This window comes from Schistocerca gregaria, chromosome 2 (assembly GCF_023897955.1).
Source record: "Schistocerca gregaria isolate iqSchGreg1 chromosome 2, iqSchGreg1.2, whole genome shotgun sequence".
Lineage (NCBI taxonomy): Eukaryota > Metazoa > Arthropoda > Insecta > Orthoptera > Acrididae > Schistocerca > Schistocerca gregaria.
Genome location: NC_064921.1, coordinates 17,491,982 through 17,702,113, shown reverse-complemented (window position 1 = coordinate 17,702,113; position 210,132 = coordinate 17,491,982). Strand labels below are relative to the sequence as shown.

At 41.1% G+C, this 210,132-nt stretch overlaps 1 protein-coding gene across 1 annotated transcript; it reads right to left on the bottom strand.

Annotated features, from left to right (window-relative positions):
- Window positions 1–9,327: 9,327 nt before the first annotated feature.
- LOC126333207 (cilia- and flagella-associated protein 57-like) lies at window positions 9,328–151,220 on the bottom strand. The gene is made up of 8 exons (XM_049996721.1): window positions 151,165–151,220; window positions 142,975–143,205; window positions 115,509–115,776; window positions 102,431–102,696; window positions 71,699–72,017; window positions 71,410–71,614; window positions 9,654–9,871; window positions 9,328–9,570 (listed from the first exon to the last, which is right to left on the bottom strand). Exons 2-8 carry the CDS (start codon window positions 143,178–143,180, stop codon window positions 9,328–9,330), a joined length of 1,725 nt encoding a protein of 574 aa, XP_049852678.1. The 5' UTR covers window positions 143,181–143,205; window positions 151,165–151,220.
- Between the last annotated feature and the right edge of the window lie 58,912 nt (window positions 151,221–210,132).

Below are 210,132 nucleotides of genomic sequence, written 5' to 3'. Positions count from 1 at the left end.
GTTCTCCTGTGCAACAGGCAAATTGTCCTTGTCGAGAGTTGACTGTACAGCGCCTACATCACACCACGCGTCTATTTGCGCGCCAGCAGCGTGAGACACTTCAAAGGATTGAGCGATGCTTAGAACTTCCGACAACGACGGGTTTGGCAGTTGTAGGGCACGTTGCCGAACTTCTTTATCAGGAGCAAGCCGTAGAATAGCATCCCTAACCATTGAATCCGCATAAGACTCGTGATGAGTGTCCGTGACAAACTGACATTTCCTACTCAGGCCATGTAGTTCCGCCGCCCAAGCCCGGTAAGATTGATGGGGCTGTTTACGACACCGGTAGAACGCCACGCGGGCGGCAACGACGTGGGTGTTTGTTCGATAATAGGCAGACAATAAGTCACACATTTCTTGGAAGGACAGGGAGGCTGGTTCCCGCAGAGGGGCTAACTGAGATAGCAGCTGATAGACCCGAGGGGAAATCCAAGATAGAAATAACGACTTACACATAGGAGCGTCGACAACGCCGAAAGCCAAGAAGTGTTGCCGCAAACGCTTCTCATAATTCTCCCAGTCTTCAGCGGCCTCGTCGTAAGGAGGGAATGGAGGCGGAGAAGAGGAAGACAGACGATGAGTAAGCGACGTCGACAACGCCTGAATCGCTGCCGTCAGCTGTGTTTGTTGTTCAATGAGCGCTTGCATAAGCTGTTCCATGTTTGCCCCGTCACGAACACGCAAATCCACAACGCGGTGAAAATATCCCGACCTCGTCGCCAAAAAGTGTTATAACCTTTAATCACAATAATTGCGTGGATTTTCACACTCTCTTAGAAACAATAGCTGATCACATGATTACAACTCAGTCTCTCGTATTCGACTGCCGTGCCGTGACATGCGGCCGGTACCGTTCGTAGCTAGGTGGCGCTCCCGCGCTCATCTGATTTGCGGAGCGCCTCTATCGCCGTTTGTGCGTACTGTCGTGGCGGCACTGTTAAATGTCGTGGCACTATCACAACAGGTATATGCTAAACTTCACAGTTTCTTGAACCTAATGATAAGATCAATGTATCTGTGCACGAAACAATAATCTGTAAAAAAAAACCTTGACTTGTTCTATATCCAGGGATATGTTCCGATATGGATCTATGGAACATGAAATAAATAAATAAATAAATAATATCTGCATTGTCACCTACAACAGGCAGAAGACATTATTTTTTGGTGCTACACATTTTTGAGGTTTTGATAGAGATAAACTTACTTTGCAGTGTTCTTCTGCGGCATGCCAGTGTAGAAGTGTGCACAGCTCAGCTAAGCCAAAAATCCTTGCAATAGATACATTTATTTATATATAGAAGCCAACTTTAGAACTTTTCCTTGTGTGTGACCACTTATACAAGATCATTTGTCGATTTAAAGTTCCCACATATTTTACAATTCAAGTCACTTCTTCTGCCTTACCTTTCATTAACTCCCTTTTCAAATGCTCCTTTACAAAACAAAACCCAGAAGAATTACCCCAATTGAATCCTCATACCACTAAAGAAATGAATGAAATTAGTGTGTCAGTGATGTTGGTTGACAGCTGAATTTGTTAAAATTGAACAAAGCTCCAGGCACCAATGGAATCCCTGTCAGATTCTACACTGAATTTTCAGCTGAGTTAGCTCCTGTTCCAGCTACAATCAATCATAGATCCCTCAGACAAAAAAACATGCCTAGTTCTTGCAAAAAGCCTCAGGCCACTCACATCTACAAGAACGGTAGTAGAAGTGATCCACAAAATTACCATCTAGTATCTCTGACATCAACTTATTGCAGAATCTTTGATGTATTCTGAGCTCAAATGTAATGAGGTATCTGGAACAGAATGACCTCCTCAGTGACAGCCAGCATGGATCTCAAAAACATCAATCATGGGAAACCCAACTCACACTTTTCTCACATGACATACTGGAAGTTTTCGGTCAGGGCAATCCGGTGGATGCAGTGTTTCTTTATTTCCAAAAAGCATTTGACTCAGTACTGTATATATGCTTATTTACAAAAGTATGATCATATGGGGTATCAAGTGAAATTTGTGACTGGATTGAGAACATTTTGATTAGGAGGACATGTTACCTGGAATGGAGAGTCATTATCAGACATAGAAGTAACTTCAGGTGTGCCCCAGGGAAGTGTTTTGGAATCTTTGCTGTTCATGTTGTAAATGAATGATCTTGTAGGGAATATTACTAGTAATGTCAGGCTTTTCGCAGGTGATGCAGTTATCTATAATGAAGCACTATCTGAGAGAAGCTGTATAAATATTCAGTCAGGGCTTGATAAGATTTTAACATGGCACGGAGATTGGCAGTTTGCTCTAAATGTATAGAAATGTAAAATTTTGCACTACATACAATGGAAACAACATAATGTCCTATGAATATAATATCAATAAGTCACTGTTGGAATCAGCCATATCATACAAATACCCAGGTGTAACACTTTGTAGGGTTGATCATATATGTTCACTTGTGGACAAAACATGTGGCAAGTAAGAGGGGCCCACCTACCGGATGGGACTAACAGGGAATATTGAACGCATACAGTGAAGGACAGCATGAATAGTCACAGGTTTGTTTAATCCATTGAAGAGTGTCACATAGATACTGAAGGAACTGAATTGGCAGACTCTTGAAGATGGATGGAAACTATCATAAGAAAATCTAGTAACAAAGTTTACAGAACTGGTTTAAATAATTACTCTGGAGTCATACTTTGTATTGCTCACACAGGGATTTTGAGGATAAGATTAGGATAATTACTGCATGCATAGAGGCATTCAAACAATCATTCTTCGCATGCTCCATACACTAATGGAACAGGAAGAAACCCAAATTACTGGTACAATGGCACGTACTCTCATTGTGTTTTGCAGAGTATAAATATAGATGTAGAAATAGATTTGTAAAAATGAAGCAGTAACAAAGTGTCAATTTGGTTTTCCAAAAGACTTCTCAGCAGAAAATGCTGTATATCCCTTTACTGATCAAATATTAAAAGTGTTTATCTGAATAATTGAATGTCACCACTGGGGTTTCTTGTTATCTCTCAAAGGCTTTTGATTGTGTGAATCATGAAATCCTTCAAGATAAGCTGAAATATTGTGGTATGAGTGCGGCAGTACACAAATGGTTTAGTTCGTATGTAACTGTAAGGATGTAGAATGTTGAAATTAACAGTGCAAATGGTCTACTGAAATCAGAAGAGTCCCCTAACTGCGGAGGTTATCAGGAACAGTGTCCAACAGGGTTCAGTCTTAGATCCCTTATTAATATTAATATATATTAATTACTTGCAACTCTGCACTCATGAAGAGGCAAAACTAGTTCTTTTTCCTTTTGGAACTTTACAAATGTAGGTTGTGGACAGTTGGAAATGTGGGTCTCATGGGAAGCATGCAAGTGATAAGTCCCTGCAGCAACACTATTCTCTGTGCCCTCGATGGCTCAGATGGATAGTGTGTCTGCCACGTAAGCAGGAGATCCTGGGTTCCAGTCCCGGTCTGGGCACACATTTTCAACTGTACCCATCGAGGTATATCAACCACACCTGTTGGCAGCTGAGGGTTTCGATTAATTATCATTTCTTTCTAGAGAAGCTGCATGGTCATCATTGGTATCTGTTCTTTCGGAACAGTTACAATCTTCATATAGTTATTTTTGTTGATAGTACTAGTAGTCACATACAAAAAACAAGAATTAGCTGAGGAAATTGTAAATAATGTCTTTTAGAAAATTATTACATGGTTCTCTGCAAATGGACTGTCATTAAATTTTGATAAAATATGTTATATACAGTTCTGTATGGTAAATGGCACAACACCATTAATAAATGTAGTGTATGTAGGTAAGGCAAAATATTCCAAGTTTTTGGGTGTGTTCACTGATGAGAAATTGTATTGGAAGAAACATATTGACACATTGATAATCTGCTGAAACATTTGAGTTCAGTTACTTATGCTATTAGGGTTATTGTAAATTTTGGCAATAACCATAAATTAGCATACTATGACTATTTTCTTTCACTGCTTTCTTATGGAATCATATTTTGAGGTAATTCATTACTAAGGAAAAAAGTACTCATTGCACAAAAGTAAGTAATCAGAATAATAGGTGGAGTCCACCCAATATCACTTTGCAGACATTTAAGTAACTAGGGATATCACAATAGTAGCAAAATGTGTAGCTACAACACTAGAAGAAATTATTATCTTCACTATCCTGGGATAAATTTGATTTTGACACAGAAAAGGGTGAATTAAACTGCCACAAGAGTCATTGATCACTTAGCAAATAACATTAAAAGTCTGACAGATAGCCAACTATGTAAAGAAAGCTTATATTAAACTGACAGTTCCACATCATTACAAAATATTGTATTTATGATTTATGCAACAAGTATTAATGCAACTAAGTTTCCAAATCTGTATACTAAATGTAAAAGTTATTTTAACAATACTGTTAATTATAAATAGGAAGGCTGAATAACTAATTATTTAGAAGTGTAAAGATATCCTGAAGCTAATTGTGTTTGAATTTTGTAATTATAAGAAGTACCAGTACTGAAGTATTTGTCATTACCATCCCATGTTCTCAATATAGGGTTGATGCATAAGTTCATAATGTTTTCCCATAAATTTAATAAACACAACAGACAGACTTAACAGAGAATTAGTCATCAATAATATACTCTCCTTCACTATTTTCAACAGTCTCTCAGTGCTGGGGTAACTTTTCGATTCCACAACTGTAGAAATCACATGGTGTGGAGGTGAAAAATTTGCTGGGCAATAACTGGAATCCATTTTTGGCTACAAAAGAAGTTCTTTGAAGGTTGTGAATTGAATCGTGAATTGTGTTTTATTCATCTTATCACGTACATTTGCAGTCCACATGGTTTGCATACAGGAGACATTTATAATGCAGTTACAATGATTTTTACATTAATAAAAAATAGCACTACAATAAATAATAACACTACAAGGAATATCTATGTAACACATTAAATCCAGCTCAAATTTCCAGCTTGTCCTGCATGAAATCATCCACTGAGTAATAACACGTCAGTGTCAGTACCTCATATAGCTTTCTTTTAAATGGACCTAAATTCATCTGCATCAACTTGTTCCCTTTTAATTTATTACAGATTTTCATTGTCATTTTTTAGGTCCCGAGGCATACAGACTTAGGTGGTGAGTGGAGAGCATAAAATTTTCTTTTTTTCCAGTATCATGTGAATGGACAAAATGATTTCCTTCAAACAATTCAACAGAGTGTGGAAAACCTGAAAACCCAAGAGTGAATGCAAGGTCAGGTGAATAAAGTGAGTGCAGAATGACTTCCCAACACAACTCTCATATAATGTTTCCAGGCAGGTGTTATGGTGGACTAGCATCACTTCATGCAGTCTTTCTCATTGTTGTTCTCGAACTACATCTGCAAGACATTGCAGCTGTTGACAACAAATGTCAGCAGCAATGGTTATACCTCTGGGAATCAAGTCTTGTACACCACACCACTGCTGTTTTACCAGATTATAACATTATTTTTTGTCAATACATGAGGTCTTTCTATAGGGAGTTGCTGCTTTCTTTAGACTCAATCATTTCTTTCTTCTCTTTATGTTATCATAAAGACACCACATGTCATTACCAGTAATGTTACAGGATAGGAATGGTCAGTGTTCATGAGACAACTGATAATGAACAAGCAGAGTTGCACATAAGGCTATCAGCTGATTTTTTATTTTGGCTTAGAGCATGCAGTATCCATACAACCGATTTTTGAACCTTCCTCATTGCATGTAAATGTTTCATGATGGTGTAATGATCACAGCGCATCACATCTGTGAGTACTTGAGTACATTGAAGTGGATCATTGTGGGCTAATGCATTTAAAGAATCTCCATCAAATCCCACAAGGTCGTCCTGAATACGGAGAGTAGCTAAATTTGAAACGATCCTACTTAAAATAAGACACCCATTTATTGCCATGCTGTGTCTAATGGCATTATCCCCAAACATGGTTAAAATGTTTCTAGATGCCTCTGCATCAGAATATTCTGTTGAGTCTTAGACATATCGTGAGTACCATCACAAATAAATGAAAATAGAGCTTCCTACCTTTCTTCTAAGATTTTGTTTAATATCCTCACACAAAGATAATAGCTCATTCTGTGCTCTTGAAGATAAATAGCGTGCTGTTTTCTACTGAGCGAGGTGGCACAGTGGTTAGCACACTGGACTCGCATTCGGGAGGATGACGGTTCAATCCCGTCTCTGACCGTCCTGATTTTGGTTTTCCGTGATTTCCCTAAATCGCTTCAGGCAAATGCCGGGATGGTTCCTTTGAAAAGGGCATGGCCAATTTTCTTCCCCATCCTTCCCTCGCCCGAGCTTGCACTCCGTCTCTAATGACCTCGTTGTCGACGGGACGTTAAACACTAATCTCCTCCTCCTCCTGTGCTGCCTTCTCTTATTTCTCTTTATGGCTTTTAACATAAATTGTATACTCTTAAAACGAGTTAAACTTAGTCAATAACTCAATTAACCACAAGAAGTTACCAATATCTCCCTCTTGAATGTGGCTACTTCTTCTCAAAGTCACATTTCGTGGGGTTAAAAAAATATTAATATCTTAAATTCTTTTTAAGAGCTCACATAAAAAAATCTCTTTCTTTAAGAAATAGTATCTGAGATGTGGAATGCATACCACTGTTTATTAGGCTTTGTTCATAACATTTCCTTGCTAAATAATTATTTTTATGTAACAAACTGTTCTCATGATCAGGAAGAATGAAGTATAGTTTAAAATCTATTTTCACTTCAAATTTGTTGTTAGAGCATTGGGAATACAAGTGATGATTGTAAATTTCCAACTTTGTCTACAAACTGTTGTGGAACAGTTTGAAGGGCAGCATTTGAAATGCCCTTTCCAACAGTGTTGTCTCTATCACTAGTACTAACTGGGTTCCAGTCATGGTCATGGGGTGCAGACCAAGATTTTTGTTCACCTAAGTCTCCTTCATTGGGAGGAAAAATGCATGTATACGTCAGATGCAGTTAGTTTAGGTGATTGCCCAGAACAAGTTTCTGCTTCTGTTGATATTGAATGGTGACTTACATTTGACACTGGATTATCTTTTGGCAACAAGTAGATACCTACCGGTTTTTTCTGTATCTCTTACATGAACTTTTCATTGTGTTTACGTTTTTCTGATCACTTCTATGCACCAGATTTATGTTCATAACACAACATTATCCTAGAAATAAACAATGAAAATACCTACTAAAAATGTTTACACAAATAAGGAAATCTTTAAATAAAAATGACAGAAGTTGTACTAAATTATTTTTAACATTTTGTAACCTATCTCACATTAAAAACAATATAAAGGCAACCACCTGGTAGACCATGATACCTGTAGTAGCTGCACAAGCAAAGAAGGCTCACTTTCACAAAAAGAGCTTGCACACTACTGCTAACTGAATAAATGTAAATAAGAGCACAGCACTTAAATTTGAAACAGCAAAGTCATAACACTAGAGTCTCCAGGTTCCTGTAGGCCCATTATCAATGTTGTCACCAAATGGCTTTTAGAAAATAACTCAGTCCACATTTAAATGTATATTTAATCTCTAGAAAAGTTATGGTTATTTGTCACTGACAATGTCCAAAGGCCCCCGCTCCCCCCCCCTCCCCCCCCCCCCCCCCAAAAAAAAATAAAATAAAAAAAATAAAATAAAATAAAATAAACGGAATGACTGGCCCTGACATTTGTTGGGGTTGGACCCCTTGTGTGGAGTCCTGCTGTAAAAACAGTAATGTTTACATGTCTGATAACTTGAACCTTTATATATTTTACAGGTAATTAACATAAATGAAAAGTTAAGTACATGAGTTTGAATATTTGTGTACAGAAACAGAATGTGGACAAGGCTGTTTAGTGAATAAAGAATCAGCCACTATAATACAGTGACTCTTGGTCTGCCACATTATGACACAATCATCCTTCAGTTAAAGATGAGTAACAGTGTATAATGAAATTAAATATTTTTATGTTACTTTCTCAGTCATTAGCATGTGGTGCTGTGTTATACATCATAAACCATAAAAAGTACCAGCTTGTTACACTGGTGTCAAATTATTAACTTTAGATTCTATATGAGTTTGAATGGGAACGTTAAAGTTTTTTAAAAGTGGAATTTGCGTGTAATGGTAATGGAATCATAATTTATGGAGGGAACAAATTTTGACAGAAATTCTCCACTGTGCAGGAGCAGTCAGTTAAACTAACCTGCGATACGGTGTGATCAGTGAGCATATAAAGAGAATGAAATATACACATGTAGAGATATGACAGTGGACCCAGAACAGTGACAAATGAGCAGCACACATGAAGCTTTGCTTCCCCCATTTGTGGTAGTGGCATGTGCAGAATTTCAGGAGATATTGTCAGAATTTGAAGTGGTGTGTGAACTTAAATGGCTGGCAAAGGATATGTGTGGAAAGGTAAGATAAGGAGCATGGCGTTCATGAACTTGTAAGCTTAAATAGAATTTGGGAGAAATAGAAATCTAAGTGACATCTGCTAAAACTTAAGATTGAATGGACGGGGCTTTTGTAGGTTTGAATGATTGTGAAACAAGTTATGCTGTTCTTCACTCTTTTAGTAGTTTCAGCTTACAGATGAGTTCTGCTGGGAAAAGTAAAAAGAGTATTTTTCAGAGTAGTTCACCGTTGAAAGCTAGTTCAGATATTTTAGAGCATAAATAAGCTAAAGAAGACAACCGTGTTGTCAGATTGAAGGTAGAATTGGCAGTTACTCTACTTAATTTTTATTGACTGAATTTTAAGGTGGAACTGAAAGGATCATTGTGAAAACTAAAGTTGATAGCAGGGAGTATAGGGTTGTCAAAGATATTGTCGACAGAAATTGTGAGTATAGAGGCAGAGTCTTGCAGACAATTTACATCACCAATAAACTTCTTCTTGAAAATATGAGATTGATTGTCATATTAGAAGTAACTATATAATACTAAAATGGTACTCACACGTGTAATTGAGTGGTTGTGAATTGCCTGTTTCCTGGGATAAGGTGTCTCAGTTAGTGGCAATGGATAGGAGAAAATAGTGCCAGATGAAGTACTTATGAATAAAACTGAGTTATCATGTGTGATAGTAATGCAATCAAGTTGTTCACAAATGTCCACTTCATTCATGACCTGTAAAAATAAAATTATAGTAATAATAATACTAGTATCATATCCAGAAATTGCTTCTGTTTGAAAGAAAATCAGCTTTGACAACAATGTTCTTTTTTTACCTCAGAATCACTTATTTCTCTCAGTTTTCCATCACTTCCAACAGCAAACAGAGAACCTCCATATGAAAAAACTGTTATCCCAGAGAAAACACAGCTCTTTATTATTGTTTCACCTACTCTCCGGGTTGAAGGAATATACCATTCATAAACAGCACCTTCAGTTCCACAAGAAACAAGTTTGTCATCAGATTCAATCCAAGCAAGTGAGCGAATCTAAAAGGGATAAAAAGCTACAGACCCTTTTGATCATTATTTTTTTTAATATAACCTCGATAAAGAAATGAAAAAGTTTTTACCTTCCCATTATGTCCTTTCAGGTTATAAACATTCTGAAACGTTATGCAAGAATATATTTGTATTATATTTCCATTGACAGCAGCAAATAAATGACCATTACAGCTAAAAGCACATTCAACACAGCTTCTAATAGGGAATGCTCTCATAGATTCTAGGTCATCAATAAGCACTTTTACATATCGGATCTTATGAGAAAATCCAATAGTAGCATACAGTCCTGAAAGAGTAGTAGGACCTTTAAGTTACCTGTTGAGGATGCATTAATACAGTAAATAAATAAAGGTACTATAACAAAGAACTATTTTTGCCCAGTTTTCAAACATTTTAACTTTGCAAAGCTTTTTTTAAAAAAAAGAATGATTTGGAATAGAAAGTGCTAATAACCACTAACACACTGATGGGAAAAAAATCACAACACCAAAAAATAATTATTGTAGAGTAATGAAATTTCAGGATACATTTCTCTAGATAACAATTTAAGTGATTAACATCGCAAGATCACAAGTTAAAGTAAGCACAAGATAAGCCATTGCAAATGTGAAATGCTGGTACATTAACAACTGATGTAACCACCAGAATGTTCAATGCAAGCGCACAAATGTGCCTGCATTGTGTTGTAAAGGTGCTGGATGTCAGTTTTGTGGGATGGTGTTCTATGCAGGTTACTCTTGGTCAGTCAATACAGGGATGGTTAATACTGCTTGTGGATGGTACTGGGATTGTCACCTGATGATGTCCTATATGTGCTCAATTGCATACAGATCTGGTGATTGAGCACATCAAGGTGACATGTTGATACTCTGTAGAGCACATTGCGTTATAGCAGCAGTTTACAGGTGACTGTTATCCTGTTGGAAAATATCCGCTGGAGTGCTGTTCAGGAACAGCAGAACAACAAGTTGAATCACCAGACTGACACACAATTTTGCAACTAGGGTGCATGGGATAACCACAAGATTGCTCCTACTGTCATACAAAATCACACTCCAGATGATAACTCCAATTGTAGGTCCAGTGTGTCCAGTATCCAGACAAGTCGGTTGCAGACCAACTAGCCTCCTTCTAACCAATGCACGGGCCATCTTGCACTGAGGCAAAACCAGCTTTCCTCAGAAAACACAACAGACCTCCACCTTGTTCTCCAATGAACTCATGCTTCACACCACCAAAGTCGAAAATAGCAGTAGTTTGAGGTCTGTGGAATGCATGGTACAAGGCATCTGGATCAGAGTTGTCCATGTAGTAAATGATTTGTAACAGTTCATTCTGTCACTGTGGTGACAGCTGTTGCTCAAATTGCTGCTGAAAATGCAGTATAATGTGCCAGAGCCATACACTGATCACAGTGATCTTCCCTCATGGTAGTGCCACGTGGACGTCCAGAGTCCAGTCTTGTTCTGGCGATACATTCTCATGAGCGCCACTGCAAGCAGTCAAGTATGCTTAATATCACAGAAGGAACATCCACCTTCTCATTGACCTATCATAAGACCTTGTTCAAACTCAATGAGCTGTTGAAGATTGCATCTTTGTTGCCTTAAAACGTTCTTGACCAACATCAGCTCATCTCAAAGATAACTGACACTCATAATTTTTACTGAATGTATTTAATGCAAACACGATTTGCACCCTTGTAGTGGCGCTACTAGCACCACTCATACATGGCTGAACAAAGTCTGAACAGACATCACCTTTCAGATGTAGAAGTATGCCTGTCAACTGTTGTTTATATCATACAATTCCTTCTTGATGTTGCAATTCTTTTTTCCATCAGTTAAGGATCTAGTATCGGAGACAAAGTGGTTAATGTTACTGTGTATCTGTATTCTTCATTGTGAGTTATGTTTCGTTTTTGACACTGGGAAATGGTAACCCTTTCTTGAAGTAACTGTGGTCCATGCCACTACTTTTATAAAAGAAACATGATTGGGATAAAGTTTTGATTAATAAATTACACATCTACATGCCACTACTATTTTGAAAGCCATCTTTAATTAACATAGACCATGAACGCTCCACTTTACATATTACACATGGTGAAATTGCCTGCCCAGAGGCAATAGTACAGAACACCAACATGTATTTGTTTTCAATATACGTGCATACACTTCTGCATATGATGTCTTCCTAATCAGGGTATTCCATCAGATTTGTCCCACATAGAAGTTGTATGTGCCATACCTAGGTTCAAGTTACAATGAACTAGTTTAAAAAGAATAGATAACAGTAACATTAAAAATGTGTAGTTAACTGTTTATATGATATGTTGGAAGTGGGGCCATGGGCATCCAGGCATTGCTAACTTCATGTGATGATGCTAGCAGCAACATGTTGTAATTCTGCAGACGTGATGTCGTTCATTTCTCCAGTAATGTCTCGATTAACATCAGTTATTGTTGAGGACTGTCAGCACACACTTTGCTTTTTAGTGTGCACCATAAATAAAAATCACACAATGTTAAGTCTGGGGATCTTGGGAGCCAGAGGCCTCTACTTATAAGCCTGTCTTCAGGGAACACATTGGTGATGTGGGACGTACCTTGGTAGGATGTGTGAGCAGTTGCTCTATCTTGTTGGAATACTGCATACAGTTTCTGTGCATCAGTTAATAGTGCAGAGAAAGAGTCAAAGATTTCTATATATCTGGCACTGTTTGAGGTGTAACTGGAAAATATGGGGCTAATAATGTGCATGCTGGACAACACACGCCAAATATGTATCTTCTCTTAGTGGAGAGGTTCTTTATCCAGAATATGTGGGTTGTCCTGTGGCCAGTATTTGTAATTCTGGAGTTTACATATGCTGACAGGCGAAAGCAGGCCTCACCTGACATGAAGGGGTCCACCTAACAATTAGCAATTGATGTAAGCAGCCAGTTACAATAATGAACTCTTTCTTCTTGATTCTCAAATTTAAAATCTTGTACCATTATAGGCTTTTAATTCATACCTTTTAGCACATGATGTATTAGATACACCAACCTGCTATGGTGATGAAGCAATAGACATGGACAGCCAAAAAACTGTGTACCATAGTTACTTCGAATCTGTCAGCAGATATGGCATAATTTTTTGGGGTACTTCAAGTTATATGGTACAGATGTTAAAACTTCAACAAAGAATCATTAGGAAGTCGTGTCACACGTCCAAGAACCTCATATCACCCATTGTTTAAAAAACTAAATGTATTATCTGTCCCTTCATTATACATTTTTGAAATTCTAATTTTCCTCTACAGTAAACCAAAACTTTTCAAAGAATTTCACTTCAAATACACTAACACAACTAAGCAAAAACAAAATTTTATGCTCCCTCCACACTGATTAAAGCTATATTCTATGACTTCTCAATACATTAGTATGAAAATATACAATGAGTTAAAGGCCTGTGATATTCTGAGCATGGAAATTGGTCATCTAAAGAAAAAATTACATGAACTCTTAGTGGAAAAATGTTATAATTCAGTGGAGGAGTTAATAAAGTTAATAATGATGAGGTGATAATTTAACAGTGCAACTAACATCTCTGTAAATAAAAAAATTGTACAAAAATGTAAAAGTATTGTATTGCTAGAAAATTGTTTGGTAACTATACTTGTTATCATTTTTAAGTTTGTAAACTGTTGTTGTTGTTGTTGTGATCTTCAGTCCTGAGACCGGTTTGATGCAGCTCTCCATGCTACTCTGTCCGTGCAACCTTCTTCATCTCCCAGTACCTACTGCAACCTACATCCTTCTGAATCTGCTTCATGGTCCCCCTCTACGATTTTAACTCTCCACGCTGCCCTCCAATACTAAATTGGTGATTGCTTGATGCCTCAGAACATGTCCTACCAACTGATTCCTTCTTCTAGTCAAGTTGTGCAACAAACTCCTCTTCTCCCCAATTCTATTCAATACCTCCCCATTAGTTATGTGATCTACCCATCTAATCTTCAGCATTCTTCTGTAGCATCACATTTTGAAAGCTTCTATTCTCTTCTTGTCTAAGCTATTTATCGTCGACGTTTCACTTCTATACGTGGCTACACTCCATGCAAATACTTTCAGAAACGACTTCCTGACATTTAAATCTATACACAATGTTAACAAATTTCTCTTCTTCAGAAACGCTTTCCTTGTCATTGCCAGTCTACATTTTATATCCTCTCTACTTTGACCATCTTCAGTTATTTTGCTCCCCAAACAGCAAAACTTGTTTACTACTTTAAGTGTCTCATTTCCTAATCTGATTTCCTCACCATCACCTGACTTAATTCGACTACATTCCATTATCCTCATTTTGCTTTTGTTGATGTTCATCTTATATCCACCCTTCAACTCACTATCCATTCCATGTTCAAGTGCTCTTCCAAGTCCTTTGCTGTCTCTGACAGAATTACAACGTCATCGGTGAACCTCAAAGTTTTTATTTCTTCTCCATGGATTTTAATACCTACTCTGAATTTTTCTTTTGTTTCCTTCACTGCTTGCTCAATATACAGATTGAATAGCAGTGGGGAGAGGCTACAACCCTGTCTCACTCCCTTCCCAACCACTGCTTCCCTTTGATGTCCCTCGACTCTTATAACTGCCATCTGGTTTCTGTACAAATTGTAAATAGCCTTTCACTCCCTGCATTTTACCCCTGCCACCTTCAGAATTTGAAAGAGAGTATTCCTGTCAACATTGTCAAAAGCTTTTTCTAAGTCTACAAATGCTAGAAACATAGGTTTGCCTTTTCTTAGTCTAGTTTCTAAAATAAGTCGTAGGGTCAGAATTGCTTCACGTGTCCCCGTATTTCTACGGAATCCAAAATGATCTTCCCCAAGGTCAGCTTTTACCAGTTTTTCCATTCGTCTGTAAAGAATTCGTGTTAGTACTTTGCAGCCGTGACTTATTAAACTGATTGTTCGGTAATTTTTACATCTGTCAACGCCTGCTTTCTTTGGGATTGGAATTATTATTTTCTTCTTGAAGTCTGAGGGTATTTCGCGTGTCTCATACATCTTGCTTATCAGATGGTAGAGTTTTGTCAGGACTGGCTCTCCCAAGGCCGTCAGAATTCTAATGGAATGTTGTCTACTCCCGGAGCTTGCCTTCGACTCAGGTCTTTCAGTGATCTGTCAAACTCTTCACGCAGTATTGTATCTCCCATTTCATCTTCATCTACATCCTCTTCCATTTCCATAATATTGGTCTCAAGTACATCGCCCTTGTATAGACCCTCTATATACTCCTTCCACCTTTCTGCTATCACTTCTTAGCTTAGAACTGGGTTTCAATCCGATCTCTTGATATTCATACAAGTTGTTCTCTTTTCTCCAAAGGTCTCTTTAATTTTCCTGTAGGCAGTATCTATCTTAGCTCTAGTGAGATAAGCCTATATATCCTTACATTTGTCCTCTAGCCATCCCTGCTTAGCCATTTTGCACTTCCTGTCAATATCATTTTTGAGACGTTTGTATTCCTTTTTGCCTGCTTCATTTACTGCATTATTATATTTTCTCCTTTTGTCAATTAAATTCAATATTTCTACTGTCACCCAAGGATTCTATTAGCCCTCATCGTTTTACCCACTTGATCCTCTGCTGTCTTCACTACTTCATCCCTCAAAGCTACCCATTCTTCTTCTACTGTATTTCTTTTCCCCATTTTTGTCAATTGCTCCCTCATGCTCTCGCTGAAACTCTCTATAACCTCTGGTTTAGTCAGTTTATCCAGGTCCCATCTCCTTAAATTCCCACCTTTTTGCAGTTTCTTCAGTTTTAATCTACAGTTCATAACCAATAGATTGTGGTCAGAGTCCACATCTGCCCCTGGAAATGTCTTACAATTTAAAACTTGGTTCCTAAATCTCTGTCTTGCCATTATACAATCTATCTGCTACCTTTTAGTATCTCCAGGGTTCTTCCATGTATACAACCTTCTTTGATGATTCTTGAACGAAGTGTTAGCTATGATTAAGTTATGCTCTGCACAAAATTCTACCAGGCGGCTTCCTCTTTCATTTCTTACCCCCAACCCATATTCACCTATGTTTCCTTCTCTCCTTTTTCCTACTATCGAATTCCAGTCACCCATGACTATTAAATTTTCACCTCCCTTCCCAACTGAATAATTTCTTTTATCTCATCATACATTTCTTCAATTTCTTCATCATCTGCAGAGCCAGTTGGCATATAGACTTGTACTACTGTCTTAGGCGTGGCCTTCGTGTCTATCTTGGCCACAACAATGTGTTCGCTGTGCTGTTTGTAGTAGCTTACCCGTCCTCCTATTTTTTTATTCATTATTAAACCTACTCCTCCATTACCCCTATTTGATTTTGTATTTATAACCCTGTATTCACCTGATCAAAAGTCTTGTTCCTCCTGCCACCGAACTTCACTAATTCCCACTACATCTAACTTTAACCTATCCATTTCCCTTTTTAAATTTTCTAACCTACCTGTCCGATTAAGGGATATGACATTCCATGCTCCGATCCGTAGAACGCCAGTTTTATTTCTCCTGATAACGACGTCTTCCTGAGTAGCCCGCGCCTGGAGATCTGAATGGGGGGCTATTTTACCTCCGGAATATTTTACCCAAGAGAACAACATCATCATTTATTCATGCAGTAAAGCTGCATGCCCTCAGGAAAAATTACAGCCATAGTTTCCCCTTGCGTTCAGCCGTTCACAATACCAGCGTAGCAAGGCCGTTTTGGTTAGTGTTACAAGGCCAGATCAGTCAATCACCCAGACTGTTGCCCCTGCAACTACAGAAAAGGCTGCTGCCCCTCTTCAGAAACCACATGTTTGTCTGCCCTCTCAACAGATACCCCTCCATTATGGTTGCACCTACGGTACGGCTATCTGTATCGCTGAGGCACGCAAGCCTCCCCACCAACGGCAAGGTCTTTTCGTTCTTAAATTCCCTGAGGCCACAGTTGTTTAACAATGCCATTCACAACATGAGCTATATTTGAACGATTTGTGTATTCCAACACTGCAAGAAATCAAAACTATCTTTAAAGAGTCTTCTCAGCTGATTTTGACAACAATGAGATTTCCAATGAATTATGCATGTGATGTCCATTGTTTGGTTACAGGTATCCATATTTGGTGGTTACTAATGTATCACATTGTGCTTTTCAGAATTTCATGGTTACAAAAATCTAAAAATAGCTTTCCCTTAATGTCATTTCATCAGGAATTGGTTAACCATAGTACTTTTGTAGAAAGGTGGAGTACTGAGGCAACTTCAAATCTGTACCATGGAGTGTTTACAGCAACCTTAGCAGAGTATGCATCATTGAAAAATTTATGTATTTATGGAGTTTTGGATTTTTTTATCTTGGTCAATAGCATTTGCTCCTTATATGACTGGACTGCTTTATTCTTTGTCTGGACATTACAATGTACATGTTCCTGAAGTTAAACTTCAGAGGGCACACGATCCACGTACTGTTTGTTCACTGCAGAGCAGTCCTGCCATAAGTAGTCAATACATCATTTATCAAACCTAAGGTTTTAATTTTTATGGTAATTTTGATGTAACAGTAGGCAAGATGAACACAAACAATTGTGAACTCCTAAGGAGTACTATTTGGCAAAATTTTTCTTGGTGCACACCAGGCCCTACTTCTGAGTCAGTAGAAGTTGCTAGTAGTCAGTAAATTCCAACCCCTTACCTTTCGTTTGCCCCACTGTCAATCTGCTTTTTACCTGATGCCCTTTACTGCACATCGTAATGGATACTACTGTACAACACACAACATTGTTATTGTATCTGCTTTGTTTTTGAAAACTGAAATTCAGAATCTTAGAAAACGAAGCAAAAGCACATCCTTCATTATCACTCAAAATGTAACTAACTTTATTTTATTGAACCAGAACATGATTTTTTAAAGATAATTTGCTTAAAGTCTTCAACTTTTATGGTAGGCTGGATTTGGATGTTTAAGGGTGCAGCTTACTTGGGAAGTGTGAAGAAACATGAAGAAGGGTAAAAAGTCAGTAATATGTAATTTTGTATAACATAAAATTAAAATAATTAAAAATATACAACTGCAAAAAATATATAAAAATGTGTAACAAGAAAGTGAAATATATCAATGTTGCAAACAAAATTCATTTTACATTTACATTATTTACATTATTCAAATGGGTAAGAGTACAGCAAAAGTGCATGCAATTACAGACAAATCTGGTTTCTGATAATAAGCTATTCACTTTGTTTCAGACCTTTGTCCTCCAGTAAATAGAGCAGCTTGAACAAAGTCACCTCAAAAAACTGTCGAATCTGTTCATCTCACACTTGGGCTACCACCATCCACCACCACTACGAGAGCATCCATCAAACATCTCTCACAAACCCTCATAGCCACCAAACCCTGCCTCGCTGACAAACATCTACTACACCCTCAAAAAACCCCTGCTGCCACCCTACAGAACACTGAGCAAAACAGGACTGGAAAACAGTCATAAACCTATTCTCCAAAAACCCCTGTCTGAGAGAAGTATCAAAATTTTCCAAAGGCCGTACTTTTGCCCCACTCCCAAATTTAACCATAGTGGGCTTGTTAAAGACCTGCACTCCTTCCAGTCTCTATAGTGAAAACACTTTTTTGCCACTAGCTCTACCAGTGGGATTCAGTCCAAAACCAATACCAAATCCTGCCTGACTCAGTTTGCTCCTCCACCTAACTGTGATGTATCCCCACTGCCCCCAAATCTTTTAGGTGATGCCTTCAAAGGACAGGTAACTGTGCTGAAGGTGTACTTGGTCATGGTAGTAGGTTTGGAGTCAGTAGGACAATAGGAAAGTAGTATTTAACAGCAGCAAGACCATTGGCTTTGAAGATGTTTGTGTAGTAAGAGGTGGCATCAGCAATGATGAGTGCAGTGTTAGTTGGCAAAGGAACAGGAAATGTGAAGTTAACTTTCATAACCTAATTCTTGCCTCGCCATCATTCCCCATAACCTCAACAAGCAAACCAATATCAGATTCAAAGAAATAACGACATATATATATATATATATATATATATATATATATATATATATATATATATATATATATATATATAAAATAAAAAAAAAGAGGCCGTCCGTGGTCAGTGGTCTCGCAGTTCTAGGCACGCAGTCCTGAACCGTGCGACTGCTACGGTCGCAGGTTCGAATCCTGCCTCGGGCATGGTTGTGTGTGATGTCCTTAGGTTAGTTAGGTTTAAGTAGTTCTAAGTTCTAGGGGACTAATGACCACAGCAGTTGAGTCCCATAGTGCTCAGAGCTATTTGAACCATTTTTGAACCAAAAAAAGTTCAGAGCTTATGAACCTATTGGCTGATAAAGGCCCCACCACTCTGGTTAAGAACCACGGGGATTACCTGGTGAAGGGTCTCAGTCAGATGTCAGAGCCCTACCACGGAGCCTTCAATCCAGAAATCCATCAGTACCTCATATCCATGGGTCCATCCCAGAACCTCTCTTCTGAGTCTATCTCTCTTCTCACCCTCACCACCTAGCAGACTTCTAACTTCTATATGCTTTGTAAAAAGTAAATAAACCCAATGACCCAGGATGCATTACTGGAGCTGGTTACTGTCCCCCCACAGAGCAAGTTTCTGTCATTGTGGACCAACACTTTCAGCCTATTACCTGTAACCTACCTTCTTATATAAAGACTCCAAACATTTGCTACATCAACTCTCCACATTTCCTGTTCCTTTGCCAACCAACATCATGCTCATCACTGTTGATGCCACCTCCCATTAAACTAATCCTCAAAGCCAATGGTCTTGCTGCTGTTAAATACTACCTTTCCATTGTCCTACTGACTACAAACCTATAACCTTCTTCTTCGTCACCATGACCAACTATAGCTTTTAGCACAATTAACTGTCCTTTGAAAACATCACTTAAAATCAAATCTGTGGTACTGCAATGGACACCAACAGGGCATCATACTGTGCTGACCCATTCATGAGCTGTTTAGAGGAATATTTCCTAACCACCCAGAATCCCAATTGACTCACCTGGTTCAGATTCACTGATGACACACTCCTCTAGAACCTCAACACCTTCTCCTTCATTCACTTCATATAGGTCCAACAAGCACTCTTCCTCATCATATACCTTCTCCTAGAGGTTGTCTACATCAGTGCCTCCATTCACATCAAACCTATAAACCCAAAATAATATGTCCTCTTCGGCAGATGCCACCCATTCCACACAGAGAAGCCCATTCCATACAGCTAAATCACCCACGGTAGTCACATCTATAGCAAAGAGCAGTTCCCTCCAAATATACCGAGGGTCTCACTGAGAGACAAGAGCAGAGAGTGTGACTGCTTGTCACTGGGCACTCCAACGTTAGGCGGGTGATGGAGCCCCGTAGGGATATGACACCTAAGGATGGGAAGAAAGCCAATATGCACTCCTTGTGCATACCAGGGGAAGTAATCCAAGATGTGTGAAGGGTCCTTCCAGTTGTCGTGACGGGTACGGGGTGCAGCCAACTGCAGGTGGTGGCTCATGTCGGCACTAATGATATGTGTTACCATATATTGTAAGAGATTCTCTCTGGTTTCCGGTTGCTATCTGAGTTGGTCAAGACTGCCAGCCTTGCTAGCAAGATGAAGGCAGAGCTCACCATCTGCAGCTTCGTTGACAGGACCAATTGTGGACGTTTGGTACATAGCCAAGTGGAGGGTCTGAATCAGAGGCTCAGACAGCGTAGGCTGCAGATTTCTCAACTTGTGCCATAGTGTGGTGGTGTTTCAGATTTCGCTAAATAGGTCAGGTGTCCACTACACACAGGAAGTGGCTACATGGGTAGCTGGGGCTGTGTGGTGTGGACTGGGTGGCTTTTTAGATTAGACAGTCTTGGGAAAGATCAAAAAGGGCTCCAGTCTCAATGGGTACAGGGCAAAGAAATGATGAGAATCGACCAAGCAACAGTCGGTATTGTAGTTGTAAATTGCTGTAGCTGGAAAAGTACCAGAACTTCAAGTGTTGATAGAAAGCACTGACGCTGATCATTACAGGAACAGAAAGCTGGCTAAAGCCAGACATAAATTCTGCCAAAATTTATACAGAGGCACAAACCGTGTTCAGAAAGGATAGATTAAATAAAGCAAGTGGTGGCGTGTTCGTGTCTGCTGGTAGTAATATATCTTGTAGTGAAGTTGAAATAGATAGTTCCTGCTAATTACTATGGGTAGAGGTTATACTCAACAGCCAAAGCAAAATAATAATTGGCCCCTTCTGTTGACTCTCTGGCACAGATGATATAATAGCTGAACCCTTCAAAGAAAACTTGAATCTCATTACAAATAAGTACCCCACTCATACAGTTAAAATAGGTGGAGACTTCAATCTAACATCAATTTGCTGGTGAAAATACATGTTCAAAGCTAGTGGTAGACAGAAAACATCTTATGAAATTGTACTAAATGATTTCTCTGAGAATTACTTTGAACAATTAGTTCATGAGCCCACACAAATTGTAAATGGTTGCAAAAACACAGTTGACCTCTTAGCCACAAATAATCCTGATCTAATAGAGAGCGTCATGATGGATACAAGGATTAGTAAACATAAAGTCATTGTAGCGAGGCTCAAAACCATATCAACCAAAACAACTAAAAATAAACGCAAAATATATCTATTTGTAAATGGTTGCAAAAACACAGTTGACCTCTTAGCCACAAATAATCCTGATCTAATAGAGAGCGTCATGATGGATACAAGGATTAGTAAACATAAAGTCATTGTAGCGAGAATCAAAACCATATCAACCAAAACAACTAAAAATAAACGCAAAATATATCTATTTAAAACAGCAGATAAAAATTCGCTTGATGCCTTCCTAAGAGAGAGTCTCCATCCCTTCCAAGCTAATTATGTAAGTGTAAACCAGATATGGCTCAAATTCAATGATACAGTATCGACAGCTATAGATAGATTCATACCACCTGAGTTAATAAGGGACGGCACTGAGCCACCATGGTACACAAAACATGTCAGAACACTGTTGCAGAAGCAGTGAAAAAAGCATGCCAAATTCAGAAGAACACAAAATCCCCAAGACTAGCTAAGTTTCACAGAATCTCAAAATTTAGTGTGGACGTCAATGCGAGATGCTTTTAATAGTTTCCACAATGAAATATTGTCCCAAAATATGGTAGAAAATCCAAAGAGATTCAGTGGAAAAAAAAAAAAAAAAAAAAAAAAGGGGGGGGGGGGGGGAATGTTTCCGATGATGGTGCCTCTACAGCAGAGTTAGTAAATAGTTTTCTGTAATTCCTTCACAAAAGAAGATAAAGTAAATATTCCAGAATTCGAAACAAGAACATCTGTTAGCATGAGTGACATAAAAGTAGATATCTTAGGTGTTATGAACAACTCAAATCACTTAAGAAAGGCAAGTCTTCTGGTCCAGATGGTATACCCATCAAGTTCCTCTTAGAGTATGCAGACATAATAGCGCCTTTCTTAGCAATCATATACAACTGCTCACTTGACGAAAGGTCTGTTCCTAAAGACTGGAAAGTAGCACAGGTCACACCACTATTCAAGAAAGGAAATACGAGTAACTCACCGAATTACATACCCATATCCCTGACCTCAATTTGCAGTAGGATTTTGGAGCATATACTGTACTCGAACATTATGAATCACCTTGAAGAAAATGACTTATTGATACATAACAAACACGGATTCAGAAAATATCATCCTTGTGCAATGCAGCTAGCTCTTTATTCCCATGATGTAATGAGTGCTGTCAACAAGCGATCTCAGATCGATTCCATATTCCTAGATTTCCAGGAGGCTTTTGATACTGTTCCTCACAAGTGACTATTAATCAAATTGGATGCATCATCTATGTTGTGTGATTGGATTAATGATTTCCTCTCAGAGAGGTCACAGTTTATAGTGATAGACAGTAAATCATCGAGTAGAACAGAAGTGATATGTGGCATTCTGTAAGATAGTGTCATAGGCCCTCTGCTGTTCCTGATTTATATAAATGATCTAGGTGATAATCTGAGCAGTTACCTTAGATTTTTTGCAGATAATGCTGTAATTTCCTGTCAACTGATTACAGTTATGAACAACTTAAATTGGAAAGACCAGATAGATAATATTGTGGAGAAGGCGAAACAAAGAGTGCACTTTGTTGGCAGAACACTTAGAAGATGCGACAAACCCACTAAAGAGACAGCCTACATAACACTTGTCCATCCTCTGCTGGAATATTGCTGCACGGTATGGGATCCTTACCAGGTAGGATTGACAGAGGACATCGAAAAAGTGCAAAGAAGGGCAGTTCGTTTCGTGTTATCGTGAGTATGTCACTGATATGATACACGAGTTGGGGTGGCAGTCACTGAAACGAAGGGGGTTTTCTTTGCGGCGAGATCTATTTACGAAATTTCAATCACAAACTTTCTCTTCGAAATGCGAAAATATTTTGTTGACACCCACCTACATAGGGAGAAATTATCATCATAATAAAATAAGAGAAATCAGAGATCGAACAGAAATATTTAGGTGTTCCTTTTTCCCATGCATCATTTGAGAGTGGAATAGTAGAAAACTGGTATGAAAATGGTTCGATGAACCCTCTGCCGGGCACTTAAGTGTGAACTGCAGAGTAACCGTGTAGATGTAGATGTAGAGGCCTCCACAGACTGAAATTATCCTTCAAGCCCTGTACAGAAACAGATCTACATTGCCATGTGTCCTTAGTCAACTACCATCTCCCACATACCCATTGCCCAACCACAAAGGAGCACTCCTTTTGTGACTCAGTGCCCCCCAGGAAAGGAGGAACTGAATCACATTGACCACCAGTATTTGGACTGCTTCTCATCGTGCCCTGAAATGAGAAGTTCTAACGCTTTCCTGACAACCGGAGACTGTGTGGTACTGGGCTGCAGGACTGACACATTTTTGTATTGTGTGCAGCCGATCTTCTTCTCAGGACAGACAGCTGTGTCAATCTTCACAGTGCCTCTTCTCTGAATATTTCATGCTGGTTGAAGAAATGATACTGAACTACTTTTCTACTTTTGAAATTATTTCTTACTCTCAGAATCCTTTCATATCAACTTCGCTATATTTCCTTCTTCACAATAAAACAACTAGACAAGTTTTACATGCACTTTCAAGTCTCAAAAATCAACTACATCTGGAAAACATTAGTACTTAACATATACCATTACAGTCTCTTTCGGTTTTAATAACCCTTGTCAAAACAGTTCTTACTCATAGCAAGTCAAACAACAGAGTATATGCAAGTCTCTAGATAAGACATATTTAACTTGTTCCCAACAGTCCCTACTATTCCACTGCCAAAGAGTAGCCCTCATTTACTCTCCGTACTGGACATAGGGCTTTCGAGACATGCACGGCCACCACTTGTCAGCGCTGATAGATTGCCACAACTTTAGCCTTCTCGTAATACACACCCGTCCTGCACACACATAAACCGTGGCGCAGTAGACAAATTTCCGCTATCACACACTCATCCTTAAAATGTCATATGTTCGAGATGGTGAAGTATGAGTGTCTCTAGAATTTACCCTGAAATTCTTGAGGCACTACACAGTATCCTCCCACTATCCTCCCCAACCCTCCCACAGTGGTAGTCAACAACCCACTGAACTGATGCCATATCACTGTTTATCCCTTCTCCACTCCTGTTACCAACCCATTCCTCATGGTTCAGATGCTTTCAATAGACCTAGATGCAGAACCTATGTAATACGTCCCGCCCCCACTACCACCTATTCCAGTCCTGTCACAAGCATGTCCTGGCCCATCAAAGGCAGGCCACTTCTGAAAGTAGCCATTACACCTACCAACTTAGCTGCAACCACTATGCCACATTCTGCATAGGCATGACTATTAACAAGTTGTGTGTCCAGATGAACAGTACTGCCAAGTTGTGGCCAAGGGGTAGCTGAACCACCCAGCTGCTGAGCACACTGCCCACTGTGCTTCACTATAATGATCTCTTCAGAGTCTGACATCTGGAAAATTTCCACCCACACCAGCTTTTTTGAATTGTGCAGGTGGGAACTGTCCCTCCAACACATCCTTTTTTCCACCTCGTTGGCCTCAACCTTCATCAGAACGGTCCTTTACTGACCTAACCCTTCCCCACTCCCACTCCAGTACTATATAAGTCTTCTATCCCACTAGTACACATACTTTAGCCCTTTCCTTTTCACTGCTTATTTCCTCTCCCCTTATCTCTCTGCCCCCTGATCCTCCTTCCTCTTCCCCCCACCCTATCCCAAAACAGTTGACATCCTCCCTATGCTGCGTTTGACAGCCTTATGCTGTCTCTGCCATGTCTCGCATGCTCCTAAATGTGGCATTAGCTCCTCCCATACACTTACTCTGCTATCCCTCTCCATCCCAGCTGCATGACTTGTAATATTAGTATCTGTTTTGATAGCTTAAATAAACTTACATTTGATAATCTAACCGTGCAGGCTCATAAAAGCCATACAATTTGTGTAAAAATTTTTTAAGATCGTCCCTGAGCAGCAACCACCTCATGTTTCAACGAATACCTTATGCGTCATGGCGCGGAATATGAATTGTTCATAAATTGTATCAACAGAGATATTTTGTACTTTCTTATTTTTTGACAGCTGAAGAATTGTAATCCTCTCCTGTTAACACAGTCATGATATTTTTTAAAGACAGTGGATGCGTATATGGCATTGTCCGCAATCACTAAATAGTTATTATAAAATATTACTATTGTTCAGTGCTATGTAACAATTCATGTGTCCATCTAAGATGAAATATTGAAGATGTTAAAGAACTTTATTTAAGGAAACAGCCATAAAGATAGAAAATTGAAATTGTACGGACTCGGTTGTTAGCAATACTGACTAAGGTAATTAAATAAGTTATTGTGCTCTCAAATGCAGTAGTGCCTGCTTATTACGTAAAGTGTTTCTATGCTATCCATCTCCTATTAATAGAAACAGAAATAGTGGTGTTTTTATAGTTTTCATACAGCTACCAGGGACTGACTGCATGCCAGCAAAAGTCGTAATTTAGGCAGAAGGCACATTGCTATTTACCTTGTTTGTGATTTAAAGCCAAATTCTTTTAATGTGTGGTGTAGTATAGCAAAGAAAATTTCCAGCTCTGTCTGGTCCCTTAGGTTTCATTGTTCATAGTTGCTATGTCTCATATCTGGTCATGATCGAACATGATCATGACACAAATAAATTAGTGGCAATGCGAACTCTGTTTTTGATCTTGAGAATGCTACGCCTTCCACAAACAATTTCAGGTGAAATATAAAGTATCACTTACAGTACTTTAGTTTTTTGAAAAGTCTTTGCTCTCCCCACCAAGAAGTGGTGCAAAACTCACAACAAATTTCTGAATCTTCACAAATAATTTGACCAAAAAATAAATATCTTTAAAAAAAAATAAAAAAAAACTTGCCGCCTGAACAGGGACTTGAGTGAAATTACAAAAATCAGTTCTCTTGTGTACCTAACAATACATTTATTTTTCATGTGCACGCTACATGCTTAAAAAATTGTAGACAAAAATTTGAAAGAGGAAAGATGAGTCTACAGCAGAAAATGGAGAAATTTTATATCCAGTTACGACTTACCAGACATCAAATGTAAGCTACAAAAAAATTTTCATATGCAGTTGTGATGCATCATAGTACAGTTGTCTTTTGAGCTACATTACCAATCTTCCTTTTATTTCCATCTGCACGTTTAAAAAATCAGCTTAAAATTATTATTTTTAGTTAAAATTTAGTAGGATTTGCAATGTAGTGTCTAAATCCCATTGAGTCTTGATTTCAATGTGTAAATATGGCGTCGTGTTACATGTAAAATGCTAGTGCTGTGTGCTAATTCAGTTGTTTAGTGGGCCTGTCTTCCATCTTGTCTTCTCTGCTTCAGTTCACAGTTGTTTGTTAGGTGAGTGCAACTCCCATACTTGACACACAGCATGTGGCCTAATGCCACAAGCAAAGGACAGATGACCTGCATAGCAGACCACGTGTAGCTGATGTGATACTGTTGACAAACAGACACTGCGAGATGGTGGATGGTAGACAGAACTTAATCCCGACAGCAACAATATGAACAGCACTTAATATTCATTGTGCTCATGTGCAATTAGCATGTGAGTGGAGGCGGAGGCTAACGCTGATGGTATAATTGACACAGACCAAACAATTCAAATGATTCCCGTGGGTATCAACCCAACTGTAGATATGAATGCTAAGCTCCTTCAAATCCAAATTGGATGGAAAATAATGATAGAGAAAAGGAACAATTGCTATTAGAAAAGGAACAAAAAGCAAGAGAGAGAGATGAATGAGAAGAGGAAAACAAAAAAGAACTAATGCTAGCTTCTATCGATTTAAATAAACAATTTGATGTGGTAAATGAAAAATTTGAAGTGGTAGATGGAAAATTTGACAAAGTGAAAACTGAAATGACTTTGTGGATTATTGTGTGTGTTGTGTTTCCATACAGCGGCCGTTGTGTACTATCCATTGGATTGTACCGTTGTTTATTACTATCCTTTGGTCAAAACTGTCCATTTCCATTCAACACCTTAAAAGTGGTAAATGGAAAATTTGACACAGTAAAAACTGAAATGACTACCGACTTGAAAACTGATCTGAATACCCAATTGGGCGAGATCAAGTCGGAAATAAGTGGGCAAATTGAAGCAGTAAAAACAGAGATCCGTAAACAGGTTGAGGCTGAGATCAAGCAGGTATCTAAAAAATTTGATGCAGTACGGAGAGCTGCCAAGGGTGAAATTAATGCCACGGTAGAAGCATACCATAACGAAACTGTAGCATTAAAGGGTAATTGTGATACCATGTCAAAGGAGGTCAGCACCGTGAAACTGGTAGTCACTAATATGGGAAAGGAGACAGATGATTTGACAAAACAAGTAGAATCACTTGACATAGAGGAGCAGGTAAAAATCACAGTAAAGGCTCACGCTGAAGCGTTATTTGACCACTCCGCAGGATGGATAAAAACCAAACACCACCTAATAAGAAAAAAGGTAAAGACAGAACTGAAGGAAGTAGTAAGCGAAGTTACTTATGATCTTTCGGCGGAACCAGGAAAATCGGGAGACACTGTGTTATCTGAGCTAGGACAGATAAGGCGAACTTTGGCACAAGACCTTCCTCAATGGAAGCAGCAGGTCATTGAAGAGGTGCAGACACTAAAGATCAAAGTGGAAAGTCCCTCACATCCGATGAGTAGTGAATGGAATCACTCCCCATACCGAAATGACAATAGGCAAATTCATTACAACTCTCCACTTGATCACACGTCATACCACAGTCCGACAGACACAGTGCGTAACCACACTGAAGTGAATAGCCCACCAACACTCATAACCCAAATGCAGGAAGAAAGTGTATTGAAACACAAAACTATCCAACCTTTCACCCACAAAAATATGACATACAACCGGGAAGAACACTTGTAGAAGTTTAATGGAGTTAAATTCCTGAGCACAGCTGATTTAAAAAACAGTTATTGGCAGGTGAGATTAGGGCCTGAGTCAAGAAAATACACAGCTTTCATATTCACAGGCCGATCTTATCACTTTACAGTTATGCTCTTTGGACTGAATGTGAGTTCAGGAGTTTTTATTTCAGTGTTAGACTATGTTTAAGGACCAGAGTTATTGGATGAAGTAACTGTGTATGTGGATGAAACATAGTAAGACCATGTGATGACACTGCAGAAAATATTTAAAAGATTTATAAATTATAGAGTCACGGCCAATCTTCAAAAGTCAAAATTCGGTAAGAGTGAGATCAAGTTTTTGGGACATATCATCACAGCAGAAGGGATTAGGAATGATCCTGAGAAGTTGGGAGCAATTAAGAATTTTCCCACACCCACAACAAAAAGACAACTGAAAGGGTTTTAGGCATTGCGTCATTTTTCAGACATTTCATATCGAGTCAGGCAATGAACAGTGAAGCTCTCCATAATCTGTTAAGAAAGAATGTGTATTGGAATTGGGATTCTGAGTATCAGAAACGGTTTGAAAAAATTAAAAATAGTCTTGTTAACAGCAATATTCTTCATCATCCTAAAATGGATAAAGAATTTTGTATTATGCCCGATGCTTCGTCTGTGGGCATTGGATCCTGTTTGTTCCAAATTTACATTGTTGATGGACGTGATCAAGTTCAAGTAATCAACTTTGCTAGTCGAGTCTTATCAGAATGTGAGAAGTCATATTCTGTTACGGAGCTCGAAGCCCTTGCCATCATCTGGGCGTTTTTAACTACTACATCTATGGTAAAAAGATCAAAGTCTTTTCTGATAATCAGGCACTCTCTTTTCTTCAAACGTGCAAGCTTCAACATCCTCACTTAACCAGTTGGTGCATGATACCAGCACAGTTAACTGATCCAAATAAAATGATGGAATATCCAGGATAGAATACAACAATATTTATTTTTATTTATTTATTTATTTTATTATCCATCTTTAGGCATTAAAAATGCAATTGATGTCGTCATTTGTGTACATATACAGTTTACATAAACAGAAATGGTGTAATATATTGTAGATCATTATTGTTGAATAAGACATAAAAAATGGTCCTTGATGCTGCACAAGGTATTTGCATTATATTTACATGTACAAGCTTAATCTAAGTGAAACTATATTAGTGTACTGGTACTTAAAATCATCTTTAGTGGACATTATAAACTCTTCTATTGCATAAAAAGCTTTTTCTCTAAGCCTCTTCTTTGTGACACTTTTAAACTCATTCAGTGACAGATTATGTGCCCATATTGGCAACATGTTAAATAGTTTTACTCCCATGTACCTGTAACTATCTCGAGTTTTCTTTAGTCTAGCAACTGGGATGTCAGTTTGCTGTTTTATACGTGTGTCATGGTGATGGATAGATTGTCATAGTTTGTGACTGTGTTGGTTTTCTTTCGTGTGTATCAGACAACTTAGTATTAATAGGGCTGCAACTGTTAGTATGTTTAAATTTTTGAAATATGGTCTACAAGACTCGTTATTTCTGACTCCATGGATGCATCTGACTGCCTTCTTTGGCCAAATGAAAACTTGTTTTACTCCAGGTGAGAAAGGCACAGCATGCATTGAGTAATAACTTACCACTAACACATGACCTTAGTTTACCTAACAATTATGTCACATGTGCTAACTTAGTACAAATATAATCGGTAGACTCTTCCATGTTAATTTTGAGTCAAGATGGATCCCAAGTAGTTTAGCTGAGACACAATCAATCTTATCACTCTTAACACACAAGCTAAAGACAATATTTACAGTTTTATCACGATTTATATGCAAGTCGTTGAGTTGGAACCACTTGATGACTGCTCTGAGATGAGTCTCACATTCCTCATTTAATTTTCCTAAATCTTCCCCTGATGTAACAAAAGTTGTATCATCTGCATAGAGTGTGGATTTACATAACATGGAGCTGGCCAAGCCATTTACATATATTATAAAAAGTAAAGGTCCAAACACAGAGCCTTGTGGTACACCCTGCATTACATCCAAGACATTTGACCTCATATTGTTAAAATGCACAATTTGCTTTTTGTCACTCAGATAGGATCTGATCAGAAATAGTTCTGAGCCTCTAATACCATAGCAGTGCAGTTTTTCTAGTAGTATCCTGTGACTGACAGAGTCAAATGCCTTGCTGAGGTCCACAAGAATGACATTAACTGACAATCTTGATTCGAATGATGAAAATAAATATGAAACAACATCTTCATCTGCTTTTGCCATTGACAGGTCGGAACTGAAGCCATACTGAGAGTCACTAAGAATATTATTCACAGACAGATGTTGACTGATTTGGAGCTGTATGCAATATTCCACTACTTTTGATATGATGGGTACAAGGGAGATTGGATGGTAATTATTAGGACAAGATTTGTCACCTTTCTTGTGCAGTCGAGTAACGACTGACGACTGCCATTTTTTAAGGATGAAGGGAAACAGCCACTGACAAACGTCAGGTTCATAAGAGAACAGAGTGGATGTGCTATTACATCTGCTATTTTTTTATTACAAAAATGGAGAGACCATAAATGTCTTCTGATTTTGAGTAGCTTAATTTTGCTATTGCAGTTGTAATATCTGTTACTTTTACACATATCCTCAACATTTTCTAGAAATGAATTTTTATTATTTGAGATATGGTTGTCGTGACATTTATAGATATGTTCATTTGCAGCACTGTTATTCATACTGGCAGCATTAATGAAGAAGGTGTTGAAATCATCCGCTGTGATACAAGCATCACATGAATTATTTTTGTTAACATCTTTATTTTTACCCAGATGTGTCTTGATAACAGTCCAGGCTGCTTTGCATTTATTTTTGGACTTATTAATATAATCATCATTTGCCTTGCACTTGCTTAACCTAATTTCTGTCTTGTATTTGTTCCTCAAACTTATGTAGTTTGCTTTTTCGGCTTCACTATTTTTTGATTTGTCATAGGAAATCATTAACAGAGTTCTGAGCCTTCGTAGGTCATGTGTGAACCAGTCATGCACTGATGTGAGACCATCTTTCCTCATAGTTCCCTTATTTTTTCTCATTACTTTAGGGCAGCAAGTTTTAAATGTATCTGACAATGCACTAATGAATAATGTAAATGCCTTTTCAATGTGATTACTTTCCAGTAGAATGTAATTCCAATTTGTCATCTTTATTTGTGTTCTGTAGTTATCAATGTTCTCTTCATTCAAAAGCCTAATGTACTTAATTGTATTGGATATAAAAGAGGATAAATTGCTACTCATCACTTAAAGGAAGTATTGAGTGGCAGACAAAAAATATGGTGAAAGATCAATTGCTTGGTATTATTAAGTCCTTCATCAGATATAAACAAAACACATGGTCATTGTCATCTCCAGGCACTAAGGCAGTGAATAGTTATTTTTCAGATGTACTTCAAATGTTACATTACTCAATGAAAGTTACCACAAGTATTTAATACAGTTATTAGATGTTTCAAAGGATTATGGTAGTGCAAGAAATGGAAAATTGTGCTACACCAAAGAATTATAAAATCTAAGAAAACAAGCTCTTGGCAGTAAAAGATCTGAATGAAATTAACAAATGAAATGAAGTTAAGGAAGCTATAAATATCAGCTAGAAACAGTGGGTATACAAGGAAAAGCAAAATTTCCCTAAGCAAAGGTAAAACTCCAATTTATTAATTAATAGCAAAAACTAGTGTGAAGCAGCCTGATCAGTACTTACTACTATTAAAGATTACGTAGAACATCAGATAGTACAATCTGACTAACAACAAATAATTTCAACAAATTCTTTCTAACTGGAGGAGAGGAAATCAAAAAGATGACTAATGCACATAAGGCAACAGATAAGGATTATTTTAACAACACTTGTCTCAATCACAATTTGGCTACCTCTTTCTTTAGTGATTTAATAATGTTGTTACTGGAAAGGAGTAACACATTATATTGTACCACCATTAATATCTTCTGGAAATTTATGTCTTGTAGAAGATGCCTTTTGTAATCCCCTATGAACATGCATGTTGGCTCCAATTTTGGGAAAAATGCGAGTATGAGTCTGCAAATACAGATCAGTTTCACTAATTTCACTAGTAACCAAAATTGTAGAAAACATCATGTATCAGTACATGGAGAAAAGAGCAGGAGTAGCATAAAATATTAATACAAACTGTGACCAGATGACATCACTAGACTATAAAAACACCCGATCAGCTTGTGATAAGAGTTTGCAAACTACACTACTATCTGCACATAGGTCAGTATAGTGAACAAGGCACATAAATCTATATGTACTGAAAACCACTGTGGAGTAAATACTAATGGCACTTTGCACTGTGCCATATATATATCAGTACTCCATCAAGATATATTTGTATACTGAGTACAAAAAGAATGATGGTTTAAATTTGTATGTGAATGCTTCCATTAGTCTGATCTTGTCTTCACTACCCTTTTGGGGTATGGAATACGTAGGTAGTAATGGTAATTGAAACTTTGTAGATAAGCTTTTGAATGGCAGCTGCCATATATGTTTCAATATCTGTCAGTTCAGATGTTTCAGCTTTTCTGTGGCACTCTCCTGTCAGTCAGCTAAATCTGTGACCATTCATGTTGCCTTCCCTCATATACATTCAACATTCTCTGTTAGTCTTAGATGATATAACACAATATTCTACGATGAGAGACATGAGGATTTTGTAAGAAATTTCGTTTGCAGACTGATGGCATTTCCCAGTATCTTATGAATAAACTGAAGTTTATCATATGCTTTGCCTACTATTTAGCCTATGTCACTATTCCATTTTGTATCACCAGAAATTGTTACACAAAAGTATGTGCATGAATTGACTGATTTCAATTGTGACTCAATCATAGCTTACTACCTTGCTGTAATTTGTGAATTCTGAATTTCTGAACATTTACAGGAAATTATCAATCTTTGAATGATTTTGAAAAGTTATCAACATATGATTCAATATTGTGCAGTGCCATCGACCCAATAACTTTTTATTTGCTGTAGATATAGTCTGCAGTACAAATACTGGCTTGACACACATCTCCATGCTAGTCTATCCTGTACAAGTTTCTTTATCTCTGGATAACTACTGCAACTTACATGTGTATTACAACAAAGCTTTTGTCTCCCTCTGCCATTAAAAACCTCCTACCACTTCCCTCCATTACAAAACTGTCAGTTCCTTGATGACTTAGCATGTGTGATATCAACCCTTAAGGGGGGTAGGATGTGAAACGGGCTGACTTTGAGCAGGAGAGGCACCACAGGACATTTTAATTTACACTGTCTATATGTTTACAAATAAATTCATAAAACTTTGTTAGCATGACCACGAAGGATTCAGGATTTAGGATTCTCCTCCTTGAAGTCAGCCTGTTTGATGTCCTACCCCCCTTAATGGAGGTGCAGCTTAAGTTTCTGTTTTCCTCAGTTCATTTCAGTACCTCCTCATCAGTTATCAATCTACCCACTTAACCATCAGCATTCTCTTGGAGCATGTTATTTCAAGCCTTTGACTCACTCAACAATTTTTACCACCTACACTCCCTCCGTTACCAGACTGACAATTCCCTGAGGCCTCAAGGTGTTTCCTATCATACAATCATTGCCTTTAATAAAGGTACACCAAAATTTTTTCTCTCAAATCTAGACAGAAACCTCACACGATACAACAAAATATTTTGAAGAGGAAAGCAATTTCACAACACAAGTGGTTGACAGTGACATTCACAATGTCTAACAACATGGAAAGTTTTAGAGATATAAAATCTTTGGCTAAAATATCTAAAGTACAGACAAGCATTAGGTGAAAGAGCAGCTAACATATATGAAGCTGTATGCAATCAATGTTCCGAAGAAGAATTTCATGAGGTACAGTAAGTATAACAGCCAAAATATTTGTCCCCCCCCCCCCCCCCTCCTTAAAAGAGCAGACTGGTCACTTTGGTACACAGTAGATGGTTTTAACTGATACCAGGCAGTCCTGTGATGGTGCATCACTGACATAAGACACCTAGTGCAATGGAAGTTGGCTGATGTCAGAAGGGTGTTGTGAGAAGTGGAGGAAGGAAATCTGCCCCACACATAGACCACCAGTGGGTGAAGAACCCTGCGGAAGGAATGAGCCCCATCTGCCTCCCACAGTGGGTTATGCTTCCAAAAAAGCACAAGTCATGTATAAAGGTAAAGATTGCTTAAATGTTGTTCATAATCAAAACAGAAAAGTCTTATGCATTGACATGTTTAATAAAGATCCTAGCTATAACAACCGTGTAGGTATACCACCCGGAATGAAAAAAAAAAAAAGAAATAAAGTGAACTACCACAGCAGTCAAAATTAACTACCCCACACACTACTGTCAACTAGGTAAGGTTGGCAGCAGCCAAAAACAAATGACTAGCAGCCAATGCCTTCTGACATCCACCAACTTATATCCATTTGGGACTAGGGAGCTCACTGGTCAACTTGAAATGTAAAGTTGGTTTAATGTAATCAACACAGTAAGATAGGTTGATGTGGAGACAGAATGGCAGAAAGGAGCTTATCATATTTTAGGTATATAGCTACTCGTGACCACACTGAAGTATTCAGTACTGGCATGATCAGTACTCTGATTTATTCGCAACTGAAATGCAGAACAAAAAGTAAAACAAATCATACCCTACTGAGTCAAAGTCAGCTACAGCCAAAACAGAACAAGATATTTTAACCAAAATGTTGGGAATCCACAGCTGAATCATTTATGCAATTGACCGAGTCTTCCAAAGCAAGAATCTGATAGAAACCAAATCCAATAGCACAGCAGGTCTTGATCAGTCAGGCAATACAGAGTCAGGGAATACAGAGTGAAGATTAATGGTAGGTACATTTTAGGTTTCCTTATTTACTTCAGCACACTTGCTAAGGGAACAGATTGTGGTGGATTTCTGAGGCCTTTAGCTGACTTCAATGGATGATCCAGTTGGGGTCTTTCCTGGAATATTCTGATGTCTATTACTGATAGTTGTTTGGTATCAGGAACAGGAGCACTTTGTATTGGTGATCAGGTTGGAGATGAGCAAGATTTAAGTTCCAGAGCTGTGGTAGGGACTTAGTTGGCTAATTTTGAAGAGCTTGGGTGTTTTCTTCTGGATACCTTCCACATCAAGTCCAACTTTTTTCTTTGGGGATGCATTAAATACATTGTCTATCGCCATAATGCAACAACTCTAGAGGATATACAGGACCATATCGTGCTTGTTTGTAATTCCCTTCAGCCGGCAACACTGGAAGCAGTAAATAATTCTTTCATTCAACGAGTGCACCAGTGTATAACGATACACTGGTGCACTTGTTGAATGGCTCACCACTTTGAGCACCTCTGAATGTTCTGGCAATAGTACACAAGAGCCAAAGTCAACTTTGTGTTATGTTTTTACTTGGTTTTCATTTGTTTTCTGACAACTCCGGCCAGTGGATGAGTTTGTGATCCTAGGCTCAAAGTCAATGTTGTGTTATGTAATTAATAACGTTGTATTTCAGTGAATGGTACACTGTGATACATTTTTGAACAGGTCTTTAGGAGAGGAAATGAATTACCAAATAAAAAATACACAGTGCCATTTAAAAAAGTCATACCGCCATTCATACCTTTGTAAAAATCAAAACTACAATGAAGGCAATCATTCTGATTGATGTCCCCCTGATGGCTAAAGAACATTTGCTTGAAATATTTTGTAATTTCCATCTAATTTCCATGTGATGCGAATACATAGAAAGATAGGTCCCTTATCATTTAGCTACAAAATAGCAGGTCAGCAACTGGAAGCAGTTAATTCCATAAATTATCTGGGAGTACGCATTAGGAGTGATTTAAAATGGAATGATCATATAAAGTTGATCGTCGGTAAAGCAGATGCCAGACTGAGATTCATTGGAAGAATCCTAAGGAAATGCAATCCGACAACAAAGGAAGTAGGTTACAGTACGCTTGTTCGCCCAATGCTTGAATACTGCTCAGCAGTGTGGGATCCGCACCAGGTAGGGTTGATAGAAGAGATAGAGAAGATCCAACGGAGAGCAGCGCGCTTCGTTACAGGATCATTTAGTAATTGCGAAAGCGTTACGGAGATGATAGATAAACTCCAGTGGAAGACTCTGCAGGAGAGACGCTCAGTAGCTCGGTACGGGCTTTTGTTGAAGTTTCGAGAACATACCTTCACCGAAGAGTCAAGCAGTATATTGCTCCCTCCTACGTATATCTCGCGAAGAGACCATGAGGATAAAATCAGAGAGATTAGAGCCCACACAGAAGCATACCGACAATCCTTCTTTCCACGTACAATACGAGACTGGAATAGAAGGGAGAACCGATAGAGGTACTCAGGGTACCCTCCGCCACACACCGTCAGGTGGCTTGCGGAGTACGGATGTAGATGTAGATGTAAACAAATAGTTATTTAGGGTGGTCAAGATAAATGGGACACCCTGCATATACGATGTAAACCACCTTAAGTTTATGGTTACAATATAGTTATTCCTTCTTTCTTCCTATATGTACATAATTCTATGTATATAATCCTATGTGTGAAGGCGAGTTGCATGTAATTGCATTAGCTGGCAGTCATTTATCATGTCAGCTATCTAAGAATTAAACCTACTGTGGCCGGTACTACGTGCTCTACCCCCTCTGGAAACTCTCCCTCTGCCTGGTTCAGACTCCGGCTGAATTTTTCTGGTGACATCAACATCACACTCACCTGCCCGTGCAATGCATGATGTACTGCCTCTTGCAATTCATCCATCCTCACTCGTGCATCACAAATGCTGTTAACCAGTTCCCACAGCAATTTAGCCATTTCCAGCTTCCCTTCCATTAAATCCAATCGCGTTTGTATCTGTTCCAGATCCGTATTCAATAATTTCTGTGTTTCTTCTATATATGATCTTAACCCTGTAGCCATCCCACTCACCACGTGTGTCACATTCAACAACTCTGTACCTAATCCCCATATCTCTGTTGTGTGTATATCCACTAACTTCCCTAAGCTTTCCTCCCTGTCGCGAATAACTGTTAAAGAGTTGTTCAAACACTCAATATCGTCTCTATCCGCTGTTCCAAAAATTGCTTTGAGCAACTTCCTACCTGAATTCAACCGATCCCTCTTTACTCTCTTTCTCCTCCCTGGAATCATGCTCACGACTTGGCGCAGTTGTTCCCCTATTTCTTTACATGACCTATCCAAAGCCTCGTACTCTTCTTACACGTCCCGTAATATCCCGTTTTTAGATGCAACTGTTTCCACACTCGATACCACCTCCTGTAGCTGCCGCATCTCGTTCCTTACCTACAGGATACTGAGTGCCAGCCGAAGCGTCCACTCGTGACTCATGAGGACCACAGCCGGTTGTTTTCCGAACAACACCCCTGGCCAGCTTGTGTCAGCTGCCAGACGACTACACCCCATACTTTCCACTTGTACCCCATCCTGTGTCACCTACATAATGGAGAGAGAAGGAAAAAACTCCCATCACTACCCCTTAATACCAATAAATTAACCCTAGTCCGTGCACAAAAATAATACACACATGATAATTACTGCTAACTACACATCCCTCGAACGCAACTTATACTTAATACCAGGTTCACTGTCGCTTCTGACGCTTCTTTTCGCTTTCTGCCAGAAGGAGAAGTACATATACACTGATCTACTACCCCCTGGAACGGCTTAACTCTACTAACGTGAACCACCGTTGCCTTGGTAGGCAACTGTAATTTTACATTGACAGGTGATGTCATTTCCACTACCTGGTATGGTCCCTGGAACTTGTTTGTGAACTTCTTGGTTCTCCCTTTTGGAAGATACGGATTAGCTAGCAGCACCCATTGGCCTAGTCTGTACTGTGGCAACTTCCTCGTTGTACTTCCCATTCATTCTTGTCTTTTCAACGCTTTCGTGTTAGCTCGCCTAACTGCCACGCGGGATTAGCCGAGTGGTCTGAGGCGCTGCAGTCATGGACTGTGCGGCTGGTCCCGGCGAAGGTTTGAGTCCTACCTCGGGCATGGGTGTATGTGTAATTTAGGTTCTGTAGTGTGTAAATTTAGGGACTGATGACCTTTAGCAGTTAAGTCCGATAAGATTTCACACACATTTTTAGCTCGTCTAACTCTCTGCCATACTTCCTTAATGGTTTTCGCAAATTGCCTTACATTATCGCCCTCCGCTCCCAGCCTTGGACGAAGCATGTCAAAAGGTGATGGCATCTTCCACCCACACACCACTTCACACGGTGACAATCATATCGACATATGTACCTTACTATTATATACACTGGTTACGAATGTCCAAGTACGCATCTCAGTCGGTGTGTTGACTATTTACATAGTGACTCAACATCTTAGCAATCGTGCGATGCACTCTCTCCGTTCGTCCGTTTGCTTGTGGACAGAATGGACTAGTCCATAGTTTCTTTACCTTCAGTAACTTACACAGTTGCTTCATCAGATCAGACGTGAAATTAGTATCTCGATCCGAGATTAAGGACTGAGGTATCCCATACCTGAGTAACCAATTATTAGCTAAAGCTTGTGCCACCATACTTGCTTTCTGATCTGGTAATGCTACCATGACTAAATACCTAGAATAGTCGTCAATCACTGTCAACACATACTTATTCCCTGCTGCACTCTTATTAAATGGGCCTAATACATCAATTCTGATTTGTTGGAAAGGTCTGTCTGCCTCTGGTAATCTTTGAAGCTGAATCTTTTGATGGCTCAAGTCTGCACGCTGTGTGCATGGCACACAATTCCTGACGTACTCGTCCACGTCTTGACGTCGTGTCGTCCACCAAAACTTCTCCGCTATCCGCCTATCCGTAGCTCTTCTCACGCCATGTCATGAAAGAAAATGGTCATGCGCCTGTTGCAAAACTTCAGATCTTAACGCTGCTGGTACGACGACACGCGGGCCGCATTTCGTCGACCTGCAAAGTAACCCGTCCTGCACTAGGAAATGCGGTTGCTTTCTGAAAATTGGCAATCACTATCCACGGCTTGTGCCCTTTTCCACTCATCTTCAGTCACCCCTGTTACTTGTAATACTGCCACTTTCCTACTCAATGCGACAGCATTGGCATGATTCACACCTGGCTTGTGTATTACCTCATAGTCGAACTCACTGAGTTTCAGCGCCCATCTCACTAGCCTACTCGCTGGGTCTTTCACACCTAATAACCATTTCAGAGCTGAATGATCCGTCACAACCTTAAACCTTCTACCGTACAGATAACATCGAAAGTACGAAATCCCGTATATTACTGCTAACAGTTCCTTCTCCGTCGTGGAGTAATTTTGTTCCGTCTTGTTAAGATGACGAGACGCGAACGCAATCGGATGTTCTTTTCCATAAATTTCTTGCCCAAGTACAACCCCAAGTGCGTGATTAGACGCGTCACATTGTAGTATAAACTCCTTCGAAAAGTCTGGTAACTTAAAAACTGGATCTGTTGCCAGTATCCGTTTCAATTCTTGAATTGCTTTCTCGCACTCTGACATCCACTGGAAGGTAACACCTTTCCTTAGCAACTTAGTAAGTGGCCTCGCTATTTCTGCGAACCCCTGTACGAATTTTCTAAAAAATGGCTCTGAGCACTATGGGACTTAACATCTATGGTCATCAGACTCCTAGAACTTAGAACTACTTAAACCTAACTAACCTAAGGACATCACACAACACCCAGCCATCACGAGGCAGAGAAAATCCCTGACCCCGCCGGGAATCGAACCCGGGCGTGGGAAGCGAGAACGCTTTTCTATAATAGTTCGCAAGACCAATATACTATTGCAGTTGTTTAACCGTTTGTGGAACCGGAAAATCTCGTACTGCATAAGGGAGACGAGGATCTGTCCGTACCCTGTTCTGACTGGTAACATGCCCGAGATAATTTACTTGTGGTTGCGCGAAATGGCATTTGTCCAAACTTAATGTTAGCCGTGCTACCTCTAATATTTTAAACACCTCCTCTAACAATTTCACATGCTGCTCTATATTTCTTGAAAAAAACTATAATGTCATCCAGATACACCATTTATTTTTTCGGTTTCAACTCGCGAAGGACTCCATCCAACAATCTCTGAAATGTTGCTGGAGCGTTTTTTAGTCCAAAAAGCATTCTTTAAACTCGAAGCGACCACAATGCGTCGTAAATGCTGTTTTTGGTCTGTCCTCTGGACATACTTCAATCTGGCGATGACCGCTTCGCAAGTCCATAGTAGAGAAAAATTTACACTGCCCTAGGTTGTCTTACGTTTCAGTGATATTCGGAATCGGCTATACGTCCACCATTGTCCGTTCATTCAAATGTCTGTAATCGCAACAAAAGAGAATTTTTTCGACCCGTGCGGTGTCTTCTTCGGAACTAGGACAACGCTACTAGACCAAGGACTATTACTATGCTGGACTATCCCATCTTCCAGTTGTTGCTCTGTTAAATGCTCTACTACTGGTTGTAATTGTTTCGGTAGTCTGTATGGCTTACGATACACCAGAGCAGGATTCCCTGTCGAAATGTAATGCTGTGTTATCGGTGAAGCAGGTAACGTACCCTGTGCTTCAAACAATGCTTTATACTTTAATAATAATGCTTCCATACCTGAACAATCAATTCCTCTCAAATGATTTACCTTGTCACGAAGTGCAGATGTGCTGGCGGTTTGCTTTAAATCGTAGTCTAGCCTCAAACTATCGATGTCCTCTTCATCCATTAACTGTACTGTGGCTATTACTAATTCCTTCGGCAAGTTGACATCATCCTGCCCGAAGTTACTTAAACTCACCGGAACCATAAACTGCCCGGTTATGTCCATTACTCGTGATACACTCCTACGAATAAAACAATGCGTTTCGTCTAAAAACTCATTACTCGGTAGTGGCTCTACCAAGAATAGCCCCTGCTGTGGCACGTCGACATCCACTGGTACCCAGATCAACTTCCCTGTACCTGTTCGTACTTTGTCACATGAAATCACCTTTAATGCATTTGTACGCAGTTTCGTTGGTATCACCTTAGCTATCGGTGCACCTTGCGACTCTGAAACATATGCGACGTTCCCATCGAGTTCCAGCGAATGTTGCGAAAGGTCAATTTTGAAGTGATGTTTAATCAGAAAGTCCAACCGAAGTAGCGCTGAAAGTCCCTGTCCCACAGTTGATAACACCTCCATTTGCTCCCAGAACCACACGTTCCCTATCTTAAACTTGAGCAGTGCTCTCCCTAGTGCATCTAATTTTTTATCACCTACTGTGCACAGTCTGTATCTCGGAACTTCCAAACCTTTCTTGCCCACGAGGTCCACACTGACAACTGATACATGCGCTCCAGTATCCACCAAAACTCTTCGCCACTTATCTTTTATCCAAACCATCAAACTACAATCCGCCTCTTCGTGCACTCTCTGAGTACCTCTTTTTACTGGCAATGTCTCCCTACGGCAGGAACACTCCATTTTTCGAAACTTACTGGCAGATTAAAACTGTGTGCCGGACCGAGACTCGAACTCGGGACATTTGCCTTTCCCGGGCAAGTGCTCTACCAACTGAGCTACCCATGCACGACTCACGCCCCCTCCTCACAGCTTTACTTCTGCCAGTACCTCGTCTCCAACCTTCCAAACTTTACAGAAACTGTCCTTCGGAACTGCAGAACTAGCACTCCTGAAAGAAAGGATATTGCGGAGACATGGCTTAGCCACAGCCTAGGGGATGATTCCAGAATGAGATTTTCACTCTGCAGCGGAGTGTGCGCTGATATGAAACTTCCTGGCAGATTTGCCTGCGAAAGGCAAATGTCCCGAGTTCGAGTCTCGGGCCAGCACACAGTTTTAATCAGCCAGGAAGTTTCATATCAGTGCACACCCGCTGCAGAGTGAAAATCTCATTCTGGAATCATCCTCCAGGTTGTGGCTAAGCTATGTCTCCGCAATATCCTTTCTTTCAGGAGTGCTAGATCTGCAGGTTCGCAGGAGAGCTTCTGTAAAGTTTGAGAGGTAGGAGACGAGGCACTGGAAGAAGTAAAGCTGTGAGTACGGGGCGTGAATCGTGTTTAGGTAGCTCAGTTGGTAGAGCACTTGCCCGCGAAAGGCAATGTCCCGGGTTCGAGTGTCGGTCCGGCACACAGTTTTAATCTGCCAGGAAGTTTCATATCAGCGCACACTCCGCTGCATAGTGAAAATATCATTCTGGGCTCCCTTTTTCGTTAAACAGTTTTTTACCTGCTGTATCATTAATCTGTTTCTTGGCTTTACACTGCCGTGCCTTATGCCCTATTGTCTGACAGTTGAAACATTGTGGTTCCCGACACTGTTCCTTAAAATGACCTTGCTCTCTTCAACGTTAATACTCTTTGGAAGACGGAAAAATGTTCTTGTCATTGCGACTTCTAGTGGCGCTATCCACTTCCTGCAAATGTGTAGCTGCGCGTAATGCTGCTGCTATGTCACTTGGATTTTCCATCCAGACCCGGCGTGACAAATCAGGTGAGACCCCTCGCAAAAATGCGTCTAAACCTCTATTCTCTGCTCCTTTCAATAAAACTTCATTTGCACTCGCATTTTGCGTTAACTCAACGTGTGCGCATATGTTCTCCTAATTCTGTCTGAAAATTCTTCTACCGTTTCACCCGTTTTTTGCATCATCCTCCCCAATTTATCTTTAACAATCTGGCACTGTTTTGTTTCCTAAACCTTTGTACTAATCCCTCAGCCAACTCTGTGAACGTAGTAGCATCCTTTAACCCTTCGTGGTATGCCACATAAGTCTTTACGTCACCTACTAACCGTAACCTCGCCATTTGCAAACACATTTCATCTGACCTGCCACACAGTCTAGGTGCACTACGTACGTCTCCAATGGAAACATTCACATCCTCTGATGTTTTAGCCGAGAAGGAAGGTATCAAATTAGCCGCTGAACAATCTGCCAAACCGGCAAAGACAGTACCCTTCCTTAGCCTGAATAAGTATTTTGGAACAATTGTTGCTCCATCCTCTGCATATGCTGCTTTTGCAACTTATTTTCTTCAATCAGTTTCTTAACTTGCTCTGTCAATGTGACTACGGTATCAGTTGTCCCAGTAGCATGTGTGTCTGGCATTTTCCGTGTGGTAACCCAGCCCAGCCCTGTGGATCTCTCCACCTGACTGCTGTGTAGATTGTCCGACAATGCGCGCAATCCACGCCACTGATCGCACTCGGGAGCCTCAGGCCACCAGTGCTGAAGGCAGGATGCTCTGTGGTTGAGATGAAGTGGTCACCGCTCGGCGCCCCAGTATGGGCACGCCCACGGAGCCGCGTCGCCGTGAGGTCAGCTGCTGACGCCTGCTGCACAGGCGGCTGGGAAGCCGTCAGTCGCGATGACCGCAAGGTCCTGTCAAGGACGGACCACGCGCCGTGGGGCCGAGCTGCTGTGAAGTCTGGGCGTCAGTCCCCGGCGCCTGTGACCAAGACCGTGCTGTGGCCAGTCCTTCTGGAAGTTCTCGCTGTAGTTAGTCAGCCATGATGCCGACCGAACTCCGGCCGACCTCCAGAGCTGAAGTTGGTATCTGGCGGCGAACGGATGACTCCTGCGAGCTGGAACAGACTTCCGGAATCGTCACCTACGAAGATTGAACATTCGGACATGGACCACGTCCATCGTCAGATCCCAACTGCTTTCTAATGGCTTCTGTCTGCTGCTGCCTGCGCTCCACTATTTATATCCGGCAGGAGAACGTTTTTTACCCTCGGTGGTAGCTTTTTGTTATTACTCCCGCAGTATATTGCAGCGTAACTTTGCGTGCTATCCTCACTTCCCCTCACTCAGCACTCTCCAGGCTTCGCTTGGTGCTCGTTCTGTGTGCGTCCAGTCTGTTGGTAGACTGCTGCTGTCAGCAAGGCTATCTGTGCGTGCTTATTTCGCAACGCCTCGGTCGCCGGCGTGCCTCTGTTTTGCCATTCTCCACTGCGTGAAGCATCACGTACTACATGTGGCCGCAACAACTGCGATCAACAATGGGCAATTTTCATCCATTTTGTTCGTGCTAGCAATTACCAAATATTTAATAAGAATCACTAGCAAAAATTTTATGCAGATAAATCTTAGACCTGAAATCACCAATTTCCTGTGAAATCGTGTTTCTATAAATTCCTGTTAATTTGTAGAATAGTATTACGACACAAATGATTGAAATTATCGTAATAATTTATACTATACCGATGAATCAAGTTTGGTATGAGTTTTGAGCCCTTTCGATGAATACATTTTCTACTAGGGAAATGGTGAAGAAAAAGGAAAGAAAGATAAATAGGATAATACAGGCGCTTCCAAGCGTAATCGTGTAAGCTATTGCGCAAATTTCCCACTTTCTCTGCGTAGTCAAGCAACTCACTTACGTTTCCCGTTTGTGATAAATTGGTCTTTTTAATCCTCTGCTCCTCCTTTTCATATCATATGGCTTTTGTTGTACTCGTATTCATGCATTAATAAAATAGACAAAAATTAGTTTTCCTTTTACACAATAATGGCAAATTTCTATTCTATATTCATTCAACATTCGCCAAACCTGGTACATGTTTAGATGACTTGGTCCTGGAAAATCGGTCCCCAGTTTTTTTAGCTCTTGTTAGTCGATTTTGGAATAACCATGCTGGGAGGCAGCCCAACAGCTAACACAAAGAGTATGAATCGGCATGGAATTTACGTAATGAAAGATAATTACTACTTGGCAGTACTGGAATTAAAGCATGAATTCTGTTTGAAACTAAATTTGGTGCCAAGAACAGTCTTCCTCGCATCGTAAGAAAATTATAATCCAACGTACCAACAATGAACTCACACAAACGGTGGTGTCACTGCCAGACACCACACTTGCTAGGTGGTAGCCTTTAAATCGGCCGCGGTCCGTTAGTATACGTCGGACCCGCGTGACGCCACTATCAGTGATTGCAGACGGAGCGCTGCCACACGGCAGGTCTAGGGAGACTTCCTAGCACTCGCCCCAGTTGTACAGCCGAATTTGCTAGCGATGGTTCACTGCCTGCATTTCAGTCTCCTCTAGTAACACGGTGTTGGCTCTCCTGTCATATTTCGCATCAAACTTGCTGCTCAACAAAAAGTCAATCATTCTGTTCATTACACACACACACACACACACACATATATATATATATATATATATATATATATATATATATATATATATATATATATATATATATATATATATATATATCTTGATAAGTAATGTCCAGTAATGAATCGTACGAAATCCTGTTTAAACATGGTGCATTTGAGGTCTTCTGTAACGACTCGATGCCCACACATTTCAGTAAATAGACATCTGCGCGCTTATGTGTAAACTGCAGATGGTGCAACGGATAGCATACTATAACCTACTTGTCTATCACACTGTCAATAGTGCTTTGCGAGCCATTCGTTTAACAAATGTTTGAATCGATAGCATCAAAGTCTAGTTCCCTTGCCAAATTAGATCCAGCTGCCACGGTCCCCAAATCTGCGAGATGTTGTCGATCGTGCCGTTGGCATATATGAAGCATAAAAACGTGACTCATCTTAAAAGGCCACCACCGTCGCAACTCATTGGACTTCCGGTTGCGGTATTGGCTCGCAAATTCCAGCCTTCGTCAGCGACGAACAGCATCATCATGGGTGCGTGAACCAGGCGCCTGCTGTGGAGGTCTGTACACAGCAATGTTTGCTGAATGGTCATTGACGAGACACTGTCGATAGTCCCTCGCGCCAGCTGAGCGCTCAGTTGCTCAACTGTTGCACATCTGTTCACTCGTACCATCTCCGCAGCGGTCATTCGCTCCTGTCACACGTGGCCCGCAGCCGGCTGCGGTGGTCTCGCGGTTCTAGGCGCGCAGTCCGGAACGGTGCGAGTGCTACGGTCGCAGGTTCGAATCCTGCCTCGGACATGGATGTGTGTGATGTCCTTAGGTTAGTTAGGTTTAAGTAGTTCTAAGTTCTAGGGGACTGATGACCACAGCAGCTGAGTCCCATAGTATTCAGAGCTATTTTGTGGCCCGCAGTTTATCACAGTTGCCTTAGTGCCAGTTTTGGATAACATCATGTTGCCCTGCACAGTATACTTTAACCACGGCGGCATGGGAACAATTTACAAACCATTTCGAAAATGGTTCCACCCTTGTCCCAAAAGCCAATGATCGTGCCCTTTTTGACGTCATATAAATCTCTCCGTTTCCGCATTACGATAACAACTGCAGTGTTACCCCCGCCTCCTCTCTAAGATGATTTCTAACAAGAGCCAGAGTACTGAATAACCTTCCTGCTTCACCTACAGCCACTGGTATAGTGTAAAAGATGCGCAAAGCTACATATACTTTCGGAAATAGGCTTGAAATTTGAAGGCTGTGCATCTTTTTCTAGAGGTATAATGGTTCCAAAGTAATATACTCTAATTTGAAGTATGAAATATTTTCAAATATTTAATTTCTTCTTCTAAATGTCGTTGTTGTGGTATTCATTGATAAAGAACTTGCATACCTCAGTGACCTGATTGTCATCCTTTAGTATTTCCTTAAAAAACCGAATGTTTCACCTAAAATCGTAATTGTTTTGTAATGAGTCTGTAATGAAATAAAATACATTTATCTTGAATAAATGTTCTGAATTCACATCTGTCACTTCATATCTGATTTCACTATGAAATGATTTCTTTTTCTTGCTGCACACCTCCAGTGGCAACAACTTCTGATTGTGGGAAAGTGCTGTCCCAACTTTCGTGAAAATATTTTCAGTCATTTAGTAAGTTCTCGAAGTGTATTATCTCAACATCAGTGGTAGTATTCCGAGCTTATAATAATTTGCTTTTATAGTCAGCTGGGACTACCAACATTAGCCAAACTGATGCCATGATTAAACACTTGAAGCCGGCCGGTGTGGCCGAGCGGGTCTAGGCGCTACAGTCTGGAACCGCGCTCGACCGCTACGGTCGCAGGTTCGAATCCTGCCTCGGGCATGGATGTGTGTGATGTTCTTAGGTTAGTTAGGTTTAAGTATTTCTAAATTCTAGGGGACTGATGAGCTCAGAAGTTAAGTCCCATAGTGCTCAGAGCCATTTGAACCATTTTTGAACCAAAAAAAGATTCAGAGCTTATGAACCTATTGGCTGATAAAGGCCCCACCACTCTGGTTAAGAACCACGGGGATTACCTGGGGATCTCACATAATGAAAAGCAGCTGCAACATTATGCATGTGTACGCAAGTTATTCGGACACCAAGAACTGGCACGATGTGAGGTGAATTTGTTTATGCAGCTGAACGCTAGTCGGTGGCGCTAGGATCCCAGGATGCGCCACGGCCGGTCCAGAAAAGGGATCTGTTCGACCCTACCCAGGTACAATGGCAGTCAGCATTGCCGGAAACTAGAAAATCCTCAGTGTAGGGATTCTGGACGGCGGTTACTCGCTTAGCTGAAGAACAGACGCAGCGTAAATGCTGAAATGTCAGACATTCTGAAATATGGCTACTTAGATCTTCTAGAAAAGGTAAACGTCATGTTCTAAGTGCTAAAGTTGTGAAGTTTGAAGCTACTGATTTAGATCTGTCGGAGGAAGAAAGTTGTGCACTTATTTCTATTGATGGAAGGGAACCAGTGGCTCTTCTTGAAAACATGAATGTGTGTGCATGTTGAAGGATGAATATGAAAATGTGTTAGACGATATGTTGAAGCACAGAGTGGCAGAGGTAGATCTGAGTTTGAGGAATTCGAATGTACTGTGAATTCTGATGTGATGCTGTGCAATAGTGGCAATTTGTGTGATGTATCAGAGAAAGTTAATGGAGCTATTGATGGCGATTTTTATACTCTGTCGACGGATGTAAAAGAACTTTTAAGAGTGAAGCCTATGGGATATCGGCGGATGTTCATAGCGTTATCTGTGATGAAATTTGTGCTGATTCAGCTGAAAGAAGTAAGGTTTTGTTTAGGAGAGATGAAGTTGTAAGTTGTGGGAGTAACTGTGATGAGGTTGCAGCTGCTGATATCGTTACTTTGGAAGAAGGAAATACACTCCTGGAAATGGAAAAAAGAACACATTGACACCGGTGTGTCAGACCCACCATACTTGCTCCGGACACTGCGAGAGGGCTGTACAAGCAATGATCACACGCACGGCACAGCGGACACACCAGGAACCGCGGTGTTGGCCGTCGAATGGCGCTAGCTGCGCAGCATTTGTGCACCGCCGCCGTCAGTGTCAGCCAGTTTGCCGTGGCATACGGAGCTCCATCGCAGTCTTTAACACTGGTAGCATGCCGCGACAGCGTGGACGTCAACCGTATGTGCAGTTGACGGACTTTGAGCGAGGGCGTATAGTGGGCATGCGGGAGGCCGGGTGGACGTACCGCCGAATTGCTCAACACGTGGCGTGAGGTCTCCACAGTACATCGATGTTGTCGCCAGTGGTCGGCGGAAGGTGCACGTGCCCGTCACCTGGGACCGGACCGCAGCGACGCACGGATGCACGCCAAGACCGTAGGATCCTACGCAGTGCCGTAGGGGAACGCACCGCCACCTCCCAGCAAATTAGGGACACTGTTGCTCCTGGGGTATCGGCGAGGACCATTCGCAACCGTCTCCATGAAGCTGGGCCACGGTCCCGCACACCATTAGGCCGTCTTCCGCTCACGCCCCAACATCGTGCAGCCCGCCTCCAGTGGTGTCGCCACTGGCGTGAATGGAGGGACAAATGGAGACGTGTCGTCTTCAGCGATGAGAGTCGCTTCTCCCTTGGTGCCAATGATGGTCGTATGAGTGTTTGGCGCCGTGCAGGTGAGCGCCATAATCAGGACTGCATACGACCGAGGCACACAGAGCCAACACCCGGCATCATGGTGTGGGGAGCGATCTCCTACACTGGCCGTACACCTCTGGTGATCGTCGAGGGGACACTGAATAGTGCACGCTACATCCAAACCGTCATCGAACCCATCGTTCTACCATTCCTAGACCGGCAAGGGAACTTGCTGTTCCAACAGGACAATGCACGTCCGCATGTATCCCGTGCCACCCAACGTGCTCTAGAAGGTGTAAGTCAACTACCCTGGCCAGCAAGATCTCCGGATCTGTCCCCCATTGAGCATGTTTGGGACTGGATGAAGCGTCGTCTCACGCGGTCTGCACGTCCAGCACGAACGCTGGTCCAATTGAGGCGCCAGGTGGAAATGGCATGGCAAGCCGTTCCACAGGACTACATCTAGCATCTCTACGATCGTCTCCATGAGAGAATAGCAGCCTGCATTGCTGCGAAAGGTGGATATACACTGTACTAGTGCCGACATTGTGCATGCTCTGTTGCCTGTGTCTATGTGCCTGTGGTTCTGTCAGTGTGATGTATCTGACCCCAGGAATGTGTCAATAAAGTTTCTCCTTCCTGGGACAATGAATTCACGGTGTTCTTATTTCAATTTCCAGGAGTGTAGTATATTTGAGTAGGGGGACAAGGGCGGCACCACCCCATGTTGCCTTGTCAAATTTTTTCAAGATGGCGAATCCAATATGGCGGCGATATATATATGGCAATGTCGCAATGACGTCATGCCAGGAAGTTCATTTTTTGGCGGGAAGATAGGTCAATTGGGCCATCTCCACTAACCTAACCCCCTCCCCCCTCCCCTCCATAGAAAATGGTGGAAAGTTCAAATTCCATCAGAACAATGCAACACACCACGGCTACCTCCACTAACCTAAGCCATCCAACTGCCACCTCTTCCTAGGAATCTGTGGGGAAAGGACTGCACATGTGCTGGATAGTATGGACGTATGTCTTTATTTAAACAGTCTTTATTTAAACAATTTGAGACAGTATCTCAATCCAGTGTGTTCACATGGGGTCCGGAGTCCAACTGGCCTAGAACACAGTACTAGCCACCAGAAGGCAACGTTAGCCCTCCCGTGACATAATGCAAGATGGCGGTCTGTGGGAAAATGGCGGGAAAAGGCTCAGCCTGTGCTGGGCTGCTGGAGAGAGGAAGGAGTGTACTTTATTTATATTGGAACAATTTATTTAGGGATGGATTTGACATGGTGTATTTATTACAGTGATACAAAACACTCGCTCTGATGTGCTTGGGGTCACACTACACAGTAGACAGAGCTTCAAACTACTTGTGAACCACCGCAATAATGCAGTACACTAATGTACAGACACGCAAACAATTCGTAAATTACCGAAATAATACATTCCACACCCAACAGAGCTGCAACCAACTCGTAGATCAACGGAATTATGCATGTAAAACGCTCTGCAGAGACGCTTGCTAATTGTAAACTGTCGAAATAATGCATTGCACAGCTTAAAGACCTGCAAGCTACTCGCAAATCACCGAAATAATGCAGTACATTGATGCGCAGAGAGGCAAACAACTCGTAAATTGTCAAAACAATGCATCTAAAATACTATGCGTCTAGCCCCCGCGTGTGAAACCTGTGGATGCTGATGTCACAGGTCATGCTATAGACATCATTTCCAGAATAACATCAACAGCTTTCTCCCTAGCAATCCTAAATGGAAGTAGAGAAGGGGCGGTTTAGCTATGATACTGAAATTGGGAAACACGCATCATTGGTCAGTTTGAAATTACTGTAAAATTGCCAAATTTGTTCACATTATCAACTGTGATGCTTATTATGACAGTAAATCGTTGGTGCCTTTTGCATCGCATCCGTCTACTGATATGCAGTTGGTTACCACGTAATGATTCAATTACATCGCTTGTTTGAGTTGGAGAAAGAGTTTTGAGGGAGGGGCAACATCTTCTGGGGATGGCTAGCACCGAAACAGTGATCGCTTACACGAGTGCACTATGAGGAATCAGTCGAAATGGAATGAAGGGCCATCAGCTATTCCATCTCTGTGACAGACGAGTTTAAATGTAGAGGTCATCAATCACCTTCAGACAGTAGTTTGGAAACTCTCCATACGCCGCCAAACCCTTCCAGTTTCCTTATGTTGTAACTGTATTTTATTTAAAATCATCCAGTGTGTGTGGTGTGTTATGGTAGCCACAGTAACAACATGATTTGCCCTGTGCGACGTCTAGTTTTCTGTAAGAGGCAATGGATCAGAACGTGTTAATGTCAGTTTAGAACCAGACACAGATCTCAAAGTCGTAGCGGATAAACAAAATGTATGGCAGTGTACAAAGTGTGTTACAGCAGAAAAAAAAACGTTTCAATCAACTACACAGGGTCACAGGGAGCGTCTCTTGATACATACAGTATAACCTGTGGGATACGGTCATCCTCCTACTGTACAGGCGATGAAACTTTAAACGGGTCTGTGCAGTGGATCAATACCTGTATATTTAATTTGATTGTCACATGTGCTCTATGCCGACATGCATATGGTATTTGTTTTCATTATATGGGAGGAGAGAGATGCGGTAAAAATCTTATCAAGTTCTCTATCGGTTGAAGTTAGTGGAGCTATTATAGTTCGTAATTTTTCTCTGGTGGATGGTACGGAATAAAGACGATAGAATGTTGGGGTGGTAGACGTGAATGGGCCCTGGGGGATGTGGAGCTGTAGTACCTGTTTGCAGAAGCACCACAATGCAGTAGCAAAATCCACGTCCTTCTCCCAGTTCCCGGACTGTCTTTTGTACTACCTCGTGTTGCAGGAGCAGGCTTCGTTTCCATTTAATGGCCAAAATACAGTTCTGTGGCAGTAACTCGGCTTAGCCTGTTTCTACATGGGCTGCAGAAGGTCGTAGATATAACTTCTCTGACTTCCACTCAGTTCCAACTTACATTGGAACGATCACATACGCAAAGCTGCAAGGATGGTAGCACAAAGTCTGAGGTGCACTTGCAAGATGCATAGGGACCACCTAAAACCACATTGGAATTTTACTGTAGCAGATAGGTTCGAGAAAGGTGACTTGTTTCGTGATATGAGAATGCCAGAAATATGATTCCCAAGTGGCTGTACTCATTAAAGGACTTCCTCATAGGATCCGACGCAGGTATGTGATTTAATGGAAAGACTTGATTCCAAATCATAGGTATAATTTCTACCGAAAGCGTAGTACTAGAGATCTTTAAAGCTAGTGTACATTTCTTACGACCTCAGTCTGCACATTATCTACTACTGTTTGTGATCCTTCTCAATCAATCATCGCCTGTAACTCAGTGGATATATCACAGAACCTCTGACTTGGCATCGAGACAGAATTCATTATAAATAGCAGAGAAATATCTAGTGGCGGCGGCGTGAGGGAGTTGCAAATACCGGTTTCATACCACGCTCCTGAGCCTAATCACTTTCAAAATTCGGTAATTTTATTATGAGGGTGCACCGTCAGTGACGCATAACCACACTGCTGGGCTGATGATATACACCCCAGTGATCACCGTCTAAATGTAGTGTCACGTTATTTGTCTGGAAAGACCATGGTATTTGTAGTTAATGCCATACGTGGATTTTTAGAGAAGGGATAGCTTCCAACATGGATCCATGTGTGCACCTGTAGGACCAAGACCACTTGTGATGGTAATATGATGGAGTTTGTTTTAACATATAGCGGACTGGAAGACGATTACGCCTCTCTATTTAAGATACAGTAGTACCACTCGCAATAAAATAAAACTTATGAGGCATGTCCACCCATCGTTGAGTTTCGTTCAGTATTATTTCGTATGGGGGGGGGGGGGGGGGGGGGGGTGATAGGTTCGCCTTGAGAATCAGGCTTATAAACTATGAGAGTATTCCAACATGTGCAAAGAAAATGACAATGTGAAGTCGTGAGGAAGGTCTGGGTTTGAAGTGGAATACTGTGATAGCAAAGGGAAGAGTATGTTAAGTCATAATATTGGTACAGATATTTCTACTTCCTGAGCCACAGCCTTCAGCAGGGTTTATTTCCGATACTTCGCTCATTGCCGAATGTCATTCATTTGAGACCGTGATCGTAATATTTAATTGAAAGTACAGGGATAAAAATATATGAGTCCGGTATTGTTTCCTAGGACGGTTCTGTCCATCTGTGCTAGGTGTGCAGCGCGGTGACCTGTAGCGGGAATGATTCACGTTTCCGGCTAATTGTAGGAACCATCCAAATGGAGACGCCTGTTGTGGTGTAGGAATGTAGCTGACAACCGCGTCGTCCTCTAGACTGCCAAATAGCGAACTGATACTAGGTATGTGTTGGAGAGCTTTCGTGGTCGCGTGGCAATTTGAGAAGATTCAGTATGGACATGTGTTTGCACTGGACCGTTATTCCTTCCCATGTATATTTGTATATTGTTATCTTGACTGCTTCTGCACATTTCGCGCCTTTATTTAGTTGAGGGAACATCGATTGTGGTGTGTGCATCTAGCAGGTGGAAGACACATTTGCTGGTTCTCTAGACATGAGAAACACCTTAGTTGACTTTGTAAATTATAGCGATGATTTGGAATGTGTTATATCACGGTCATCGGTAGTTGCGACTGGAAATATCAGTTCCCCCTTTTTTCTAGTTCTCAAGTGAAGGTCTCCACAGACGGGATACATTTCTAGTTACTCAGTGGTTTACAGCACGCCCCACCTCACTTAAGTTTCAGGTTTGTAGAGAAATAATTCCCAGTTTATACCTTTGGAGTTATGTTGCGTGAGCAATTGGTGGGATACTGCTATGTGCTTGACATCGAGAAACATCGCGTAAATGGTACGATATTCTGGAAAACCATGTGAAAATACATGTGTTCTTGTAATCCCGAGGGTCTGGAGATGGGTGTAGAAAAGCAAGCAAGCAGGTAACGTCTTTGTGTCGAGGTGGACCGACCCAGACTACTTTTGCCGCTGAAAGTCTCGTCTGCAGAAAACAATGGAGGACAGTACTGCCACACCACCACCACCAGCAGTTTGATGGGTAAATTCAATAACGGCCAATCAGAAAGCTCCATTCATTCCCAAGACATCCTTCTTGCTGGGGCATAGGAGTGTCTACAAACTCATTCGAACAAGATTGAGGCTAGGTATCCGTGGAAAATTCTGAGAAAGCAACTGCTCAAAGACAAGTTCAAGCAGACCATCCATCTCTTGTGGGGATGTCGTAACTCATCAGCCACTGTGGTATTAGGTCATCTCCAGACCAGTATCTGTAGGATACCGAAAATTCCCTCCATTTTTCTCTGCTGTGGGACGTTGCTTCGAGTTCTGATCAGCCTGTAGGCTGTGCAATGCATTATTTCGACAGTTTAAAATTAGCAAGAGTGTCTGCAGAGCGTTTTACATGCATTATTTCGGTGTTTTACGAGTACTTTTGAGCTCTGTGGGGTGTGCAATGCACTATTTATGAAATTTACGAGTTGTCTGCGTGTCTGTACATCAGTGTAATGCGTTATTGCGGTGGTTCACAAGTAGTTTGAAACTCTGTTTGCTGTGTAGTGTGACCCCAAGCAGACCAGAGCGAGTGTTTTGTATCAGCGTAATAAATATACTATTTCAAATCCAACATTAAATAAGTTGTTCCAAAATAAATAAATACACTCCTTCCTATCTCCAGCAGCTCAGCGCAGGCTGAGTCCTTTTCCCGCCATTTTCCCGCAGACCGCCATCTTGGATCACGTCACAGGAGGGATAGCAGTGCCTTCTGGTGGCAGTACTGTGTACTAGGTCAGTTGGACTCCGGGCCCCATGGTGAACACATAAATAAAGACATATATCCATCCTATCCAGCACACGCTGAGTTCTTTTCCCACAGATTCCTAGGAAGAGGTGGCGGTTGGATAACAATTGACCTATTTTCTCGCCATTTTCTTAGGTTAGTGGAGGTAGCTATGGTGTGTTGTATTGTCCTGCTGGAATTTGAAGTTCCCCCATGTGGAAGGGGAGGGGGTTAGGTTAGTGGAGGTAGCCCACTTGATCTATCTTCCTGCCAAGATATGAACTTCCTCGCACGACGTCATCACAATGTTTGCATATCTATCGCCGCCATCTTGGATTAAATTCCACTCGATTTGAAAAAAAAAAGAAAAATAAGAGCTATAATTTTTTTCTTTACTGATCGGGATTTTCTGACAGCTACGGGTGTTTCGTCATCCTCAAAGACACAAATTTTATTTTGAGTCTTAGTGGGCACGTCTTAATTGTACAGCGAAGTCTCGTCACCTGCCACTACATTATTCACTTATTCTTCTTTAACGCTTCCGGACACCACGTCACACGACGTGTTATTGCTCTTCCGTCAGTCTATGTGGCACCCACAGAAAACTAAGTTTCTTTACTTGCAAATGATGATGCTGAATCGAACGAATTCCTGGTGCATTTAGCCCTAGAGTAACCTCTGTCTGATTATGGGTCAATTGCCTGTTTTCGCTTATCATTTTCCTCACAGCAACGACGTTTTTATCCATAACTGATGATCGTGGCCTTCCCGTTCTCTCAGCACCGCCAGAGTGAAATCCCTCTTTAGAATTCTCTGTGCCACCTGGGTATATTTGTACGACCTGGACACAACATTACCGAGTACATGAGTCATTTCTTCAAAGCACTGGTCTATGTTTAAGCCAAGCGCGATGTTGTACCGCAAATGTGCCCGAATCACTTCGTGGCCACGATGCAAAACTAACCCTGCTAGTGAACGACCATGCCCACAGACTTTGGACAGCGGCTATAATGCAAGTTCGAAATATTCTCAGAACACAGGAACAATTACCCTCCTGTGACTTATTGTTTCCTGGTACCCTTCCTCTTTCTTTTGTTGCACTGTTGAGAAAGTGAGATCAGCGAGAGCCTTGACAGCAGCTGTTTTTACTCGTCATCCGTTATGAAACTGGCAAAATAACTAGAGGCGACAGCAGTATTACAGACTACAAGTACAGAATACATTGCCTTAATGTATTATTTCTTTCGTTGTCTTGAAACGATACGAGATGATAAAGTTGAAGTAGCATGGTTGACAAACACATGAAAATAATGTTTTATAATGTGAAAAAGTGTTTTGAAAACTATCTCGTTTTGACAGCTTCATTTGAAACTCTGTGAAAGTTTCGTTCTGTCAGCTAAGTATCTTGTATAGAAAGCTCGATTTCTACTGTGTGTTGCTCACCGATACTGAGGGATCCTAACAGATCGATGACAGTGTTGAGGAGAACATGTACATTTTACGGTATCGTCAGCAAATTCTGGCGAGGTTGGTTTTGACTTCCGAAATATGGCCCACTTAGCGTCCACCACTCCTCAAGTATATTCAGTTAATCGTCATGACCTGGAAAAGCATTTCTCGGAATATTCCTTCCATGAATCTGAAACCCATCGACAGTAAAATACCTTAACAGTGGAGACGCCTTATCTCCAATGAACACAAAAGGCAAAACACCTGATGTCTTTGTTAGTGGAAAGTCTGGCGATATATTAAGCTCCCCTTCTTGCATTAAGCGAAATACACTAAAAGAATGAAATCTACCGCTTTCGCTTGCCATCCCGTATCACCTGACATCGATTGTAATGAATTTCCTGCGAGGATCTGAAATTGCTGGTAGGATGATTGAATGAAATTGTTTCGTGGTTGTAAACATTGCACCAGAATTTTCTAAGTGTTTTAGACAAATGTGTTTTCTGTCAGGATCAGCAACTGCATTTGGAAAGTTCTCTACATTTTATGAATCATGTACAGTACTTGGAAAATAATTTTCAGAAGACACTCAGATGTGTTATAGCTGGAGACAATCCCGCAACACTTCGGTAGTTGTCTCCACAATTCATACAATGATTATGAATCCTATTATGAATGTCAGAGCCATGTCTCGAAAACTACTTCTTCTTTATAGGAACCTGTAACAATGCTCATTTCACCAGCTGTCGAGGACCTGAAAGAATTACAGTATTCCGTTGAAAAAAATCTGTAATTACTATTTCGGGCCAGATAAGGAATTCATGCACATTAACCTTATGCCAATCTAATATCCTCTTTGTGTGGTATCATTTGCCAAAGTCGTGTTTGAATACCCCAAATTGTTAATGCGATAAATGGTATTATGAATATTTCCTGATCACTTCATTGCCTGGAGACGCGAGTGGAACTAAGTGTGCTATGTACCATCCATTTTCTCCAGAATGGAGTGAATTATATGTTCCAGCCCAAGTTTGAAGAGTAGCTCAATATATTGACTACATTTGGTATGCAGCAACAGATGACCTAACTTTCACCAAATGCAGATTCATAGCGACCTCTGCTTTTCATTGCAAACTATTCGATTTTCTTGCAGTGGATCGCTTAATTTTGAAATATCACAATAACTATGGCGGTTACGAAATGGTAAGCAGTTCATCTGGAAGTTGACGAATAAAGCTATGAGATGTGAGGGAATCAATTTTTTTCACAGAGAAGTTTCTTTCAAAACGTTTGAGAAAAATTGCTGACGAGCCCTGCCCTGTCCCCGGAACAACGAAGGCTACGGCAGCTGACCGATGCGGAGTTCGGCGCCGTGCTGTTGGGGCGTTTCACTTAAATCCGGGAGTTGGAAATTCCTTAATAAATCACGGTTACATGATAAAGCAAATCTGAAACATAAGCAGTCTCATAAATATCAGGTGCAGCCAGTAAAACAATAATATTTTCAATATGTTGAAAATTATAGAAATTAATATTTTACAGTGACTAAATTTTTATATAATAAATCTTTGAATTACCAACTTTTAAATGCTTGATGCGATTTCAACAAATGATGTCTCAAATGACAGCATCGCACTACAGCTATCATCCCTGAAAGCCACACATCTATATGTATTCCATTTATTGATTTATTACATAGTTGTATCTTTTTCATTGTGCAAATCTATGTCAAAACATCATATCCACAACAATAACACAGCAACTTAATGGATCATGAATACATTCTCTCTTGTCATACTTGCGTATTTATTTAAGGAATATGTTCCTTTTTTGTCAGTAACTTTATTTAAATGTTTATTATAATTGATATTTTAAACCGTGGTAATGTAAAATTGGTCAATAGCGTGTGTTATCTGACACCACCAATGGAAAGAGTACCAAAAGACGCTTCTACCAAGGAGACATAAAAAATCGTTTACGATATTTTGTTGTCATTTAACGTGAGCGTACTTGTACAAGAGTACAAGAAAGCGAGCTTATTTATTTATGAACAAACTTTTATCTATATTTATTGTGAGCGTTCCCAAGCGTTTATAACGTTGCGTTATTTAATTATTCTTATAATATATTAATTTAGTGCAGTAAGTGGCCCATTTAAGTCAAATCATGTCTGTATAACATTTTTTGAGTGGAGCGCTCAAGGAACTCATGGGAGACTTTTAGGTGAGTTCTTGAAGAAGACAGATCAGCCTGTGGATTAGTGAGATTCTTAGTCAAGTGGGTGACTGATTATGAGCGGTGAACAGCCACTACAAGACTTCAATTTTTAAAGGGACTCTAATTTTCACGAGATCGGCATGTGTACCTGTGCAGAGCCAGAAATTACCTGCTTACATTACGAAACTGAGAACAGATACAGTATGAGTTTTTCTTCTTTATCTCTCGTTTGTTACTGTGAAAACTGTTATACTGAACTCTGAATTAGTATGAGTTGGCAAAATCTTCATGTATTGTCATCACGTGTTTCGTTTGGGGATTGTACTACCATTCCCTAAACACAAATTTACTGCATTTAATGAATTTTTTTCTGTCTCTATTATAACTGGTTAGCGTACAACCACTTTCTGTACATTTCAGATTTACTTTCATGAGCAAACATTTTTTGATAACGTCTACATCAATTACTGAAATTAGAATAGTATCTTTTTTAATAATTCTTCGTTTGTGTCTTATCTAATATTTCTGTTTATTTTGTTAATTCGCAGTTATAGCCAATGCGCGGACTATTAAGACTCCAGGATCACTGCTGCAGGTTATTATTAGCTGCAAGTTAGCTGATGGACATGAAAGTAGATGTGAGCGAGAGGTTCGAACCTACAGGTAAAGCCACAATTAGTTTGCTCATATGGAGTGGTTAGAGAAGTTACTCATCAGAATACCAATTGGTTAAAGTCACATACCCCATTCCACAGACCGTGTTATAAGTGACAAATTTAGCTTACTGAGAGTTTCGACAGTCATCGAGTCTTATCCAAGTCAGTTGTAGTTGGTCTTGCAGCGGCAACCCGAGCACTTCACTGGGTATGAGGCATGAAATATAAAGAACATCGAACACATTGTTTCAGAATTTCCAACTGTGGACTGCAACTGATCAGCTTGTAAAGAAGTTGAATCTCTCTGAAAAAGTATCTACTTCATGATAGCTCTCAGTTACATGAATTCCACATAAGTCTATGGCAAGCACAGAGAGAAAATTTTGCAACAAGATTCCAATGAAGAAAATGTGTCCAAGTACCTATCCACGACATTAACATTATCAGCAGCATTCGCTGTTAGGAACTGAGTGTTTCACAGGTACTGATCGTCTTAAATGTGCAGTAACAAGATATAGATTACTAGTCGGGCGACTATAGGATAATATCAACAGCAGCAGAAAACGGTATAACGGTATAAAAAGGTAGGGCACATAGTTTTTTTACTGTGAACAGTTCTGTGATAGGGCCGTTCTCATCACAATCGACGGAAAACCGACACCGACAACTATAGTTCAGGTATACTTGGCGACGTCGCAAGCTGAAGATGAAGAGCCAGGGAAAGTGTATGAGGATACTGAAAGGGTGATTCAGTACGAAAAGGGATGAAAATCTAGCAGTCTTGGTGGAATGGAATGCGGTTGTAGGGGAAGGAGTAGAACAAAGGGTGACAGGAAAATATTGGCTCGGTACTAGGAATGAGAGAGGAGAAAGACTAATTGAGGTTTGCAATAAATATCAGTTAGTAATAGCGAATACTCTGTTCAAGAATGAAAAGAGGATGGAGTATACTTCGAAAAGGCTGGGAGATATGGAAATATTTCCGTTAGATTACATCGTGGTTAAGCACAGATTCGGAAATCACATAGTGGATTGTAAGACGTACCGAGTAACAGATATAGTAAAGAAGAGTAGGCTGAAGTTTAAGATACTAGTCAGAAAGAATCATTGTGCAAAAGAGTAGGATATGGAAGTGCTAAGGAATGAAGAGATATACTTGAAGCTCTCCGAGTGCAATAATGAATAACTCAGTAGGTAGTTCAGTTGAATAGAATGGACATATCTAAAAAGGGCAATAACAGACGCTGGAAAGAAAAACATAGGTACAAAGAAGGTAACTGCGAATAAATCATGAGTAACAGAAAACATACTTCAGCTGATCGATGAAAGAAGGTACAAAAATGTTCATGGAAATCAACTAATACAGAAATACAAGTCACTTTAGAATGAAGTAAATCGGAAGTGCAGGGAAGCTAAAGCGACATGGTTCCATGAAAAATGTGAAGAAATCAAAAAAGAAATGATTACTGGAAGGACTGACTCAGCATACAGTAAAGTCAAAAAAACCTTTGGTGTCACAAAAAGCAAGGGTGGCAACATTAAGAGGGTAGTATTCATCGCACGCTAGGTCGATAGGACAACTCGTGAAACTCATGATGACGCGTGCTTACGCCACTATGACTTAGGGCTCTCCTCACCTAGCGTGAGATGAATGATATCCACATTAAGAGTGCAACGGGATTTCCACTGTTAAATGCAGAGGAGAGAGCGGATAGGTTGCAAGAGTACACTAAAGGCCTCTATGAGGGGGAAGATTTGTCTGATGTGATAGAAGAAGAAATAGGACTCGTTTTAGAAGAGATAGGGGATTTAGTATTACAATTAGGATTTAAAAGAAATTTGGAAGACTTAAGATCAAATAAGGCAGAAATGTTGAATAACGTTCCATCAGAATTTCTACAGTCATTGGGGAGATCTGGCAACAAAGCGAATATGCAGTTTAATGTGTAGAACGTGTAAGTCTAGAGATATATCATCTGACTTTCGGAAAAACATCATATACAAAAGTCCACAGAGTGCAAGAACTGACAGGTGCGAGAATTATCGCACAATTAGTTTAACAGCTCATGTAGCGAAGTTGCTGACAACAAAGCTATACAGAAGTATGGAAAAAATTGAGGATGTGTTCAATGACGATCGGTTGGGCTTCAGGAGAGGTTAAGGCACAGGCACCAGAGAGGCAGTTCTGACGTTGCGGTTGATAATGGAAGCAAGGCTAAAGAAAAATCGAGACACGTTCAAGGGGTCTGCCGACCAAAATAGTCCATGACAGATGGAGGAAGGAGGACATAAAAAGCAACTTAGCATTCGCAAAAAGAGCATTCATAGCCAAGACAAGTCTACTAGTATGAAACAAAGGCCTTAATCTGAAGAAGAATTTTGTGAGAATATACGTTTGTAGCACAGAATCGTACGGTAGAGAAACATGGACTGTGGGAAAACCGGAACAGAAGAATTTGAGACGTGGTACTACAGAATAATGTTAAAAATTTGATAGACTGATAAGGTACGCAATGAAGAGGTTCTCTGCAGAGTTGTCGAGTAAAGGAATACGTGGAAAACACTGACAAAAGAAGGGAGAGGGTGGTAGGATATCACGGAATGACTTCCATGGTACTAGAGACAGCTGTAGCGTATAAAAAATGTAGAGAAAGACAGAGATTGGAATACATCCAGCAAATAATTGAGGACGTCGGTTGCAAGTGCTACTTTGAGATGAAGAGGTTGGTGCAGGAGAGAAGTTCTTGGCTGCTGCGTCAAACCAGTCAAAGACTGATGACTAAAAAAAAAAACTCCCGTTTTCTTATTACAGTCTACGAATCTCAAAAACGCCCATTTATTTCGTAAATATCAATTTCCTTATTGGAGTAAACGTAACGTAGGATAAATGGTGTCCGTTCAACATGATGTGATTCAGGAGTAACATCAACAGTAATTGAATAATACATCTCTTTTTCTCTTTGTTCCGCAATGACACTCCTGACAAGGGCTACAAATACAAATACATTCATGGATCATAGTGACTCAACAGCCCTACTATTCCGAGGAAATTTCCATTATTTGGATCTCCAATTTTCTGAGAAAAGCACCTGAAGGCCAACCCTCTTAGACCAAGAAATAATATCACTTCAAGTAACATAAGAGTTCCCATGTAACTTAGCTATTCTACGGACGAACAAAAGAAGATCATTACCTTTTTCTTCCGAGCGTGCTTCTTTCCTGTCATTTCATTTCTTCACTTTTACGATTCTTCCAGGACAATTACTCTTATATCGTCATAGATTTAATTTATTTTGTGTTTACTCTTGAATATTTTGTGTATCTTCTGCGTAAAATCACCTTGGAATGAGAAGTACCTTATCTTTGAATGTCGTTGGCTGTCATACCAAATTATAATGACGTTTCGCAGTTGCTGCCATTTACATTTATTGGGGAATTGTTTTGCGGGAAATAACAACATTTAAAGAAAGTACATTTTCGGCTCCAGTGCAATGTGGTTTTAGCGGACGATGTCTAGAGAAAACGTTGTGCATTCAAGATTAAACATGAAATAGAATTGTATACAGTTGGCCTATTAGAACCATAAAAGCGAAAAACGAACTATAAAGAGAGAGCCACATTGGCTATGCGGGTGCTGGAGTAATATTATTTTATTTTAACACACGATAAAAAAATATTTTACAATGTTAGTCTGATATTGGCCAACTGAGCATCCTGGGAGATTCGAGCCCTTCTGGGACTTGGACCTTGGTGATTCCCCCCCCCCCCCCCCCCCCTCACCTCTCCCTTCTCGTCAGGAGGGCTGGTAACGACAGTGGGATGAAGCTCTTGATGGAGAGACATAGTTGTATACGTTGCTATATTGTGATGGCATGCAAACAGTACTGACAACGTAACACCGCAACTACAAAATGCTTCTGAGTGGTACTCTATGTGGGGCGATTTCTGCAAGGTCTCACATGTTGGTAGTCCTGTGTAATAGTTTTTTTCACAGACGTGTACAGCCTATAGAATAATTTTCACATTTATGCAAAATAATTAGATAATTCGTCTGAGTTGAAACTTTGTACACAGTTGTTGTTGCTTTCTCCGTGAAAATAATCACGTCTTCTAAATACCATCCATGAACGAACTGCGGGCGAGTCTACCTCCCTCAAATCGACTGACAGTGCCCTGAATGCTGACGATATTTCAAACTATCTAACTAAATTTTTGAATTCGTTTGCTCTTCCTGCTGCCTTAGGGTACACATTGTCACCCAAAACTGGGGATCCAATAATACATATGTGCAACATTAATCCACCTCGACTGCCCTATGGAATGACGCTCGCCGTCGAAAAACCGTATGCCAAACGTCATAAGGAGACAATTCTGAATGGCAAGCCAAACGTAGAAGAAGTGTCCATTCCATACATTATTCCTTTGATTCTCACTTACATGCCTTTTCATTTCAAATGACTGTAGTTTCCCATTTGTGTACATTCTCAATTACCATCAACAAATCACAAGTCCAGTCGCAACTAGTGTGTGGATTATATCGGGAAAATTCATGTTTTCACTTGATCAATTACATGTTACGTGTTCACGAGTGCGAGAGCCTAAAAATTTATTTGTTTTTCCACAAGACTAACGAATAACACTTTTAATTTCTCATTTATCTGGGCAGTTTTCATCCACTAGTCTAGTTGGCGCCATCTTGCAGTTGAGACTGACGCTATTAGACAAGTAGATCCACGAATCTACATTTGTACTGTTTGAACTTAAAATTCGTTTCTTTTAACCAGCAGCACGTAAAACCTTCAATTTGTATCTTCTAACTCTGAATATTGAAAACTGTATTTCAGCTACAATGTGGCTTTAGGTTAAATATCTGTTCTGAGGATGTAAGGCGTCAGGCAAATCCAACACCTTCCATGAAAACCCTGACATGATAAGCAAATCCAGTAGTATGTCAAATAGCTGCGAATAAATTGTGACATTAAATTAACCAAAGTAATACGACTAACGAGTGAGCAAATGGAATACCACAGACTAGCACAAGAATGCCTAAATGCATGTCGTACCTTCCCACCGTGAGACCGACGCAGTTCTGAGGGGAGAAACGAGAACAGAAGCCGAGAGCAGAACCGTGTTAATCTAGAAGGCCGTACGATAAGGGACGGACTGGACACCCATGTTGCCAGCTAACCACTAGGGCCACACAACCCGCAGGTTTTAGCGTGAGACTGTTTCGCGTCTCTGTTACGACAAGGACCACCCCACAGCCCATGTTATAAGCTAGAGCCCTCCAGAAAAACAGTATAGATCTTACGATAACACAAAAAGGGCCACTACCACCCGCAAGTTTTAGCGTTAGACTTTTCGCGTCTCTGTTACGTTAGGACCACCCGCCAGCCCATGTTAAAAGATAGAGCCCTCCAGAGGAACAGTATAGATCTTACGATAACGCTAAAAGGAGCACACCAGCTGCAGGTTTTAGCGTGAGACTTTTTCGCGTCTCTGTTACGTTGCAAACTTTAAAAACATTGCCCCACCACGAAAAGTATAACGTTTCTCATTGGATAGACAGAATTTTTGTAGGCGGAGCTTAAGGCTAACATTGAGACCCAGACTGGTCAGAGGAAAACACAGCCAGATAGTTTTTTTTTTCAACCAACTTCGGTAAATTGTATTAAGGAGAAATTAGGAAAGAGTTGCTTCCGAGATGGCGAGGTGAACGGAGCTGTGCTGCCCGCCGCTGCCCTGACGCTGCCTAAACAGCGACAAGGTAATGAACGCACGCGATGCCGCATTTTTGAGCGCATAAGGCTTCACTCAGAACTGCAGAAGTCTCATCTGTTACATCCCCTTTTTGCGTAATACTAGTGTCGATCGTTAATTAAAACTCATGGTGTTCACATTTACCACTTGAAGAACAGATCTGAAACGCGATGATTTTTCTTTTATATAGTTATTGAGAAGCCACATCAGCCACTGTAATTTACGACAAGTTAGATAAGTAATTAAAGATAATTGAGGGTCACTGTAGACCATTTTGATAGTTTTCTCTTTTGTGAAACTTAAATTAAACCTAGATTATAGATGTGATATGGCATAGGTCATCCTTCGATCGATTGTAGAACTTGGAAACCCATTCAGGGAATATTCGTTCACATTTTTGTTGAACGCAGTTGGTTTTTACCATCCTGTTTTAAAACATTTCCTTTTATCAATAGTGCAATTTATAAACGATGTTTTGTGAGTAGAATAAAATTTCCAATGGTAAACTTAACTGGTTTTTCGACGTTATTTTACCAGCTAACTAAAAATAGGAAAGCCTTGAACCCTTTCCACTAAATTTAGTTAGTATTAAGATTTTTTTACAGGGAGTGCAGTGGAGCTGACGCTGAGACCATTTAGTATTTGGTTATATCATCGCTAGTCTCACTGAACTCTTCTGAATTCTACATGTCATGTGTGGTCTGGCGTCTCCTTATCAGCAACAGGTCCCAGGTTCCAACTAGTCAATTCCCTAAAAAACACGCTCAGAGCGTCGTTGCGCGAAAGTGGTAGGGAGACACGATGTAAGACAAACAGACACCACCACGAATGTTTAGAAGGATACGGTAAAGAAAATGTAGGATGTTTGGTTTTGACATCTGAACTATTTGTTGATACCCGATGAGGTTCTTATAAACCAAAAATTGGCCTTTAATAATGATCGCAATTTGTGTACATATTTTGGACTAACGGCGTTCGAATCTCTGTATGGTCGACTGAGTTGCTTTACCCATGCTTTCCTCAAATCATTTCGGAAGAATTGTGGCATAGTTTTCTGAACAACGAAGTCAGTTTTTGTTTTGTTTTGTGCTTACACTTCTCCCTAGCGCTGTGTCTCAAATCACTCTGACGTCAACAACACGCTGTCCCAAAGACCTTCTGTTGCAGGTGGTGGGAGACATTATACAACATATGAGATGTTTGAAGCACATGTCGAAGATTTCAGGAACATCGGACAGAGTAAATATTGGACACTGACGTCAGTGATACTCATGTACACAGTAATTAAGATACTGGACCTACATACAGGTGAAGTATGGTTCGTATCCCTGTCTGATCATACACATTAAATTTTTCCGTCGTTATTTTAATTCACTTAATGCGAATACCCTACTTTTTTCTGAATAAGACACAGACGATTTCATTCGTCATTCAACCCCAACTGAAACTAGGTGGAGTGGGAACAATCCACGTCAGCGCCATGACATTAAGCCGTTGTGTCGCTTCTTTTTTGTCGTACTCTTTCACTTTCATATTACCCGCTTCCGTGGCAGAGGTAGCTGACATTCGCAGATGTGGCAGCCCTCACAGGTAGCCGCTTCAGTCCTGATGGTTGAATTAATTTTCAACACCATTATTGGACCGTCAAGGAGATGAAAGATGTTGACATTACATTCCTGACTATGAGAAACTGTGCCGTTGTCCTGGCTCAAATTTCAAACCTGTCTGCTCAAAGTATGGGCCTGTTAGACTGTTCATTAGTGGTAGTGTGCGGTAGGTTGAGGACTTGGAGCTCTCAGGCCCTGTGTGTTGCCACACTCGCCAGGGATGGCAAGCTATTATCAACACACCTGAATTCGTGCAATTATAGATTAAAAAGCCTTTGAGGATAGCAATGGCGTTCATCAGTCTCCATATACACTACTGGCCATTAAAAGTGCTACACCAGGTTGATGATGTGCTAAAGACGTGAAATTTAACCGACAGGAAGAAAATGCTGTGATATGCAAATGATTAGCTTTTCAGAGCATTCACACAAGGTTGGAGCCGGCGGCGACACCTACAACGTGCTGACATGAGGAATGTTTCCAACCGATTTCTCACACACAAACAGCAGTTGACCGGCGTTGCCTGGTGAAACGTTGTTGTGATGCCTCGTGTAAGGAGGAGAAATGCCTACCATCACGTTTCCGACTTTGATAAAGGTCGGATTGTAGCCTATCGCGATTGCGGTTTATCGTATCGCGACATTGCTGCTCGCGTTGATCGAGATCCAATGACTTAGCAGAATATGTAATCGGTGGGTTCAGGAGGGTAATACGTAACGCTGTGCTAGCAGTCGAGACGACAGGCATCTTATCCGCATGGCTGTAACGGATCATGCAGCCACGTCTCGATCCCTGAGTGAACAGATGGAGACGTTTGAAAGGCAACAACCATCTGCACGAACAGTTCGACGACGTTTGCAGGAGCATGGACTATCAGCTCGGAGACCATGGCTGCTGTTACCCTTGACGCTGCATCACAGACAGGAGCGCCTGTGATATACTCAACGACGAACCGGGGTGCACGAATGGAAAAACGTCATTTTTTCGGATGAATCCAGGTTCTGTTTACAGCATCATGATGGTTGCATCTGTGTTTGGCAAAATCGCGGTTAAGGCACATTGGAACCGTGTAGTCGTCATCGCCATACTGGCGTATCACCCGGCGTGGTGGTATTGGGTGCCATTGGTTACACGTCTGGGTCGCCTCTTGTTCCCATTGACGGCACTTTGAACAGTGGACGTTACATTTCAGATGTGTTAGGACCCGTGGTTTTACCCTTCATTCGGTCCCAGCAAAACCCTGCATTTCATCAGGATAATGCACGACCGCATGTAGCAGGTCCTGTACGGGCCTTTCTGGATACAGAAAATGTTCGACTGCTGCCCTGGCCAGCACATTCTCTCACCAACTGAAAACGTTTGGTAAATAGCGGCCGAGCAACTGGCTCGTCACAGTACGGCAGTCACGACCCTTGATGAACTGTGGTATCGTGTTGAAGCAGCATGGGCAGCTGTGCCTGTACACACCATCCAAGCTCTGCTTGACTCAATGCCGAGGCGTATCAAGGCCGTTATTACGGCCAGAGGTGGTTGTTCTGGGTACTGATTTCTCAGGATTTATGCACCCAAATTGCGTGAAAATGTAATCACATGTTAGTTCTAGTATAATATATTTGTCCAATGAATACCCGTTTGTCATCTGCATTTCTTCTTGAACGGGCGTATCTTATACTATATGGGTCGTTTATGAAGACTTTTTTCGAAATTCCAATCCTAATGGGATGAAATAGCGGATAGGGGTTTTTGAAATATGTCGCAATTAAGGCGCTTTTGAAGCTAGACCTACAAAACTTGCTATTTGTGTTCTCGGTCAGCAATAAAGTAACACGTGTTCCAACATTTTGAAATTTAACCCCATGGGGGTGAAATGGTAGGAGAAAGCTTTTCTCGAAAATATATCATGATTAAAGAACCACTAAAGTAAGTATTTTTAAAGCTGCATCTACGAACACTGATACTTGACTTCTCAGTTATAAATTTGTGTTTTAAGAATTTCAACCCCTAAGGGCGTGAAATAGATCATGAGACTTTTAATGAAAATATTTTGTTATGAAAGCTTTTTTAGAGCTACAAGTATGAAAATTTAAATTTAGGTTCTAAGTTAGAAATAAAAAAATACGTGTTTCACTGTTTTTGAAATTCAACCCCTGTGAGAGCATAATGGGGATGAAAGTTTTTATAAAAGTATCTCATTGTGCAAACATTTTTGAAGCTAAACTTATGAAAATTTGTATTTGGTTTCTCTGTTAGGAATAAAACGTACGCATGTCACTGTTTTTGTAAATTCTGTCCCAAAGCGGATGAAATAGGAGGTGAAACGTTTTATGAAAGTATTTCATTGCTAAGTCGTTTTTAAGGTTAAATGTTCGAAAATTTGGTTTTGGCTTCTTAGTTAGAGATGAAAAAATATGTTTCACTGTGTTCTTGGAATTCAACATCTAAGGGGGTAAATTAGGGGCACACTGATTCACCGACTTATCATCGCCCAGCCTGAAACCCCAAGGATTGAAACTTGAAGTTTGGAGGTGTGGAACTTATACTGTAGGCATTGTTTAAGCAGGGGTTGTCCGAAATACCACTCCTAAGGGGGTGAAATAGGGGATGAAAGACTTTTTGCAATCATGTCGCTATTAAGGTAATTTTGAAGCTAGAACTACGGAAACTGGTATTTGGTTCTTCAGTCAGAAAATAAAAAAAATACGTGTTTCAGCATTTTTGGTTATTCAGCCACTTAAGGGGTGAAAATTTTTGAAAATAAATACTTACTAAAGAACTACTAAAGGATTTTTAACGCTCCATCTGTGATACTTGGTACTTGATTTCTCTGTTAGAAATTTAAAAAAATACGCGTTTTGCTATTTCTGTAATTTCATCCCCTAAGGGAGTGCAATAGGCGATGAAAAATTTTAAGAAAAGATTTCGTTACATTAAAAAAATTTTAAAGCTAAATTTATGAAAATTGGTATTTAATTTCTCGGTTAGACACAAAGAAATATTTGTTAGGGGATGAAAGTTACTATGGAAATATCTCCACAAGTACGCAACAGGCAGCTACCAGAATCGCTTTTTGGTCGGAAGTACAATCGGAAAAGACTCTGAAGTACAATCGGAAAAGACTTTGCTTATATGGCTTTAATTAGTGTGAAAAGCTGAGAAGGTGTTGCAATTTGTGAACAAGAAAAATTCTATAAAATAAAAATAAACAAAAAAATCTTTTCAGACCATACAGTCTACGCTAGCAAAGCAGCGGGGGCTAAGCTAGTTTTAACTGTATTTTAATTAGTGATTTTATTTGTGCTGTGATTGTGGTCATGAGATAATAAATAGTAATAATGCCGCGGTATACAGGTGTTTGAATGGTCCAACTCGCATGAATGCACCGGGGAGGCACCACAGAAACGGTTCCCGCGGTTGCAAGAAGTCATTGTCTGGCAACGTAACTCAAGTAAGCGACCTGCCCAAAACTGTGGAAAAGTTGAGCTCTCGGCGCAGTCGGTTGTTTTCTTTGAAACCCGAGCTGTTAAGTAATACGGCAAGAGCTCTGCCTCACTGGCGCCCGGTTTCTTCTGCCGACGAGATACACTTCCGTGGTGGTGCAGTCAGCCTCCAGACCATATGGTCCTGCAGTTTAGGCGCCATGTTGAGACACTGTAACTGAATGATACAGGCACTAGAAGGGCCGGTAATAGATTCCCGGTTGCTTGAAGAAAGTCATGATCTCGCTGCTCACCAGTTGCAACTATCAGATCGTCTGGGATTACAATGGCAATTCGTAGCTACGATTACATCCGGTCACCAACGCCTCCATGCCACTGTTAGGTTATAATAATTTCGTGTGGATCTACGACCTGGGGTAAGTTACGGTTTATACTGAACGTATGTCGTTTCTGCAAATCTTGTTGGAGGTTGAAAATTCCTTGATACAACCTGCACTTGATCCCAAAGCGTTAATGTGTCCAAGCATAAGTTTTACCACTGGTCACATGGCCCGATGAGGCAACTGCCCCATTGTTATGCCATGTGGCAACATGAATATTTCTGTCGATCGCCCTCAATAATGTGCTGTATTTCTTCATTTTGTGTCCTCTGATTGCTTACGTACGTCGTTTTTCTAATTTACCGAATGTTTTCTATCGGTCCTTTAATAACGTTCTGGTGACCAGACACTGTTTCCATCAGTTTCAGTTCCCTTATATCCTGTTCAGTCTATAAGCTTAATCGTTAACAGATCCGTAGGTTTTAAGCAAAATATACATACCAATGTAATTGTGCAGACAAAGGTCCAAGGTCGAAATGACGCCTGTAGAATATGAATTCGATACTATAGGCACGGTCAGGACAGGGATTACGGCAGTGTGTGCTTACACATCTGGGGACATGGGTTTATCATTACACACCCTTTCTTTTCTTTTGTCGTAATACAAAACATGCATGCCACTACACTATGTACACATCTATTGCAGTTACCTACTCGCAACATATAAAACACAATTCACACTCCGTTAGGAAAGGGATTATTGTAGTCAGAGGATGATAAAACTCCCTGGATAAGAGGCAGAGAGATCAGTATCTCACAGACAACAATGCCACACGACTCTTATTTTAATTCAAAATTTTCTCTGCAAATATAACCCTGATTGGACTCATTTCTCAACCTTCCAAACGATTTTCTATAGTGTATAGCACACTTTCCCTTTTTATAGTCCAGAGACGTGAAGGTTAAGTGCTGTATTAATGACGCAAGGATATACCACAAACTACTAGCTGAAAGCCTAAGTACTTCCAAATAGCTAAGTAATACTATGTGATTCAAAATTCGAACACTCACCAGTTGGGTGCAGAGCAACACAGTATATATCTTCCTGATACTGCACAGATATCGTAAGTTTCTGTTCTTCGTAGTTCCAAATTCGAACGGTGCGATCAGCTTTGCCACACGTTATGAAAATGGGTTTCCATCGACATGTTGAAAGTCCATTTATCTCTCCATGATGCAAACTTTCTCCCAATAGATCGAACTCAATTTCTGGTTGCTATCAAACAAATCGATGGATATATTCAGCACTGACGACACAAAAAATATGCAAAACGAGATCTTTCGAAGAAAAATTACTTACTTGTGCTATAGTTGGTCCCATTAAAAATGCAGAATATATCTGTGAGTAGCGGGTAGTTGCAACGAGATAATCTCCATCGTTATTCATACTCAGATTCTGAATGCAGTTAATGCCAGGTTCCCTCTCAGCGATTTCAGGACAAGTAATGTTAAAGACATTCCTTTTTGAGTAGGCATGAGCACTCAGTCTTTCGAAGAAATGAACAGCCGATTCTCCATAACTATATGCAAAGCCTTTCGCACCGGAGACTATCTCGCGGATCTCAGTATCATTAGTGTCCTGTTCCGTTTCAGTTTCGGCGCGCGTCAGTGGTGGCAACCTGAAAAAGTTGTGAACAGAATTAGCAGTGCCCTCTGCAGAGCCTGGCAGTGTTTTCGAAATGGTTCATATTGCAACCTATAGACAACAGATAAATCTCTACGAAAAGCACAGCTGATCAAAGGTTCTAACGAGAGTTAAATTAAAGCGAAACAAGCTATTGTTTTTAAGACGGGTAATCATAATATTCTCTTCGAGAAGTTACGATTTTATGAGATACGTACTTCAGCAAATATCTGGTTTAGTTCCGGTTTAAGAAATAGAATGTAGGACTTTACACTAGGCTGTTACAGTATTACAACGGGTGACGCCGCATCATCTGCATTGGGAACAATTACCATGGGAGTTCCCATAGCGACCAATCGTTGGTCACTACTGTTCTTGCTTTATGTTAATGATCTCCAATTTATTTGAATCAAGAATTAGTCCTATCTGTAGATGTTACATGTACTGTTGTCAAGCGGAACAAAGACATATCAATGGAGAAAATAGCAAATGCTGTTTTTGTAAAACTTACTGTCTGGTTTTGAACAAAAGTGCTTTCTTTAACTTTAAAAGAACACATCTCATCCTGTGTTGTACTGTCAGATGCATCCTACCTCTTGATACCCAAGTACACCATAAGAAATGGCAAACAGTCTAGAAAGTTCTAAGTCCCTGGGTGTGCCTATTTTTGAAATCCTAATGTGGGAAAACCATGTAGTTCGGTTTGGTTACTGTTACTATACGGATAAAGGGCAACTTTGGAGATACGGAACACAGTACGTTATTTCGTATATTTTCATTCACTGATGTCTTTTGGGAACTAATGTTGCTTATAATCCGTCTTCATTGCAATTTTTTTTCTGCAACCAAGACGGATTATAAGTAACATTATACAATCACTGATTGCTGCTATCCCATCAGACATTACGTCTGTGTTTGCAAAATCTTGTGGGCATTCCACGCTTGAGGAAAAAAAATTCAGAAAATGTTCAAATGTGTGTGAAATCTTTGGGACTTAACAGCTAAGGTTATCAGTCCCTAAGCTTACACACTACTTAACCTAAAGTATCCTAAGGACGAACACACACACCCATGCCCGAGGGAGGACTCGAACCTCCACCGGGACCAGCCACACAGTCCACCGCTCGGATAATCCCGCGCTGCGAAAAAGTATTTATTGCACAAAAGAAAGTAATTATAATTACATACCGGGTGTTACAAAAAGGTACGGCCAAACTTTCAGGAAACATTCCTCACACACAAATAAAGAAAAGATGTTATGTGGACATGTGTCCGTAAATGCTTAATTTCCATGTTAGAGCTCATTTTAGTTTCGTCAGTATGTACTGTACTTCCTCGATTCACCGCCACTTGGCCCAATTGAAGGAAGGTAATGTTGACTTCGGTGCTTGTGTTGACATGCGACTCATTCCTCTACAGTACTACCATCAAGCACATCAGTAGGTAGCATCAACAGGTTAGTGTTCATTACTAACGTGGTTTTGCAGTCAATACAATGTTTACAAATGCGGAGTTGGCAGATGCCCATTTGATGTATGGATTAGCAAGGGCCAATAGCCGTGGCGCGGTACGTTTGTATCGAGACAGATTTCCAGAACAGAGGTGTCCCGACAGGAAGACGTTCGAAGCAATTGATCGGCGTCTTAGGGAGCACGGAACATTCCAGCCCATGACTCGCGATTGGGGAAGACCTAGAACGACGAGGACACCTGGAATGGACGAGGCAATTCTTCGTGCAGTTGACGATAACCCTAATGTCAGCGTCAGAGAAGTTGCTGCTGTACAAGGTAACGCTGACCACGTCACTGTATGGACAGTGCTACGGGAGAACCAGTTGTTTCCGTACCATGAACAGCGTGTGCAGGCACTATCAGCAGCTGATCGACATCCACGGGTACACTTCTGCGAATGGTTCATCCAAAAATGTGTCAATCCTGATTTCAGTGTAAATGTTCCCCTTTACGGATGAGGCTTCATTCCAACGAGATCAAGTGGTAAATTTTCACAATCAACATGTGTGGGCTGACGAGAATCCGCACACAATTGTGCAATCACGTCATCAACACAGATTTTCTGTGAACGTTTGGGCAGGCATTGTTGGTGATGTCTTGATTGGGCCCCATGTTCTTCCACCTACGCTCAATGGAGCACGTTATCATGATTTCATACGGGATACTCTACCTGTGCTGCTAGAACATGTGCTTTTACAAGTACGACACAACATGTGGTTCATGCACGATGGAGCTCCTGCACATTTCGGTCGAAGTGTTCGTACGCTTCTCAACAACAGATTCGGTGACCGATGGACTGGTAGAGGCGGACCAGTTCCATGGCCTCCACGCTTTCCTGACGTCAACCCTCTTGACTTTCATTTATGGGGGCATTTTAAGGCCCCGGTAGCAAATGTAGAGACTTCGTGTTCGTATTGTGGACGGCTGTGATACAATACGCCATTTTCCAGGGGTGCATCAGGGATTCCATGTGACGGAGGGTGGATGCATGTATCCTCGCTAACGGAGGACATTTTGAACATTTCCTGTAACAAAGTGTTTGAAGTCACGCTGGTACGTTCTGTTGCTGTGTGTTTCCATTCCATGATTAATGTGATTTGAAGATAAGTAATAAAATGAGCTCTAACATGGAAAGTAAGCGTTTCCATTGTGTCCACATAACATATTTTCTTTCTTTGCGTGTGAGGAATTTTTCCTCAAAGTTTGGCCGTACCTTTTTGTAACACCCTGTATATAGCCGCGACACATTCTGCGCAACCCACCCATCACCACCCATCATTTTGCACGACAATGCGATGGCGGATGCAGCGCAAGCTGTGGCTGCTCTGTTCGGTCGATGGGACTGTACCATCCACCATACTCCCCGGACTTAGGTCCTTTTGACTTTGATTTGATTTTGAAGATGAAGGAATCACTTCATGGCATTCGCTTCAGAACTGTACCAGAGAATCGACAGACAGTAGACCGCTCCACTCGCACCATCAACAGAACAGGCTCTGCTTAAGGTATGCTACGCTTTCCATATTGGTGGTAACGGGTTCTACACAATGCTGGTGACTACTTTGAAGGACAGTAACAGGTCCAAACATGTAACTCTTTTGTATCGTCTGTGAATAAATAATTGCCACTATTTAAGTTCCAATCCTCGTATAAATAACTAATCAACAAATTTAACTGATCAGTGGTTTTAGACCTACATGCATACTCCCCAAGCCATCATACGACGCATGTCATTCCCTACCTTTTCCACTCGCAAATGGAGCGAGGGAAAAGAAGCTTTTGATATGCCTCCAAATGAGCCGTAACTTCTTTTTTCTTTTCTTCGAGGTTCTTGTGTACGATGTAACTTGGTTGCAGCAGAATCGTTCAGCCATCAGTTGGAGATTTTAGCCTCTAAACTTCTTCAATAATGTTTTGCGAAACATTCCGTCCAGAGATTCCCATTTGAGTTCGTGAAACATTTTCATAATACTCGTTTTCTGACAAAACCTGCCGCTAACAAACCTAACAGTGCGTCTCTGAATTGCTTCGATGTATTCCTTTAATCTAACCTGGTGGGTATCCCAAGCACTCGAGCAGTCCTCAAAGGTAGCCACTATAAGGAGCCAAAATATCTGGGCACACGCTAGATAGAACCCTGCCTTTTAAATCGTGCCTCGCAAAATCTTATTGCATCGCTTCTATTTCGTTTTTCGGCGGTTGTTCAGGGTTGGTCTTTTATGAAGCTCTTTCGTTTGAACTCCCGCCCGTAGTGTACCCACTATCGATTGCGAGTTTTGTCTTTGGTGTACTTAGAAACCGTAGGTTGGTAACACGACCGACTCACGTGTTTACTGCAGCAGACTCTTTGGCCTGTGCTATTTATAGGCGAGCGCGGTCACGATGGGGGAGGTAGTCGCGCAGTGGCCTTCGTGTCTGCTCTGGTGACGTCGACATCCTGCCTTCAACGCACGGGTGTTGTTATCCAACCCGCACTACTACCCGTAGAGGGACGCCAGCCAGGTTGGGCACCTCTGTCCGCTATTCAGTGGTTGTCCTAGGGAGGCGGATGGCAGTCTAATCATCGCCTGCGTCGACGAGGGCAAACAAACAGTAGCCATCATGGGGCGGTGGAGCCGCCGTTCGGCGAGGGTTTGAGTCCGGGAGCAGTTCGGCTGGGTCGGTGTCTGCCGGGACGACTGGGGACGGCTCAGAATTGTGCACAGCAGTCCCGGGCAAACAACGAAGTGCTCCGAGGGAAAGGAGAAAAGAAGTTAAGTGTGAATGTTTCGAGCTGATCGTCCTTTGAGATTGAGTTCATCCAGTCGTCTTTCCCGCCTTGTGGCCACCGCTGTGGCAATCCTCTGCTCTGTTCACTGGTGCAATTCTGACAGTGCAGATTCCTCCACGCATCGTTGCTAATCGGTGGAGTGATGTATTTTGGTAGTTATTTGTGTGCGGTTGCGCTTCTATGTTTTGGTAGTTCGTCTTCCCGCCCTGTGGTGGCAGATTTCGGGTGGGGAGTTAGTTCCTTGTCCCCCAAGATCTAGTGCTGTATTATTAAGGCTAATTTTAGTTCAGTCTGATGTTCTGTTAATCCCTGGGTATGTGTGTCCGCCATACTATTTGCGCTGTATTTATTCTAAGTGAGTTGCACTGACAGTAGTTGGGTGTTAGAGTCCTGTCACGGAGCTCATAAGGGGTCACATTGGTTTCGGCTCGTCAGTTGGAGGATGTTGCCTTAGAGGTTTGTTAACATTGGCATGTCAGCGCTGTATAGCGCTACCGGGAACTAAAGAAAAAACATTGGGCTGATTAGGGAATGTTGTTACACGTTCTTGTTTTCATTTCGATACCTGTATTTGTGAAGGCAACCGCATGAAGTAAGATCTGTTCTGAATCTATGCTGGATGTTGCGCTCTTGGGATTTTTGGTTTTGTTTTGATCCCGACTACTTGGGTGTCAGGAATATGGAACTGTTTTTGTTAATGTTTAGGTTGAACAGCGGATACGCGGCTAGTTTAGTACGTATATAGTGGCATGGCGTCCTCGTGAAGGGCCGGCCGCGGTGGTCTAGTGGTTCTGGGCGCGCAGTCCGGAACCGCGCGGCTGCTACGGTCGCAGGTTCGAATCCTGCCTCGGGAATGGATGTGTGTGATGTCGTTAGGTTAGTTAGGTTTAAGTAGTTCTAAGTTCTAGGGGACTAATGACCACAGATGTTACGTCCCATAGTGCTCAGAGCCATTTGAATCATTTTTTCCTCGTGAAGGCGTGCCCGCTATATTGCTATTGCGTCTCCTCAAAGTGTAATTTCCATCTTACTAAAAACCCCTTGTTAAAAGGAAGAAAAAACTTTAGAAATACCTTCTATTTGCATTAACTATCTTACCTGTTACTTAAGTAAATATCTGCTCAGTGATTAAGCTAATGGGACCACCTATCCTAAAAGCAACTAGTGTACTTCTGTTATGGTAGCCCTCGTGCCTATTTTGGCCCGAAAGATTGTATAAACAGGGGCTTACATGCTCCGTATCGAACTTCTGATATTGTTTTTGAGTGATTGTGGTTTATTAAAATTGATTATAGTGCAAATGTTTGTATTTTAGCAACCGTGGTTATTAATGTGATTGGCTGCAATGTAATGTGAAAGTTTTAGGACCATAGGTTGTCCAGGTAGAAATTTTGAAGCCATACTGTGTTGTGAAAACATGTATTTATGTTTTATACTGCAATGAGAATTTAAATGTGGTAAACCCACTCTGTGATTAATAATTAAAGATTGAAGAGTTTGTTCACTTAGTGCTTACTTATGTGTTGCGTTATTATTATTTAAAAAAATTATAATAGGCGTTTTAGTTGCTTAAATTAAAACCTTTCCAATTCGAAAGTGGTGGCCCTGCAATTTTGGACAGTTGTAAGAATCGAAGCAGGATTTACATAGTTGGTGTTATGTATTGTATGTTATGAATAAATTATTTATGTGTTAAATCACGTTTGATATGTCAATTCCTTGGCCCCGCCCACACCTTGATCGTAGTCTTTTAATATTAAATGATCAGACCACCTTTCCAATAATATAGTCGAACACTGTGTATGAAACCGGGGACCTAGACCAACACCAACTCCAAGGAAGGCCTCGGCGCTTGTGAGTGACGTCACGTCAGCTAGGCTCGGCGAACGCCAGGTATGTTGCAGGCAGAAACGCCTGGGCGTGCTTATCACTATAAATCTTATTTTTGGACAAAATATTTGGTATTGTTTTGGATTCTGCAGTTTTATTTAGATAAAAGATTTTCTTATTATCGTAAAGCTGCAAATGAGGATCATAGTGCAGTATTACTGAAACCTGTCGAAACAAACGTAGATCAATATGAGAAGATGCTTTGCCCCCTTGCAAGCGTCGGAAATTTTACATTCAAGTAACTATATTTACTTGATCCATTTTGTTATCGAAACTTACCCCAACCCCTTACAATTAACTCGTTTCTCTCATTTATTTATTTTCGTTTGACATCGTCACTGGAAATGTGAACTAATTTACATGTGTAAATGTCCAACTGTTACTAGTCATTAGATTACAGTCGTTTTCAACGAAATGAATTGTAAACAGGAAACAAAATAGGTTCATACATCGAAAATACTACTGAGCGTAATCTTTTTTTTAAACATGTATATTGGAAAATATAAATATTTCCCTCTTGCAACTGAAAAGAAAAACTTTAAGATAAAAAAAAATATTTGATAAAACTAGTCTCTCTTCTGTCCCCCACCCCCTCCCCCAACGTGTACAATCGCAAGATATTTCATTAATATTCAGTGCTCCTCGCAGCATAGTCAACCAAGGTACCTAAAGAAGAGCACCAATATGTTCAGTTTCTTGTAAAAGCAACCCAGTACAAACGTAACTTCCTTAGATTTACAAATAAGGTAAAGATTCACGAATTCTGTTGCTGCTGGACCATGAATTTGTTTTTGTATGTCAATCCTTAAAACAGGTTGAAATTTAAGTTCAGGAGTACACTTTGTTAAGAAGTGTAATGAATTGCACAATTAATTGATTGCAGAAATCTCTCAGAACAATGTGTGTTGGTAAACTACCGCCAATAGTTTGACATTTTCTTGTGTCAGAGAGGGAGACACCACCATTATGAATATGCCTGCAACAAACCTGGCGTTCGCCGTGCCTAGCTGAACAAGCGCCGAGGCCTTCCTTTGAGTCGGTGTTGCCTAGACACGACGGAGAGGCTTCGTCCCGCTGTAGCCCTCAGTGGTTCCCAACCCCACAACTGGACACAGTAGTCTACCCACCCCATACCAAACCTAGGGTTATTGTGCGGTTCAACCCCCAGTCCCCCCCCCCCCCCCTTCCCGGAACGTTCGTACCAGACGACAGACCAGTGTAACGCCAAATGTTTGCGTGGTAGAGAAATTATGGTGTGCACGTACTTGGAGACAGTTTGCGCAGCAACCGCCGACATAGTGTAACGGAGGCGGAATAAGGGGAACCAGCCCGCATTCGCGGAGGTAGATGGAAGACTACCTTAAAGAACATCCACAGGCTGGCCTGAACACCAGGCCTCGACAGTAACCCGTGCTGGGGAGAGCCTTCCCGCTCGGGAAGCAGCGCGTTAGCTGAGCTGGCTTATTCGAAAATTACACGACTGTTTTTCCTACTCGTCTGCATTACCTTACATTTTTCTGCATTTATGAGGCTAACATCTACTGATATGAAATTAATGAATCGGTCATAGCCACAACACTTTCTCTTTCTGAAACTATGGAAAGAATTGTCTATACTCAGAGTACTTCCGACTGTTAACTCACATTTAATGCTGCTTTGACCGAAGTGACTTGCTTCCATCTTGATAATTGGTAAGCCAACAGAGCTCTGAAAGTCTGTATTGATCACACGTGCCTTAACCACTCTGAAGAGCCAAAATTTCTAGGTACCGCGCTGGATAGAACCCTGCCTTTAAAATCGTACCTCGCAAAAACTGCTGCGAAGTTGAGGACAAGACATAAACTTTTTCAAAAAGCTTGTGGAACCACATGGGTATCATCGACAACTCTGCGGGCTTCTGCATTGAGCTTGGTATACTCAGCGGCGCAGAGTTCTGTCCACGGGCATGTTTGAACGGCGCCTACGTAAACAAAATTAAGGTCCAACTTAACGAAACGATGTGTATTATTTCACAAACAATTGGGTCTACTCCCACCATGAGGCTATATTTTCTGAGTCACATACCACCCAGAAACCTGCGAAGGAAAGGTGCCTTGATTAGGAAATACATAAAGATCTTAGCAAATCCTGTACTAACCGAGCATTCTAACATCCCTGATTTCATAGTCAATTGACTTCCTTCAAAACATCCTTCTCTTGCACATGCAAACAGTCTCACTGGTACTAATACCAACAATACCTGGAGGACAGAGTGGCTCGAAGTGCCCCACCAATATTCTAGTTATTACCTTGACAGTCCCTGTGTTTAATCTGCCCCACAAGATATGGTCAAATCTCAACCAGCTGAGAATGAGACGTGGAAGAAGTGCGGATTCACTTTGTAAATGGGGAATGCTGTCCTCACCAGCATGTGACTGCATTGCACCAAGGCAGACTATCCAACATATCAGGGAAAAGTGCAGCTTCAGGGAATATAGAGGGCTAAGTGGAATTCCTGCTATCCGAATCAACAAGCTCTGCTCCAAATGTCCTCTCCCTTCGCCAAGCCTACTCAGAACAACTTGCAACCAGGTAGAGTATAACTTCAACTAGCACGAAGTCTGGACACAAAAATGCTATAACAACAATCTACGAGAGTTCAGTAGGTTTCTCTACGTCAACAACAAACAATGGGAACTTGATCTGTCCCTCAGGACATGGAGTAAACTCAAGTGTCCGGACTAACGACAGTAGATGCAGTAACCTACTGTACAGATGGGGAGAAGCTACCACTGCGGCTGCATGTGTGCCTCTCCAAAACAGACTGTCACCCACATTATTGAATAGTGCCCTCGAAATTCGTACCCTGAAAACCCCTCGAACTTCTTGGATACCGCAGCAGATGTGATCAATTATATAAATAATAAGTCAGTAGATTTGTAAATTATATATATATTAAATTTTTATTTCTAAAGTGATGTGTAATCACCACACGATTAATAATAGTAATAACGATGATATTATGATGAGAAATGGCTGCTGGCAATGCCAATTCCATCAAATACATAAAAACACAAGATGTTTGTTTGTAATTAATTATTTAGAAATAATGTAATTCAACTTTGAAATGTACTTAGATGCCAAACATTAAATACATTATTTTTTTATCGTTTTATCAACTTTTGATCTCTATTTTCTTGTCGTTTATTGATTTATTCTTTTGATTATAACATATGATACAATACTTAAATATGTCATCCCTGTTTACGTAATTGCGGAATAAATTTGACACACGTTAATCGAGTAAATAATATGCCTAAATGACTGCACGATGCAACTTCCGATTCACACGTAGCTTATTACCAGATTAGTGACTAATAGTTGAATTTCGCGTAGATAATAACATGTAATACGGAAATTCAGGTCTATCTATTTATGCAAACAACTGTTCCTTTTCGACGCCCAGACATTTTTCAGCACCGTTCTGTCATCATCAGGGTGTACTTTTATTTCAGTTCTGTACAAAACAAAGATGTTTTATTAGTAATAACTGTGATGAATTTAAGCCTGAAAAAATTTATGTTTGTTGTGATTTTTCTTTTTATCTGGAATGTTAGGCTCTGTACGATCCTCTTTTCCTTACTGTGTAACTTGCCATCTGCAACGAAGCGAGTGTGGTTGGCCGGTTAATAAATCATTTCGTGACTGTATTGTGTAATTACTTCAAGTTATTTTTGTAGTATCTACCACCATCTGTATGTTTATCTGTTTTGGAAATAACAGAAACAAACAAAAAATTCGAACTTCATTCACAAATGAGGGCAGCTAGCATGAAAATAGAGACAACAAATATTTTTGCACAAGAAATTACCTTAATGGGTCAAGTTAATTTGTTAATTCGCAAATCAAATCACAATAACTTTATTTTGTTGTAGATGGGTAGCTAAAAAAAGAATGTAAAGAATGGCCTACAGAACCCAAAATATTAGAAAATAAAGAAAGAATTACAACACATGTGAAATGTTTTTAGATTTATTTCTTCACAATAATTATTAGTTAAAACACCTTAGCTTTTACACAACTTAATAAATGTATCGACTATTGATGACAATAAGGTCCTGAAATACATTTGAGCATGACACATTGGCTGGGTGTCGTCGGTGGTTCTCTTCTGAAGGTGGATGCAGGTGCAGCAGAAGGAGGTTCTGCTGAGGTTAAACAAAGCTCTTTATTACTGTTTGTTTACCACCATGGGATCCGGAAACTGCTAGTGACGATGGCGATAGAGGTGAATATGTCGTTCACCGTCAACTAGTGGACCCGCTTTCGGTGCGGCATGAGTGAAATAGTGCCTGGCAGGCGCCGGCAAGCTCTGGTGGTGGTAGATGCGGCCGAGCCACCAGTACGGCACCGTGCGTCACAAACACTCTGTCCCGTAACTGTCTCAGCAGGTCAATGTTCACAGCTGGGTTGGTCAGCTTTAAATGCTGCTGCTCCCTACTGAACTTATCCCTTTACAATATCTCCTTCCTAGGAAAACATAAATCCTCGGTTTTACGCTGAAAAGTTTGCTGTCTCATAAGCACAGATTTATTTACACGCGTTTACACTTCATATTTCCAGCTACACTCATGGTGACACTTGGCCCTTATCACTACTCACACTTCTTTCGATCTTGGCTCACACACAGTGTGTTTGTGCGTAGTTAATTCTGTCCTTTTGGCTCCACTACGTGAGAGGGAGTGGGTATCAGTGTGCCTTCTAAGCACTAAGATTTAACTTGGTGTTGTCTACTCCTCGCCGTATTACCTCTTACAAGATTACACTAATACTTACTACCTATCATTAACAACTAAGAAGGTGAATACATATACCGTGGGCTAAACATTTCCCTAATCGACTGGGAAGAAAACTGACTTATGCAAACCGAATTATACCTGCAGTGCCAAATACTGGCCTGTGCACGCTTTCCAGTTTGCACACTATCCTTTTTCAGCGTGATATATTTCTCAGTAATTCGTAAAAGTTTATTTACAACAGTAGGAGATCCATGGTACCCTCCCTAGGTTCAGTCTTAAGACATCGTGGCTGGGGAATCTATCGGAACTTCTGAAACTTATCACTCTTTTCACTCTTTATTAATTCCTCTCTCTCTGAGAGACTTATCAAGTAGTAACATTGCCAGCTGTATCAGCCCGATCTGTGCTGCCCAATAACTCTATAAAGCTTCTTGATTCTTGGCCGACTAAAGACGCTACATCTGTTCCTCCTGTGTCGTACAAAAAATTTCTTTAATTCCATTACTCTCTCATATCTTTCAACATCTGACAGACTCGCTATGTCACTGCTTTCGCTTGATCGGATATTGATGGTGTAACTACTGCTACCATGAACATTGCTTCTCGAGGGACTTGGAGCGGTTTAACTGATGACGTCACGTCCAGCGACTATCCTGCATCAATGTGGTATCTCACCGCTTTTGCTGTTTCGATACAATACCGCTTGACGTGAGAACAGTGAAACCTAACCAAGCAATACCGTTGTTGTTCTTTATTCTAGCTCTTATTTATTGGCACTATACTATTGCTTAAACCTACTTTAATGAATCTAGTGGTATCTGTGAAGTATTTTCCCTGGGGGCTACATTATCCCGGACTACAGCCCCTAATATTCTTGCCTTAGCCGTGAACGTACATTGTACATGACACATATCTTTAATTAGTAAAATACATGTTGTTCCTATTGCCGTTAATCATCCTAAAACATTTGTTTGCATAATCGCTATTTACAATGAAAACCTAATGCCGATTAAGGCTTATCCTTAAGGAATCACCGAGGTTATTGGGGTACCCAAGGTTTCGTATGCCTGATCCAGCCACACTCTGGACACTGGTTGACGTAGAGCCCTCTTTCTGTCCGCATGCCCAACAAACTACAGGATGTGACAGTGCACAGGTAAATTGCACTTCGTTACGGATCGCCCTCGGTTCGTTACAAAATAGTTCACAGGTATCTGACCTGACATTATAGGAAAATCAGGGAACGGTCAAGCCCAGGCTGTAGGGAATCCTACGAGTGGATATTAAAGTCCAGCCTGCTACTTAAATATCTTGCTATCCCAGACGATTCTTCAACTCCCTGTCTCCCATTCATCCACACCTCTTCCCTCTTCGGAAAGGTACTGCTATGGAACCATGGTACTGGCTGCTGTCTTCTGGTTGTCCGCCTTCATCTTCGTCTTCATCTTCATCTTCATCTTCTGGCACCAATTACACTACTAAACTATAAAATAACACTCAACAGAGAGAAATTTTAATGACGTATTCTTGAGAGTGTATACAACAAACGATCGCAACGGCGGAGTCATTCGCATCCGAGGAACTGGCGACAGGGCGTGCGAAATTTCAGTGCTAGCGCCATTTATATCCTCCTTTTGCAGCCATGTAGGCTGCAGTTCTCCCGTGGGAACGATAGTAGAGATTTCGAATGTAGTCTTGCGGAATTGCCTGCCATGCAGTTTGCACCTGGTGACTCATTCGGCCCATTTCCAGCCAGACCTGCAAAGCGCGCAAGATAGCGTTTCATTCAGTCCCAAAAATGCTCAATGGGGAGCAAATCTGAGGATTGTGCTGGCCTGGATAGTTGACATACACTATGTGATCAAAAGTATCCGGATACCTGGCTGAAAATGACTTACAAATTCGTGGCGCCCTCCAACGGTAATGCTGGAATTCAATATGGCGTTGGCCCACGTTTAGTCTTGATGACAGCTTCCACTCCCGCAGGCATACGTTCAATCAGGTGGTGGAAGGATTCTTGAGGAATGGCAGCACGACGTCGGCCCTCCAAAACATCACAAAGGTGTTCTATAGGATCAGGTCAGGACCCTGTGCAGGCCAATCCATTACAGGGGTGTATAACATCCCAGCTCCGGCGCCTCCACCAAATTATAACGTTCCACTTCAATTTGTTTGCATTTATAGCGATCCCAGCTTCCTCAACCAAATTAAAACGTTGCATTAGGAGGTGTCTGCTTCGTGCAAAAAGGTCTTGAGTTCATATTGACGACAACAAGTAATTCTTCATTACAGACGTTTATTTACAAACAGAAGTGACAGACTTCACAGACTCAACAACTGACTCTCAGAGCTAACCGCACTACATATCCGAACTGAACTGAACTGGCAACTGACAACTCCTACGTGTATTAATATCTTTCCAAACAATGAGAGTCTTTGACAATGTTTTGTTTACAATACGATAGCAATTCACGACTTAAAACTAAATTAGACATTACAGAATTTTAGTACAGATTAAAGTAAGTAAAAGGATCAGTACATATAAATTCTTACAAGCATAATTTCCAAATAGATTTTATAACATTTTTCTTCCAGCTTCTGGATAACCTTCACCAGATTTGTACCGATGTTTCCAGAAATATCTTGATATTTGATTCTGGATATTTCTTGAGTGATTTAGAACAACTATCTATATGTAAAATGATTTAAATCGTGTTTCAAAACGCAAACAAATCTTTTTAGCAATATTTATTGATACAAATCGTCTTTCGAAATTAGGTTATGAAACAGTTTTCACAAGTTTTCGTATTTTTGTGATCATAATATAGAATTTCTCCATAGAAAGTTCCAGAAGAGTGCATTAAACGTTCATTTTCAGACTTTCTCTTTAGCTGGTGAGTTTTTAAAAGTATCTTGTCCATATTATACGAAATAATTTAGTTCAAAACTGATAATTTATACAATTAATCAGAGCTACAGCAAACAGTGAGTCTTTCTTTTACAAAATGAAATATAATTACAAAATTGAATGAAAATTGGTTACTAACACTAATATATATTTACATTAATTCTATTTTTGTTCTTTCTGTGCAAAATGTCCTAATATTGACACAGTACAATATTTAAACATCACCAAAGTTTCCCTTTACCTTTTGCATATCTGTATCGACATCCCCTAAAAGTCTACAGTATCGAATACTTCAATATGTCCCAATATGTCCTGTAATGTTACAGGTGTTATTGTCGTGTAATCACTCCGCCACTGGCCGTGCATGCTCGATTGTGTTGAAAGATGCAATCGCCATCCCCGAATTGCTCTTCAACAGTGGGAAGCAAGAAGGTGTTTAAAACGTCAATGTAGACCTGTGCTGTGACAGTGCCACTCAGAACAAGGGGTGCAAGCCCCCTCCATGAGAAACACGACCATACCATAACACTACCGCCTTCGAATTTAACTGTTGGCACTACACACACGGACAGATGACATTTACCGGGCATTCGCCATACCCACACCCTGCCAACGGATCGCCACATTGTGTACCGTGATTCGTCACTCCACACAACATTTTTCCACTGTTCAATCGTCCAATGGTTACGCTCCTTACACCAAGCGAGGCGTCGCGTCGTTTGGCGTTTACCGGCGTGATGTGTGGCTTATGAGCAGCCGCTCGACCATGAAATCCAAGTTTCCTCCCTCCCACCTAACTGCCATAGTACTTGCTGTGGACCCTGATGCAGTTTGGAATTCCTGTGTGATGATCTGGATAGATGTCTGCCTATTACACATTACGACCCTCTTCAACTGTCGGCGGTCTCTGTCAGTCAACAGACGAGATCCTTTGTACGCTTTTGTGTTGTACGTGTCCCTTCACGTTTACACTTCATTATCGCATCGGAAACAGTGGACCTAGGAATTTTTAGGAGTGTGGAAATCTCGCGTACAGTCGTGTGACACAAGTTACACCCAATCACCTGACCACGTTCGAAGTCCGTGAGTTCCGCGGAGCGCCCCACATTACTCTCTCACAATGTTTAATGATTCTGAGGTCGCTGATATGGAGTGCGTGGCAGTAGGTGTCAGCACAATGCACCTAATATAAAAAAAGTATATTTTTGGGGTGTCCGGATACTTTTGATCACATAGTATACACCTTGGAGAGCATGTGAGGTGGCACAGGATACATGTAGCAGTGCACTATAATGTTGGAGAAAAACGTCGCCTTGTTGGTGCATGACGGTAGGACGAAGGGCTGAATGATGTTTTGAATGTATCATGAACTGTTCAATGTTCCCTCTATGGTGCTGGTTGCTGGCATTGTTATACACACTCCAGACGTTGGCACCCACTTGTATGACTCCCCGAACATGTAGGATCATCTTTGGCACCATGAGAGAAGCAGCTGTCCTTTTGTCCTTCCATAAGTGCCTATCGCGACTCCACTGGAGCGGCATGATATTGGGCATCAGCAGAAGACACCTTAACGGCATGCAGTATTGCAGACCTCCTCCATAGAGACAGTTGCGAATGATCATCTCTAATACCCTCGGAGAAACAGTGTCCTGTGAAGTCACTGTGTGACCCAATAAGGCTCTTCGTAAGATGATTATCCGTGCGTCTGTGCATCGCCACTATCCAGGACAAGGCTGATGAGAATATGAGCCTTCTGTTGACCACTGGTGACACCATCGATTGACTGTGGAGACATCTCGCCCCATCTGTAGTCCAGTTCTGCACTACGACTACAAACTCTTCTCAGTTGCGCAACGGCTCACACCCACATGTTAACAATGTTGCAGACCCAGACGGATTTCCGCATGCCGTGGTAAACTTGCTGCTACTGGTTCTGGAGATAAAGAACTGCTATGAACCTTGCAGCGTTCCACAGTGTGACAATATGGTTCCTGGTTTATCCGCAGGACTGCGCATTTTTATCACCACATTAACTGCACTCTGATCGTGTTCCACGTAAGTACGGAATGCCTTACTCACTTGCATCATGTTGTTTATTTTTTCATTTTCCAGTAGTGTATAATTGGATACTGAGATAAGGACTGTTGGAACCTTGCATCGTATTTCCTAGATGGCAGCAAAGTGCTGACTAGTCCGAACGTCCAGGTGCTCAAGCGATGGGCAAGGACTCGAGGCCTGGTGATGGTAGATACGGCTGCATCATCGGCATGGCGCTGTCCATCAGAGACTGGGCGTCACATAACTGCCCCAGCTGTTCAACAGTGATGAGCTACTTGGGCTGGATTTAAATGCTGCTGTTCCCTGCTGACTTCGCGGTAGTAGCTGCATATTTATGTTACGCTGAACGACCTGGAACAGAGGCAATGATCGGGCAGCTGTTCTAACTGGCAGTACATCCTACAGACTGGCCCACGTGTCGGCATCTGGACTGATGACGCAGGAGCATCACTTGAATGGCCACACAGTTAAATGGCCAGCGCTGGCACACTGTAGCTGTGGTCTGATTGCTGCTTTGTGCTCTGTCTTCTGCTGCAATTACTGTAATAATGTATCCCATTACATAAACAACGGTTGTCTGCATATTATATGGTTCTGAATTCTGATAATTTAGTCGGAAAAACGATTACCAAAGGACCTTAAAAATCAAACGATGATTATAAATTAGTAAACAACTTCAAAATCAAAGAATTTCTAGAAAATAGTATATGTTTTAAAGGCTAATTTGAAATATAGCAGAATGATGTGGAGTGCATAACTTATTCCTCGCTTTTAATTACGCTTTTATCATACTTCCACAACTATCATTATACCAGTAAGTACTTTAATAGATAATTCTATTGAAACACTAACACACCTCGCAGCAGTCGCCCCTTTAAAATTTCATGATTTAAGAGCAGAGAACAAGAGGATTTGACGTGAAAGACACGCTACTTCCTTCACTTGTCAGACCCAGCACAACATACAAAAATAGAATCACATATTCTGTAAACTACAAGTATGGCTGTACAAGAATATTTCAAATTTGTAACTCATCCCAAAGGCGTTCCACTAGGTTCAGGTCAAGAGTCTTGACAGGTACTGCATTTCAGGAATGCTATTGTCCATTAACCATTGGCTGACAGATGCTGCTTTATAACAAAGTGCATTGTTATACTGATACAATCAATCATTGGCTTCGAACTATTCCTCTACTATGCACAGTACTCATTGCAATTAAATATGTTCATGTTAGCCACATATAAAATTTTCTTACGCGCAATAATGGGGGCCACACTTTAACCACAAAAAAACAGCACCCACACCATAATACCATCTCCTCCATACCTCAATGCTGGCACTGTCCATGATGGCAGTTAACGTTCTCTAGTCACCGGCCTAACCCAAACACTGTCGTCGGATGGCCTCATGGTATTGCGTAATTCATTACTCCAAATCATTAGCGCCTAGTCATTCAAGTGACATCCTTCTTTACACTGCCTCAAGCGTTACTCATCGTTGACTGTAGAAATGTGCGGCTTATGCGTAGCCAACCAAAAATTGTCTTCCCATTCCTTTTAACTCTCTAAGCACGTTCATTGTAGATGGACTGCTGATGGAACTTTGGAAATGTCGCTGATTTCATGTGATTTTTTACACCCTGGCTCCAATTTTCTCGACAAGCACTCTCTGTCAGTAACAGAGGTCTGCCTGGTCGTAGTTTAACTGTGTTTCTTCTTTCGCATTTCCACTTCACAGTCGCATCACTGACACTTGACTTGGGCAGCTTTAGAAAGGGTGGAATACCCTGGCTGCATTTGTTACTCAGGTGACGTCCAGTGACTAACCCACATTCAAGGTCACTGAGCTCTACTGAGCGGCCCATTCTGCTGCTGCTGCTGCTTCCCTTCTGATAACAGAATACAGCCTGCCTCCTTTTTATGCTGGTGGGTCTGCCTCGTGTTACATATAGTGGGCATTTGCGCATTACATGAGGCCGTCTGGGTACTTTTGATCAGTTGTAGTCTACTGTACACCTCGATCCTACTGAAGTAGACATCCTATGTGTGATCCTCACAAAAAATTATCAATATAATATTTCACTTCCGTGTTACCAAAAATTTCTTTTCCTCTGGAGTTACCTGTACAAAAAACTGATCATATTGATCAATTTTAAACAACTGTCAAGTGAAATTTTCAAAACGTTTACTACTTACTGATGACTTTCCCTTCATTTAACATGTCAGTATAAAATTAGATAATGTTTTCTGTGTTTTTTTCTATTTTTCTGCTGGAAAGTGAAATAGTCTGTAAATTAGAGAATTATACAATTCCACCCTTCGGCTACAAAATAACGGAATTTTTGTATTTACATTCTTTCAATGTAGTTTAATAGACAGCACGTGTTTACTGAAGCTATATCAATACAGTAGATATAGTTACACACCTTTACTATATCTCAGGAATTATTTAATAGAAACGATTGTTTCCTCTTTTAATATTTAGCATCGGAATACGATACAGAAATTTATTTCTGCTCTAGAGGAATGTCTATGTAATATTTATTTTAAAAGAAAATAACCCAATACATCTAGATTTATTTTTAAAGTTCAGAACAAGATCCCATACAAAATAAGAGCAAAATAATGTCTGAGAGGGAATTAGAACCAAATGATACGTCGCTTGTGTGAAGAAATGATGTCGAACCAACCTTGGATTTACTTCATTCATACAGACCTAGAATGCATACACCATGGCCCCAGTCTGCCACTGATCACATAGTGGTTTACCTCATTGTTCGCTCTTGTAACTGTTATAGTCTCACAGCATGCTGCTTCCAGACTCTGACCTTTGGCAGTAGCGCAGTAATACAGCCGTGCCAATATACATGCACACTAGCCTGCAGGGGGCGACATTATTTAGCTGTAAGTGGGCGCTCCCTCAGCCTTGTCATTAGTATGTTCAGATTTCGTGACAAACGTAACTGACAGTTTCTTACGTGTTTATGTCAATCTGGAAGCATTTATTTCACGATTTTTGGCGAATAATAAAGTTAGAAAATTTTATATTCGTTCTTTGTGTACAAACTTTTCTTTTCACAAGTGTTTTTGCAAAGATTCTTTGTAATCACTTGGAGGAGGCCACAAATTAATCGTATCTCCTTTATTTTCAAAAGGACTGTATTCAGCCCATGTGGGTGCAACATAAGAAGACAGTAGGAATGGTACACCAATTCCAGGCCTCTTTGATCTTCAACTGTCAGCTGAAGAGGACACAGAGGGCAAGAAGCTGAGTGAACAGTAATCTGATACACAGTTATGTCAGTAAAACCTTTAACTCATCTCTCACACACACACACACACACACACGCATTTTTTATGTCAAGCGTCACAATGCTATTTCCAAATTTAAGAGATCTGTAAAAACTGATGCCTGAAACGTTGACTGGAGGCTCTAAAATAAAGTGTTTCAGATATCTAAATCGTTACAAAACACATGTGGCTCAAACATGCTGACTAGGCACCTGGCATTTTATTGTAGGCCTAAATGAGACTATACTCAAAATCCTGACCGAGGACCAAGTCTATAACTACACAAAACACATATTGGCTAAAATACTGTGCTAAGTAGACAAGCAATCGTATCTGACACAAACAGGTGTCCCAATTACGTTTTTGTAACTGTCAGCTAATGGAAGAGTGCAGTTACTGTCTAATTTACACTTTACACCTAGACCAATTAAGTGTCACAATGCTGATTCCACATCTGAACTGTCACAAAACACATATCTTAGCATATTATTTTGGTTCAGTTTTCCAGCTGTAACTTGAGCTGGAGAGAAAGAAGAGGAGAAGAACATACCAAGTACAAAGAAAATCAAAGGCTTCAAGCTTTAGAAGCTGTAAAAAATGAGATCACAGCAAATGCAAGTAAACTGTAAGTGCTTCCAGAACTCACATATGTAAAAATAAGAACGTGTAGATCAGTTAGTAAAGTGGATCTCAGAGAGGCAAAATAATGGATTCCCTACCGGTATAGGACAACTAATATATATTCACAAATCAGTTGGAAAGTTGAATCTGAGTAATCTATTTGAAGATATACGCTATTTGAAGATGAAAAACTTGGCAAGAAGTTGGTAGAAATGTTTTAGCAAAGATGCCCAAAACCTATACAAAGAGTTTTCCGTGGACAATGTGTGGTGTCACTGCCAGACACCACACTTGCTAGGTGGTAACCTTTAAATCGGCCACGGTCCGGTAGTATACGTCGGACCCGCTTGTCGCCACTATCAGTAATTGCAGACCGAGCGCCGCCACACGGCATGTCTAGAGAGACTTCCTAGCACTCGCCCCAGTTGTACAGCCGACTTTGCTAGCGATGGTTCACTGACTTCTACGCTCTCATTTGCCTAGACGATAGTTAGCATAGCCTTCAGCTACGTTATTTGCTACGACCTAGCAAGGCGCCAGTGTCCGTACTATTGATATTGTGAATCATGTACCATAAAGAGCGACGTTCTCCATTAATGGATTAAAGTTAAGTATTCCACCAGCTACGTCCGTTTTCCTCAATTCTAATTCCCTTGCCATGTTCCAGACCTCACGCCAGCTTGAGCTAAAACGCGTGCATTTCGGCCTCCTTTAGTAACACGGTTGGCTCCCCTTCCAATCACAACATTGGCGACGAGAGTAAAAGTGTTCTTATCTAAATTGCCCTGATTTACTTGTGTAATGGCTTCGCCTCAATCTCCAGATGCACTGTCCGAATTTTATCGCTTACAGAATCAGCAGACGCAGACCTTACTGGATGCCCCTGGACAGCTCGTCCAGGGTCAACGTGTGATGCAAAGCGATGCGGCAGCAGTCGCTTCACCACTAACGCAGCCACTACACGCTGTTGCACCAACTTTTCGACATTTTGATGCTGCACTGGAAAGCTGGACGGAGTGGTCACGCCAATTTGGTTCCCATCTCGCCGCCTACAGAATTCAAGGTAACGAGCGGCAGCCTTTTCTGCTTTCATCCGTCGGTGTGACCACGTACCGTGTGATAGTCAAATTATTTCCCAGACGCGACGTAGCAACTCTGTCCTACGAAGAAATTTTGTCTGCATTAGATGCATATTTCAAAGAATCAGTCAATGTAGTTGCGAAAAGGTATACCTTCTTTCGTACAAAACGTACGGCAGGTCAGACGCATCGGGAGTGGGTTGCAACCTTACTAGGGATTGTGGTTTTGAGTGTCAATGTGGAATCCCTTATTCAGATACTATGGAACGTGATGCAATTGCACAGAACGTTTCTGATGTTCGTATAAGGGAACAGATTTTGAAACTAGTAAATCTCCCCCTTCAACAAGTGATGGGCATATTGGATCGGCAGGACACACTTGATTTTGCTCAGGAATCATTTGAAACTTTGCCAGCAGTGTGTCAGGTTAACCGGCCCGCCGGGCGAGCTGCACGGAACAGTAAACAGCCCTCGCGCCCGGCCGCGCGATTGCCGCCAGGCTCTCAGCCACGTGTGCCGCGCCAGCAAGCAAATGCAGTGATCAAATCATGCCCGCGGTGTGCTGCTAAACATTCGCGTGAGAACTGCCCGTCACGCCAAGCTATTTGCTTTTATTGTAATAAAAAAGGACATGTTCAGAGTGTTTGCCAGAAAAAGTTCAGATCGGAAGCTCAAAACCGTTCCAGGCCCTTTGCTTCGCGCCGGAATCGGAATCGAACCAGAGATACTCTGGCTCGCGAAACTTCGCCCATGGAAATTCATGTAGTTCATTCCACTCCGCCCAGTGCCACTCTCTCTAACAGTGTCTGTGTTCGTCCCAAAAATAGTGTTCGTCGACATCGCCGGAACTCCCGTCAAGTCGCAAGTGATAATGTACCAGTGTCAGTTCAGGTTGCACGAGACAGGCGCTCTTGTCGTCAGCAGGACAATAAACTTTTTGTAGTCTTGGACATTAACGGCAAAGTGATACCATTCCAGCTCGATACCGGAGCTGCAGTTTCCCTGATCAATCAAGGCACTTACAAACTGCTTAGCACACCTCCGTTGCGTGCCGCAAATGTTCAGTTAACAAGCTATTCAGGGCAACGTATCCCTGTGTTAGGACAGTGCAGCCTTCTTGCAACATACAAAGGACAAACAAAACTTGTGTCATTTTACGTCCTTCGTTCTTCTTTTGCAGTGAACTTGTTTGGTTTCGATTTATTTCAGTTGTTTAACTTGTCTATAGCAAATAAGGTCCTATCAGTGAACCAGACTGTGCCTCCAGACGGTGTTTCTCGTCTATGTGAAGAATTTGCAGACAGTTTTGCACCGGGCCTCGGTTGCGCTAAGAACTATAAAGCACATTTGGAACTGAAAGTAAAGGCGCAACCGAAATTTTTCAGAGCGCGCTATGTTCCCAACGCATTGTGTGATGAGGTCGCAAAAACATTACACGATTTGGAATCATAAGGTGTAGTTGAACGTGTTCAGGCTTCTCTCTGGACAATGCCCTTATTAATTTTGCCAAAACCTTCCGGAAAGTTGAGACTTTGTGTGGACTTCAAGGCAACAGTGAACCCACAACCTATGTGATTGCAACTTTTCCTTTACCCCGCCCGGAAGATCTTTTTGACAAACTGTGCCCGGGTAAATATTTTTCGAAGTTGGACCTAGCAGATGCGTACTTGCAAATACCGGTGGACGAAGAATCCCAGCGCGTTTTGGTGGTTAGCACGCATCTTGGTTTGTATCGATTCAAACGACTGCCATTCGGGTGTGCATTCGCCCCTGCATTGTTTCAGCAATATCTACAAACTGTTTGTGCGTCGGTCCCTACTGCAGCAAATTATCTGGACGATATTGTGATCTCCGGAAAGACGGAAGAAGAACATTTGGTCAATCTCAGAACATTATTTCAGGTCTTGCGACAACATGGTCTTCGCTTGCGGAAGGGCACATGTGTGTTTTTTGCTCGGGACTTGCCATACTTGGGACATGTAATCAATGCTCAAGCCATACATCCCAGTCCCACGCACCTGCGTGCCATACAAGACTTACCTTCGCCGCAGAATTTGAACCAGCTATAGAGTGTGGTGGGAAAAATAAATTACTATAACAAATATGTTCGACATGCCTCTTCCATTTCAGCTCCGCTTCATCTCTTACGCCGTAAGGGTGTTCCGTTCGTCTGGACGACGGAATGCGAACGCACCTTTCGCCAGTTGAAATCGGCGTTGCTTTCCAATACTTGCCTTACGCCATTCGATCCCTAGAAACCCCTTTTCTCGATGGTGGACGCATCTGATTTCGGGATCGGTGCTGTGCTTGTGCACAAAGATGAATCGCACGATCGCCCTATTGCCTTTGCGTCCAAATTGCTATCGGCATCGCAAAGAAATTATTCACAGCATTGGCTCTCGTATTTGGTGTTACAAAGTTTCATGATTTCTTGTATGGTCGTCACTTTAACGTAATCACAGACCACAAACCTTTGACATCGCTTTTTCATCCGACCAAGCCTGTACCTCCATGTACAGCGCAGAAATTCATTCGCTGGTCTATTTTCCTCTCGCAGTACCGCTACGATATCTCGTATCGGTCCACTGCTAAGACGGAAACGCCGATGCGTTGTCCCGCTTGCCTGTTGCTGAGGATAGGGCATTCGATTCCTCCGAACTTGCTTGCATGTTCATTGATGCGGAAACCGATGACGTGGTCGAATCGTTTCCGATTGATTTTCGTCGTGTAGCTACAGCCACAGCTACCGACACTGTCCTTGCTCCGGTTCTGCGTTTTGTTGCTACGGAATGGCCCTTGTCAAAGTCACGGATCGGAGACCCGTTGGTTCGTCGATTTTTTTCTCACAAGGAGAGACTTTTTGTACGACGTGGTGTTATGCTGTTACGTTCTGATAATGATCAGTCAAGGGTCGTGCTACCACGTTCATTACAGTCCTCTGTCTTACAGCTTCTCCACCAAGGACATTGGGGTATAGTGAGAACGAAACAACTTGCTCGTCAGCACTGCACTTGGTTCGGAATCGATGCCGCGATTCCGAATATGTGCTCTTCTTGCATGGTGTGTGCCGAACAACAATCAGCACCACCACGGAAATTCTTTGCATGGCCAAAAGCCACTTCCCCTTGGCAACGCTTACGCATCGATTTTGCTGGTCCCTTCTGGAATGCTCGATGGTTCGTTGTGATAGATTCATTCAGTAATTTTCCTTTTGTTGTCCGGATGTCTTCCACCATCCAAGCGGTATACGCTATCTTTTGTATTGAAGGTCTTCCACAGACTATTGTTTCCGACAATAGCCCACAATTCATGTCCGCAGAATTTCAGTCATTCTGCAAGGCCAATGGTATTCAACATCTGACGTCCGCGCCGTTTTTGCCACAGTCAAACGGTGCCGTTGAACGATTGGTCAGGACTTTCGAGTCACAGATGTTGAAGTTGAAAGTGTCGCATTCTTCGGGAGGACGCGTTATTGCTCTTTTTTGTCCTCGTATCGCTCTCAGCCCCGAGATGGTCGCTCGCCGGCTGAGTTGCTCCACGGTCGCCCTCATCGAACCTTGATGTCTTTGCTACATCCACCGCATCAGGTTCCTGTGCAGCGGCAGACACCTGCTTTTGCTCCAGGCGACGTTGTCTACTATCGCCACGACGTTGGCTCGAAGGGTGCAAACTTCGCTGCCTCGGACGCGCTATGTATCTGGTTTTGGGGGCCTCTGGTGAGGTGTGTCGGCATCTCAATCGGCTGCGCCTCTGTCGTCGCACGGGATCTGCCGCTCGCCGTCTGCTTTCAGCGATGGTGCCGTCCGGTCAGCGCCCCGGGGACCCATCTACAGGCTCGCCTCAGCCCCAGGTGTTACCGACGCTGCCTTCCATTTTGCCCCATGGCGACGCACCGCCGCCACCGCCGCCTGTTCTCCGCAGTGGACGCGTCGCTGCAACCACCGGGCGCCTCCCTGGGTCACGCGCCGCCGATCGCTTCCCGGGACCAATTGTCCTCCGACATGGAACTCTTGCCCGCCCGTCGGATGCCACGGCCCGATGGAGGTCGACCCTTCGGCCCCTCCTGTCTCTCTACGGGCGCATACACCGCATGTTGGCGTGCACCCTGGAGCAGGTTTTCAGGCGTTTCCTAGCTCCCCGCGGTCCGAATGCGGGTGGCACAGCCTCGCCTGTTGTTAGGCTCCCCACCTCGTCGCATACGTCAACATGGGGTCCTCCCCACGGCGGGCGGAAGCCTTATGCCACAACCGTACGCCGATTTGCGGGGGAGGAATGTGGTGTCACCGCCAGACACCACACTTGCTAGGTGGTAGCCTTTAAATCGGCCGCGGTCCGGTAGTATACGTCGGACCCGCTTGTCGCCACTATCAGTGATTGCAGACCGAGCGCCGCCCCACGGCATGTCTAGAGAGACTTCCTAGCACTCGCCCCAGTTGTACAGCCGACTGTTAGCGATGGTTCACTGACTTCTACGCTCTCATTTGCCGAGACGATAGTTAGCATAGCCTTCAGCTACGTTATTTGCTACGACCTAGCAAGGCGCCAGTATCCGTACTATTGATATTGTGAATCATGTACCATAAAGAGCGACGTTCTCCATGAATGGATTAAAGTTAAGTATTCCACCAGCTACGTCCGTTTTTCTCCATTCTAATTCCCATGCCACGTTCCAGACCTCACGCCTATGTGAGCTAAAACGCGTGCATTTCGGCCTCCTTTACTAACACGGTTGACTCTCCTGCCAACCACAACACAATGACTCCATCAAGCCTACCGTTACTTATAAAAGACTGAGGAAGGAACACGCATTGTAATACCAAGACTTTATAAAAGCGTCATGAAAAGAAGGATACTACTACTACTACTACTACTAGAACTACTACAATTCTTACTGCTTCTGCTGTTATTACTAGCTACAATTACTGAATTAATGAAAAATGACATGAAATAAATTATATTCTATTATTTGTATACATGTATGTATGTAAATCAGTAAGGCCGGCCGCGGTGGTCTCGCGGTTCTAGGCGCGCAGTCCGGAACCGTGCGACTGCTACGGTCGCAGGTTCGAATCCTGCCTCGGGCATGAATGTGTGTGATGTCCTTAGGTTAGTTAGGTTTAAGTAGTTCTAAGTTCTAGGGGACTAATGACCACAGCAGTTGAGTCCCATAGTGCTCAGAGCCATTTGAACCAATTTTTTTTGTAAATCAGTAATCAGATTTTACAAGAAAGCTTGTTTTTTTATTTGTTTCCTATGTTCCCGTTGGAAAAAGAGCAAGCCGTGTTTACAAATTACTTGAAACAAAGTTATGAAACTCGAATCTCGATGTGTGGCGAAATTTATTAAAATTTACAATTTTGCTGAAACACGGATATGAAGGGGTAATTTGCTACCATTTCGCTGTAATATAGTCGTGTATGGAGGGATAGTGTCGTGTAATATATACCGATTGACAGCATTAGGTAGCATTATCAGCGGAAGATGACAAACATTTTGTACTGCAATAAAAGGTTAATGCCTTAGCATAAAGTGACTGTAATGTTTGGCTGTCTGAAGTATAGCTGAAATTGTGTAGCTGAAAGCATAGAAATCCTCATTTCAATCCTATATGAAAGCGTGTCACTACTTTTCGGGATGCTATTTCACTGAAGTGTCCTGTAGTATACACTGTGTGGCTGTGTATTTACATTGCTACAAAAATGAAACTATTCCCATCAACAAATGCACTTTAAGGTGTAAAGGAACTATCAGTGGAGGCCACACACATTTTGTAATGTTGCGGAACAAACCTATGTGTGTTTTTTCTCTTCACAACCAGCACCAGAGCAGTAAATTCACAAACAAGGTAGTATATTCGATTTTTGTTGAATTTCTTTCATCGCTTCACACTTAGGATCTTTATCTTCTGCCGTCCCGAAGTGATATTCTTTACAAAATACTATACACTACATTATCAAATGGTTCAAATGGCTCTGAGCACTAATGGGACTTAACTTCTGAGGTCATCAGTCCCCTAGAACTTTGAACTACTTAAGCCTAACTAACCTAAGGACATCACACACATCCATGCCCGAGGCAGGATTCGAACCTGCGACCGTAGCGGTCGCGCTGTTCCAGACTGTAGCGCCTAGAACCGCTCGGCCACTCCAGACGGCAACACTACATTATCTCTCTGAACAGGAACGTAATGAGATGAGTACATACTTATTAGAAAGAAATGTACCTGCAGTAGAAGAATGTGTCATAAGTAATAATGGCAGAATATTTGAGTGTTTTATTCGTTTTGGTTAACATGTGCTGCTATGTTGGTTTGACATTGGCATGGGTATCACATCGACCAAAGAATAAAGCTATGCGTAGAATTTCTAATGCTATGACCTTATTTATACATGTATTTGAACAGAGCTAAAAATGGTAAGAACTAAAATAGTATCGAAATAAAAACTAAACTCAAATAAAAGGCATGAAAAATATTATAAAATAACAAAAAATATCATCAACCTAACAGACATTGGATGCTTTTGTTCTATTACATGATACACAAGAAGATATAGGCAACATGCAAGCAAAACTAAACAGAACACGTGATAAAATCAAATTCACTAGCGAAATTGAAATAAATAGCTCTATTAACTTCTTAGATACTACAATAAAGAAAGAAGAGTCAGTTGACAAATTAGGAATTTTTCGAGATCAAAGAACTGCAGACAAATTAATCAATAACAAATCTTATCATCCAAATATTCATAAGAAGATATATTTTCACTTACTAATATAAAGGTTAATAAAATATCAACTTGCTGTAGATGAAATAGGAATAATAGAAAATTTAGCCACAGTAAATAATCTAAAAACTACAAATATATATGGGATTATTTTTAATAAAACATCCAAAACGAAGCTATATGAATACTGTAGTAATGAGATCCATATTGAAAACCATACTAATGATAATAGCATAAGACACACCACTAAGAGAACAGACACATTTAATAAATCACTTAAAGTCTAAGAATAAAAATACAAGTGCCTTTGCACTACCTATCCTTAACAAAAAACATACATCCAAAAACATGAACAAAAATCTCCAGATTCTGCACTCTGCGAAGGAAGGGAAATAAATGAATCTCTCAAAAGAAATCGAAATTTTCAGTCAGAATCAGCCAGAGACTCCTATTAATAGGCAAACAGTTCCACAGAATAGATATTTTCTCAGTAGATTTGGCAACATTGTGCTAATGCCCAAGAGAAAATAATCCATGGAATAAACACAATTATCTTATTTCTTATTATTTTTTAACTCTCCCTAAATAGACACAAAAATTTACAGTCATAGTATCTTAGTTTTTTCCCAAGCTCAGCTTTATTTTTAGGTCAATGTAATGCCTTCGTAATTATCAAGCTGTCAAACCATCAAGCATATGTCAATCAAAAGTGAACACAGAGATTGAAAGGCGTTGCCGTTTCAGCACATACAGAATATAATATAAATACATAAAACTGCAACCAGTCACTTTTTTAATAGTTATTTAATATTCCATGAACCTTTTCAGGTTCATCGTCAGATGGATTTCTGGAAGCATGCTGGATGCTGGCAAAGTTTCTGAACGACAGTGTAAATGCATACAGATAGTGTAAAAGCGTGTGAAGTGATGTACCAGCTGGCCATTACAATTGAAGCAGAAAAAGCTGCTCGTACTGCCAAAAGCCAGCACCCAGCATTATAATAAAAATAGTGATGTTACTTCCAGAAAATCATCTGAAGATGAACTTGAAAAGGTTTGCAAACTGGTTCATGGAATAATAAATAACTATTCAAATAAGTGACTGGTTGCAGTTATATATATATTTACATTCAGATAACAATCATGGGTCCTAAAGTATCCGTAACTGATAAAGTCAATGTCTTTGTACTGCAAAGAGTATCTTTCGGTTAAGTTTACCTTCATATCATTACATTTCTATACATGGAGATAGTGTTGTGTTATCCAGGAAATCACATGTGAATAGCTCAACAGGCAGTACAAATTGTGAACTAAAACATAGTTTTAATTTGCCAGAAATTTTGGATGAGTGCACTCTTCTTTGCAAAGTAAAAAAAATTCATTTTGGAAACAATTGCCTAGGCTCAAGGGCACCCATACGACAGTATAGGACTAGACTAGACGTGAGAGTATGGAGTATTTTTAATATTTTGGAAGATGAATGGCGATTTCAAGTAGCCATAAGAAAGTTCCAGTTCCGATTCTGTCAAAAACCTGCATAATACCCACCTTTAAATCATTTTCTTGACTGAAAAACATCTGACACTATATATTGTCCTTTCACAGATAGTTGGCGGAGTGGGGAGGGTGTGCGCGACCACCATTCTGCCCCCAAGGATGGGCGCCCTTGCGGCCAAGCTCTGGCCAAGCCATGTCCCCGCAATATACTTTTTTACTGGAGTGCTAGTCCTGCAATGTATGCTGAAGATCATCTGTGGAGTTCGTAATGTGGGAGATCAGATACTGGTGGGAATACAGCTGTGTGGTCCGGTCATAGCTGGGCGTCCCATGTTCGTGTTCCGATCTGACAGCTTTAATCTGTCAGGAGATTTGAAAAATGTTACCACGATTGGAATTAAACACAAAAAATTATTATTTTCTTCCGATATCCAGGAAGCTGATTGAATGTAATGTCTTCAGTTTGGAGGTGGGTAAGTAGGTCGACCCTGTTTTTACACCTCATCTGAGGAAGATGAGTGTGTCTGTCCTCGCAGGATGTGGCCGCTTCAAGCTTCTTGAGCCCTCGACGTTACACTCAGTTGTTCGTTCGCTTCATCCTTTACTGCGCCACGTCTGCCTCTTCACCTACTTCCACCAGTTGTATCGCGCGTTTTACGACTAATGAATCACCAGTTGTGTGAGACGAGCCCTTTCTCGAGAGAAGATAACAAATTTACTTCGGTAAAGCAGTCTACTTATAGCTGCAGTTATCATGTAGCAATTATGTGAAACAAAACGAAATCTTAAACGCAGCTGTTCTGACAGACCATAATGCGTTTTTAATCATCTGTGTGTAACTGAGGACTTAAAAAATTCTCGAATACAGAGCAATATAATAATTTATAGAAAGTGAAGTCTTAGGTTCATAGCTTCGAACTTTGTATAAGTATATATATATCCTAAGGCCACTAAAAAACAAGAAACAAAGAAATTTTTTTGAAGATAGTGGCTTGGATGACCACTGTGTCTGGATGATGTACTGGTAAGCCCATTTATCTAGTAAGCAGGAAGCCCCGGTTCAAATCCCGGTCAAGCACAAATTTTCATCTCTCCCCATTCATTTAAATCAATACCCACTACCAGCTAATGTCTTTAATTTCTTCTTGACTTGATTAAGACTTTCTCTTTTATAAGAGAACTTTCGGAAAATTTGCAAAAAAATATCGAAGAACTTTCTGTTTTTGGAGCTCTGGTTGTAGCTATACCTCAAAAGTGGACTAGCTAAAACTTACTTACTCCTCGAAACTTTTCGTGTCAATTAGACTAGTTTCCGCCATGTCATAGATGTACTTCAGATCTCCAGATTCGAATATTATTAATCTGCCATCTTTCGTCCCACAGACGAGACGGTCGAACGTGACCCAAGAGGCGCACGTGAATGGGACATATTCGGTCATAACGTATCCGTACTGCGTCCATGAGTTGTCCAGCACGCTAAGTAGACGAAACAGCCCGGGACCGACAACGCAAATCACTGTGTTGTCGCTGGGGTTGGGCGCAGCCTGGAACAGGTATTTACTTTGTTACTGATTGTTTCCAAATTATTTCGGGTGATTATGTGTAAGAATAACCAACTACGAGGGGACTTCAAAAAGTATGTTACACATGTCGTCACGAGCTAAGACTATTGCACAACAAAAGTGGTGGATTGTCATAGAGAGACTGTGTTATGGGCGTCCTGCAGACATAGTTCAGCTTCGACACCGATAACAAGTGCATGAAAATGTGCGAGTGAAATGGAGGACACGCACTCCAAAACTGACAGTGCAATTTTTGTGGGCAGAATACCTAAATTTCTCACATATTTGTTGTGGTATAGTCGCGGTATATGGACCAAATGTAGTGTCGCGTGCAGTCCTGGCGAAATGGCGCAAATAATTTAACAAAGGCCGTACGGATGTGGATGATCTAGATCAGGTTGTAAGGCCATCAACAGCGACCACAGACGACAATGCACACCCAGTCGAGGAACTGATGGCAGATTTTCCAGTGATGAGGACGTTCACACAGCACTTGTTGGACAGCTTAGTCACGAAGGAGCGGATTTCTGTCGTCGGGGAACTGGATGGTTGCTAGAACGTTCCGATCGTCGTTTATGGAGACTTTGACTACGTTTACAAATGCTGTCACGTGCCTCTGTAACTTGGAAGCGTAGTGCTGTGTTCCATAAAAATTACTTGATCTACCACAAGAATGAGTAATTTACTTTTTGTAGTCCCCTGGTAATACAAGCACTAAGTCAACTCTGGTATTTCGAAAACACTTCACTTCCATTTCGTACTACGCTACCCCCTCCAGGTCAACAAAAAGTCTCTCGCTAAGGAATATCTTTGGTGTCCAAATTAGCCTCAAATTTACCAGGGATCGATGTACGTTACTCAAAAACGATATTTCAAAGCTAAAAAGTACGCTTTACCAGATGTAACGCAAAAGCACCAATTTAAAGCATTTCGAGGACCACATCACGCCCAGAAGTATCTGAGCTGCGTCTGGCCTGAGTTTGATGCAGCCCACCAGGATCGGGTTAAAAACATTTTTCCCCATAAACGACATATCATTTGCCCCCCCCCCCCCCACTCCCTCTCCCGCTGCCCTCCCTACCCGCTCAGACTTAGACGCTTCTCCTTGGGCTCTTGGCCAGACGTTTAAAAACAAATTTAAATTTAATGATCCTGGAAATGAATTTTTTTCTTTTAAAATATGTACTTCACAAACATTCCTTCGTAATAGAAGTACATTTCTGAATCTTATTCAGGGGTTAAATAACAGTAGTTCAATTTAAGTGAAAGCATAAAGAACTAGACCACTTGTATTTTTCTAGCTACAATAAGAATATGCAACCTATTAAACTGAGTGGAAGGAATGAACATAAAAAATTTCCGTTATTTGTTTAGTTTACTAATGGAACATATTGATTCTATAATTTACAAATTATTTCATTTACCACTGGAAAATACAAGAAAAAATCTGATTTTATATTGACATGTCAAGCAAAGACATTCTTCAAGTAAATAAGCGTAGTGCTATATGAGAAAAAACTCAGTACCAGAAAGTTTGCCATGAAAGTATTTTTAATCGGTGAACATGGTCAAATTTATTACGTACACAGGAGAAAAGGAAAACAAATTTCTGTGTGATACAATAGAAAAATATTTCATTAATAGAGTCATGTATAATTCGTACAATTGTTCAGTGTATGTACTGGCCAGTTTTCCCTTGGGTGAAAACTCTGAAATTATTCTAGTCTTTAAGTTACTAGTTAATGATTCATCTGACTTTATGATACTGCTTTCAAAGGGGAAAAGCTGACAGTCCACACAATTGTTCCTGAGAAAGTGTTGCCCCAAGGTAGGTATTTAGCAACTTGAGTTTTGAAAATTTTCGTTGACCATTAGTTATAGATAAATGGTAATATCAGGAGAATTCATGAGCTTCCCAAAATATTGCCAAAAATTGAATAAATTTGCTGTTCTAATGTAAAATAGTGAACTTAATGCTGAACTTTCTGGAGGAATAATGGGTGCTAAGATTAAAATTTCGTCGTTTAGTCCCTTCGTAGTGATGTCACATTTGTCAACATCACTTATTGCAGTATCAAGAACTGAGCATGTGGGTCTTAATTTTTTACCTTCCCACGTCTGCAGATTATGAATATTGCATAAAAATCTGAACCCCTTACTACGACTGTCCATTAGATCAAATCTATATTTTAGTGAACAGATAGCTCTATCTCCAAAAAGATAGAAAAAATTTACCTTAGGAAACGTTCACATTCATTAATGGGTACCTCGTTAGACTCATAAGTAAACTGCTTCCCCATTCTCCTTAGATGAATTTTCTTTTCTTCTTCAAAGTCTGTATGATAGCCAAGTATCTCAGCGAGTACTTTTCCATGAATTACCATGCGATTAAACCCTCTGCTGGTCATATCATCTCCAAACAAACTGTCAACAGTTTCAACTACATCCATAGCGCTCGGTAAGATTGCAGTATCTCTTTGGGAAGCTTTGCTGACCTGGTTGATCCAGAAGATAATTCCACACCAGGCCGCTGCATAACAAAGACATGTGGGTTCTTGTAGCTTTTTTGCAAATCCAGTTACACTGTTTTTCCCAGTAGCAGACTTTAGAATTTTCGTTAGCTTCATGAACATCGTCGTACATTTGTTCAGTGTAGTATTTAAGATGTTCCAAGGCATCTACAGTAGTGGAATGTAGTATAAAGGTGGGGCATCTACGATAGTAATAGTGCGATGTCTGAAGCGTAGGTGTAAGTAATGTATTATGAAAGTAGTATTTACGTATAAGGCCCCAGTTAAGGTGGCGTGCTGCTACACGATCAGAGCAGTGGGGCGTGGTGAGAAGAGCAGCGCTGGCGAAACAAACCATTGTTGTTCAGTGTATGTGATTAAAGAGGAGTTTGTTTCTGTGTGTAGTGACCAGAGTATTTGAGTGAGTCTGGCTGTATTCGGCCAATGCCGGCAGCATTTGGCTGTTTGTGCGCATAACTGAGTCACTGCTGTTGCTAGCGCTTGCGTTTCTTTTTTTGTAGTGTTGAGAAAGTGGCTTCAGCGGGAGCCTTAACAACAGCTGTTTTTACTCGTCATCCGTTATGAAACGAGCGAAACAACTAGAGGTGGCAGCAGTATTACAGACTACAAGTACAGAATACATTGCCTTAATGTATTATTTCTTTCGTCGTCTTGAAACGATACGAGATAATAAAGTTGAAGTAGCATGGCTGACAGACACATGAAAATAGTGTTTTATTATGTGAAAAAATGTTTTCAAAATCACCTCGTTTTAACAGCTTCATTTGAAACTGTGTTAATGTTTAATGTTTGTTTCGCCCTGTCACGTAAGTGCCTTGTATAGAACGCATGATTTCTACTGTGTGTTGCTGATCAACACTGAGGGATCCCAATAGGTCAATCACAGTGTTGCGGAGAACACGTACATTTTCAGTATCTTCAGCAAATTCTCGTGAGGTTTGTATTGGCTGCCAAGATATGATCCACTTAGTTGTCATTATTCCTAAAGCACATTCAGTTGATCGTAATGGTCAGGAAAAGCGTTTGTCGGAATATTCTTTCCCTGGGTCTGAAACTTATCGGCTGTAAGAGTTGATAAAGTACCTTAACGAGGGATATGCGTTATCTCCAATTAATACAACAGGCAACAGATCGGACGCCTTTGTTTGTGGAAAGTCTGATGGTATGTTAAGCTCTTCTACTTGAATTAAGCGAAATACACTGGAAGAATCAAATCTACCATCGTCCCTTCGCTTTCCATATTACCCAACACCGATTATAGTGAATTTACTGTGAGGATTTGCAACTGCTTGTAGCATGATTGAAAAATGAAAATTTTTTATAGTTGTAAATATTGTACCAGAATTTTCTGAGCATTTCAGAAGAATATGTCTTCTGTTAACATCGCCGATTAGATTTGGAAAGTTCTGTCTATTGTAAATCATTTACGGTATTTAGAAAATCATCTTCAGAAGGCAGTCATGTGTTGTGACTGAGGACAGTTCCACAACATTTTGGCATTTGACTCCATTATCCTTACAATGATTATGAATCCTGTTGTGAAAGTCAGAGCTATGCCTCGAAAACCAATTCTGTTTTCTATGAACCTGTAACCATTCTCGTTTCACTAGTTGTTGATAACCCTTAAAACGTACATTAATCCACTGAGTAAAATCTGTAGCCACTTGCATATCGCACTGGATAAGAAGTTATACACGGTAACCATATGGCAACCTGCTCTCCTCTTTGGGTACTATCATTTGCCAAAATCTTGTTTCCATATTTAAAACTGTTTATGAGATACGAAGCTATTATGAGTATTTCATTCTCGCTTTATCGTCTGGACGCCCGAAAGGAACGGACTCGGTATATTCCATCCATTTTTTGGAGAATGGAGTGAGCAATTGATCCCATTCCAAGTTTAAAGAACAGTTCAATATGTTAACTAAATTTGGTAGTACATATGACCTAACGTGCACCAAACGCAAATTCATAGCGACCCCTATTTTTCATAGCAAAATATTCGATTATCTTGTAGTAGATTGATTAAATTTGAAATATCACAGTATCTATGACTATTAACAAAATGATAAGCAGTTCATCTGGAAGCTGACGAATAAAACTGTGAGATTCGCGTTATTTCTTGAAGAAAGATTGCAGATCGGCCCGTATGTGCGTTCGCCATTCACGCAGTCAAGCGAGCCTGCCTTGGCCCCACCACACGCGGGCGCGACGCAGCGCTGGAGCAGCGCCCCTACACACAGCTCCGCTCTGCTGTGTTGGCCTCTCCATTACAGAACCGAACTAACAAGGGAACCTCCCCATAGCACCCCCTCAGATTTAGTTATAAGTTGGCACAGTGGATAGGCCTTGAAAAACTGAACACAGATCAATCGAGAAAACAGGAAGAAGTTGTGTGGAGCTATGAAAAAAATAAGCAAAATATACAGACTGAGTAGTCCATGCGCAAGATATGCAACGTCAAGGCCAATTTGCTCAGGAGCGCCTGGGTCCTATGGTTATGGCGAGCAGCTGCGGAACGAGAGGTCCTTGGTTCAAGTCTTCCCTCGAGTGAAACATTTAGTTTTTTATTTTTAGTTAATGTGACAAACAAGCTCTTGTGTTTTCATCACTTTTTTGGGAGTGATTATCATATCCACTAGAAAACCTAAATCGGACAAAGTAGAAGAATCTTTTTACCCATTCGCCAAGTATACAAGTTACGTGGGTCGACAATATATTCCTGTCATGTGACGCACATGCCGTCAACAGTGTCGTATAGAATATATCAGACGTGTTTTCCTGTGGAAGAATCGGTTGACCTATGACCTTGGATCAAATGCTTTCGGTTCCCATTGGAGAGGCACGTCCTTTCGTCTAGTAATCGCACGGTTTTTCGGTGCGGTCGCAAAACACAGACACTAAACTTATTACAGTGAACAGAGACGTCAATGAACGAACGGACAGATCATAACTTTGCGAAAATAAACTTTTCACTCGAGGGAAGATTTGAACCAAGGACCTATTGTTGTGCAGCTGCTCACGGTAACCACGAGACCACGACGCTCCTAAGCTTACACTCCCCTTGATGTTGCCTATCTTGCCCATGTACTACTCAGTTTGTATATTTTGCTTATTTTTTCATAGTTCCACACAACTTCTTCCTGTTTTCTCGATTGATCTGTGTTCAGTTTTTCAAGGCCTATCCATTGTGCCAACTTATAACTAAATCTGATGGGGGTGCGATGGGGAGTTTCCTTTGTAAGACAAAATATCATGACGGAATTCCATCGTCTCTTTCAGAACACGAGTAACAAAGTAAGGTGTTAGCATTTAAAATGGAAATTGGTATAAAGACACTCATTGGCCTATCATTGCACTATCAGTACTTTGTCCAACATCTGTTTCGACTTATTACCTCAAAAATTATCTTTGACTTTCATTTTGTTAGGTTTTGCGGTTCTTGCAGTGAAATTATCGCCCACTATTCTCGTATCGGCCTTTTCAGCTCATATACGGCCTCAAAATGCATTCCGCTGCGATAAGCACGCTTTCCAAATATTAACCAAGGAGTTAGTTTCAAATTCGGGTACGTGCAGGCCAGGCAAACATCAACACCTTTATCTTCAAACCAGTTTTTGGTCGTAGCAGAGACATGCACAGATGTATTATTTTGTTGAAAAATTAGACATTCGTCCTCTACGTTCTCAAACATTCTAATCACTTCTCTCTCTAGCATCTCAACTTACATGTGAGAGTTCTTTCTAGTGTTCAGTCAAGCAATGTGTGATTTATCTTTAACGCAGAAGGGTGTCCAAATCATAACACTTCCATCACCAAAATTTCTGTTCATTCTTACCTGCTGTTCTGTTCTCAAATCATGCTTGTAATATTGAAATCCATCAAGATAATCTAAATTAAATTTTTTCTCACCACTGAAGATCACTTTTTCCCATTCTCAAGTCCATGACATATGCTTTTCAAAGTAGCCTGCTTATGTCTGAATTTTATAACAGGTTTCTACAGCCACTTCTTGAGTGCAAAATGTTGTAACAATATGTACCGTACATGTCTGGCAGTCACTGGCAACTGTAAATCGGCAACAAATAGAGAAGAATAGCGATTTGTGGCCCTTCCTGTGGCCGACAGTAACCGTTTCTGTGCCTCAGAGAATTTTCTATTTTCTCCATATTTTCTTTTCTGTCCATATCATACGCCCAATCTCACGAAATTATCACTCTCTGTACTTCAATGGTTCAACTTCTTGGCTATTTGACGATCAGAGAGCCTCATTTCCCGTATACACCGAGTTTGCTTTTTCATCATGTGATACCTGTTTTCCGCGTGGCGTTGGCAGAGCAGTGGTTTATGTATACAACACTCGCTGTCACTCATGGCGTCTGTTTCCTATATGCAGTAACGGCATGTACGCGCTCACTAACACTGCACACAGCCGACTGACATTATACAGAATTCCACCCTCTGTCACCTCAATCAGTGATACGTGCTACTGACATCAAATGCGATCCATTTGACCGCATTTTTCGGTATACTAGATCTCTTACTAAGGCATATACGCTCTGCACAAGTATTGTCAGCGGACACAAGGAGAATTGGCTGCTGTCCGTAAACAGCTGGAAGCAGCGTTGGCTACCGCCGACAGGTTTCTGGCTAATGCTCAAAGTTGTGGTGAGTTATGAGCGCTGGGGACCAGACCTTCAACACGTTTGGTGCCACTGGAATCCCCTGGTGACCTGGATGTCACTGCAACTTCCGATACGCAACATCTGACCGGTCCGTCCTCACTCCAGAGTGGGTGGCAGACAAAGGTGGCTCACGTGCCACCGGGCGGAAGGCGAAAGAGGGAGCAGGCCGTGCGGCTGGCTCCCTACGAGGTGCTGCCCAGTGTTGATGCCTCTCCTATTGGCCCAGCCACCGATTTTCCTGTCCAGTCCGGACAAGAGCAGAGAGTGGGTATACGTATCACTGGGAGCTCCAATGTTAGACGGGTGTTAGAGCCCCTCAGGGAAATAGCAAGCACGGCGGGAAATGGCAGTGTGAACTCGGTATGTTTGCTGCCAGCTGCTACCGAGCGCACTGGTTGCAACCGGCTGCATGTAGTGGCACATGTCGGCACGAGTGACGCCTGGTGCTTGGGTTCTGAGGGCATCCTCGGCTCCTTTCGGCGGATCACTGATTTGGTGAAGGCAACTAGTATCGCACGCTGGGTGCAGGTTAAGCTGTCTATTTCTAACATCGTACCCATGGTTGATCGCGGTCCTCTGGTTTGAAGCAGAGTAGAGCGTCTGAATCAGAGACTCAGACGACTCTGCGACGGTATCGGATGGGAATTTCTCGACCTCCGCTATCGGTTGCAGATCTGTATGGTTTCATTTAACAGGTCAGGTGTGCACTACACGACAGGAAGCGGCTACTAGGGTAGCGGAGTACACGCGGCGTGCAATCCTCCCTTGTGAGCAAAGACTATTTGCCTAATAAATTAGCCACAATACCGCAGATCGGAGATAGAAAAGGTTAATATGATTTTAGCAAACTGCAGGAGCACCCAAGGAAAGGTTCAAGAATTAGTATCGCTTACTATAGGTTATCAGTATTACGGACAGAAAACTGGTTGAACTTGGACGTTAATGACAACGAAATCCTAAGTTCTGATTGCTGTATTTACCGTAGAAATAGGTTAAACGCCAATGACAACAGAGTGTTTAGTGCAGAAAAGATTTCGATAAAATCTAGCGAGGTTATCATGGAATTTGATTGTGAATTAATCTGGGTGAAGTTAAGTATCAAAGATCGGTCAAAAATGGTAATCGGATGCTTTTATAGACCTCCTGATTCAGGACCTCCAGTGGCAGTCAGAACTTGCAGAATATCGTTAGTAACTTTGCTGATGCTTCCTTTGTAATAGCAGGTGACATCAACTTGCCAGGTATAGACTGGGAGTGTCATTCTATCAGGGATTCGTGTGACATTGTTGTGGATGTCTTGTACGAAAATTACTTTGAGCAGATAGAGAACTAACTCGTGAGGTTAACATCTTAGATCTTCTGGCAACAAAAAGACCTGAAGGTATCGAGTCAGTTAATGTAGAGAAAGATATCAGTGATCACAAGGCATCTATTACAACGCGTCTTAGAAGAAATGTTAAAAAAAGTAGGAAGATATTTTTACTAAATTTCAGAGTATCTGAGCAGTCAGCATGACGACGAAGATGTGGAGTAAAAATGGAAAAAATTCAAAGGCATCGTGCAAAATGCCCAAGACAAATCTGTACCGAGTAACTTCTTAAGGAAAACTTCTACATAAACAAAGAGAACTTCGTCTCAGATTCAAGAGAAGTAAAAACCTCGCTGAACGAAACGGAAATGCGCGTAAGGAGAGCAATGAGAGAAGCGTTCAATGACTTTGAAAGTAAAACTTTGTCAACCGATCTGAGTAAAATACCCTAAGAGGTTTTGGTCGCATGTAAAATCATTAAGTGGTCAAAAGCATCTATTTACTCACTCAGTGAACCTAGTAGCAACGCGCGGTGTGGCCACGTGGTTTGAGGCGCCATGTCACGGATTGCGAGGCCCCTCCCACCGGAGCTTCGAGCCCTCCCTCGGGCATGGATGTGTGTGTGTTGTTCTTAGCATACGCTAGTTTAGGTTAGTTTAAGCAGTGTGTAAGTCTAGGGACCAATGACCTCAGCAGTTTGGTGCCTTAGAAATTCACATACATTTGAACATATGAACCATACTGACACCGAAATAGATGATAATAGAGAGAAGGGCCAAATACTGAATTCCGTCTTCCGAAGTTGCTTCACCGCGGAAGATCGTAGCACTGTCCTTGCTTTCAAACGTCGTACGAACATCGAAATGGCAGATATTGAGGTAATCGATCCCGCAATAGAAAAACAACTACAGTCATTCAGTAGTGGAAAGGCGTCAGCACCAGATAAGATACCTATACGATTCTGCAAATATTATGCGAAAGAACTATCGTTTGTGCAACGAGGGTACCTAGCGACTGGAAGCAACCGCAGGTAGTTCCCGTTTTTAAGAAATACCGTAAGACAGATGTACACAATTACAGACCTACATCGTTGACGTCAATCTGTTGTAGAATTATGAAACATGTTTTATGCTCAAGAATTATGACCTTAATCTGTTGTAGAATTATGGAACATGTTTTATACTCAAGAATTATGACCTTCTTGGACAAGGAAAATCTCCTCTATAAAAATCAACATGGATTCCGCAAACAAAGGTCCTATAAAACTGAGCTGGCTCTCTACCTCCGTGGTATCCATAGCGCCATAGACAATTACGCTCAGGTTGATGCCCTGTTCCTTGACTTCAGAAAGGCACTTGACACCGTCTCCTACTACTGTTTAATGAAAAAAATACGAACTTATCAGGTATCAGATCATATTTGCGACTGGATTCATGACTTCTTTGCATACAGAACTCAACACGTCGCTCTTGACGAAACAAAATCGACAGATGTAAAGGTAATTTCCGGAGTACTCCAAGAAAGCGTGATATGACCGTTATGAGGTACTTCAAAAGAACCTATTTCTACAAGAGTTCGTCGTATGTTATCACCCATCAGTTTTCAGAAGTAAAATATAATTTTTTAAATGTTAAAAAATTTATAAGGTCTTACTCCCGTGGAACAGGTGAAAAATTAATTTCACGCACAAAGTAAAGACCCGATAACAAGAAAATTAAGGTTGCTCATTCACAGAATTTTAATATACCGGTAATCGTAAGACACTGCGTGTAGCAATTCCTTCAGCAGTTTTTCACAGTTAAACTGTCCTTGGGACTCCATTAACGTATTGTTATCTTGTCCTTACTACACAACGGCAGAGTCAGTGCAAGAAATATGATGTCTACATTAATAGACCGTTTCATTTGTCAAAAATACTAACCAGGACAATATTTTATTTTGAAGTCAGTGGTGGCTGCTGCCCACACAGTCAAGACTCGTTTGCGGACTCTTGTTTATTCGTACATTTTTGCTTTTGTTATTTTTATGTATTTGTATGGAGTGTGGCCATGTATGGAAGTGAAACATGGACGATAAATAGTTTAGACAAGAAGAGAATAGAAGCTTTCGAAATGTGGTGCTACAGAAGAATGCTGAAGATTAGATGGGTAGATCACATAACTAATGAGGAAGTATTGAATAGGATTGGGGAGAACAGAAGTTTGCGGCACAACTTGACCAGAAGAAGGGATCGGTTGGTAGGACATGTTCTGAGGCATCAAGGGATCACCGGTTTAGTATTGGAGGGCGGTGTGGAGGGTAAAAATCGTAGAGGGAGACCAAGAGATGAATACACTAAGCAGATTCAGAAGGATGCAGGTTGCAGTAGGTACTGGGAGATGAAGAAGCTTGCACAGGATAGAGTAGCATGGAGAGCTTCATCAAACCAATCTCAGGACTGAAGACCACAACAACAACATACTTTCAGCCTTGTCAGAAATGTACAAGAATACCAGTGGCACTTTTTCTTTCAAAAGCACCTGTTTTGTAATCTTCGCTACGTTTATAAACAGAATTTTGCATTAGTTCATCGTTTTATCTAAGAGGTTCAAAAGCATCTATTCCGCTCTCCCAAAGGGTACCGCTGAGAAGTGTTACACTCAGATAAAATATGTACTTCTTCAAAATACACCATCGATAGGTAAATGCAGAAAAAATTCGTTATCTACTGCAGAGACGTCACGTGGAGAATCTCCTTTAACAGATACCAGTGTGCAGCAGATGTGGCGTGCTGAAGGAGTATTGCATTTCTTATTGAGGTAGGCCAAATGGATGGGGACTGAGTCTAAAAGTTTACGTTTCAAACATATCTCCACTGAGGAGAACTGATACTGAAGTCAGTGGTGGCTTTTAACAACAAATTCACACTTATCTCTTTGCATCTTTTATCTAATACTTTGACCAGTGTAAGATTTTACTATTAATTATAACACACTCTGTATACTAATTTTATACTAGGCGCCTCCTCCGCTTGGCGTCCTAACCGGCCTGTCTTGTGGCTCGGTCCTTAAACTGGCCGTGGACACGTGTAGTTAACACCACAAGCAACAAAGCTCAGTTCACTAAAGATAACAGTGTGCGCCAGGCTGAGGTTCGTAGTCACCTGAAACAAGTGAATATCGGTCCAAAGTCGAGCATCGTCATGTGACTTTTGTCGAATCTGTTACTTCCATCACTCACCGTACCGAGTGTCTTCTTGGAGAGCGCGCTTAGCAAATGAATTATTAAACGCTTATAAACCTAGCAAAAATACATTAATAATTCCCTTTACTGTAATTACAGATTTACTGAATGTCAAATTTCGAAGGTAACTAGTGAAAGAAATTTGCAGCTAATCCTTCTCATATGCAGGGTAAGATAAGTAACAGGACAAACGTTAAGGACCCAAATTGGCCAACATGATAACACCGCATTTCTGTGTTCTTATTGATGCAGTATCAAAAATGTTAAGATTACAGAAAATGATTTGCTATCTTCACTGTTAACTGCACCCTTGGCGCCCGCATGGGGTCTCCCGGCCAACAATGCCGTAAGATCATTTGATTTTTCTTTCTCTCACCTTAAGTATAATTTTTACAGGATTAATATTTCAGACTAGCAAAAAAATATCGGAATTTTAAGTAATTTTTTGTGTGTTTATGCTCCATAAATATGTAGTAGTGTAGCAACTCTTATTGGAGAATATGTATAAAGCCTTTTGTAATCAATATTTTTGTGGAACGTTCAGAGCATATTGGTGTTACTGAAAAGTTATAAGTGCGACTTTGTTCACAATTCGCCATATCAAGTTGAATTTTCAATTTTTCTGACCAGAATTCCACTTTACATATCATTTGGACTCTTTGTAACATTAATTTGTCTCACTACGGGAGGCACCGGTGGAACAAAAGTCAAATATTCATTTCTCTAGTCAAGGGACAACGTTGCTATTTTTAGTTTTATCGTAAACTGCCATTTTAAACATAAAGAGCAAATATAAAAAGGGAAAAATTAATTAATTTTGCAATCATCGGTCCTAAATGTCCAATGGAACCGACGTCTAAAATTAAATATGGTTTTGCACTGCACACAGTACCACATATTTATGGGAGCATTGCTGTCAGAGAGCCAAGAAGGAGTAGTGACGGTGACAGAACGAACCCTGTCACCACAAATTTCTGGACATGTAAATACCGTTATTCATCAACACAGTTTTTAGATTACAGTTTAATGTAAGATGAAATCACTGACCTGATAGACTTCTCCTGTTCCATCTTCATTAATTGCTTGTGTTGAGGACTTTAGATCTCCCGTTTGTAACTCATAACATAGTAGCATCCACTGAGGCTTGCCAAGAATTACCATTAAGAACTTTAAATCAAATGTGAAACAGGCAACAACAACTTCCTTGCCAGGAATGTCAGGAGAAACACAGATTACTTTTTTTTGCTTCAATGTTGTCAAATCATACACCGAAATATAACGTCCGTCTGTTTGATACACAATAGCTGCCATCATTCTGAAAAAGAAATTTTTCAGTTCGCAAAAAAACGGAAAATACGTGATAGATACACTGCCTGACAGAAAAGTGAAGCATCCAGATGGTCGGTTGTCAATGTCAGCTTCGTATAGCTACTCACCATCGGTGAGTAATCGATTAGAGTTGCAATTCTCTGTCACAGCTAGAATAGCAACCAAAGTGCGTTACCGTTGTTCGTGTTTCGTAGTGTTACCAGAACTGGTAAGGCACATAAGGGCCTAAACAGTGGGCGATGTTGCTTGAACACAGAGCTGCCGCGTACTTCAGTTAGACAGCGTTATCAGAATATGACAGTGTTTGAAAGGGGCCTCAGTGTAGTCTCCATTTGGTCGGCTGGTCAAATCGTGCAATATTCAGATTTGTGGGGCATTCGGATGTGAAAGTGGTCCAGTATTGGGCTGAGTGGGAACGTGACGTCCGGCATACTCGTCGTCAAGTGCGAAAGTGGGGCAATGGTAATTTTAGAGCTTTGGCGCCGCCCATACCCTGGCCCTCCTGGATCCTCTGTGGACGCCCATATCGGAAAACAGCAGCAGCGGCACTATCGAATTACCGACCCATGCATATATTGCGCCATGAACACCACAACACAAACGGCTGTTTGTGGTGCTGTGACCAATAGGCGAGGACTGCTGATGAATGGGTTCGCACTGTGTTCAGCGATGAATGCATCATCCCAGATGACCATCGTCGGCGAGTGTGACGGCGACTTGGCAGCGGTCCCATTCTTCCAATGCTTTGGAGAGCTGCAGCCGTGCCGCTCCTGGTGCAGGGAGCCATCGGGCACGACTTCAGGTAACTGCTGGTGGTGACTGAGGGAACTCTGAGGACACATCTGTACTTTACGGACATCCTGCGTCCTCGTGTATTACCTCTCGTGCGACAGTGTTGTATTCCTGTCGTGACAGCAAGATCGCCAGATCTGTCCCCAGTACAACAAGTGCAGGACCAGCTCGGACGCCAGCACCATTCCGGTGCAAATTCCCAGCATCAGCTACAAAAGTCGTGGTTCGGCGCCTCAGTAGAGTACACAACGGCTTTATGACAGTCTTCCCATCCGAATCAATGGATGCATCCACGCCCGACGGGGCGCGACGTCATATTGATAAGAGGGCTCATGCTGCCAAGTTCTTTGTAAATTTGACTCGATATTGTAATCACTGAAATAACATTACATTCCATCTCAAGCCGTGAAGGTCATTTCGTTTCCTCTTCCCTTCCGTGTGCTTCGGATTTTTTGTCAGGCGGTGCATTTCATTTCCTCTGTTATTTTAGACAGCAGTACAATCCCAAATATGGTTCGCTGCTCCTATTCTATGTACAGAGTAAAATGTTAGAGCAGTTAAATACGAAACTAAAGTTTATGCAATATGATAGCGACGTTTATTTTTCTTAATTTTTGTCAACGTTTAAGTAATTGACATCTCCTTGTGGAGACGTACTCGCAACAGAGATGAAAAAAAAAACATGTAAAATACAGTAGAAGGCGTCATCAAAGGTTCATCAAAGATAAAAATTAATTCAAAAGCTTTATGAGTTATTATGTGCGGAAATTGGAACATTAATTTTATGTATGTTCGCTACGTGGCCTTGACATGACGATGGCGCAGTGATATTCGTTAGAGGAATTTCCCCGATTTTTGTGGCACAATAGGTATTATCAAGCTACAAATAGTCGTCCACAAGGCGCTTTAGCTGAAACGGAGCCAATTCCGTTAGCAAGGGCCCGCCCACCTGCACGCATAGAGATATTCCTGTGAGTAAAACTGACGGTAAAAACGCATAGTGGTTCCTTCAGAACCTGCTGCAAAAATTCCCTTTACATAGGTCATAAAAATAAGTTCAACTCTTCTAAGTCGACTGTGTTTTACTAGATACGAGTATTTGAATAGGCCTCTGGTCCTCTGGTTGACCAGCCACCCGAACTCTTCAGCTGGACTTTGAGGAGCCAAAGCATCCTTCCGCGCTCGGTGTTGTCTGTCGTACTGCCGTATTGACCTACAGTTAAGGCGCCATTCTGGTAAAAGCTGTTACTCTGTGGCGAAGCGTCAAAAGAATAAAGAAAGCAGCTGCTACGTCGGGTAAGTATTTCGATCGTTCTGTTGCTCGGCAGCCGCGTTAATTCTTCTGCTAATTTATAGATGGTAGCCCCTACTTCTGATGCTAATCGAGACTCGAGATGATCCATGCTGCCAATCAAACAATGTCAGACCGCTCTAAATGCAGTTTTGTCATTACTCTTTTGCATCTCTCTCTTTCGTCTCATTATCTGATACATATTATTATCTGTAACATACCTTATCCCATTATAAGAGCAGTATTTGCCAGATGGATCGTTAAAATCTTTTGATAATTTTAGTATTTGTGCACTCTTTGTCACATATGATTCAAATGATGAAACAGTGCACGGGTTTTCCATGCTTACGACGATACGTGTGAAGAATTTCTTCTCGTTATCAAGTGCAAATATTAACACGTAAGTGTTTTGACTCAAGTTTGCATGTGTGTTCCTCTGCCTCTCTTGAACTGTGGTTGTCTTTCCGAGATTATGATACTGAAATCGGAAAATTGGATAAGATAAATCTTGCGACTATTTACATGTTATGTAAGAAATTGTATTTTTGTCTGCCTACTTGCAGGTACTGTACTGCCTCCATTACACAGAAACCCACACACATGCAAACTATCTCTCGGACTGTTCGCTTGTGTTAGTATAGCTTCACGAAGGGTTTGGATACAGCCAGACATTATCTCTGGATTACATTATTTACGTAAAGTTGTCACTTACAACTTTTATATTACCATTATTGTGAATTACTGACTTTTAAATTATCAGTTATGATTTATATTCTATTTTATACTTTCTTGTAAAGATACTGAGTAGAGTGTAAGAAGAACTGAACACATTTATGGAATTTACTACAGTTATTATATGCAGGAGAAATATTTGAGAAAATTTATTGATTCACTATCCACTTTATTAATGAGAATTTTTTCTCCTTGGTTTTTATGATGTATAAAAATTCCTTCCATTAAATCCACTGTATGCTCTTTATGAAACTGATAGAGTATCTCAAGATCTTCTTTTATGTTTCTGAATTATGTCTAATGTTTTTTATGTCTATTGCCATTGTTGAATTTATGAACTGCTTATGTGCATACCAGTTGTGATAAGGGGACGTAGTATGTAATTTTCTACCAGTCTGTCCTATGTACTACGATGAGCTAGCTCTACATGTATTTTTGTATATTCTGGAGTCTGAGAATTTATGTTTCTTATTTTTTAAGATGTACACTAATTTCTGCTGTAGTTTATGGAGAAAGCTACGTTCACTTTATGTGATTTAAGTAGATTTGCGTTTCTTTATTTTTATTTTTTTTTGTTTGTTTGAGAAATGCTGCCCAAGTAAGGTATTATTCTTCCATCAGAAGAGCCAGGAATTTTTTTTTCCTTTTGCTGTTTCCTTGAGTATTTTGTCTATCACTGGGCTGGGGAAGTTTGTAGCCACTGCAATTTGCCTCTCTCTACGTTCTTTGTACAATGGAATTTTGTTTGATGTTTGTACCATCGTTTTGTATGGCTAGCCCATCTGATTGTTGATAAATATTGGCAGTGTGTGTAAAATAATTCTAGTTGAGGATCAGTAACTCTATAAATTTAATAAATTTTTTGTGTTTTAATAAATTGTTGTTTGTGACAGCAATGGCTACTTTAATAGGGATATTAGAATACAGCTTGATGAAGTCTAGTGATATAATGTGGGCACCATATGGAATATTTATTACCCTTATTTCAGGGATTAATGTGGTACTGTTCTTTAAAGTATCAGTTTCTTCAATTGCGAAGTAAATTTTATAAAAAAAATTGAGTTTTAAGATAGTCTGTGTGCAAGACTGTTCATACTGTTAACTACTGGTCTGATTGAACATCTTTCCTTGTGTACTGTAGTTTGGGATCTTAATATGAAGGTTTTAGGGTTCATATGGGTGATGTATTTCTTTTCATATTCTGTCTGGAAGAAATATTTTTTTTAACTGTCCTTTAATTTTCATATGCAGCTGTTTTATTTGAGTTTGTGTTAAGTAGTGTACTATGTTGTTTTCTGTAAAAAATTTAAAAAGTTCTTTGCACATATTCATATTCAGTATCTTTCACATTTACAATCGTGTGGCCTTAATCTGCTTTTGTGGTTATTAGCTGATCCTCTCTAATTTTTTTGTTTATATTGCTTTTTGCCTTTGAAACATTTTGTTTGATACTACAGTTATCTTCATATCTCACTAGTTCCTTCTCTAGAAGTGTGTTTATTTTGTAACCTATGGCAGATTTTTAATTGCTGTTCAATTTTGCACTTTTTTGCATTCTTAATTGCCACTACAAGTAGTTTTAGTGTGATGTCCGATATGTTTTACCTTGCATTGTATTTAAAACGTTTAACGTGTTTATCTCTTTCTTCTTGAATACTATATCTGCGCCGTTCAGTACTCTACTCGCGAATTTAAACTCGTTATCATCTTTTCAGTGCTATTAATGTTATTCAAACGCCTTGATTTTGGAGGTTTTGCGGAAAATGTGACTTAAATATTTTTGTAGTTACTGCACGTTATGTTATGTTTCTAGGAGTTGTAGGAAACAGAGATGTGAAGTCCAGATTTGGCAGAAACCTGAAATTGTATATATATATAATACACTTGCAGTAGAGTTGATTTTTCTATATTTTCAATATTGAATGAATAATTTGGGTAAAATCTAACACTATGCAAAACATAAAAACTATGTAAATTATCTACTTCTAGGTTCTGACGTAGTCTTGATATTGTAATTATTATATAATCTAGCAATCAGTAATGTGGTATAGCACTTGGGTTTTGTATCACGAAATTTTCAGCTACAATCCGCTTTTGAATGGTCCCATAAAAGCATCTAGGTGTGCACATGATTCCTTTAAAAATTTATGTTTGTTTTGTTTTATGAGATCGGATGATACTTATTGCTGGGCTTCACTCAGGAAAATGTTCCTTTCCAACCAAAAATTATTGGACCACTGCGAAATACGAAACGACAAGGCAATAATCTGTTTTAATAAACAAAATCGGTATGGTTACATGAGGTTGCTGGAGGTACAAGCTTTTCAGTTTATAAATCCAGTCTCCATGTCTTTCTGCCCTCTTCCTGCTGTAAAACTCCGTTATATTTTCGTTGTGAGCGCTACAGGACTTCAATTTTGGAGCAACATAAATGTCGAATAAATTAATCTGAATTCCTGGGAAACGTTTTTCGTACTGGCATTTATGTTAAATATCATGTGGCAGGTGCATTAATATTTACGTGTGAAGAACTGATAAAGACTGTTATGGCTGTTTCATGACATATACTTTTCTGATGAGCAACAATCATCAAATTTTCCAACAGCGAACTTTTTTCTAATTACGGAAACTGTGATACTGGCGAGCTCTTAAAGACAACTGCTAGCAAGGAAATTTTGTACAGTTATAATTTTAAGTATAATAATGGAGATTATAAAGGACTTGGTCCTCATGAATGTGAACGAATCTTATCCAGAATATAATCCATCTTACTACAGTAGCTTGTTAGTACATTCAGTAGACAGTAATTCTCTATCCTAGTTACAGTTATTCAAAGCATTCTTCAGGTACCATTTCCAACCACACGTGAGGCCCCTATAGAGTAAGAAACTGACAAAGACAGAAAGAGAGGAGCAAACATCCCTATGCCAAAGACCTGGATACAAACTGTTTCGTCATTACCAGTTTCTATGATAAAGAACCGGTCATTATATTTTTTATGCATACCCATATGCTGTAACTATACATATTTTTACGTCCATCATATATCAGTTTTATTCGAATGCAGCTCTCATGTGATTAGTATTTGTGAAGCCTGCCTTGTGTCTTTTAGAAAAAAAAATTGGGCTTAATTTCACCTACCACACAGGGATTTTTCAGGCAGTTACCCACTTTTACTAGAAAGTTCCCAACGGCAGGGATTACTGTAGATGGAGTCACATTAGGAGCAGAGGAAGTACTTTTACATCCATCTAGGTTACACATTTTTCTGTTTTCCAAAGAAAGAATCATAATGAGATGAGATCAAATAATCGAGGTGAAAACTTCTGCATAAAATTATTTCTCTCCATCTACCGATTTTTTGATACTTGGCTAGTTTCTTTTTCTCCCACCAAAGAGTTTTTAATAGGAAATTCATCATCATACTAATGCCACACCAACTGATAGAAATTTAATGTTTCTTCTAGCAGCTCACATGAATTTTGTGTGGATAAATACCTATACATTTGCCCAGTCATATCACCATTCATAATTAATGACTACTGAAGACGTTGGTGCTAAGTGTGGCTACACATCCTAAATGTAACAAAAAACATAATAAATCTACTGAAAATCTACTCCATGAGCAACAGCATCTGCTAGTGTTGGGCAGATGTTTCATCGTACATCAGCATTGTTGTCTGTTATAGAGAATGTAAAAAGAAGTACTAATAATGCTGTTAAAAGTCAAAATCTTACTTATTTGGGAAATGCTATTCAATTACCAATCAAATCTAATGTAACAGACATTGCTATAAAAATATTATCACAAATTTTTGAGGCTTTGACATTTATATTACGGATTTTCAAATGTTCAAATGTGTGTGAAATCTTTGGGACTTAACCGCTAAGGTTATCAGTCCCTAAGCTTACACCCTACTTAACCTAAATCATCCTAGGGACAAACACACACATCCATGCCCGAGGGAGGACTCGAAACTCCGCTGGGACCAGCCGCACAGTCCATGACTGCAGCGCCTGAGACCGCTCGGCTAATCCCGCGCGGCTATTATGAATTTGATCACCTCAAATTAGAGATCTGGGCTGACCTAGTTTGGGTCGAAAAATATTCTTAAGAGCTCACTGACTATTCCCACACATGCTCCATTAAAAAGTACCAACGTCCTTGGGCCTGTTCGGGTGGAGTTTAGTTTTTTCAGGTTGATAGACTGTATATCTGTTCATTATAAATCTACATCTACATCCACATGACTACTCTGCAATTCACATTTAAGTGCTTGGCAGAGGATTCATCAAACCACAATCATACTATCACTCTACTATTCCACTCCCGAACAGCGAGCGGGGAAAACGAACACCTAAACCTTTCTGTTCGAGCTCTGATTTCTCTTATTTTATTTTGATGATCATTCCTACCTATGTAGGTTGGGCTCAACAAAATATTTTCGCATTCGGAAGAGAAAGTTGGTGACTGAAATTTCGTAAAAAGGTCTCGCCGCGACGATGAACGTCTATGCTGTAATGACTTCCATCCCAACTCGTGTATCATATCTGTCACACTCTCTCCCCTACAACGTGATAATACAAAACGAGCTGCCCTTTTTTGCACCCTTTCGATGTCCTCCGTCAATCCCACCTGGTAAGGATCCCACACCGCGCAGCAATATTCTAAAAGAGGACGAACGAGTGTAGTGTAAGCTGTCTCTTTAGTGGACTTGTTGCATCTGCTAAGTGTCCTGCCAATGAAACGCAACCTTTGGCTAGCCTTCCCGACAATATTATCTATGTGGTCCTTCCAACTGAAGTTGTTCGTAATTTTAACACCCAAGTACTTAGTTGAATTGACAGCCTTGAGAATTGTACTACTTATCGAGTAATCGAATTCCAACGGATTTCTTTTGGAACTCATGTGGATCATCTCACACTTTTCGTTATTTAGCGTCAACTGCCACCTGACACACCATACAGCAATCTTTTCTAAATCGCTTTGCAGCTGATACTGGTCTTCGGATGACCTTACTAGACGGTAAATTACAGCATCATCTGCGAACAGTCTAAGAGAACTGCTCAGATTGTCACCCAGGTCATGTATATAGATCAGGAACAGTAGAGGTCCCAGGACGCTTCCCTGGGGAACACCTGATATCACTTCAGTTTTACTCGATGATTTGCCGTCTATTACTACGAACTGCGACCTTCCTGACAGGAAATCACGAATCCAGTCGCACAACTGAGACGATACCCCATAGCTCCGCAGCTTGATTAGAAGTCGCTTGTGAGGAACGGTGTCAAAAGCTTTCCGGAAATCTAGAAATACGGAATCAACTTGAGATCCCCTGTCGATAGCGGCCATTACTTCGTGCGAATAAAGAGCTAGCTGCGTTGCACAAGAGCGATGTTTTCTGAAGCCATGCTGATTACGTGTCAATAGATCGTTCCCTTCGAGGTGATTCATAATGTTTGAATACTGTATATGCTCCAAAACCCTACTGCAAACCAAAGTCAATGATATAGGTCTGTAGTTAAATGGATTACTCCTACTACCCTTCTTGAACACTGGTGCGACTCGCGCAATTTTCCAATTTTTCCAATCTGTAGGTACTGATCTATCGGTGAGCGAGCGGTTGTATATGAGTGCTAAGTAGGGAGCTATAGTATCAGCGTAATCTGAAAGGAACATAATCGGTATACAATCTGGACCTGAAGACTTGCACGTATCAAGCGATTTGAGTTGCTTCGCAACCCCTAAGGTATCTACTTCTAAAAAACTCATGCTGGCAGATGTTCGTGTTTCAAATTCTGGAATATTCCATTCGTCTTCCCAGGTGAAGGAATTTCGGAAAACTGCGTTCAATAACTCTGCTTTAGCGACACAGTCGTCGATAACAGTACCATCGGCACTGCGCAGCGAAGGTATTGACTGCGTCTTGCCGCTTGTGTACTTTACATACGACCAGAATTTCTTCGGATTTTCTACCAAATTTCGAGACAATGTTTCGTTGTGGAACCTATTAAAGGCATCTCGCATCGAAGTACGTGCCAAATTTCGCGCGTCTGTAAATTTTAGCCCATCTTCGGGATTTCGCGTTCTTCTGAACTTCGCATGCTTTTTCCGTTGCCTCTGCAACAGCGTTCGGAACTTTTTTGTGTACCATGGGGGATCCGTTCCATCTCTTACCAATTTATGAGGTATGAATATCTCAATTTCTGTTGCTACTATATCTTTGAATTTGAGCCACATCTCGTCTACATTCGCATAGTCAGTTCGGAAGGAATGGAAATTGTCTTTTAGGAAGGCTTCTAGTGACACTTTATCCGCTTTTTTAAATAAAAATTATTTTGCGTTTGTTTCTGATGGATTTGGAAGAAATGGTATTGAGCCTAGCTACAATGACCTTGTGATCACTAATCCCTGTATCAGTCATGATGCTCTCTATCAGCTCTGGATTGTTTGTGGCTAAGAGGTCAAGTGTGTTTTCGCAACCATTTACAATTCGCGTGGGTTCGTGGACTAACTGCTCGAAATAATTTTCGGAGGAAGCATTTAGGACAATCTCGGAAGACGTTTTCTGCCTACCACCGGTTTTGAACAAGTATTTTTGCCAACATACCGAGGGTAGGTTGAAGTCCCCACCAACTATAACCGTATGAGTGGGGTATTTATTTGTTACGAGACTCAAACTTTCTCTGAACTGTTCCGCAACTGTATCATCGGAGTCTGGGGATCGGTAGAAGGAGCCAATTATTAACTTAATTCGGCTGTTCAGTATAACCTCCAACCATCCAATTCGCACGGAGTATCTACTTCGACTTCACTACAAGATAAACCACTACTGACAGACACAAACACTCCACTACCAATTCTGCCTAATCTGTCTTTCCTGAACACCGTCTGAGACTTCGTAAAAATTTCTGCAGAACTTATTTCAGGCTTTAGCCAGCTTTCTGTACCTATAACGATATCAGCTTCTGTGCTTTCTATTAGCGCTTGAAGCTCAGGGACTTTTCCAGCGCAACTACAACAATTTATAACTATAATTCCGACTGTTCCTTGATCCAAGCACGTCCTGTAATTGCCAAGCACCCTTTGACATTGCAGCCCATCCCGCACTTTCCCGAGGCCTTCTAACCTAAAAAACCGCCCAGTCCACGCCACACAGCCTCCGCTACCCGTGTAGCCGCCAGCTGAGTGTAGTGAACTCCTGACCTATTCAGCGGAACCCGAAACCCCACCACCCTATGGCGTAAGTCAAGGAATCTGCAGCCAATACGGTCGCAAAACCGTCTGAGCCTCTGATTCAGACCCTCCACCCGGCTCTGCACCAAAGGTCCGCAGTCGGTTCTGTCAACGATGCTGCAGATGGTGAGCTCTGCCTTCATCTCGTAAGCAAGGCCGGCAGCCTTCACCAAATCAGATAGCCGCTGGAATCCAGAGAGAATTTCCTCAGATCCAAAGCGACACACGTCTTTAGTGCCGACATGTGCCACCACCTGCAGCTGGCTGCACCCTGTGCTCTTCATGGCATCCGGAAGGACCCTTTCCACATCAGGAATGACTCCTTCGGGAATGCACACCGAGTGCACACTGGATTTCTTCCCCTCCTTAGCCGCCAGATCCCTAAGGGGCCCCATTAAGCGCCTAACATTGGAGCTCCCAACTACCAGTAAGCCCACCCTCTGCGACTGCCCGGACCTTGAAGGCTGAGAATGATCCTCTGAAACAGGGCAGGCAGCTGCATCTGGCTCAGCCAGAGACAGTGCCTGAAACCGGTTTGTCAGACGCACCGGGGAGGCTTTCTGATCAGCCTGCGGGGACGCCTTTCGCTGCCTGCCACGCCTTGGAACGACCTCCCAAACAACCACAGGCGAGGGCTCAGCCCCACTGCGGGCAGCAACCGGGGCAACCACAGCGGCAGACCGATCTGGGGACAGACGGGACGAGGTTGACATCCCCGTGATACCCAAGTCCGGCTCCCCACAGTGGTGCCCATTGGCAACAGCCTAAAGCTGCGCGACCGAAGTCAGAGCCGATTGCAGCTGTGAGCGAAGGGATGCCAAGTCAGCCCTCATCCGAACACAGCAATCGCAGTCCCTGTCCATTCTAATCGATGTTGAACAACAGTTACTGAAACACGAGTCTATTACCAATGAATAGCTTTTTCACTCAATTATGAATCCAGACTGCATTTCTAATACTGCAATTTTTACTCAGACCTAAAACATTACAATAGTAACTAGAAAATTTTAAGTTGTCAGATTGCTTTATCAAATTCCTGAATACAAAGACTGAAGTTGAAGTTGAAATAAATTCTAATTTCGAAATTACAGCTGTTACCATATTGCGATGACAAAAATTGGTTTCTGATATTCTGTACATACTGAAGCTATATTTTCTTTCTGAGACATAATAAAGGCTGAAAATCTAACACATTTGTAATGATACAGCGTAATAGTTGTTAATATTACTATAACTGGTATTATGTTCGCTAAATTATTTCATATGACTATATACAAATTCATTTTTGTAATAAGCAAAGAAATGATGTATCCACTCCATGAGAATCAAAATAAGAATATTAGAAATTTATTTACTTTTTTATATTTCATTCCAAGAGAATATGATCTATGCAAAAATAATAATGACCAATGAATAATAAAGCAAAAATAATCATAATAATAAATAATCATAATAATAAATAAATGCTGAAATATCATCTATAGAAACCACTATGAATTTTCTTGTGACTTGTGATGGAAACTGTTTGACATATGTTAACCTGGTTTGACAAACATACTTTATTAGAAAGCAGTAGCCTTCCCATAAAACGTGGTATTGATGCAGAACCTACTGAAAGTATTGAATACAATGAATTCATCATAACTCGTGAAAATTGGTGCATATTGTGCCTCAGACCAGAAGTTCCTGTAGTCAGCTATTTGTGCAAGACTTCTTCAATATAACTGCGTGACTGATTTTTCCTCTATTAATTGCATTAATCACTTATATAATTTAATTTCATTGTATTTTTTGGATTTCATGCCCATTGATTCCTTACATTTCATTTCAGGCTTGTATGTTCACGTCCTAATAGACTTTTATCCATGACGACCCTCTGCCACAGTGTGCAGTGGTGAGTGAGTGTGGCGAGCAAAAATTCGCGAAATATGGTGTAATAAATACGCTGAGGAAAAGCTGTATACTCTGTGTCTTACGAACTTTACTGTGCAGATGCGAATTTATTATTTCATTTTTTTTTTACTAATTGGAACACTGGAGGATGTACCGGATAACATAAGTTTAATGCGAGGTGTTTGATTAATTTTGCCAAGCGATTATCACCAAAGGCTCCTTGATATTCCGAAATCGACACCAGCGGAGGAAACAAATGCCTGCATAAAGAAGTCTTTCAAATGGTAGCAAATAAAGATACTCAGATTAACAACGTATATGAGAAACCAAACATCAGGAGACATAAGAGGGCAAGGATTTGGCCGAAATCTGTTATAGAAAAAAATGGTTCAAATGGCTCTAAGCACTATGGGACTCAACTGCTGTGGTCATCAGTCCCCTAGAACTTAGAACTACTTAAACCTAACTAACCTAAGGACATCACACACATCCATGCCCGAGGCAGGATTCGAACCTGCGACCGTAGCAGTCGCACGGTTCCGGACTGCGCGCCTAGAACCGCGAGACCACCGCGGCCTGCCTATTATAGAAGAAGGCACATAACCAGCAGGCGCAAATTCCGGCCATTTCAGAATCACACATGATTTTTGTAATAATGTTATAATCCATATATAAAGGGTATCGTCAACAATTACACCAATTCAGACTGGTTATGGGCGCTGAAAAGCAAAATTGTCAACGAAATCAACAAGACAGTACAAGAGCTCATCCTGGGACCAGAAACATCTTCCATCTCAATCGATTCAGTGACTGATGATAATGCCAGTGTACATTTTCCAAGTTCGTTGAATATAACTGAAATGCTGTTGCAATGCCTCAAATTGAAGGTTGGCTTGCGAGTCATTTTACTGTGCGATCTAAATTCGCCAAAACTATGTAATGACACAAGACTCTGCATCACGCAGCTCCACAGTAACATCATCGGAGCGAGTATAATGATTACTAAACAAAATAGTCAGATGGTTTTTATACCACAAATACCCTATTGTCATGTGGGTTGGCCCTCAACTTAAAACAACTGCAGTTCCCATTTAAATTAGCATACTGCATGACCATCAACAAAGCTTAGGAGCAAACATTCTAATACTGTGGCGTTAACTTAATGGAATCATGTTTCTCTGATGGAGTAATGTACGTAGAGTGCTCACATTTCTTCGTTTACAGTCGGTCAGTGAAACTGCAAATATGGTTTACAAGCAAGTATTGAGAAAACAAGATTTTATACTTATGTATGCGCAAAGAAAAGTAAATGCCTAATGAAATAAAGTAACTTCCCTTCCTTTCCAGCTTCATTTAAATTATGTTAAGACAATATTACTAAACTAGTATCGGCCCCGTGGTGCTACCCTAAATTAAAAACGCGTAACGCAATGTTAATGCCAATATGGGTGGAACAGGGTGAAGATTGTATCAGCGATTACACTCACTAATACTGTAAAGTTCGAAAGCCGTAGAGTACTATGTGTTCTACATTGCGCATTGTACTGAGATATCTGCCAACCACGATTATCCACTTCCAGCCACAACAGTAGGGATGAGAAACGTTGAGGACTCTGTCATCATAACACTTCATCGTGAATATATGGTAACATTCGTAAGTCATATATTATTTAGTTTTACCTATGAGTATTTCTTGTTGCATATTTCAGAGATTTTTACGCACCACGCTCACTCATTGCCACGCACCGTGCCAAACTACCCCACCAACAGGATAATTGCATTCATAGTACCATTAATGAGATACGAGGGTTGTTTTTTAAGTAAGGGCCGTTTTTATTTTTAAAAAAGGATACAAATACTTTTGTAAAAAACTTTTATTTTCTGATTCTACACACTTTTACCTATTTTTCTACATAGTTGCCTTGTTTATTTAAGCACTTGTCATACCGCACAACTAAGTTTTTAATACCCTCTTAAAAGCATTCGGCCGCCTGCTCCGACAGCCAGGAGTTCACTTCATCGTCGTCATTGAATCGCTGCCTGCCAAGATGGTGTTTCAGGTACCGGAAAAGGTGAAAGTCGCTAGGAGGAAGGTCGGGGCTGTATGGTGCATGGTCCAAAATTTCCCAGGCAAAAGAATCAATCAAATCCCCAGTCTTTTGAGAGGTGTGGGGCCTAGCGTTATCGTGCAGGAGCAAAACTCCTTTTGTGAGCATACTGCGTCTTTTGTTTTGAATTGCTCTGCGGAGATTCTTTAGAGTTGCACAGTAGGCGTCTGAGTTGATTGTCATTCCTCATGGCATAAAGTCCACTATCAAAACACCGCAGCGGTCCCAGAACACAGTTGCCATAATCTTCAGCTTTGACAGCGTCTGTTTGGCTTTGACCTTGACAGGTGAAGTTGTGTGTCGCCATTCCATCGATTGTCTCTTGCTTTCGGGAGTGATATGGGACACCAATGGTTCATCCCCAGTGGCAATTTGACTCAACATGTCATCCCCCTTCTTCCTCGTAACGAATCAAAAAGTCCAATGAAGTGGCAAGTCTCTTCCCTTTGTGATCCTCTGTGAGGAGTCTGGGTACCCACCGAGAAAACATATTCTTAAAGTTTAGGTTTTCAGACACAATTTTGTACAAAACCGATATCGAAACTTGTGGAAATTGCAAAGAAAGAGTGGAAATTGTGAATCTTCTGTCCTGGCGAATCTTTGTTTCGACTGCAGCCACCAAATCATCAGTGATCACAGAGGGCCGGCCTGAGCGTTCTTCGTCATGGACGTTTTGACGGCCATTTTTAAACTGTGTAACCCATTGACGCACTTTACCTTCGCTCATTGCATTCAAGCCATAAACTTCTGTTAACTGACGATGAGTTTCTGCAGCTGATAGGCTTCTCGCGGTCAAAAAACGTGTCACTGACCGTATCTCACACGCGGCGGGCGATTCAATAATCGTAAACATTATAAAGTAGCACAGCGATGCGTACACGACAGCTACAGAGCTGCAACTTGCATCAGTGTGAACGGGAAGGACGCCGGCAAGTAGCGCGGTGGCTTGTTGCGGCGCCCCGCGCGAATTACGGGACTATACGCGCGAACGGCCCATACTTAAAAAAGAACCCTCGTATACACCTGATTGCATCTCATGTCTAGAATGGTACTTGTTACGGTGTAAAGTCAGCGCCAGCACGTCAGAGAAGAGACGACTTGAGAAAAGGTCAGCCAATCGCACGCTGACTGACCGCCCTCCAGGACGACAACGCGACAACAGTGGCCCCTAGGTAAAGAGGACATAAACCCCTCGCCCGACTGGTGGCAGCCCACTTCGATAGCAGCTTTAACGTTCGCCACCTCATCAGCCGACGCATCGTAGCCTCTATCATTAGTAATCGCTATGTAGCAGAGACCTGTATATGTCTACTCTGAAGGAGACGTTATTTTGTTTGTCGCCCTTTGTTTGCGACACATAAGGCATTTCGTAGCCGTTATGACATGCATTTTGAAGTCCGTTTTTACTGGAATTTTTTCTTGTTTCAGCCCGCACTTTTGCCTTTCAAGTTTGGCGGTAGCGTTCTGGCTCACTTTGCACATCTTGATGGTTTGAAGAACGCTGTTGACACCCTGAGATACGGATATTTTGTGTAGGAATGTGGTATCTTCCAAAGGGAAGGAATATTGGGGTTTAACATACCACCGACGACGAGATCATTAGAATCGGAGCATTAGCTTGGAGGTTTCGGGTTCCGCTGAATAGGTCAGGAGTTCACTACACTCAGCTGGCGGCTACACGGGTAGCGGAGGCTGTGTGGCGTGGACTGGGCGGTTTTTTAGGTTAGAAGGCCTCGGGAAAGTGCGGGATGGGCTGCAATGTCAAAGGGTGCTTGGCAATTACAGGACGTGCTTGGATCAAGGAACAGTCGGAATTATAGTTGTAAATTGTTGTAGTTGCGCTGGAAAAGTCCCTGAGCTTCAAGCGCTAATAGAAAGCACAGAAGCTGATATCGTTATAGGTACAGAAAGCTGGCTAAAGCCTGAAATAAGTTCTGCAGAAATTTTTACGAAGTCTGAGACGGTGTTCAGGAAAGATAGATTAGGCAGAATTGGTAGTGGAGTGTTTGTGTCTGTCAGTAGTGGTTTATCTTGTAGTGAAGTCGAAGTAGATACTCCGTGCGAATTGGTGTGGGTGGAGGTTATACTTAACAGCCGAATTAAGTTAATAATTGGCTCCTTCTACCGACCCCCAGACTCCGATGATACAGTTGCGGAACAGTTCAGAGAAAGTTTGAGTCTCGTAACAAATAAATACCCCACTCATACGGTTATAGTTGGTGGGGACTTCAACCTACCCTCGGTATGCTGGCAAAAATACTTGTTCAAAACCGGTGGTAGGCAGAAAACGTCTTCCGAGATTGTCCTAAATGCATTCTCCGAAAATTATTTCGAGCAGTTAGTCCACGAACCCACGCGAATTGTAAATGGTTGCGAAAACACACTTGACCTCTTAGCCACAAACAATCCAGAGCTGATAGAGAGCATCATGACTGATACAGGGATTAGTGATCACAAGGTCATTGTAGCTAGGCTCAATACCATTTCTTCCAAACCCATCAGAAACAAACGCAAAATAATTTTTATTTAAAAAAGCGGATAAAGTGCCACTAGAAGCCTTCCTAAAAGACAATTTCCATTCCTTCCGAACTGACTATGCGAATGTAGACGAGATGTGGCTCAAATTCAAAGATATAGTAGCAACAGAAATTGAGATATTCATACCTCATAAATTGGTAAGAGATGGAACGGATCCCCCGTGGTACACAAAAAAGGTCCGAACGCTGTTGCAGAGGCAACGGAAAAAGCATGCGAAGTTCAGAAGAACGCGAAATCCCGAAGATGGGCTAAAATTTACAGACGCGCGAAATTTGGCACGTACTTCGATGCGAGATGCCTTTAATAGGTTCCACAACGAAACACTGTCTCGAAATTTGGTAGAAAATCCGAAGAAATTCTGGTCCTATGTAAAATACACAAGCGGCAAGACGCAGTCAATACCTTCGCTGCGCAGTGCCGATGGTACTGTTATCGACGACTGTTCCGCTAAAGCGGAGTTATTGAACGCAGTTTTCCGAAATTCCTTCACCAAGGAAGACGAATGGAATATTCCAGAATTTGAAACACGAACATCTGCTAGCATGAGTTTCTTAGAAGTAGATACCTTAGGGGTTGCGAAGCAACTCAAATCGCTTAATACGGGCAAGTCTTCAGGTCCAGATTGTATACCGATTATGTTCCTTTCAGATTACGCTGATACTATAGTTCCCTACTTAGCACTCATATACAACCGCTCGCTCACCGATAGATCTGTACCTACAGATTGGAAAATTGCGCAGGTCGCACCAGTGTTTAAGAAGGTTAGTAGGAGTAGTCCATTTAACTACAGACCTATATCATTGACGTCAGTTTGCAGTAGGGTTTTGGAGCATATACTGTTTTCAAACATTATGAACCACCTCGAAGGGAACGATCTATTGACACGTAATCAGCATGGCTTCAGAAAACATCGCTCTTGTGCAACGCAGCTAGCTCTTTATTCGCACGAAGTAATGGCCGCTATCGACAGGGGATCTCAAGTTGATTCCGTATTTCTAGATTTCCGGAAAGCTTTTGACACCGTTCCTCACAAGCGACTTCTAATCAAGCTGCGGAGCTATGGGGTATCGTCTCAGTTGTGCGACTGGATTCGTGATTTCCTGTCAGGAAGGTCGCAGTTCGTAGTAATAGACGGCAAATCATCGAGTAAAACTGAAGTGATATCAGGTGTTCCCCAGGGAAGCGTCCTGGGACCTCTACTGTTCCTGATCTATATAAATGACCTGGGTGACAATCTGAGCAGTTCTCTTAGACTGTTCGCAGATGATGCTGTAATTTACCGTCTAGTAAGGTCATCCGAAGACCAGTATCAGCTGCAAAGCGATTTAGAAAAGATTGCTGTATGGTGTGTCAGGTGGCAGTTGACGCTAAATAACGAAAAGTGTGAGATGATCCACATGAGTTCCAAAAGAAATCCGTTGGAATTCGATTACTCGATAAATAGTACAATTCTCAAGGCTGTCAATTCAACTAAGTACCTGGGTGTTAAAATTACGAACAACTTCAGTTGGAAGGACCACATAGATAATATTGTCGGGAAGGCGAGCCAAAGGTTGCGTTTCATTGGCAGGACACTTAGCAGATGCAACAAGTCCACTAAAGAGACAGCTTACACTACACTCGTTCGTCCTCTGTTAGAATATTGCTGCGCGGTGTGGGATCCTTACCAGGTGGGATTGACGGAGGACATCGAAAGGGTGCAAAAAAGGGCAGCTCGTTTTGTATTATCGCGTTATAGGGGAGAGAGTGTGGCAGATATGGTAAGCGAGTTGGGATGGAAGTCATTACAGCATAGACGTTTTTCGTCGCGGCGAGAGCTTTTTACGAAATTTCAGTCACCAACTTTCTCTTCCGAATGCGAAAATATTTTGTTGAGCCCAACCTACATAGGTAGGAATGATCATCAAAATAAAATAAGAGAAATCAGAGCTCGAACAGAAAGGTTTAGGTGTTCGTTTTTCCCGCTCGCTGTTCGGGAGTGGAATAGTAGAGAGATAGTATGATTGTGGTTCGATGAACCCTCTGCCAAGCACTTAAATGTGAATTGCAGAGTAGTCATGTAGATGTAGATGTAGAAGAACACTGCAGTGACTTTTTAAAGCAACAATCCTGGGATTTGCTTTAGAAGATTTAAGGAAACCGTGAAGTAGTATACCTGTTGGTATTATGGGCCACTCTGCCCTTAAATGGTCTTGAAAAGTGCATGTGTTGGTGAAAGTTGCCTACACGCAATCTCGATGATATCATGTGTTCAAGGCCATTGTTGATGTCATTGCTCCTGGCATGTAGGCAACATGCACTGGCACTTACATTTAACCAGGTCATTTAAGTACAAAGTGGCACAGTGTCCCTTAGATATATTAGTCATGGAAAACATAAATCTGGATCAGAACCATAGTGTCCTGCATGTGAGAGCTGTACCTCACCATTGTGCCACCTGGCTCGGATTTGGTAGTCGAGACTTTCTCTTCATTTATTGTGTGGTAATCAATTTGAAACTGCTCTGTTTGACAAATGATGGTGAAGATATCCACCGGACAGTCTGGTAAATGGTGTCTACTTCCTACTCGTTTCAGTCTCTGGGCAACTTCGTTTCTGGTGAAATAGGTTCAGTAGTCTCTATCAGTAAAAGGTTTTGCATACTACTGTTTTGCTCTTACAGGATTCTGACAGAGTCTGCCATATATATATTTTTTTGACATTGCTTGATTAATAAAATACACTTCAGCTGCCTTCCGACAAACTTGAAAATTTTAAACTTACTAAATGAACCGCCTAGTTGCCCTACACTCAGTTAATAATTGAAAGATTGTAAGACTGAAAGTTGTATACACCCTGTGGAATGTGTATGCGTGTGGGGCAGTGATGGGGGGGGGGGGAGGGGGGGGACGTGGGAGACGGGTGAGGTGAGTGAAGGCGGCAATTTATTAGAGCCTTCTACTCCTTTCCTGTTCATATTACGGGACAACACTTGAAATGATGAACATAGGGTAGCGTTCACCATGATGCACTTCGGGTTCCACATAAATGTACCAGTTGTCCACGTTACGTTTCCACGTTGTCTCATCTCCAACCACTGAATCCATATCACCACAATCCAATTTACACGGCAGTCCATTAGCTACATGTGCCCCTGTCGAGGGGTGCAAGGGGTACACCGCACCTAGCCACCGGTTTCAGTAGGGCGCCGAAAGTGTAACGCACCATTCATAACTAGTTCTATTATTAATTCGCACTCAGTGCTATATTACTAATTTTATTTTACATGTCAGTATGGACAACAGGTCTTTATATAAGCGGGAGTCTTCTAGACCCTTGTTCCTCACATGTTTAACTGGGCCCTCATTTGAGTTTAATTGGAGTTTGTGGCATTGTCAGGAATTTGGCCACTACTGAAATACAGAAAGTAGGTTTTCTGTAAATATGTGGGCTGTTCCATAAAGAATGATAATTATTTTTTCACAGTCATAATTTTTCGCGCTAGAAGTTAATCTTATGATATTACATTAGCTTGATATATAACAAATACGCTTTACTAGTTTTATTGGTTGGACTCGTGGTTCCCGTCTTCGAAAATCGGGCAATCTGTGAAAACTTCAGTACCGCATACTACAACAATATTTCAAGCATTGATCAATTAGGGGGCTTTGAAATTCATCTTTCGCCTCAGCGAATCTTCGGCTGGGGCCCATGCAATGTTACTGGAGTGTATGGAGAGTATGTTCTTCCCCACAGCACACTTCGAGGATGGGTTTAATTGTTTAAAAAGGGGAGAGACATTCCACTTCAAAGGAGGATGGAATATGAGCTTCAGTGACTGATCTTACGGAAGAAAACATCAACACCACAGCTGTCACTGTGAGAGAAGATTGACGAATAATCTCATCAACACTTTCAGAAATATTGAAAATTTCATTGGATCCATCCACAAGTTAATGAGATAAAATTTACACGTGAGACGTATTTGTGCATATGGGTTTCAAGACCTCTGATTCCCGAAAGAAAAAAAGCATTCGCAAGCAGGTCTGTATGTAGTTGATGTTAGAGGAATATCCGGAGGTTCTTTCAAAGGTACTCACTGCTGATGAAACTTGGTTATATTATTCTGATCGTGAGAGCAAACACCAGATCTCAGTGTGGAAATCTCCTTAATCACCAACTCTCAAAAAAGCAAAATGGTTGCTTCTGCTGGGGAATTTATGGTCATCTTACACTCCTGGAAATGGAAAAAAGAACACATTGACACCGGTGTGTCAGACCCACCATACTTGCTCCGGACACTGCGAGAGGGCTGTACAAGCAATGATCACACACACGGCACAGCGGACACACCAGGAACCGCGGTGTTGGCCGTCGAATGGCGCTAGCTGCGCAGCATTTGTGCACCGCCGCCGTCAGTGTCAGCCAGTTTGCCGTGGCATACGGAGCTCCATCCCAGTCTTTAACACTGGTAGCATGCAGCGACAGCGTGGACGTGAACCTTATGTGCACTTGACGGACTTTAAGCAAGGGCGTATAGTGGGCATGCGGGAGGCCGGGTGGACGTACCGCCGAATCGCTGAACACTTGGGGCGTGAGGTCTCCACAGTACATCGATGTTGTCGCCAGTGGTCGGCGGAAGGTGCACGTGCCCGTCGACCTGGGACCGGACCGCAGCGACGCACGGATGCACGCCAAGACCGTAGGATCCTACGCAGTGCCGTAGGGGACCGCACCGCCACTTCCCAGCAAATTAGGGACACTGTTGCTCCTGGGGTATCGGCGAGGACCATTCGCAACCGTCTCCATGAAGCTGGGCTACGGTCCCGCACACCGTTAGACCGTGTTCCGCTCACGCCCCAACATCGTGCAGCCCGCCTCCAGTGGTGTCGCGACAGGCGTGAATGGAGGGACGAATGGAGACGTGTCGTCTTCAGCGATGAGAGTCGCTTCTGCCTTGGTGCCAATGATGGTCGTATGCGTGTTTGGCGCCGTGCAGGTGAGCGCCACAATCAAGACTGCATACGACCGAGGCACACAGGGCCAACACCCGGCATCATGGTGTGGGGAGCGATCTCCTACACTGGCCGTACACCTCTGGTGATCGTCGAGGGGACACTGAATAGTGCACGGTACATCCAAACCGTCATCGAACCCATCGTTCTACCATTCCTAGACCGGCAAGGGAACTTGCTGTTCCAACAGGACAATGCACGTCCGCATGTATCCCGTGCCACCCAACGTGCTCTAGAAGGTGTAAGTCAACTACCCTGGCCAGCAAGATCTCCGGATCTGTCCCTCCTTGAGCATGTTTGGGACTGGAAGAAGCGTCGTCTCACGTGGTCTGCACGTCCAGCACGAACGCTGGTCCAACTGAGGCGCCAGGTGGAAATGGCATGGCAAGCCGTTCCACAGGACTACATCCAGCATCTCTACGATCGTATCCATGGGAGAATAGCAGCCTGCATTGCTGCGAAAGGTGGATATACACTGTACTAGTGCCGACATTGTGCATGCTCTGTTGCCTGTGTCTATGTGCCTGTAGTTCTGTCGGTGTGATCATGTGGTGTATCTGACCCCAGGAATGTGTCAATAAAGTTTCCCCTTCCTGGGACAATGAATTCACGGTGTTCTTATTTCAATTTCCAGGAGTGTATTTTTATATTTATGCCTCGTTTTATCAGTATTTTGTATCTGTACACGCACCAGTAACTGGGCAGTACCACAGAGCAGCATTAGTGTTAATTGCATTTCTCAGCCTCCCGATAGTCAGAATTTAGCTCAGTGTAAAGTTTCCTATTAAACAACATGAAGAAACACCTTTCCCATTATCAGAAGCATTAGTGAGCCGATTCTAAAGGACCTTGCAAAAAATGGTTTCCAGCATGTCTCTGCAGACTGAAAGGAACTCTAGGACAAGTGCACTGCATGCAGAGGAGACAATGTAAAATAACCTATCAACATTATGGGTATGAGTAGAGATATACTGAAAAAAAATTATCTTTTTTTACTGAACATCCCTCGTATTTTTGACATCTTTAAAAGTGAAGGACTAAACATTTGGGCGCTGTAAATGCTGAAATTGAGATTCTACAAAATATATGAACCCTATACCAATATTAATACTCTAATAAATTATATATAATTCCTTCATATGTGGTACCATTTCATAATGTTCACCACTTTGTAGGTTTTCTGAATACCCAAAGGACAGAATTACACTGTATTAATTTTCAATGCCAAAGTAATAGTATGTCACACATTGGCTTGAACTGACGAATAAAACTGCTGGTTTTCGTGTAGCCGATTTGCAGTGCATGTGATTGTTAAAATCCGTACTAGCAAGACTAACTTGTTACCCATACCTTATCCGTATCCCCATTTCTGGTCGACGAAGCGCCAGACTTAATGTGCCTTTTGCTTCCATCGTCACTATAAATACAACATGCAGTTTGTTCAAAACGTCCAGAACGGTTTTTCAAGTGGGTGCAGAAGTGGAGGAAGCGCACACACTGGTAGGCGTTGAGTATGCGGAGAAAGAAGCTGCGCTTCCCCAATATGGTTCTAACATTACTCATTGTCCTACATCTTTGGCACAAGAGGGCTCACCAGTCACTTCGTAATGGTGACTGTACACACAACTGTTGAATTTTTAGATCACTAATGTTGGTAGCAGCCGGACTCAAAACACTCGAAATCGCAAGTCAACTGGCATGTACTAGCTTCATTCCATCCAGAATGAGGAAGCACTCGTTCAGGACATTGTGACAAAATATAATTCCACCTTGAGACGATAAGCACGTGTTCGGTGCTCATCTGCATTCATATACGACCGCTAGTGTCAACTGCCACAGGTGAACTGAACTAAACACCTCTGCTCCTGTACAATCGCTCATAGCAATAATGCTATCGATACTGCAATACAGCGTACAACCATTTCCTCACAACACCATGTTCTAATTAAATAGCTAATTGTTGGAGTATCAGAAGTATATATTAAGTCGTTTTATGATTTTTCGGAAATTCGCAATATACGGGTTCGCCTTTGGGTCAGAGCATGTCCGGCATATACAAGTAACAAATACATAGTTTGTCGGGAACTACAACTCCTTTGACAGCCGTGAGTTCCGTAGGCAATTGTTTTGCAGACATCTTTGTATTTCCATTGGTCTACGGTGAATATTTTCTACATTTCGGATCGGTAGCTAATGTCTTGAAATTACATGTACAATGTGCAGTAGATTCGAAATGCTAGAGCCTGGGGAGAGGACCATCTAAGTCATTAACAGTGGCTGCACCTTGTCTCTTACGGTTGTTCCCTTTTCCTGGTAACCTTTAATTTTTTTACTCTAATACAGAGTATATAAGAGCGTTTTGCCTTCTGAAAAAGTTACTACATTCTGACGCACTTAAGGCGAATTAGGTTTTTTTCATACTTCCTGACGTAATGAATAATTTTTACAGGGTTTTAGGCGCAACTGATTTGGCACACATCTGACACTCTGGCATACTACTTATGTTGGACAGCATGTGGATAGGATTTTGATGCATAAAACACTTCACAATATCACAGTTAACAATGGACCGGGCGATAGATTATTCATCTACATCTACATCTACATGACTACTCTGCAATTCACATTTAAGTGCTTGGCAGAGGGTTCATCGAACCACAATCATACTATCTCTTTACTATTCCACTCCCGAACAGCGAGCAGGAAAAACGAACACCTAAACCTTTCTGTTCGAGCTCTGATTTCTCTTATTTTATTTTGATGATCATTCCTACCTATGTAGGTTGGGCTCAACAAAATATTTTCACATTCGGAAGAGAAAGTAGGTGACTGAAATTTCGTAAAAAGGTCTCGCCGCGACGAAAAACGTCTATGCTGTAATGACTTCCATCCCAACTCGTGTATCATATCTGCCACACTCTCTCCCCTATAACGCGATAATACAAAACGAGCTGCCCTTCTTTGCACCCTCTCGATGTCCTCCGGCAATCCCACCTGGTAAGGATCCCACACCGCGCAGCAATATTCTAACAGAGGACGAACGAGTGTAGTGTAAGCTGTCTCTTTAGTGGACTTGTTGCATCTTCTAAGTGTCCTGCCAATGTAACGCAACCTTTGGCTCGCCTTCCCGACAATATTATCTATGTGGTCCTTCCAACTGAAGTTGTTCGTTATTTTAACACCCAGGTACTTAGTTGAATTGACAGCCTTAAGAACTGTACTATTTATCGAGTAATCGAATTCCAACGGATTTCTTTTGGAACTCATGTGGATCATCTCACACTTTTCGTTATTTAGCGTCAACTGCCACCTGACACACCATACAGCAATCTTTTCTAAATCGCTTTGCAGCTGATACTGGTCTTCGGATGACCTTACTAGACGGTAAATTACAGCATCATCTGCGAACAGTCTAAGAGAACTGCTCAGATTGTCACCCAGATCATTTATATAGATCAGGAACAGTAGAGGTCCCAGGACGCTTCCCTGGGGAACACCTGATATCACTTCAGTTTTACTCGATGATTTGCCGTCTATTACTACGAACTGCGACCTTCCTGACAGGAAATCCGGTGAAATGTAATGCCGAAGTGGATGGTACACTGTCATATATTTCAACCTCCGCATGTGTGTATGATGGTGACGCACTCTGCTCTTATTTACAAAGTAGTGGCATGCAAAACGCCTACAGCCCAGTGTTTCGAGACTTATGAACACATAATGTATCATCTTGCACATCCTTACCCTGACAGACAGAAGAGCTAAATATTAGCTTAATATTTCGTTTCCGGATAGAAGACGGCCGGAGAGGGGGGGGGGGGGAGCGGGGCGAGGGGAGGGGGGTGTGCGGGTGGGGGGAGGGGGAACTTGATTGACTAGTTGTATTTTATATTTTTGTGGCCTCACAACTTCAATTTAAAGGTGAAAACTGTTTCGGCTTATGAAGTCATCGTCAGGTGACTAATGATAAGCACCCTCGAAAACACCACTGCATGTGGAGGCTAAATACTGAAAGCTGAAGAAATCCCTTTTAATCATCATTTTTCTTTATTTATTCAGAATTCTTAGATAATTTGAAATTTATTTATGCTCAGAATACATCTCAGCCACTAATACGTGACGCTATATCACTATATCTGTATATACTTTGAACCTATTAAAATAAAATTCAGTAACCGTTGGGCCTGAGCAGAACATCTCTACTGAATCTCTTTTAACCTTGCAATATAAAATAACTCAACGTTAATAACCGAACCGAGGAATCTTCAGGAATTCAAATAGTTTTTGGCTGTTCTACATTAAATTATTCCATTTACAGCAAAGTAAAAAATAAATATTGAGTAGTATACTCGCAATTATTCTACAAGTTCCAAAAACAATTGTAACGAAAAAATGTCATTTCTGTGTTATTGGGAGTAAAAAAGAAACCTGTATTCCGTCAAAAGAATATAGATGCAGACGGAGAAGTACCCGCCCAGTTGGACGTGCATGTTTAGGTGCTGCTTTCGGGATGGTGAGGTACGCCGGCCGCTGGTTGAATCCGCCCGGTGTGTTAGCGACGAGGGTCGCTGCGATGAGCAGCGTGGGCGCGGGTTTTAGGCCGTTTCCCACATCCCACTAGGTGAATACCAGACTGTTACTCAAATCACGCTTCAATTACACGATTTAGAAACATTCAAAAAATGTTCTCTCACTTTCACACGAATAATACTCTATATATTCCGTCCTGGGGGGTAATGGGGTGGCGAGAGGAAGGACATCTGGCTACCCCTCCAAGTATCCATGCCAAATCCATTAACGAGCATGCCGAGCCTGCACTAATGCTCCTCAAAAGCACAAGAATAAGAAACACAAAAAGAAGATATCTCAAACAGAGAAATGAGGTCATGCATACGGCATTATATGTTTAAAAGCTATGTACATAATTTCTTAACTAGGTTATCAATTAGTATTTGCAAATAAACAGCAACTACACTTTGTCGTAAGGTATACACTCGAATAAATCTCCCAGTCATAAAATTAACTTATGAATTATCTTTTTCATGCAATGTGCTATAGTTATTTTCACGCATACAGAACAATTTACATCAGTGGATACCAACTGAAAGACTGTAATTAAGGAGCATTGCTTTTCCACCCACTGCACGAGATATTCATTAGCAATATGTGTTGATCTAAATACCGATATCAGCCATTTACCATTTTATGATATAAGGAATGCCGATACTAACACTTACTAATAATTACTGTAACTAATGAAAATAGTTCACAATAGCAGCGCTGATCCACTAGCAGAGTACTGGATTGTTCCAAGTAACTAGAAGTTGTTCTTTGTACAGGCTCAAAAAATGGTTCAAATGGCTCTGAGCACTATGGGACTTAACTTCTGAGGTCATCAGTCACCTTGAACTTAGAACTATTTAAACCTAACTAACCTAACGGCATCACACACATCCATGCCCGAGGCAGGATTCGAACTTGCGACAGTAGCGATCAAGCGGTTCCAGACTGTAGCGCTTAGAACCACTCGGCCACAGCGGCCGGCCCTTTTTACAGACCGCTACAAAGTAAATACAACAGTAAACATCACACGTCATACCTGTCCATGCTCACATGAATCATTGTCAAAGCTTTCTCGTTCTCTTCCAATCGAATATAGCTTTGTTCTTTCTCTTTGAAGTTATGTAGTGCGAGAACTCCTCCAACAGGATATAAAACATTATTGCCCTTAATATACTGTGCATTTCCTTTTACTCCCGTCTTTAAGCCCAGAATAAGATGTGGATGAAAATGAGTAGCAGCCATGGCAGTAGTATGTCTTCCTGAAAAACTAAAACACATACAAACGCTAAGAAGTCTGAAAATAATGACATTAAATATAAGTTAGGTACTAAGAATCTCAGAAATAAGATTACTCGTACGGCGAGTTACTCTGTGTCATGGTAAAATCTCCATGAATTTGTTGGTTTATTGTTATCTAACTGATGTAAGAACAGTGACAGATGCGGCAGATAATTTCATGGCAGGCAGGAGTCTATTTCTAGCAGCGTAGTTCACAAGTGTACTGTGTACTGACTAGAGCTGTAACACTTTCCCCAGAGAACGACAAATCTTGGCAATTACTTTTAGCACAAACTACATTGACACTCAGACATTATGACATTATGTACACGTACAGAAATACGTAAAATTTTATATCTCTGCAGTTTGAGTCGAATCTATGACTACTCTCAGGTGAAATATCCGCCTCAACCCCTTCCCCCGACCATGCCACTGCTATTCCAAATCCGTCGTTGAAATTGATGCAACAAAAGTGGAAAGCCGTTTGGGAATAAGTTTCCACGTCATTCAAATGACACCTTAGTTACGTAACTAGTTTTATGTTCCGTGGATCACTTGTGCAATTAATACTTAGTAACGATGTGGAACGCGTCATTTTACACATTCATAACTATATATGGTTACAAGTGACCATTTGCAAGTGCGTTTATTTAACTTTTTTAAATGTAACAGTGTGGTTTACTAATTCCTGTTTACCACCTTTCGTGCATTACACAAATACACATTCTTCTGTGGAATAAAAGGAGCTGTCAAGAAGTAACTTTTTCAGTTAACGAAATTAATTTTGCTGCACGTCAGACATCAAAATTCAGTTTGAAAGCAACCTGAAAAACTTTCTGATGTTAAATGAAAAATTATGATAGCGACTCAAACGACAGACTCTTCCCAATTTCTCAGTCAAACAACGTATTTGATGGACTTAAGATACAAGTTAGCGAGTTTTTCTAAATGCAAGCGATATGTCGAACAGCACCATACACGAAGGTTAGTAACCTGTCATTGTGGCGTTACTATATGAAGAGTCCAGGGGAAAAACCTGATAAGTCACAATTCTTATTTTTTCAGGAGACGAAATTTAAAGTTTCAAGACTCATACAATTTTAGTTTTTCAAGATATATTCTTCATTTTTGTTTTAGACCTTAATATATCTTTCAGAAAAAGAGTACTGCTGAAATCATACACATCTGAATAGGATTTACAATAATATGATTCATTTTTATTACGAAGGCAGGTCGCACAGAAGTCCATAACATATTGCAGCTAACTACAAGATTTCAAATTCATGTTACAACAAATTGTCTCTTATAATCATTTAATAATCTTCTATAAAAGGTCTTGTGCTTTTTCGATGGTGGATTACTGCAAAAGATGATCAAAATACACTTGCACTTCACTACGGCAAAATCTTTTCAAGTTTTGTAAATCTCTGTATTTCTCAACAGATATTTTAAGATCATCTGCAAAAAATCAGAATCCTTTAATTTAAATAGCTATATGCCTTATACTAAAAAATACTTATTTCAATAAATAAAAAAACTTTCAAAACGTAGTGCTGTAAAATAATTACTATACCTTCACATTTAGCAGAGAGTAGGCTGAACTCGCCTTCTTTCGCGCTGGAATCTTGCCCTTTCTTTCCACGAAGAAGTAATGAAGCTTGCTCATATGCTCCATTGTAGCTTCCTCTATACCGGACCAGTGCTGCATGGTGTCATGTGACTTCCAATTCTCTTATTGGCCTGGACTGGAAAGGGAGTTTCTTCTTGTTTGTAGTATTATCCAGATGCTCTGCCCAGCATTTGATTATCTCTGGTTTCTCCTTAACATCAATGATGATAAAAGGCGAAGGGTGTGTGCGTGAATTCTGAAAAACCTGACACCAGTCCTTTGGAATTTGACATTCCTGAGTTTGACCTATCATACCAATATTTTTATCACATTCGAGGTACGAATGAACTCTTATCAGGAATGTCATCTTTACATAGTCCCATCGTTTTTCTGTATGGATCAGATGGTGAAGAAATCTGAACACAGTGGAATTCTTGTTTTGCAGAAGATCTCCAGTGTCTGACTTCCGGATTTAAAAAATTGTGCACAAAATGATGAAGGAACGATGCAACTTCGTCTGCTCCTTTTCGGCCTGTGCACTCTGGATGCATGTAAAAATAGCCCTCCCCTGTTGCCAAAACATGAACATTGAATATAAATACAGAAAGCTGTCGCTTATAATAAACTTCATTTGTCTTTATATTTGTAAAAGGCAACTTTTTGCTATAGTCCATCGTAATTGCAACCTTTTATGGATTTTTTGACATTCCATCTTTGCCTTTTCTTCCTGTCATAGAACACTTTTTCTTTTCTGAAATGCAATTCATGGGCCAAATTTTTCTTCTTGGCTAGATACTCATCGCACGAGCCACAAGTATCAGATCATGGATATCCAAAACTCATATAGAAATCTGAATTGAATATAGTGCGGCATGTTTCATACGACACGTTCTGATCCTCAAACTTCTACTTGAATATGTTGTTGTTGTGGTCTTCAGTCCAGAGACTTGTTTGATGCAGCTCTCCGTGCAACTCTATCCTGTGCAAGCTTCTTCATATCCCAGTACTTACTGCAACCTACATCCTTCTGAATCTGCTTAGTGTATTCATATCCTGGTCTCCCTCTACAATTTTTACCCTCCACGCTGCCCTCCAATACTAAATTGGTGATCCCTCGATGTCTGAGAACATGTCCTACCAACAGATCCCTTCTTCTAGTCAAGTTGTGCCACAACCACCTCTTCTCCCTAATTCTATTCAACACCTCCTCATTAGTTATGTGATCTACCAATCTAATCTTCAACGTTCTTCTGTAGCACCACATTTCGAAAGCTGCTATTCTCTTCTTGTCCAAACTATTTATCGTCCATGTTTCACTTCCATACATGGTTACACACCATACAAATACTTTCACAAACGACTTCTTGATACTTAAATCTATACTCGATGTTAACAAATATCTCTTCTCCTTGCCATTGGCAGTCTACATCTTATATCCTCTCAACTTCGACCATCATCAGTTATTTTGCTCCCCCAGCTTCATAGTGCACGTGAAATCCGTGAATACAGGGGAGGATGGACCTCTTCTCCTTGCTAGTGCAACGGACCGCACCGAGAAACGAGATCCGTTCCAGCTCGCACTGGTGGCGAAAATGTATTTATTTACCTACAGTTTCAGTCAGCAGTTGTTGATAAGTCCTATTTTTACATTTAAAAACAAAAAACAATGAAATTTATGAAGAACAGATCTATGTTCCTAATAAGTCTTTTTTGAGAAAGGAAAACATAAAGTTATTACTCTTTAGCTGCATGGGCGGCAGCAGAAATTTATTCAGGATGAGGGCAAGTTTCTAAAACTTCCGTCACTGAAAAGCTGATTGAGTTGCTTTGAAGAACTAAATGTTACAGGATATAAAACACATTGTATCTAAGAGTAGTTAATATTAGTTTGAAGGGAGATTATTTTGATTCCTAATAGGTAAGCATATTTCAATAGGGTATCCAAAGCATATCTTAATATGGATGCCATCTTTCTTTTCGAGAGAATGGTCTCAGTTTACATCTGTTTATGGGCAAATCCACTGCATCCACCGAGTTAGGAAGTTAAACAGGAATCAGGTTGATACCGAAAATTAAAAATCTGACATTGAAAAAGAAAGAGAACTAAGAAATTTAGCTAGTGAAACTGTGAAGAAATACCATTCATGAATATTTCTCAAAGTGGGGACGTAGGAAACAAACTTACACGAAAATTTATGTAAGTCTGATACCATCTGTAAGTTTCATATCTGTTCATTGTAATGGATTTCTTGTATTACTTTCATGTCCTATACTCTTTTTGATATATCAACTGAGAATAGTGAAATATGTTTTGGAAACAACATTTTAAAATTGTTTCTTAAAGTGAATCCTATGCTCAGTATTCAACTAGACGAATGTGGAAAGCCTGTAGGAGAGAATTTAACAGACGTGCACCTGGTAACCGAGGCCGTTTCGCTTGCCCGACGTGACACTTTAACATACGGTCATGTCAGCTAAATTACGGAATTTATAAGTCTGTAGCTGCATATTGTGCTATGTCTTTCCGCAGAGATCGGGAAGATATCATATCCGGAGATTATGCATTTTTTGCCTTAATCTTTCACGCACTACTACATCACAGTGTTTTTTTAGAAATGTGTCAAATTTCTGAAACGAATGAGAAGTCTTTGTCCCAGATTCCAGCAGAGTGCATCAGCTCCCTCCTGTCCTTCCCTTTCTGATGTCCATGTTTGGGTGGAAAGCCCACAGCTCTCCATTTTGCACACAAAGATGGAAAAAGAGCTAAAAATTAAAGGTCAAAAAATTACACATAACAGGAAACGCTATAGCTAAAAGAATCGTTATTTTCCGTAAGGCAACTGCAGCGTTAAAAACGCAGTCGATACAAACGTTATACTGATGGAAACATATATGTATTATGCCAAATGAAGACGCATGAAAGCCCTAAAGGCATACTGGCATAAATAAAACTATCCAAAAAGTGCCTTTCAGCTATATTTCTTCAGGTTCGCAGAAGAGCTTCTGTAAAGTTTGGAAGGTAGGAGACGAGATACTGGCAGAAGTAAAGCTGTGAGTACCGGCCGTGAGTCGTGCTTCGGTAGCTCAGATGGTAGAGCACTTGCCCGCGAAAGGCAAAGTTCCCGAGTTCGAGTCTCGGTCGGGCACACAGTTTTAATCTGCCAGGAAGTTTCATATCTGCGCACACTCCGCTGCAGAGTGAAAATCTCGTTCTATATTTCTTCAATTCATTCTTCTAGAACCACAGAGCTCAACCACCATTAACATGAACAAATCAACGTTTTCCCCTTTGCCTTACGAAACACAACCAAAATTTATTTTAATGAAAATGAAGGAAAGTGAGTCTACACAGTGCAATCAGTCTGTATTTTCTGGCGTATAAACGTCATTTGGGTAAGAAGCCGACGTAAAACAAAACATGAGGGCTATAAAAATAATCCGGGAAAATCGTAGTCTACGGCATACAGATTTCAGCAGAAATATTCTCCGTGACACACAGTATGGTGGCTTGATGATTACAGATGTACCAGTTAGCTCCCGATTCTTTAAAGAATCGAACTCTCAAGCATAAAACAGTTTCAAAACTCTGATTACTGAATGAACAGCAAAAATGAAGTAAGCTATAAACTTTCTTTCTTCATAATTTCTTGGGGGGGGGGGGGGGGGGGGGAGGGGTGTCAGCGAGAAGTAGTTTCGAAAAGGTTTGAAACTATATATAAAGTTTGTTGCAAGTCGCTAAGTACTCTGATTCTCAAATAACGGATGATTATAGTTCGGGTATCTGCGAGCAGTGAGTTATGCTGCCTCAATACAAACACACAGTTTCTATCTGCAATACTTGTCTTACTGTGTTAAATCTTTAACATAAGCAGATCATTACAGCATTTTGAATTTTTAATTTCGGTCAATAATTGCACAAAATACTGAAAATAAATTTTTTGTTGCTCTTAGAAACCCGGTTGGGTGCCATGAACCGGGTTAGAAGTTTGGTCATGTAGATACGTACGACGAAAAGCTGGTCGCAGGCCGGCCCACATTACCTTCTAATTAACTGCATCCACGCTCAGACGGTAACGCATTTCGAATATCGTTTGTATGCAGCGACAACCGCTACGCGTTGACATCGTTTTCTAAACGTTAGCCAACTTCTACCACAACGATAGAATTAAAAGTAATTTAAACAAATTTACAACATGAATACCTAATCACTCCACAATTACACATTACGTTTCGGAAACGAGAGTGGTCGACAAGAAATAGCAGCTTCTTCATAAGATAACATGGTAGACAAAATTATGTGTAATAATTAAAATTTATTTAAGCGATGTGCAATTTCACGCCCTGTAGATTCAAGACCCTATGGTTGAGTCGGTGAACGGCGATCTCTGAAGTTGTGTTGCGGACACTTCACATATTTATCGCATCCTATCACGTAACACAAATCCGCATACGCCTCTTTAAAGCAATGTTGTTTTAGCCTGCAGCCTTTTGCGCTTCACACCTGGAAGCTGGCAACGGCACTGTCATTTGTCACGGATCTTTCGGCGACTCAACTATAGAAGTGCACCAAAAGAACGCCCTAATAATGCCATCGTGTGGACTAACGCAACCATTTGGCGAAAACACTGAGTAACGCTGCATAAAATTATATCAGATACATCGTCAGGAAAGATGAGAGAGCTAGATGGATTCCTTTAGCTGAGAATATTGATGGATGGAAAAGTCCGTAAGAAGACTTTGTCCACCATTGGATGACAAATGGCTCAACATTGTGCACCATTGACAAAAAAAAAAAGGCAAAAGAGATTGAGCCCATACATTAACTGTAGTAGCACCACCATGTTTGTGATTTTTCAAACCGATTCTTGAAACGAGAGTAAACAAGTACGTGGCTTCGTGTATTCACTTCTTACAACGCTACGCTGAAATATTTGCTATATGATCATTGGCGGCAGTGAGCGAATCAAAAGTTTTCATATAAATCGCCTTCATTTTAAAGTAAAATACTTTAAAGTAAAATACTTGTGAATAATATCTCTCTTTGTGATTAATGAGACGTCCGTCACCGACACAAATAAGGAATATGGAAGAATGTCCTGCAAGAATTCTACTGCTTTCTACGACGTAAATATCACCTATGACTCGTCATCGGTTTCAACTGAGTGGTTGTCGCATTGTCCACTTGGCTTTACTGAAGACTCACATGAGCTGTTCTACAACGTATCACACTCGTTCATGAACTTTCAAACCAAACTTTTGTAGAACAGGAAGTGTATCAGACTAGCAGGGACTTCGGACACTACAATTTGTTCAATTTGTTTGGAAATAAGTATAGAACATACGGTAGTTATCAACACGTATCGGACTTGCCCTGAAAATGTTACTGCATAAGTGTAGATCTAAAGGAAGAGCAGCAATACTGGGAATTTCAAATTATATAGAGGAATGGATGCTTTTGCAAGTAACGGTTAAAGCAAGTGTGGATAAAGAAACCTTACGATATACAAGGGCTTGACATTCACTTATTTTTACGGCAGATGCTTCGGTCGACTGCATCCAGATATATCTCGAATCCGATGTTATAAAGTTTGCTAAGTTTGGGAAACAGGTCACTACACAAGTTCACAAAAGAAGAGCCTCCTAAAGCTACTCCTTAAACTTGGCACAAATTATGGGCGAATGCTGAATGATGCTGGGGGTGAAAACAGTGAACCAAAAGATATAAAACTTGCAAAAGTGCACAACGGAAACTATTCGACCATCGAGCCCAATTATGCAGCTTTACTACAATCATTCATTGAACATGGCACTTCAAATTGGATAAAAAATTCTGAAACGTCACCGCTACATTTTGTCACGCTTCATACCATGAAGTATTAAAACTTACGAGCTTTAATCATTTAAGAAACCTGCACACAAAATTTCAACAAAACCTATGATTCTCGAGTGGGGATCCCTAGAGTATTTGATGCGGTATCAACCTACTATAATTTACAGTCGCCTATGGGTGCCTCAACAGGATGTCCTGAGAAATAGTTTTCCACTGCCATGGTGAAAGAGTCTTAACAACAGATAATTTCCCTTCTAAATCTTCGTACTTGGATATCTCGTCATGAACAAATAAAATTGTCCGATCTGCGTATCGACAATTTTATCGCTATAAGTGTCGTGCTATTTACTGTTAACCAGTAACTGCATACTAGAAAAAGTATTTCTCATTCACTGTACAAATGCCAATCAAAGCCCAATAACTCCGATTGTATTCTAATATGATTGCTTGAAATATTCAAGCAGAATACCAAAGCTCAGCATTAAAACCAAATTGCAATAGAATCTTACCAATAATGACGAAGCCGTGGAACGTATTAAACAAGACTGTTTATAGCAATATTATAGCAACCGTGTTACAGAACTGTCTTGTAACATTTTGTCCACTACAGTGACGAATGGTGCTCGGAATAAAGATCTAAATCTCAAAGATTATAATGCCATAGTTCCATGGAGATAAAACAAGAAGGCACCCGTCATTACGTCAAAAACTTGAAGCCGACATTCCTCATCCTATGTAGCCCAATAACATTATATTCACCGCACTATAGGCCATGTGTAATATAGACTGCGTGTGACATCGTTACACTGAAACCAACATCTAAGTCACATTATTTGGAAGAGAAAGCCGAGTTTCATTTATTACTAAATGAGTGGAGTGGCGTTGACAGTTACAGTTTTTCTTATTTACAGCTGAAATTAAGCATTCATTTTAACAACAAAACAATTTGCCTTATTGCTGTTACACACGTAATAGTGTAGTTAATCTAATATGAAAGCGGTTATTATCGTTTTTACTTGTGGCGAGGTGTAGCGCACTGACAGTTCTGTTTAAAAGCAACAGAGTTACAGTTTTTCACTGAATTCTTGTCTTTGTTGCACTTTGAGTATTTTAGGCCACAGCTTCTACAGGAGTAGAAGACAAAATACTAGTTTGGCAGGCAGCATTACTTTTTTGACGATTCCTCAACAGAACGTGTGAAATGTTTTGTTACGTTTTTATAAGAAATTAAATTCATATCTGTCCACAATGTCCGGTTTTCACACTTCTATTTTATGACTTTTAACACTTAAGAGTGATGCCGGTATGTAAAGCAAGCAAAAGATTTCCACTTTACATGAAAAGTATCTCCTCAGAGAACTTTACTGGTCCACTCAACGAGAATCGGATTCCACACGTTTGCTTTGAGTAATGACGTCGTGCCAGAGGCAAGGACGCTACCTTTTTTTTTTTTAACTTCTATGGACGCTACACCATAGACCATTGATAACATAGACTGCGTGTGACCGTCAATACGCGAAATCCAACATCTAAGTCACGTGACTCGGCGCACGCGCCGAGCTTCTGTTATTAAGCACTGTGTGGAGTTGACAGTCACAGTTTTTCTGATCTATAGATGAAATCAAGCATTGATTTTAACAAGAAAACAAATTGTCTTATTGCTATTACACATGTAGAAGAAACAAATGGTCTAATTGCTATTACACATGTAGAAGTGCAGGTAACCTGATTTCTCCAAAGTTCCAAATATTAATGCGATGATTATTGTTTTCATATTTGCCAAGTGAAACTTACTGATAGTTCTGTTTAAAAGCAACAGAATTACAGTTCCTCTGTGAATACTTGTTTTTGTTGCACTGTACGTCTTTTTGTCCACTGTTTCCACTGGAGTCGAACACAAAATATCAGTCTGACAGGAAAAGTCACTTTTCTGACCAAAAATTAAATCCATAAAGACCGGTTTTTACGCAAAATAACCGTCTATATTTTACTTCCTTTGCCACTTAGTGATGCCAGTATGTAAAGCTAGTTGTAGGTTACCAGTTCACATTAAAAAAAATTGAGGGAATTCAACTGGTACAGTCAACAGCAACAGATTTTATACGTATAATTAACAGCCTACATTCATCTTTAGTTGCGTATGACGATGTCAGATCTGCACCACGAAGCACTTTCGTACTGGCATATAAACTCACTCAAGACCTGCTGGAAGTGTTTTTTAATCCTGCGATAAGTAGCAGAGGAGCACAATATCAATCCAACAGTCTGAAGCTGCTTCCAAGAGACTTTTAGCAAACATTCAGATTTGTACATTTCCTATTGTTCAATTCTTTTATCTTGGCGGTTAGCGCATGCCCGCCCAGACGCGGGAGATAGCTGCGTTGCCTGTTGTACGCACCAAGAGAAGCAGCGCCATAGTATAGTTCGCAAACTTGCGTTTAGGGGGGAGCGCGCAGTTTATGAAGTAAAGCCACCACGGCCGCATTGACCCTTTCGCTGCTACAGAGACGTGCACCCAGCATTCCAGGATGTGCACGATTTTGTCATCATTGCACTGCTCGCCTGTGCAGACACACGGTGTTTCGACTGCTCTGACACAATTTATCATTCGATTTCACAAAAACTATTTGGCCCGCAAATTCGATTTTTACACATCTTCTTGACTGATACCTTCCCCCCATAAATGACTTATTATTTGTTTCGATGTTCAACGCAGTTATCGTGCATCATTAGATGTAGTAAACCATTGCACGAAATTCTGAAGAGTTTGCAGAGGTAAAAGTCCACAGCGTATACTTTCCGTATGGTCGATTTTAGTTGCCACTAGAAATTTCAAAAAATTACATTCAAACGAATAAAATTCGTGTAGTAAGACACTTCGATATTGTATAGGCTTTAACCATTACGCTAACGCAGCTCGTCATTCAAGATATCTCCCGGAGGACCTTATCACGCAAAATACCGACGAACACTGTTGGTATGATTATGAATTGCTCACGTTTCGTCGAAGTACAAGAAATACACAATTACCGCTGCTCTTTGTTGCGAAAAAGCGGTTAGTGAGAATGATACAAACACCTTTCCTTGCTATCGCCTGAATTAGGTAGCTTGTTTGGTTTAATTAATCAATAGAATATGAAACAACTGGTATAAAGAATGCTTTTTCCAAACTTTCTATAAAAGAAAGTCTGCTAGCAAGAAATTGCTTTTGTTCAATTACTTTATTTATGACTGAACGTTTCTAAAACTGAAGACATTCGTCCGAGCTCTGCACTGCAGTCTAGCTCTGGCAACGTCATTCTCTGTTCATTGGCTGACTGTGTTTTGTGACGTCAGGTGCGCAGAACGAACCTAAACTCGGCCGCCGACATAAATGATGCGCACTTTAGTGCTAATTGCTCTGCCATTGTAATAAATAACAACTATGATTACATACCTCAGCCAGTTTCTTAAACATTGCATTTGGCTAGGAAACTGAACAAAGTACTGGAGTGCCTCATTTGGCAAATTTAACCATCTTCTTAAATTTCTAGTACCGGTATGAACAGAAAAAACAGAAGTGGCTTATCTATTATACCCACTGATCATCCTTATCTGTGCAAAATGGGCCTGAAGGTATTAAACAAATCTCCATTTTTAATGTGAGAAACTCTTTTAAGAAATTGGTTACCTCAGATTTGCAGGACATATGGAATGACGTTTTCCTTCAGCTGAATAAACATGTGGCAAACAGTCCTCCACTCGATAATTACATTCATCAAATGAAAAAAGCTGTACTCATGGAGTATTGTAAAAGAAGGCTATGTGATGAAGTAATACTCTACAGCAATAAGCTACACCATGCTCTCATTAGAAGAGTCCAGACAAAAATAGTTTTGTTTAAAAATCAGTGATTTTTAGATTGTTTTGAAAATAGAATTACATACACATGTGGTAGCACTTACAGCTGAAATGTAGTTTTTCTGTTTGTGTGTGTGTGTGTGTGAAATAAAGTAATGACAGAATCCCATTCTGTAAACATTCCCTGTATGTTTCTTAAATTCTGTTCTCTGTGTGTTTCTTAAATTCTGTTGCTGATAACTGTGAAATTAATGTCTTATATTTGTTTCAATGTGTAATTCAGAGTATCACTTTCCAAATTTCTATGCATTAAAAATGTTTTATCATCTTAACTTTTAAAATGCCTAAACTGTTTCTTTTCTGGCGCTTCAAATATCACACATACCAGATGTCACAAAGAACAACAAACCATTGGAAAGAGACTTAACAATCCTCCATCAAAACATGCAATCAATAAAAAATAAAATACACCTATCAGAAGCTGGGCTACAATCTTTGAACTGCACAGTAGTTTGTGTTACTGAACACTGGTATAGAGACACAGAAATCCAACAGAACTACTTCAAGGGATGGAGGATCATGCATTTATATCAGATAAGGAACAGAGTTCAAATCAAGACATGACCTCAGTACAGTAAGAGAAGACAAACACTATGAAATATCAGCTATTGAATTAACAGGGCTTGATATCACCAATATATTAATCATTTTGTGTGTGTATAGATTTCCCAGTGGTAGTGTGGACACTTATTTCAATAAATTAACAGAAGATAAAGTCTCAAGTACAAAAGTCAACACAATTCCGTGTGGTACATTAACATCGACAATAATATCATAAATGAATCCAGCAGCACCCTCATTAATACCCTTCAAAGTTTTGGCATTCCCTATTGGCCAATAGTGCAACAAGGGTTACAACAATGACTGTATCAGTAATTGACCATGTGGCCACAAATATGAACAGGGGAAAATGTGATGTAGCTGTAAAAGATCTAGAACAATCAGACCATCTATGTCTAATAACAACAGTAAAATCAGGCATCAATACGTTCCCTGAACTCCAAGCCTACAAACGATATCTGTCAGAAATCAAAATAAAAAGTTTTTCAAAAGAACCAGCAAAACAAAGCTGAGATGAAATGTATAAGGAAACCAATGCGACTATGAAATTCTCTAAATTCTCTACATTATTTAAATTAAATGATAAAAAAAATTCCAAAAGTATGCATGTCTGTAACAACATCTCACAAAAACAGATGGATAACAACAGGTATTAAGAAGTCCTCCCAAACACTTAAATATCTTAGTTCAAGGAAAAAAGTCACAATGATCCAGAATTCTTAAATTTCTAGCACAGATACAAAAAGATCTATAGGAAGGTGCTGACTACTGCAAAAAAGTCATTTAATGACAAAATAATATATACTGCACAGAATAAAAGGAAAGCAGTCTGGGATGTTATAAAAAAGGAAATGGGGAGAGGCAAACAAATGCACAATAACATAATGGTAACGGAGGGGGATAAGCTAATAAATGACCCAAAACACTTAGCAAACAGCGTAAATCAGCATTTTTCAAGTACTGCAGAGAAGTTACAAAAAATCCCCAAAACAAACATGAAACCTGAAAATAATGTTGCACTAAATACAATGATGTTACTTCCAACCACAGAGTATGAAGGCAATAAACCCGTTCAAAAACTAAAAATAAAAAAAGTCAGTAGGCTTAGATGAAGTACCAATGTATGTAATGATACAATGCATAGGGATTATACAAGGCCCCTTAACAAATATAATATGAATCCTTCAGATCAGAGACATTTCCAGAGCACTTAAAACAGGCAAGAGTTATGTCTTTGCTTAAAAGAGGTACTGCAGAAGACATTGAAAATTATAGCCCATCTCCCTCCTGTCACCATTATCAAAAATTATAGAAGCAATTATGAAAGACAGATTAATGAATTACCTGAATAAATACAATCATTAAAGCGGATCATAGTTCAGTTTTGAAGTGTCAAAAATATAGGGTCAGCTATAGTAGAATTCACTAAAGTTGTACTTGATGCTCTTGATAAAGATGAGTGTGTCACAGACATATTTTTGGATCTTTCTAAGGCGTTTGATAGATTCGACCACAAGATTCTATTAAATAAATTAGAGGCATTAGGAATAAGAGGGGTGGCTAATGACCAGTTTTGATCATACCTATCAGATAGGGTACAAAGGGTAGAGATAACATATACTTCAAACGGATCTAAGTATAAGTAAAACACTTAACAGAACCAAAATGCATTAATATAGGTAGCATATTAGGACCAATACTATTCCTGACATACTTCAATGACTTTCCCAGTAGTGTTACTCATGGTAAAAAATTCTATTTGCTGATGACAGCAATATAATAGTCACTGAGAAAACAACAGAACTCCTTGCAGAGACAGCAAATGAAACTCTCAAGAAAGTTTATGACTGGTCTATAAGCAATGAAGTAACATTGAACATAAAGAAAACTAATGCCATGAATTTCAGTTTGAAGAGGAAAAATGACAATGTTAAATTAAAAGTAGGTGGCACCTCTACAGACTGTGTAACAAATGCAGAATTTGTAAGAATGAATATTGATTCTCAGTTGAAGTGGTGTGAACACACAAATGTACTTGCAAACAGAATGTCATCAGCATGTTATGCCCTTAGAATCCTACCATTAGTGTGTCACATGCAGTGTCTTTTAGTTGCATGATATTCATATGCACATTCAATTCTTAGCTATGGCATTCATTTTTGGGGAACAAATGCACAAAATATGAACACAATTTTCAAACTCCACAAAAATAGCCATACGAATAATAACCAAAAATAGTAGTCGAGCTCATTGTAAAGATCTGTTCAAAACACTGGGAATTTAACTGCTCCATGTGAATATATTTACCAATCAGTAGTACACATCGAACATAACATAGGTAATTACTGCACAAACAGCTCTGTCCATTACCATGGAACAAGAGCTAGACTCAACTTACATTTACCAAGAAAAAATAAACATAAAACTCAAAACAGTATTTTCTATCGAGGGATAAAACTGTACAATCAGTTACCAAAATAGATTAAAGAAATTACAAAAATACACTTATTTAAAAAGGCAGCTAAAACGTACCTGTTATGGAACACTTTATATACATTGAAGGATTACTTAGATAAAACAGAGTAGAGATTTGGTAAAAAAAAGTATACAAATAAATAATAATAATGATTATTAAACATCCAACATTCCACATAAAACCTTCACAATATGTTTTTTCCTTCTTTTTTCCTTTTCTTGAAGTACGTACCCCCAAGCTCTGCATAGCACAATACTAACACCTCTTCCTCTTTCTGATCTCAACATCTCACTCATTTTAGAGGGATGCTGACTCAGTTTTTCAGGATAGCAAATGGGAAGTTCCAGTAAAGAAAATGGCCCAGAGATCACCAGTGTGTGTGTGTTTGTGTGTGTAGTGAGTGAAGTGTTATGAAACTATGTGTGTATAATTTGTGCAGTGACTATAGTGAGATATGAGTGAACAGTGTAGCATTACATTACTTAATAAGTTATTTGTAAAAAAAAAAGTATTGTACACCAGGAGTCAATCTAATGATTATGTCCAACTAGAAGACTGTAAATGTGTGTGTACACGAATTAGCCTATTTTAAATTGGTCTAAACTTGTAAATACTTTTACATGTCCTATACCCTTGTAAGAAGAGAACTACAGATGAACGAAGCTACTACAACTACTACTACTGATCCCATGCAGTGGCAAATACAGAAAAACCTCAATGAGGGGGCGCTAAATATATCTTGAGCTTTCTTTACTTTTATGGTAATAAAAAATAATCAAGTCACATTCAAAGTTTAAGAAAGTTTTGTTTAAACTGATTATACAAATTGGTTAATTACATCGTCAATACGACAATCAGGCTCAGGGTGAGTGCTCAACAGAACTAAGCTATTACGTCGGTCCTCCTTCATTGTCGACCTCAGCCATGTCTTTGTATGCTGCAATGTTGAAAAACTTCTTTGTACTGTAGCAATAGATGCAGACAGACAAGCAAATATTTTTTATAGCGTATGCAATGTAGGATAGTCAGATCTAGGACAAACAGACAACGCTTGCATAACAGAATCACGACCATCAAGGGCGTTTATGGTCGTTCACTTGTATTGAAGAATCTCTCCCATTATATTCTTTTGATCTTTTTAATCACAAAGAGAGATTTTTCTTCAAAGAACGATAGTTCAGTTAAGCACTGATTCACTTTACGTGGCCGGCCGCTGTGGAAGAGCGGTTATAGGCGCTTCAGTCCGGAAACGCACGATTTCTACGGTTGCAGGTTCGAATTCTGCCTTGGGCATGGATGTTTGTGACGTCCTTAAGTTATTTACGTTTACGTAGATGTAAATTCTAGGGGTCTGATGACGTCAGATGTTAAGTTCCATAGTGCTCAGAGCCATTTGAACCATTTTTCAGATAATTACCGTCATGTTTCAGTAGATGTGAGGGCAAAAGTATGTTGAATTTTAAATGATAAATATTTTCTTCAACAAAACGTTCCTCTCATGTCAGTCGTAAAATGGTCCAGTGTAGGAACAAAAACAGTTCTTTTGGAAATATGTTATAGTATTATCATTATGATCGCAGTTTTGCCTGTTTCTATGTCTGCACACTCATCTCCACTTCTAACTCTTCCATAACTGCCTTCACTTCTTCAACAATACGAACAAAGTGGCAATCAGCATTAGCCCTCATGCCGTCGTATACCTTGAACGTCTAATCTAATTTTGCTTGCGCCATCGAGACGTCCAAGCTAGGGTCTTGTAAGATTTTTGTCGACTGTATATGTTATGCTCATAATGTCACTCAATGTAAACAGAGTGATAATAAACTCGTGATTAGAGAGAGCTCGAAGGACAATATTGGCTTTTTCAGCCTCTGTTCTGTCCCTCCAACACTGTTTTTGTTTAAGAACTTTGCAAACTGTTCCGAGATCAGCTGCGAATAGAATAACAGCATATGTCACTCAACCCATATCTGACACTGTGATTGCAGCAAGTGTTTTAGGCGACTCTTCAGTGTTGTGAACCGCTAGCTAGACGCTGTAAAGAACTATACCACTTCTTCAATAGTTCCAAGCGAGTTTCTCACACTTGTAACTTTGCAACTGCGAGAGACAGCGACGTTGAGTTGATGACTTCGGCGCGGTGCTACTTGCGCGTTGATAGCTTTCTTTTTTATTGTAGCCGCAGCTCCTTTCAGTTCTGACATATTAACTGAGTAACCATCACAGTTTATACCCACACGGTTCTCCAGTGACAGAGAAAGGCTTTACGTTCTCCTTCCAATCGTAGTAATTAATACTACACCAATAACGCTACGCTCTTTATCTTGACACTCTTGAGGTTCATCGTAAATGTTTCCACTACAATCGTTGTCTTTATGGATATCAACGAAACTAGAAATTATTTCGTGTAATTTGCCGTCATCCTCAACACATCTTGCAGTTAAACTCAGTTGGGCGATGTACTATGTCCGTAGTGTCATCGAAGATTATGCTGTAATAATGAGAATCTTTTATTTCCTTAAGTATTCTCGATAACATCACTGTTTCACAGCATGAAATAAGTTCGTTACATGTTGTTTTAGTCATTTAAGTGGCGTTCACTTTAATGGTATCAAGGTGATATTTCAGTTGCAAGTCTAACTTCTAAATCTTAGAAGTTCTCTGAAGTTTCCCTCGTTACTTTCACGATCGTTTTCTAATGGACTCCCATCATCTGTATGCCCACGCAGAGGAACATTTTGCTTCCCATGAAATATGATTGTTTTTATTATAGGTACAAGCCTCTTCTTGAGCTCGGAAGTAGGAAAGATATAACCTTTTTCAGGTTTCCTTGGAGCCATGGGAAGCTTGTGTCTCAAATCATCACTAAAATTTCCTGACGCTAATATATCCAAATAATTTCCAATATCCGTGGGATGAAAGGAATCAGTCGATGAATTTTGTTGTGGAAGCTTCGACGAAGTGCTGGGCTCTGCCTGTACATCTGGTGGTGCTTTTGCGGATGAGTGGTGAGCGGAATTGTCAGGTGTTTCTACTTTTCTTTTTTTATTACATAATGAGCCATATTATTATATTGTTATGTACATTAGACACCAATTGTTCTCGAATAAACATTTTATTCGCACTGAAAAATGCAACGCTAGTACACTTAGCGCTAAAACACACACGGTCACACTCCGCGTATTTCTAATACCGTATCTGCAAGCATAACACTGACAGAACTCCGTGGTAACAGCCAATAATCGCACTTGTTCACTATTTATGTCTTCCAAGTTATCGAGACGTTTGTCCTTTCAAACGGACTACCTGTCAGTGACTCTGCTTCCCTTATATATGTGGCTCGGCTGTTTCGAGAACATTCTCTGCCAGAATGTCCGCTTCCAGACTATAATGGAGTGTGAACGAATACCTACTGTGAAAGCGACAAGCCTATATGTACCTTACGACGTTTAATACAAGGGCGAGATCCAATGATGACGTCATCTGGCAATTTATGTGTGTGGAACTTTTATTGTCGATTCCCTTCCTTTATAATGCATTCGATAGAGGGCTTATATAGTAACAATCAGTTTCCAGGAATCTTCTGTAAAGTCACTATTACCGGAGATATACGCATCAATAGTTACTATTGTTACGTTACTAGTAAAAATATTGTTAAGAGTCTCGTAACAATATTTGTACTGAGAAATTACTGTGAATTACTATTATTAATATTTCACAATCAACTGATCACTGTCAGTTTTGACTAATCTTTACACATGTACTTGCTACAACTAGGACATTTACTTATCAGTCTTGATATTTCTTGCTTCTGAATGTAAACTGTCTTCCTAGTCCGTATTTATAACGCTACGTATCGAAAGTTCCCTGTGCAAGAAAACAGTAGAACATTCGCGACTTTTCTCGAACAAATGCCAGACAGAAAAACGTATCGAGATCACTAGAATGGCCCCGACTTTTCTTGTAGGTATGTGTTAGCTATCGATGTGCCAGACAGAAACGTATTAAGTACGATGACACGGACACGCGTGCTGCATAGGGTAGTACAACTAATCGATAACTCGATTCAGTCGAGTCGACTGACGAAAGAAACTAACGAATAGCGTGCGGGTTGACTGGCGGGGACGGCGGCGGTGGCGATGCGGGAGGCGTCGCAGCGTGGAGGGGTGGCGCGCCCCGCGTATGTATCCGCCACTGACCCCATGCAAAAACGATAACCATTGCTTTATTATCAGGAATTTCGGAGAAAATTGGATAACTGCACCACTACATGTGTTACAGTGGTTCGTTAAATTGTCAAAACCAGTGCTGATGTCAACTATAAATGCGAAAAACTGTTAACTGTCAGCTCCACTTCACACAGATGTTTAGGACGGGTGGTAGGGACAGAGCATCGAGTGACATTATACTGAGTGCACTATCCGAAAATTACCTCGAGCAATTAAACAGAGAAACGACTCGTGGAGATAACATCTTGGACCTACTGATAACAAGCAGACCCAAACTTTTCGACTCTGTAAGAGCAGAACAGGGAATCAGTGATCATAAGGCCGTTGCAGCATCCCATATGGACGTAAATAGGAATATAAAAAAGGGGAGAAAGGTTTATCTGTTTAGCAAGAGTAATAGAAGGCAGATTTCAGACTACCTAACAGATCAAAACGAAAATTTCTGTTCCGACACTGACAATGTTAAGTGTTTATGGAAAAAGTTCAAGGCAATCCTAAAATGTGTTTTAGACAGGTACGTGCCGAGTAAAACTGCGAGGGACGGGGAAAACCCACCGTGGTTGAACAACATAGTTGGGAAACTACTGTGAAAGCAAAGAGAGCTTCACTGCAAGTTTAAAAGCAGCCAAAACTTCTCAGACAAACAGAACCTAAACGATGTCAAAGTTAGAGTAAGGAGGGCTATGCGTGAAGCGTTCAGTGAATTCCAAAGTAAAATTCTATGTACCGACTTGACAAAAAATCCTAGGAAGTTCTGCTCTTACGTTAAATCAGTAAGTGGCTCAAAACAGCATATCTAGACACTCTGGGATGATGGTGGCATTGAAACAGAGGATGACACGCGTAAAGCTGAAATACTAAACACCGTTTTCCAAAGCTGTTTCACAGAGGAAGACCGCACTGCAGTTCCTTCTCTAAATCCTCGCACAAACGAAAAAATGGCTGACATCGAAATAAGTGTCCAAGCAATAGAAAAGCAACTGAAATCACTCAACAGAGGAAAGTCCACTGGACGTGACGAGGTACCAATTCGATTCTACACAGAGTACGCGAAAGAACTTGCCCCGCTTCTAACATCCGTGTACCGCAAGTCTCTAGAGGAACGGAAGGCTCCAAATGATTAGAAAAGAGCACAGGTAGTCCCAGTCTTCAAGAAGGATCGCCGAGCAGATGCGCAAAACTATAGACCTATATCTCTGACACCGATCTGTTGCAGAAGTTTAGAACATGTTTTTTGCTCGCGTATCGTGTCATTTCTGGAAACCCAGAATCTACTTGTAGGAGTCAACATGGATGCCGAAAACAGCGATCGTGTGAGACCCAACTCGCTTTATTTGTTCATGAGACACAGAAAATATTAGATACAGGCTCCCAGGTAGATGCCATTTTCCTTGACTTCCGGAAGGCGTTCGATACAGTTCCGCACTGTCGCCTGATAAACAAAGTAAGAGCCTATGGAATATCAGACCAGCTGTGTGGATGGATTGAAGAGTTTTTAGCAAACAGAACACAGCATGTTGTTATCAATGGAGAGACGTCTACAGACCTTAAGGTAACCTCTGGCGTGCTACAGGGAAGTGTTATGGGACCATTGCTTTTCACAATATATATAAATGACCTAGTAGATAGTGTCGGAAGTTCCATGCAGCTTTTCGCGGATAATGCTGTAGTATACAGAGAAGTAGCAGCATTAGTAAATTGCAGCGAAATTCAGGAAGATCTGCAACGGATAGGCACTTGGTGCAGGGAGTGGCAACTGACCCTTAACAGAGCCGCGCGACTGCTACGGTCGCATGTTCGAATCCTGCCTCGGGCATGGATGTGTGTGGTGTCCTTAGGTTAATTAGGTTTACGTAGTTCTAAGTTCTAGGGGACTGATGACCTTAGAAGTTAAGTCCCATAGTGCTCAGAGCCATTTTTAGAAAGGCAAAGAGTATGTGGTATGGAAATATAATAGCTAATTCAAAGGATAAAATGAAAACCATACAGTCAGTTGTGAAGGAAGTGTATGGTCAGCAGCACAAGCTCGATGGTATAAAGTCATTTCATAGTAAAAATATTTTTGTTACTTGTAAATCAGATATATGTACAGTTTTCAACAATCATTTTCTGAGCGTTACTGGTGAATTAAACAAAAATTTAGTTTCTACAGGGAATCATATAATTTTCTTGGCAAATGCCTTTCCGAGATTGATGTCTGAAATATTCCTGTGTGGTACAGACAAGAGGGAGATTCAGTCAATTATTAAATCACTCAAGACTAAGGACTCTCATAGTTATGATGGAGTGTCTAGCAGAATATTAAAGTACTGTGCTGCACATGTTAGCCCTGTATTTTGCCATATTCATGATCAGTTTCGTGAACGATTAAAGTACTCAATAGCAAAGCCGCTTTATAAAAAGAGAGAAAGGAATAATGTAGACAATTTTAGACCTATTTCTGTGGCATCAGTGTTCGCTAAAGTTATTGAAAAGGCTGTGTATGTAAGGATAATTGATCATTTTATATCACATGATTTGCTATCAAATGTACAGTTTGGCTTTACAAGTTGCTTAACAACTGAAAATGCTATATTCTCTTTTCTCTGTTGGGTATTGGATGGGTTCCACAAAAGGTTTCGAACACTAGGCATATTTTTTGATTTAACTAAGGCATTTGATTGCGTTGATCATAAAATATTGCTCCAGAAGTTGGGCTATTGTGGAATACACGGAGTAGCTCACAATTGGTTCACTTCATACTCTAGCAACAGACAGCAAAAGATCATTATTCACAATGTTGAAAATGACTGTGATGTGGGGTGTGGGTGGGATACAGTCAAGTGGGGGGCTGCCCCAGGGATCAGTGTTAGGGCCATTCCTGTTCTTTATTTATGTAAATGATATGTCCTCTCGTATTACAGGTAACTGTAAAATATTTCTGTTTTCTGGTAGTGAAGGATGTTGTGTGGAACATTGGTTCGGTTTCAAACAGTGAAGTTAATGACATAAGTTCATAGCTTCTATAAAATGAACTAACGCTAAATCACCATAAGGCTCAGTTTTTACAGTTTCTAACACACAATTCAACGACACCTGACGTTTTAACTTCACATACTAGGAATATGATTAGTGAAACTGATCAGTTCAAATTTCTAGGTGCTAAGATAGATAGTAAACTGTCGTCGATAGCCCACATTGAGGATCTTGTTCACAGACTTAATGCTGCCATTTTTACTATTCGAATGGTATCTGAAGTGAGTGATCATTCGGCACGAAAATTAGTCTACTTTGCTTTTTTTTTTGCTTATGTCTTATGGTATTATATTCTGGGGTAGCTCTTCCCATTGTAAAAGGATATTTTTGGCTCGGAAATGGGCGGTTCGGGTAATAAGTGGTGTAAGTTCACGAACTTCTTGTCGACCACTGTTCACTGGTCTGGGTACTTCGACATTAGCCTTTCAGTATATATATTCCTTATTAACAATAATAGCTTATTCCCAAGAATAACTGCTTTCACTCAGTTAATATTCGGTGGAAATGAAACCTGCATTTGGATCGGACTTCCTTTACTCTTGTGCAGAGAGGTGTGCAGTATACTGCTGCATCTATTTTCAATAAGCTACCACTCGAATTTAAAAATCTTAGCAGTAATCCACGCGCTTTCAAATCGAACCTGAAGAGTTTCCTCATGGATCACTCCTTCTATTCTGTCGAGATGTTCCCTGAAAAAGAAAGCTGATTCTTTTTGTATTGTTGATTGCGTTTGCTTAAACTTATGGATTGACCTTTTTCGGGTCCATAAACATTTTATTTTTATCTGTTATTAGTTTTATGTTGTAACTTCATGTACTGAAACGTTACATGACCTTGGATATTTGCTCCTCAGTTTAGTCCTGTGGAACTAGAAATGTAAATAAAAATTTAAAAAAGTAAAACCCGACTCTTTGAACAAAGACGTCGTTTAGCTACCCAACAAGCAGAGTTTTGTTCGCTACACTTTCAGCCAAATTAGTCAACGTGGAACATAGAAACCTATATAGAATGTAACACGTACATTATTTAACGAATCAAATAAGCCACTGCAACTGTAGGTTAAGGTAAAAGTACAGACATAGTAGTAAAGTGTGAAAAGCAATAAAACTGTTTCGCCACACAACCAGTTCCAGAATTCCAGAATGAGATTTTCACTCTGCAGCGGAGTGTGCGCTGATATGAAACTTCCTGGCAGATTAAAACTGTGTGCCCGACCGAGACTCGAACTCGGGACCTTTGCCTTTCGCGGGCAAGTGCTCTACCATCTGAGCTACCGAAGCACGACTCACGCCCGGTACTCACAGCTTTACTTCTGCCAGTATCCGTCTCCTACCTTCCAAACTTTACAGAAGCTCTCCTGCGAAACTTGCAGAACTAGCACTCCTGAAAGAAAGGATATAGCGGAGACATGGCTTAGCCACAGCCTGGGGGATGTTTCCAGAATGAGATTTTCACTCTGCAGCGGAGTGTGCGCTGATATGAAACTTCCTGGCAGATTAAAACTGTGTGCCCGACCGAGACTCGAACTCGGGACCTTTGCCTTTCGCGGGCAAGTGCTCTACCATCTGAGCTACCGAAGCACGACTCACGCCCGGTACCCACAGCTTTACTTCTGCCAGTATCCGTCTCCTACCTTCCAAACTTTACAGAAGCTCTCCTGCGAAACTTGCAGAACTAGCACTCCTGAAAGAAAGGATATTGCGGAGACATGGCTTAGCCACAGCCTGGGGGATGTTTCCAGAATGAGATTTTCACTCTGCAGCGGAGTGTGCGCTGATATGAAACTTCCTGGCAGATTAAAACTGTGTGCCCGACCGATACTCGAACTCGGGACCTTTGCCTTTCGCGGGCAAGTGCTCTACCATCTGAGCTACCGAAGCACGACTCACGCCCGGTACTCACAGCTTTACTTCTGCCAGTATCCGTCTCCTACCTTCCAAACTTTACAGAAGCTCTCCTGCGAAACTTGCAGAACTAGCACTCCTGAAAGAAAGGATATAGCGGAGACATGGCTTAGCCACAGCCTGGGGGATGTTTCCAGAATGAGATTTTCACTCTGCAGCGGAGTGTGCGCTGATATGAAACTTCCTGGCAGATTAAAACTGTGTGCCCGACCGAGACTCGAACTCGGGACCTTTGCCTTTCGCGGGCAAGTGCTCTACCATCTGAGCTACCGAAGCACGACTCACGCCCGGTACCCACAGCTTTACTTCTGCCAGTATCCGTCTCCTACCTTCCAAACTTTACAGAAGCTCTCCTGCGAAACTTGCAGAACTAGCACTCCTGAAAGAAAGGATATTGCGGAGACATGGCTTAGCCACAGCCTGGGGGATGTTTCCAGAATGAGATTTTCACTCTGCAGCGGAGTGTGCGCTGATATGAAACTTCCTGGCAGATTAAAACTGTGTGCCCGACCGATACTCGAACTCGGGACCTTTGCCTTTCGCGGGCAAGTGCTCTACCATCTGAGCTACCGAAGCACGACTCACGCCCGGTACTCACAGCTTTACTTCTGCCAGTATCCGTCTCCTACCTTCCAAACTTTACAGAAGCTCTCCTGCGAAACTTGCAGAACTAGCACTCCTGAAAGAAAGGATATTGCGGAGACATGGCTTAGCCACAGCCTGGGGGATGTTTCCAGAATGAGATTTTCACTCTGCAGCGGAGTGTGCGCTGATATGAAACTTCCTGGCAGATTAAAACTGTGTGCCCGACCGAGACTCGAACTCGGGACCTTTGCCTTTCGCGGGCAAGTGCTCTACCATCTGAGCTACCGAAGCACGACTCACGCCCGGTACTCACAGCTTTACTTCTGCCAGTATCCGTCTCCTACCTTCCAAACTTTACAGAAGCTCTCCTGCGAAACTTGCAGAACTAGCACTCCTGAAAGAAAGGATATTGCGGAGACATGGCTTAGCCACAGCCTGGGGGATGTTTCCAGAAGGAGATTTTCACTCTGCAGCGGAGTGTGCGCTGATATGAAACTTCCTGGCAGATTAAAACAGTGTGCCCGACCGAGACTCGAACTCGGGACCTTTGCCTTTCGCGGGCAAGTGCTCTACCATCTGAGCTACCGAAGCACGACTCACGCCCGGTACTCACAGCTTTACTTCTGCCAGTATCCGTCTCCTACCTTCCAAACTTTACAGAAGCTCTCCTGCGAAACTTGCAGAACTAGCACTCCTGAAAGAAAGGATATTGCGGAGACATGGCTTAGCCACAGCCTGGGGGATGTTTCCAGAATGAGATTTTCACTCTGCAGCGGAGTGTGCGCTGATATGAAACTTCCTGGCAGATTAAAACTGTGTGCCCGACCGAGACTCGAACTCGGGACCTTTGCCTTTCGCGGGCAAGTGCTCTACCATCTGAGCTACCGAAGCACGACTCACGCCCAGTACTCACAGCTTTACTTCTGGCAGTATCCGTCTCCTACCTTCCAAACTTTACAGAAGCTCTCCTGCGAAACTTGCAGAACTAGCACTCCTGAAAGAAAGGATATTGCGGAGACATGGCTTAGCCACAGCCTGGGGGATGTTTCCAGAATGAGATTTTCACTCTGCAGCGGAGTGTGCGCTGATATGAAACTTCCTGGCAGATTGGAAGGTAGGAGACGGATACTGGCAGAAGTAAAGCTGTGAGTACCGGGCGTGAGTCGTGCTTCGGTAGCTCAGATGGTAGAGCACTTGCCCGCGAAAGGCAAAGGTCCCGAGTTCGAGTCTCGGTCGGGCACACAGTTTTAATCTGCCAGGAAGTTTCATATCAGCGCACACTCCGCTGCAGAGTGAAAATCTCATTCTGGAAACATCCCCCAGGCTGTGGCTAAGCCATGTCTCCGCTATATCCTTTCTTTCAGGAGTGCTAGTTCTGCAAGTTTCGCAGGAGAGCTTCTGTAAAGTTTGGAAGGTAGGAGACGGATACTGGCAGAAGTAAAGCTGTGAGTACCGGGCGTGAGTCGTGCTTCGGTAGCTCAGATGGTAGAGCACTTGCCCGCGAAAGGCAAAGGTCCCGAGTTCGAGTCTCGGTCGGGCACACAGTTTTAATCTGCCAGGAAGTTTCATATCAGCGCACACTCCGCTGCAGAGTGAAAATCTCCTTCTGGAAACATCCCCCAGGCTGTGGCTAAGCCATGTCTCCGCAATATCCTTTCTTTCAGGAGTGCTAGTTCTGCAAGTTTCGCAGGAGAGCTTCTGTAAAGTTTGGAAGGTAGGAGACGGATACTGGCAGAAGTAAAGCTGTGAGTACCGGGCGTGAGTCGTGCTTCGGTAGCTCAGATGGTAGAGCACTTGCCCGCGAAAGGCAAAGGTCCCGAGTTCGAGTCTCGGTCGGGCACACAGTTTTAATCTGCCAGGAAGTTTCATATCAGCGCACACTCCGCTGCAGAGTGAAAATCTCATTCTGGAAACATCCCCCAGGCTGTGGCTAAGCCATGTCTCCGCAATATCCTTTCTTTCAGGAGTGCTAGTTCTGCAAGTTTCGCAGGAGAGCTTCTGTAAAGTTTGGAAGGTAGGAGACGGATACTGGCAGAAGTAAAGCTGTGAGTACCGGGCGTGAGTCGTGCTTCGGTAGCTCAGATGGTAGAGCACTTGCCTGCGAAAGGCAAAGGTCCCGAGTTCGAGTCTCGGTCGGGCACACAGTTTTAATCTGCCAGGAAGTTTCATATCAGCGCACACTCCGCTGCAGAGTGAAAATCTCATTCTGGAAACATCCCCCAGGCTGTGGCTAAGCCATGTCTCCGCTATATCCTTTCTTTCAGGAGTGCTAGTTCTGCAAGTTTCGCAGGAGAGCTTCTGTAAAGTTTGGAAGGTAGGAGACGGATACTGGCAGAAGTAAAGCTGTGAGTACCGGGCGTGAGTCGTGCTTCGGTAGCTCAGATGGTAGAGCACTTGCCCGCGAAAGGCAAAGGTCCCGAGTTCGAGTCTCGGTCGGGCACACAGTTTTAATCTGCCAGGAAGTTTCATATCAGCGCACACTCCGCTTCAGAGTGAAAATCTCATTCTGGAAACATCCCCCAGGCTGTGGCTAAGCCATGTCTCCGCAATATCCTTTCTTTCAGGAGTGCTAGTTCTGCAAGTTTCGCAGGAGAGCTTCTGTAAAGTTTGGAAGGTAGGAGACGGATACTGGCAGAAGTAAAGCTGTGAGTACCGGGCGTGAGTCGTGCTTCGGTAGCTCAGATGGTAGAGCACTTGCCCGCGAAAGGCAAAGGTCCCGAGTTCGAGTCTCGGTCGGGCACACAGTTTTAATCTGCCAGGAAGTTTCATATCAGCGCACACTCCGCTGCAGAGTGAAAATCTCATTCTGGAAACATCCCCCAGGCTGTGGCTAAGCCATGTCTCCGCAATATCCTTTCTTTCAGGAGTGCTAGTTCTGCAAGTTTCGCAGGAGAGCTTCTGTAAAGTTTGGAAGGTAGGAGACGGATACTGGCAGAAGTAAAGCTGTGAGTACCGGGCGTGAGTCGTGCTTCGGTAGCTCAGATGGTAGAGCACTTGCCCGCGAAAGGCAAAGGTCCCGAGTTCGAGTCTCGGTCGGGCACACAGTTTTAATCTGCCAGGAAGTTTCATATCAGCGCACACTCCGCTGCAGAGTGAAAATCTCATTCTGGAAACATCCCCCAGGCTGTGGCTAAGCCATGTCTCCGCTATATCCTTTCTTTCAGGAGTGCTAGTTCTGCAAGTTTCGCAGGAGAGCTTCTGTAAAGTTTGGAAGGTAGGAGACGGATACTGGCAGAAGTAAAGCTGTGAGTACCGGGCGTGAGTCGTGCTTCGGTAGCTCAGATGGTAGAGCACTTGCCCGCGAAAGGCAAAGGTCCCGAGTTCGAGTCTCGGTCGGGCACACAGTTTTAATCTGCCAGGAAGTTTCATATCAGCGCACACTCCGCTTCAGAGTGAAAATCTCATTCTGGAAACATCCCCCAGGCTGTGGCTAAGCCATGTCTCCGCTATATCCTTTCTTTCAGGAGTGCTAGTTCTGCAAGTTTCGCAGGAGAGCTTCTGTAAAGTTTGGAAGGTAGGAGACGGATACTGGCAGAAGTAAAGCTGTGAGTACCGGGCGTGAGTCGTGCTTCGGTAGCTCAGATGGTAGAGCACTTGCCCGCGAAAGGCAAAGGTCCCGAGTTCGAGTCTCGGTCGGGCACACAGTTTTAATCTGCCAGGAAGTTTCATATCAGCGCACACTCCGCTGCAGAGTGAAAATCTCCTTCTGGAAACATCCCCCAGGCTGTGGCTAAGCCATGTCTCCGCAATATCCTTTCTTTCAGGAGTGCTAGTTCTGCAAGTTTCGCAGGAGAGCTTCTGTAAAGTTTGGAAGGTAGGAGACGGATACTGGCAGAAGTAAAGCTGTGAGTACCGGGCGTGAGTCGTGCTTCGGTAGCTCAGATGGTAGAGCACTTGCCCGCGAAAGGCAAAGGTCCCGAGTTCGAGTCTCGGTCGGGCACACAGTTTTAATCTGCCAGGAAGTTTCATATCAGCGCACACTCCGCTGCAGAGTGAAAATCTCATTCTGGAAACATCCCCCAGGCTGTGGCTAAGCCATGTCTCCGCTATATCCTTTCTTTCAGGAGTGCTAGTTCTGCAAGTTTCGCAGGAGAGCTTCTGTAAAGTTTGGAAGGTAGGAGACGGATACTGGCAGAAGTAAAGCTGTGAGTACCGGGCGTGAGTCGTGCTTCGGTAGCTCAGATGGTAGAGCACTTGCCCGCGAAAGGCAAAGGTTCCGAGTTCGAGTCTCGGTCGGGCACACAGTTTTAATCTGCCAGGAAGTTTCATATCAGCGCACACTCCGCTGCAGAGTGAAAATCTCATTCTGGAAACATCCCCCAGGCTGTTGCTAAGCCATGTCTCCGCAATATCCGTTCTTTCAGGAGTGCTAGTTCTGCAAGTTTCGCAGGAGAGCTTCTGTAAAGTTTGGAAGGTAGGAGACGGATACTGGCAGAAGTAAAGCTGTGAGTACCGGGCGTGAGTCGTGCTTCGGTAGCTCAGATGGTAGAGCACTTGCCCGCGAAAGGCAAAGGTCCCGAGTTCGAGTCTCGGTCGGGCACACAGTTTTAATCTGCCAGGAAGTTTCAGTTCCAGAATTGTTGCTAAATCTCAGGCATAAACCGCAAGAATCTTCAAAACATTCGCTTTTGAAATAAAAGCAATTACATTAACAACAATTATTGTTGTATTAGAAAATCGAGTGAAATGTAAGAATGGGCGAACCATTAGAACCCATAAAAAATTTTAAGTATCAAGGAAAGGGCCTATTATAATAACAACAGACAACAACAGAAATATTTGCTTCTCAGACATGAAGTATTTGTTTATATTCTCTTGCTTTTCGCGGAATAAGCTGCAGAGATACGCTTACTCGAAAGTATGTCTAAGTTGCAGCGTGTGTATTTCACTATAATTCAAGTCTCTTGGTGATTTAATGACGCATGGAACTTAAAAACATAAGTATTTCGTTACTTAGGTAGAGAATAATTATGAACAAACATTATCCGTTCGACGCATGTGAGTGCCTGCTTATTCACCGCACGAAGCGTTAGTGTCTCTCTGGTTGTCAAACCAAGGGGGTAAAAAAAAGAAGGGTAGTGTCGTCACAAACGATGTCCGCCATCTTAACTAGCCCAAAACATTAGATTCATCATGGGAAAGTGCGGTGATACTTCCCTGTAACGTCACTCTAACGTGCCCGCGCCCTGTTTCGACAGTGTTGTGTGCTTTGATTGTGTGGCGAATTAGTTGTTTCATCAAAAATGCCAACCTGCGTTGTTTATGGGTGTACTAATCGATCTGGTCGTAATCTAAAATTTAAAGGCAATTCAAGCAATATTTTCATTTGTTTCTGTGAGTGGCCGTCCTCCGCAGCAAGTACAGAAATATTGTAAATAAAAACGCATTCTCTTGCTGCACTGTGTATTATTTTCCCAGACGCGTTTCGCCTTTTTCCACTTTAAGGCATCATCAGTGGGATCTATAATGATACAGTTACGATACACTTTCGTTTTGATATGTGTTATTCGTAGATTATAAAAGAATTCACTGCTCGCTTTTATGTAAATAAGTGATGCTTTACGGTTCTTCCTGTTTTTAGTTGGCATCGGTGTTTCCTCTCATCTGATCAGATGGAGGTCACTCTACCGCTCTATTTACGAAACAGAAGCATTTTTTTGTTTTTCTTCATTCTTTTTATTTCGTTAGCACTTGATATTTTGTAGCATTCTCAGTCTTGTGTCACTGGTATAGACATAATACTAATACAGATGTAACTACTTTGAGTTCACTGTGTATCTCATTTTCTTTGGTTTGTTTACACTGACTTACACGTTGCCAACCTAATGAACTGTATGCTGAAAACTAACGTCTATTTATCCCTGTTATATTTGTATGTGTATGCATGGAATTTTTTAAGTTAATTTAATTTTTGTTTTTATAAATGTTTTGTGGATACGTTTATGGACAAGTGAGTGGAAAGGCAGTTAGGAGGTATTATTATTATTACTAGTTATGGTAATAGTCCTCAGTGTTGTAATGTTACTCTATTATTTTTATCTGTCAGTGTAAACAATAGATAAAATAATAGAGTAACATAAAACTGAGGACTATAATAATAATAATAATAATAATAATAATAATAATACCTCCCAACCGCCTTTCCACTCACTTGTCCATGAACGTCTCCACAAAACATTTAAACAAAAAAAAGAAAGAATAAAATCAATGGACGTATACTCTTCTCTCTGTCACACACACATACATACATGTAAACACAACATTAATGAATAGACGTTAGATCTCAGCATATACTTCGTTAGGTTGGCAACATGTACGTGTATGTAAACAAACCAAACAAGATAAGATACACAATGAACTCAAAGTAGACACTTTTATATTAGTACTATGTCTACACTAGTGACACAATAGCGAGAATGCATCAAAACAAGTAGTGCTAACAAAATGAAAAGTGGGAAGAAAAATGTTCGAAACACAAAAATAATACTAATGTTTCGTAAACAGAATGGTAGTGCGACCTCCATGCGTCCAGATGAGAGCAACACCGATGCTATCTAAAAAGAGGAAGAACCGTAAGTAATCACTTACTTACGTAAAAAGCAAGCAGTGAATTCTTTTATAACCTACGAATAATACAAATCTGTACCATTATAGATCTCACTGATGATGCCTTAAAGTGAAAAAAATGCGAAACGCGTCTGGGAAAATAAAACACAGTGCAGCAAGAGAAGGCGTTTTTATTTACAATACAAACATTTTATTTTTATACATTAATTATTGTTGCACTGTTTACTTTTATTGTAATGGTTTTATTTCTGTCATTTCACTTTATATTTGCCTTTACTCAGTGTCCTCTCTTTCCCTTCTGTTTCATTGCTTCCAAATCCCAAACGCTCCGACATTGAAGCCACACCGTTTCAACGCCTGCGACAACACACGGCTACGTAGCCACGCTGATTATTGGGGTAGCATCTGATGCCCTAAATTCCTCTCGCCGATAATTGTTATTCGTTGTTCACATTTCCTCCGCCATAAAAAAGATTCTTGCTAGAACAGTCGTAACACCGGTCATGGGGGCGTGAGTTTTATGTGTATACGAATGTGTACGTCTGCCGGGCTTCCTTTCTGCAGAAGGCATTGGCTGAAAATTTTTGTGAACCATCTTTTCGTCGTGCCTGCCTTATGCTCGGCTTGTCAGTCCTTGTGCTCGGCGTGTGAGTAGCAATCTATTCGTTTCACAATATACTTATTCCTTCATGAAGTTTGTTGTAAATATTAAACTCCACTTCAACAGGTACAATGATGTACATAATTACAATAGCAGAAAAAACAATGACATTCATTAAGCCATAATTAGGTTGCCTGTAGCACAAAAAGGGGTTCACAATGCTGATACGAAATGTTTTGATCATTTACCCACTGATATAAAATGCCTGATACAGAAAAGTAAAATTTGAAACTAAACTGTGAACGTTTCTATTTGGTAACTCCCCGTATTCCGCGGGGGATTATCTATTGCTGTAATGTGTAAACGGTAATGGGGTACAAATTACTAACATTTGTCTTTAATTAAAAAACGTAAAAACTAATAAATGATCAGCATGGAGTCATATTTACAACAACAAAAAATGATCGCAGTATATAATGACTCGTTCCATATCATTACGATTTATAGTGAAAATGATACATGGAACATGAAACTAAGTAACTAACTGTTGGTATATCAGAAAGCACGGTGTAGACTTATATACACTGAAAACCTAAAAATGAAATTCAAACGTAAAATCCAGCAGATGCCCAAAGGAGACGTACATTACAATTGTGATTATTTGATTATTCCTGAAAAACTGAACGAGTTGCTGACGAGAAATAATCCGGAAAAAGAAGCAAATAGTCTACTGCTGGAAAGGCAGGCCTACATCTTACACAGGGTATCAGTACTGAGGAGTTACTCACATACATGTCAAAGCAAAATATCTATTTCAAGAGGACTTAAAGCGTTTTGAGACCATTCCCTTAATCACATTTAAAGCATTCCACAATGCTAGAGGATTTTTAAAAGATTTTTTGCCCTATTAAGACCATTCTCTGAATCACATTTAAAGCATTCCACAATTCTAGAGGATTTTTAAAAGATTTCTTGCCCTATAACTTGCCACACACTCAATAACGCATCATAGGTAAGAGAGAAGATGGGTAAACTATAGTAAGACTAATGCACTGACGATATAATAAATCAAGAATTCTAATCTGCATGGAGGTATATTTCAAGTTCTGTTTCTTCGACTTTTCAATAACCGTTCACTTGTTGACATTCACAAGATGCCTTGCTTCTTTCCTCACTGCACAAGTTTGTGGGTTAGCAAAGAACACGTAGCACGCATCTCGTGGTCGTGCGGTACCTTACTCGCTTCCCACGCCCGGGTTCCCGGGTTCGATTCCCGGCGGGGTCAGGGATTTTCTCTGCATCGTGATGGCTGGGTGTTGTGTGATGTCCTTAGATTAGTTAGGTTTCAGTAGTTCTAAGTTCTAGGGGACTGCTGACCATAGATGTTAAGTCCCATAGTGCTCCGAGCCATTTGAACCATTTGAAAGAACACGTAGGTAAGTTTCTTGCAAACTTGAAGTAAGTGATTTTCAGGCAGGTGTCCGGATACTTTTGATCACATAGTGTATATTTATGTGTCTCGGGGTGATAGAGAACGTTTCAAATGTTTCCTTTACGAATTCTGATTCTGCCCAAAGACTTCAGTGATAAATGAAAACAGCTTTCTCCATATGTATTGGCAGTGCCTGCTTTGCTCATTTTCCACAGGGTCATAGTACAAACAGCGCTACTCCTTGGAGATTAGGCGACTCCGCCAAAGGAGTCAGCTCTACAGCTTAACATTTTCGCTCCTGTCTCGGTTCGACAGCCTTTTTCAAAAATGGTTCAAATGGCTCTGAGCACTATGGGACTCAACTGCTGTGGTCATTAGTCCCCTAGAACTTAGAACTGCTTAAACCTAACTAACCTAAGGATATCACACACATCCATGCCCGAGGCAGGATTCGAACCTGCGACCGTAGCAGTCGCAGACAGCCTTTTTCAGTGAGAGTGAACAGTATCAGAATACAGCGAGCGGTGACTTTTCTAATGCCTTTGATTTCTCTAATTCAAGAAATACAGCATCATTTTCGTATCTCTCTCCATCTAACAAACATAAAATGTGATTTTATTCCATAATATAAAGGAAATTAGTAACTTCCAGGTCAGTCTCCTTCACTTCACACACAATCGCTTAGTTCAGACCTCTGTTAAATGCAAATACGAGTCTAACATCTAAAGCACGCTTCAAAAAGTCTCGAAGGAGCGTTGATATACGAGTGAATACTCGTCGTTGATCCAAAATAGTTATTGGAGCGTTTACATGACCAGCATTGGGAAATCGGTATTAGGAAATCAGTCTACAAAAACCGAATTTGAAAGCCTAGTATAAACTTAGTGACTTAGTAAAAATACAGATATAGTCCACAAATACATCTACATCTATACTCTGCAAACCACTACGACGTGTATGGCGGCACATTGTATTAGTTACTTGGGTCTTTGCGCGTTCCATTCACGTATGGTGCACCCGAAGAATGACTCTCTAACTGCCTCTGTGCATGCTGTAATTAACCTAATCTTGTCCTCACAATCCCTACGGGAGTGATCCGTAGGCGATTACACTGTATTCCTAGAGTTATCACTTAAAGCCGGTTCTTGGAAACTTGTAAATGGGCTGTCTCCGGATAGTTCACATCTATCTTCAAGAGTTTATCGTTTCAGTTTCTTCAGCATCTCTGTGACACTCTCCCACTGGTCAAACAAGCACTCGTGCTGTCATTCTCTGTATACCTTCAATATCACCTGTTACTCCTATCTGGTAAGAGTCCCAAGCACTTAAGCAATGTTCTAGGATGGGGGCACGAGAAATTTGTAAGTAATCTGCTCTGTGAACTTATTGCACTTCCCCAGTATTCTACCATAAGCAAAAGCCTACCACTTGCCTTACCCCCTTCCCCCCCTCCCCCACTGAACGTTCTTCATCATTCTATTGTTACTTCTACGTCAGTCGATGACTCTCCATCCAAGATAACCTGCTGCGTCCTGCTATCAAAAAATTCTCAATCTACTTAGAAATTTCGCTTCATATCCCATACGATCGTACTTTTGATAATAAGCATAGATGCGGTACTGAGTCAAATGTCTTTCCGATGTCCGTAAATACCGCATGAGCGTGACTGAGTTGATCCGAAGGTTTCAGTATGTAATGTGTAAAAAGTGGAAGTTGAGTTCCATATGAGCGATGTTTTTCGAATCCATGCTGATTGGCATGAAGGAGGTCATTCTGTTTGAGATAATGTTTGATCTCAGAATATTTTCTAAGACTATACAATTAATCGATGTTATGGATACTGCACAGTAGCTTTGGGAATAACTTCCGCTACACTTCTTGTAGATGGGTGTGTCCTGTGCTTTCTTCCAACTACTGGGCACATTTTTTTCTAGGAATGTATAATGGATTATAGTTAAAAGTGGGATAACTCATCCGCAAATTCATTGTAGAATATGATAGAGATTCAATCGGACCCTAGACCTTTGTTCAGTTTTAAAGATTTCAAGTGTTTCTCAACAACACTGACACTAACACTTATTTCACTCAACACTCGCAGTCAGAGCAACTGTGACCGCAAAAATGTGTTAGCTATTTGGATGTAAATGAAAACAAATATAAATATGGATGAAAACAAGATGATGGTTAGAATGTAGAGAAAGAGCTAAATAGTTCGTATTACAAGATTCGTAAGAAACATCTGGAACATGTTACACTGTTTAAATATTTAGGAATAATACTACGAATCGATGAAAATGGGCTGAACAGGTAAAATCCGTATTAAATAGTTGAACAGACCCTCAATAAGGGAAACCCGATAAAAGGCACTATTGCGGCCAATTATTTTGTTGAGCGTTTGAAGTCTTTAGTACGTATGCATGATGGGAGACACCGAACACATCCGGAGACGAAGTGCTAGGATCGCAACAGGTGACTGAAGTCTATCTGAAAGTGTGACAGAGGTGCTGGGGGAATTCAGATGGCAATATGCGTATCAAACGTGTTGTTCTTACGAAACCTTTTTGGTTAAATTCGGAGAGCCTGTATTCGACGAATAATGGGTGACTTTGCTGCTACCATCGTATATCTCGTATAGGCCTCGTGAGAATCAGATGCGCAAGATCTGAACATCTACAGTAGTCTACAGAGAGTCATTTTCTCTCGCTCAGTACGCGAATAAAAAGTAAAATCACTAACAATGGCACGTAGTACTCTCGTCCATGCATAGTGAAGTAGGTTGAGAAGACGTAGACGTTAATAACATTACTGAACAGAATTTCAGCAGTGCTTTACAAAATTACCTTTCACCAGATGGTACACCATTGTCCTGGGCGTTTCACGCAGGACACTATGGAACGCTGTCTACGATGAGTAGATGATGTAGTTCTAAGCAGATGTTAACACCGCAGCCGTATTGGAGTCATTCGACAGAAATGCTGTTACAGAACTCATTGTATTTTGATATTAGCGCTCACCACACAGGCAAAATAACTCAATGTTAGATCCGTCACTCATAAATGCATCCAAACTACATAATTTACACAAAGAAGAGGGCTGTTATTTCAGTATGGTTCATGAAAAAGGAAAATTCACCCCCACGTACAATTTCTCACGGCTGGATGGGTACTGAAGTTCGCTTAATTTTCGTTTGACACATGTATTACTTTGTTTTATTGTATTTTATATTCAGGTTTACTTCGAAACTTACTCAGTTCAGTTCATACAGTAATAGCTGAGGTTCATCCTCAATAGAGGAAAATAGTAAAATGTTATCAGTAAACGGTAGGTTTTTTAGGAATGTTCCATAACACATATCCAACTTGTTTTTTTTACAAATTGTCGATCTGCAAAATTCTTCTACGACTGCTGAGAATAGTGTCGATGACGTGAGCCCTCCTTACACGATTTAGTTTTCAGGTCAGAGTTTCCCAGTGTCTTGAAGTATAACGGAAGCTGCAGTTCTGATGAGTATGTTACGGGCGAGGTGCGAAACCGGCCAAAGAGGGAAGTGGCCGGCCAGTGTCTCTGCGAATTGAATGGCCAGCGTCCGGTCCTTTCTTGATTTATGGATTTGGCATGCCAATTCACGAATTGGCGTGAATCCATCGGACAAAGTCAAATGAAAGAATTTGAGTCTATTTGGAGTGTCTGCAATATTTCAATTTTATACAAACTATTCATTTTATCAGTCTATATTATTAAAATCTGTCATCACTCGAATTATAGTATGAACTTTTATGACATTTAGAATTGCACAATTGTTTAGATATTTGATCAGTGTACATGATTTCAAACTTTATAAATCCATTCACTTTATAAACCTTATTTATTACAATTAGTCATCACTTATTACAAAAGATAAACTTATAAAACATCTGGAATTGCACAACATGTTCTGATTTCTACATCTACAGTTATTTGTTGCACATATAGCAGCGCAGCTGCGTCGAGTGTACCCTTCGCAACCGGTCATTGATTGTGGAGAAGAGATTGTTCTTAATGTTTTTCTTCTGTAATCACGGATTCCAACGTGAACAGATTCCAGTGCAGAATGGAAAATCTCTTGTGTAAAACAGTTGCTTTAGAACACCATTCTTTGTTCCTAGCTTGTAAAGAGCGCCCTCGACGCTGAAGACATCTGCAAGAACGCTCCTGGCATCACCACGACCTCTGTCAACAGCTGGCACACGGACGAAGACATTCTCCAATTTAAGCTGGTGGGAATTTTGCGTGCGCATCTTGTGTTTGCGAACTGAGATGAGCTCCTGACGTCTTTTTCCTTTTTGGACCACGTGTTCCTTAGTTCATTTACCACTTGGCCCGAAAATTCTGTCCTGATACCTCAATGGAGATCACTTGCAGCACCTGTAATGATGAAATATCAAGCAGCAGGCAAGTAACTTCTTTTGCTCTTCTGCTTTTCAGGGGAGTATAAACTTGTACTTACTATCAGGTTTACTTTGCAGATCTATCAAATCTACCTGGCATCTTGAGTTAAATTCTTCAAATATAAGAGGTTTAGAAACTGTTTCTTGGGATTGGACAACTTAATCTGATGAGGCTTGCGTAAGCGGAGATGTATTGTAATGTTTTCTTTGGGTGCACTTTTGTATTTAGTTTGAAGTTTTTTTTCCAGTCTGTGCGAAAACTTCTTGTCCAGCTTTCAAATAAGTATCATGCAGAATTACGAACGAAATAACGCTGTTGTCTACTGCTACTGGCACAATAAGTTCTTCTGTCCCGTCAACTTCAATAATGTCATGTTTTCCTTGCCGAGGGCAGTCAACGCTCTCTTTCCTCTCCTTTTCCTTGCCTTGTTTAGCGTCCTCTGTACGAGAGCAGTATCTATCTCTGGTGAGCATTCTGCTATTATTTGTTTTTTCTTCCAGCATAGTATTCAAAGTGTCTGAGAACCTGCTTTTCATCTCATATGCAGGGTTCGCATTTGCATATATGCGAACCTCACCCTGCTGATTACTCCGTGGAACAGCCTGTAGAACGATAATAAGAATAATTTAAATCGACATACCGTTGGACGGGATATGCTTACGGACCAGATAATTGTGTTCGGTTGTTGATTTTCCACCCCTTTTAAAGAAATACGTCAGGATGGATATAAATATCACAAATAAAAACACAGTCCAACTTCGCAATTCCGAATTCGTCAGCAGGATAAAAGAAAAGTTTAAAAATAATAAAATTAATCTATGTTCTCAGTTTGAAAATCATATTTGTCACTTTCCGTGTCCTCCGACTTTTCCTGCTCGCCTGACCAGGCCACAACCAATTCACAGGGAATAAACGGGGCTTTACTGCATAGTATGAATATCATAAATACCAGGAATCACCACAATGCTCACAGTGAATCCGGTTTGTCTAAATACCAAGAAGTCACAGAGGAAGCACAATTACCAGGAATTATTATTATAGTACTCACAAAGAAGCCGATTTGTCAGAAGAGAACATGTCGCGATGGCCGCCGTGGCCGAGCGGTTTTCGGCGCTACAGTCTGAAACCGCGCAACCGCTACGATCGCAGGTTCGAATCCTGCCTCGGGCATGGATGTGTGTGATGTCCTTAGGTTAGTTAGGTTTAAGTAGTTCTAAGTTCCAGGGGACTGATGACCTCAGAAGTTCATAGTGCTCAGAGCCATTTGAACCATTTAGAACAGGTCGCAGTCTCTGAGGTGGAACCTTCTCCGAGAAGCAGCAGCCGCCACGTGCACGGCTCACTTTGAAAGCGACAGTACATTGTTGCGTCATCACATCGACCTCTGGTCACAGATTTTCAGTCAATCGGCGAAAGGCCGGCCAAAGCAGCATATACTGTTATAGTTGAGTAGTCTGACCTTGGTCACGCTTCTCAGCCAAAGTACGAAATGTCCGGCCAATTTGGGAACTGGCCGTAACACGTATATTCCTGATTATTATAAAATGTTGAATCAATCCCTTGTTGCTCAAGGGCATTTAATGTAGATTTTACTAAAACCAATTCAGAGGCTTAAATAAAGGAAAATTCACACTCTGCTGTATCACTTTCTTTTTCACCTCCTATGTGGTTACGAATCAAATCAGTAATTTTGAAATAATGCTTATACAGAACCTAAGATTACGTAGGCCACAGATCACAATAATAACAATTAATCTGTGAAGGTCTTTCCTTTCGTCTCCTTATTTACGAAACTGACGACAACGAAAAGCAATAGTTCTAGTTCGTCATTCAAACAGATTAGGCACATTCGCGTCGCCATTCACCATTAACAGAAATTTACACGTAAAGGTATTGACAATACTGGTGTAACGTACGGTATTTCTGCATCTAAAATGTTTGTCAAAACATGTATAAGCTTCATCAGTTACATAATGTTTATGACAGCATTATCTACATACATAAACATCTGCTGTAAATATGTAAGCGCATACACAATGTTCATGTCATTGTTATCACCACTTCTAAATTATTGCTCTATAAAAGACATGTTCATTACGTATGTCAGGCACTGGAGGAGTGCTATTATTGTGCAATTTACACTTGAGCCTAAAAATGACCGTTTCACTCTCAACTTAAGTTCTATAAGATTACGAAACATATGCTAAGGAATCTGTGCAAAAATGTTTGACAGTTCCTCCTAGAGATAAACGAGACTTTGTTACTGGTAGCACAAAACCTATCTGACCAAGAGTGATTTTAGGGGGAAGAAAATAACGAATTGTGTGGATCAAGCCAAAATTGTGTCACAAGTATGGAAAAGTATATGTATAACTAATAGATAATTTTTGCAAATTATAGTTATGTACACCAATACTATAAGCTCATTTCATATTACACTAAAATCTCGTTTATTTCTTCTCTGCTATATTTTATTACAAGCCACATCTAGTTTCTACACAGTATTACATAACAATTTGCCTTAAACTATAATGTACATAAATTCGGTTATACCATACCACCACCTATGTCTTTACCCCAGTTTACATTTTAAGCGATTATTATCTGACGGAATTTTGAATACGTGCATTACCCTGCTATGCGTTCATCAGTGCAGGTATTGATATCTTCATTGAGATGATTTTTAGTCTTAAATCTAAACAAAGTGTTTTAAGAATGTTGTTATGCAAATTTATTTCAGCAAATATTTATATACTGTTATTTATTCCAAACTGGCTTTTATTTACAGATTTTGTGTCGTCCTTGAGTAGTAGAGTTGTATTAACTGTGCACGTAGCTTTATTGTCATAATTAAGTGTTTGGTGTGTGATTTGTATACTAATTTGAGAACAAGGGGCCAAAAACTGCATCAAAAACTTTTTGAAAGTCTTTTTGTTTTTTATTTCTCTCGTGTTTGAAGAGAATTTTTCTATGGTTTATGGCCTGCATACGACGGCTTTGATTCTAATTTCATGGTCTTGTGTCTAGAATCAGGAAATAAGTTCTGTTTTAGTGTTTTGTGCATGTGTTGTGCGTCAGTATCTCGAGCAACAGGATCACAGTGGGTTTTAAGTTTTGTCCAGTATAGTAGTTTGTAAAGCTATATGTTTCGTTGCGTTGGTACCTTAAGTGCTTTAAATGCTCGCCTACATGATTATCTCCATTTAATGTTAGTTATCAACATTATTGCTCTATTTACCATTCTGAAAACTTTATTAGTAATTATTTTGGAAGTGTCTCCCCACAAAATTATTCCACAACTTAACTTAAAACGAATTAGTGTATTATTTTGATAATATTTATGTTATAGATACCAGAATTGACTAATACATTCTATGTCTTTACCCCAGTTTACATTTTAAGTGATTATTATCTGACGGAATTTTGAATACGTGCATTTTCCTGCTATGCGTTCATCAGTGCAGGTATTGATATCTTCATTGAGATTATTTTTAGTCTTAAATCTAAACAAAGTGTTTTAAGAATGTTGTTATGCAAATTTATTTCAGCAAATATTTATATACTGTTATTTATTCCAAACTGGCTTTTATTTACAGATTTTGTGTCGTCCTTGAGTAGTAGAGTTGTATTAACTGTGCATGTAGCTTTATTGTCATAATTAAGTGTTTGGTGTGTGATTTGTATATTAATTTGAGAACAAGGGGCCAAATGTTTTCTGTAAGCTTTTAGTGATTTGTCCCTATCCCCTGACCTGAAAGAAAATATTTCATGATTCTGCTCCAAGATTTTTGAATAATATTTTTAACATAATTTGTGAATTGTTACTTACTAGCATGTACATTCTCTTTCCTTCTGTCTAGTACCTCTGAAGTAAAGAAAGTGCAGGGAAATTTCTTGATACCTAGGTAAACTACTGGCATGATGGCAACTTTTGACCAACAGATTCAATCACCATCCACCTCATGAATAGGATGATGCCTGCTTGGAAAGCGATATTGACCTTGTTACACCTGTTTCACAGCTTTACGATGACAATCACACCAGGTAGGGATACTTTCAAAAATCAGTTGCAAAAGAGTAATGATCAACATCTAGAATTCTTTCTTGATAGAATTTTTTTTTTGCCTAGCAGTAGCCCCTTACCGCTGAGTGATGCGAATGTGTATTCTGTTGCTGTGGATTTTGTATGTTATGCAATTTCTAAGATGAAATGTTCTTCGAGCCTCCACACTCTTATTTTAATGCACAATGTGAGAGAGAGCTTTACATGCTACATGATTACTGTTGAGTGAGACCTGTGTTGGCGCAAATTATGTACTGCCTACTTCTATTGTTACCATGCTGAGAAAAATTATGTGGTAGCCATTCAGTCCTATCTGACATTTTTTGTAACTTTTTCTCGCCGCCAGAAGACACAAGGCAAGCTAAAAACAATCAGATTTATTTAGTGAGGAACAGATTACATGAAGGAAAATGCAGCTAATTAGAAATTTCATACCTTTAAACAAACAAAAGTATTATTAATTTCTATTTTGAACAAAACAAGGAGATTAAAATCATTGCACACCCGACTGCTGAGACTAGGTGGAAGATTAATTGCATATTGATAATTCTATATAGGCTCCTAAATAGAGTTGTATGCATACTTTACAAATGTTAGTCGAGCAGCGGAGTGAAGAGTTGTGTCAGATGCTGGCTGTGAATGTAGATGACAACGTCAGTGAAAGTGGAAGTTTGAGTCAGTTCTGGAATTTATATTTACTTATTTATTTATTGTCGGCTACTAGCATATAAACATTTCAGACGTACAAATTAAAAGGTTTTACAAATATATCAAAGTAACATCACACCATCTTCTTACAGACGTTTTAGTGGATATGTTCTTATATCTGCCTTCTGGTTAAAATTATTATATACAAAGTTTTCAAAAAGAATTCATTGTTTTTAGAGGTTGTAATATGGACCAAAACAATGGAAAAATTTGCTTAATACATGCAGTTCAGCAAAAATGCATGCCTAAAGGGAACACCTTTTCATCTTGGCAAATATGGAAACGTATTTTTCACTGCATGTTCTTTGCTGTTAGCGGTGACTTAGAGAACGCCATAAAGAAATGAGTAAACAAATGAGAATACATCATTCTTTTACTGTGAAACAGGAGAGTTTCTAATGTAATCCGCTTGCTATTACATACGATCTACACCTGTGAGTCACTGGTAAAGGAGGCGTTCAATATGGTGTCCATCCATAGTAAGGCATGCTTCTGTCAGACGTTTTAGGCAATCACATACTCTCTCAAAAGCTGAAGGTTAGTCAAGAATGTGCTGGCAGGCACTGATGACGTGTTCATGTAGTTTTTGAACATGATCAGTGATGCTTGCTAACACGAAAGATTCCAAGTATCCCACAACCAAAAATTCAAGGGATTAATATCGGAGAAACTAGTCGGCGAACGTCCTGTACGTCCCCGGCCTATCCATTGCCCATGAAATGTCTGCGTGTGACTTTCTCTGATATGTTGGAGGAAATGAGTTGGTGCTCCATCAAACGAGTACATGATCCACGTGTACAGTTATTGTTGGAATGGTACCTCTTCTATCAGGACAGGCAGGTCGTTTAACGGGAACTGACGACACCTAGCACAAGTCAGCTTGTGTGGTAGTATGTAAGGTTCTATTGGTCTATCGTCAGTAATTCCTGCCTATACATTAACTGCAGTAGCGAAGACGAGCAATTGCTCATAGATCTTAAGGTATGCAGTTCAGTGTTACTGTTTAATGTTTACTGGACATTTTTGTCTTGTTTTGGTCTGTACTACCACCTCTCAAAATATACAACAACAACACTCCCCTTACGTTGGTAAGTACATGCCCCAGCGTCTAATGTAATAAATGGACCTTATACGCGAGATCTATGTTTTGAAATTTGTACATCCGGCACATATTGCCAAGAGTACTGTGGACGCCTCTTACCTGGCATCTTCTACAGATGGTATCCCTCTCGCAGATAGAACCAGATCGTGGACTCCTTGAAAAGTACGGTTACTGTTAAGTGAAAATCGTGGTACAGTGAGGAACCTGAATTCAGTAATGAACATGTCAAGTAAATTTTCGGGATGCTAGCTTTAAAAACTGTGTGCAATTCCTGCCCCATCACAGTATCAAAAAAATTTTATGGTCACTTATGTCACACAGCTCATTAAACCAGTGATGCCTAACAATACATTATAATATGCAATGACTCTCGACCATCTCATTCATGTCCATTTTAATAATTGTGATTGTCAACACTCTCTCGGCCGTGTTTGTTGTTTTTTGAGTGTGATAATGACTGTAATTGACGATAATTAAGACATTATGCAACAGTTTGCTCGAACCATGAACGACTTCCGATCGGTCTCTTGTGCCGACGCAACGAGACTCCCTGAGCAGTGACAATGGCATTCCTGGCGTCAAAGTGTTCGGCCAATCAGGAACCTGTATTTTTCTTATACGTTTATACGTTTCAGTTGATGACAGCCAGTAGCTAGCGAGGACATCGTTGCCACGTGCATGACTCTGTGCCACACAAGCAACTGCCACGCCGGAAGCGCCAGATGATCAAAATGTCACTTTGCCCTTCTGCCCATACCGAAGTTCTCGGACTCACTCATTTAACGTAAGTGTTACAGAGCACTTCCTTTTTAATAGCCTCTATATACAATTATAGTTTTAGGTACAGACTGATAGCTGACTTCTCGTTTATATTAAACCATTTAATACAATTCTTTCATTAACTTCAACTTTCTTAATTACTTTTAGATTTCTAAGGCTTGTGCTACAAGACTGACTGTGGGGTCATCCACTCCTACAGGGATAGTGCAAAGTGGCAGTCGGTGGTGAAGTGCTGAGAGCTTCTTTAAAAACTAATGTTCGGTGCTGCCTTTGGTGCAGCTACGAGCTGAAGTGTTTCTCAGCGCTCCGAGCCCAGCGGGCCATCCGACAAGCAGGCCGGTGCTTACAACCCCGAGCCAGCTATCGACCTCTGGTTGTAGGTGTAGGAGAGAGAGAAGGGCGGCAGGAGATAATTGAACTTGTGAGTTGCTTACCACTAACCAAATCCGTGTTAGAATTATTATTTTCGTAACATAGATACAATAAAACACTTGTCAATTTCACTGTGTTTTTACTGATGACGTTTCACAGTTAATCCAATGGTAAACGAAGAATTGTTCACATTTTATGGTACCCAATAAAACCGTTATTATTTTTTCTGTAGAACCCAGAAACATATATCTGGCTCATCCATCTTGTACGATGGGGTATCTGTGGCTTCATTTACCCATTTAGATTGTGGGACATACGGCCTACAACAGCTGATGCATAGTGCTTCGTTTGCTCTCGACATATTTATGTCCTCACATGCTCTGCAATGACAGAAATTTTGACCTTTTGCTGACTCATTGTTGTGATTTTCTTAATACACTTGCCAACGAAGCAGAATCGGAATCATCAAAGTTAATCGACATTGTTCGTAACATCAGAGGTACGGTATTGGCCGATTCAACAACATATTGTGGGACGCCCTTGGCGAAAATAGAAATTGTTAGTATAAACGGATTAAGTGCTGGTCACATCACTACGAATAAAACGAGATGCTTATTAAAATTAATTCCCTCTCCTGGCTGTGATTCCTGCTGCACTGACGAGGACGTTGTGCGTACACTAATAGAATGTGTTAAACACAATTATCCAAGGAGAATTACTCTGTACAGTATTCTGACAGTTAATTATTATTTTTCTTTTCGGCTAGCTATTAATTCAATGATTCATCATTTTCCAAATACATTTGCCAAGACAGTCTCTTTTGTGAAAGGGAACTTGAAAGTTTGAGGATGTTTTCTTATGTTTCATTATATACGTATACTCTGAGGTGACAAAAGTCGTGGGATACCCCCGAATGTCGTGTCGGGTCACCTTTTGCTCAGCATAGTGCAACAACTCGATGTCGTATGTACTCAACAAGTCGTTGGAAGTCCCCTGCAGAAATACTGATCCATGCTGCCTCTACAGCCGTTCGTAATTGTGAAAGCGTAGCCAAAGCAGGGTGCTGTGCCCAAATTGACCTCATGGTTATGTCCCATAAATGATGGATGGGATTCATGTCGGGCGATCTGGGTGACCAAATCATTCCCTCGAATTGTGCAGTATGTTCGTCAAACCAATCGCACACAGCTGTAGTGTAACGACATGACTTCGTTGCTTGGGATCATAAAGTCCATGAAAGGCTGCAAATGGCCTCCTGATACCTGTACATAACCAGTTCCAGTCAATGATCGGTTCGGCTGGAGTAAAGAACCCAGTCCAGTCCACGTAAACACAGCCCACTTCGTTATGGAGGCACCACAGCTTGTACAGTGCCTTGTTGACAATGTGGATCCATGGCTTTGTGGGGTCTGCGCCCCATTCGAACCCTACCACCAGCTATTAGCAACTGAAATTGAGAGTCATCTCACCAGGTCACGAATTTCCCGTTGTCTAGCCTCCAACCGATATGGTCACGAGCCCAAGATAGGTGCTGCAGGTGACGTGTTGTTAGCAAAGGAACTTGCGTCGGTCGTCTGTTGCCATAGCCCGTTAACGCCGAAATTTCACCGCAGTGCCCTGATAGATACGTTCGTCGTACGCCACACATTGATTTCTTCTGTTATTTCACTCAGTGTTGCTTGTCTGTTAGCACAGACAACTCTACGCAAACGCCGCTGCTCTCTGTCATTGAGTGAAAGCAGTGGGCCACTGCGTTTTCCGTGGATGAGATGTGATGCCTGAAATTTAGTTTTCTCGAAATTTTCTTGACAATGTGAGTGTATGAATACTGAATTCACTAACGATCTCCGAAATGGAATGTCCGATGCGGGGTAGCCGTGCGGTCTCAGGCGCCTTGCCACGGTTCGGACGGCTCTCCCCGTCGGAGAGCTCCACCAAAGCATTGTCCTTCATACTTCGCGTACGCAACACTACCACCATCTGAGTATGTGCATGTCGCTGACCCAGACTTTTGCCACCTCAGTGTATGACAGGATTTTATGTTAAAATACACTGTATTTTATTGTAATGGTTCTGTCAGACTCGTCTGTTTTGTTGGCTACTTATCTCATTAAATTATGTTTCATACTTTATAATGAAGGCAGACCAATGCCCTGTTTGTATCGTTATGTGAAATAATTGTATCTGCTGAAATGGGATCGGCCTGAAACTAAATAAAATAAAACTCGATTGATTCTCTGCAATAATTTCGCTAAATATTTTGTTGGCATTGACAACTTCATTGCCAGCGCCACCATTTCACTTTTATTGTGACTAATCATTTGGTTATTCATCCAGTAGCTGATGCAGCATGTCGTCGTTTAGGCCACCCTCACGCGGATTCCCAGTTACCATTGGCGAGAAGCGGAGCGGCCTCGACCTTTGCTTGCCACTGGCTACCGACTGAAACCACACATTTTTATCTTGTTTAGTACGGAAGCTGGCGCATAATGACTACAACCAGCACACACAACATAGAGGGTTCCTCAAAATTTACGTCAACATAAAATGGAGTTCTCTGAACTGATTTCTCAACGGACACAAAAACCCTGAGTTCGGTGTGGGGCGGCGTGGGGTGAGTGGACACTGCTGTAGCATGTTGTGAGGTTGTGAACCACTGACGGCTACGGCGGGGACGAAGCCTCTCCGTCGTTTCTTGGTCCCCAGTTTAATAAAATACAATACAAAGTGACTAATGCCTAAGTTCGACGTAAATGTGCAACAACGACCCACAGACGGCAGGTGGCAACAGTAGCAGTACATGGTAGGTTAAACTTGTCCTGTGGACGCAAACAGTGCAATCATTGCCGTAATGCAGAAATTGACCGATTCAGGTGACGTCCTAAAGGGCATGATATTGGCTTTCGGAGCAGAGGTGGTAGTGTTTTGTAAACGGCTGAGCCTGTAAACTGTTGGCATGCCGCCGAGGTTAAAGTACACCGTGCATTGCAAAAGGCGCTATCCAAAGCTGGCGCCGAGGAAACTGTGGTGGACAGGCGACAGGACTGCATGCCGGCTGCGGCGGTGTGTACGAGGGATCAGGCGTGCAACTGCTGAGCAACTGACCGTTCACTTTAACCAAGGGGTACCAACACTGCCTCCTGAACGACAGTTCAGCGAGTATTGCTGCATATGGACCTCCATAGCAGGCGTTACGTTGATGGTCCAATGCTGACTTATTCATCGGCGATGAAGGCTAGAATTTGCACGCCAGTACCGAAATGGTACGTCCAAGAGTTGACAGCTGGCTTTTTCAGATGAATCGAGTTTTATGCTCCGTCGTCGTGAAACGTCTGAAAGCAAACACCCTGCGACAATCGTCGGAATAGTCCAGGCTGGAGGAGGGAGCGTTACAGTCTGGAAATATTGTGGCGTTCACTGACTGATCTCGTCGTCCTGGAAAGCACAATGGATCAACACAAGTTTCCTTCTATACTTGAGACATTCTCCATCCTACATGCAGTTCGTTTTTCCTCTCCACGATGACATTCACCAGCAGGACAGCGCAACGTGTCCCATAGCTCACACTGTACATGAGTTAACCGTATTCCCCTCCCCACCACAATCTCCGATTCTAAATCCAACCGAGAATCTGTGGAACCACCTCGACCGGGCTGTACGCGCCACAGATCCTCAACAGAGAAACCCAGTGCATCCGGCCGTGGCAGTGGCTCCACATCCATGTTGCTATCTTCCAGAAACTCATTGATTCTCTTCCTGTACATTTCGCAGCAGCCCTAGCTCGAAATCGTTGTTATTCAGGCTTCTGACAGGTGGTCGTGTTAATCTCATTGGGAAGTGTATCTTCTCTCATCGGCTGTACTGTTACGCCATCACACAAACAAAGATACCCAACATCAGATTTTTATCGATAGTGAGATATTAATTAGCAATGAGTGTGCAAATAATGCGAGTTCTGTTCCCCTGTTGTTTGAGCAAGAACAGAACGGAGTTCAGAGAAGAATTTAAAGAAAAAGCTCCATCTCCATGTATAAGATCATTTGCTAGATTAAACTCAACAGCTTCCTTAGAAACACTATCCCAGTAATTGGAAGTGCACCCCAAAATCTTTATGGTACTGTATTCCAACGGATGACTGGTACAAATTAATAAAGCTCGTCACAGGTCGATCAGTGCCAAACTGTATTAAACTTCACTATTTGAATGTTCATACTGGAGCAAACATTCTGAAATAGCCACTAGCTAGCTTCGTCATTTTCTGCTGCAGGATCAGATACTGGGAAACAAGCTGGAGCCGAATTCGGAAAAACATACGAGGGCTGTTTTCTTCTACGTTCGATGGAAACCACAGTGAAATCAAAATTGTTTTATTAGTAACTTCAACGTTCAGCTCCTTCTCTACGAAGTCCCCACTCCGATTTACAGTAGGATACTACAGTCTACATACACCCTCACTTTGTAGCATGTTGCGTACAGCCTGGATGCACAGAGGTAGACGTGTAACTCTGTGCCTGCGTCCTGGTCGACAATAATACAAACCAAGGTCTTCAGACCGGTATCGTGCACTGCAAGCGTGATAGATTTAACAGTTGTTTGTTTAATGCAGTACAGAAGTCAACATACACTTCGAGACTGTCGTTAATTACAAGAGAGACGTCACAGCAAACACAATGCAAGTAGTGTGATGTGTTGATATAATAGACGTGTATCGCAATACATAATTCTATAGCGTAACATGGATTCAAAAAGAACCGAAATACCAATGGAGGTGACGAAAAATATTATTGAGCTCAGTAAAAAGGGTTTTTCACCGAGGAAAATTGTAGAAATTGTTAGAACGAGCCATGCAAGTGTACAAACCGTAAAAAGAAATGACAGGGATCGAGGAAACGTAGAAAAGAAAGCTACATGTGGACGACCACCAAAATTAGCTGACAGGGAGCGCCGACACATCGTTAGAAAAGTGAATGCGGATTCCAGAATTGCAGCTACGGAGTTGGTATCAGATGTCGCAAATACTAGTGGAAGTAATGTTCATCCCATAACACTACGAAGACTGCTCCACAATCTTGGATTTGAAAGTAGAACAGCAAGGAAGAAACCGTTCGTAAGCAGGGTAAAAGAACAGAAGCACCTAGAATATGCAACTCTGCACCGAAATAAAAATTTCACATTTTGGAATAGAGTACTTTTAACGGGTGAGAGTAAGTTTAACATCCTCCACTGTGATGGACAGCAAAAGATGTGGCGAAAAAGTAATGAAAGTTGGAAGAAGAGAAATCTTGTCCCATCAGTGAAGTATGGTAGTGGAAATATTCTTATGTGGGGGTTGCATGTCTGGAGCTGGAGATGGGAATTTAGTATTTATTGAAGGTATTACGGATAAATGGAAGTATCTCACCATGTTAAAGGAGAATCTGAAGCAATTTGCGGAGAAAGTAGGACTAAGAACAGACCGAGTATTTCAGCAACCCAATGACCCCAAGCATATTGCCATTGTCATAAATGAATGGTTACTTTATAATGTATCAACACAGTTATCTTCCCCAGTCACCAGACATTAACCCAATAGAATATCTTTGGGGAGAACTAAAGCGTAGAATAGAAAAAATACATCGAAAGCAAAGATGATTTTAAAAAAAAAGCCTTATGAAAGAGTGGAATAACTTCACAACAGCGTACACAAAAAATGGCGTAATCTATGGCTCGATGTTTGGAAGCTGTGAGCGAAGCAGACGGTGGCGATACAAAATATTAAATTGGGCCTGAAAGCGAAGAACATCACAGTGTATGTTTACTTTTGTAGCTGAGCGCTGTTTCATTTGTATGCTCCAGATATCAGTATATGGAATTATTATTAATTATGCAGTGTAAATGTTGTTTTTCAGTTTCTAACATGTCTGTTTATGTAACAAAAAGTGAATACATAATATTTTCTTGATTGGTTTTGACTTCAAGTGTTGCTTTTAGGGTGTATGTAGACTTTAGTGTCTGACTGTATCAAGGAAACGTCAGTATTTGACCTCGTATTTTAGCGAGGAAAACACACACTATCAAGATAAAAGTCCCAGCAACCAATCCAAAGCGAAAATTTGGGCCGTAATTCTGTTAGTGTGCAGTTGTGACCTTTTAGATATACAGCTTTTAAACTTAGCGCCGCGTTCCTCGCAAGGGAAACTCTCCATATCACCCTCTCAGATTTACTGGTAAGGGGGTCCAGCGGACAGCCCGTCAAAATCCGAACATTGATCAAGGACGAAAACTGGAAGAAAGTATACCGGACGTTTGGCTCACCGGACGCCGTTGCCCAGGTAACACCAGTGGCAAGTCCTCTTTCCCTACCACGGCACCAGCAGTTCGGTTGGTAAAGCGCCCCTGTTCCCAGGCCGTGGATAAACGATATAACATGGTACATCGTATAAGATGCAGTTATGTTCTTAGCTGTCATTGTAAAGTGGAATTTTCTAGCGTTGAAGCGTTTTGCAGTTGTCAAGTATTGTGAACCTACGTTTTGTGTTGGCAGTGCATTCATAATAACGGTGCACCACGTATGAACACGAGATTCGCAATAAAAGTGGCGAAGACAATGTTGGCCTGCAAAATATTTCTCCGAATCTGACAATAGTTGCCGGCCGAGGTGGCCAAGCGGTTAAAGGTGCTACAGTCTGGAACCGCGCGGCCGCTACGATCGCAGGTTCGAATCGTGCCTCGGGCATGGATGCGTGTGATATCCTTAGGTTAGTTAGGTTTAAATAGTTCTAAGTTACAGGGGACTGATGACCTTAGAAGTTAACTCCCATAGTCCTCAACGCCATTTGAACCATTTTCTGACATTCCATTAGAACTACTGACAGCCTTGGGGTGCCAGTCCTGACAAAACTAAACCATCTGGTGAGCAAGATGTATGAGACAGGCGAAATACCCTCATACTTCAAGAAGAATATAATAATTCCAATCCCAAAGAAAGCAGGTGTTGACAGATGTGAAAACTATCAGTTTAATAAGCTACGGCTGCAAAATACTAACGCGAATTTTTTACAGACGAATGGAAAAACTGGTAGCAGCCGACCTCGGGGAAGATAAGTTTGGATTCCGTAGAAATACTTAAACACGTGAGGCAATACTGGCCTTACGACTTATCTTAGAGGAAAGATTAAGGAAAGGCAAACCTACGTTTCTAGCATTTGTAGACTTAGAGAAAGCTTTTGACAATGTTGACTGGAATACTCTCTTTCAAATTCTAAAGGTGGCAGGGGTAAAATACAGGGAGCCAAAGGCTACTTGTAATTTGTACAGAAAGCAGATGGCAGTCATAAGAGTCGAGGGACATGAAAGGGAAGCAGTGGTTGGGAAGGGAGTGAGACAGGGTTGTAGCCTCTCCCCGGTGCTATTCAATCTATGTATTGAGCAAGCAGTAAAGGAAACAAAAGAAAGGTTCGGAGTAGGTATTAAAATCCATGGAGAAGAAATAAAAACTTTGAGGTTCGCCGATGACATTGTGAGTCTGTCAGAGACAGCAAAGGACTTGGAAGAGAAGTTGAACGGAATGGCCAGTGTCTTGAAAGGAGGGTATAAGATGAACATCAACAAATGGTTCAAATGGCTCTGAACAATATGCGACTTAACATCTGTGGTCATCAGTCGCCTAGAACTTAGAACTAATTAAACCTAACTAACCTAAGGACAGCACACACATCCATGCCCGAGGCAGGATTCGAACCTGCGACCGTAGCAGTCGCGCGGTACGGGACTGAGCGCCTAGAACCGCGAGACCACCGCGGCAGGCATGAACATCAACAAAAGCAAAACAAGGATAATGGAATGTAGTCAAATTAAGTCGGCTGATGCTGAGAGAATTAGATTAGGAAATGAGACATTTAAAGTAGTAAAGGAATTTTGCTATTTGGGGAGCAAAATAACTGATGATGGTCGAAGTAGAGAGGATATAAAATGTAGACTGGCAATGGCAAGGGAAGCGTTTCTGAAGATGAGAATTTTGTTAACATCGAGTACTGATTTTAGTGTCAGGAAGTCGTTTCTCAAAGTATTTGTATGGAGTGTAGCAATATATGGAAGTGAAACATAGACGATAAGTAGTTAAGACAAGAAGAGAATAGAAGCTTTCGAAATGTGGTGCTACAGAAGAACGTTGAAGATTAGATTGGTAGATCACATAACTAATGAGGAGGTGTTGAATATAATTAGGGAGAAGAGGAGTTTGTGGCACAACTTGACTAGAAGAATTGATCGGTTGGTAGGACATGTTCTGAGGCATCAAGGAGGGCGGCGTGGGGGCTTAAAAATCGTAGAGGGAGACCAAGAAATGAATACACTAAGCAGATTCAGAAGGATGTTTGCTGCAGTAGGTACTGAGAGATGAAGAAGCTTGCACAGGATAGAGTAGCATGCAGAGCTGCATCAAACCAGTCTCAGGACTGAAGACCACAACAACAACATATGCACTAAATGCCATGTCACTCTGTTGTGATGGATAAAGCTCCCACTATACTGTGTACCAAGGCGAATACTTTACTCTGGGTACAAAGAAATATTCCATTGGATAAAGTTGAATCTAGCGTGAATAAGGCGGTTACCACAGAACTGGTCTCGAACTGTCAGCCATAAAATAAGATGGTTGAGAAGACATAGATTTCATAAAGGACTGTGACAGTATCGACTCCTATGTAACTTCTCTTGTTGCCATGTTAAAATCTGGTGCTCTTGCCAAAATACGGCTGAGTTTACCAATATTCATCTCACTAACATTCTAATACAGTTAAAATTGTGACAGAATTCTGAAACAGTGTACTATTAAACTAGCACCTCAAGGTAAGACAGGTCAATAGTTATGTAACAGCCCAATGTCAATACAAATATAAACATGTAACTTCTTCCCTTATACTGTTGTAAAACCCACAGTACTTCTCGTTTCACCAGCTAGTGACCGTCCTTAAATATTACTCATTTTGTTGAAAAAACTGGAGACGCTTGGATATCACGGTAGATATGGAAGTTTCGCATACAAGTATTAATCATATGTCAAAATACTCTCTTCTTTGTGCACTATCATTTACCAAAATCTATTTTTGATGTCTCACACCGTTTATGAGACACGAGGGATTTGTGAATATTTCATTGTAGCTTTTTCACTGGCGCGTGCATTCGTGATGTTGCATTTTAGATACATTCAATTTTTTCAACATTGGAGACAGATAGCGATATCTTTCCAAGCTTAAAGAATAAAGCAGTATGTTAACTAAATGTCATATGGAGCAGCATATAACCTAACAAACACCAGGCGTAGATTCATATTTTTCACTGCAAACCGTAAACATTTATTGTAGTAGTTTACTGATATCGAAGTATCACAATAACTGTGATCATCAGCGACATGATAGGCAATTCATCATGTAGCTGACGAATTAAGCTATAAGATGTACGAGTGTCAGAGTTTATTACCGAATATTTAATTTAAAATCGTTTCAAAAAGACTGCAGTCGGATGGCTTGCGCAGTTTGTTGTTGACACAGTCACGCGAGAGTGACAGATTCCACGTGGAGTAGGCGTGGCATTATCGTGAGCTGCTGCTGTGGTTAGCAATGCCCGCAACTACGCTTCCCTCCACACGCTCCCTGGTGAACTGTCAGAATTCGAACTAATTTTAAACGCGCTATAGAAACAAGGAATAAGAACTGCTACCAAGGGGGCGAGTCGTGTTCAAACGTCTCAGGGCTCATTCTTTCTTTTTTCTTTTTTTCTTGTTTCTTTCTTTTTTTTTGCGCCGTTCGCTTTCTTTAAATCCGTGTTTGTGTCTTGGTGTAACGTCCGTTTGCAACAGCGAAATGGGACCTATAATGACAGATGATTCTGCAAAAGTACTTTATTAGCAGCCAAAAGCAAGTTGCTTTCGAATGGGAACCACAAGAGTTTGTAGACAAGGCGACAAGCTCCACCAGAAAACACGTCTGGTGTGCCCCACACGCATTAGTGACAGTAAGTGTGTCATATGATAGAAATACCTTATCGACGCCCCAATTTGTACGACTCGTAAGTGAGTGAGACATGTCTCCTTGACCGATATAGGTGTTCGTATGAATGTGACTGTGATCACTCCCAAGGAACTGATGAAAATATAATAGTTTCTGACATAAGCTGCAAGAAACGAATGCAACAGTTTCACAATCACACTGTTTCTCTGTGCTGTGTCAAAACATATGTTATTAACGTTTTTGATGTTGTATATATTTTTACTTATTTTATACGTCAAGTTCCGTAGGACCAAATTCAGAAGCAAATCTCCAAGGCCATGGAACGTGTCAGTCCATGAAATTACTACGTAAAAGTAAAAACAGATAAAAATAAAGGTTCACGAACCTGAAAAAAGTCATCCTTAACAGAATAGGAGTGACCCATGAGGAAACTCTTCAGTTTCGATTTGAAAGCGCGTGGATTACTGCTAAGATTTTTGAATTCGAGTGGCAGCTTATTGAAAACGGTTGCAGCAGTATACTGCACGCCTTTTTGCACAAGGTTTAAGGAAGTACAATCCCAATGCAAGTTTGATTTCTACAGAGTATTAACCGAGTGAAAGCGTGTTATTCTTGGGAATAAACTAATATTGGTAACAAGAAACGACAATAAGAAATATACATATTGAGAGGCCAAAATCAAAATATTCAAACTCGTGAACAGAGGTCGACAAGAGGTTCGTGAACTCACACCACTTATTGCCCGAACCGCCCGTTTCTGAGCCAAAAATATCATTTTGGAATGGGAAGAGTTACCCCAAAATATAATACCATACGACATAAGTGAATGAAAATAAGCAAAGTAGACTAATTTTCGTGTTGAACTATCACTCACTTGTGTTACCGTTCGAATAGTAAAAATGGTAGTATTAAGTCTTTGAACAAGATCCGGAACGTGGTCTTTCCATGACAGCTTACTATCTATCTATGTGTAGTGTGATCTTCAGTCCTGAGACTGGTTTGATGCAGCTGTCCATGCTACTCTATCGTGTGCAGGCTTCTTCATCTCCCAGTACCTACTGCAACCTACATCCTTCTGAATCTGCTAAGTGTATTCATCTCTTGGTCTCCCTCTACGATTTTTACCCTCCACGCTACCCTTAAATACTAAACTGGTGATCCCTTGATGCATCAGAACATGTCCCACCAACCGATCCCTTCTTCTGGTCAAGTTATGCCACAAACTTCTCCCCAATCTTATTCAATACTTCCTCAATAGTTACGTGATCTACCCACCTAATCTTCAGCATTCTTCTGTAGCACCACATTTCGAAAGCGTCTATTCTCTTCTTGTCCAAACTATTTATCGTCCATGTTTCACTTCCATACATGGCTACACTCCATACAAATACTTTCAGAAATGACTTCCTGACACTTAAATCTATACTCGATGTTAACAAATTTCTCTTCTTCAGAAATGCTTTCCTTTCCATTGCCAATCTACATTTTATATCCTTTCTACTTCGACCATCATCAGTTATTTTGCTCCCCAAATAGCAAAACCCCTTTACTATTTTAAGTGTCTCATTTCCTAACCTAATTCCCTCAGCATCACCCGACTTAATTTGACTACATCCCATTATCCTCGTTTTGCTTTTGTTGATGGCCATCTTATATCCTCCTTTCAAGACACTGTCCATTCCATTCAACTGCTCTTCCAAGTCCTTTGCTGTCTCTGACAGAATTACAATGTCATCGGCGAACCTCAAAGTTTTTATTTCTTTTCCATGGATTTAAATACCTACTCCGAATTTTTCTTTTGTTTCCTTTACTGCTTGCTCAATACACAGATTGAATAACATCGGGGAGAGGCTGCAACCCTGTCTTACTCCCTTCCCAACCCCTGCTTCCCTTTCATGTCCCTCGGCTATTATAACTGACAACTGGTTCCTGTACAAATTGTAAATAGCCTTTCCCTCCCTGTATTTTACCCCTGCCACCTTCAGAATTTGAAAGAGAGTATTCCAGTCAACATTGTCAAAAGCTTTCTCTAAGTCTATAAATGCTAAAAACGTAGGTTTGCATTTCCTTAATCTTTCCTCTAAGATAAGTCGTAAGGTTAGTATTGCCTCACGTGTTAAAGTATTTCTACGGAATCCAAACTGATCTTCCCCGAGGTCGGCTGCTACCAGTTTTTCCATTCGTCTGTAAAGAAATCGTGTTAGTATTTTGCAGATGTGGCTTATTAAACTGATTGTTCGGTAATTTTCACATCTGTCAACGCCTGCTTTTTTTGGGATTGGGATTATTATATTCTTCTTGAAGTTTGAGGGAATTTCGCCTGTTTCATACATCTTGCTCACCAGATGGTAGAGTTTTGTCGGGACTGGCTCTCCCTAGGCCGTCAGTAGTTCCAATGGAATGTTGTCTACTCCGGAGGACTTGTTTCGACTCAGGTCTTTCAGTGCTGTGTCAAACTCTTCACGCAGTATCGTATCTCCCATTTCGTCTTCATCTACATCCTCTTCCATTTCCATAATATTGTCCTCAAGTACATCGCCCTTGTATAGACCGTCTATATACTCCTTCCACCTTTCTGCTTTCCCTTCATTGCTTAGAACTGTGTTTCCATCTGAGCTCTTGATGTTCATACAAGTGGTTCTCTTATCTCCAAAGGTCTCTTTAATTTTCCTGTAGGCTGTATCTATCTCACCCCTAGTGAGATAAGCCTCTGCGTCCTTACATTTGTCCTCTAGCCATCCCTGCTTAGCCATTTTACACTTCCTGTCGATCTCATTTTTGAGACGTTTGTATTCCTTTTTGCCTGTTTCATTTACTGCATTTTTATATTTTCTCCTTTCATCAATTAAATTCAATATTTCTTCTGTTACCCAAGGATTTATACTAGCCCTCTTTTTACCTACTTGGTCGTCTATTGCCTTCACTTCTTCATCCCTCAAAGCTACTCATTCTTTTTCTACTGTATTTCTTTCCCCCATTCCTGTCAAATGTTCCCTTATGCTCTCCCTGAAACTCTGTACGACCTCTGGTTTAGTCAGTTTATTCAGATCCTATCTCCTTAAATTGCCACCTTTTTGCATTTTCTTCAGTTTTAATCTACAGTTCATAACCAATAGATTGTGGTCAGTTCACATCTGCCCCTGGAAATGTCCTACAATTTAAAACCTGATTCCTAAATCTCTGTCTTACCATTATATAATCTATCTGATAGCTTTTAGTATCTCCAGGGTTCTTCCATGTATACAATCTTCTTTCATGATTCTTAAACCAAATGTTAGCTATGATTAAGTTGTTATTTGTGCAAAATTCTACCAGGCGGCTCCCTCTTTCATTTCTTAGCCCCAATCCATATTCACCTACTACGTTTCCTTCTTTCCCTTTTCCTACTACCGAATTCCAGTCACCCATGACTATTAAATTTTCGTCTCCCTTCACTATCTGAATAATTTCTTTTATTTCATCATACATTTCTTTAATTTCTTCGTCATCTGCAGAGCTAGTTGGCATATAAACTTGTACTACTGTAGTAGGTGTGAGCTTCGTATCTATCTTGTCCACAATAATGCGTTCACTATGCTGTTTGTAGTAGCTTACTCGCATTCCTATTTTCCTATTCATTATTAAACCTTCTCCTGCAATACCTCTATTTGATTTTGTGTTTATAACCCTGTAGTCACCTGACCAGAAGTCTTGTTCCTCCTGCCACCGCACTTCACTAATTCCCACTATATCTAACTTTAACCTATCCATTTCCCTTTTTAAATTTTCCAACCTACCTGCCCAATTAAGAGATCTGACATTCCACGCTCCGATCCGTAGAACGCCAGTTTTCTTTCTCCTGATAACGACATCCTCTTGAGTAGTCCCCCTCCCGGAGATCCGAATGGGGGACTATTTTACCTCCGGAATATTTTACCCAAGAGGACGCCATCATCGTTTAATCATACAGAAGAGCTGCATGCCCTCGGGAAAAATTACGGCCGTAGTTTCCCCTTGCTTTCAGCCGTTCGCAGTACCAACACAGGAAGAAATTTGAACTGTTCAGTTTCACTAATAATATGCCCGTTCTGTGAAACTAAAACGTCATGTTTTGTTGAAATGTGTGTTAGAAACTGCAAAACCTGAGTCTTACTATGGTTTAGCGTTAGTTTATTTTCTACAAGCCATGAACTGAGGTCATGTACGGCACTATTTGAAACGGAGCCAATGATGCACACAACATCCTTTACTACCAAGCTAGTGTCATCAGCAAACAGAAATATTTTAGAGTTATCCGTAATACTAGTACCGCTGCACAACTTTCAAATATCTGTTCAGTGCAGTGTCGTGATACGCCTATGGATTCAAATGGAATATTTTTTTTTTTTTTTACATACATAGCCACTCTTCCACCCCGCAAGGAACTCCTTGAGAAACCGCCGGCTAATCTGTAGCCTGGTAAAGAAAGCCTCTGAATTGTCCAATTATTTAAGTGGTACTCTGATATACCAATAATTTCAGAGTCAACATCTATAAGCAGTTCACTAACTTTATCTCTAATACCTCTTATATTTCGATGAAATATGCTAATTCGTTCTCTACTTGGAAACATTACATCCTCGGAAGGTGAGCTCTTAGAGGAACTTCCTTTAAGCAGGTATACCTATCAGCTGATTTCAATCTAAAAAAGGTGCAGCTCCATAATCTAACATCCCTACCACTACCACAACAAAGGTCAAAAATTAACTATGATTGTGGAGTTGCTCACGCTGCTAAATACTGCATTTTAGGGCAACTACAAAGTTATATTATGTGGCAGGTGTCATTAGAGCACAGTTAACAAAGTTATTTCATGAAATAATGGATAAACTAGGCACTCATCTTTTGGTATTTCCCACGCTGGTCTCGTTGTGAAATCATCTCTCAATCGTTGAAAATTTAGGTGATGATGATTCCAAGCTCGGATGCAGAGAGGCCTAGGTTTTATTCTGCGATATTCAAAAGTTTTATAGATGTGTTTCACAAACCATTCTTGAAGATTAAACCTTTGAAAGTTAGCACGATGGTGATGTAAAAAAGTAATCAGCACTCCGAATTTAAGTTACACTTCTTTTTTATTACTTTCGTTGCAATATCACGTAACACACAAAACATCACTTCACAATACAAAACATACTTGAAAACATCTTCCTCACAGTTAAAGTTCACATTTTATAAGCTGACTACAATATGCGTCTTTTCAACATGACGATCAAGACGTGACTCTGTAATCAGCGCTTACGCGCCCAAAAATCAGAGTTACAAGTACGTCAAAGATCATAGTGACAAAAGAAAGAATTCACATAAGAATAATATCATTGCAATATAAACATGTCGATGTATCAAAGTACCTCTACATTAATGAAATCAAATCTGGATGTTGTCATAGAAATATGTTAACTACTTTACAGAAACACAGTAGAATATTGCTGGTATCGAGAGGTTGAGTTGAGGTGCCGTAATGGTTACATAATTCAAGTACCATTACAAAAACCAACTACTACAGGAATTTTTCCATGAGTACACCACCACCACCCACTACACTGTCACCTATAAGCTTGGCCAGCCTCCCCTTCCCATACCTTTGCGGTGTAGGCCATGCCTAGTGAAACCCGATATACTGATAGACCCAACTGCCACCACTGAGATGTGACCCATGTCCTGTGCCATCAGCGCCCCCCCATCCCCACGTTAATACGCCTAACAGCCGCATTAAGGTGAGGCCGATGATAATGCTGAAACAGTTGCATGAAATGCAAATTAGTGCCTTCAGTTTCAATAGCTATCTTAACCAGGTCACCACTTACATCAGATTCCCCGTCCCTATCAAGACTGTTCCCTGCTCCACCCACTATCACTACCTGATCCTCCTTCGTAAAATTCTTACATACCTCCCCTATGCTGTCAGTCAGCTGAGCCAACCCTGCACTAGGCTTCACAATGCTGGTGACCTGGTACTCACTCCCCAACACTTCCTGCAAACTGCTGGCCCACACCTCTACCGCGGGAACTACCTAGCAGCAGAACCTTCTTCTTTCTGCTAGAGATTGCAACTAACCTAGTCTCCTAATTGCTGAGAACTGCCACATGTTCCCCACATCTACAGCTACAGGAGGCTCCTCTCCACTCAACTCTGACAGTTGGTCATATCTATTGCATGTACGCAAAGTAAAACTGTCTGAATGCCTCCTCTTCCTAGTTGCCTTCGTGCCAACTGCCAGTTCTCATTCCCCACCACCCTACACCCTCCTCAACCTATCTAGTTCCTCCTTTGCGCATTCCGTTTTGGAAGTCTTGACTCTTGAATTCCTTTGTTGTAACATAGTTCACAGCCGTTGATTCGTTGTTTACATTTCTGTGAGAGGCCTATGTGGTGTCTCACCTGTTCTCACTATTCATCATATTTATTTGCGACGGTAACGTATTCTCGCCACATGACTCATATTCTATAACCAATGTGTTGTGTGCCAGCTACTAAGACTACAAAAAAAGAACAACCCATTTCAATGACCGGACAATTCATAATGTTGTGGGGGGACAAAAAGTGGCACGAGGGAGTTCCGAACACAGCTCCTTTGGCAGTCCAACACCATGACCACTTACCTATGACGCCGTTGATATTTCACGCTGCTCTTTATTCCACTTCATTTTCTTGGACCGTTCACAGTTTCTGTTTCCATTTTTTTCACAGCTCAGTACGCCTGCTTCCTGTTTTCATGCTTGACCTGTGTTCAATTATTGACGGGCTATCCACTGGGTCATATTACCTCTAAATTTCAGAGGGATCTTCCATGTCAGCCGAAAAACGCCCGAATGCCAAGCACTGTACAGTGGCATGAGCACCAACGCCTTCCTATCCGCGGGATGTTGAAGGCGAGGGAAGCTAAGGGAGGATGCGAACAGGTCTACCGAACATGTTTTGGAATCTTGTGCCGGCCGGAGTGGCGGAGCGGTTCTAGGCGCTACAGTCTGGAACCGCGCGACTGCTACGGTCGCAGGTTCGAATCCTGCCTCGGGCATGGATGTGTGTGATGTCCTTAGGTTAGTTAGGTTTAAGTAGTTCTAAGTTCTAGGGGACTGATGACCACAGCAGTTAACCACTTTGGAATCTTGTTTGAGAACACGCTGTTTCGTTGTCTTATGCGAAAAAGAGTGCGCAGTATGTCAACCTAACGCAAATATATGTTCAATATTATGCCTCAAAATCAAAATGAATAAATCAAAGTAAATGAATAGTTATTATGAAATGGCGTCAATGATTATAGTTTGATTTAATCATGCCAGTCACGTTGAAGAATAACGCAAACTCCTCTCCTTAACTGTGACAGCTTTTCAACCCAAAGAAAATGACACACAGCAGCGATGTTAATAATTAAACAGGGCTACGCTACTTCTCTAATAACACACTCATTCATTTCATTAATTTGTACGGCATTTATGAATCGCAACACAAAAGTGTTCAAAGCCATGTGATCTCTGATACTAGCTACAGGTTATTTATTGTGCACTTTCACACAATGTCGCCTGTTGGTTCATAAACATCGTACGTCTTACGTTCTTCGCTATACAGCACTTCGCTCCTCGGCACAAGTGACAACGAGCGTACGGGAAGTTAAAAACTGTGCATTCAGAAGATCATAATCGTATACCAACAGAGTTATGGCCCAAATTTTCGGCCGAGGGGCTGCGGCTGATACCTTGCTCGTGTGCCTTTTTCTCCTTAAAATCCGACGTCAAACTGGCTTGCTAGGCATTTTTGGTAGCGTTGTACCAGCTTTTCAATACTCTCATCATAGATGGCAGGCGCACACACTTTCAGCCAATTCCCTGCGCTGGTCTGCAGCTTGTTATCTGCACGTAAATGATGTCCTGCTAGCCAGAGTTCCACGTGAGCAAAGAGATGAAAATCAGAGGGAGCCACGTCCTTGCTGTATTGTGAGGGGCCCATCGAAAAGACTGCAAGAGTGCTGCAGCGTCGTGAAGGACGACAATGCCCTCTCTTCACTTGTTCTGAACTACCTTTCGTAGACGTTCAACGGATACGCTGGATGAGGCTGCAGTGATGATCATGCCACTTTCCATGAATTGTATCAGCAAAACTCCTTTTGTGTCCCAGAACACAGTAGCCATACACTATCTGGAGGAGAAAGGTCGCTTGCCATTCTTTGGTTTCCTCGGGGATTGCGAATGAATCAACTATTTGGATTGCTCTTTCGTTTCTTCAGTTTTGAAGCTAACAGTTTTGTCCAAAAAATCTTCTCCTTCATCATGGCAGCGCCGTAGAAACATTAAGGCGCTCCGAATTCGCTGCGTTTTGTGATGGTCGACAGCATCTTGGGAACCCATCTCGCACAGATTTTGCGGTACTGAAGACTCATTCACCATAGTATAGAGAACTGACAGTTAAATTTCGGGGAACGAATCACTCAACATAGAAATTGTGACGTGACGATTTTTTCGAATTCCCTGATCCTCTCGGTGAACAAGATCATCGAGTGACACTCGCTTCCTTCACTGACCGCCAGCATCATGAACGCCTGTACGGTCTGCTTCGAAGTACCTGCACCTGGCACACTTTTATTTCACTCATGAAATTCTCACCGTACACGTTATAAATCAGTCAATGACTTTCTGCTGCATTGCACCCCTCAGCACGAAGAAATCGAACAACAGCACGCACTTCACACATGGCCGGAGACATTATTGTTCTAGCCATCTGGGATAGTAACGGCTTAGCTGCACTTGTGAATAATTTACTTAACGACAGGTTTCTTAGCCTGGAACCAGCGTCATCAGGTCAGATCGGCGAAATTAGAAAAACGTTCGCTACAGTTGTGGTCGAATTTAACTCATAAATCAATAGTGAGAAACAGAGAACATTAATTACGTGATGAATCCTGACATTAGGATTGCAACATGGACGGGACCGAACACTCTTTCCCAATGTATAAATGACGCAATTAGCGGATCGACAGGTAAGCGGAAAACACGAGTCTGCGGTTCCTCAAACGTGGCTAAATTTAAAAAAAAAATAAGGAACGTCAAGAAATATCTACCCAACCTAATGCGATAAAAACTAATAATGGACTAGAGCACCCAGTCAAGAATTACAAATTAAAAACTCACACCTTGAATCCGGGACTGACGGCAGTAGGTCGACGTAAACGGTTAACCATTAAGTATCTGAGGCCCAATTCATTCAGTGTGTCTAAAAATTAAGGCAAATGTTTACGTGCTCACTATGCACATAGACCTGACAAGTGCGACGTGCACACATTGCGCAGAACTTCACTGGACTCTCACTGTGGTTTTAATTTCGCGACATATCTGACCTTGGAAAAAAAAGCTTCATACACTCCAAGGCTGTCTGGATAGATTTAGTCACGAAATCTTACGAGTGTGTGGAAAAGAATATCAGGACAAATCTCATCCCAACTCCGATTTGCGGTTAATCCGATTTGATGGGAACCAAATCCCATTAACTATTATACTATAAAATCACCAGTGTTTAGAACTGAACCAGAAAGAAGAAAATTTGCATCGCGAGGGCTACACCTCACACAATCAGTATCACTGGGAACTTCTCCCACATGATAAGCATTTGGCTAGCGAGAAAGTCTGACGCATTATGCAACTATGCTCACGAGAGTGGTTGTACAGGAGTACCAATGGCATTTGGGGTTAAGCACTGAGAGCTCAGGAAGCAAAGCGTATGTAACTAGAAATAACTTTACGATTATTTGAATGTAATTTCTGATGAACACAGCATCCAGAACAAGAGCCAGAACTTCAGCAGTTCTAGGTATAACAACCACATGAAGACACACACCATAAAAATACTGTGACTACGACGAGGTGACTTGACGCCAACATAAAAGGCAAGCTAGAAGTTCATTTCTTTTGCTTATTTTATATGTAAACCAGGGTTCCCTGCTAACGTTTGTTATACAGGGTGTTACAAAAAGGTACGGACAAACTTTCAGTAAACATTCTTCACACAAAGAAAGAAAATATGTTATGTGGACGTGTGTTCGGAAACGCTTACTTTCCATGTTAGAGCTCATTTTATTACTTCTCTTCAAATCACATTAATCGTGGAATCGAAACACACAGCAACAGAACGTACTAGCGTGACTTCAAACACTTTGTTACAGGAAATGCTCAAAATGTCCTCCGTTAGCGAGGATACATGCATCCAACCTCCGTCGCATGGAATCCCTGATGCAGCCCTGGAAAATGGCGTATTGTATCACAGCCGTCCACAATACGAACACGAAGTCTCTACATTTGCTACCGGGGCCTTAAAATGCCCCCATAAATGAAAGTCAAGAGGGTTGACGTCAGGAAAGCGTGGAGGCCATGGAACTGGTCCGCCTCTACCAGTCCATCGGTCACCGAATCTGTTGTTGAGAAGCGTACGAACACTTCGACTGAAATGTGCAGGAGCTCCATCGTGCATGAACCACATGTTGTGTCGTACTTGCAAAGACACATGTTCTAGCAGCACAGGTAGAGTATCCTGTATGAAATCATGATAAGGTGCTCCATTGAGCGTAGGTGGAAGAACATGGGGCCCAATCAAGACATCACCAACAATGCCTGCAAAAACGTTCACAGAAAATCTGTGTTGATGACGTGATTGCACAATTGTGCGCGGATTTTCGTCAGCCCACACATGTTGATTGCGAAAATTTACAATTTGAACTCGTTGGAATGAAGCCTCGTCCGTAAAGAGAACATTTGCACTGAAATGAGGATTGACACATTGTTGGATGAACCATTCTCAGAAGTGTACCCGTGGAGGCCAATCAGTTGCTGATAGTGCCTGCACACACTCTACATGATACGGAAACAACTGGTTCTCCCGTAGCACTCTCCATACAGTGACGTGGTCAACGTTACCTTGTACAGCAGCAACTTCTCTGACGCTGACATTAGGGTTATCGTCAACTGCACGAAGAATTGCCTCGTCCATTGCAGGTGTCCTCGTCGTTCTAGATCTTCCCCAGTCGCGAGTCATAGGCTGGAATCTTCCGAGCTCCCTAAGACGCCGATCAATTGCTTCGAACGTCTTCCTGTCGGGACACCTTCGTTTTCGAAATCTGTCTCGATACAAACTTGCCGCGCCACGGCTATTGCCCCGTGCTAATCCATACATCAAATGCGCATCTGCCAACTCCGCATTTGTAAACATTGCGCTGACTGCAATACCACGTTCGTGATGAACACTAACCTGTTGATGCTACGTACTGATGTGCTTGATGCTAGTACTGTAGAGCAATGAGTCGCATGTCAACACAAGCACCGAAGTCAACATTACCTTCCTTCAATTGGGCCAACTGGCGGTGAATCGAGGAAGTACAGTACATACTGAAGAATCTAAAATGAGCTATAACGTGGAAATTAGGCGTTTCCGGACACATGTCCACATAACATCTTTCCTTTATTTGTCTGTGAGGAATGTTTCCTGAAAGTTTGACCGTACCTTTTTGTAACACCCTGTAGAAAGGGCATTCAAATGAAACCCGATCTCTAAAGTAACGGTAACGATTTTTCTAACTCAAAAATGTAATTATACTTAGTACACACAAAAATAGTCATCAAAACAGTTGGCACATTTATCCAGTTGCGACACCAGCCGGTCGATTCCTTCCTTGAAGAAGCTAGTAGTTTGTTGTCGGATCCAGACCTGGACCCAGCCACACACTTCGTCGTCCGCTTGCTTTCCGGTTGAAAATGGTGACACCATGTTTCGTCATCTGTGACAACACGCGACAGGAAGCCGTATTCCTCTTCATGATAACGTTGCAGATGACTCAAAGACAGCGCCATTCTTGTACGGCGCTGTTCGGCGGTCAGTTGATGGGGAACCCACTGCGCAAAGATTTTTCGAAAGTTCAAGTGTCGATGCGTTGTGGTGTGGGCGGTGCCCAATAACCGATGGATGTCGTCCTCGGTGATTCTGCGGTTGTCAAAGACTAAAGCAGTCACTTCTGCAACCATTTCCGGTTGTGATGGCACGAGGAGCCTGTCCAGGACGAGCATCGTGTTCCAGCTTCTCGCGCTCCTCAAGGAATCTTTTTGTGCCATTCCACAACACTTGAACGCCTCAGACTGTACTCACCGTGCACAGCCTCCTTCTGTCGCCAGAAATCGAGTCACGCCTCGTCGCTGCTGCTTACTCGCCTGCACGTTCGGTAGCGGACGACAACTTGTGTGACCACTCCCTCTTCGGCGTGAAACCCCACTGGTGCTATGCAACATCAAACGGTGTTCATTTGAATGAACCTCATATATGTCACTCATTCTGTTATTTCCATCCCCTATTAAGAATTTCATATCTAAATTTCTTTCCCCGCCATAGTAGGTGACACTATGTTTTGTCCCTAACTTCTAAGAAGACTGTTTCCCAAGGAAAATTTCTGTTCCACAAGAAATATTGTTATCAAGAAAGCCCTTAGCCCAAGGGAATTTCACTTGTTTTGTATATAAGTGAGAACGACTTTCAGATAAGAATACTTTCGTCTTTGAAAGTTGTGTACGTTGAACACGCGGGATGTCAGAGCCAAAAGAAATCCACTAAATTAACAGACAGGGGTTTCTGGAGAGATGAAATCGCAATGAAGGTCTTTGCATAACAACAGAAAGTCGTGGTTAAAAAGATATTGCTTGTACAATGACAAAACGAAAATGTTACAAACGTAGTAGATGCTATTTTTCAATTTTCCCTTTATTTTGCTGTTTCCC

Excerpts from the sequence above, each read along its gene's own strand:
- LOC126333207 (XM_049996721.1), bottom strand. The coding sequence starts at position 143,180 with ATGGCTGCTACTCATTTTCATCCACATCTTATTCTGGGCTTAAAGACG. Across the intron at positions 9,872-71,409 it reads TGTTGCTCTGCACCCAACTG|GACTGTATGCTACTATTGGA; the intron begins GTGAGTGTTCGA and ends CTACTCTTTCAG. Across the intron at positions 9,571-9,653 it reads TGAAAGGACATAATGGGAAG|ATTCGCTCACTTGCTTGGAT; the intron begins GTAAAAACTTTT and ends TATCCCTTTTAG.